We start from the raw sequence: 288,358 nt of genomic DNA on the forward strand, positions 1-288,358 counted from the left end.
CTATTTTCAAGCATTGGCTTTTACTTTTTATAGTATTAGAATCATAGAATCATTTCCGTTGGAAGAGACCCTCAGGAACATCAAGTCCAACCGTAACCTAACTCTGGCACTAAACAACGTCCCTAAGAACCTCGTCTAAATGCCTTTTAAACACCTCCAGGGATGGTGACTCCACCACTTCCCTGGGCAGCCTGTTCCAATGCCTGACAACCCTGTCCATGAAGAATTTTTCCCTAATATCCAATCTAAACCTCCCCTGGTGCAACTTGAGGCCATTTCCATGTTAACTTCCTTACAGACATCACAGTAAAATACTAAGACAATTAGTAGTTATTGCCGGTTTTAACGATAAATGTTTATCACTGGCAAATAATAAATAAAGCACTCCTGCAAATTAACTTCTTTGCTATTAGTAACTCCTTGCAGAGGTTAGCAACAGGCTATTTCAGCCAGCCTCAGTCCTAAGTGTGCTCAGCTGCCTCAGCACCGGGACAGCCCAGGCTCAGCACAGCTCCTCTGAGCTGGCTGCTTTTTTCAGCTTGTAGTAGGAAAACAGCAAAGGTAGCAGTACCCCATAGTCCAATTTAATAGCAGCTACTCTAGGTGTCACCTACCTGTCATGTCTGACTCACCCCACTATCTTTTTGTTGTTTGCATTTAAATACTTAAGCATGCAACTGTTCCAGCCACTTTACATTTCACCTTCTCAGAAAGAAGCAATGTTTCAGAGGTGTTACCATGGAAACAATGGAGTGAGGAGGCAGCTAAACATGAAAGAAAGTCGTCCAACAGTAAATCCAGAGACATGCGTTGGGGTAACTTGAAATTTAAAAATGTATAATTAATTTGGCTGCTGCTGAGCATGTGTTTGTACTTATTGCTTTCTTATAAGTGACAAGAGGCCACCTTTTTGCCTGTGACAAGAAAATAAAATTTCCCTATGCAGAATTTTCAGTACTTGAAGTTCTTTTTGACACAAGAGATAATACCACTCTTTGGCGATGGCCAACAAGGTCAGGCAACTGAAATGGTATTGTTAAGGGTCAGCAACACCAGCTTCCTCAAACAGATCAGTCCCTACTGATAGCAGTGGGCTATGAGTATTGGAGGGTTGTGGTCCAAGGTATTTGTAAAGTTTAATCAGACTGCAGGAAAAAGATGAGCATTAGTGGAAGTAAAGATGCAGCTAGATATGGCAAGCCCCTTCCAATTATTCAAGTGAATTCACAGAGTCATTCTGCTCAGAAGTGGGTATTAAATTATCCTCATGGATAAATATAAAAGCATACCTTTGTCAATCTGTCACCATATATCTTAAAATACCATAATTACCTCTCTCAAGCATTGGAAGGAAGAACTCTTGGTTATTGCCCATGCTTACATCATAAAGTGACTTCTCGTGACTTAACACAGCCTTAGCTTTACTGAGCTATATGTTGTCTATAGTGAAGGAAACAAGGAAAAATCCAATGTTTGGCAAGAAAAGCTCAAAAAAACCCCCTGTAATGAAGATCGTATTTTACACATTGGCAAGTTGACCACAGAAACACTTAATACATTTAAATATGCCCCAGAAAATGTTCTGTTCAGAACAGATTCAGAAGCAGAACATTAGGGACTTGATCTTTAGTTGCTCATAACCCTTCGTATGAAGCTTAAAACCATATTATGTTCACTTGTGGGCAAAAGAAGGGCATGGGAGATGTCTTAAACCTCTCCCCGAGGCTGGACATGGTCTTGATTAGAAGAAGAATTGTTCCCACCATCAGTGGCCACTAGAGAAATTCTGTCACTGTAGACTGGCAGAGTGGGTACCTGGCTGTTGGTGCCCAAGGTGGCCTAGAGTGTCCACTCCATAGCTGTCCTCTTCAGGAAGGGTGCCCAGCACCTGCTCAAAAGGTCGCCCTTGGGACCAACTGAGTTTTTACTGACTTTCAGTTTCTCAAGACTCTTTCTCCTTGGAACAATATTTTATTCTTCAGATGTATCCACAAGGAGATGGAAGCATTGCTGGTGGAGCTTCTTGTTCAGAGACTTGGCAGTGTGTTCTGTGCAGGTAAGCAGCTGCCGCTGTACATTAGGAGTGCCTTGAGGAGAGGGAGGGCAGGCCAGATCCACTGATTTAACCATGCACTATTGAGAGTGCTTTCCTCCTGGAGGGTTGGGCAGAGGGTCAGATGGTAAATGAGATATCCATATAGCCCACAGCTTAAGTAAACTGTGATGAAGGAGTATGAGGAGTCTAGTCTACTGAGGCTTGGGACACTGGTGAGACCTTGCTCCCAGCAAACCCTGAGGAGCAGATCCCACCCTTACCCAGCTGGCTTGGGAGGATGTGGAAGAAAACAGCCAGGCCACTTCACAATGGGCTGGCAGAGCATCAGGGCACCAGGCAGGCTGTAGTGGTCATCATGGTCATCATAAAATATATTCACTCCGTAGCTTTTGATAAAAGTTTATACAATTCTCTACAAAAAACCAAACAAACTATCAAATCTCTTTGAACTAGCATAACAGTACAACGAAATAAATGTTTATCTGGGGAAAACTGATCTGGTGTCCATTTCACAATCATTTAAAAAAAGTACTGATCTGCATTTAGCCTTGTGACTGATGGAGTCTCACAGAATTAGTTATGCTTTTGGCATTGACTGTGCAAAGGAAAAGAAGAGATGGGCTGTGTTTTATGCAATTTGTTTTTCTCACTGTTGGAAATCTATCATGCTTTTCCTGCCCAAATTATCAAGATGGTTGATAAGGTGGAAATAAATCAGATCATTGAGGTGAATGTTACATAGCAAGCTATCATGTAACTGAGTTGTATTTCCTATCTTAGCCTTCCAAACTCTAATAAATTAATTTTTTAAAAAAGAAAAAAAGGCCAGTATTCTGGAAGATTTAACTAGCCTTAAAATTTGATTTTCAGTTTTTAATCCTAATTAACGAATTTTTAATTGTATGCCAAGCAAAACCACAAAAATCTCCAGGGGCTTAGCTGTGACTTTGCCATGAAAACTGACTGAAAGGGCACAGCTTTGTTTTTGTCAGTTTTGTCCCTTCAGAACAGATCAGAAGCTTCCAGAGCGAGGCTGCCTCCTGCTTCCCTTCTGCTCTGTGCCTGGCACAGCCCGCCTCGCCACGTGCCGCGGCTGCCTGCACTGCCGTGGCAGACGTCCCGTCATGCACGCTCGCTTGGGGTGGGACTGCAGCAACCCCCAGCCTTTGGGATTTGCACTGCTGCACGGTTTGTGCTGGTGAGGAAGCTAATAAGCACATACACTGCTGTTGTCCCTTGAATGTTTAAATCAAGTACCCTTTCGGGATGGTGATCCATTTAATCTCTTTACCCTTCTGCTTTTCACAGTGTTTCTGAGTTGCTGCTCACTGACTCCAATGGACCCTGGGCCAAGTCCTAAGAGAAGAAAAATCTTTCAGCTCATCGTCAGGTCTCTGAGCAAACCAGTCTTCCAGAAGAAAAACCAAAAACTCTTAAAGTCACTTGCAGAATAATAATCATGCTCAGAGTCTGGTACATTTTTCCCCACGTTGCAACAGGCAGATGAACCAATTAAGGTGAGTAGAGTTACGTGAAACCCAGCCCAGGTGTTGCTGTCACTGACACGGTGTCCCCGGCTTAGAGCCTTGTGGAGGGGATTACACTGAGTAACTTGTGACCAACAGACACTGAGCATTGGCGCACTCACCAGTGGTTTTCAAATGCTAACTTACAACAGGTAAGTATCCTAGCTGCTATTTTTCTAACCTACAGGCTGTTAAAAAAGCTGTAACAAGAAAATCATTACCACAGAATCCAAAACACTGAAAATCTTTCCTTTGTCTTGATAAAATGTCTGGCTAGCATGAATGCTCATGGTTTTTCTAGTGAACTCAAAGATACTAAGATGTCATCACACTTTTAAAATCTAGTGCTATTTAGCAAGTAAAACATCTTACAGTCTCTGACTTTACTGAGACGTGGGCTTAGAGGCAAGATGAAATATTTTAGATCTAGCTCAACTGTACTTTTAAACTTCTCAGTCATATCTGGTTTGCTACCTGAGAAATTTTAAGGAAGTGAAATCAAATGTCTATCTGATTTTAAGTGATGTGCAATATTTATTCTGAAGGCTTATGCAGCTTCTGTCACTCTTGAATTACTTACAACATGCAGATGCTGTTGTGTCTCAATAGATCACTCTGTATCTCCATCAAGTAAAATGAAAATAATTTTCATATTGTAAATATATATATGTGTGTATGTATGTAGAGGCTTAGTAAGAATCAGTTTTAATGATCGTACATACATGCAAAGGACCGAAGAATGTAATCTATTAAAGACAGGGAGAGGCTTTGCAGGCAGAAACAAATACAAAATGCAGCCAGGCCAGCATGTATCTTGAGCACCATTTAGTACCAGAGGTTGCAAAAGAAGACCGAAGGAATTGATTCTTGACAAGAAGACTTGTTTTTAACCCCAGGTAGATGGAAAGTAGTTTAAATCCTGAAACTTGCATAAGTTTGATCCTTCAGTAGGTTTTTTTGGTTTTGTGTGTTTGCTGGGTTTTTTTTTTCAGTTCAGGCTAGCTAATGAGTCGGAGTACATGTTACAAACATCCAGCTTCTTCATCAATCTTTCTAATTTCTTAGTGTGTATAAACAGTTAACAGGATGTTTCTCCTAACCTGGCTTCACACATTTTCTCTTTTGTGCTGAGGACTTATAAAGGGCTTTGCATATTTGCTTATGAAATGATAATTGATGTGATTTACATTACCAATCCATGTGGGCAAAAGTATTTTCTTTTTAAGAACGTGGCTAGAGTTTTCTCCAGATATATAATGGTGCTTTTGGGTTTCAAGATTTATATGATGATGCATTGTAGGGCTAAAGAGCTGCTGAATACATATGTTTATTTCATACCCTTTATTTTTAAAATCTGTATGCAGGAAGATATGTACCCTTTCACAGGGGAGTATGCAAAAGAAAAGCATGAGGCAGAAGGAAATCTGAAACTTGGACCTAGAGAACTGGTAATTCCACTATATGCTATTCCTGAAGACTGTGGAAACCCACCTGAGTGAACTTTGCAGCCTTGTAGTTCAAAGAGAGCTTGGGAGCAGGGTCTGGCAGTGTCCCCCTGCCTGGCATGCTCCTCCTGCCCCACAGAGACCCAGCACATGCTCCATGCTGTCAAAGCAGCATTCGTGTTTGACCTGAATTTGCATGTGCCTTAGAGTGGAGCTTTGTATGCATGCAATGAATTATAGAATCATAGAATCGTAGAATCATGTCAGTTGGAAGAGACCCTCAGGATCATCGAATCCAACTGTAACCTAACTCTAGCACTAAACCATGTCCCTAAGAACCTCATCTAAATGCCTTTTAAACACCTCCAGGGATGGTGACTCCACCACTTCCCTGGGCAGCCTGTTCCAATGCCTGACAACCCTGTCCGTGAAGAATTTTTTCCGAATATCCAATCTAAACCTCCCTTTGCACAACTTGAGGTCATTTCCTCTTGTCCTATCACTTGCTACTTGGGAGAAGAGACCAACACCCTCCATGCTACAACCTCCTTTCAGGTAGTTGTAGACAGTGACAAGGTCTCCCCTCAGCCTCCTTTTCTCCAGGCTAAACAGCCCCAGTTCCCTCAGCTGCTCTTCATCAGACTTGTGCTCCAGACCCCTCACCAGCTCCGTCGCCCTCCTCTGCACTCTCTCTAGTACCTCAGTGTCCTTCTTATGATGAGGGGCCCAAAGCTGAACACAGGACAATGAGGACAATGCAGAACAGGGGACAGTCCAAGTGGAGGATGAAGAAGATGGAGAAGTAGAGAGAAGCAAAAGCAAAGTCAGAGAAAACACTGAATGTTCAGGAACCCGAGGTTTGTCCATTGCTCATTGTTTTTTTTTTCTAGGAAGCTCCAGCTGTTGTCTCCAGGATGGCACCTCCTCAGAGAAATTTGGAAAGGCTGATTTCCCACATGATCTGCTGGTCATCTGCCTCCCCATGACATGTCTTCTCAGAAGGGAGTTGAAGTGTTAGTTAACAGACTGCCAAAGATGGCAGAATATGCACTTCTGTTGCGCACATCAGCCCCGAGCCTCACACAGTGCTGTAGTAGCAGGGGTTGATGTATCAGAGACTGGGTTAGTAGATTTGATCCAGTGGGAGGTGAAATGTATTCTCCACTAAAGCATTGATAATAGCAACCAAGTAATTCCTGTGTTTTTCATTGTCATGATTAGTCACACCATTTTCACCGTAACTGAAAAAGAGAAATAGACACTGAGAAGTCATCACTGAGCACACGCCTTTGTGGTTTGGAGAGGATGAGTGGGGGTTGGAGTACAGAGGAATGTATTTTGGGTCTTTGTGACCCTGCCCTGTGAGCAAGAGGAAAACCCATGGGTTGTTCAAGGATGTGGTTGTCAATGCCAGTAAGAGAAAGTTGGATAAAAAAAATCTGTTCTTGAAAGTCTCCTTTCTCATCTTACTACCCTTGCAATTACATATTTTAATTCTGTAATTTTCAATTTTGGTACATAAACTACATTCAAATACATTTGTCTCTAGAATCCTGATCTTAACCAAACCATCCTTGCCGCTGTCTGCTCTGCTGATGTCACTGGACTTTGAGAATTTAGCCTAATATGTTTTGACCAATAGTGAGCCAAATGCACATATTCACAAACATTTCAGAAGTTCATTCTGGACCTGAGTCTACTGTTAACTTCAGATTCTTTGAATGATGTTGCTTATTTATCTGCTAGAAAAGCTATTGAGAATATTCTGCAAAATGCTGTATTAAAGAAGAGTATCTATTCCTGTTGTACATTGTCTTTTTTTCTTCCATACTCTCTGTCTGCAGAGGTTTTCTAGACTTACTTAGAAAGCTATGTGAAATTCTGGCCTGTTGATCACATCAGAACACCAGTGATTGGTTCTTTCTGCAACTGAGACTCGCCTGTCTGGCGAGCCCTCCACCTCCAAAGTCTGCCTTGGTGTCATTCTTCATGCCCTCTGGCAAGCTGTTTCTTTGTTTTTCTCATCCTCTCCACATGATTTTACTTCTTCCTGCTGCTCACACAGAGCACGTCTATATTCACCATCAGTCCCCAAGCAAACACTCATTTTTGACCAGTCATGCACGTCTGTGTTCATGCTACAGTATTCCACTTAATCGCTTGCTATATTTCTCCCAGATTAAGGATATCTGGAATGCCCTTTAGTCTAACAGTACTGGGGGAGAGGCAACTTTGATCTCACACAGATATTAGTGAATATTAATTACAGAGGCTGATGGAAGGAACCCCAGATGAACCCAATGAGTGCCCTTCAGTTTCAAGAAGTACCACATAAAACACTCACTTCGACACTTTCCCATGGGTTCTCTCATCAGAGATTAGAGATACTAGCAGGTATCTTTAAACTATTCACAGGAAAAGGCATTATTCGGTAATGCACACAGGAGGGAGACCTTTTGTGTTTATGAAAACAAAGGTATGAAGAAACCACTTACCTTTGCTAACATCCTGTTTCCCTTTGGTAGGCCAGCTGTGCTAAAAAAAAAAAAAAAAAAAGAAAAAAGAAAAACAAAGAATAGCCTCAAGGCAGATGCATTAGTCTCTGCATCAGTATCAGTTTCTCTGCTTCTCCAAGAGCGATTTCACAGTAGGAATTCCAGTAGGAATTAAAATACTTTCCTACAAAAGACACATAGAGAACAAGAGCTGTGTGCTGCAGAATACAGATGGGACTCAGAATCACTAACAAGGCTGATATTTTTCCCTTGGTCCATACTGTCACATACATACAACCATATAGCTATAAGAAGCTCTCACTAGCCAGTAAAACATTGAAACTTTGAGTGTCTCCAAGCCCTATATTACAAAATTTTTGAAGAACATAAAAATGAGGATTCATTTGTCAGTTCAGCAACTGTTCCAGCTCCCAGCATTTGAACACTATTTGCATTGTTCAGTGCATCAATTGTTGCGATCAGGACCCTGATGAGGTTATAACTAAAATGGTGCACAGAACCTGAATCAGCACCTAGAGAAATCAATGTTGGGCTTTTGGTTTTGTTTTTTTGCTTAACAGAAATCAAATCTTTTCCTTACACCGTAGCAAGCCATAGAAAATAGAATACAATGCAAAAAAGAATAAGAGTAAAAAATTACTTCTGCCAAATCATCATTATCCACCTATTCCTTGTAGTAATTCCAGGAAGAATAACTGCTTTGGATCAATTCAGAAACTGTTCTCTGTGGACAAGCTGAGAGACATGAAAGCAAAGACTCAGCAAACCTCAGCTGATGTTAACAACTGATGGATCCAGCCTTCTGAAATCACCACTGATTAGATAAACTTGTACAAAATTTCCCTGAAAACTAGACCTTGTTCATAGAGTATGCCACTAATTAACTCAGCAACTACAATGCAGAAGGGGAACAGGACTTTCTTAGTTGCCTATATACAAACAGTAAGAGAGAAGGAATTCTCTTTTGTGTGCACATCAGTTTTTAATACATTTCTCCATTCCAGCAGGAATTATTAAAAGAAAAGAAAGAGAAATATATATTTTTTAAACCCTTAGGAAATCATCAGCATGCACCAATGTGCTCAGCAGCACAGAAAACCCTTGGCAATTCTCTAATTGCCAGGGCACACCTAGCAAGTTAACCTTTTGTATTCACATGCTGACTACCAGGCTGTAGGTGATACGTGTTTGTCTACAGAGGTCCATGCAAATAAGGTTTGTATGGCTACAAATGAGAACAGTGAACTATCTGTCTATCTAATACTATCTCTGTGGCAAGCATGTCACTATTTTAAGCCTTGAACTCCTTGGTACCAAGGAGGCAGAAGACAAGTGTTGCCATTACATTGTAGTTATATTTGTGTTATGTGTACATTTTGCCTGGGAGTGAAAAATCCAAGACTAGTAGCCAAAAGTTATCACAGTATGGTTGCTTTGAACTTTTCACTATACCGGATGATACCTTGTTAACCTAGAAAGAGCTAAATTGTTACCTAAAACCGGCATATTTGCAAAATGCAAACTGCAAGAGAATTTTTGTTTCTCTCTATGAAGACTGAGTTAAAGAAGGGACATCAGTAAGAGCAGCCCAGTGGATAAATGGCACATGCATAAGAAGCCAGGTAAATACCCAGCTCAGCTGGCCCCAAAGCTAGCGAAGGAACATCGCCACACACTGTAGTCGAGAATGGCAGTTACTAGAATGTAAATAGCAAAACTAAACATGAATATCATGTCTATGAAAGGAGTTATATGTGAAAGGAGTTGATTAATTCATGTAGTGATCATTCCATGAATGTGTATCATGAGGCATATTCTATATCCATATATATGTGTATCTGCTATGAAAAAAGCGATGAGTTAACTTCCCCTAGCAACAGAGAATATTTTCCTGTCAGTTTAGAACAGTAGTTCTTTCGTGCTTTATTACCATATAGTTTTCCAAAGAAGTTACTTGTGGCAAGAGCTCGTGTCTCCAGGAACTGCAGGAAACTGCTGGCACTTGGTCCCACCTCTGCAGTTATGGTTCGAGTGCTCCCTCCAACAGCTGTTTTTTGGCCTGTGTCTTTCTAAGAGCTGATGCTCAAATCTCAAGACAGCGAATATGTCACCATCTTCCATTGTCATGTTTTTGCCTCATGTTTGTAGTGACCATACATGTTCATGTCCTCATGAAATGTTAGTCTATCTTTTTTCCCCAAAACAGTTAGATCCTCACATGCCCTCACAGTTCTCAATATGCTTTAGTTCACTGATTGGCAAAAGTCTCTCTTCTGTCTTTGCAAGCTGGAGTAGTGCTGGTACTGTAGTCCCAGCTACAATATCAGCCATTTTGCCAGGTTACTTTTACTGAGAGTTATTCAAAACGTTCCTTTCTCTGGGAATAGCTTATTGCCCATTTTCTTTGCTTTTTGCAGCGCTCTTTAAAAATCTTAGCAATTTATCTGCCTGCTCAGCTTTGCCCATTCTTGAGTCAACATCATTGCTTTGGAAATAGGGGGTGGTTTTGCTGCTTAACCTTTTGCGATTAAAAATGCCTTAATATTTTGTCACTGTACCTGGAAAATTGATGGTTTGTTTTTCAAGTATCAATGTTTGCACAATTCAGAGGTATACTTGAAAGAATGACCTGTGTATGAAGAGTCAGTTGGTTTTCCACAGATATTTTGTTCATCTCACTAGTTCATTGACTTTTCACAAGAAAGTGGTATCTGTATTGTTTGCATAGTTTATTTTCTGTTGCTGTCTTTTCATACTAGAAGGCTGGTCTAGATAAGACAACAGTTGTATGTCTGTCTTTTCCCCTGTCATTCCCTTTCTTGTAATGCAGAGCAGAGTCGCAGTTCCAATAGCATTCACCAAAACCATTTTGCGTTCCTTGTGGCAACACTAAAGTGCTTTGCTCCCTGTCCTTACATTTGTGATCGTTAAGTCCTAACATGGAAATACACTACTGCAGGGTTCCCTCCATCGTCTCAAGGGTAGTTTTTCTCTGTTGGCAATACAGAACCTGATGTCTACAGCTCTCTGCTGAGTTCACAGATGTTTTCTGAGCATTTCTTATAGGTAGTTTTTGCTTGACTTTGATGGGAAAGCTACCCATCCTCTCTGTGGTCCAAAATCTTACTCTGTTCTCTCCATTACATGACTCATTTTTGCTGGGTGACAATTCCAGAATTTCTCCCCTTGATCTTAAAGAAACTGTTTACTCTCTTTTGATGTTGTGCTACCTTTGCTTGTATGCTGCTGCCTGACCCCTGCAGTTAAGGCCAGTCAGATGTTTGAAAATTATTCACTTTCCATCATATCATATACATATCAAATCTCACATTTGGAGTTGCTGCTTTCTGTTTTAGTATGGTGCTTTTTATTTTTCGTTTTACTTATTTGTAAACTCTGCAACAATTATTGCACATGATCCAGTATACAGGACATTTTCCACTAGCATTTTCCACTCTCCATCATATCTTCCTGTTTTCCTTTATATTCAGTATGTTTTCTCTGCCTTTTGCATTTGCACAAATACTGGTGTGTTTTCCCCCTTTTTCATGAGCAAACTAGTTATCTCAGTCTCTTTGCCACTTATGTTCTGCATTTGCAGATGAATTTGTTCACATGTACCTGTCTTTGGCTCTTAGTAAAGTTAACGTGAGCTCCCTGAACAGTCTTAGTCAAGCACATTTGTCTTGTCCCTATCATTTCTGACACATTCACCTTTTTAGAAGTGACAATCTAGGAGCTGACTACTTTGTGATGTGCTGGTCTATTGTTTCTCCAGATCTTTTCTCACAAAGAAACCTTTTATTTACGACATCTTTTGAAAAATGAAATGGTTTTTAAACCAATGCACAGACAACTTTAGTAAAACTGTGCACCAATTTGTCTTTGCAAGTCATTTCAAGTACCAGCAGTAATAAATGATGTACAAGAACTTCCCGAACAACCAAATCAACAAGGAGCTCCCTTTCCTCTGGCAGCTTTACATATCTTTAAGCTAACTTAAATCTCACGGTTAAACTCGGAGTTTAGGGACTTTCATGGGATTTGTAGCAGTCTCAGAAGAATCACAGACTGATGGGCTGAGGAACAGCTCATACCCAGCCAGCCAAATAATCATGACCCACAAGGAAAGGAATTTCACCAACCAGCCAAGTAGAACTCAGTAGAAATTATGACATTTTTCTCGCAAGGAAAAGCCATTCTCTTTTACATAACATTTTCTTAAATATGCAACAGAGGACAAAAGGAACTGAAAATGTAGTAGCTTTTGGTGACATCTATCTTGTAGATCACATTTCTTCTAAACTGAGTAGCAAATACAATCCCATCTGAAGATGATGTTAACACTGTTAACCAGACCTACATTTCCCTACTCTGTTACTTCTAGTATGCCTGAATTCAAGCAAGACTTGTGCTCTGATGCACACTCCCATCCAGTCTGATTTACCACGCAGGAGTTAAAGTACCTCCAAGTCCCCGTCTGAGGGTTCACTGATCCTTATTCATCAGAGAGATAAAGCTACCACCCAAATGAGAACTCAAGTTAGCAACAATGTACAGAAGTACCTTGCACAGGTGAAGGGCACATGACACTTGTTTGCTCAGTGACACACAATGACATGAATGTTGCTTAAAATGCTAGTGTTACATCCAGGTGTTTGGCCCACGGATCATATGAGTTAAATAGGCCTGAGAAGGGGTGAGGAGTTTTTAGACAGAAGAACAAGTCTCAGGTGGCAGGTAAACAGGACTCTGCCAGAACTGCAGAATGATGAGACATTGAACTATACAGATGCCCACCAAGAAGCCAAATGAGTGCATCAGGGAGATACCGCATATGGACCATAGGGCCACTGTTAGAATAAGAGCCACAAAATAAAAAGCATGTCACCTTTTCTGAGACATTTATATTTATGTGGTTCTCTGTAATGGTAATTTGCTACTGACAATAGTTTTTTCATTTGTTCCAGACAGACAGTTGTTTCACTGAGACCATCAGCAATAAAGAATCTTTGTCCTTCATTAACTTCTCATGCAGGTATTAATTAGTCCACAGATTCTAGTAATAATAGGCTTATGAAACTGATGTCTGAATGTACCAATAACCTCTTCAGTGAGCTGTGCCATCCATCAGCAAATCCAGGAAAGTAACTGGAGAAGGAATGTACTCTTAACAAGTTTCTACCAAAATCCCTTTTTCTCCTTTGCAGGACAGTTGGAAAGGGATTGAGGAAGCCTGTTTTCATTTTCCAGGCTCATCTTTTCCTTCAGCAGCTTTTAATCACTATGAAGCATAGTTATTAATGCCTCTGAAGTCGGACTGTGGCTATTTAGTATATATTGCTATGTAGTTCTTTTGAAACAGCATCAAGCTCAAAAGATTCACAGTCCCCTCCTGCCTGTTTTTGTCATTGCTGTTACTCTATGGTAATGCTGTACTGGAGCCCGTGGCTTTAGGCACTATTGAACACTGACCATCAAAGCTGCATGCCCCTAGGAGCTAGAACAAGACAGCTGGTGAGATATACCCAGGGAGCAGCATACAGGGAACAAGGAAGCAGCACTAGTCAGTATGACAAGCATTGGTTCTAGCAGATGAGCAGACCCAAGCCCTAGACTGATTACTGATGGCCCTGGCACTTGGAAGATGCTCTGTGTGCCTGGATCACTACATCTACAAGGTGGCCACTGAGGCTGCTGGAACACTCTGCAGATGCCATGGTCTTGCCACAGGAAGCACCTTTCAAGTTTGAGTCCTCTGAATGCACAAAAATGCAGAAAAACTTCCCAATCTCCTCATGACCTTTAAATGGCACATTGTTCGTCATGTAGTTGAAAGATCTATTTTCTTGGAGTGGGGTGAGGAGAGTGCTAAGAGTATTTAGTTTCTCTGACCATGCACTTGGGTAGGTGTCTTAGTCCATAGTACCAGTTCTCCAGCAGTCTCCCAGGCCTCAAGTCATCCCTCCCGTAGTCAGAAAACCTGCCAGCACGCAGGTTCTAGAAAGTGGAGTCCAGCAGAGCATTCAGCAAACTAATCCTCCCCACCCATGGGTATCATTTATTTTACAGTGGCTGTTAGATGCCATAAACTTGGAAGAGCACCACCTTATGCTGTGAACCGTGGATTTACATGTGATCCTTTATGCCAGCTCTCCTATTTCTAAAATGCTCATCAGATCACAAGCTAAAAATACTTGAAGTACCACAGCCTGTCTAATCATCTGTATGAGAAGTGAATTCTCTGTTAGCACCACACAACAATGAAATCTGCAGTGTCCTTAATTTAGTGTGCTTCCTGGTTCTCTGTGACACAGAAACTAATGAACTGTAACCTGGGAAACCACTGAAAGTCTGTTGGCTTAATGCATGTGAGAAGTTTGGCTAGATTAAGGTGTCTTTCAGAAAGGAAACTGAGGAGAACTTCATCCCCCACAATGTCATGGTCTTCAGACTGTTCCTTTAGACTAGCAAAGTTTCTTGAAATTCATGGAGCTAGTTTTATATTTTTTTCTACCTGCAATGAAACAACAATGGGTGTCTAGAAGTGGAAGAATCTCTAGTCACCAAAATAACTTGTGAAAAGTGGGAAGAATGTATTTGCAAGATTGGGATAAATAACATTTTTTCTTCCAGAATAGGATCCTGCAGATGTTTCTAAGCACTGCACATGTATCAGTTAAACCTCATACTGTCCAAACCCCACTACCCTCACCTTATACAGGCAGCTGAATGACAGGGAGTGTAGAGGAGGGTAGGACATTCACTCAAACTCACATGATGAACTAGACTTGGACTAAAATCATGCATCCCCAACCTCTCCTTCTGGCCCTCTGTCCATAAAAATGCCGCCATCCTTCTGTGGCATTTCAGTAGCACTCTCCACAAACGCTTCTGCCCACTCAGCCCTTTCCCACCCTGGTCCTACCCAACACAGCTGCGGGCAAACTTGCCAGGAGGCAGCTCTGCTTTGGGCAACCTCTGTCTCTGATCCCTCTCTTCTTCTACTGACTCATACCAGCAATCATCTGGAAAAGAAAATAAAAGGACAACAGGTGCTGGCAGTGGCAGGAAAGTGCAAAGGCACTTTTGTGACTCTCACCAAACATTTGCTGTCTACTGTGGCTGGCCGAGCTTATGCCCATAGGACAACTCCTTTCTGCATGAAAAAAGGCCTCACCAGATGCCTGTTCCTGCTAAAACATGCCCAGCAGAGCTTGGTGTGCTGGGAAAGAGATGGTGATGGAGAAAAAGATATGGCAGCACTGTACTCACCAGGATGTCTAACAATCTGGTTCAAAGCACAGCTCCAGGAGTAGCTTTGAACCAGCCTCCTCCACTGCAACCTGCCAGCCCCTTTTCTTCACAGCTTTGCTTCAGCGCCTTCTGATTCTCCCCTCCCTCATTGCTCCTCCTTCGCATCCTCTGCAGCAGCAGTCACCTGAGCACCCCTCCCAGATCTGCATCCTTGATCATCTACTCTCCATCAATACTTGTTCCCTGGTAATCTCATCAGTTAGTAGAAAAGCTGATACACTTGCTGTCTGTGTGTAGAAATTTGATAGGTCTGTTGCTCTGTTCCATCTGGGCCTGCATTTCACCTGCATGCAGACCTGTCTGTCTCTCTGGTACCTCCTTACACATATGTGATCTCTAACACAAAGTCAACAGGGCTACAGTCTGTCCCACCATGTGTCCTTCCCCTTCTGTAACTCAGCTGGGATAGCACTGCCATCCTCTCAGCCCTGACACTCTGTGTCTTCTGCCCCCATGTCCAGGTAACGTCTCAGCCTGACAGGTTGTTTTTACCAATATCCCTGCTATCTACTTGTCTCCTTCAAAATCCTTCTAGAAAATAATTTTCCTGTGCCTCTGCCTGGATCCTTCACTTTCTCCTATTCTTGCAGTGCATTAATGTCTTTTATTTCTCATCTTTTCACTCCCAGCTCTTCAACCCTCCACCCCATCCTAGCTCTTGTCTTGTAGTTATTCTCAGAGCGACCAAACCATGCTTCTAATCAGTCTGTGTGTCAGGACTCACTTATTTGAAGGCCTAATATGCATCACCTCTCTTTATCTTGCCCCCCACACGCAATAGGTGCTCTATGAAGTTTCACAGCCATGCTCATGTGCACCCTTAAATGCTTCTTAAATTCTCTTTTGCCATGATGTCACCAAAAAGCTACCAGCTAGCTAGGCTGCTCATAGCTGGAGCTTCCTGCCTCTATAATATGTCCACTGGATCCCATGCATTCCTGTTTAGCTGTCTGCATCCTGTTGGATCGGATCTTATTCTTAGATGGCAAGCTTAGAGGCAGAAATTGCCTTTTTGTTCTGTGTTTGCAGAGTACCAACCACACTGGGGAACTGAGTACATAGTTCCCAAGTCTTTGGCCTTAAGGTGATAAATGAGAGTGGAAATTACAACAACAGAATTGTCACAGGGAGAGCAAGTGGCAGCACTGACAAGAGAGGAGCAGCATCCTGCCTTCCCTTCTTGCTGTTCATCCCTCAATATTCATTTCAGCACCTCTGTGATCCTGCACCTGCACACATGCAGCCAGTGGAGCAGTAGGAATTGTCACCATCAAGAAGTCTCTTTCTAATTATAAGAGGAAGATCACATGGCTTTCTGCCAGCCGAATAGTTGTAAGCTCTTCATATACAAGAAGCTTTCACTTGAACTTAGCTGCCACAATCCAATTTGCTCGATTTCAGTAAGGTTTAAATTGTTCTTCCTGCTCTTTCTACACTAAGAGACCCAGAACAATATGTTAAGAAGATGTAGATAACATGTCTGAAAGAAAATTTTTCAATGGTATGTGTTAAAATCTTCTTTTTTACTCCTAAAAAATGTCCTGGCAAGAGAAAATTACAACTAGTTGCAGACACGTGTTTCTCTTATATCTATCAGCAACCAAGCTAAGCTGATTTGCAGCCTTGAACACTAACCATCACTCTACTTTCAGGTTTCTGAGGACTTGATGTGTAAGCATGCCAAAATCTAGGATGCTCCCAAAATAGAATGTGCTTTAGGATTCGGCATAGTTAAAGTGGAACATTAAGTTGAAAAAGCAGAGTTTATCATATTTATAGTGGAGTATAACAGCAAACTGCAAAGAGAGGTAGTCACCTCAACGTTGTACAAGAGAAGATCTTTTGTATTTATTGAAGATGAGGGGGCAGAGGGAGAGACAGAACTGAAGGTTAATGAGTTGTGTAGAGGGTAGGAAAAAGAAATGCATTTTCCCCAGCTTGAAAGCTGTGCTATAGGTGTTAAATGGCCTCAGGAGCCTAAGCAGGCTTTGTGTGTAATGAATATTTTCCTTTGATGTCTCTTCAGAGCAACTAGTCTAGGGCGCTGTCTGCCATAAACCTCTTAAATTTCAAGTGCTATTTTTATGGCTTCTTTATGATCGGAGTAACCTCACTTAAAGGATTACAGGGGTTACTTCAAGTCTTTGTAGCCAAATGCATTCTGGTAAAGATCACATTGATCTGAAGTCAACTGTTATCTTTAGCTTTGACTGTTAATCATTCCCAAGACCTTTGTTCTTTGATTGTCACTAGGGAATCTTAAATGCAGGGTATGTTAATTAGTACCTGGTTTATCAGCAACATGTACATTATCAAATAAAAGAAATATAGCCCTGATATTGTTAGGAAAAGCACTTGAAAGTAAATTTAAAATAGTAGTATTCACCTGAAGATTCCCACAGTGTTTTGCCTGTTTGGCTTTAGTGTTTGGAACTGTTTTATAGTAGAGGTATTTAAAAGAGAAGGCAAGTAGGGTGATGAATTTTAAAAGGGAGGAATGCTCTCTAAGTAAAAGAATTCACAGCCTAGATTGAAGCATTTAGACAAACTAAAGTCAAGTGAATAGGTTAATGTATTTGCCAGGTTATTCATTGTCAATCCCACTGAAATGATGCAGACATTTGCTACTTTCATGTTAAACAGCACGTCGGAGCTGACATTACCCAATATCAGAAAACACAGCAGTGATTGATTACACTCTTATATCAAAGCTCTATACAGCTTTGCAATGAAAAACACAATTATGCAGAGTGTACTTTGAAAAGTGCAGTCCAAGTGCCACGTCGCGAGACCTTTAATAGTGTAAAGAACGACTGTGTACAGCTCTGCCCTTTGTAAGATGCTTCACAGCACCCTGTTGCACCTGGGTCTGCCTGGACATCAGCTGTCTGAGGTTCACCTTTTGCTGAATTGCTTCATATCTTTTACTTTTGAAGAAAGACACAAGATCTCCAGTGCTGTTCTTATGGTGCCCAAGCCAAGGTGTGTGTCCAGAGGAAGTCGTGGGTGGCAAAGGATGAGCATGATTATACAAGATGTAATCTGGCACCCAGAAATGCTCATGTTTGTCTGCCACATCTATTTTTAGGCATTCTTCTTCCTGTGGGTGCTTCCTTCAGTCCTGAAGTTCTCAGGTAAATGATTCCTTTAATGCAGTCCAGTTCAAACTATTTCATCTGGGAAAAGCATTACACCAAGAAATTGTTCTGATATATTAAGTTAGCTAGAGAACAGATGCTCGATATTAAATATGAATCAAATGATAAGTTCATCCTCTGCCTTAATCTGTTACAGGAAAAGGTCACAGAATCACAGAATGGTTGAGGTTGAAAGAGACCTCTGGAGGTCATCTGGTCCAAGCCCCCTGATCAAGCAGGGCCACCTAGAGTCAGTGGCTGAGGACCATTTCCAGACAGCTTTTGAATATCTCCAAGGATGGAGACTCCACCACCTTCCTGGACTACCTCTGCCAGTGCTCTGTCACCCCCACAGTGAAAAAGTGTTTCCTGAAGTTCAGAGGAAACCTCCTGTGTTTCAGTTTGTGTTCATTGATAAGATACCCCCTGAGCCTTCTCTTCTCCAGGCTGAACAGTCCTAGCTCTCTCAGCCTTTCCTTGTAGGAGATATGATCCAATCCCTTAATCAACCTAGTGGCCCATTTCTGGAGTCTCTCCAGTATGCCCATGTCTCTCTTCCCAGTTTTGCTGAGGGTACACTCTGCCCCATCAACCAGATCATTAATGAAGATGTTAAACAAGATTGGACCCAATACTGACTTCTTGGGTAAACCACTAGTTTCCAGCTTTGTTCCACTGATCACCACACTCTAGGCCTGGCCATTCAACCAATTTTCAGTCCACCTCGCTGTCTGCTTATTCAGCCCACCTCGCTGTCTGCTTATTCAGCCCATACCTCATCAGCTTTTCTACGTTGACCTTCTGGGAGACAGTGTCAAAAGCTGAAGTCAACATAGACAATATCCATTGCTCTTGACAATCATCTACCAAGCCAGGCATTTCATCATAGAAGGTTATCAGGTTGCTCAAGCATGACTTCCCCTTGGTGAAGCCATGCTGACTGCTCCCGATCACCTTCTTGTCAAAGCAGCCTACCTATGGGATTAAAAGCTGTAACAGCAGCATCAAAATCCATCAGCAACTTCTCAAATCTTATCCAAGCTCAATTAAATTTTCTTTCAAGAGCATTGGTAAGAGACCTTCCTTCATTAAGTACAGCTGGATCAGACCCTTTCTTACAGACATTTCTTTTTTTTTTGCATTCAGTTCTGTTGTCAAATCTTCCATGCCATTGCTATGTTCTCCACAAGACCCCGGTGAGCTATTCTAGTCTCAATGGCAAACATCCAATCAGAAAATTTCTAAGGTGTCTTTCATTTACTTAAGAGACTGTATCTTGGGTCAGTATTTATTTTAGGCAAGTTTATCACCCAAGAGACAGGAGGGTTCCAGCCTCACAGTTAAATATGTAATTAGGCAACTCTTAAAGCACAGTTACTCCCAATTCACCCTGGGGTAGGGGATAGTTCTTAAACAAAAAGTGATTTGAATTCTGCAGCACTGAGGTGTAGAGGTAGGAATAAGATCTTTACAACCTATAACTTCAGCGGGATTGAATTCTGTGGGTTATTTATGTACTTTTTTGAAAGGTGATCTCTATGTACTGAACAAAACTCTCATTTTACAAGGCACTTGCTTCTTGTATGAGTCTGAGATCTGTTTGTGCAGTGGAAACATATACAGGTCATGATAAATTTTTCTGACATCCCTACAGGTAACAGGAAGCAGATGGGACTTCTACCTCACTGGCAAAGAAATCCACAGACTCTGCTCTAACATTCACTTTCTGAGAGATAACCTTACTGGCAGCTCACCAGAGAAGTCTATTGGACAAAGTAAGTCCAGGTGAGCGTAAACTCAGCCATTTACTTCTGACAAATGGACTTAATCTATCCTTGACCCATCTGCAGCTCTTACAGTGGCAGCTATTACCACTGTTGTGCTTTGTGTTTTTATCTTGCTGCTCATAACTTTAGTAATATCTGAATGTTTTACAAAATATGCAAACACAAAGTCCTGAGTGGATTTAAAACTCCCACTGACAGTATTTAAAACACTTCTCTGGCCTCCTTTGAGAGTGCAGTGCTGGCTGCTCACTGCTCAAGAACTAAAATCATTTATTGTCTTTAAGTCTGAGTACAAGCTCCATAGATTGTTATAATTATTCTCAGATGTTCTCCCAAGACCATATGAGAATACATAATAAGGATATTTTCTACAAGTTTTTTTGATCAGATTTTATAGTTTTAAAACTACTAAAATAGCGCCTTTCTACCAAGGATATCTGAGGCCTGATAAATACTGTTCTAATTTAAAAGGGGCCAAAATAAAAGTTTTCTTCTTGTCCTTCAACTCACTGCTAAGATTAGTAATCAGATTTGAGACCTGAAGGAGTTTTGAGGGTGCTTTTCTGTAGGGGATTCTGAGGCCATGCAATAAAAATGCATGACCTTTTTACATACTTTTTACCTATGTAACCAAGATTTATACATTGGTGCAGTATTTGCATCCGCTACAGCAAAGAGTGCATCTCTTTGCAGTGCTGCCAGCATCCTGCATGACTGGCTAATCTGAGTTGTGGCTGCGGCAGATGACAGTCTTCTAATGCTTCTGCCTTGTGTATTTATTTTGTTCTTCCCTCTTTTTCCACCCTGCTATTCTTTGCAGGCTTGTGCATATCAGAAATAGCCTTTGGGCAGGAATCAGCAGAACCAGTCAGCACAGGCTGCTCCCCATCTCAAAGGCAATGCTAATGCAAGTACCAGTCACTGCCTCTTGCCTGGTGTTTCAGATCAGCTCCACAATTTGAACAGTAACTTCAGCTGTTGAACTGTGGTTTACCTTGCTCACAACAGCCTCCTCTGGAGGAGCAATACTGTGTCCTAACTGGTCTGCAAGAAGGTAATGTTGGGTGCCTGGAACATATTTAACACCAGAAGATTGGATATAACTGGAGCTTTATGTTTTAAAGAATAGGAGGAATTCCAGAAATGTGGCCCTGGTATTTGAAAGCCCCAGGAAGTAAATGACCTGAGCACATGCACCAACTTACTGCTTGGTTTTAGACTAAGCAGTGATAAGTGAAAAAAGTAATAAACTGAAATGTTCCACACTGGATACCAAGTGCTGGCTATGTTCTACTTAGATTAGAAGTGAATGAAATCCCATTTGCCTGCTGTTTACCCTCAGCTCCAGGAAAGTCTCCAAGGTGTAATTACTCAGGCCTTTCTCATGTGAGCTGAATAGACTAAAGCTGCTCCATTTTCCCAGAGCGGGAGAAGCAGGCAGATAGCTGCAGCGCTGCGAGGCAGGTCCTGCTCTGCCCCAGGGACAGAGCGGGACAGGGGCAGGGGCAGCTGGACACCCAGCACAGAGCGGTGCCAGCATGCACGGGCTGATGGCCACAGAGACTTGCCTAAACGCTTTTCATTTCGTCAAAGCAATTCCTTTGCTGCTTATTAAATTGATTAGAATTGATTGCTTTTTAACAAAGCTGTTGCTTCGATCTTAGGCTCAATACAATGGAAATAAAATAGGGAAGCTGTTATTATGAGATCAAATGAAAACAATGGAGCTCAATGAAAACATGGAGGCTTCTTTTCTCCTGGTATTTGATTAGGGGTAGTGTTTCAAACGGAAGTTCATACATAAACAGTTCATTGAGATTCAATAATAATCTGTTTCTATTTAAATAATGAATTTAAATCATCCTGGCTCTGCACTACCCCAGCCCTCAAGCTGTGTTTACAAGATGGAACTGAAGAGCAGAGGGCAAGGGCTCCTGGTTTCCTCTGTTGTAAGTGGTATGAAAACCAATGATTCCCCCACACCACAGTTCAAACCCCATGAGCCCTGCTTGGATAGACAGGACTCCAGCACAGCTGTACACCCACATGGCCTTCCTTTTATTCACCAAGTCCTCCCTATTGGCAGCCACACAGGAGTTCTTTGCTGCAGGTTTCCCATCTGTACTTTGGGGTAAAAGCATATCCTTGTGTGGTGAGAATTAAATAAGTGACGCTCAAAAATAGCATTTAAGAACTGATCTAGTTGAAGACACCCCTGCTCATCGCAGGAGGGTCGGACTAGATGATCTTTAAAGGTCCCTTCCAATCCAAACCATTCTATGATTTTATGAACTAATGCCTAAATCAGAACAAGGTTTAATACTAATTATTTTTTAAACATATAAATAAAATTAGGGAGAGTTTATGTATACATATGTGATTAGTAGATGGTTAGAAGGTGAGCAGCACCATCATAGGCTTCATATTTCAGAGGCTATTCCTATCTCTAGGGCCTTCGCTCTGCCATTGGATGCATAATTACTGTTTCAGCCTGAGGAGCAGTAAACATCGTCCACAAGCTTCATGTGGATATGCCAAAGAAATTTTTTATCAAACAGTATATGCAGGCCAATAACAGAAGTTTTCAACCAAGTAAGAGATGGAGAAGATGGAAGAGAAATACTAGCATATCAGTCAGATCTGCATTCCCACAAGACAGCTGTAACTCTAACTCTCTGACTATCGACTGAAGATGCAGTGGGTCTAAGTTACCATCAGGAAAGGCACAGCCCAATAAAATAGATATAATCCAAGTATTTCAGCTGTGAAGTTTCAGTTCCAGCCTACTTCTGCCTTTCAAGAGAATTCAACTTGAACAAAAGTACTCACCAATTTAATGTCACAGAGGTTTCATTTTTTCCTCACATTCCCAAATTAGAAGAGAACAGAACAAAAGTTTGAGCTAAAGGTCCAGAAGGGATGTGTTTGCTGATCCTTATGTAGCAGCACATGTGCCTGATTAGAGTCAAGCAAAAGGGCATGATGACCCCAGAATGGCTACATATGCCATCAGGACAGTTTAGGATGTAGGAAATAGGAGCAGATTCATTAGAAAAAATAGCTGAATCACTCAGCCCTGCACATTCCCAGAGAGAGGACTCAAGCCATACACAAAACCTGAGAACAAAGCTTCTAGTCAGATACATTACTGCTGAGAAAAAGTGACAGCAGAGAAAGACCAACTGCTTATGATCAGTCACAAGTGGCTGAAAAGTAATGTTTGCATTGGTTTTCACCCAGTCTCTCTGGATTTTATATACAGAGAGCCATTGCTGCTGAAAGAACAGAAAACTCAATACTTTAAAATATATTTTATGGGGTCTTTAGTATCTCAATAATTGATAATTTGAAAAAGACAATTTCAAAAAATTAATCTGAAGAAGCTACAATTAGCACCTGGGACTCTAGCTATTTCTTCCAGGGCTAGGTGCTTTACTGTTCAACACTTCAGGACTCAGAGGAAACTCACAGAAAGCAGACATTTACTGTAATACTTCAACTAATGGTCTACAGTCAACAACTAAACCAGATTTAGGAACTTGGAACTAAGATATGAAGAAGTTAGAAAAACATCCAAATACACAAACAAGCCTGCAGGTACCACAAGACCACATCCTTGTCAGACTTGGCCTCACAGCTGATCAAAGAAAGATGAAACTAAGATCATACCAGCCCACACTGCTGAGTTTCACAGAAAGTCTTCACAGTGATTTGTATTCTCGTGGGGCTACAGCTGGGCTTCTCTGCCTCGAGGCAAAACCAACCACATCTGGCTACTCTGCAGGAAGAACTGATTCAACTTAATGCTTCCACATACAATACAGCCTTTTCCCGAACCCAAGTGCACCTCTATGTGTGATTGTGAGTAAATGTTATAATCCACTGAGCTAATTAAGTGAAGATATTTCCTAGAATAGCCATGGCAAAAGTAGTTTGTTAGCATACCTTGTCTCCATGGGAGGTTTAGACTGGACATTAGGAAGCATTTCTTTACTGAGGGGGTGGTCAAACACTGGAGCAGGCATCCTAGAGGGGTTGTCAATGCCTCAAGCTGGTCAGTGTTGAAGAGGCATTTGGATGGTGCCCTTAACAACATACTTTAGCTTGTTCAACCCTAAGTTCGTCAGGCAGTTGGACGAGATGATCATTGCAGGTCTCTTCCAACTGAAACAGTCTATTCTATTATAGTCTATTCTATGCTTTATTTTCCAGGAGTTATGGCAATACAAGAAAAATCTGCCTTTTCTCCATGAAAAGGCAATTTTTCAGATAGTACTCAAAGTACTGAAATGCAGCATGGTTAGCACAGTCTTTCTGGGATTAAGAGGAGCACAAGCCTCCCAGCTTTTTAGAAGACCGTGTTTGGATTATCACAGGAAGAGAGGACTCAGGAAGGAACTCTGAAAATGCTCTTAGGTCTCTGCAAAAGTTTGTCTCAGATTTGTTTAACTCAGAGGTTGCAGTCTTCAAACTGCCCCTGTGTAACATGCAAAGCTGGAGGGCACAACACATGAATGTTTCATCTTTCTAGAGACCTGTTTATAAAACCAGGATCAATCACAAGGAAGACAAATTCAATATTTGGACCTGAGGGCTAAATACAAAGGGGAACTGAATTAGTTAGAACCTGAGAGATCTCACAGTCCTGGGTAGGGTGTTTGGAGCTCCCCAGATAACACCACAAAACAGTAGAAAGTGGAGTTGTCTTCAAGCAAAGGGCTGTCTAAGCCTAGCCAACAGGGAAGGCCACCAAGAAGATGTAGTTGTGTCTGCTCACAAATGTCAGCCATGAGCCCCTTCCTGAGATTGGCTGTTTAAAGCCAGACAGAGACAGGTCCAGATAATGGTTAGATAATTTCAGATCACCACTTTGGCTGATTTGGAGCAAGGACTTGAACTCCATGATGCAAGCCTGCGTGATCTCTTTGACTTCTGTAGATTTGCTGCATGCCAAAGACACGTCAGGAAATTCTAGTCACTAGAAGACAGAATCCTTTTCACTAAATATTGATAATTTCCCTGTATTACTAGCTCTCAAACCAAAGACTGACATCCTCAAGGTCAGGTTGGACATGGCTTTGAGCAATCTGATCTAGTGAAAGATGGGGAACTTGGCACCAAAATTTGGCCTTGGTCCTTTCTGAGTTTTGGTCCTGCATCACTCCGTAGATGGAGTGCTTGATCATTAGTGGATGTTTGTATAAATGCAATAGAACATCAGACGGTGGCATTTGCTAGCCCAGCAAAGGTTAGGGCAGAGGTTCTTACAGACAAGGCTCAAAAATGGTGGTAGCAGTGAGCAGGGGAAGTAGGTGCGTTTTGCTCAGCCTCATCTGGTCTGTGCTGCACTGGTGGAAGGAAACCAGAGCACCCACCTAAACCCCCTGGTCCTCCCCAAGGCCTCTGCACTGGCAGCAGCAATGCTGAAGCAGGAGGCTTTGGTTCAATGTTCGAGCTACAGGTGGGCCATGTCTGCATTACATGCATAACCCTGATGTCCTATGGGAACATCTGCTGGTTACAGTCCCTTCTGGCTTCTTTCTGGGAGCTTATAAAGCTTTGTGATTATTAGTAAAACAGGTTCCCTAGAGAGGAAGGATGTGAATGTGCAGAAGTCTAACAAAAAATGAAATTTAATTCTTCTTTGAGGGTGAAATGGAAAGCTAATACTTTTTGTGCTCCTGGAGGATGCATTTCTGAAGAGAAGATAATTTTCTGAACTGTCTTAAGGACTTGCAAATAAATTGCTCAGTTTCAGGTTTTATTATAGTCTTGAGGTTCAGTAGGAAGTTGCAAAAACATTTGAGCAATGCTGATTAAACATTTGAGTGAACCTATTCATATTCCAAATGAAAGTCACATAAACATTACTCTCACTCAGCTTTCACAAAGCAAGCAAATTAAGGGCATTGGCTTTTGCTTTGAAATTGTGGACAGCATTCAAGGGGAATGAACTGCTGCTGTATGTAGACAATGAAGAGAGGAAGGCACATCCCAAGGGTGATTTGCTGAGCCCATCACTGGGCTGAGTGGAAACCCTTCTAGAGTCACCCAACAGATAATACTCAGCACAGGAATACAGGCACGACAGCAGCTGGCTCATATGGCCCTTCTCACTTGGTTCCCCTTAGAGAAGCACCACATGCAAGGTGAAGGAAAGGACAAGCAGGCCATTACAAAACAAGAACAAAGACAAGGCTTACTCAGCGTGTGGACAAACAACCATTCCCCCAAGCTGTAATCTAGTTCTTCTCATCAGCGGATCTTTTCTGCAAATGTGGTTGCTCACTGTCCCTTTTTGTAGACAAGGAAATGGAATTACAAAGGTTAAATTAGTTACAGACAGGCCTTCACCACTGCCCAGCTTTGCAAGGACAAAGCCAGGAGTAAAGTATTAGCATTCAGTGATCTATTGACAAGGCCTAACTCTGCATTCATTAGTTGACAGCAGTCTCCATAATTTCCAGCTGTTAGAGCCTAAGGCTACTGGCTTACTACTGAAAATTTCAGACTCATACCTCCTAGTGCACCATATGAAATACAGCCACTGGGTTTTGGTACTGTTTGTGACCTACAGATGTCACATCTGGTTTATTTGCTGTTTTGCTGGTTTATTTGCTGGAGATTTGCTGTTAACTCTCCACATTGCAGACATACAGACCAAACTCCTGCCAGTATTACTAGGTACACCAGAGCTTAGTGCATGAACCTCTGACTTCAGTAGCTGGTTTCAAAACATTTCAAGTCTGAAGCACTACATTATTTTCTCTCTTCTGCTTTTATTGCACCATTTAAATTTAGGTTCTAAAAATAAGAATAGAAAACAGTAACCACTTGTTGCTAGTCAGTAACTACAGTTATAAGGAGTACAAAACACAGAATTTACAGAGGACATGGTTGACCAAAAAGTACTTCCCATTTTCTATTTCTGTGGGAAAAAAGCTTTGCAGACTTACATGAAGGAAAATTATCAGAAATAATGGCCACCCCCTTTTTTTTTGGTATTCTGATAGAAGCAGATATTCACATCTGTGATCAAGTTCATTCATCCCAGCTTTGTTCTAGCTGCCAGTGCCAGAGCTCGAAGAAGTGTCAAATGTGCAAAAATTCCCACTGGGCATAAGTTCTGCTCCCTTTAACTCTGGTACCAAATGGAATTGGGGAAAAAAATCCAAAATAGGCTCAGGCTGTCAACTTTCCCCAGAAGTCCCAGCACAATCAGGAGAGTCATTCATCCAAGTGAAATTGTCTACCTGATTCCAGGGTGTGCTTCACTTCACTAAGATCTAAAGATCTTTTAGACACCTAAAATAGAACATATGAATCATATGACTTTTGCCTTAGATTATGGGCTGGAGACCTGGACAACTAGCACAGGTAAATCCAAACAGGCAATAGCTGTTTCAACCTTTCCTTCAGGGCATCACTTTTTGGCTGCACCATCAGCTTGCATAAATCCCAACATGACATTACTGTTGGCCCAGAGAAGAGCCTTTTGCCAATGCCTCTGTGCTGCAGATGGCTCTTCCTCATTTGTCCTAAATAGCAGGAGCTCCCTCAGCTTCCAGTGTCACCCCCATCACCTGCCTCTCCGTCACAGAGGTACCTGGCTTCAGACCTCCAGCCTCTCTGCCTATATCTGCTCTGCTAAACAACAACAGGACCAAGACTGAGGCCAAGTGACCCACAGTGGATCACATTCACTGTACAGACTTGGCTCTCCATGTCCTCTGGGGTCCATGTAAAGTTTTGTGGACTTAAGACACTATTGTGGCAGAGAATGGTATTTAATTCAAAATGCTTGAAATCATGGGACTTCAACACATCATGTGAATGACAATTTATAGCAAGAGCATGTGAAATACATGTGCCATGCAGCATGGCATGAGGGCATACATGAGGGCAGGAGGGTTTGAGGAAGAAAGGCTTGCTGGAGCATGTCAAGGCACTGAGGAGGGAGCCAGGCGCTGCACCGTGTCTTCCATCTCACCTGCTAGGGATGGTCTCTGGAGCATCAGCTGCCCTTAGTCACGCAGGCTGTCAGCTGGCATAGCCCCACCATGGCAAAGAGTAAGCTGCCTACTCAGTGATATCGATAATTACTGTCCAGTGCTTAAGCTTACTACAGGATGTTGTTTTATTTAGCTATATGGACACAGAGTCTTATACATAAACACTTTCCTGGAAAAGGGCTGTATCTCAGTAAGAGCAGGACTAGCCCTACAGGTGTATGTAACCTTGCTACCCAAGAGCCCAAATCTCACGGATATTTTTGCCCTTACTTTCTCCTTCCCTCAATTTCCTACCAGCAAAAAGTGGATAATAGCAAACCAAGGATGGGACAATCGATTCGCTACAGTCCGCAGAGCATGGAAGAGGGCAATAAGCATGAGGAAAAGGCCTGCCCAGAAATCACCAGTTCCGCTTTCAGAGGGAACTCAAAGAACATGATAAATACTGCTGCAAACCCTGTTGTGAATAACAAGAGCAGACTCCAACACACAAGACTGGGTCCTATGCTTTTTGATGCTATTTTTAACTGCAGTACAGATGCACAAAGGGTATTCATCCCACCACACTTCAGACTTGCAACTTGGGTCAAACAAATTAGGAGCTCAGTCACCCCTGGCTTCTATTGAGGCACGACTTTATAAGACCCACCTAAAACCTCAATTAGATTAGTTATCTACAGAGGAGAGGGACAAATCTAGAAGTGAAGGGCTGATTTTGCAATTGAAATTATCTTTTCAGGTTGTTTTTCTGAGAAGGGTCATAGCTGAATGATGCGGTGCCAGCAGCATGCTGTGCATGAATGTGCCAGTGTATATGGCCCTACAAAGGAAAACAGGCAGCAGAGAGGCTGTTTAAAAAAATTAAAGAGATTGATTAGATTTTCCAGGCAAGATGTAAAAGGTCATCAGAGAAAAGCAAGTGAAAGTTTCTTAAACAATCCCATTTTCCATAATCTGAAAAACTATTAGCAATTGCAGGCAAGGAAGGCATTTACAAAGCCCAGCACTGTCTCTGTGATTGAAAAAAAAAAAAAAAAGTTACTGAATAGCATTTGCAAAAGGTTTTGAGCAGTTCTTTACTTAAGAACAGGCCCACCTCAAAGCAGAGCTAAGTAGGTTGCTCTGTTGCAGGTCATCACAGATTTCTTCACCTGGTGTCGCTTATAAAAAGACCAAAAGAGGGTACTGGTATTAACAGTGAATAGTATATGTGGATGATCCCTGTCATCTTTTAGCTATTGTTCTTACAAAAATGTTTCTAGAAAACAACAGAAATCTTTTTGGAGGCCATCTCCACTGAACTGGGGCACTGAGTAGCTGATCGCTGCGGGAGCAACCAATGAGGCAGAGGAGCATTTTGGGTCCAATGGCTTTTTAGGTTTTTCCTTTTCTCTGAATGTTCTCAACAGATTTGTGGTAGATTAAAGAAATTATTTATAACAAGATTACGGGAGAAGGAGAATAAAGCAATTACTTTAATTATCATAAATAATTCATCCTTTGTTAGGAAAAATATCAAGATACTAAATTTGTTTCAGAATATACAGAAATGTCTTCAGGGTGTCTATTAGAGGAGCTGCTCATCTATCCAAAGATTAGCTGCAGAAAATGTCCTTGTTTGAGATCAGTGATGCAAGACCTTCATCACTAATGATGTCACAACTTAACAAAGACAGGATTGTGTTTCTAGACACCATAAGCTGAATGTGTCCTTTCACTCTAAGTCACACATTTGATGAAAATAGAGACGTTAATACAAATTCCTCACTAAAGAGAGAAGCTGACCTCACGGCTTTCTTACTGAGCTCCTGTAGATCAGGTCCTGGCTGTCAAAGCAGTACCCGTGCACAGCTCCAGGAAGACAAAGAAGCCGTAAACTTATTCCAAGAAGCAGGTACACATTGTCTCTGGATGGAGAAATCTTCAGGCAATGTTGAGAAGACAAGGTAAACTCTGCTGTCTATGCCCAGGGTACACACCCCGCAGGGAGAACGTGCTTGTAGAAGGGCCTTGGGGACACGTAACCAGCGTGCTGGCTGCTTTGATGCTTGCTAGGAGAACATCAACACCCTGGGAATCACAAAAGCTGTGCTGGGCCCTCTTTATGTGCATTAGATTCCTCTATCGCGTACAACTCAGCATGATGCCTGGGCCTCAGGCTTGCATCCCCCGAGGCAGCCAGCTTTCTTACCTTTCCAGCCACAGCACTCGTGGTGCACAGGAGAGTTGCTTTGGTGATGTGTAAAGCTGCCACATGCCAGCAGCTGTAGAGACAAAGATATTCGGTGAAAACCCAGCAACCTTCAGAAGTGCTGGAGGAAGGTCACTGGCAGCATGACTGCAATCTACCTTCAGTCTGGTTTGAGGCCTCAGAGCAGCTGCGCTGCTGAGTACAAAGACTGAGGCTGGCCAGAAATTGTCTTTCGAAATTTGTTTTCAACAGACAGTGTACAATTTATACAATCTGAACAGAAACTAGAGCATGTTACAGCCAAATACTTTTCTGAGTAAAGCTCTGCTTTTTTTTAAAAAAAAGTATTGTTCTTTGGAAAGCCAAAATATAGATAAATTTGTCTGAGGTAAAAAACTGACAGTTTCCTGGAGTTCAGTTGCTGAGACTGAAAAAAAAACCCAACTGATTTTTATGAATTTTATTTTTAATTAGCATTTTTTATGGAGGGAAAGGAAATTTTCACCATCTCTAAGCTGGCATTCATTTACTCAGCAGCCTTCTGGTCCTGTTCTCCTCACTATAGCCCCTCTTTCTCTTCTCCTTCCACAGCTAAGATTGTCACATAGACTTGTATGGAGCAGAAACTGGTAAGAGACTTAAGTGGGGGCTTTCCTCTGAGAAGCCATGTGTGACCAAAGGTAATACTGAAAATAGCAAAAATAATGGGAGAAGAAAAGTACTTGCTTTGGTCCACATTTCTTACATGCCTCTCTCTTATCAACAGTCACCATGCTAAACTTTCCTAGGCCATGTATCTATTTGCAGCTAGAAACATTGCAGCTCCCCAGGTTCCTGATGCGTACATATAACTTCCATTTCTGTAATTACCATTTTCAGGATCTGTGAAGGCATTCTGGCACAGCTTCATCTCTCGAAAGTGTAAGTACAGCAAACTTCAAGTTTTTCTTCAAGGATTCAAACAGTGAAAGCTATATGAAATAGGAAGGATTTAAAAATCTGCAGCAGTTTAATATATGCAGAAAGTTAAAAAGTGCCAATATGGCAAAACACATGTAGAGCAACTTACCCAGTTTGGAAAACTACATTGATTTCAGAAAAGCAATATAATAAAATACAACATGACCTTTTAACCTACGTTTCACATGAATGAACAAGCCAATAGCTCATGAAACATCACAGACATCTCATGAGCTTTCAAGTGGTCAGCCTGCCTTTCAGCAGCATTTGCAGTATCACAGCATGACTGAGGTCAGCTCCCCAGGGGCATGCTTTTCCTTGCTCTTTCTTCGGGAAAGCATCTTCCATCTGATACCAAACTGTAAAAGAAGTTAATCCTTTCCCAGTGGCACTAGTGAAGAGGAAAAATATTTGCTCACAACCTTGAAGAATTAAATTAGATCAATCCTACAAGACAAGCCCCCCCCTCAGGAGCAGGGTAAGATGCAGGGTTAAAGTCTGTGCCTGTTGCAAGCAGTATATGTTCAATCCATGGTACTGGAGAGTAGTCTGAACAGAGAGGTTAAGGAGGGATAAAGCTCTAAAACATAGCATCAGAGCAGTAACATTCAGTACTACCTTCCCCACAGAATTCATTACATAAGGTCCAAGACACAGCCCATAACATAATAATGACCATTTTTTGGACAAGATTTTATCACCTTGGTTTTCCAAAGTCTGCTTTTTTTGTTCAATTGTTGCTTTTTCTATCAAGGAGTAGAGCAAAAACCAAGACTATCCTTTTCTGTTACTTAGAGGATAACTATATCTTTGTGCTTTCGTTTAATTCTCATACATAGAAGAATTACCTAGCTTAGTATTGGGAAGGTGCTATGTCAGATCCACCCAATAGCAACCATGGGATGAAACTCAGCAGTTTCCAATTGACAGCAGCAGAATGTTAAATGGAAACAGCCAGCAAAGAATAAAGTGTATTTAGGGTGATGAGGTTCCTGCCAAAGGATGTTGAGGCTCAGCTACAACATGGCCTGAAAATGTTTATGCGGCTCCTCAGAACATAACTGAAAGAAGGTACATAGCAAGTGGAGACTAGCAGGGGCTTTGGGGCACTAAAATAAATTGCCTTTACTTGGTCATTTGAGAATCAGGAGACTATCCTGTGACTTGTGAGAGGTGACACAATCACCCACTACTGAAAAACTGGAGGAAAAAAAAAAATCAGAGCAACAAAACTCTGACTGAATTATGTGTTTGAAAGTAATTGCTCACATCAGAGTGGACACATACATGCAGGACAGCCTTGGAATAGCAGAGGTGAAAAAACAAAATGGCTGTTGTAGCCTGCAGACTACACACTTCTCAGTTACCATTATTATTGATAAATATTTTGACAGCTGTTCAGTATGATAGTTTTAGAAGAGGAGACAGCAAGCACCTGTCATAAATATCAGATCAGCAAGGGCTCACAGACAAGGCAGCAGAGTCAGCAAGTGATACGATAGGAAACTCACAGACCAACTTCTGCAGTTTGTGACAGTGATGGCGGAGCTGAGAGTTGCCAGCAACTGATTTCCACAGGCACAAGGGGAAAGGTCCCTTGAGAGATCTGTGCTGAGAACACTGCTCTAACTCTCCTTCCCTTTCTCTTTTCTCTTTTCCTACTGGAGGGAAAAAGTTGGAAAAGAGTGGGAAAAAAAAAAAAAAGAAAAAAAAAGGACAGGCAGATATAACTGGATCCAGAGTGGAGGCTGGTGATGAAAATCTGCCGACAGCAAAGAGTTTTAAGGCATCTATTAAAAAGGAAAGAAGGAGGCTAACAGAGAAGTAAAAGGAAGTTTGAGGTGTGAAAATTTGCATGTCTGTGTATTTATATAGATGATATTAGCAGGACCTAAAAAGAGTGAGCGGAAGCTGGAAATTCCCGCGCACGTTTCAGAATATCACACATTCCCGAACATCATACTGTGTGTGAGGTTTTGACACCTTTAGCATCTCCAGCAGGAAAGAAGTTCGCCATAAGTATTGGAAAGTGCTGAAGAACCAATCAACTGACTAAGAGCAAATGACACCTGGTTTTCTAATCAAACATGGTGTAAAGCACTAACACATAGGCCTGGCATGTTAAATCCTTCCTCAGGGTACTTGGCCTCACATGTGTAAGCCTAAAGCAGCTTTTGCTGGAAGCAAATGAAGCTAGCAAATTTATCCTGAAACTACATCCAAAAGCTAAAATACTAATGAGATTCTAGCAGACACTGCAATCAGCTACAGCACTCATCTGACTGCTTGGCCCTTCTTCCAATCAGGATAATTTTTGGACATAGAGAATGTATGTGATTGGGAAAAAGGTGGCAAGAAAAGCTCAGGGGACTTGTCTGCAGCAGCGTAAGTTTTCTGGAGGAAAAGTCCTGTTTCACTGGTGATACCGGGAGAGGGGTGATATTGGGACGGCTCCCATCACTCACGGGAATGGAGCTGGCAGAGGGAAAGGAGTAGTCATCCCAGGTGCTTAGGAGGTGAAAACAGCACTAGGAGATCCACATTAGTGGAGGGGAAGAAGGTAGGAAGAATATCCTGGCTCATTCTTTGGAGTAGAAGGGAAATACAGAGAGGTCAAAGCCAGTTGTCAAGGGAGGGAACAGCAACACAGTTTCCAAACTTTCATAAGGAAACTCTGATCCCAGTCACCTATGGAGGCATTGGGGTGGAGGGTGCAGGTCCCTTCTGGGGAACACTCATGAAGGGTCAGGACAACCTGCTCCAGATAACCTACCAGAAGCCTGTGAGGTCTCCAGTAATTCCTTCAAGAAGTATGGGAGTCTTACCCCTATTCCTCCTTTCCTACAACAGCATTTATGCAGGGTCACAAACACCGGTGGCAGAGGAAGAATGGAGCCTCACTCTCCCCATTTGAGATCCCCACCTTAAGCCATAACAGTAAGAATGTTAATTTGTGTATTTTTCATCAGCAGATCTCAAAACATTTCGTGGGATGAAAACAACCACCTATTCCTGGTTCACAGATACAGGCATGAATTGGTAAGTGACTTTCCTAACGCTAGAGAGCAGGTGAGGAGACAGTAGGAGAGCCCTGTTTGGGGACTGCCACTCAAGAAAAGACCCCTTTTCTTCTACTTCTGTTCTCATGCCTGTTTGCATATCGGAAGTGACCAAGTGTGTCAATAGCAGAGCCAAATTAAGCATGAACCAGTTCTGATATCATGGATACACCTTTTGCTGAGAACTCATACTACCACTTTGCTGAGCAAATATTTGAATGGAGTAAAACCAATTGGCAATTGTCATGTGTTATGTGCAAGTGAATACACCAGATCTTTTACTGCACCGAGAAAACAAATAATCAGACCCCCAAATTCATGTACTTTCCCTTTAGAAAAAGCCACATTGTGTCGTTACATCAGCAATTGAAATATGACAGGGTGCTTGTGTTTATACCCAGAGAAGTCATATACAGATTCCATCTGTTCAACATTTGGAGCAAATTTGCAGTGATTACTCAGGCTGAAAATTGCTTTGGAGTTTTGTCTGCTGTTGCTTTATTTGACATAAATCACTGATATGGTGCTTCGCTTCTGAACACACCAACATGCATATCAAAGTGAGAGGACAGCAGCTGAAATTTGGCTGTTCTGATTTGTAAGACATTCAGGTGCTGTTCACACTCACATGGTGGTTTTCTTGTAGGCTTTGAAGAAAGCCAAAGAGCTGAAGCTGCTGCTGAGGTGAAGAATTAATTTCTTGGAGCTTTGTCTCTGCAAACTAAGACTCATTCTACTTTGGACATGGGCCATGGGCTCTGGGAAAGAGCGGTCAATAGCCAGTCACATCACAGAGTTGCAGCTGCATTGCTAAAAGTGGTTGCCCAGTACTCTGACAGAAGTATCGGTTAAACTGAGGTGCAGATGATTCCCAGCCATTCGAGCTCATCAGGTCCAGACTTACACCCAAGCTTTGAAGCAGCAACCTCTCTTTGAGCAGGACATAGCCAAGACTCTGGATCTCAACAATATCAAGGAGAATTAAGAAACTTTGGAGTTTGTTCCAGCTTTGCTGATAGGGCTCTAAATCAGAGCAACAGAAAGATGAATTCAAACACGATCCTTGATATGGCCGAAGAGGAAACCACAAAGGAGAAAAATTAATTTCAGGCATTCAAATGCAGTTGAATATGCTCAGCTGCAACTTCAGGGAGAAATCAGAGAGGAAGAATTTAGCTGATTGGATTTTGAGCCAGAAACAACTCCTATTAAAGTGCCAGATGTTCAAGAGTAGTCACAAATAATAAGGGTTAAGCCCTACATCACCATTATCCAATCCTTCGAAATCCTTGACTGATCGGAGGCTTTTTATGTGAAGGTAGACTATTCTTCCAACACACTGCCTAGCTTGTGAGATCAAGTGGAGTAAAGCAAGATGACTAGCTACCCCAGCTAGCAAGTTAGTAGGATGAGAGAGTGAAAGCATGTATTTCTCTGAGAATCAGGCTAACTATGTGGGTGGCAAAGAGATGGGAAATGGGTTGGAGGGAGTCGGTATGCACTACCAGCCCTTGATCCTCTGCAAAACTTGTTGACAATGGTGCTGCAGCCAGGCAGTTTTGGAAGATGAACAGCTTGGCTGATGGAAAAACCTGTTCTCTGGCCACCCACACCATGGAAACCAGCAAGCAGTTGGCTTCAGATGGATAAAAGGTTATTTCTATGGATGAAACATACTCAGCAATTAAGGATAAAGCAGCAAAGTTAGGCATCGACTGAGCCCTAGCTAACACCCAGTGACTGTAGCATGACTTGTGAGACACTGACACCATGACACCATCTGTTTATGATTTATGCTGAACAGACTGCATATAGAAACAGATGGGAGGTGTCAGCTTTGATCAGAATTGTTATGCCGGTGATTCCGCAGCACATTATATAGCCGAAAGCCTTACTTTCCCACACATTTCTAAAAAGAGGAAGGTGTTTGTATTCAAAGGAGCTCCATGTTACTCAGGGAATTATTCTTGCTGAATCCCCACAGGACAGAATCCTAAGGTTATGCAGCTGGGACTGATCTTTATTATTGTACCAGATATGTCCAAGCAAGATGGTCACTTTGTCAAGTCCAGTCTTCCTAAAATAAAGTCCCAAGGTTAAGGTCAAATCGGAAACTTGCTGACACCATGTCCAAATTTGGTACGAAGTGAATCTCAGGCACCACTGTGCTTGTTATTTCAATTCTCAACGTTAGAAGGTTTCATTTATGCTTTCATGACTTCATGTAATTGTAAAAGTTAATTTTAGCTTCTCGTGACTATGGAAAGAGTTGATAAATGTAATTCAAATTCAAAATAACAGAAATGCCCATCGGAAGGGACCCCTGGACAGCTCTTGTCTAATCTCTCACTTGGAGGAGGATCATTTCCAACACTAGAACAGGTCAGCCATGGCTTTGTCTAGCTGGGGCTTGAAAGCCTCCACATTTGGAGATGGCACAGCTTCCCTGGGCAACATGTTCAGAAGCTGAAATGCAGGCATAAAGAAACAAAAACTATATATTTTCCAAGCCTCATTTATGATTTTTAACACAAACACCTGACATAGATACCTTCAGGAAGAGTTTTCTAGTATAGGTAGCAGGCCACAAGGTAAATTTTCTGTTCTCACTGTCTATGGACTTCCCTTAGGCCACACAGTTGTTGGGAGACCCGAATCAACAAATATTAGATCAAAAGAGCAAAAAAGAATGTTACACAAGAAGGAGATTGTTAAAAACTAAACTAACTCAAAACTCGAATATCATTTTTGTATGAGTGCAGAGACTTTCTAATATTTCCAGTTAGCTGAACTGGAAAGCCACTAATACGAGAGACTTTCAGTCAGTTCTCAGAAGTGTGACAGACTTTTTTTACTTGATTATCCAGAGGTGTTCTCCAAGCAGCACTGCGTTCAAAACTAATCTCACTTAAATAGCAGTTAACCATATCCTGAAATGAACAGAGCATAAAACTGCTGTGAGAAACCACACCAGTGGGCAGCATGGTGCAATGATCTGCCATTGGTTTCACAGTTTCTGGTCAGGATTTAAATGGGTGAAAGTAATGTACAAATGTCACTGAATGACATGGAGCAGAATGGAAGCCCCCATGTCTGCTCACACACACGAATCCAGGGTAGTCCTATCACAACTAGTGGCACTGAATTTATCTAAAATGAGTGCAAAAGTGGGACAAGCCTGCTCGTCTTACTTTCATTGATCACTGAGAATGTAAAATGTCTATGCCTGTGGCTATTGATGTCTTAAACACTATGCACCTTTTTGCCAGTCAGTGTAAACCAGCCTTCTGGAATGCCAAGGGTCTCGAGCCTGTTTACATCAGCAGGGTGCTGAGGCCCACTATATTTTGAAGCATGAATATACGTGCCAGACCCTTAAAGTACAGGTGAGTAAAACGACACAGATATGGATGGTGTCATGTGGAAAAATCTGGCCACCTTTTGTAGGAAGCAAGAAAGTCCTGCTAATGCTACTCCAGGGCACAAGCCTCGGGACCCCCAGTGTGTAGCTGCAGGTTCTTGCTGCTGCTGAGAAAACAAGCACCCAAGCTGCTCATCAGCTTCATGGCACCCACCAGGTTCCAGAATAAAAAGCAGCGGGTGGCACAGGAAGAATTCTTATAGAAACAAAATTTAAAAATTTCTTTACTTTTTCCTGAAACTAATCAGGTTTCCTGAAACAATAACAAAATGGAGCAGTGTCCCACATGGAGCTGACGCTTTTCCCAGTGTCAGTGCCCAAGGGCAGCGCTGCAAGGAAATCACCGGCACTGCTGGGAGCTACAGGCACCGGGGCCACGCACCAGCCACTGCCCTTGCAGGGCACCAGCAGTCGTGGGGACTACTTCCTTTAGGTATTGTTTGTATTTACTATATACAGAAGAGAGGATTAAGAAGCAACCAGGTGTAGGCTGAAGGAGTTTTTCACAAATTTCCCCAGGCCCTGGAGAAAAAAACCATTATAATTCTCAAGCACTCCTGGCTTCCCAGAGTCTGTGCTGCCTCACTTAACTGGCATTATCATAACTGATCCTGAAAATCACCTGCCAGATCAATCACATTAACTTACCAGGGCAAGATCCAATTTTACACAGCCAAGATGCCAAGCCCAGGCCGGCCTGAAGGCAGATACACTGGGAGAATGGGGTCTGATGGGAGGGACACTCGGTGAAATTGGCTGGGAGCTGCTTTCTCAGTATTCAACATAGTGAATGGTTTACAGCTTAGTGACAGCCATAGGAAGAAGCTATTTGCAAAGACAGTTTCCCACGTGCTTAGAGCAGAGGAGGGAAGCTGCGGCCTTTGGACAGACTCCTTCCCTTTCTGCTGCTTCTGTGCAGAGTGCCGCTGCCAGATTTCTTCCCCTTTGCTCAGCCACTGGGCTGCTTGTGCTGATGGGCTTAGGGAAGGGTCAATGCTCTCATGGACATTCTCAAGAGAGCTGACTGTGCACACTAATCGCAGCACACCCAGTTTGTGGTGTAGGGAGCAAAGCACCCTCCTGTTCCTCCAGCATCATTCATTTCCCTCAGTTCAGCTTTACTGGGCCTATGCACAGGCAAATATAGACATAGCACAGTCCCTCAACACCTAACACAAGGGCAGCCAGCATTAGACTGCGAGATTTCCCAGCCTCATCTGCACTTGTCAGGCATCTTGCAGCCAGGTCAGCAGAGCAGGAACCTGACAAGGAAGGGTTTCAGTCTTGGCCAAGTGTTTGAGTAGAGGGGAAATGCTTTCATTTCTTAACTTTCCCTTGAAATAATGCGCACAATCTGTTCTGGGAACACCCACCCAGTGAAAATCCCTTCAGAGGCTGCCTGCCAAAGCCTGTGAAAATCCCTTCTGGGAGCCGTGTCCGCTATTTCAGACACAGCCTGTTCATAGGAACATAAATCTGCTGTCCTCACTGATGAAGATTATTTGAGCTGGATTTAATGTGCCTAGGCACATCTTTCTTAACTTGGCTCAGACAACCACCTGCTGCTTCACGTGCATTTGTTGCTCTGTACAGATCTCTTAATGGAGTCACCACCCAGCCTGCTGACAGCAGCTGCGCACTTACCTTTTCCCTGCTACCCAGCACAATCCATGCATACAGCTGGTGCTAGTGGAGTCATGGCTCTTCACTCTGCCTGACTGTTTTACATTGAGATTCTCTCCAGCTACAGCACTATTCCGACACGTTGTCAAATCTGGGGCAGAGAATACCTGATGTTTAGGGAAGAAAGTAATAGAGTATGGCACAACTCCCTAAAAACAGAGATGACACCCATGGAAACTTAACATCTGTAGGCAGTTACGTGAGTATTTATACAAGAGAGTGGGTTTCTTTCACTGAAACTTGGTCTGGAAGCTGATACCAGGGACAAAGTGCCTCCTGTATTTCACCAGAAAGTCAAAACCACCGGAGGAGGATTCTGAATTCTATAGAACATCTCTCTCCACTACTGTAGTCCCTGCAGTAACAAGGGGGGTGGGGAGTAGCAGGAGTAAAACCCATATTTTAGCACTTCTTCTGCTGGCAACTTGTTTAACTGTTTACCAAAGAGTTCCCACATTTTTGGGGACATCAGAACATTGGCACACACAGACCTTTGTAAGATTTGGCATAAGAAGACACTGTTTTCACCCATACCCAAAGAGCTCTGCGTGCTGCCAGACACTTCAAGCACCCTCCCGTTTCAACATGTTGCTGGCATCAACTCCACCTGCTGGAAATAACCTCTCCCCCGAGCTGAACTCAAGTTTTCTGAATGCAGTTGCTATGTTAGGGAACTTGACGCTGCTAACATCCTTGGTGATTTCTCAGTATTATCCCTCCAGAATCAACCAGCTCCTGGTGCTTCAAGTTTTCGTGCCTTTCTGAATTCACTGGTTGGAAGTCAGTCCTTGCTCTGATGCAAAGGTTTAATTCTGTGCGTGTTATTTATAATTCACCCCTTTATTCGTGTAGATCAGAAAAAAATAAAAATATGTAAAAAATTGAAAGTTTATCCTGTGCTCGCAGTATTTAAATAATTTTGAAGATAAAATCAATTCAAACTGATTTAATTTATCTCGTCTGATATAAAGTAGATAAGATAATCACAATGAGTAATTATTTGTATCTCCCAGCCGAGGGTTCTGGAACACGTTACAAGCATAAGGCATAATAATTAATGTTCACAATTCCCTACTAAAGGATGACCAGATACCCAACATTCCCCTCATCTTATGTACTCAGCACAGAGGATTTCACATGGTTGTTCCAGCTCTGAATTCACTATTTATGAGGCTCAGATCTTTGAGCTGAAGCAAGCCTTCACAGGATATTCAGCTTCAATTTGAAATTCTACCTAGTGGGGAAACTACCCTGTCAACTGCTATTGCACTCGATTGTTAATTATCTTCACTGTTAATGTTTTGCGTCTTACCTCCAGTGTAATTTCATTTCCAAGAGATGATGGGCTATTATCATCCCTTCAGCTGCCAAGCAAAGCACACTCTATTAGTACAAGTGTCACAATGTGGATGTTTATCAGCTGAATAAATTATCACTTAACCTTCCCTTTAAGCTAGCCATATTTTGATCACTCTTGCATCCCTATTTTCCAATTGATAAAGAAGAAATAGGGATATGGCTGAAATCTCAACAAGGCAACAGCAGAGTCAAGCATGTCTTGCAGGATCTTGATACTCAAACATCTGTCCCTGATGCTTCTTTCTTCTAAGAACAAAATGACATTTCTGCTCCTCTCCCAATACTATTTAACAGCAACACAACAAGCTGGCATGTGATGGAAATTCCAAGCATACAGAGTGCAAGATGGTAGAACAATATATGCATTATTAAACCAATATTTTAAACAGCTAGGAAACTGTTCACTCATATGAACTAATACAAAAGCGTCTTCTGATTCAGAGGCTAAGAAATGGTCATTATGAGTTTTACTGCATGTTATGGTGAAATCAAAATTAATTATTTGCAGAAACAATTCTTTGATTCATCTAATCTGAGAATCAGCAGTAACACCAGGGTTTTTAAAATCATCCAAAGTGCTGAATCCACGATTTTCTAAGTGTCCTACAATATATTTGCTGAAATCAAACACATTCAATCGTTGGAAGTATCTAGAAAAGACCTAACTTTATCTTTTGTTCTGAGCTTTTCAAAATAAACTAAATGAACACTCAATGCTCACAGGTAAAAGCAAGCACAGGAAAGTTCATGTAATGCTGTGTTAGTTCATGAAGTTTCTGGCATTTTTCCCGATAATTCAGTGGCTTGTTTTTCCTTGTATACTTTTTTCCAATAGACAGATTAAACTTGTACTTTCTGAAGATGTCATCAAAATACCTTCATTAGCATTCTGTACGATTTAAAGTTTTTCTCATAGTTATATATGACTGCAGTCGCTATGATGGTCTAACAACATTAAAGGTAAAATCTGTTGGTAAAGCAGAATCTTTTATTAGAAAAATATATATATTAATGAAAAAAGGTTTTTATGTTCAGAAGATATCACTTAATCTAGTAAAAGATTTCTACCAAATTTTCAAAATGTCTTGAGTCGGTTTTAGATCATTCAAATATCACAAAACTTCCTTGCAGCAGTAATACAGAAAGGTAGTTGCAAATGTATTCCTCAGAACATTTCTACCTCTGTTTACGTCAAGCTTTCCCTCAAAATTATGTGGTATGCTGGATGGAAGTTCCTCTAACATACTGTTCTCAATGTGTTATGTTTCCCAGAAGACAGAGGGTGCTTGATTCAGTATTATCTACAGCTGTAGCGCTCTTTCATCAATATTCAAAATGTCACCCATTTACTGTGTAAGTGGAATGATTAGCTTTTTTTTTTTTAAATTTAAAACCAAACCAAAACAACAAAGCAAGCATGAAATCTCTAAAGAAGAGCTTTAAAAATATTTTTCTTCTTGATTAGTCTGTCACTTTTGGAAAGGCATTTAAACTTTATCAAGGTGTGTCAGGCAATACTCTCAGATGTGACAATCAAGAGCAGGCAACACGTCACAGACACAGCAAAAGGCCTTTTTGGATTTTGTTCCAACAATTAAAACCTTCAGCCTTTTGCAGGAGCTGAATTGTTGTGTGAGCGAGTTCAGAAGGACACAAAAGACTCAACAGCCAAGAGTGCAAGTGAGTGAGATCTTCAACAAGCTTCCCCAGGTTTCACATCAAGTCAGGACTCTCCAGCTTATGGTTTTGGTGAGATCACTGTACCGACACTTGCCATAGGAAATAGTGGAGTCTCTGTTATTGCACCTCTTTCAGCATGAAATAATTATGTACATTGGCTGCTGGGACTTCTCCCATCTCTGGAGTTTTGTCAGTACTGAGAAAATGTTGACAATTTGATAATGAACCATTATCATTTGGGAAAAATGAGAGAGACACTGACACTGAAAGTAAACATCTGGCAAATGGAATGAAACATATTCTCTTATCACACATTATATGTGCTCAAATCACACAGAGTATGTGCTGCAGGTTTGCTGTTCAGCATACATGTTTCCATCATGGGTTACATAACTTCTTTTCTCCTTCTATATCAGTGTTTATTCCGATACAACTTGAATAACTGCTCTGAAATTACTTGTTTACCAGCCACTCCAATACTGCGTCGTATGTATGTCAAAATCCCAACATCCTGTGGCACTTGACGTTTTTTTCCATCACATGTTTACCTCAAAATTCTTTCCCCTCCCTGCAATGGTCCCATAGTGACTTCCTTTTACAACTCCAGCACCAACTCCTCCCTCTAAAAAAGGCCAAGACCTTGAGTGTAACAAGCCATACTTCGTGCATGTGGAAATTTTGTCATCTTATTCATACCATACCCACTACAATCAATCTGCAACTATCTATGAGAACACAAGAACAGACCTTCATTGAAAAGACTTTAAAGTATGTATTTTTGCACCTGAATATCAGATCAAATTCTTTTGTACCATAAGAAAAGGGTTTTTAAGTCCTTTTCTAAGTTATGTTTATCAACGTTATCTGCTAGTTAAGTATATAAGGTCTATGTAATTTTTCAAACAGCTGCTTTTTGCCAGGCAATGTGCTCAGTGAGTTTTAAGTTAGTTTATTTATGGAACTATTACAAAGGTTCCACTCACTTCTTTAAGAGGTCCTTAAAAATCCCTCAAACAAACAAGAGTGAGCAGAAAGCAGCAAATTTCTATTTTTCCGCCATCCCATTTTCGGGGGCAACCTACCTGATAATAAGCTTCCATTAAATGTTAATAAAACAAAGGTTACATAATTCACTATCCAGCAAGGACTAAGCAGGATAAAACCACATACTAATGATAGTTTGTTTGGGATTAATGGTAAGCATTGGATTAGTTGAGGGCTTCTTGGTATCTGCTTTTCTCATCTCTCAACAAAAACTTCAAATATAAAAGACTAGTGCCACCTTGGGATGAAAATTAGTATTAGATCTCTCAGGCAAACTGATCTTCTGTTCCTTACAGACACTCTTTCTTGATGCCTTTCTGATTAGATATTTTGTCACACTTTCAGAAAGTTTAGTAAGATTTAATCAGAAAAGCCTTTTTTTTTCTTCTGTCTCTATCCTTCCTTTTTCCTTTTGCCTCCCATTCAACTTTAATTTTTCAGCAATAAACAGAGAAAGAGTCCTTCCCTCTTCTTGGTGCTGATAGGTTACCTCATCTCTTTAGAGTTTATCCTTAGAAATTTATCAGAAAGTCTCCTATTAATCATTATGATATTTCATTAAGTACCATTTGTAAGCTATTTCCATGAAACTGTAAAGCATTTGAGAAAAAACAAACAACATACATAAACCAAAACAATCCAAACAAACAAACATGCAAAAAACCCCCAACCAACCAAAAAAACAACAACAAAAAAACCAAACAAAACCCTCCAAAAGCCCAGAAACAAAACAACTCCACCACCTACACAAAAAAGTGTGAAACTTCTTTCCCAAGTTTAGGTAAAGGTTTACATAACTTTTTGAGGGGTTTTTGGTACTTCACCCATTACTATCCTTGTTTTACGTTGCTTCAGATAGCCAGAAATGTTAATATTCTCATCAGGCCTGTAGCACCTAATTAATCTAATTTGGAAGGACTGCTTCATTTTGAAAGACGGTATCCAAATGTGGTGTATCAGATCTGGCTGGAATGGAGTTCACTTTCTCCATAGCAGACCACGTCCTACTGCGTTTTAAGTTGGTGACTAAACCAGTGTTGGTAACACACCGGTGGTTTTGACCTTTGCTGAACAGTGCTTGCATGGCATCAACCATTTCTTGTTTGTCACTCCGCCTCCCCCAGCGAGTAGGCTGGGGGTGGGCAAGGATTTGTGAGGGGACACAGCTGGGACAGCTGACCCAAGATGACCAAAGGGATATTCCATAGCGTATGACGCCACGCTCAGTGATAAAAAGATTGGGGTAGGGGAGTGGAACATCTTCCGACATGGCTATTGCTCACAGACCGGCAGGACATTGGTCTGACCGTGAGAGCTGCGAGTGCACCTTTGCAACACTTTTCCCCTACGCTCTTTCCTTCACTTTTAAACTGCCTTTACCTACACGCAGGCATTTTCTTGCTTTTGTTCTTCGTGTTGTCTCCCCGACCCCACTGGGGGAGGTGTTGACCAAGCAGCTGTGTGGGTGCTTAGCTGCTGGCTGGGGTCAGCCCACCACACCAGGATTTGGAAAACTTCCGTCTCTGAAGTAGGCACATGGAAGTATGCAGCGTCTTATTTCTTAAGACATTACTGACAATCAAATCTACATTCATGTTTGGTATTAACAAAGAGCAGAGACTGTAAGCTAAAATCCCAGAGAGAGACAAATGATTCCATTTGCTAATTGGCTTTGGTTTTCCGTGTCTACGTGGGGTTTATAATTACATGTAAGCTTCATTTGATTTCAAGGGCTCTGCTTTTTTTTTTTCTAACAGTAGCACTTTCCAGTTTTTATTGGATGATCCCCTGGAGACCTTGCACTATGAAAAAAAAAAATGCCATCAACCAAACGCTTCACTACATATGTTCAGGCGTACTTCTACAGCAAAATGAAACAGATGCCATTTAATCTACCACACACACAGGCAAGTGACAACTTCAGAAAGACAGTCTGGAGTGAGTCAAATCAAAAGAAGGGACTTTTCTTGATGTTTTCCCAGTGCAACCAATTAAGTCCATTCCCTGCATGCTGCATGGCCTTGTTTTTCAATTTTTCATTATTTCTTTTTTTCCTAACAGTTTCCCTTTTCCCCCTAGGGGTGAATGGACAAGTGTTTGCTTTGTGCTGAGGAAATGCTCTGACATCAATGCCCCGCTAGGGCCATCCTAGTTTTAAAGCCTCTGATTGCAAAAAGCTGAAGAAAGTTTGGCAAGCTGATTTTTTTTTTCACTCTCTACAAGTATCTCCTACCACTTTAAGAGAAAATTCAGGCTCATCTGCAAAAAAAATGTTTCACACATCAACAAGCAATTGAAGTGATATCACTAATACCTTGTGAGCCACCACATAACAATTTATCAGGGAAAGGGCACATATTCCAAGTTCAGTTCTTATGACTGTTTTTCATCTTGCCTACATGTTTGGCTCAGCCATGATTTGCAGTGGGATGTCTGCTTTCTCAAAAGCTATCCTTTTGAACTTGCTCAAACTTAATTTTAATTCCTTGAGATGACAGGAGGAATCAGGGAAAACAATTATACTCTAACCTTACTGTAAGTCATCCATGTGGGTTCCCAGTGAATGATTCACTACATAGTCACTGTAAAAAGGTTTAATAACTTGCTCCATCAGAATGAGTATCTGATTTTAGAGGCTTGTGGAAAGAAAAGTAACCAAGGAAATTAAGGAAGAAAACAGTCCATTTACATGTTAACCACAATATGGGATAAAAAATACACTTGTATCCCATCACTATCTTCATTTTCATCAGGCTAATTTTCATAATCTAATATTTTTTTCTGTGATCATTATAAGCAGTTATATTTATGCTGCGCTATCAAATTCCTGACTTGTACAGGCCATTTACCAAGGCCATGACTATACAGTTTTATACACTCTAGAAAGCCAGAGTTTCTCCATATGCCCTACATTAATGCAGGAGTGCCTGTAACTCTCTTACCATTTGGGTCCAGGTCAGGTGAATATTATGACAGCATATGTCAGAAGATTCCTGGAACTCCTGACGTGCTGGGAAGATTTACGGGGTAGCTAGAAATCACATCTTGTATAACAGCATCTCTTAATCACACTTTATTTACATAAAAGTCAACCAAGGAAGTGTATATTCAGCTCTTCTGCTAGCTCTTAATTCCCCCACTTCTATCCAAACAAATTTAGTACATATCCCAGAAGGACCATTAGAGCCATAAGCATGTCTGTGTACGTTTAATAAAATGAAAGAAAACCAAAGCAGTTAAAAAACATAAGAACAAACAGAAAATGCTGCTCTTCCCTCGGTCCAGGCCCTGTATCTTGGCCTGTCTGGCACTTAAAGTCACCTTTACACTTCCACCAACCCCAGGCCATTTGAGCCTAGATTGTATCCTGAGATGAAAGTGTTGAACAGCTCCAGGCTTTGAAAGCTTGATTAAACCACTTGACACGCACTTCATCCCTGTCCTGCCAACGTAAAATGCAGCGGCAAGCAGACCCTTTCTGTCAATACAACCCGTTTATGTTATCAGTAACCCACCACAAGTCTGCAGTTTCTGTCCAGTCTGTTTACATTAAAGCTGCCATTCAAACACATAGCTCGATCACACCCAGCTTTAGTGTCATGGTGGGACATACGCAGCGACTGACAGCTGACCTCATCAGCGTTCACAGCAGCACAGACCATCACTAATTCTTACCTTTACGACTGCAGCCAACCAGTCTTAAAAGTAGTTACCTTGTACCTGAGGTGGAATTTTAACGCAGAACACAAAACTCAGCAGAGGTTGGAAAATGCATTCAAAAAGCTGGGTAAATATTTGGCCAGAGGAAACAGCTCTGACCTCCCAGACTAGCTGGTTTAAAACATCAGCTGCAGCAACAGAGAAAAACATCTGTAGATTCTCATTGAGTAATTCACGTAGCTCACAAGCAATAGGCAATACTCTACTAGACTTAGGATACCTCAAAAGCCTAGTCATACATGATACCCAAATGATGAGCTTGTAACTGTATCACGGTATCTAAATTTCTGTATTACCTTGCCCAAAAGTCTGACACCATCCCCTCTAGCTAGGGTGCTAATATAGGCAGAAGCTAGTAGGCTGACAGTGGGCCTTGCCCCTGTTTTCTCTCCCTGATGAGGTGGGATTCTTCCCTTTCTTCAGCAAACCGCTAGAATTGATGTGACTGCTCTGCTACGAGAAACGGTAGAGGAGGAATTTTGTTCAGAGTAGGGGTAGGGGGAGTCTGGCACAGCCAGCACCATCTCACCTTGCAGTGTCCCTGTAGGATGAAGTCTCCCTGGGGCACATTCTGGTTCTCCAGCAGTCAGATGAACACCCCCCACCCCACATAAACATACTCTCTCCACTATCCAGCACCCCAGGAAACCATTAGGCCTTCGTCCATCAGGTTTAATAGTAGCACAACTGCAAAGGGTACAACACCACCAGAGAAACATTGTTATCATGAAAGATACAAAAGATGCGTAGCTAAACGTATCCAGATGTTTAACAATACAGTAGGCAATGCAATTCTAAAAAGATAGTAAGACACACTACCATACAAATTCAGGTACACAAAAATGCAAGTGGACCCTACATGTCTGAGGCTGTAAATGCTAGCTGAAAAAAAAAAAAATTAATTTTTTTTCTCTTACAACTCTATCAGAAACCCCATGCCTCCCAAACCTTCAGCAGTAACTCTTGACTTTCAGTGCCTGGTTCTAACGGCTCACCCCAGGCAGGATCTCTCCAAGAGCCTCCTCCGGAGTACATGGTGCACTGCAGTGCTCAGCTCAACAAGAGCAAAGAGACGGTCACGGCTGACACCGTAAAGATGTTTGTTCCACATATGGTTGCAGCTCACACTTGGTTAGTGTCTGTTCCTAAATGACAAGTTTAGACGTTGCTTTGAGGCAGGCTGGCTCGTGCCTGCCTAACCATACCGCAAGCAACATGACTAACCAACAGCAGCTTGGTTCCAAGAAATTCCACACAATTTACTTACCTGGCAAAAAATCATGCACTGAATAAGCCTTTTAAAGGTGTCCATAGCCAGTTTGATGAGGTTTGTAATGTTGCTAATCAACCGGTAAAAGCCAACAGCATTTTGAACCTTTACACAAGCCTGTAATCCACCCTCTGCCTCTGGGACGGTATGCCTGAAGGGATCCTCTGGGGTGGGCAGCCACAGGCTGAACTTGGGGGTGTTTTCTTAATGTAATTTACCACCATTTACTGCTGCCCTTGCTCAAACGCGTTGGTGCTGGTGGCCAAGGGCTGCCCGCAGCAGTTGGAAGCCGCCCGGGGCAGGTGGTGGCCGCCCCCCAGCCCTGCAGGCCCTGCTGCCCAGACACAGTACATGGCCACACAGCAACACGCTGCTCTGCGTCACACACTTTAAGTGTTACAGCCAAACTATTAAAAAAAAAAAAGTAATCTCAGCCTACCCCTTGCTCTTACACCACTGGATAAGTGTAACCTCATCTAGGTGTTCCTGCTCCAGCAGGGGGATTGGACTAGATGATTTTTCGAGGTCCCTTCCAATCCCTAACATTCTGAGATTCTGTGATAAGTCAAAATATTGGAATAATACTCAAGTAGAACAGTGCTAATACTTCATCAGTCTTTGACACGAAATTGTGGAAAACCCCCTCATGATTTACTTTGGATTTGTTTATCTGTTCTAAATTCAGGATATCTTTTTTCCCTTGCAGATTTCCATTTGTTTCAGCATATATACCAAAACCGAGTTGCTATTGTTATGCAAATTGTTTCACTCAGATTTCTTTTTGTAGTTGCTTTTGTTTCAAAGGCTTGCATAACTTGCTAGGGAACTCAGGCTTTAAAAATACGTATTCCAAAAACAAATTCACATTTTCTGTGGGAGGTTTAAAATAGCTGTACAAAGGAGAGTTAAAGAAATAAATTAATTACTCTTTTAAGAGGGGTATCAGAATTGCAGTGTTTTAAGTTACTCAAAGATTATAACGGAGGAGTTTGTTCTGACACAGAATGCAATTTCAAATGCAAAATTATCATTGGTTCTAATTTCCCAAAAAGAGACTTTATTTTGGGCACAGAGACACACATACATCCTGCTTTTCCAAACAAGCTTCTCTATGCCCACACTGAGCTGCAGCATCCATGTCCCACTTTGGACTCCAAAGCTCCAGGCTCAGACCATCACTGAGACAGGGCATGTGCCCCAAGCCCCTGAGCACAGGCTTCGTGTTTCGGTGCTGTAGGTACCACAGCATGGAACCTGAAACTGAGGAGATGAATGTGGCAGGCAAGACATCACACCCAGACGTGGCATACAGACAAATGAGTTGGGTTTGTGTGACAAAGGATTGGTCTTTACTAACATTAGCCACACCAGGTTTGATTTCTGGCCAACTATACAGTTGGTATGACAACTGCCTTTTTTTTTTTTTTTTTTTTTTTTAATCAAAATAACTTGCACTTGCAGTCATTTATATTGAGATTCCTTTTCAAACACAGGAAAGCACAGACGAGGTGTTTGCCCTGAAATTCTTTGGTTACTTTCATCTGACTGTAGCAGAACGAACTTTTAATCTCTGTACTACAATGCCTTCTACCATATTCTTTAAGGATGTGGCTAGTAGTAATGAGCAAAGAGGATTCTGAAATGAGTTATTTCTACAGCTACTGGATATGAAGAACATTCAAAAAGTCTAGAGCCTCCTCGATAGTTTATCATTCAAGACAACAAAAGAAGATTCCACATTATCATTAGGAATGCAACATTCTGAAGAGACAGTGTTGGTTTTAACAGTTCTTCACATCAAATTTCACCAGAAGTCATGGAAAACAATACATGTTTTTTCCTCAGTTGTGTTTCTCTAGGAGTAAAAGACTTCACAGTTCAAGCGCTGCATGACAGACTCTTTAAAACTTCTACAGATTTTGTGACTAGATTGTTGAGATGTTTATTCCATGAATTGCACTATTTAATCAGACAGCAAGGTTCAAGAACAAGCAGCAATGCAGAGGCACACAACTTCCATTAGCCTAATATCCCATTTCTTGACTGAAGAATTCGAATTGAGAATCTTGACTGAAGAATTCAAATTGAGAACAGCCTTGCCCTATACAGGTATCCATACACCCCTGAAGAGCAGCAACTCTTCTCTGAATAAACAGTCAATATGCTACAGGTGTTACGAGATAACCCCTGAGCTTTCTGAGCTACCGAGACTCTACATCCTAATTTAGACTTAATTTCAGAACAGGCCTTTCCACAAGCTAAAAAGCCTAGAAAAGTGGAAACGACAAAACATTGTTGGTTGAGTAAAAGAGTTCACAGAAAAGACAAAAAGCAGAGCTGCTGAGCATCCCAAAGGAACCAATGAGGTGTCTGGAAAAGCCAGAAGGTATGGAACTGTGTACTGGAGTAAGAAATTCAAGTATGCTTCTTCAGTGTGCTCTTCTCTTGAGCTTAGTCCACCTACTGACAATTAAAAATAAAAGCATTTAAGACAACCATCCATCCACTCTATCCACAAATGAACAGAGGCTCCTAAGGGGAAGAAATGCACAAACAACTCAGCAGACCTGGTGCAGAAACCCGGTTGGTATCAAGGGAAGAACTCAGGTCCTCATGTTCCGAATCACATCCTCCCATTTTCACAGGCTCCTATTCACCTAAATGACATACCTGGCGTAACTAAAAGAGTAACCGCTCCCCTCTCGCACACCATTGTGAGATACTGAAAGGGTAATGTCTCAAACACTGTGCCAAAACCAGTTCTGCAACATCCAGCCACAGGAGATGGGACATCCCTAGTAGCAGTAGATGACAAAATTCATGATAAGGTGAATTGTGATTTACATACCAACGACAAGCTAAGGAGCCACAAACAGAGGCTGGCTGGCTGATACAGGAGGTGGGGGGATGTGCTGAAGGGCACGTAGCTCTGTCATCTGATGGGCCCAGCATGGCACTGATGTAAAAGACCCCAGACTGCCAAGACCCTTCAGGACTTCTCCATCTTTTGCAACCACCCCCAGTGACGCCTGCACAAAAGACCAAAGATTATGCCAGCAGGCAATCCAGAGGACTATAAGAAGCCCACCTGTGCAAACATTGGTGGTGTCCACCATCCTGAGGACCACTCCGCCCACCAGTCTCACTGCAGGAACTGACACTGGAGGATGCTGCACATTGCTGGATCTGAGACTACAAACTCCATCATACACAAAGCAAAGCCATAAGGATGGTGAAATCTCTTCCTTCCTTCCTTATACATCTATTCTTTTGCTTTCCTTCTTATAGGTAATACGGTAACGTAAGATTTACAGCCCCACATGTGCCACAAACTTTTTATGTTTACCAATTGAACTTAAATGATGTAAATCCTTCTGCCACCGAATCAATTGCCAATTGGGCCAAGCTGCAAAATAAAAGCCTTTTGTTTTTGGACCTTTAGTATTATGTATATTCTTTTCCAACCAAGGGGACTGGCAAATCTGAGTCATCTCTCCCCTCACGCATACCTCTAGGTGGGACATGACAACCATGGCAAATCAAAGGGTGGAAGACTTGTACAGATCCAATGTAGAAAAGATAAAAAGGTTGTGTGTTTGAGGAGATAGTTATGCTAAAGCAGAGTATTATAAACATGAATCACGAATAGGGTGAAGCTGATGATCCACAAAGTAATTCTTAGTCACATTTCACTGAATTATAATTAGACAACCAAGTAGGAATCTGCCTGTCTTCACCACTTCCACCTTTTCTTTTCTCCCTTGCCTTCCCTGAAGCATACCGTTTTGTCAGCATAGATAGATGTTCAATCAGACTAGACATTAAAGATGACTTGCTAGCTAAATCTCAGCTGCTTGCATAGAGTCAAAGGCTAGTTACCAACTCCAGGGCTACAAATTTGCTAGACAAGGAAAAAAGAGGTCTTGGAGTCAAAGCCCAGCAGTTGACTTGACAATTTTCAAAATCACATAAATAATGCTGTACTTCAGCAGTTCTCATCAGTCACACGAAGGAAGTCAAAGCTCTGTGCAAGAAGAAGCGTGCTGCAATGCTGATAGCAGAGATTTTACACTTGTACATTCAAAATGCAATATCCTGTTCAGAGACTCCCATGCATCTGCCCTTACAGAGCCACAATGCACAGAAGATGTGGCAGAGCACTTGCAATAAGAAATCAAGGCTTACAGAAGTATACATTTAAGAAATTAGTATTGTTTTAAACACAATTTTAGAAAGCTTAAGGAATTTTTAAAGCATCAATATCATACTGAAAAGCCATTGAGTATTAGGAAGATTTTTCAGTATCTAGGAGCCTGACTATAAAAACTCCCTTTAATTCCAGATCGGGTGGAATTACATTGCATATGATTGAACTATCTAATGAATTATTAGGTGTCAGAATGGTATGAACAACACAATGAAACAAAAAGCAAAAAGCAGAAGTAAATAATACTTAGTCCAACAAATTATGCAAAGCTGTGTATTCAAAATCTTACAGACCAATGCTTCGACCAGTGACAATGAATGGACTGCTGCATATATTAAAAGTTTTTGAACAGACAAGAAATAAGAGTCTTGTAACTATTTGTTCTTGGTGTCAACCCAGTATCAATCGATAAGGCGTAAGTTGCCAAGAATAACCATGATTTGCCTCCAGTGCTCTACGTTATTTGTATTTTCAATACGAAGCCTCATTCTAGCTTCTCTCACTATGAGACTCTGTAAAAAATTTAGATTTGTAACCCTGGTGCCCCTGATCCTGTCCTTAGCCATAACTAAACTCTAAATCAAATAAGCCAAACTACCCAGAACAGAACGTTTCATAAACTACTCGCAGCCATCAAACCTAGACATGCAGAACCTGCTGTGTGATCCATGAATAAGTCTAACTCCTTCTGATGCTGTTCATAATCTTCATCTAATCTTATCCTGGAGAAAAACATATACGAGTCTTTTCTTCTGAGACAATAGGCTTGCAGACACTGAAAGGTCTGCCAGTAACCAGTTCCCCTCCCAAATCTTAAAGTCATGGCTAATTCTACTGGGGACAGCTGACATGACATGCATAACTATCTCGAAAAAAGCACAACATATCCCTAGAGAAGTCATCACAGTTTTGGTTGTTTCTCCTTACCTTCCACATTGTCTAAAGCTCTTTCTTTGCTCCACCTGTACCTTATTTCCAAACCAAGAATACCAAGGCAGATATCCTTTTCCAGGCCCAAGGGAATGGTAAGTTTCTTTAGACAGCTCAGCTTTAAAGTATTCCCCCCTGTAGGTAGAAGGGTTATTTTAGAACAATTTTAAAATTGTTAGAGCACATGTTCTGACAAGCAAAGGATAATTCCATTCACAGATCAAAGAAATAACTGTATAATTTGGAAGCAATTTCTTTCTTACAAAATAATCGGTTGAATAGTCCTGCAAATGTAGGACTAAAATCACCAGAAGGGTGAAGCACTCAAGTTCTGTACTCTTAGGTATATAACTATTGACTGTTTTATATACAGCTCACACGATGCAGTCTCCAGCTGTTTTTGCAATCACGCACACATGCAATAAAAAAATAAGCTTCAATTTTATGTCAGTTACCGATTTCTGTACATCAGCTTAAAGGCACTCATTTTTACATACAAACAGCAGTAAGGCTACTAGTCAAATGTTCAAGTCTTTCCAGTGGGTTCCTTGAACACAAAAGTGATGAATTCCTTCACCATATATTCTAATACCTCAGTTACCAATGCAGAGTCTTTTTTTTTTTTTTTTTTAAAGCTGGCTTTTTACAGCAAGCTGTCAGCTATGACATAAAACTTGTGCATATGTGAAATTAAGACCACACATCCTGACTGACCAAAGGCAATGCACAATATTGCAGGAAATAAGGTCATTAATATATGATGGCATGACTTTATAACTTTTTCATAATAATTAAGTTGCTAAAACAGTAAGAACAAGCTACACAGAATGAACGGGTGTAGTTCTGCAGGATGAGGCTGTCATGCAGGTATTTTACAGCTATGTGGTTTGGAAGGTATGGACTACATACCTGATTTCTACTTTTTCCAATTTAATATTTCTTTTTGCCTCCTCCATACAAGAACCAGAAGAATTTAACCTAAGTGAAAATATCAACAGTCCCTCCCAGCCAATGGAACAGTAGTCTATGGGCTACTCAAATTACATTTTAAAAGGTCAAGAATTAATGAAAACCATGCCTAAAAGTAATTAAAATCCTATTTCACGCAAGAACAGAAGTAGTATTTTGACACTTCTGGAAGAGAAATGAGAACTATGAAAAGTTGCTCCTGAATTTCTAGATAAACATGATGTTGACTATTCAAGTCATCAATACACAGAATACAGAAGCTGTGCTGAAGAACTGTTGCCATCAGCTCCAAGGGGAAGCAGATTAAGACCGTGGTTTGCAATACCAGAGTGTTTTTTGACTGCAACAGAAACTAAATTTAGACCCAGTTACATAAAAAATACTAATAGCCTTAACACTTTCAATCAGCATAAGAGGTTTAGAGATACACAAATGATTTAAAGTCTGTTGACTAGTTTTATACTGCATTTGCAATATTGTGCATTAGTAAAATCAGGGAGATTATGAAAGAAATACTGGAGCATAATAAAATTACATAAAACATGAAAAGCAGGCTATAGTGATGCCTAACTTTGATACTAATAGAAAATTTACCAGAATATATCAAGAACATAATTTCTCTAGAGATTCCCACTGCATGGGGACCAACCCACTCAGGCAGTGCAACACAAGCACCTGGTAGGTTCGGAAAACAGGCTGGACTCTTCCTAAATGCAGTATTAACTCATATGATCTTACAAAGGGCAAAAAGTAAAACGCTTACTATCCTCATAGCATTGCACACTGCTGATCCATGGCTAGCACAACAGCACAAAGCAATCTGGCCGGCTTTCAAATGCCAAGTCTGGCACGGTATGGGCAATATGCTCTTCCAGCTGTGCAGCTCCTTCAGGAGCTGCAGAATGGAAAAAAAAAAAATCTGATTATTTTTAAGGATAGCTCATTATTATGGCTTGCAGAGCACCTGCCAATAATTTATGAAGTATTGATCACATCATGCTCGGGGTTTTTTCTCCATAGCAGCTAAACAAGTTCCCTGAAAACAAGGGACACAGCAATATTGTCCTAATACAAATAATTACTTGGAGAAGCTACAATCGTTGCCTCAGGCATGTGGTAAAATTGCAAGATAGGTGGCAATATTATCATATGTCCCACCTCCCACTTTATGATATGTAAGCTACACCATGAAAATGTTTTCAGGTTCGCGTCTTGAATCATCTGCGACAGACCAGTTGGCTAAATGTGGGTAATCCTCTTTTCTTTTTTTTAATTGAATAGTTCATTGCACAATGTCACATGTTCCTTAAAAGCCTGTTTCTGTCACTGTGTACTAGGAGATACAGAAATTAAACAGCTGACAGCTAGTCCTGCTGAGGTTTAGTGATGACTAAGTTCTATCTACGTTCAATTTTTTTTCTTTCAAGGATCTTTCAAAATCCTCTTGTACAATTTTTCTATACAATTCGAGTGTTACTACTGAAAAAGACATATTACCTACCCCCTTCAGAATTATTTCTGAGAAACACTGGAAGTAACAGATGAGATGAGCATACTATAAGACTTATCCAGATGGATTAAAAAAAGACTGACTTTGAAGCAATTACCATAAAATATACTTTAAGGTAAGCATTATCATTGACATCTGGTCAGTCACTTCTGAAACCAATCGTTCTTTCTACAAAACTATACAGATCTGGAGAGGAAGTTTCTCCAAATTAGATTAACTGCAATGGTTTTACATAAAACCACAACTTTCAACAAAGCCCAATAAATGGATAGCTTTCAACTTCTAAGCTATTAATAATTTTTTCTTCACAAGAACTCATTCTCAGTGATCTAAGCTGGCTCAGTCTAGATTAGAGCTCTTGTACCAATTTACATGGCTGTAAAGCAGCCTAGGAAACGATTGTGCTCTGTGGCACAAGGTTGTGGTTCAGACCTGGTGAGAGAATTAAACCAGACCCCTTGAGACATGGCAACCGAGTTAAGTGACAACTCTAAGAAGGTGTCAATGAAACCACCAGCTTGAGAAACCGAACACTCCAAGTGTCGTTGCTTAATAATTGTGTTGCTAGGAGTTCCTTCTTTGTAACTGATACCTAATATTCCTATAAACTTGCTACCCACAAACAAACGAAAAAATTATTTGTTTTATCTAAAAAAATCCTTTAACACATTGGAGATGGAATAGTTACTTAGCTGCAAAAGTTCTGACGTTGTGACTTGACATTAAATATTATGCTTTATTTTCTACACCTTAAATACCAGGAAGGGCACCATAGCCACCACCACATGATGATCTCTTTCCATTGATCTCCCTAAGTAACTTTCCAAAGTCCAATTTATGAAAACTGGTATCAGCCTTGGGCTGAGTTGGTCAGAAAGTTTGTGTGGTTTTTTGTTTTTGTTTTGTTGGTTGTTTGTTTTGGGGTTTTTTTTGTTGTTGTTGTTTTTTTTTTTAGCTGAAATTACCTTTATTGCAAATTTCTTTAGAACCATTTGTCAAAAATACCTTTTAGAGACGTTCTTAGCACTTCAGAAAAACAACTGCACTGAAAATGACAAATATTTAAGAAAAGCATACACAACTGAAATAATGTATTTGCTCGTTATCAAAATTTATGAATACCAAATTGCAGCTACAAACTATACTTCCTGGCAGATGCTTGGCTCGTTATCATCCAGCTGTTGAAGCCCAGATCCAGCTTGAATCACCTAAGAGGATTATGCAACAATAGGCAGGTTATTACTGCTTAAAGCTCATATACAAAACATTATGAAGAAGCAGGTTTGGAGTTTACCTTCTCCAGGAAAACAGCTACATTGCTTATTGGAAGTTCTACTCGAAAACACAGTCATTTTTTTGTTACTTCCTATTGCAGTGGTAATATATAACCTGACAAGGAGAATAAAATTTAAAGTGCCACTGAATGAAGAAATCTAGTTCTCCCTTATCTTCATATCTCCCACATTTATCAAACTTCTACCCTCTCACTATGCATAGGAAAACTTACTTGTCAATTCATAGATCTTTTAAATGCTACCTCTGTATTCCTCTTCTGTCGCTGTGAGCTAGTGTTACTGAGCTGAAGGGAGTGATCAGCTCACTTACCGCTGAACTGCAACCACGCTTCAGAATTTCTCTGCCAGAAACATTAAGACACCTTTTAGTACAAGGAATTCAGAATTTTACTAATGTAACTAAAGTAATTTAGATCGTTCCAAAACACCACACTCTTTCATCCCTTGGTTAATACTGGTCAAGCAGGGGGATATACACTAACCATTCACAATGTAAACTGCTTATCATGCAGGGAGGGTGCAATTTTAGACCATCCAAAACATTCAATGAAAAATTTGCCCTGCTGGAGACTTCACAGAAGATGATTTTCTACAAAAGCTTGTGGTATTATAATGGAAGCTTTCAACTTCACTCAAAGGAATAGAAGTACTCTTTTTAAAGATTAATACTGATCACACCAATTTTGGCTAACTATCCTGTTCTGTACGTGCAGGAAACAAGCCACACAATGGACTCCCATTTACAAAATAAATCCCAGTGATGCAAATTTTGATCTTTGTGTTGTATCTCTTTACCAATCAGAAAGAGCCTCAGGAAAGACTTAAGAGTCTTTAAAGTATTTTTAACAATAAATTTCAACAGGCAACTTTAAAGATTCTTTTGATCTAGTTTCATTATTTCATTTTGAACTACCATCAGCTCCTGATACACTTTTCAGATCAAGACTTAAAATTCTGTTTACTGGATACATTTCTTTATCAGATTCGACTGTGAGATCATCTTCCATAGCGCCACCTTTTCAAAACTACAAAAACATCTGTAAAAGCCATGAAACAGAATATTACGCAATGTTCAGATCCTTACAGTAAGATTTCTTCTGCCAAAGTCTCCAAAACTTTTAGTGCTTTAAATGTTTTCCCCAGGCAATACCCTCTCCTAACTGAAACATTAATACACATCGTGCCTCACCAAAGAAATCTTGATTCTGCACAATGGGTTTTATGGTACAACCATCTATAAAAATTATTTAGATTGGGGGGATAGGGAATAGAGTCACTCTTTGCTTGTTTATTCCACACGAATAGTGTTTGACCACAATAAAAGATACAAGAAAATTCCTACCTATCCAAGCAGGTTTTACCAGTAGATCGATCTCAAATGCTCTCATGAGACTCTGACTGAACGCAGGGCCGACTGCCTTTCCAGTAGCAACGTATTTTAAGAAGTGGATCTGATTAAGTCTAAATATTGTGCAGGTAAGAAAGATTTTCAGCTTCACCTCACCTCCAGTACATACTGCCAAAGTAAAATGATTAAAAATGAGACTGTGATCCACATAAAGTTATTTAACTTCTTTGCAAAGCTATGGATAGACAATGGGAAGAGCTTACCAATTAATTATAGAATTATTTTAATCTTTTGAATGATGTCTTTCATACCTGTGGTGAGTTGACCCTGGCTGGACACCAGGTGCCCAAAGCCGCTCTACCAGTCCCCTCCTCAGCAGGACAAGGGACAGAAAACACAGTGAAACGGCTCGCAGGTCAAGATAAGGACAGGGAGAAATCACTCACCAGTTACCATTACAGGCAAAACAGACTCTCTTTGATGAAAATTATCTTAATTTATTGCCAATCAAATCAGAGCAGGGTAATGAGAAAATAAAAACAAAACTTAAAACGCCTTCCCCTTCCTCCACTCCTCCCTTCTTCTCAGGCTCAACTTCCCTCACCATTTCTCTACCTCCTCCCCCAAGTGATGGAGGGGGACGGGGAATGGGGGTTGTGGTCAGGTCATCTGTCTCTGCCGCTCCTTCCTCCTCATGGGGAGGACTCCTCACACTCTTCCCCTGCTCCAGTGTGAGGTCCCTCCCACAGGGAGCAGCTGTCCATGGACTTCTCCAATGTGGGTCCTTCCCGTGGGCTGCAGTTCTTCATTAACTGCTCCAGTGTGGGGTCCCTTTCATGGGGTGCAGCCCTTCAGGACCAGACTGCTCCAGCCTGGGCCCCTATGGGGACATAGGTCCTACCAGGAGCCTGCTCCAGTGTGGGCTTCCCACAGGGTCACACCTCTTTTGGGCATCCACCTGCTGGTGTGGGTGGATCCCCGGGCTGCAGGTGGATCTCTGCTCCACCACGGACCTCCCTGGGCTGCAGGGGGACAGCAGCCTCACCATGGGCTGCACCACAGGCTGCAGGGGAATCTCTGCTCCAGTGCCTGGAGCACCTCCTGCTCCTCCTTCTGCACTGACCTTGGTGGCTGCAGAGTTGTTTCTCTCACATATTCTCACTCTCTCCAGCTGCAATTGCCCAGGTTTTTTTCCCCTTAAATATGTTATCACAGAGGCATGATCAGCACCACTGATGGGCTCAGCCTTGGCCAGCAGTGGGTCCATCTTGGAGCTGGCTGGCACTGGCACTACTGGACGTGGAGGAAGCTTCTAGCAGCTTCTCACAGAAGCCACCCCTGTAGTGCCTCCGCTACCAAAACCTTGCCATGCAAACCCAATGCAATATTCAACTACATAAGCACAGGAAAAAGAGAATACAAAAGCCAGGATTCACCCACAAACGCTACAGACTTTGGGGATAGGGGAAGGCAAGTTTCTGCCTTTCCTGTGCCTCCACACTCCCTTGGCTCTTCTTAACTGAGGAACTGAATTACCCAAGGCTCTTGGAAGGAACTAGTTTTAAATGGTCCATAAGTACCAAAACTAGGGTTGACTTGATGTGAATGTTCTTGCACACAAGGCCAACAGAGCAAAGAGTAAGAAATGGTACTCCTTGTCAAATTTTTACTGCTAATGAAGAAAATGCAGAAGTCAGAAAATACAGCTTACAGTCCATGGCAGCACTGACATTTTGTGGAGGTAAGGGGAAATGAATCTTTCATTCCAGATACAAACAAGAACCAGATTAGCAACTCTGAAAATTACACAGAGCAGTTCAATTATTGTTTAAAGTGAATCACAGTTAAAAAACAACAACAAAATAGAAAAGAACAATAATAATCTATTGGAGAACTGATAGCAGACTAGGCAAAGTTAATGGGCATTTGCTTCAGCTCCACACTGCTTACAAGGAATGAATGCAGAGCTGAGGCGCACGCCTGCCCTGCAGCACAGCTGCAGCCTGTGCTATGTCACTACAAGTGTCTTGCGCTCCCCTTCATCCCTCTCGCCACCAGAACTGTCCACAAACCCAGCTTTCCCCAGCCCCAGCACTCAGATAACCATCACCTTCATGTCAGCTTTCCAGGTCTGATTTCAAGCCATGCTCATGCTGAACAGACTGAAAAAGAACAGTTTGCTGTTTTGCTCATACTTGAGCCTCTTCCTTAGTGATTCTCCTCTTTACCAGAACATGCAGGAATTTAGTAACTGACAACACTGTACTTTTGTTAACAGAATTTGAATCAACAGATTAAAAAAGCAAACAAAACTGATAGATTTATGATCCCATTGCCTTGTCTTTATCCCTTTCCTAAAAACAGCACTACTTTTAGTTTGATTTCCTAAGGGTTTTTTTCTTTATTAGTATACTCCACGCAGGCATGTGTGATCTCTGCCTACCCTATGCCCTCAACAAAGTAACTCACTTTATAAAAGTTAATTAGTATCTGCAACAATAATAATACAATAGTATTCACCAACAAGCATCCATTATCGTACAGATTTACACTGCTTTGCTACAAAACAGCTACAAAACCAGAGCATTTCTAAGAAGTTCTGTCTGTCAATATAACGGAAAATAAACATTGTTCTACGCTGTTGGTGTTGGGGAGAAGAGGGGAGAAAAAAAAAAGGCATCAAGCCATGCAGTCATTCCTAGCCAAGGTTTTCTTTGTATAACAAAATACATTTTCACTCAGCATTAAATTTTCAAGATTTTTTTACATTTTCAGTATATAGTTCTAGCAGGTTTTTTTGGTTTTGACATGAACTTCAGTTCTAAGTTACTATTTTAAACAGAATAAATAGTCTCTGTATCAGATGGAAAACTCTTTGACAAGAATGAATTGCAAAGTAAATTATCCTTCCATTGATAGCCCGCAGGGCTACTTTTTGCCACTTTTTCAAAAGGTTTTATTTAAACATACACACAGAGAGCACATGTTACATTGCTGTTGTATGTAAAAACGAGCAAGCAACCTTCCACTGCCAAAGCTGGTGAGACCATTTGTTTGTATAAATTAATTTCTGTGAAATTAAGGTGCCCAAAACTGTGTTCCTCTTCACCTAAAAAGTGAGGTGAGTTCCTAGCATCAGTAGCTACAATAAGTGCCACTGCCAACTAGAATGAAAAATGGCACAAACCATGCAACTAGAATGAAACATGGCACAAGGGCATTAAATAAATCACATGAACTCAGATTTCAAGATAAAGGATCTTCCTGAACTTGGTTCACGGCACTCTGAACAAACAGTGGTGCATGGATAAAGGCTTTAGACTTTGAAATTATTAAAATCAGAACTCCAAAGATTTCAGAGCTGGCATAATTTTGCAAAAGCTCGAAGTTACAAATGCTGTGAGTTTGTACAGAAGTTACTCTGAAGCACTGTTACTGGATTTTAAACAGCTTGACAGTACTATCTAGTCTTCTAAGAGTACCTTCCCAAAGTGATTTTTTTGATCCTGCAGATTAATACTTTAGAGCATGAAATTCTGTTCTGGATCAAATCAGTAACATTAGGATACAGCCAGATTAACACTAGGGGAAAGTTTAGATAGTCTAGCTTTAGAGTGGGTTATTAAAAATGTACATTGACTAAGCTCCATCAAAAAAAAAAAAAAAAGACTCAAGACTGTCTCCTAAATCAAAGTTATTAAAAAAAAACCCAAAAAACCAACCAACCAACACCCCACACAAAACAAAACAAACAAACCCACATTTGCCTATCTAATCTTAGAACTGAAGAATGACTTTTCAATATTTTGTACTCTTTGTCAGGGAATCTATGAAACCAAAACATCTCCTGACAAATTGAACCTTTCCTGAGAAGGGTTCATAGTCATAAACTCATTTATAATGTGTTATGTGGGAGACAGCAAGTTGTAACAGTTTGAAAGTCAACAACATGGAATGTACCGAGGTCTATGAACAACAGGAGCAGTTGATTACATGTTCAGGGTAGTTAATTGTTCTTTATGAACTAGGTTTCCCCTGTATAAATTAGAAAACTACAAAAAGTCAAAATTGGGAGAAATCTCCATTGTCTTTAAAAGTTCAAGTAAAAACATCTTTGCAGCACTTTCTTTAGACAATAGCGTATTGCTTGTATAAAAGGTCTCTTATCCTATAGAAGTCCTGACAGAGACAGCCTTCCAATCCAATGCGCCCCGTTTCAGTCTGAAACAAAAGACATTTCAATTTATTAGCTTTACACTAATGAGAAACTTGATTTTCATTTAGAATATTATTTACCAAGGTTTAAGACACAGAACACCTACCCTGCGAACAGCCACCAGATTGTTGCACACAAGCACTCCTCCTACAAATTCAGCTTGTATACCTTCTCGCAAGAGAACCTGCTTGAAGTCAGACAGTCTTGGCTCATTCATAAACACAGACTGATGTCCAATAACCTTTAAACAATACACACAATGTTAATACTTCTGCTACTTAATACCTTCCGTTTTTCCAAAGATGATCTCATTGTTGTGTTGGCAAGAGTGTGGCCTAGACTACAGGACTATGAATGAGAAGACTGGCTCTATGCAGCAAGACACTTCCAGGTTAGGAATGCCTTAGAAGTTATCGGTCAAGTAAAGGAAAAGTTTCCTTCTTTGCTCACATATTAAAGACAAATGCAAAGTTGTCACTGAACATTCCTCTTCCAAGCCATGCTATGCCAGGGCCAGAGCTGCAGGAACCGGCACTGCTGATCAGTACATACTTCCATGACGGCTGTCATGGATCCGAACAGACTTTAGAGTTGTCTCCACATTCATCTAGCTCCTAGAATAGACCTCATTTAGGACTGTGTAACAGTACCTTAAAAAGCAATTCTAGGATTAGAAGGCATTGTAATAATTCACTGACAAGATCAAATAATATCTACTCACATGCAGTACTTCAATGAACTCTCAAATCACTACTATAGTAGCAGAGACATGAATTTCAAAGATCTGTACCCTCAAGTATATGAAGTATTTTCTATAGCATCATACAATAAAATCCAAGCGTGACTAAACACCAACTAACTTCTAAATCTGTAAGTACTAACTACAAATATGAAACCTGCTAATTAAAATCTTATCTTCACAAATAAATGGTAACTATATGTTAGGTACTGTTAGTGGATGCAAGCGATCACCCTTGCTGAAAAGTGTAACATCTGAACAAAGAAGAGTACCAGGTTTAACAAAGAGAAAACCAAACATGAAAATCCAGTTTCAGTTAGGCTTTCATTTGAATAAGATCACAATATCAATCTCTAAGCACTAGAAACAGACACTAGAAAAAAACAAATACAGAGCTCTTCAAAAATAATCCCAGATCAGCATAATTTCTGTACCTCATGAGGTGGCAGAGGTTCCAAAGTAGGAATGATCTCGCTTTCCTCACACATTTCCTTGTCATCGTCACCGAAGAGGCTTTTCATGGCCTTCTGTTGTGCAATGACACTAGAGTCTGAAGAAGGCATATCCACTTGCATCTCTGTGTCTTCATCTTCCCTCAACTCTCCCTCTTCCAAAATAACTCCAGTATCCACTTTCGAAACCCGCATGTCCAGAACACCATCTATCCAAGCCAACTCAGCATCCTTGGCTTTACAGAACTGAAGGGAGCTGACAAGAGAATCTTTCAACCTGACCTGGGTTGCACAAAAATAAAAGTACCATTAGTTTGATGGAAAATGCAGAGAGAGTCCTTACTTCAAACTTTAAAAATCAGCAGTTTTCCTTTCACTATCTCTCTACATCCGTTTGATTCATACTCTTTTGGGAAGGGAAAGGAGGGAATTGGTATCACTAAGGCAAGATGTTTTATACTTCCAAGATATAATTTGTATAACCCTCATGTCACTACTCAACTTAAAAAGCAGCAGAGATCAATACCTTTTTTTGTCTTGGTTAAAATAAAAAAAGAACCTATATGTCTGCAAACTTCAGTTAAACTCACAGCAAGAGCAATCAATTCAACATCAGAAACCTTTTTTGCAGCCAAGGAGTTCCTCAGCCTCAGTAAATTTAAGGAAAGTTTCTATAGATGAATTTAGGTTACTGAACAGCAGTTTCAGATTTTAACTCTCTCTCTCAAAAAAAAAGTATTTTATTGTAAGAAGGGATGTTTTAGATACCAGATTTTAAAGGGACCAAAACATTACCTTACCCTAATTCCTCTGGTGCATTCCAGGACTTTAACCCATTAACTAAAGCCCTACTCTGAAAGGCTGTTATTCACACGATATTGTGCATGATCCTCATAGCAGAATCAAGGCTGCAACCATATGAAGGTTACTGCAACTACCTACCCATTCTATGAACTTTAAAGGGACAGAAGAAATAAAGGACTAATGCCTAAATTGCATGTAAGAGACTCTTCTCTAAACAACTTTGAAAGTTGAATCACGACCATATATAATTTTCACATGCTTCACACAAATTATCCAAGTTTTCTTCTTCAGAGCTTAACCATGAAAATTAAATGCAATATACTAAGACAGTGCAACACACCATCATAACCTCACTTTCCAAGAACCATCAAATTAACTCTTTTTGAGGGCAGGGGTGTCTCATTTATGTACTTATTTTCAACATTAATTTGTTCCTAACTTTACATGTTCATTCTTAGGTACTATTTAGGTACAAAGGATTTTTTTCCTCTTCGCTCTCTAAGGCTCTCCTTCAGATTCCAAAAAGAATCCTGAATTGCAAGTAGTATACAGTGGTGCTCTACATATAGGCATCGGAAATCTGTTAAGACTTGAGTAAAGCAAACTGATGTCTCCACGGACACAAACCTTGCCTTCTGCAATACAGGTAAAAATGCACTGATCTTATGTTTAAGCTTTTACACTCTTCTCATGAATGATAAGCATAAGAAGAATGCTTACCCAGAAGACAGAACAAAAGTGAGTAATGCCTTGGTCACACAAAACCAAGCGTACACGTAGGGACTACTGTCTCTCCTCTCCCAAAGAACAGAGGGCCAAATCACAACATGTGCCAATACAGCTCTCCTACAGTTCACAGCAGTTACACGACTAACACGTTCCAGTACCTTACCTGGTAAATGTGAGTTTCACTGGTTGCATCTACAGTTTCATGCAGTTTTGGCACGTAAACTTTAATATCTTTTCCGCCAAAAGCTCTGCAACATTCTGCAAGGTCCTGACTGGCCTCAGGTGGTCCGTGGACAATGACCAGTTGTCTTGGTTTCATTTGGTTAATAATTTTTTTAATCGAGTCCCCATCTGAGCGTCCTTCATAATCAATGTATGTAACTCTGGCTCTAGTTTGAATTAAAAAGCCAAGAAGAAAAATTTTTAGTTTAAAAGATTAAGCCTTCGAGTGCTCCAAAATATTTTAAAATGGAAAATATTTTGAAATTATTCTATATCAGCAAAAGCTGTCAGCACAACGTATATTATGGATCAGTAAAATACAGAACTGTTAAATATCAGCACGCATGTGTATTTAACACTCTAAATTCCCCAAATTCATGTACATAGTTATCCAAAACATGAGAAGCATATTTGAATAAGTTGCTATTTTAGCAAAATAGATATACATTTGAGTATCTATGCTAACTTACTACTGTATCGTTTGTTCTTCCTCTTTCACTGTCCCTATCAGACAGAGAACAAACTGTGAATTTCTTAAGAGTCAGAACCATAGGATTCCATACTGTGCTCCCAGAAAGGCAAGTAAAAAAATAACTTTGACAGACTGGGAGAGAGGGGGGAAAAAAAAAAAAAAAAAAGGCAAGCAAGCCCTTTCCCACTTTATTAATTCCAAGCTAGCCTTTTATCTGATTTGCACAGTACTCATGCCACCATTCTAGAGAACTGACAAGAACAAAGCCACTCACTTAATTTCCATGGATTCTGTTGCAGAAATACATTTGGTAGGAGCATCTGATAAATCCTGGTCCATAGGCTCTTCTCCATTTGTCAAACCAGATTCTAATTTGCTTTTTTCTTCTTCTGTCGCTTGAAGTTCTGGAACTAGAAAATCCTCAGGTCTAAAGAATGAAAGGCATTTTGCTTTTAATAGTCTTACAGTAAAACCAAAGCACTACATAACACAAAACCAAACTATACTGTTACTGTGGAGGTGTTTTGCAATTGTTATTGCCAACAATTTCATTATACTTGCCTTTAATAGTTCCACATCTGAACAGAGCTCATTTGGAAAATATCACCTTCCTATCTTAAAAAAGGGCTCTGGTATCTTGGGAAATACCAGCAAACTAAGGCTTTCTAGTAAGTATTGCTTACGCAAATAGGACAAGTATTGATAGATTTTTCTAGGACTACAATGATCTTTCCTCTCACGATAAATTTATCAGAATTATGTATAATCTAAAGCAGATGAAAAAAGTCAGGTTAAAAAAAGTTAAATCTTATATCTGATAAAATAAAAGCAGAAAAAAAAAGAAAAAATAAAAGCCTGGAGTGAAAACACATCCTAAGAGGTGCAACCACAGGCCAAGTATCAGCACTCAGCAGCTTCAATCCACTCATAAGCTTCCCGTGAGACTTAGTGCTAACCGTCCTAACTGTTCAGAAGTTACTGCAATTGGAAGAACATGAAACAGTACTGCAAAAGACACAAAATAATTATTTTTATTACTTCTATTTTTTAATTATTTCATAGCTACGCTATATGTTAATGTGCATTACCACCACATACTTGATAATTTCACCATATTCATCCCATTTAATTCTTTCTTCAGGGGCTGGAAACATTGGATAAGACTTCTTTGCCTGTTTGAAGAAGCTTCCCTTCCGGCTACCTTCACCTTTCATCATCAAATCATGTTTGGTCTTATGCACAGTTGGCTGATCAATATCCTCTTCAGCATCACTCTCATCACTGGAATCAATATCTGCCCTGAAATGACATTCCAAAAAAAACCTAGCACTTTTTTTCTTCAGGTTTAGTATTACATAAACACACTGTCTGCAAAATAACAGTTGACGTAACACTGACCAAGGACAAGGGCAGTTTGTGGATCTGAGAAAGAGCTCACAGCCAAATAGCAGATGAAACAAGTCTATCATAACAACCATTCCCAACTCCTCAGTGCCCTCAGACAAGTCTATCAGAACTATGATTTTCATTTATCCCTGGAAATGGTTGAAGCAGCAGAACGATCACACAGAAATCTCAACTCTGACCACAACAGCAGAATGCGAGAACTGCCAATATACTTACTCTTTAGACTGTTCTAATTTTTTAGCTGCTTCTTTCTTAAGCTTCTCCTTTTCTAGGTATTCTTCAAGTTCTTTTCCTTCCAACTTGACACGTTTTCTCAACTGCAGAGAGAAAATTAGTATTATTGTGAGTAGCTGACATACTTTTAATACTTTTCCTACACACTGCTGACAAGAATGTTGGTACTTAAGTACCAAGGGCAAGTACAACTTGTATGTCACATACAAAACAAGATTATGCAAACACGTGGTACCTTGCTGTGGCAACATCATGACCATGTTATCAATTAGTAGAGACTACTTAACAGAAAAACATTTCTAAAACATTAAATTAGCATTAAAAAAATTTCTTAAAACAGCTTCCAGAAACATCCCTCCAATAAGTGAACACAAATACTCTGAGATGAACAGTGTTTTTTTACTTTTGTGTCACTCACATTGAACCAGAAGAACCCAAGTCATACTAGCAGTCAAAACAATGTTAAGTTCTGATTCTCGTTTTCTGAAAATCAATTTAGAGTATAGGTCACTTTGAATAATAGTGAATTCTCATAATATTCTAACACTGTAATTCAATGCTCCAAAACAAATATAAAACTAAAATAAAGCTGCATCATCAGGATTGAAATTATCACTGTGATCACAGGGGACTCCCATAAATTAACGTTTACCAGAGAGAAGTAGACACAGAAATACAAATTATTGAAATGATTTGAAAGCATGACTAACAATCAATTGTGTTCTTCTAATTCCTAGCTTTTGCTTATCTTTCTATTCTGATGGGATATATTACACTGATTTGACTTGATTCTCTCCTCGTCCAAACCCAGAGTATTTTCCAGCAAGAATAATCCATCATATATTGTGACCTGTACGTAAATGGCAAGCAGAATTTTTTCTATTATAACAAAAACACAAAGGAAAAATGTTATATAAGGATAAATATTTAAAAGCAACTTCATGCTCATCTCTATGGAGTATTATTTTTTCCTCACCACCAAAAGGCATTTTGCAGTTCCTAATACAAGACCTATTTTTAGGTAAGTTTTTCCACAATTGGTTATACATGCAACATACTGATTTTAGATTTCTCTCTATCTCTCAGAGCATTTCAGTACATCAAAAAGAAAATTAAATTCTGTTTTGCTCTTTTTCCCCCAGATGGTCCACAAAAATGTTGAGATATATAGACAACTCTTACCTCAATATCTATAACTTTTTCAGAAGGATTATCAATCAGAAATCGTGCTAATGTTCCAGGTGTCGTGCGATAAGTTAAGATTATAGAGTTTTTGGAATCCTGGCACCATTGAATGAAGAGATCTCTAGAAAACCCACACTCTAAGTCAGGCTGACTGGCAAGAACAACTTTTGGACTAGGCACTCGAGCCAGATCAGACAGACTATGACATAAGGAGAGATGGCGGAACTGGAAAGGATTGTTTCTCTTGTCCTCAAAGCATCTCAGCAACTTGTCACTCATCCATTCAACCTAAAATATGTATTAAGAAAAAGTTATCTATAGGAATACAAGTTCTACAATACTGCACAAACCTGGTATGGGGTACTGGATGCAATATGCAAGTGATTACTACGTCAATGTTTCTCAGCAAGTGTAGAAATAATGCTGAGTGTAAACGACACTGAAACACGTACTTTAGAGTCCTCTTTTCTAACAGCTTTAAACTATGCTCACAAGTCTTGTGATAAAAACAGAAATGAGTATCAAGAAACACGCCCATAGCCATGACTGGACTCTGTTACCTGATCAAAAGATCTGAGACACAAACACACACTACAAAATAAGGACAATATCCAGCATTTAGCCATTTTTTAATATTAAAACCAAAATACTTTTGCATACATACTCCACTACCCTCTTCATAATTGCATTTTAAAATCAAAACAAACCTGTGATTTAGAGAACTCCACTACATTGTAGCTGACGTTATTCAAAAGTGCGAGGGAGTAGACTCCTAATCCTGCATCTTTCGTCCTCCAGATCTGATCAAGAAGTTGAGCAAGTTCCAGAACTCTGCCTGCTGTATCCACAGCTATTAATACGTTTCCATCACCTCGTAATGTCTCCAAAACATTAGCTATGAAGAATTAAAAACAAAACAAAAACCTACTTATACTTTGAACCAAAATTAGAATGTCTGTGGCTTGGGGATTTTTTTGTTTATCACACTAACAATGATAATTGAAAACAAACTGAACACAGAAATGAATCAAACTTCAAAAGAGATCCAAAACCACATTTCCAGAAAATTAAAGGGAGATGGGATTCTCTTAGTAGCTCAGAAGATCTCACTGACTTGATACTACTTTTTGTTCCTTTTTCATTTTTATTCAAAAAAAAATCTGTTAAACCAAGTTTGAAAATAATGTGCTGAGGAAGGTCATTTAAAAACCCCTCAAGAAGAGATTAATTGATACTGCATAAAATATATTGTTTTCAGATATGGTTCTTTGTTTTCAGGAAAATGTTTAACCCACAAAATCAGTACCATCAGAAGAGTAATTCAAATTATGTAAATTTTAATAAAGTTTCTTAATTTGGATGCCGATGAATTTCTCATAGAAAAACATTTTACAGTGGCTAATGAATCACATTACTGCTATTTTCAAACCCAAACAGAATACATACTCAGTAGCTGTTCATCCCTTTGTTTCCTCCTGGGTTGTACATAAGTAGCATTAAATGAATCCGTAATAAGCAATGAAGGTCTGCTCAACATTTCCAAGGAACATCCATTCAGATGGCTGTAGAAAAAAGGTGAAATCTCACTTTTTGCATTTCTATTTTATGAGCAAAAAAATAAAACAGCGAGATTCCAGATGTTTGCATGTACAGAAATCAAACTTCTCAGTAACTGAAAAGTAGGATCTCACATATAAACAAATTAAACAACTACTCACAGAAAGAGGATGTTTAAGTCAAAGTCCAATTAAATAAGTGACTTACATGTAGCATACGTATACATATCTGTTAATATCTAAAACTGATTATTAGTAAGAAAAGGGATAGTTTCTAGTGGGTTTATTTTTCTACCTTACTCTCTTCTCATTCGCTGAAAGCCTTTTTAGTCTGAATTCAATTTGGCTTGATGCATAACTCAACACATTCATTAATATTAACCAGCAAAATTTATCTTATTTCAATATTTATTTTCTTGCTCCTTTTCCTTCCTTAAATAGGCATTTTCAAGAAGGAAGACAGGGTGTAAGAAGTATCCTGTCTACAGTAGAAGAAAAGGAAAACTTTTCTTCAATGTTTTACAAGAGTTTAAAAGGCAAAAATGTTTTTCAGTCTTAAATATCTAGCAGTTATGCAGTAATTTTTAACAGTCAAAATTCATCTACATGTCCTACATCCTCCCAGGATTTTTTTTTAAGTAAATGTGTGTATCCCAACCTAAATACAATTATGCTATATGACTGTATTCCAAATTTCATCTTGACAAGCTGGAATTTAGTATATTGTTCTAAAAGTTCCTCTTCCTACCTTCTGAAGACACTTCCAGAGAAGGAGGAAATTAGGTAAATAATAACTATGTTTTTTACACGACTAAGAGAAGGTTCATGGTGTTATCTTCCCTTTTAAAATTGCAATAAAAGCTTTTCTGAACTGCATGAAACAGAAGTTTTCTGAATCTTTCCTGCTTCAAACTTACAAATAAATAAAACTGAGTGGAATGAAGAAACCCAGACCTAATACTTGTTTCAAGCTGTCTAATCTGAATGCAAGTGAAATCACTGGTCTTATTAGAGCTGGAAAGGCACTGCTACTTCCATCTGTTTAGCACACACTAAATGATGCACACCTAACGATGTCTAAGAAATACATATTGCTATGTTGAACTTACATCTCCCTCTTGTGGTTGAAATCAACAGCATAAACAATTTCTTCCTCGCCATCCTTGACAATCTTCCAGATTGTGCCTCCTATCATGTGGCCAGCTGGCAATGGTGTGATTGACAAACCATGTCCTTTGCCTACAAAAGTTTTCAATATTTTAGGTACGTTACATGTATTAAAGTCCATTACTCTGAATAAGAGATAGTAATTTCAAATAACTGAACGCCAAAATTATTACTGGGGAAAAAAGTCAAATGAACTATGAAAAATTGCTAATGTATCTGTCCTTCCCATTTGACCAGTACCTTCAGAATTTTTTGCAATTCACGTCTATTTTGCCTCCAGAAAAAACAACTAAAGTGAAGATCAGTTCTTCCCTCCATCTCCCACTGGTACTAGAGGCACTGTAGAGCTGCTATAACTATAGGCCTAAACAACAGTAAATTATATAACACACATATGATATGAAAGCAAATGCACGGGTGAAAGGCAGACCCCTCTCTGGGGCAACACAAAATGTTTACTATATCATTCACTGTCTAGGTATTTATAAAAGCACATAAATCACACAAACTGGAAGTTTTCCAGAATGACAAACATGCAAATCAATCAATTCCATGAAAGGTGTCTGTGTGTTGCAGTCAAGGATGAAGGATCTTTTCAGCACCTGATGCCTTTTTTTATGCACTGCTGCTCCTCACCATTGGTGCTGGCCTAGATCTTTGTCAGAGAAAAACTAGACCACCCATGACCATTCCCACTGACTTTGCTGCATTACACCAACTTGACCTGAAGTGCACAGCTTTACTAATTAAAACATACATTATCTTCTTAGATGCATTCATTGAGTCTTCTTGAGTCACATCCATTAAATATGAAAAAGCTGCTTTTAGGAAGTTGTTCACTAAAATTACTTGTAAGATGTAAAAGTTGGCAGCATAGACATAGCCTTGCTACAAATACCTCAAAAAAGGTTCAGCAGCCTTTCAAGGATGGTATCCCATTTCTATTTTCCAATTACAGGCATGCAGCATTCAGGAACTGGGAGATACTGCATCTCAGAGACAAGCTGCTGGTGATTGGCGTGTATGTGTCGTTGTTCAAGAACTGGCTTCCCATTTCATTCTGATCTTTAAATTCAACAAGAGTGAAAAGCTGCTGACTCTCTGGATGTCTCAGTTCCTAGCAATAAGCTATACTGAGAACCCATCATGCAGAGTCAGTGAAGCCTTCCTCATTAAATCATCCAAAGGCTGTAACTTAATCTCTACAACCTATTCATTTTCTAGAGAGTCTTCCTCTGTGTTACCGGTTACTGAAGAGTTCTGAGATATCTACCACTTCACATGATTAAAAACTTTTGAGAGACATAAGTAAATTCCAAGAAAAGTTACAAAAACACAAAAGAGAAACACATGTCTAAACATGCTTTGTGTAAGTTCTACCCATTTCTACCCATTTCCGCATACAACTATTGAGGCAAATATGCAGCTGATATAGACTGATACGGGACTAGTGAATTCAGTCTTGCAAAATGCACAACACTCAAAAATTTACTCCCTTTGAAAAAATCAAGTTACTTTAAATCTTAATGACTCTGCCTTTCACCAAAAGTCATCCATCGACATTTCGGCCACAACTTTACCTTTCAAGTTCACAATCTGAGAAAACTTCAGCTGTTGTATCTTATCAAACGCTGCATCTACATCATCCAATGTAAAGAGTGTGAAATCTTCAGTATTATGGCGGGACTACAAACAAATAAGAAATATAGAGCATTCAGGAACCTGAGCACTCTACCATATCAAAGATGTTGTGCATGAAAGTACCAACTTAAATATACCTGGTAGAGATCATACATAAACATCTGTCCCATTTTATATACAGGAATAGTTGCATAAATGGCACAATTCAAGCCCATTTTTCCCACTGCATATGGAAGAGCTCCAAGGTGTAGAGGGTCAGGATGAGAAAGAAGAACAGCATCAACCTGGTGTACATGTCTACAAAAAGGGGGACAAAAAAAAGCTGGTGAGAAGAGTTCTGCATGGTGTTATATACTTCCTATTATGGCTATTTTGAGAATACACACACAGTCTGAAAGCCAAACAAGAAAACTTAAATCCTTCCAGGTTTAGAGCAAAGTTTTAACAAGTATAAGTAAAAGTTACAGATATTTCCAAATGTTCAAGTACTTAAAAATGCAAGTGACTTCTGAAAACATAATTTCAAGGTCAGGAACACATAAGTTTCACATTAAATTCTTGATTAGAAAGACTTTATTTGGACACCAGAAAGTGGATTAACTGAGGGGACAAAAATATTATCACTGCAGACATGTCACAAATTGTTCATACACCTAAAAACCTAAAACAGACTACAACTTTCCTTCTGATAAGAAAGACCAAGAGGACAAAAGACACAACAATCCTTAAACTGATAAGGATCAAATAAAAATATCTTTAAAAAAAAAAACAGAAAAGGTCAAATTTATCATTTAAGAGAAGTGGCACACATAATTTGGGGGTTTTATTCATTTTAAAAAGAATTCTTTTTTCTTGTAAAGTGTTGCATAAAATAAGAACTCAGACTAAAAACTTACTATCTATCATGATTGAAAAACTTGAGGGCATAAAACATATGCAACAAGTGAAAATACAAGTTGGGCTGAAAGCTTTTTGTTCCATCACATAGTAACTGAGGCACACACATTCTTCTCGATGGCTGTTATTAAAAAGGGGTTTTTATCTAATTGCTTCTCAGAGAAGACACTTGAAAAATTTTGTAAGTTAGCCTCGGTAAATAATAATCCTCAGTTAAAAGACTTCAAACACTACAAGTGTGTCAATGCTAGAAAAGTGAATCTATGAAAGTAGCATCACAAAGCTTAGTTTCTTTCAGGAATTTCTGTGTTACAGTCCTAACCTTGTAACCAACGTTTGCATCAGCAAAGCTCCTTGCTGTAAACCTGCAGAAATTCAGTACTAAAGGCCATACAGGTTTATTTCCTTGCAGGGCTGGGATAACTAACAGAAGCTGTTTTCCTGACTGACAGTCTATTCAACCTGATACAAGAGGCGAGAGTTGAACCACTTTGTATTCAGCCTACATACACTAAGGATTTTTTTAATTTAAAACTTTGTTAACCATTCTAAACTAGTTTAGAGCCGAGGTCAGTCTCCCATAAACTCTGCTCTGTCATGTTTATGAAAAAAACCAAAACATCCAAGCCAACAAACACAGAAGAGTCTGTGAATTACACTTAATAGGTGTAACTCATTAGACTCACAAGAAAAAAAAAAGTTTTTATCGGAAATGTTTCAGCAGTATAATTCCCTTCATATTAAACACATTTCAAGCAAACAAAACCAGAACAATTTTAGATTTAACATCACCATACAGATAACAGCGCACGATATTTTGAACATTTTTAGAAAGGGACAAGACCTATTAAAAAAAAAGTGTATGAACGGAACTACTTACTTCCTCAGAGAATCAATAATATCCATAGAAAAGTTCTCATCCCAGCCACAGTCCAAAAGAAAACGAAATTCATCTACTTGCAAGAGGTAGCAAAGGGCAGACTCCTCCTGCACACCTGAAAGTGTAGTCAACTTGATAATGGATGTCATTTTCCTCTCCAAGTGTTTAAGCTCCAAAAGAACTAACCTGAATGGGGGAAGAAAATGTTTAAATGCCTAATCCAAACGAAAAGCCTAATTATTTAAATCTAAATTCATACGGTTTCGAGACTACATTGGATAACAAGCTGTGAAAAGTGATCAGCGCAACTACTAGGTATCAATTATTAAGTTGTACGTCTTTTGTTATCAGAAAGAGGTGTTTTACAGCACAAAAAAGGAATCGCAAGGAGCAGCGGAGCTCCGGCAGCTCCCAGCGCAGGGCTGGGTGGGCTCACCGGCCATGGCGCACCCAGCGCTGCGGCCCGTCACGCCGCCCACCGCCCGGGGTGGGGCCCAGCACGGGCCGGGGGCTCCGCAGGGCGGCTCCAGCGCCCCGCCGGGCCCCGCCGCCGAAACAGCGGCCCAGCTGTGCCCGCTCCGGTCCCGAGAGGAAGAGGAGAAGGAGGAAGAGAAGGGCGAGCTCGGCTCGGACAAGCTGAACGCTTCACGCCTCAGCACCGGGCCAAGCCGGGCTCCCGCGGGACGAGCGGGCACTCGGCAGCGAGCGCCGGGGCCCGCAGCGCTGCCCCCCGCTCCGAGCCGCCGCCGGTACCTGCCGAACGGGCCGCCGCGCGCCGGCCTCCCTCAGGCCCACCGGGGCGCGCGCCCACCGCCCCCGCCCCGTGCGGCAGCACCCGCCATGTTGCGGGAGGCGGGGAGAAGGAGGAGGGAAGGTGGGAGGGTGACAGACGGCACCACCGCGAGGCCGCCGGGGGTGAAGGCTGTTCCCCCCCGCTCCCTGTGCAGCCGGTGAGCTCTCCCGGCCTGCTCGCGCCGTCAGTTGCCCTTGGTGTGGCCGCTGCGCGGGGCCCGGCGGTGAGGGGCGGTGAGGAGCGCTACCGGCGGGGTCGGGTGGGAGCGGGCGGGAGGGTGTTTCCGTGGTACCGGTGTCAGCCTCCCCCGGGAGTGCCTCGCCACGGTCTCTGTCCCTTCCGCCGGGACACGGGGCTGGGCGAGAGGGCCCCTCAGCGCCGGGGCTCTACGGCGCTCCTGGCACTGTAGGCACAGGCGTGTGGGGGGCGGTGGGTTTCGCGGGCAGGTTCGGGGTACGTGTCTCCGCGCCCGGCGAGGCCGGGAGGGCTGGCAGGGCCCTCTCGTAGGCCGGTACCGTGCGCGCCGGGCGGAGTCGCCATCGCGGCCGACTGAGGGAGCGGCCTGGAGGGGGCAGCGCCGCCCGCCGTGCCCCCGGCCCGCCTCGGGTGCCCGGGTGTCCTGTCCCGCGGCGGCTGCCACAGGAGCGGCGCCGTTTGTGTCTGTGGTCCTGGGTGGTTCTGAGGTCGCAACTGTATGACTTGCTCGGTGACTCTTAAAACCTCCAGCAAGGTGCTAATCTGGAAGGCTGTGGCTGGGCCGGGGAAGGCTCGCTGGATTTTAGAAATGTCCTTTCTTATCTGTCAATTCCCCACTGAATGTCCAGCTTTCAGTCTTGTTACAGATAGCAAAGTGTCCATCTACAGGAGTTTATGTTATAAATGCATTTGTAATGTTTTGCGAAACAGCAAACTTCTGTATCGTTAGAGTTGCTTTAATGGGTATGTTATTCTACAACATTTTACTGGTACCATTTCACCAGGGATGTTTCTATTTCTCACCCATTTTAGGATAAAATCTCCCAGGGCCAAGAGTTAGTTAGGATTATTTCTAAGAAACCTGTGTATGGATTTGAGAACAGAATGTGTCTCGTAGGGAGTGTTTGATGGCCTTCATGTTTATTATGCTGTAGTAGGATCCTTGTGAGATTAAACGTGCCATGTATGCAACATTTTCCATGTAGAGATTTTTCAGTAACTCTTATCTGTTCTGCTTTTTTTTCTAGCAGTCATGGTGAATTTCGCCCAAGTTGTGCGTGATCACTGGGTTCACATCTTTGTTCCCTTAGGATTTGTGATTGGATGTTATTTAGACAGAATGAATGATGAAAAACTGTCAGCCTTCAGAAACAAGAGCTTATTATATAGAAGGTCTGTTTTATGATACCTGTTAAATATATATTTATGTTCAGTTATTTTGCAAAGCACTTCTCTATTCTGTTTGAATCTTAAGCGTAGAAAAACAAAATCAGCGATGCAGTCAAAATATTAAAGGTAAGAAAGCCCTAAACATTTAATCAAGCAATCTTGGTTTTCATTCACTAATGCTCTCTGAAAATTGGGGCTTTAGGAGCCATCTTAGTAATGAAAAAAAGGATGTGTAACTCTATCAATTTGACATTTTAGTCAAAATATTTTATTGCACCAATGAACCAGAAGTGTTGATGTTAATAAACGTTATTGGTGGAAGCAAGAGAAACAAATGCAGACATTAGTGAACATTAAGCCTGATTTGTATCTAAATAAACCTACTAGAAGGGTGCACTACATGAGTGCAAAAATATGAAGTAAACATTTAATATGCAGATGAATAAGAATCTCCTATTGCTAGGAAAAAGTCCTCTTAAATAAACCATTTGCTTTCATTATACTTTGCCCTTTACAGAGTAGTTAACGGAGTAAGAAAGTAAGCTTGTGACATAATTCACAAAACTGTTACATTAACTTAATCTTCACTATACAGGAATTGTTAGTGCTTGGCACTGTTTTAATAACAAAAGTAAATTTGCAATGCTACCAATAAAATGGAATCTTGAAGGACTGAAGTAAAGAACATGACTTCAAACTTCACTACAACATGTACATTCAAGGAAAACCTCTAATGTGGTGTGGGGTCATTATAAATTAGGCCAGAGGAAAATGTGTGAAAGTATGTACCTGTTAACTGGGGGAGCAGAGCTAGAAAATGTACTTTAATGTAAAAATAAATACCAAGTTAGTGAAGTATTTAGGTGTGAATTTTCATTCTTATTCTCCATGTCCTTAAAGATTGTGCAGGTGGAAAAATGCAGCCTCTTGTATCTCACTGTTGTTTGTGAATTGAAAATGGAAAATTATCTTTTCGGGCCCCTAATTAGTTTTTAATTCACTAATTATTGGTTTGAAATCAAATAATTTGCAAAAAGAAGGTATTTTCACATTAGTAGAAAGGGCTTTGGCTCTCCGAAGCTTATTAATCATTAACTGCTGTGAAGTTCTTAGTTATGAAATGTGAAACCGTTATTTTGTCTCTCTAAAACTTCATCAGGAAACACATTACTTGAATTTTAATTTTCAACTTTTTAGTGGTTATAGCAAACTTCTGTCTTAAATTTAAAATCATCGCAGCACTTTTAGACTAACTACTTTCCTAATCTGTGTTATTTTAAAGTAATAACCAAGTTTTGAAAATCTAAGAGGACCTCTTTAAATGTTTGTGTTGGCAACTGCCTATGTCTTCACTGAAATATATGATTGTATACACTAATTAGCCTGGGCTTACTGATTGACTTCTTAGGGAGAACTTAGGTAAATTAATGCATTGCCTCATCTGTCTCTCCTAATTCTGTATTAGGCCATAGGGTTAGTGGAACAACGGGAGAAAAAATCATGCTGCAAAGCATGGACTAACAGTAGCAATGTTATGATCAGTTTGCAGGTGAATTTCCTTTTTAATCTGGTCTCACCTAAATTAGTTCTGAGCAAGATAGTAATTTTATGACAAATCCCCCCGGTGTTACATTGGGACTGCTCTTCCTGCAGTTGCTGGTGAGGTTGGACTGGTATTTCAGTATATTGCAAAAATCTCCTCTGCTTTCAGACCTGCTTCGCTTCCCACTAAAGTTAATGGATTTTTGTATTTAAAAGAAGGACATTTTTTTTCTTTTGGCTCCCATTATGTAAGAAAATCTGTTAGCTCCTTAGCGGTCACCTATTTTGTGCTTCCATTTAACAATGGTAGTTAAGAGGACTCAAGCCATTGAAGCCTTGGAAAGAAAAGAGGAAGCTTATAAGTATTGAAAGATTTTTAACTGATGAGGATTGCAAGGAAAGTTAAATTTATACTTAACTCTCAAAAGTAAGGTATTCTAGAATAATTAATCGCATTTATTAGTAATTATTCTGCAAAAATTATCTTAATTTTAGTCTCTTTCTTTCTCCACAGAGAGTTGAAGCCTGGTGAAGAAGTTACATGGAGATAAAAGCTGAGGATGAAATGGAAAATATTTTCACTTGATTCATCATCTTATCTCACTCATTGATAGAATAGGATTATGGTTTTTATCTTGATGGAATACTTAAAGCTACAGAAAAGGACACCTGCAATTCATCAGTGCTAGTTTAACTTCCAGTCGTACTTTTTGAAAGATGATTTAACTACATGGCTAATAGGTGTCCGGGAATTCCGTTAGTCCATAAGTATTGAGAAACTTTTGTCCCCAGAAGTCACACTCTGGAGTAGCAGGAGGAAGAATTACATAATAAAGAAAAACTATGCAAAAATCATTTATGTTGTTAATGATCTGTGCAGTGTGAAATTCATGTCTGTATAGCTCATGTATGAGCTAGCCTTCAGAGGAACGCTTCACATAGTCACAGAACGTGGTCGACAGTTGCTTGGGTTTTTAATTGAACCTGAGTAAGTTTCTTTCCAGGTTTCCTCTGAAGAGAGGTCCGGAGGGGCTGCGGGGGAAGGAGGAGACTGACGGGGCGGGCAGGCCTGAGAACACGAAGGGAACTGGCGCTGCTGGGCGGGTGCTGAACTTTCAGGTTCGCGAATTCACGTCAACAATACGAGAAGAAGAGGCGGTACGTGCGGGCTTGGCGCACCGCCCCCGCCTGCCCCGTACCGAGCGGGGCCGCTCCCGGCCTCCTGACCAACAGGGGGCGTTGCCACGGCCGCCAGGCCCAGCCCAGCTGGGGGTCTGTGCGGATTGGCTGCAGCGGGTCGTCGAGTAATGGACGGGTTGATTGGCTGGGGAGGTCACGTGGGGCGGAGGCTGCTGGTGGTTGACAATAAACATGGAGTCGATCTTCCACGAGCGGGTGAGTGTGGGTGGGTTTGGTTCCGGTGGGGCCGGCCGGTGTGTAACGCAGTGCGTGGCTCGGGCCGGGAGCGCCTTCTCTGAGGAGCTGCTCGGGGTGGCGGCTGGGTCTGCCGTCCCTGCCCTGGCCCCGAGGCAGCCCCCGGTCCGCGCGGGGCGGGCTTGGCCTCCTGTGCCCTGCCCGGCAGGGCCGCTCCCCGGTGTCCTGCCGGTGGCCGGATGAGGCAGCGGCCCGGTTTGGTCTCTCTCGGGAGAGCCGGGGCCCTCTTGCCCGGCGATGCCGGTGCCTGAGGCGTGGCGGCTCTGCGGGGAGAGGAAGCGTCGTGACTGGGGGTGGACGGCGGTCAGGGCTGAGCCTCAGCGCTTCCTCTCGTGCGTTGGCTGCTCCGCTGGGCCTTTAGCAACGGGCCTCGGCTGTGGGGAGGCGCAGGGAACTCCTGGTTCTGGGGGAACTCGTGTGGCTGAGCAGTGGGCATGGAATTGGGCAGCGGCAGGCAGGGCTGTTTGTGTGCTCTGACACATCTCTCCCCCTAGCCTGCCTTGGCTGGGTTGTGTAACGAGCAGGGGAAGGGAGAGCTGTTAAGGAAGTCCTGATTCATGTGCTGTGCTTCTGGGTGCTGACCGCGGTTTCCTGTTCTGGAGGACAAATGCTGCTGTGAACCACTGTGATTTATCCAGGTTCCCAAATATGGGCTTTTTAATGCTATTCAAATGTAATTGTCCTTTTTCATGTGCTGTGCCAATGTGTCTGTACCTTTGTTATGTTAAGATTAACACTAGTTTTTATACATTGTTCTCGTGCATAATGGTTGGCTCATTTAGCAAATAAAGCAAGATAATTGTATAACTTCATTTAAAAAAATACTGTTTTGAAGTCTGTAGAATCTGAGATGTGTTCTTTCAAGCTAGGTTTGGGTAGCAAAACTTGTGAAGAATTGTGGTGTTTAAGAGTTGCTGTTCAGAGGATGAGTGTTGGATTTCAGCCACTATGGCCTCTGCTACAGTGACTTTGAGTTCCAGTCTATATTTGAAAATGAGTTCCAAACAAGTATACCTTTCTTACATAATGAAATAATAACTTTTTTATTACTAAGTTGCTTTGTAGTTTAATAACAAAACTGCTGAAATTGAAGTAACAGAGCATACCACATTCCAAGTTATAAGCCGATGGTGATTTGTAGTTACTACAGGTTTTGGGGATTTGGTACAGTCTTGAGTGTCTCCCACATGAAACAAAACTGCTCCCTGGTCAAGTTAGTTACACAGTTAAAAAGTTAGACCTGAGTTGCTGTTTTAAACTGGAGTACCAAATATTTCTATGCTGTTATCATTATTATTCTGGAGAGAACTTAACTCAACCTCTGTCTTTTTTCTTAAGGGGTATTTTTCCCCCATCAAGTGCACTATCTCAGTTTCTGTCAAAATATTTAAAGTGCTGCATGTACACCACTTCGCCCCCTCCATCACCTGAATCTGCACACTTCAGATGTTCCAGTAAATAGGCATGAAAAAAAAATGGTTTTTATAAAGAAAGTTTAACAAAACAAAGACCTAAGCCATGTGGCATTTTTAACAAGGGTAGGATGATTGCAGAAAGTAGGACTTAAGGAGCCCCTCTCTTAGAAGTTGGCTCTTTTTTTGATAAGATACAAGTGTTTGAAAACACTGAAAGCAGGGCAGCAGTTTGTATCAGGATAGGTTTCAATGAGGGGATTTCAGATCATGGAAAGTACATTATTCTCTGCACAAAAAAAAAAGTTAATTTCTGTTAAAAACTGTAAGATCAGTTTTCTGCATTTTGCACTTAATATACACAACATTTGTATATGAAAATTCATGTTTATTCCTTTAAGTTAAAGCTATACAAATACAGAAAGGTCCTTTCAGTGAAATTAAGATTTAAACCTGTAATACAACTAATTTTGAAAGATATTTTAGTATCTCAGTTTCATGCAATTTTGGTGGAGAAACCTGATTCTTGAGCAAATTCTTCTGTTATAGTTTTAACATATGACCAGCAGTAGGGATGTGGTCCTGAAAGGACCAAAGGGATCTTTAGTCTTGAGCTTCTTGTTGTGGGAAGGATGTGAGCTGGAGGAGGTGTCTGGGTTCCCTTGGACCCTGGCCGTACAGCCAGTCTGGCTTTAATAACTCATTGCTCAATTGAGTGATGAAGCCCTAGGAAGATTCTGTAATCTTGGGAACTGTTGAGGTTTCTGCTGTAAGGGAAATCGTGGGAGATTTGTGCATATGATTTGTATGAGGCTTTCACGGAAGTTTGAAGAATATTCCTCCAAGGCATGCTCTTCTGTTCTTAGTTTCTGTGGGTTTGGTGGGAGAGAATGGTGTTCCTGATTTTTGTTGAGGAGATTTAGTTTTGTCTTTAGTAGAGTGCATGCACATTAGAGTTCTTAATGAAAATAAAAATGAGGTTAAAATAGAAGAGCAGGATTGTAAAGTTGACGTTAATATTGTCACAGTTGTGGTTTAGTTACTTGTAAAGAAAGGCTGCTTTTCATGGGGAACTGTAATGTGGTGGTTTGGTTTGGTGGATTTTTTTGTTTCGTTTGTTTTTGTTTTTTATTTAACAAGGCAGTATTTTATCTGCACTTATGAAAATGATGGAGCCTAACATGCATTTGTTCAGATTAGATATTTTTAAATTTGTGCTACAAAATAATGACTGACGTTTCTAATTTACTGATTTTTAATTTGGGTTGACAGTCTAAAAATGTTACATTACATTTCTATTATCTCCAGTGTGCTGGGCATGTAACAAAGTATCTGAAGTTTTTTCCATTTAAATGGTTTATCAACAAAAATATTTTCATTGTTTAATATGCTGATTTTTTTTTTCTTGTAATCATCACGATTTTATAACCAGTAGTATTAGCTTCTTTTATCTAGTTCCTATATAGTTCCTATATAGTTCCACATTTCATGTGGAAAATGAGCTTTACTGCTCATGCAGCTCCTAATCACTTTCTCAGCAATAAAAAAATTGGTTGTAACCTGAACTGGATGAGTAACCTGACATGAAGGAAATATATTCTGTAGAAGTATACTTTTAAATCTCTCCAAAGTCATAATGCTCTGCTTTCTTTAAGCACATGTGGAGAGCAGGTTGCCAACAGCCACACCTGGCAGGGAAGAAGAGTTGAAAAAGAACAGCAGCATCCGTTGTGCTAAACATTTAATTGTAATGTGATGGTGATTTGGAAGAGGACAGAATCCACTGTCTTGGTGGTTGCAGAGTCCTTTTGCGATTTGGTCAGGCCATTGGCAATTTTTACAGTGTTTTCTAAAGTAACATTTTTACATACATACTATATTTCCTCAAAGGAAATAGATTTTATGTGTGTCATTTTCTTCTCCCATCAAACTGATGGGAGGATTGTATTCTATAGCTTACAGTGTAATACCTCCAAAGAATATATGGCATCCTGGGCGAGTGGGGAGGGCAGGAAGTTTGCCAGAATGAAATGATTGAGCCATTTTATAAATCAAAACTTTAACATCATTTTTTCGTTGTTGTCTTTTTTTTTCTTTCTATGTTAGCAAGAAGGCTCATTGTGTGCTCAGCACTGTCTGAATAATTTGCTACAAGGGGAATATTTTAGTCCTGTTGAGTTATCCTCCATTGCACAGCAGCTGGATGAAGAAGAAAGAATGAGAATGGCAGAGGGAGGGGTGTCTAGTGAAGAATATAGAACATTTTTACAGGTAAAATCTTCTTAATTTGAGGATGCTTCATATTTGCCTGAAATCTAATATTGTGTAGTACAGACCTGCTATTCCTGCATAGGTAGAGAAGTTTAATTTCCTAGTGCTAAAACTACTTAAATGTATAGGCCTTTTCACTCATGTGTCTTAAATTTGGTATTTTCAAATATTACTAGTACAGCTTCACAGTAATCCTACAAAAAGCTATGTTATCTTTATCTTACAGGTAGGAAAGTCAGGCATGATGAGGAGGATCAGTGATTTGCCTTTTGTTTTTGTAAGCCAATGGCAGAGGTAGGAACAGAAGTTCTCATGCCTGGCTGTCCTTTAAGCACTGAGCATATCTAATTTAAGGGTTTGAGTTTTTAATTAAAAAAGTTTATTTGGGCATTGTATCAGCCTTACAGACTAGGACATCTTAGGCTGTTGCTTCAAGTGTGTGCAGTTATATTTATTTTCAAAATTGAATTATTTCTGACCTTTTATGGTTACACTGTTTTTCCCTTTTCTCCCTCGCAACCTCACACTGAGCAGCAGCCATCTGTAAATATGGATGACAGTGGATTCTTCTCGATTCAAGTAAGCACAGCTCTATACTGACAGAATTTATTTATGCAATATATGTTCTCTCATACAATTTAAATGGCATCAAGCTTTTTCATCTAGTTTCCATTTTACAGGCTTAATGGGACTAAGTGCTGGACTTGTAAATCATTGGAGTATTTTCCATTAAAAGCAGTGATTTGCAGTTCTTCAGTTCATAGGCCCTTAAACACGTAGTAGAAGTGTGGACTCCTGAGCTGTGAAATGACGCCTGCTGGCAATAAGCTTGATTTCTAAGTTGCTTCTTATGGGCACTTCAGGTGTAGACCTTAGTACGTGTAGTCCCATAGACTACGGGTGAAAAAGCAGACTTGAGATTTTCTCAAATTCTAGACTTTAGAGCCCTGGGCAATGGTTACAGGGTTATATTACAATGATCTGCAGAACTGAAAAAGCTGCAATATTTGCATTCCAATTTTTATAACACACTCCAGACACTTTAGAGCTGGGTTTTTTCTTTTTTCTTTTTCTTTCCTTCTTTTTTTTTTTTTTTTTTTTTTTTTAAGGACCATAATGGAAAAGTAATTAATAAGAAATACTTAAACCAGAACAACAACAAGAAAAGGTATTGAACACCAAACTGGGCCTTGTATGTAGACTAGAGCTGTAGGCAATGCTTTGCACCTTTGGCTGTCTCCTGAGCTTTCAAAGGTGCTTGTCAATGTTCCAGAATCCCTCAAGAGCCTCTCTTCCTTATGGCAGGGCAGGGCTGTTTTTCTGTTTAGTGAAAAAACATTAATGGTTTGGCATTTCTTGTATTCTTGATTGTGCTGCTTCAATACTGAAGCTGAAAAAAGAATGCTTCCTCATAGTTACTTTTTTTTTTCCTGTCATTGCTTTGCTCACTTGCTACGTAGTTGGCTCACTGAAAGGAAGAAGAATTGCTAATTTAAAATTTCTTACAGCATTATTTCAAGTAGTTTTAAAGAGTTATTGTAGAAGAATTTGTACTAACGTACCTGAGTGATCCTATGACAAGCCAGCGGTGCGAAATCTTCAATAGTTACTGTGGGGAAGGATGGCATTGTACTGGGGGGAAGGGAGGGCAGAGCAGAACATTGAAAGCAGAGAGATGACAACTTATGAAGTATCTGTGGCAGATGAAGTTACAGCTTTATCTGGGGGAGTAGGTTTATTAACACATCTCAGTTAAATCCTAGTTTTGTTGCTTCCCTTTAGATATAGTATGTGTGCTGTGTTTGCATGTAGATTCATGGCAGTTGTGTTTTGAATAATGTGACTCCCAGGTTTCCTAGCCATGTTTTGAAATCTAAGTTTTTTGAAAAGAGTATAATTGTTTATAGCAGCTAAGATGGTTACATTGCTTAAATTTAGATTTGACTTGTTTGACTTATGAAAAGTGCTATTTTTTGACAGGTTATAAGCAATGCCTTGAAAGTTTGGGGTTTAGAACTAATCCTGTTCAACAGCCCAGAGTATCAGAGGCTTGGGATCGACCCGATGTAAGATTTTTTTTTTTTTTCTTAGCGCCCTGCTTTCATTTTACAGAAAAATAGTACTCTTAATTTGTGATTTAAATCTATCTTTAAATTGCTGTTTCAAGCTCTGTTGCATTCTGATGTTTTTATTATCTCTTCTGTCTTTCATATTTTCCTTTTTGGGGTGTATATGAACATCTGTCCTCTGTGCCCTCATGATATCTCAGTATCTGTGGCGTCACAGGTATATGGAGATTTCCGTAATGTTGACAACTTTCTAAGTGTTATTACATAAGAGCAGTATGAGTACTCTAACATCAGCAGTTGTATTACTGAAATTTTATTATAAAAGTTTAAATTAGTGGTAGCAAATAACTTAAACATTAACATGCACTCCAATATTATAGTATTTAATTTTACCTGTACCTTTTGTTTTTCTTTTTACAGAAATGAAAAATCATTTATTTGTAATTATAAGGAACACTGGTTTACAGTTCGAAAGTTAGGAAAACAGGTGACATTGTCTTTTTTTATTTAAAAATTGACTTCAGAATGGGGGTGGAAAAGAGGTTGCAAATAGACCGTGTGTTGGCCTTTTGCAAGCTTTTGCTGCAATTTACTTTAACAGTATCTCATATTAAAAAAAAAAAAAAAAGTTATATCACAAAAATGCAGCTTTTTGTGAATGTTAGCCTGGGAAAAGACCCTGGGATTCCCCAGTGAACCTGTGCTCTAGGGACCTGCAGCTCCAGTAGTCTGTGAGACATCTTAAGCTCTTTTCTTTCTTTTCTGCATGAAAAAAATAACAGAAAAATTGTATGAGGAGGGAGGGGGGAGTCCTAGACAAGGATTAGGATCCCCATGGAATGCAAACTCATTTTAATGCACTAAATTATTGGCATCATGGAAACAATTTTGGTTGTGTAAATGAATAATAGGTACACGAAAGTTCAAATTTCAAATGTATTAATATTTATGATTGCTAGTGTTTAAAAGTATCCATCAGGATAAAGTTGGGGAAAGTAAAATCACAACGTTGCACTATTTTAGAAAACTTCCTAAAACAGTTGTATTGTAAGCAGGAAACAGTTATTAAAGGCAGGGGATGGCCATACAAGTACCTGGTACATATGTAAACTCAAGACACATCCATATCCCTTGTAACACCAATGTAGTGTTTTACTTCAGTAGCCAGTCACTGTTCTGGATCATACTGCATACGTTTTTATACAACAAAAGCTGGTTTGGTGTTTGCTTTATTTTTTTCAATTTTTGTCATAGAAAATGTTCAGGACATAAATGTTTAGATTCTACTATAGTGAACAAGAGTCTCTTTATGCATTTGGTTCATTTTGCAAGTGATGGCTACCGATGTTGTCATCCAGATTAAAAAAAATCACCTGTGAGTAAAGAAACTAAGCTCTGCTGTTCTGCATCGGTGTAAACGTATGGCTAATGTTTACAGGCAATTTTTGTATATTTGATATTGAAAAGGCTGAATGGTCTCTTAAAAGTACAGGAATGTTCCTTATTACATATGCAGCCACGTTGGGTGGAATTTTGCGAGATAGCATTCTAGCTCAAAATGTCTTAAGTTGGAGTGGGGGGATGTCTTTTCCTTGTATATGTGGCTTGTAGCCTTATGAAGATGATACTAGGTGCCTGTTATCTAGAGAGTAATAAGAAAAGATAAAGTAGGTTGACTTAGGTTTGACCTGCTTCTCTTCCGTTACAGTTAAAGCCAGGTTAGCTTACCAAACCTTCCTCCTCCATATTCTCTTTTAAAAGCTTGTCTATAATCTGTGCATTGTATTTGTTTACATACATTTGTATTCCCCACTCCTACGCTGTTGGTCTTCTTACCCTTTCCTACTGGCAAAGGGTGTTTTTTGATAAATTAAGTAACTGAATGACAGAATGGTAGATTGTATTCCATTCCATCCACCTGTATTCCAGGTGAATTATAGTATGGGCCTGATGGCATATATGGAAGTTTGGGTAGATAAATGTATTTTTGTGAGAATGGAGATAGAATTCTGCTACCACCTGAAGTGATGCTTCCTGGTTAAAATTGGATAATATTGAGAGTGTGGTATACAAAAGGCTTTTCAGATTGATTACAATATATATGGGGTTTTAAAGATAGACTGTTTTGTGGTACATGTTGAATATATTTTCTTTCTAGAAGGCTGTATAAATGACTAGCTGTCTTCAGGGAACTAGAAATTATCCGTGTATATTTCTCAAGTGTCCCTTATTGTAATATTACGCTGTACTATCAGTGTATTAAATTTGAGTTTGTTTTTCTTAATTTTTAAATTTCAAAGTTATCTCAGAGAGAACTAAACAATAGTTTTCAGCATCAACAACTATCAAAGGCAGCATGTTTAATGGCAGTGTTTCACAGAAAAAATTCAACTTCTGTTTCCTGTATCTATTAATTTCTTAAGATACAGCATTAACTTATGAAGGGTTTCTTCCTTCATTAGTCTGTGAACAGATTTAAAACTAGGATTAAGGAGGATTTTAGAATGATGTCTGAAATAATTCTTCTACCATTATATTTTGATTTATCTGGTTTAAGCTGTTTGCCTGGTACCAGTGTTCAGTGATGGGAAAGAGCATGCAGTAATGTCCCCACTTCAGATCTCCTGTTAGCTGAAGAGTATTTGAAGAGTAACCTTTAACAGTATAATACAGTGCTTCAAAGGACTTTTTGATGATTTACTTTACTAGATTTATTTGGATGTTCCATCATAGAAAATGACCACAATGTACAGAAACAGATTACCGAGTAATCTTTATGCTAATTTGTTCTCTCAAACCTTTTTTTTTCTTGATTACAGTGGTTTAACTTGAACTCTCTCTTGATGGGTCCAGAACTAATATCAGATACATATCTTGCACTTTTCTTGGCTCAATTACAACAGGAAGGTAATAGTAACTTGTAGATGTTAAATATCATTAATTAAAAGTAGGTAATAATCATTATTTATTAGAACTCATGTATTCAGTTAATTACCCTTAGTTTTATGATTGAAATAGTGAAATAACCCAAGTCTGTATAATGAAAGGTAGAGCCTTACATTGTAATAAATTGCACATCATTGTGTTTCATATAGTGTGCATTTTAGAGTGCTTATGCCTGCACCTTAATGCTGTAGACTCACAATTTATTTTTCTTAGGTTATTCCATATTTGTAGTAAAAGGTGACCTGCCAGACTGTGAGGCTGATCAGCTATTGCAGATGATTCGGGTACAGCAGATGCAACGACCAAAACTGATTGGAGAAGAGGCCGCACAGTCAAGAGATCAGAGGTAAGGAAGAGATTTAATTTTAATAGTGTTCAGTATGATTGATTTCCATGATTAATGCCTACTTGGCGACTTGGCAACCCCCTTAAGATGTAATTAAAAGTACCCTTAGTGCAGTATGCTTACTACTGTTGCACATGGTGAAAGCAAGCTGGTAGAATACAAATGCTGTATTTTTAAATGGGCGAAAACTACCTTAATAAGGATTCAATCTTTCCATGTGCCTAAGTGTTGTATAGTGCAGATCTTTAACTTCATGATCATGATCTTTTTTCCAATTATAGTAAAATGAGTTAGCAAATCTTACCAAATTATGGTTAATGGTAATCAATCTATAATTAAGACTGGCTTGTGCATTCTGTCATAAGTAGAAAATTTTGAGAAACCCATATCTGAATTCTATATCATATACATCATACAGCATTCCCTTTTGGAATAATTTTGCTGTAAATGTGGTGCTGCTCTGTTGTGATGCATACTGCTAATATAAAACATCCATGAAAGCATAAAAAGTACTACTCCTGCAATAATTTTATCACATTTTCATAGTGTATAAATTGCATACTGACAAAAAAGTCTTAAGGCTTTTCAGAGGAATTAATTCATTATTATTTCTTCTGCTTTGTAAAGGTAAACTGGTGTAAAATAAAAACAAACTGCTTGGCAGTAATGTGGAAAAGTGTATAGTTTTACAGAAGATCTGTTGCTCTAGCATGGTCATCAAAGCTTTCTAAAGAGGAGGCCACATGCACTATTTTCTGCTGGTATCATTGTTTAAATAGCAATGGGTTCCAATAACTTGTATTATTGCTTTTTGTAGCCCTATTGTTTTTGAAGTTTTTCGTATCAAACAGATTCTTGTCAACATGGGTTTAGAGTTGCAGTATTTTCATTTTTACAGAGCTCCGTTTGCAGCTCTGTTGTGCTTTTTATTGTAGAAATGAAAACAATTGTTTATATAGCAGATTTTCACAACAATTTATTTTTCAAAAGTTAAAAAGTAGAGTTAAATCAGCAGAAAACATTTACTTGAAATCTCACAGTAAAAGTTAATATAATTTCTCTCTGAACTCTGCCATAAATGTATCAATTTCACAGGTTACTCAGAAGTGACGTGGACCAAGCTATAGAAGTTAACCATCCTTTTGATGGAACAGGCATGTTAGATGAAGATGAAGAGAACTTTCAGAGAGCCCTAGCTCTAAGTAGGCAGGAAATAGATATGGAAGATGAAGAAGCTGATCTTCGCAGAGCCATTCAACTCAGCATGCAAGGTGCAGTGCTCATCTGAATTTCTCCTACCCTGTTCATGTTACTTATGCTTTAGGCAGCTACTGAAATCAGTTTGTCAGACACTTTTTCCAGCATGCGTCAAGCTCTCTAAAAGACTGGCTTTGAGGCATGGAAGGACAATCCAGAACTTCCTGAAGCTACCTCCTTTCTGATTTTTGAAAAGTTGCAATTTTCATGTTGATCATTTGGAAGCAAGAACAGATTAGCCAAGGGGGCAGGTGGGAAAGGAAACCATCCTAAGGTGAGGAGGAACGAGAGTATCAAGCAAAGTTAGCCTAGGTGCTTATTTCTCCAACAAGTCTATTTTCTTCCTCTCAAGTTTCAAGACATTTTCTTAAGCTATATTTCACTTACTAACTTCATTTCACTGTAATTAGTAGGATATGTCATGTTCTGGTTTTAGGTAGTCGTCAAAGTGAATTCTTGGATTCATTGTCACAGAACGTTCCTCAGTCACCTCACACGAGTCAGACAGACCCCCTTTCCTCAGAAGAACTGCGAAGGAGGAGACGAGTGCATTTTGAAAAGTAAAGTAGTTGATGGAAAACTGCATGTGGAAGTACATGTGATTATTTCCCCCCCCCCAGCGCTCTTGGGACATGGATGGGTTTCTGACTGGGTCCAGCTTAACTTTTCTCTCTTAACATGTTTTTCAAATAGTACCTGAATTTTGCTATTTCCACATTGTTCCTATGAAGAAAAGAAACCTATAAGAGGGGATTGGTTAGTAATGCAGTATCAGTCTTGGGAAGGTAGAAAACATACATGTTACAGAAGTGTTTTGAATGAAATCCTGTAAGTTTCTGTAATTATTTTCCTGAAGAAAAGCATTCTTTCTATATGATTTTGCTTCTGGTAATAATGCCTCTAATGTGCATCACATGAAAGGATTCTAGGTGATATTTTGTTGCTGTTCTGGACTACCTTCTTAATACACAGGGGGGTATTGTTGTAACTTTTCCAGTTCTCTCTCTCCTAGTAACAGAAGAAATAGAGACCAGGGAGAAATGCTATGGATTGGAGGAGTTACTTTGCATGAGAGGATGAGAATGCAGAATATCTAAATTCTGGGAAAATAGTAATGTGGCTTGGAATATAATGTTGGGAGAATAGGTGTCAGAATGTTAGCAGGGTGAAATGATCGAAGAGATTTTTGGGTGCGGGAGTGTACCAAAGAGCTTCTACTTCTCACTCTTCGCCTTCCTTACACTGAAATACGCTTGATATAGGTCTCATACTGATGTTAATCTTATTCCCTTCTAGCACTTTCAGGCAGCAACAACAGCTACAGCAGCAAGATCAGACCCCAAAGCTACATGATAAGCCAACTCTAACCTCAAGCAGTCCACAAGCTGACCCAGGTACTGTTTATTTAAACTTATTTCCAATACTGAAATATTTGTCTTTTTCACCTTTATGTTGTGATCCGTTTCCCAGCTTTCATCTGCCAGCTTCTCCAGCAGCCATTCAGACAATGTATCACAGCTATTACAATTTTTTGGCAGTGAAGGAAAGGATCGCTTTCTTGAAAAGCCTGTTCTGCTTTGAATGTAACTATCCCTTTTCAAAGTGAAGGGCGTTACTATTAGACAACTTGATTTCTGGCTTTGCTTTTGTTCTTTTGTTTTGCCTGAGGACTACAAATTGTGATCTTTGGGACTTGTGCCAAGAATTGGTTTTCTAAATTAAAGTTGTAGGGCAATGTAATAAACATGGAGTAATATCTGTCAACATTACTGGAACTGGTTTTCAGTAGAACATAAGTATGTAGGCCTTACCAGTATTAAGTATTGGTGATCCAAAATTAATGTGTATTACTCGTTACAGACTGACTGTTGTGGATGGAAAGCTAAGTGCAAATATCTAATGATTTTGAAAAACAAAACCAAAACAAATTTTTGGGGTGGGAAACAGGTGGGTGTGGACAAAAAGTACAAAGAATGCATTTAACTACAGCTGAGAACTAGCTTTGTTCATTTATTTTCTTTAGATGGTGATATGAGTGAAGAAGACATGCTTCAAGCTGCCATGAATATGTCTCTGGAATCTGTTAGAAACGACTTGAATACAGAAGAGGAGAAATGACATAACTTTTTTCCCCTTTTATTGTCAAAACACTAAGTCTCCATTCTAACTTTACTGTGTGGATGTTGCACAAACAGGGTTCATTTCAGAGTTCTGGAAGCAGGTATGAAAAGGGGGATGGAGGTCAGAGTTTAGAGGGAATCTGCAAATACAAAAACAATTGCACTAATTTAGAAAACTGTGGCACTCCTACTACAGAACATCTGTTCACAAGAGTAGCTATACTGAAGTTACTTAAACTATTCACATGAACAAAGTTAGACACGTGTAGCAGCTGTAACTTGCATTTAAAAAGCAAGTGTAAATTGTTTCAAACAATTCAAAAGGTGCTGGAAACCAGCATCAACTGATTTCCCTGAGTACTAATGGAAAAACATAAAAATAAGTTGTTGTCATAAATTACTAAGTTTTTATAAGAAATCACTTAAAATGGGAAAATAATTAAATTCTGTTAATCTTAAGTAATTTATTTTGTGATTGTTTATTCTGAATGACAAGGTCAACTTTTCAATCCTACTTGCCACTTCTGGAATGACCCATTTTGCAAGAGAAACATGAATCCATAAATTTCATACTTTGCAATTCAAGAGAAAATCTTCAGTGTATTGTTGATTATGATGTTATTCCTGAATCTTTCAGTGATTTCTGACCTTCTAACACTTTCTGGTTTTACTTCCAGTTCCAACTGTAAAATTTTCAGATCCAGGTATAAAGTAGGATTTTTGCATTGCTCTATTGTCTTTTGGCAGATAACTTGCCTCCTTTGTGGTTTGTTGTTGTTGGGGGTTGGTTTTTGTTGTTTTTTTTCTTTCGTTGTTTGGGGGTTTTGTTTTGTGGTTTTTTTTCTTGTGGATTTTTTTGGTTTTTGAGGTTTTGTTGTTTTTTGTGTTTTGTTTTTTTTCTTTTGGTCTTTCTGGTTATGCCACTGTCTTTAAAAGTAGCATATAATCAGTTGGGTTAAACAGATTATCTTTTCTACCTCTTCTGGAATCTTTTTTCCTCTTCACGCTCAACCCTTCATTCTGGCCTTTCAGTATGACAGAGCTGTAACTGTCAAGGAGAAAGGAGGAGGGGATTCAGGTGCCATAAAGTCAGTGCCACACACATAAGGTGCATTCCTGCAGTCTGAAATGACCCCTGTGCAAGTAGCTCTTTGAAGAATGAATATTTATGTCTGTGTGGATGTTCTTTCTGAAATGCTTTTTATGAGTGTCTGTCAGAATGTTGCAGCTTTTTCAGGAATGGCCTTTATTCATGCACCTTACAATTTTTTATCATGCTGTTTCTGATCCTCAGAAAAATTGGAGAGCCAAGTATGCGAGAGAGCTTCTTCTTTTGGTTGTAAGACATTTGCTTTGATATCCAGGATGAATGTGTAACAGGGCGACTAGTGCAGCAATTGAGATATGTTTCATTTTCCTAAATGGTGCTTGAAATACAAATTCTGTTTACATATAAATTATATGGAAATATGTTGTAGATAGAGTATGTAAGCTGTAGTCCACTTAATGTGTTAAGAAGTTAGCACAGGCATTCTAAGAATCTTTTGAAAATAACTCCAAATTTCTTTTTCAAAATATTCTGAAGTTATATCATTGCACAATAGTAACATTTAATTAAAATCAGTATAAAATGAATGGTAGCTAGATGGAAATATACATTCAGCATCAAGTAGTACTGTACATGAAAGGGCTCAACCTCTCAGTAAAGATTTGTTTACAGCAATGGTTTCTTGATAGTTTAGGATATTATTATATTATACATAATTGGGCTAAATTCTGTTTTCCTTACCTGTGTGCTGAATTTCCACCAATGTCACCAGAGCCACTGGTATGTATAAGACAATATGCATTTTGACATGAGACAGCACTACTTTTTAAAAACTTCTTTTAAATTTTATCTTTTAAAAATAATTGTGTTATGCACGTTATCATCTGTAATATCTCAGATTAATACAGCTAAACAAGTGCTTTAAAAGCCCATGTGTGCATATGCCATTTTGAAATGCTGTATTTTTCAGGATGTAAATTTCTGCTTTCAGTTTAAGTTTTATATGGAACTGAAAACAGGAATCTGTAAAGCACTGAATTATTTCTTTGCTCATCTGTAAACTATCCACAGCTTTAATTTCCCTTTTTTGTTGTGCCATAAATTGATTCAGAAATAAGACTCTCCACTTTATAAACAGGTGTGGGCTGGCAATTTGATACCAGTACTTGGAACTTGGTCCTTTTATCCTCCCTTACAAGAATATAATAAAAATGTATTATTTCCATAGCTATATAGCATAGCAGCCCTGTATTTTAAAAAAAAAAGCCCCTTGAATTGCATTAACTGTAACCTGTGACAGTTCAATTTTTTTTATAATCACTAAAGTATGGTGGTTTGCATTTGAAGTTTCATGTCACTTTTTAAGTTCACCCAAGTGTTTTAATATGTAAGGAATAGAAAGTAACAGTGCTTGAAAAGCATGACTGTCAGTCATTACAGGGCTAACCATATTCCTTCCTGTGTAGAAACAGTGTCACTGTACAAACACCAATTTGATTTTCAGAGGAATGCCAAGTTTAATGAAGTAGGCGTATCTGCCTAGTCAAGCAGTTAAGAGGTAGCAATTTAAGCTCCGTATGTTAATTGCACCAAAGAGAAAGACTAATGGCTGACAGTACATATTTTATAGGCCAGACCTAAAGTTCAAAATGTGTGGACCTGCCAAGAAGCTGTCAATAAAATAAAAAGCCGTGCTCATTTTTTGGTGTGTGTTCTTTCAGTGACAAATAGTTCTCAACGAGGCTGAACTATGCTTGTGAGGCACTGACTAATTTAGAGCCTTTTCCTACTGTTGTCTGTCCATCTGAAAGGTTTTTTTCCCACATTGTAGCTTTATGCCAAAGTCCATTTGAAAGGAGCAGAAATTGATTTTTTTTTTAATATATATTACAGTATGATATTTGAGGGAATTTCAGACTTCATTCATGCAACAGATTTTTTTTACAGTCTTCCTCACAGTGAATGGTCCATGTGATGTGATTTCTGGTTTTCTGCCTATAAAAATCAAAAGGGTAGAGGCAATGAATGAGTAATACTTATATCAAATAACTTCTGAAATTACTTCTTTAAGTATAATTCTGTAAACTGCTTTCCTGGTCTTATAATGAGGGCAGGAAGAAAAAGTGTTGTAATGCAGTCATGCTTGAATGCAATTCTCATTAAGCACAGCAGGTACCAATGTGAGCTATTGAAATGCTCACATTTTTCTTGGCTTGAAACTCATCTATTACAATACTGGCTTACTCTACACCATTTGGGCTCCTTGTGCCCTTGAAACAACTTTAGCAAGTTTAAATGTAATTTTCAGCTAACGTACTCTTATTGTCTTTCATACTAACTACTTTGCAGAATACTTAACTTTGTATTGGTTATTTTAAGTCTCCAATGTGTTTTAATGTTGAACTATTGCTTCTATTACAAATCTTTAACATGGTGGGGAGTTTAAAATAGCTTCTGCACATGTCTAGTGAACAATTCTATTTCTGTATCTCAAGACAAATATTGTCATTTGCAAGCTGTTTTATTAGAAAACTGTCGATTAGGCTTTTAAAAATGAACAAGATGTTACAGTTCTAAAATGTTTGTGAAATTTTCTAGAATTTATTTTTTCAAACCATGATGAAAATGTACAAATGGTAGCCTTTTTACTGAGAAATTTTATGGGGAATGAGATTGGAGAACTCTAGAACTTAGACTTGCAAATAAGTATTATTGTACAATTTGTATTAGCAGCACATTTTTAAATGAATCAAAAAGGGAATCTGAGGAAAAGAAAAATTGAAGTGGAAACTTTTTTTTAAGGGCTTACACATAAAATTATGTTGCTTGCTTGGTAAGCCATTACTGTCTTACATGAAACAAACTTCTGGGAAATCTTCAGTTACTCACAAATCATTAAAAAAAAAAAAAAAAAAGTCTAACAGGTAATACATATGTACCCATTCCCCACGTAATCAGTTGTTCCAGTAAGAACAATACTTCCTATTAATACATTTGAACTGGCCCAGTCCAAATATTCAATTCTTCAGTTTCAAATTAGGAGCTTTTGTGTGTTGTATCCAGGTTTGCATCTTAAAAGCGTCAGCTGTTTTGCAATAAACTTCTTTAACCTGCATACACACACTTTCCCGTATTTGCATTTCAGACACAGAGGGAATGCTTCAGTATTTAACCTGTCGCAGTCACCTCCTTCCACAGTTAAAGTTCTTCAGAACGTTAAAATACATCACTTTTGAACTGCTTTTGCCAAATCAAAATGGTTTTATTTTCTTTGTTATAAAAGCAAACAATTATTACTATCCTTAGATATTTTTTTTATTCCTCCTTTCCTCCCAGTATAGCCACTGTGTGAATTAAAGAGAGGAAACTTAAAAAAAAAAAAAAAAGGGTTTTGAACAGAAAGGGATGTAATATTTAAATGCCACTGCACACAAAAAAAAAAAAAAAAAAAAGGAAAACCTCGATACTGTCTTGAAAGCATGCAGGCATTGATAAAATTTTATTTTTTGCTACATGAAACCCCATGTGTACAAATCTGTATAGAGTTAGGATTTTGTAAGAGAATAATTTTTTTCATCTCCTGCCTAATAGTTGTGTATTTTATAAATAATTTTCAGTAATAGATTTTTCATCTTGAGACCCTGCTTTGAGTATCGTGTCTTTGGCTTTGCATTCCTATATAATTTTTGTCTGTATTTTGTGTATATAAAGCATATAGTACTGAAAAGATTTTTTTTAAAAACCCAAAAGCTGAAATGCTTTGTCATTGTTTTGACTGGAAAATGGCAGTGCTGTTTGATATTTTGAAAATGCTCTCCAAATAGGCACGAATATGTATGGTTGTATTTGGTATCACTTTTTAAAATAAATATTATTATAGCTTCTAATGTTTCTCTCTTGACCTGAGTATTTGCATATGTGCTTTCCCTTATCTGTGGATTGGGCACAGAATCATCAAACGTTAAAGTCTCATCTTTGCTGTCAATGGGCTTTCCACCAGCTGGTTTGTGTGTGCATTAGCATTGGGCTGATTTGCTGTTGTTCATAACTGACACTTTGTTACATCTGTCTTTTCATCTGGTGATAATCCAAAATTTATGTAAAGACACTTCTGTTAGGAAGAAGGTTGGTGCATTACTGTATTATTGTAGGTATGCTACATCTTTAAAAATTGTATGCTAATTTTAAAATAACCTAATGTTTGCTGGTTTGCTACCAGAATACACATTCTTCTTGTGGCACAATGAACTGCTTTTGTAGCTTAGTCAGTCCACAGACTATACTGGATGATTCCTGTGTACCTTTACCAACAGCACATGAAGCCAGTCAGCTAAAAAACGGAGTTGCAATGCTAAGTAGTCAGTTTCTAGTTTTTCAAGAGCAGTAATTTTCAACAGTGGGGGAAAAAAAGCCCTCTGTGATACTTTGACTTCTTGACTTGGTATTATAAAATGAACCATGCTAGGAGACATTTTTTTAAAGCCTGGAGGATATCCCTGATTTTATTTGAAAAACGTTAAGACAGTTTCCCATAAAAAATTAATTAACCAAACACTATTGGAAAATATGACACATCTTTTATCTCCTCTGGACCCACATGTTTTTTGTTAAGCTATGATATAGGGCGTTCTGAGCATTGTGAACATTTCATCTCCAGTAAACCCAATGTGTTAAAATTAACAAAACCAATTAACAGATGTTTCATTTCATGCTGTATCACAGCATTAATACCTTTTACTATTCTGGTGCAGGGGTTGGGGTTTTCTTGAGCTAGGAATGGATTTGAAGTACTGTACGATTGTTTTTAATATGGATAGTAGTAAGGGTAGTAAATATAATTTTGTAATGTGTAAACCTGATGGGAAAATCCTTCACTGAAGAAGAAGGAAGTCAATCTTTAATAGAAAACTGTCAAACCTGACAGCTATTTTGGTTTTTTTTAACTAATAAACTCCTGGACCACATACTGTGCCCAACCTCAGAACTGTCTCCAAGTGACAAGGGACAGGAAAGCTAAAAGGCAATCCAGGCTTCCAGGGCAGCTACAAACCATTTGCCAAGGCTCTGCAAGATATGGTTTGGGAAGCAATAACCAGGTTTTTCCATAGCCTTTTGGTAATGTTCGTCCCCCAACACCTCCAGAGTGTGTGTCTTGTGCCCGCTGGATTCTCAGTGCCTCTCTAAAAGTGTTAAGATTTCACCTGTGAAATGCTCCTCCTTCCCAGCTTCATTTTATCATTTACATGCTGCTTTAATTATTAATCTTTTTATGTAGTTACTTATTTGAAACTACCAACAAGCTAGCTGCCCTGTATTTTATTTCAATCATTTTTATTACTCTGTTTCAGTACTGCATTTTCTGCGTGTAGTCCCTTGTATCACTTGATCAAAACCGAAAAGAACTTAGAATTGAACCGGTGCGAGGGTTGTGGCTGGAAATCCAACCACACAGCCATGGCACCTACACCCAAAGCAGAGCGGGCCTAAACGTTGTGAGAACTTGCGTCTTTCATAAAAATACATATTCAAAGACAAATGTCTTCGTTCCTATAGCAGCTGGACACTGTGTTTTGTTAATGACACATGACACAAGTATGTGTAGGTAATAAGGTTCGGGTTCATGTTAATCAAAGGGCGTTACCCGCCCAGTTCCAAGCTCGTGGGCCGTGTCTGTGGCTACAGAGTGACCCTCCGGACCCCAGCTCCGATCCCAGGCCCGGCCCCAGCCCCGGCCGGACCCCGGCCCGATCCCGGCCCCGGCCGCCCCGCCGCTCGCTGCGGGCGCTGCCCGCCCGTCCTCACCCGCAGGGTCTGACCGGCGCAGCCTCGTGTGGCGGTTTCTGGGTTCCGCCACTTCCCTGTTCCGCTGACAGATCATTTGTGCGTTTATCGTTTACCACACGGCGAGACGCTCCGGCCCTGCCTGCGGACGAGGCGAGCGCGGCGGCAGCGGCTCGCACTCCGTCCCGTACCGCGGCTTTGGTTCTGTCCTCCTGCAAACAAGCACACTGCAAAGCCACGCGTCCCCCGTGGCTGCCTGCCGGCGGGTGCAGCCTGTCAGCGCGGCCTCCGTGCGCCAGCCCGCCCCCGCCGCAGCCCTCAGCGGCCGCCATCAAACGCCGGCCTGCGGCCACCACTCAGCTGCTCCACCACTATCCCGGCATCCTCTGCTACCGCGTACACGTCACAGCCGCGGCGGCGGCGCTCTGGGCAGCTGCGGCTGGCGTCGATGGTGTTTCGGGAGGGAGTGTCATGGCGACCGTCGAGGTGGCAGAGGCTGGAGCAGCCGGGAGGAGCGGCTGAGCCGGGTCGTGCTGGGGGAATGCGGGCGGCGCTGGCGGAGGGGTCGCCAAGCCCGGTCTGCTGAGCCCGCAGCAGGAGCCCTGACCCTCCCTAGCGAGGAGGCCGGTGCCAGCGGCGGGGTCGCCCGGCGCGGGGCTGAGCGAGGCCCCGAGCCCTCCGAGCGGCGGCGATGGCGTCGTGGTTCGGCGGGCTGGGCTCGGGGCTGGGCCAGTCCCTGGGGCAGGTGGGGGGCAGCCTGTCTTCGCTCACCGGCCAGATCTCCAGCTTCACCAAGGACATCCTGCTGGAGGGCGCGGAGGAAGTGGGCGGTAAGGGGGCCGGGGCTCCGCGCGGGGGGGATGCCGCTGGGCTGTGTCCGGCCAGCGCGGCCCTGCGGCGCGGCCCGGCTGGTGCGGGGGCCCTTCCTGCGGCCGGGGACGCCCCCTCGGCATCGGCAGCCGCGGGACCTGCGCTGTCCGCCGGCCGGGGAGCTGAGGGTCGTGCCGAACCGCGGCTCGGCGCCTTTCGGGAGAGCTGCTGGCGGCGTCTGCGCTTTTATTCCGCCCCTCTGGCCCCAGAATCTGGAGAATAAACATATTCCCAGGCTATTAGAGCAGAGGTAAAACTGTTCTAGGTTTGTTATTCGAGGGTTTGCGAATTGTTGATCAGGACCGAAAACGCATAAACAATGCTCTTCTTCCGTTCTGTTTGTTTAGCTTATCTAAACCCCTGTCTGATCAGCTGCTTTTAGAGTGGTTTCAGAAACTGCAGAGTAGCGCTAGTACGGAGATATTTTGGCCGCTGGTGTGATCTAAGTCTGACGTGTCACACAGGCAAAGGTCCAGTGTTCCTGATGTTTCTGTTATTTCAGTTGCGACCAGAGGAACCTGTTGAGTTCTGCCATTCTCGTACAGCCAAGGAGAACGTGGCCCTTGTTTTATAGGCATTAGAAGCTAAGATTTATGTTTAAAGCAGAACATTGAAACAAAAAACCCGAGACAACAGAGTAAGGTGTTAAATAAAATAATAGTAAATTTATTTGACTATATTCTTTATATTTTTAATAATGACTTTTTGTAACTAGTTTTTGAATAAAACTTTTGTTTTTTCTAGTAGAGCCATTATATAACACGATAACAAATATTGTTAAATTAATACTGGTAGTATTGTTTACCATCTTGGAAAAAAAAGAGCGTTCTCAGAACAGCGTTAAGAATAGCAGTCAGGAAGAACAGCTATGACTTCTGAATACTCAAATGCGAAATTAAACAATTCTACTTTGTTTGCAACTTCACAACTATGAAGCATTGTGAAAGTATTGTATAAATCTTGTTGGCAAGCTGATACTACTGGTTTGGATGGGGTTTTTTGGTATACAGGTAAAATGCTCAGAAGAGAGAAATTTATTCTGATAACTGCAAAGTTATCTTTTTTCCACTTTTCTGAAAGACTTACTTAGAATTGTTTCAAAATCCAAAATCTATATTAATTTAGTTTGCAAATTTATGCTGAAAAACTCCCCAGTCATCTAGTGCATTTGCTTTTCCTTTTTAAAAGATACGTTGAGATTCCGTTTCACGTGTTTGCACTTTAGTTTGTGCAAGAGAGATGTGTTTGTTTTCAGCAGTTACTTCCAGGTGTACTTGACTGCTAGATACTGCTGCGAGCAACTTCTGTTTCCTAAACATTTCAGAGCAGTACATTTTTATGAGTTACTAGCCTTGAGGGTGTAAAAACCTAGTGGCATCTAAGTACTCCTGTAAAAAGCGTTGAAATACTATATGGCCTTAAAGAACACTGTTCAAGCAGTTCCGTACATTCCTTTTTTAAATTTCCTAATGTTTCCTAATTTTTAATATTATTCCTTACATTCACTGCTTTCACTGCCATCTGAACTGAAGATGATGTTTGTGGATTATAGACTATAACATCTTCAGTTTAGCAGTTTTCATGAGTAGTTTGTTGCCTCTGCAGCACTTGAGCTGCATCAGTTTTTAAACAACATATAGGAAATGGTGAAATACAGTATTTGCTTGAAAATTTTTAAAATTTTGAAAAATGGTCAGGGTTGCTTTGTAGTCAATTCAGGATGATTTCTCATTAATAAAAAGAAATCTGGTATTTCTATCCATTAGAAGTTGGACATGGGAGAAGTAAACATAGCCTGTTTGAGGAAGGTTGATCATTAAAGGAAGAGTATCCAGGGACAGAATTATGTGCTTTTTGTATTAGGTAATCTGGTGTGGTAGATTGTTGTCATCTCTGGAAATGAAAGTGAGTCATAGGATTTTTTTTTTTTTTTTTGCCTTTATATGGGGACAGGGTTGGTGTTTTGTTGTGTGCATTATTTTGTGGGTTTTATTGGGCTTGGGTGTTTGTTGTGTTTGATTGATTTTGGTTTTTGTTTTCTGAAAATTGAATCACTGTTGTGTGTATTTTAGGGAACTAATTCTTGTTTTGAAACTTCACATAAGATTAACAAGAAACACACAGCTGTCATGTCAGGGGCAAAGTCCTAAGTAAAAAACTGATTCAGTGACACAAAATAGCCAAGTAAAACTTTACCTTTCCCTTATTTTAAAGCTTAAATCCATATTTTTCTTTTAGTTTTATGATCTGACTTACAACCTAGATAAGTGAGAACTAAATTATGTTCAGAAAGACTCTCTGGTCTAAAAATAATTCTGATAGTGTTCTGATGAAACCAGCTTTTGATATTTACCTGGGAATTAACACTGAAGCAGTCTGAAGTAAGGTACTTATTAATAACTGTGGTATTAATTGATGTCTGTCTACTTAGATTAAAAAAATGAAATTTTCACTTTCTTTCAGATGCAGCAACAGAACTCCATGTGTCCAATTCTAGACTCAGAGAAATAGAAAGTATTAATGCAGCACAAAAATTGGAAGTAAGAACTTTTGAAACACTGCTAAAAATAACATTTGTTTCTTGTAAAGGTGAAATATTGCACTGAAGTTGTTTGTCCCTGGGTAAATCTAGAAACAGGTGTGACAGTGGTGTTAGAATGTGGCTCTTCTTTTTGATGACAAACCACCATTGCAGTTAAGGGGTCACATTTGTCTGTTGGAGTATGCACAGTGTGCAAGTTTTCATCTTTTGTGAACTGCTGCATCCTGTGACTGTTCCTACCTATCATGTGGACTTGGACTGCAGGAATAGACTTGACTCTGAAAAGCTTGCAAATGTAAAAATCTTTTAAGTTTTCATAAATTTTAGCTGGTAAAGAGTTAAAATTGATTTATAGTGTTTTCGATGTGACCACAAATACAACCAGATGTAGAATGCCGGGTTATACTGGACAGCATGTGTTTTGCAGCAAGCTTCAAATTGTAGAGTGCATGTGTGTTCCCTGATGCAGTTCTCTGTCTGTGTTGACCTACTGTATGGTCGTTTTGACATAGCTACTGATGCTCCTGCTCTTCCAAAACAGCTTAAAAATCCCATGTGCCCTTGTGGAAAGTGACCTTGTATATTTTTACAAGGGACTTTTTGGGGTTGTGACTTTATTTATGGCTGTAAAGCAACAACTGTCATGTATGTCTTCAGCCCTTGAGAGCCTTGAGAAGTTAAGCTTTTGGGGAAATAAATGTTCCTGCTTGTCCTTTTTCTAGACTCTTGCCATCTCCTGTAGGCCAATGTCAGAGAGAGAATACTGGACTGTATGGATATTAGCTGCAATTTGTGCTCTGTGGCTGTTCCTAAATTCCACCTGTAGGTCATGCTAAGATGTAATTCAGCCGTGAATTTTTCCTTGGCATTTACCTCTGGTCACCAAAGACCTTTTTCTGAAAGTGCGCTAGAGTCCATGCCGTATAAAAATGGAAAGCTTGGACATGAACATGATTTTGGGCCCACTCTTGGAAGTTGCTGTGTGTTTTGAGTGAAACAACGTAAGAAATCTGTACAATGTAATTGATATTTTTACTGTTCAGCAGACTTATGCTTTTCTTATTCTGTAAGAACTGTTCTGAATTTACCAACATTCATTTTCATTTTTGTAGAATGAGAGACTGAAAAAAGTTTGTAGTGATCTAGAAGAAAAGCATGAAGCAGCAGAGCTTCAAATAAAGCACTTATCTGTTGAGTACCGAAATCAGCTTAAACAAAAAGAGGTAGGATACAGAGTAAAATATTTGAGATGTCCAACAAACTTATGTATTATACTGTTTAATCTCTTTGTTACAGTATCTGTGGTATTTCAGTGGAAGTATTTGTCACAGTTATAGTTTCTTGATTTGTTACTGTAGACACTGAGAGAATAAGATGTATTTAAGTGAATAATGTAATATAAGCAGGGCTGCCAGAAGACAGTTGAGATGAGAAAACTGGCCGGCAGTGTCATGCATATATCAGAATTTCTGTTGTTTCTGGGATCACTGTAGGAAAGGACACTTAAACTGCTTTGTATTTCTGATTCAGTTATCTTTAAGAAAGGCAACAGGAGCAAATTCTCATCTGAATTACTTGTATTGTCTGTGGATATCATAATTATTTACTTTAACATATAGAATTAAAGGGAACAGAGCTAGCTTTCAAAATTTGAGAAGTGTCCCCTTGTGAGAGAAACATCAGCTTTATAGCCTATTGTGTAGCATGAGATTTCATAGCCTTTTAAATGAAGAAAGTTGCCTGTACGCCTAGAATTACACAAGAGGAGTTTTATTTCTGCTTTATCTGTAAATGCGTGTGGGAACTAGAAGAAACAGAGTTTATGGAATTCTGCTTATTAAATACAATATTAGAGTTGTTATGAGAAAATTGCATGCAGCTAATTTCAGTTTAAATAAGTAAATTTTCAAGATACTGAGTTGTTAAGTGTAAAAGAAATCTAATGTAATATAAATAACTGGGGGAGCATCATATGTTGCTTAATTTTCATGTCTGAATACTGTCTTTAAATATTTAAATTTCTGGTACAACCTGTTAGCCTGAATCTTGCTATAGTACTTGGGTACTTTGGCTGCTGAAAAAATAAGCAATCAGTTTTACTGAAGTTTCACTTAACTGAAAACTATTAACACTTTTAATATGTGTCTTTGAATGAGATACGTTGTAAAACTTCAGCTAAGACTGCTTTTCTCTGTTAGGAGAGTGGGGTTTTTTCTTTTTCTTTATACTGAAAGTTATCAGTGATCTGTGCAGGGGTGGAGTAGTTTTGTTGGTTCACATTTCATAAGGCTATAAGGGGTAGAAGAGAGTGTATTTTGCTATTCTTATTGAAATAATGTGTTTTATTCTGTCTGTTCAGGTGGAAATCAGCCATCTAAAAGCTAGACAGAATGCACTACAGGAACAACTGCAGAAAGTACAGACGGCTGCTCAGTCAGCACAGTCAGGAGCTGCTGTTTTGCCACCAGCCACTATATCAGCTTCCTATGCTCCAGTGGTCAGGCACTCCTCAGGTTTTGAAGGAGATGACATGGATTTTGGAGATACAATCTGGTTACAACAAGAAATAAACAGATTGTCCAATGAAGTTTCTACACTTGAATCTGAGGTTGACCACTGGAAGCAGATTGCACTGGTGAGTCATTCCCTTCTATCTTACCCTCCCCTCTCCCTTTCAAATTAGTGTTTCCGTGGCATTGGGTATTTTTGGAGTGGCTGTTTTGAAAGTTCATGCTGTACAATTTGTAGAAGCAACATGATTTGATGGAAAAGCTGAAACTTAATGATCTTTTAATAATTTTCTTGCTGTCACGTGGGTAGGAACACATTCAGTGACTAACTTCCCGAATGCTTTTCATGGTGCTTTAATGTGTGATTTGTCAAGTTAGGAAAAGGGTTTAATAAACATTGGCCTAGAATATTACTTCAGGGTTTCATTTCTGTACAGCCTTTCAAGAAATACTTTTCTTCTTCCTGGCTGTGATATTATTTATTGTCAGCACAATACTGTTCAAAGTGGTAGTTGGGTACTTGCATATGGTTTTTACTTAGTCTTGTCTCAGTCCTGGGTATGTCAGTTGTAATTCCTGGTCTGCTGAGACAAGAAAGAATGTAATCTTTCAAGCTGTTGTTGATTTGACTCATCATTTTTCAAGTTATAGCCTGATTTCAGAAGTATACTTTTCCCATGTGGAAAAATTCAAGTAAAATTAAGCAACTCTGTTGTTTTATTAGGTGCAATAACACCCCCCCACCCCATCCCAAACTTTTTCACATTTGCATATAATAATTAAAAAAAATCATGGAGAATAAAATGTTTCCGTTAAAATGTCTTTTTTAAAATCAAAATTACTGTAGATTTGAGTTTTGCTTCATGTTAGCTTTGTTGTTTTCTACTTTTGAATATCAATAGAGGAAGCGCTTACATGAGAAGTACACATATTTATGACAATTTTCACATGGATATGTGATTTTTCTTTTCTCAGTCTTCTAAAGTGAAAGGGACAAATGAGGCCGAACAAAGTGAAATATGCAAACTGCAAAATATTGTTAAGGTAAGACAAGAACTCTGACAAACTAGTCTTCTCTTATGCTTTGTTCTCGATGATTTTGCATATGGTCACATGACTTGTGAACGTAGTTAAGATATTTACAACACTAGCACTTACATTTTCCCTATTTAAATGTGTATGGGCATGTACCGCTAACTGAAATGTTGCTGTGCTGTATTTAAAAACTCAGTTGTTCTGAGAAAGTGTATTTATATGATTTGATGAATATAGTATGTAAGCTTAAAAGAATGACATTAATATTTATGAGGGCAAATCACTTTCAGAAGCTGTTGATAACTTATGAAACTGAATTTAGATACACAAAAAAATTTCTTCTCCCTTCTCAGAAACATTTTACATTTTTCAGTGAACATGTTAAATACGGATTTGCATGTCATCCTTGAAAGTTACTAGAAATATGTCTGAAGTATATCCACTTCCTATGAAAGAGTTGTAATCTTTCTTTGTTGGTTTAATAGTTGCTGTTGTGTAGAAAATACTGTTTGTGTAAACATATTTTTGAAAGGAATGTCTTTCAACATGTTTAAAAAAACCCAAACCAACAAAAGCCAAGAAACCTGATCTCTCCCGTCAGGAATCTTTTAATAAGTCCTTCAATTTTACTAGGGAACACTTTTTTCTTTATTTTGTATTTTTTCTTTCTTAAGCTTCTGTACTGTATTTTACCACTCTTTCTCTGTTGATGTCTTCAGGAGCTCAAACAGAATTTAAGTCAAGAAATAGATCAACACCAACATGAACTTTCAGTATTGCAGGATGCACATAGACACAAGCTAGTAGAGATAAGTCGTCGACACAGAGAAGAGCTGAGTGAATATGAAGAGCGAATTGAAGAACTTGAGAATCAGTTACAGAAAGGTCTTTGTTATCCCATGCTTTCTTTTTTATTTAATGTACAGTGAATTCTGGTTAAAGCATCAAATGTGTGTAACAGTGTAATGGATATCAAATACATGATGTTTAGGAATGGAATTTAAACTTTAGTTCAGCTTCATGTTTAAGACAAATGTGTGTCCTAGTATAATATCTTACATCCACTGTGCTTGGCTGGAACACTGGAACGATAGCGTTTCATTTTCTGGCTTATATCAGTCTAAAGGGTCATTTTCTATACATAACAAATGTTGTGCTCTAAATTATACACTTCCTGGTTTTTTTCACTTACACTGAATATAGATGTGGACAAGACATACAAAGTTGAAGATAAGAAAATCTCAGCACAAAAATAATTTTGGTGACAAGTACTGTGTGTCAATGGGGTTACTTAACAAAAACTCAAAGATTGACGTAGAATCATAGAATAGTTTGGGTTACAGGGACCATTAAAGATCTAGTCCACCCCTGCTGCCATGAGCAGGGACATCTTCAACTAGGTCAGGTTGCTCAGAGCCCTGTCCAGCCTGGCCTTGAATGTCTCCAGGGATGGGGCATCTACCACTTCTCTGGGAAACCTTTTCCAGTGTTTCACCACCCTCATCATAAAAAAAATTTCTTCCTCATGTCTAGCCTGAATCTCCCCTCCTTTAGTTTAAAACCATTACCCCTTGTCCTGTTGTAACAGGCCGTGCTAAAAAGTCTGTCCCCATCCTTCTTAAAGGTCCCTTTTAAGTATTGAAAGGCCTCAGTAAGTCTCCCTGGAACCTTCTTTTCTCCAAGCTGAACAACCCCAACTCTCTCAGCCTGTCCTCTTAGCAGAGCTGTTCCAGCCCTCTGATCATTTCTGTGTCCTCCTCTGGCCCCTCTCCAACAGGTCCATGTCTTTCCTGTGCTGAGGGCTCCAGAGCTGGATGCAGGACTCCAGGTGGGGTCTCACCAGAGCAGAGTTTAGGGGCAGAATCACCTCCCTCGACCTGCTGGCCACTGTTCTTTTGATGCAGCCCAAGATGCGGTTGGCTTTCTGGGCTGCAAGTACACATTGCCAGCTCATGTCCAATCTTTCATCCACCAGGACGTCCAAGTACTTCTCTGCGGGGCTGCTCTGAATCCCATCCTCCCTCTACCTGTGTTGTTGGGGGTTGTCCTGACCCAGGTGCAGGACTTGGTGAAATTGTTCTTTATAACAACCATTCGGCAAACCTTTGAAATATGATTAATTAAATTAAAACAAGGATTTTGCATCAGACTGAATTAGATGGGGTTTCATAAATTAGTCTTAGAAAACTGAAGGATTCCAAATCATGATAAGTTAGATCTGTCATCTCCCCACCAAGAGAGATGGGGGTCAAGTATAGCTTAATTAAATTGTGAACAATGTATGTCTTGCAACACTTACCTTTTAAAATTACTTCAAGCCTAGGGTGTGTTAAGTATGTGAAAAGCTGCTTATCAAACCAGTAATATGTATAGCACTGCTTCAAATGTTAATTCTGTTTAAGTAAGCTTTCTGTTGATGAAGGTCATATCTTTGGTTTCGACTGTCTTCCTCTGTCAGAAAAAGGAGTGGAAGAAGAGACTTTTAAGCAAATCATCTACAGTGCTGACTTTGGTTAATATGGCAAACAATTTCTTTGCTTTTTAGATGATGTGAGCATTGGTGCCGTGGATGACTCTAAAATTAGTCAACAGAAAAAGAATGCTCAGAGTCTAGAAGGAGAAAAAGTAGAAAAGTTGCCGGCTGTAAAGGACCTAGAGGATGAAATAAGAAAATTAAATCATAAATTGTCTTCTGTCAAAGAAGAAAACAAAATTCTTCTGGAACAGCAAGAATTGGCAAAGGTAGAAAAAATCCAAATAACACAAGAATACGAAAATCTTAAATCTGACTTTAGTATGCTTCAAAGTTCTGTTGCTGAGCAAGATGCTCTCCTGAAAGAACAGGAGAAGAAGCTCCAATCGAAGGCATCACTACCAGAAGATGTTGTCAGACTACAAGAAGCACTGTTAGGTACAAAGATGATTTTTTTTTTCAGTATATCTTCACAGGTTTTCAGTTTTAATGCTCAGAATTTATTTTAAGAATTTAGAACTTGAATATGAGAATACGTACCTTTTAAAAGTTGCTATTTTAGAACAGAATTGTCCATTGAGGTAAGGCTAAGCAGAAAAAGGGACATAATTAGGACTAGCATCAATATCATAGGTGTTTTTCGTTAGGTAAGTAGTCATGTCTGCCAACTGCTTGATAGATTTTTCTTTCAAAGTAAGGAAGCCTCAGTAGAAGTTGTTTTGCTTAAATTCTAAAAGTACACTTTCTGTGTATAATGGCAATCTGTTGCTAATATCTTCTCCTTAAAGAAACACTGAAGCATATCTATTTAAGAAGTATATCTTTATGTACAAAATCTTCTAATAATGCATAACTGATACACTGTAGTACCAAAGTCTTCCTAATGTGGACTCAGTTATAAAAGTAATGTTCTACTTTGTGCTGAGGATTTATCTTGCATTTAAATCTTTTACAGCACCGTTGTTTATCATCAGAAAATACTGTAAAGCTATGCTCTTCTGAGCAGCAGGGAGTTCTGTTGGGGCAAGGTGGGAGGACGATTTGTGTTACTGTTGTTTGGAAAGTAGTAAAACTATGGAGTTTTTTGTTTTCTTTTATAGAAGCAGAAAATGAAATAGCAAGACTTTCAAGTTTAAATCAGGTAAAGCAATTTCTAAACTAAGCCACCAAAAAGGTTCATAACAATAGTAATGGATGGAAAACAAACATTCTGACATTTATGTATTTTTGGAACATTCACACTTCTACATAAATAACCTTGTAATCAAGGAAATATTTGTAGATTAATTCTATAATTACATGTGAAACTGATAGATGTGATACATTTTGACTTGTGAAGCTCCACGGCATACTCTGTTAAAGAAAAGTAGTGAAGTTCCACCTATCATTACTACTTAGGATGCTGTAATATACATTTTTAAAGTATCAATAGTACATTCCATAAAATTCGTAATTTTTCACCTCTTCTACTTTGGCACATTTCAGTTTTGACACTGTTATCAGTTGTAAAATATGTCGCTTCTGTGTTGTACTCTAATAATACTAAATCCATCTTACTGATTAATTTAAGCAGTGGAACACCCCTTTAGTTTTTCACAAGGTTGACTTGGTTCTTTATAAACTCAGGCTTGAGAGATTTGGCTTAGTTTACTTTATATCTGGCAGCATTTTTCAGCTGGAGTCTTCTGTGTTTTGCATGCATTCAAAGAGCTCCCATGGCTTTTTTTCCTGTCTCACCCTGCAGCATACTGTATGTTTAGGGGATCTCTTGGAGATACAGTAGTTTATCCCAGCTGTGGATCTGTACCTCAGAGGTGGATATGACTATGCTTGTCAAACCATGGCTTTTTGTAAATTGCACTCCTAAACTTGGTGATGAGAAAATAAATGTGCGTGTATGACTTGTAGAGACAAATACTTCACAGTGAAGGGTTTTTAACGGGGATAATATTCATGTAGGCTTAGAGATTCTAACGTAAAAACATATGCTTTGCTTTCAATTGGTGAGGTGAAAAAACGATTTCGAATCTGAACAGTTGATAAATTTCAGCAAGAAAAAGTCTAACATTTAGATTTTTTTTTTTTAAACTTAAGGAGGGACTTGAGAATGAACTGACAAGTGCACAACATAAAAATGAGAAAAATCTTTCTTCGTATGCTGAGGATCAGAATTCAGAATTAAGTCAGTTAAGAAAAGATTTGGAAAGGAAAGAACATGAATTAAATGAAAGTATTGCTGAAAGAGAAACATTAATAGCGGAGCTGGAAGAACTAGACAAGCAGAATCAAGAAGCTACTCAGGTAATAAATATTGCAACCAATTATTGAACTGCTAAAATAAATGTTTTAGTGTTTAGATTTGTGTGCGTGTATGTTTACCTTTTCAGGTGATCTTTGAACATAGATAGCAGTAAAATATAAGTTATCCTTTGAGGCTTAAAAAGAATATTCAAACCAGCATTTCTGTGTATCTACTGTCTCAATGTGAAATTCTGAAGTGCAATAAACCCACTTGTTATGGACAAAGAAATAATATGGCATGTCAGCTATCCATAAGGGATGTTACTTTCTGAAGTCCAGTTACATACTACTTAGTTTTTCCTTGTAAGACTTCTGATGATTTTTATCCTGTTAATATTTTGACCTCTGTTTTATGACAGTATACATAACATGAGTGATTTCTTAAACTTTTTTCTCTTCCTTTCATTATTTTTAATTATGTTGAATAATTAAGTTACTTATTAAAAAGTTCTTCATAATATGAGCATTTCTGGAGCAAAAAAGGTCACCAGTTATATTTAATCAAAATGGAATGATACCTTTTTGTCAGTGTTCTGATATATTTGATGTAAACATATAGTTGTAAGCTATGTGTTTCCAATATTGGTTTACTTTATTAAGTTCAACACTTAAAGTGTTTTCCTATGAAATGAATCCCAGCAAGTGTGTTTAAAAATGCCCTCAAACAAGAAATTGAGAGTAGAATATACAGATATGCAGTCACTTCTGTGATTTGTTATTTTAAATCTAGTGCCTCCCTGTTTTCAAGTCATGGGTGTTTGCTGCATATCCATTCCAGCTACCCTGACAAATTCTGACGTATCTTTTTCTTAGGTAGTTCTCTTTTTGTTCCTTGATTCAGGTAGTTAGGGTTCTTTTGGGGAGTTGGTGTTCCTGTTTTTAGTGAAATATAATCTATGCCTATTTGATATTTGGTTTTAATTTAGTAGTGACTAGTTGATACTACTTGCCAAATTACATTGGCAACTAGGAGACAATTTTGTTTCCTCTCAATTTTTCTTTTGTTGTTGTTCAGAGTATGAAAATGAATAACATGTAGTTCAGCTGGTTCTCCTCTCCTAATGAATTCTTGTTTGTGTTCATTTCAGCATATGATTACACTGAAAGAGCAGCTGTCAAAACAACACACAGAAACTGATAGTATCATCAAACAGCTGAAATTTGACATAGATTTTGAAAGAAAGAAAGTATCAGCATTAGAAATTGAGAAGATGGAAACTATTAAGGAGCTAGATAGTCAGAAAGAAAAACTAAGCCAATGTTCATATGCACTTAATGATTTGCATATAAATAAGCAGCAACTTCAAGATAAGATTAAAGATCTTCAGGAACAATTAAGAAAAGCCCAGGACAGTAATTTGCAAAATAAAAAAGAAATTGGAGAATTGCAGCAGAGACTAAAAGAAAGAGAGGAGGAACTTTCTAGATCCTTGAGCAAGTTAACAGAAAAAAGTAGTCAGGAATCTGACTACGCTTGTCAAGATCTGATTCTGAAAGAAAGAGAAGTAGAAATTGCAAAACTACAGAATGACATTTCAGAAAAAAACCAATTGAATGAAGACTTGGAGAAGTCTCTGTCCAATCTCAGAACAGAAAATGGAAAGCTGATAGCAGCTATTGAAGAACTAAAACAGGAGTTAAGTGATGCCATTTCTGAGAAAAAGAAAGTTTTCTTGGAAAAAGACACTGTTGTGGAGGCTTTGAAAATGGAAAAAAGACAGTTAGAGAGCGAATTAAACCAGACAGAAAAGAGGCTTTTGGAACAAGCACAGAAGTATAAGCAAACTATTGAGGAATTATCAAATGCACGTAGTATGGATACCACTGCATTGCAGTTGGAACATGAGCGCCTGGTGAAACTCAATCAAGAGAAAGACTTTGAGATTGCTGAACTTAGAAGGAGCATTGAGCAGATGGAGATTGATCATCAAGAAACAAAGGAGATGCTGACTACTAGCTTAGGAGGACAAAAGCAGTTGACAGAACTCATAAAAGAAAAAGAAGTATTTATTGAAAAATTTAAAAATCAAGCCTTACAGGTGAAGCAGGAACTTGAGGAATATATGAAAGTTTCAAACAAGCAGGATGTCTTAAAACAGAACTTGGAGGAAAAGGACAGAAGTCTTGCAGTCATGAAGGAAGAAAATAATCATTTGAAAGAAGAAATTGAACGCCTTAAGGATCAGCAAAGTAGATCTACACCTGTGGTTGAGCCTAAAACTCTAGATATTATTATTGAACTTGAAAGTGAGATAACACAGTTGAAAATGATAAAGAATAATCTTGAAGAAGAAATAGAAGTTCACAAAAAAACAATAGAAGATCAGAATCAAACAACAGTGCAACTTCAGCAGTCTTTGCAGGAACAAAGAAAGGAAATAGATGAGTCTAAATTTCAGTGTGAGCAAATGAATGTCACACATGAAAGACTTTCCTTAGAGAAAGATGAGGAAATAAAAAATTTGCAGAAAACAATTGAACAAATTAAAACTCAGTTGCACAAAGAGAGACAGATTATTCAGACTGATTCCTCTGATCTTTTTCAGGAAACCAAAGTTCAGACTCTCAATGGAGAAAATGGAAATGAAAAACATGACTTATCTAAAGCTGAAATTGAAAGACTGGTAAAAGGCATCAAAGAACGGGAGATGGAGATTAAGCTTCTAAATGAAAAGAATGTTTCTCTAAGTCAGCAAATCGATCAGTTGTCAAAGGATGAAGTTGGCAAACTTACTCGGATCATTCAGGAAAAGGATTTAGAAATACAAGCTCTCAATGCTAGAGTTTCTTCACCTTCCTACAGGCAGGATGTTCTTTGTCTTCAGCAGCAGCTGCAAGCTTATGTTGTGGAAAGAGAACAAGTACTAGCAGTTCTAAGTGAAAAGACAAGGGAAAACAGTCAGCTAAAAACAGAGTATCATAATATCATGGATATAGTTGCTGCTAAAGAAGCAGCTTTAGTAAGGTTGCAAGAGGAGAATCAAAAGTTATCTAATAGATCTGAAAACAGCAGTCAAGACATGTCTAGAGAAACTATTCAGAATTTATCCCGTATCATTCGAGAAAAAGATATTGAAATAGATGCTCTAAGTCAAAAATGCCAAACCTTATTGACTGTCTTGCAGACATCCAGTACAGGTACTGATAATGGATCAGGAGGTGTTAACAGTAACCAGTTTGAGGAACTTCTACAAGAACGTGATAAACTAAAACAACAAGTAAAGAAGATGGAAGAGTGGAAGCAACAGGTAATAACCACAGTTCAGAACATGCAGCACGAGTCAGCTCACCTCCAAGAAGAGTTACACAAGCTTCAAGCACAACTTTCAGTTGAAAGCGATAGTAATTCAAAGTTGCAGGTAGATTATAACGGCTTGATTCAGTGTTATGAACAGAATGAGAAAAAGCTGAAAAGCTTTAGTGAGGAATTAGCACAAGTTCAACACAGCATAGGACAGCTTCATAATACCAAGGATCTTCTCCTGAGTAAACTTGACTTGGTAACGCCATCTGTGGCAACAGCTTCCACCATTTCACAGCTTTCAGGCGTTCAATACAGTGCTCCTGCAGTACTCGGTGATGAGTCTAAACTCCTTCAAAAGGAGTTGGAACAACTGAAAGAAAAATTGCAAGTAAAAGAGTCAACTATTAGGACTCTGCAGGAAAACAATCAACGATTGTCTGATTCCGTGGCTACAGCGTCAGAAATTGAAAGAAAGAGTCAAGAAGAAACTGAGTCAGAGATGAGGCAGATCAAAGAAAAACATGATGTCTTACAGAGATCGCTTAGGGAAAAAGACATACTAATTAAATCTAAAAGTGATCAGTTACTTTCTGTGAGTGAAAATCTTAGTAATAAAGAAAACGAAAATGAAGTTTTGAAGCAAGCCGTGACTAATCTTAAAGAAAGAAATTTAATTTTAGAAATGGATATTCGAAAACTGAAAGAAGAAAATGAAAAAATAGTTGCAAAGTGCAGGGAAAAAGAGACAGAATTCCGAGCGCTTCAGGAGACTAATATGCAGTTTTCAATGATGCTGAAAGAGAAAGAATTTGAGTCTCACTCAATGAAGGAAAAAGCTCTTGCTTTTGAGAAGTTGTTGAAAGAAAAAGAACAGGTATGCACATTCATATTTACTAATATGTTTTAAAGTTAGTCACATGGTTATACATTTTTGTGTATATGTAGCCATCAAATGTTTGCCTCTAATTCATTTGTGACTGCTTATTGAATTACACTACAACAAAAATCCTCTCCCTGCAACGTTAAGAAATCAAAAGTCAAAAGGTGAGTGGTTTACGATGTTAACTGTTAATCATGCAGTCATAAACACATTTTTCTTTTTTTTTTTTTAAATTGCCCATTTACTGAACAGCTGCTTAATATTTTGCTTTGGCCCTGTTGTTCATGAAGTGCCCTATATTATTTTTACTGTGTGGTGCTCAAATCTGTGCAGAGTTGGCCAGCAGGACTAATTTTTCAATGTGCTTTCCTCTAGTGTTTTTCGTTCCAATGCGATTGCTTCACACCATCCCTGTGAGAAGTATGGCATTTATGTATCTTGATTTTATGGCTGGAGAAACTCCACTGCAAAAAAAAAGATTAAAGATTTAAAAGATTGGGCAAGCTAAATTAATGGTTCCTTTACTACAATTTGACTTATGGAAAAATGGATACTTTTTTCAAAACATATGTTCAGATAAAAGTTGCAATGGCTTATTATATGTAATTTGAGGAAGAATCTTTTTTAAAAGAGCAAAGAATTATGTGACATCATTGATACACATGTCAACAGCATGTTGTACGAACCGTTGGAGTTAATGAAGTAATGTGCGAATTGCCATTTCCCTTTGAGAAACAGGCATTAAGTACAGCGCAAAAGTCTTCCTGTAGTTTTGACAAACATGTGACAGTAGAATTGCAGATGTAGATAGTTTTGATTTGCTTTTTAGGCTCTGAAAGTGAATATGTCCTAGTGGGCAGGCTTTTCTGGTCACTGATTCCAAATAAATAATTTTCTTTCTTTCCTCTGTACTGTCCGGGTCCCCATTCTCCTCATTTTGGTGGTTCTGGTCACTATTCTTCAATCTTCTCTTACAGTTATCCCCCTCCACGCACACTGTTCTTATTCTCCCTGTTGCCTTTAGCATCCCTTTTCATTTTCCAAAGTTATAAGCATTGCCTGTTATCAGAGCATGCTATTTATGCAAACCATTGCTAAATTACTTGGCATTATTTTTTTCCCCTGCCGTAAGTATAATTAAAAAAATCATAGAATCATAGAATGGTTTGGGTTGGAAGGGCCCTTAAAGATCATCTAGTTCCAACCCTCCTGCCTTCCACTAGACCAGGTTGCTCAAAGCCCCGTCCAACCTGGCCTTGAACACTTCCAGGGATGGGGCAGCCACAGCTTCTCTGGGCAGCCTGTTCCAGTCTTTGACCCACCTCACATCTGTTTGAAGCGTTTTCAAACTACCAACTAAATCTTCAATCTAATGTATTTGGAAAAGCAAAATATGGCTTATGTTTTAAAATATGTATCTTTTAAAATGTATCACTTGGAAGTCTCAACTTTGGCATAATAGATACCAAAAAGTAGGATTATTTTTTTTGGAGAAGTTTGAGTTAGGACAGATGTTTAGCTCTGTCTGCTCATAGTAGAGGTTTCTTGATTCCAGTCTAAAGAAATGCTATAGAATTACAATGAGTTTTATTGTATCAAAGTACAGATACATTGTGAAAAATAGCTTTGAATTACCATTGGGACTTTTTATGTTCAGCAGTCTTACCCATATGAAACATACAAATACTTTAGAAATTCACACTCTTTTTTTTATTATTATTATTCTAACTTACATTGTCTAGCATTGTCTGGCTAGGTTCACTGTGTTGCGTATCTTTGCCCTATAGATTTTCACTCACTGGTGGCTTAGGCTTTCAGTTTCACAAGCGTGGAACATTTGTCTGGACATTTCTCTTATACAAATCAGAGAAGTTCCTGTTACATGCTTCGTGTTTGCCATGGAGAACTAGGAAAAATAGTATGCAAACAGTTTTGTAATTTCTGTGTGTGCGAGAAGATAACACGACATAAAAAGAGGAGATTTGCCTGCGAGTTTATGATTCTACTGCAAAAAGAATTTTACTGTTTTCAGTTTGATTAATAAAAACAAATAATTGAAGCTCATAAGTATTAGTGGTTAAAAACAAAGATTGGTTTACTTTTCTCCAACATGGTCAATAAAAGTAACTGCTTTCAAAACAACATATAAGACAAAAAGTAAAGAATATGCTGAAAAGTTTGAAATAACTGAAAAAGCATTCAGATGGACATGTGAATTCTGTGTAACTGACATACACTTCTCCTTTACATGCTAACGTAAAGTTGTAGTAAATTGCATGTAAATGGGAACATTATTAATTGAAAGTTGACATTTGAAAATGTGATGGACATTGTGTGATTCTTTGAAGGCTCATCTTTGGGACTGAGGTCACCTTACGGTTTGTTTTTGAAGATTTCTTCATGTGTTTAGCTTTCTTAAGTTCAGACAAGTTGACCTGCTTAGGTGGATGCTTTACATGTGCATGGCCTAATGATCGGGTATCACAGAGAATAGATTCCAAACACAGGGAAAAGTGAAATATTCAAGTATACAAGTGTCTGAGACACTACATATGTAATACCTTCTCATCTAAAGATAGGCAGGTGTCTGTTTCTTCACAGCAGTACATTAAAACAATGCATCCGTATGGTGTCTTTTAGCAATAACTTTTACTTTGTCTTGTAACATGAGTGAAATATCTTCAAAATAATATTTTCCCTGGATGTTCTTCTGTGCTGTAGGGCTATAGGTGTCCTGCTCTTTTCCTTGTTTATATCATTATTGTCTTTACGCTCTTCTCAGCAAAGGCTCGGTCTCCTGTGGTAAAATTATGTGCCATGTTTGAAAAGCTTGTTTGTGTCTTCAACAGGGCAAGACAGGAGAATTGAATCAACTGTTAAATGAAGTTAAATCAATGCAGGAAAAGGCTGTTACTTTTCAGCAAGAGAGAGACCAAGTCATGGTAGCACTCAAACAGAAGCAGATGGAGAGCAGTGCCCTGCAGAGTGAGGTACACCACCAAAAATTTACAGTTGCAAGAAATAAAAGAAAACGTAATTTTTAATTCATTTTGGTAGCAATCACTTGTAAAAAAGCATTTACAATCAATACACATGCCATGTGCTTCAATGAACATGTTTTGTGTTTGCTTAAATTATTTTAATGAGTAGTGATAATACAAGCAACTCAAGGTTCTGTTGTACACAGATACAGCATTTGTGTGAGAAAGAACAGCGCCTAAATCAGGAACTGGAGAGGTTACGGAATCACCTTTTGGAAATGGAAGACTCCTACACGCGAGAAGCTTTAGCTGCAGAAGACAGGGAGGTCAAACTAAGAAAGAAAGTTTTGATTTTGGAAGAAAAACTCGCATCCTCATCTACTGCAGTGGAGAATGCCAGGTAGCCTTAATGTATACAGCAGTGGCATTGGCTGTAAATATCATAGTTATTTAGGCTGGTACTGATGGTTTATTTTACTGAATTACCATTCTGTAACACGCTAAGCACTTGGGAAGACAAAAAGTAATGAACTTTTATTACTCCAAATCAGGAAGATGATTTGAAATAGATTTGGCTACTGTTGAGGATTTAAACTGTTTTTTAGGTATTTTAAAGTGGTTTTTTATTTATTTGCCATAATCACAGAACAATGAAAACTCGGGTTTTAAAATTACTCAGTGCCTGTTTTGACTGCTTTTAATATTGATTTATTTAAGGGAATGTTGTTTACTTTGGGCAAAATAATTATTTTTTCATCTTATTACAGTTGTCCAAATGAACAAGTATTTTAATTTAAAAAAAATGTATGTACCTGCAGTCCTTTTTAAGTGCCAAAGATGGCTTCTGCTCTTAATGTTCTCAGCAAAGAGAGTTGAGCGGAATTTGTTGTGAAAAATCATGGGGAAAGTGGAAGAGTTGGGAGCATGTTTTGTAAAAACTGTTCGTCAGAATGTTTCTTAATTCTTCATCAAACTTGTCAAATACCTTTCAAGAAATACTGCCTGTTTCCCATCTGATATGCACTCCTTAAAAGGACTGGCATAGGAGTAAATCACGTTCATAATATTTTTGCATATTGGGAAGCTAAAGGGAGTGTTCACTGGTCACTATGGAGCAAGAGACACTGAGTTCTTGGAGACTGGTTTTAAAAGTAAAAATTGGTAGGAAGACCTATTGACTCATGTAGTAATTGAAGCAGACAATTAGCAAGATGTGGTTTCTTTTTTGGGGGTAGGTAATGTTACTTTTACAGTAATGAATGACAAATATTATTTTATTCTTCAAACAAAAGTAGGTTGGGGTTTTTTTAATTGCCAAAATTTTATTACCAGACTTATTTAAAATCTATTGTTAGGTTGTTTTTTTGTTGTTTTGTTTTAAAGAGGAATCGGGGCAAAAATTGCCTTAATTTTTATAAATTGAGCTGAAAAATTAAAGGTAGGCTATTTTTGCTGAGATTTAATTTTTGCTGTGATGACTTCTGTTATTGTCTTCATAAATAATGCGTTTTATTTTCGTTAAGTCATCAAGCTAGTCTGCAAGTTGAATCCTTGCAAGAGCAGTTGAACCTGGTTTCCAAGCAGAGGGATGAATCGGTGCTCCAGCTCACCATCTCCCAGGACCAAGTGAAGCAGTATGCACTGTCACTGGCCAACCTGCAGATGGTACTAGAGCAATTCCAACAGGGTGAGTGGTCAAGAAACAGCAAAGATTGCAACAACCAGCTTTCAACTGGGAAAGTTGCGTGTTTTCATGCTTTTTAAATATTAGTTCTCCAGTTTCCTTTTTGATAGCTTGAATTTCAGCATCTGTTGTCTTTAAAAAAAATTATAAAAACAATTCTAGCCCTGTGAAAACCGATGGTCAGTATCCCACTTATGAAATTTGAATTCCACCTCTACCTTATAAAGACCAGACATGATAATGCTGAGATTTTGCAATTGTATATCACAAAAAGAGTTGCATGTTGTGAATCAAGATTTTTTTCTTTTGTATTTTTAACTCTTTAGAGGAAAAAGCTATGTATTCAGCAGAGCTGGAGAAACACCAAAAACAGACTGCAGAATGGAGGAAAAAAGCTGAACACTTAGAAGAAAAAGTTGTATCACTGCAGGTGTGCTGAATAATGAAATTGAACCCTATGAAACTGAATGATAATGCTTGACTCATTTTTCTTGTTCTTAACTGCCGTGCTGTTACTGTCTAAGAATACACGAAGTTATCAAAGTATTCTCTCTTCCTTGGAAGAGACAGAGGCACTAAAAGAAGATCAGCAAAACAGCATCCCTCTGCTGACCATCCCTTTGCTGGGGATGTTTACAATGCAGTTATTCTAAAGAACGAGTGATTGAAGTCTCTGCATCTATTACATTTGATCTGGGTTGTGTTAGCATAAGTGTGATAGTAAACTTGCTTCTCTTTTTGTCACTTTCCTGCCCTCTATTCAGGAAAGTTTAGAGGAGGCAAATGCTGCACTGGATGCAGCATCAAGACTTACTGAGCAGCTTGACATCAAAGAGGAGCAGATTGAAGAGCTTAAGAAAGAAGGTAACTACATTTTTTTAATCCCCGCTTAAAACGTTCCAAACAGCTGAGGAGACAATGTAATATTTCTAGAAACTTACCCAATTTCATCCCCTATGAGGAAAAGAGTAATTCTGTGCCACCTTTTGAGGACTTTTTCTAATTTGCTTTATAAACAAGTATGTTTACCCCTTCTGTTAGTGACCTTTCTCAAAAGAGAGCCATGTAGCAGTTGTCTGTTTGTTTGTTTTCTTGTAAACACCAAAGCCCTTGATTTAGCTCTGTCAGTGTCTTTTTATAAAGTTTGTGAAATACCAAACTTCACATTTTCCAAAGTAAGTTCCTATGATATTTGACATAGACACAGGAATACAGTGAGGTGGGGCAAAAAGGTGTGCTATTGGTAAGAGATGGAGAGGGAGCAGCTCTTGCACAGATGTGAGACTGTCTGAAGAGATTATGCAGAAGGCGTTGGATACATCTTTAGACCGTATTTTCAGATTTCATTTCAAATAAGATTCCTGGTTGCTTGTCTTCAGAAAGATGCTTTTCATATGGTTCTCAGATTAAGTACTCTAATATTCAATGAATGTTATTACTTTGGGTTTGAAAGCAAAACTTGTCCAGATGGTAGAGAAATTTGTCAGAAGAAGCGGTTTTGAAAAAGAAGAATATTTACAGTGAGGGTGGTTAAATGTTGGAAAAAGTTGCCCAGAGAAGTGGAGTGTCCACCCATGGATATATTCAAAACCCAAGTGGCCATGGTCTAGGACAACCTGCTGTAAATGACCCTGCTTGAGCAGAGGGGTTGAACTAGATGATGATGATGTCCCTTCCAACATAAATGTTTCTTTGATTTTGTGATTCTGTGAATGTTTTGGAGTGTGGTTTTGGTGGTTTTTTTTCTTTTTCTGATATAATTGAAACATGAATTCTGTAAAAGATGCATACTTCATCTTTCCTAAACACGTTTAGCATTAAAACTTTAGGAAAGCCTAAAAAGTCAGAATAACCTTTTACTAAAAACTGAAATAATTTTGGTGCATTTGTATTTTATGGCCTTACCCTATTTAGTATAATGAAATGGAAAAAATTAAGGGTGATTTCTATAAAATGAATTTGAATATCAGACATCACTAAGTTTTATAAGCTCAGAGACTCACTCGAAGGTGACAAAATAGCTATGAGAGTAACATAAGGTCACTTTTTTTAATTACTGCGTTAGTTTCAGTTTTCATGAGAAAGGAGTCATAGCATTAGCTAAAGCAGGACCTAGGACTAATAACAATAATTTTGCTGGATTTCTGTTACTTACTTTCAGCCCCAACTTGTAATTCTGTTTCCTTGAACCAAGAGGTAAAGTTACTTCTCTGTGTCCGGTTGCATGACAGTTCTGATATGGGTGAAATTACTAACAGTACTGACTCCTGGGGGAATATTAGCTTTTTTTCTTTTTTTTAAATTGTCTTCATCTGTCTTTTCCTCCTCCATTTTCCCAACTGAGTCCTACTTTCTCTTTCCCTCTTTATTTCTGTGGGTCACCATATTTTGCTGTTACTGCAGCATCCTCTGTTATGGTCAGGCTTTTACTGAGCACGTGGAATAGATCTAAAATCATAAGAAAACTTGTGATTCATCCCTGAAGTGGTTCTATAAAGGGACCTCAAAGAACAGAGGTTTGCTCACTCTCTGTGGTTCCTTAACAGCTGCTACTTTCTGGGTTTTTTTCCCCATGTCTGTGTGCAATTTTGGGGTGAATGCCTTTATCTAAGGCTTGCTGGGGGAAGATCTTGAATGTCATCTCTGCTCAATGAAGTGGTAACTCTTGCTCTGAACATATACAACTAATTATTGCTATTCATTTTTAAATTATAATTTGCCTTACTCTTGAAGTAAATAATATTTTCTTAAAGCATAGTTGCTTGTGATCAGATAGTTGGTGTGAAAAGTCATTTGAAAGTCTTCACAAGTTCAGCAAGAACTCTACAAAAAAATTATGACTTTTGTACTACATGATTGAATGTGTACTTACAAGTGCAATTTGGCATCCAAGTGGGCATCATAGGAGTGGTCCCTGAGTTCACATATGAATTTGACAAGCTAAATTAAATTTCAAGCTGCCACATGAATGTACAACTAAACACTGATTTGTTTTTGAATCGACTGATCTGCATATCTCTGTCTCACTACAGACATTCATGGCATAAGGTTTTAAACACCCTGGATTGAAATTTACTTTGACATAGGCAAATATGGCACTCTCAAATGGGAGACTTTTCATTCCTGGTTAATTTTGATGGCAAACCTCAGCATATGCAAGTAGGGGAGGTTGAACTTCGAGAGGAAACTGAATCTCAGTGTTTTATCAAGCTCTGTTGTATTGGCAAATGACTGACTTGTTAAAAAAATTTGAAAAAGGGTTGTTGCATAAAGGAAACAGCACTCTAATGTTTTGTATAATAAATCATAATTTTTATTGAAAAAAGAGACCACTCCATTTTCTCTATTTACACAAGAAAACATATAATGTCTTATTGAAAATTAGCCAAATACATTCCCAGACACAGTTTTGTTGGCCAAATCTTTTGAAGATTTTCTTTATGAATTTTTTTGGCAGGAGAAGTTATTTTAATGGAAAAGTATAAGATGTACCAGATGCAGTTTTCTGGATTGCCATAAATGGTTAACAAATTACTGAAGACTGTTGTAAATGTCTTGTTTACAGCAGTCCATGCTGAATTTTGGCTCAGGTCTTTGTAGTCATTCAGTCTTTTCATACACACGAAGTACGTGTTTAAGTCCTTTTCAACTGTAAGATTCTGTGTTAGAAGGAAATATTCCATTTGAAAAATATGTTTAATGATAGAGTTCCATAGTGACTGTGGGTGGAATATAGCTGTGCAGCTGTCCTTAAAAGTTGGTCCTCTTTGATATAAAATCTTTTTGCCAGGAAAAAAAATAGAAGACAACAATTATTAATACATTTGGTTTAAAATTCATCATGAGAATAAAAATTGCAAAGGAAACTTGTGATTGTCTTGCTTTGTAGAGCAACAACAACAGCATGAGATTTACTTGGAACTTGTTTTCAGATGCTGTTTATCTTTCTGTGGCATTAGGAGTTTAACGTTTTTAGTTCCGTTTTATTCTGCGGAGACCCAAATAACAACTGGACTTCCATGTATGTTTCTACAACTGTTATAATTCCATAATTATATTGCAAATGTTTTCCTTCAAGTACTAGGGTCCCGTTTAACCACATTTACGAAGTAGTTTAATTTTAAGTAAGTTTGAACCTTGAAACCATGGAGTAATCCTCCTGTGCCTCACCCTTGTGCTTTGAGAGAAGGGAGTACTGAAGAGCAGTCACAGTATTGGACTGGATTTCAGTGCATATGGTTTTAGTTGTTAGAAGATATATTATTGGTTTTAACTTGTTTTTCATAAGGAGTTTAATCCTTATGTTCCTTTAATAAGAGCTGCCCCAGCATGATACTAGTTAGTTTGTTCTGCTCTATACTCTCTAAAATTCATATTTGTGAAGTAAAATGTTTATATAAAGATATAGATTTTTTTGAACAGGACATATTAGGTTGTATCCATTTCACAGCCTAGCGCTTGGACATAAATATATATACACAAAAACTCTGTTCTCCTGGAGTTATTGGTGTTAACTGAAGACCATATTGTGTCAGCATAGTTGTGGCATGCACTTGTTAAAGATTGAAAGTCACGTGGAATATAGATTGGAATGCGTTTCATGCATCCCAGATGATTTGAAGGGTATGAAAATTTATAGAAGTCACTTTTCTCATTGTCCTGGTTTCAGCTGGGATAGAGTTAGTTTTCTCTTAGTAGCTGGTATAGTGTTGTGTGTCGGATTTAGAGTGAAAATAATGTTGGTAACACACTGATGTTTTGGTTGTTGTTGAACGGTCAAGGACTGTTCAGCTTCTCAGGCCATGGCAGGTGCACAAGAAGCTGGGGGTGACACAGCCGGGACAGCTGAGCCCATCTGACCAAAGGGACATTCCAGACCATATGACGATGTCATGGTCAGTATAAAAGCTGCGGGAAGCAAAAGGAAGGAGGGGAATGTTCAGGGCGATGGTGTTTTTCTTCCCGGGTGACTGTTACGGATGATGGGGAACTGCTGTCCTGGAGATGGCTTGTTTTTCTTAGCTCGTGTGCATGGCTCTTGCTTTCCCTATTGAACTGTCTTTATCTCAACTGCCGACTTTTCTCACCTTTACCCTTCCAATTCTCTCCCCATCCCACTGGGGGAGACTCATCAAGCAGCCACGCAGTGCTTGGTGCCAGCTGGGGTTAAACCACGACACCTACAAGGGTGCTCAGGCTTTTTAGAAATTAACTACAAGATAGATACAAGAAAAGTGTATCTTTGGGGGTGTTTGTTTTTAAAATGAAGCACTTTTAATTAGTATGAGCCCAAGAAATGTTAAAATGGTACAGAAATTAAGCTGACTGACGGTTTTTCAAAAGGATTTGAGGATAAGCATTCAACCTTATAGAGGGAGAGGAGAAAAAGCTCAAAATTTCTGCTTATGGAACTGTAGGCTAGAGTTGGTCTTCATGCGGACAGTCCAATTATAATATATTTGTGACAGTGAAGTTATATTTGTGAAGATTTGATGTGTGATTAAAACTTCCTTGTACTTTTATTAGGAAAAAAGTAACTTCAAAGGCCATATCTTGCAGAGTCCCAGTCTGGTGAAAAATTGTATTTTCACTGTCTTGAGGTGAAGCCATTTGTAGTTTGTTTTCTAAGAATTCTTTGAACCTTATAATATTTTGTTTTCTTGTCTGAGAACATTTTACTACCAGTGTTCTTAAATCCTGCATTTGGGGATTTAAGTGAGATATGTTTTTCTAGCACTTTTTACTCCGTTTTTTTGTACAAACTTATGTAGACCTGAACATCAGATACTTTTATTCATTTTCTAGTATATCTGAGTTTTTATTAAGGGAAAACTTTGCACCTTGTTTCCTTACAATCAGAATGTTGTAAAATATTTATGACAAGTAAAACTTCTAGGAGAATTTATTTATTTATTATGAGCTTTATCTTTATTAGGTTTGGGGCGGGGGGGCGTCAGAGGAAGCCTGAGTTACTGACACAGGTTGATTGGGGTAATTAGGTGTATTCTGTATTTGCACTAACAAATCATTTGTGTTAATGGCTTATTACAATTGTAGAGAAGTTGGTGCTGTGAAATTATTAGGCAAGAATGTATATAACAATATCATGCCATGGCTCCTTTTAATGAAATGGGCTACTACATTTGTGTCTCTCTCATTAAAAACACTGTCGTTAGGGTCAAATGTATAGACAGTAGACAAATAATTGACTAAGGTCAGGAATTTCAGAAAGCTGAAAAGTTATAGCACTACTGAATGCAGAATCTAAACTCCTCTCTTACTCTTCTAATAGATCCTGGTTTGGGTTTGTGGAGCGGAAAAATAGGGTCCCTTGTGCAGGCCACAAATGTCATTACTGGCGTTGCACCGGTTGATGAATTTGCAGTCAGTGTGCAAAAAAGGCAGATCTGTGTAGTGACTCCTAGTACACTCCTAGACAACCTCATATTAATTAACTTACAATACTGACATATTCACTTAATTTGCAGGCCATGATGCCTGACTGAAAGTGTTTGCTGTTTTTCTCTCAGTTTTGTCTGTAGTTCGTGGTGGCTGTGGCATTTCATCTCTGCCATTTTTAACTGAATGTTTGTGTTTCCAAAAGCATGGGGAATCTTGTGTAAATCTCTGCAAAGCCTTTCTTGCCAGTCCACGGAATCGTGAAGCACAGCACCGGTCCTGGGATGCATCAGTGTGTCCCAGCACGCTGTTTTCAAGAGCTTGCATTGATGAATGGGAGCAGGAAAGGTCCAAACAGAACAGACCCACAGCAAGCTGCTGGTGTTGCTCTGCTAGGCAGTAACTCTCCTGGGAGACTGGAGAACTCCTTAGTACTTCAAGGCTTTAGCAACCCAATAGTAGAATATGCAGAATAGCTGGGTTTACAAAGTATTTGAGGTTAAGTACTGAGATCAAAAGACCTGATGCCAACATGCAGTTTGGTCAGATTATGAAAAAGATTGCCACCACAGGACTGTAGACCTTGATTAAGAGTTTCTTTCTAGTTCTGTATTATCTAGGTGCAACAGAGCAACTCGTCAGACCTTCTGCAATTGATTTATTTTGTGTGTTCCTGTACTTTAGCATTGAGTATCTTTCCAGAAATTTTAGCTTATGATTTCAAATAATAATCACTTCTTAAGTTGTCGCTTTTGTATAAAAATCAAGCTGATATAGTTTTTTGTAAAGCACCATAACAATATTAACATTTTTATTTTAAAACTTGTATTATCAATAAGTTTTGCAACAAAGTTTCAAAGTTTCAATTTTTGTTTTTTTGCTGTGACATAATCTTTTATAGGTGAGATCAGAAGAGAAATGTTAGAAGATGTACAAAATAAATTAATGAATCTTATGAACAGCACAGAAGGAAAAGTGGATAAGTAAGTCTTTAATGAAAGACTGTGTATACATACTTGGTTTTTATTCATCACAATGTACAGATGTATTACTAACACAATTGCAAGAGTAGTGCAGAACCAGGTCTCTGTACCTAATCTTGTAATTATGCTTTGATTATTTTGACAGTTTTCAATTGCTTGGTGGTTGGAAATAGTAATTTTGATTAGTAGAATCAATGTGTATGTAAATTCGGATTACTGACACGCTTCATAAGTTGAAGTGCACCTCAATAGCATGAGCTCTGCAAAAGGAGATAAAAGTTCTCAATAAATGTCTGCTATAATGTCTAAGGTGTGAACAGCAAGCCCCTTCATGTAGCTGGCATCACCTGGATGTTGCATAAATCTCTCTTCCTTGGTCTTTTTTTCTTCACCTGTTAGAACTGAAACAGGGGTAGGCAAATGGATTCCCTTGTCCCCTTCCTTACATCTACACATAAGTATCTGTTTAAACTCTCTCCTGAGTCAAGATCTTAGAATAAACATTTTCCCTGGTTCTAGTACTTACACCAGAACTTGCTCACCTGACTGCATACAGTATTTCTAATACTGTCCAAATTGACTCTTACTGTATGAGAAATTTTATAATTTGTAGGGGAAGGAAATTGATGAGGTACTGTTAGATCTTTGTATTAGATTTGTTTATTTGGATTATCGTAAATTAGACAAGAGTATGAGGAATAAATGCATCAATATTACAGTATCAACTGTTGCCTAAGAGCAGATTGTGTAACAAGCTTCCTTTGTTCTGCAGACTCCTGATGAGAAATCTCTTTGTTGGACATTTTCATACTCCAAAAAATAAACGTCCCGAAGTGTTAAGGTTAATGGGAAGTATCTTGGGAATAAAAAAGGAAGAACTCGATCAGGTAATACTTTGCAGAAAACTAGACTTACTTTTTTATTTGTGGTATCCTTACCTGAAAATAGAATGACTTGCTGCTAAATTAAATATAACTGTCCCTGTACTTCTGTGGGCAAAGTATGGTTTTTGTTCTCTCATCTGAATTCACTTTTTATGTGGGACATGCTGATCTTAATGGAATCTTTTGAGAACATTATTTTAATAGAATGGATCTCATTTTTGCTGAGGCATTCTGCCAGTGCAGAAAGGAAGGGATTTAACTTTGTGCTGTTGTGTATAGTAGCTGTAATATGTCAGTTACAGAAAAGTAAACCAGTTTTGTATGTACCACTAGGTACTGTGAAGAATCTGTGGCTTATATTTTTAAATAAAGAGCCAGGTTTTTAGACCATCAGTCTTTGTAAGGCAGAGAATAAGATTTTGACAGTAATTAAAGTTTTTATTTACCTGTAGCATTCCCACATATTTATGGTGAATAAATATACTGAGCGCATTGTTGCAGTTTCTTTTATCTGCTGCTTTATTTTTAGTTTCCTTGTTTTTTTAATACTTTCTAGTTGTTATCTGAAGACCAAAGAGGAGTTACAAGATGGGTGACTGGCTGGCTTGGTGGAGGAGCTGGGTCAAAGAGTGTCCCTAGTACACCTCTGAGGCCAACTCATCAGAACATTTTAAATAGTGTAAGAATTAATCATTCATTCTCTATGTTTGAGTGGAAAAAATGGGGCAGTTGCATATTAATGCTGATACTTGGTTCATCAGTGTATTGAGCTTCATTTACAGATGCTACCGTGTCTTGAATTATCTGTTTGCTTTGTGCAGCTGCTTTGGCATAAGGCTTTTTCTGCACTACATAAATATGTAGGCATTGATGAAATTTATACAATACTAAGTGTTGGGCTAATACAGAAATCCAGTTACTGTTCTACTGGTTCCTGGGATCACTGACTTCCTACATTATGGGCTTTATCTTGCAAACTGACAATGCTGGAAGTTAAAGACATGTGGGAGCCTGGAATTCTGCAATATTCAACCGTGATGTCGTATTTTGATGACTCTGTTCCCATATGTTCTTTAGATTTCATTTGAAAAGCTTTCTCAGCTGCTGCAGCTAGTGCCTCTGATGTACAGCATATAAAGTTGATATTTTAAGCTTTCCAATACTGTAAAGCAACAGTTCTCATAGCTTGGTCTGTGGGAGCAGTTAATCTATGGAACTTTCCAGTTTGCAGACCAGTAAATAATGCGCTCAAGAACAGAACATTGAGGGACTGGGCTTTTTGGATTAACTTAGGGTTTTTGCTCATTGAGCTAGAAAAGCGTGTTGAGAATTGATTACTGTGAATTATCTTGAAGTGTAGGGAATGTTTTTTACCCACTAAAATAATGCAGGCACTTAAACCACCAGAGGATTGTGGTCTGATTAACTACAGATGTAAAAGAGGAAAATTAATGCTTTTGTATGTATAGCACAGGCATTACAAAGCAAAATTCTGTCTTGTGATGCTACTGACACTGTAATCATTCCATGCTTCCTTCATTCAAGACTTTTTGTCTAATAAAGCAAGCCATGGGTTTTAAGAGAAATGATTAAGTTTTATGTGTTTCTGGAGGAGTAATTTGCTTGAGTGTGGACACAGGAAATACTGTCATGTCAGTAGCAGCGTAGGGTTCTTGAAACAATCAGCTTAAGTCAACAGTGGAGCTATGGTCGAAGTATGTGTGTTATCTTCAAAGTTTATCAATGTCACATAAATACCACTTAGTGAGACAACAAAAAAATGTGTATTTTGAAAATAAATGTCATGATCTTTCAGTAAGGGCTACCTAATATCAAGTCCTCAGTACTAAGTACCAGTACAAAATTCTTTGGATGCTGTTGACAACTTTTTGTTTTATGTATGTACTTTTAACTTACTTTTCAGCAGAGCATCGGTAAAATATAATGACTAGTAGCCTCTTGTAGTCTTTTTCAGAATTGTTTGTGAAATTCCTCGAAACAGAATCTTGCCCAAGCCTTCCTCCACCCAAGCTCTCTGTTCATGATATGAAACCTTTAGAAGGCGCGGGAACTGGTAAAACTAGCAGTACTCCATCCAGCAGTCAAATGCAAGGTAACATTGGAAGGAAAATTTGAATCTTTACCCAAAACATAAATAACTAAAGGTATAATTTTCGAGGAGATTCCAATGATTCTGTGCTTCCTCACTTGTGAACTATGAACTTGATTTCTCCCACCCCCCACCTCCCTCAATTTCCTACTTTCTCTTTTTTTTACCTCTTCCCACTGCTCCTGTACCCCACTTCCTATAACCTCAATACAGAATATTAGAGGGACCAAATTCCCTTTGATATGGAAAGGCTTTAACAGCATCTGTTAGAGCCAAACAGATGCTGTGTCGACAGCTCCATATGGTCTATCAGTGAACACAGTCCTGATTTTCAGCATCCCTGTTGATCAGCTTGGGTTCTCACTGAGTGAAGGACGCAAGTAATACCAACCTAGTAGTGCCTCTCTACTATGTAGAACCTGGTTGCTCAGAGAGGACTGAAATAAAATCCCTTAAGTATTTTGCCTGATTTGAGATCTCTGTAAGCTGTACGTGAGTGTTAACTTTGATTTTTCTAAGGTGGAGAACAATTATATTATGCATGTTGAAATTAATGCAATTTTGTCTAGGTATTGTAAAATGCAAACTTTGATTTTTAACTGATGCGGTTTGTACCTGATTTTTTAATGTGCATTTAAGACTATATCTTAATACAGTCCTGCTGATTCGCAGAAGCTTGTTTTGATTGAAACTTTTAACTGTAAACTCAAAAAATGAAAAACAAACCAACCTATGTGTTCTACAGATCTACAGAGAGAGATACATATGCTAAAAACCTTCTTTCAATTTGCGTAAAGTAGTTGGACGTTACGAAGTATAGATATCTACTGTGAAATACCAGTTTATCTCTGAAAGCAATATTTATTTTTTTTACTAAACCTAACTTTAGTTTAATTTTCTTTTTACTCTTCTTCCTTGTAGTATGACAGTGCTATAATAGGTAAAGTACCTATTTTACTTGAGACAAATTGTCTGGAAGAATGAAATTCTTCCTTCCTTTTGTCCATTCAGGAGCTAAATTGTTGACTTGTAAAACTAGACACCCATTATATATATATATATCCCTTTAATTGTCTGGGTACTTTAAGTTTTTTGTTCTTAGAAATAAACCATATGGTAGCAGTTTTTAAGTGCTGGACACAAATGTCAGTATAATATCCACACAGAAATGCATTTATGAGAAGTAGGATGTTTACATAATGTAAGACCTTTTTTAAAACAAAACAAAATCTGGATAAAATCATCTATCCAAACAGTATGATACGGAATGTCAGTTTAGTTTCTGCTCTACGTCTGGTGTAGGAACCTTGAGGAGAGGTTACATCTAGAGCTGAGTGAGGATCTGATGGGGGAAGATAAGAAAGGGCAAGTCGATTGTTAGATTTTAAAAAATAGTTTATTATGACTTTATTAAAACTAAAATTTTGTTAGAATTTGACTAATGAGCGAACATTAAGTTTTGCCTGAAGACTGAATTGTGACTCACTGTCCATGATGTTTATTTCCAGGGATTTTTGGGGGCTGATTGGGAAAGCTCTCCCAGTACCCATGGGGTGGGACCCCTGCGCGCTGCTGCACTGTGGGGTGTGCAGGAGGGGCCTGTGTCTTTGCACAGTGCTGGAGAAAACGTGACAGATACTTCATGTCTGACATGGCATGTGTGAAGTGAACCCTGGCCAAGGGTGTTCATGTTGCCTATCAGAGTTGTAGAGATTTTTGTGAGGAGCCTGAGCTGTTACTGAATTTCAGCTGCCAACGAGCACAGTGTGGTTGGCGGGTCCCGGGAGTGCCTCGATCTTTAAGTCAGTCTTGTGACTGGTGGCCTGAAGTGTAGACACAGGAACTGCTCAGCAAAAGAAGCAGTGGCAGGTGAGAAGCAAGATGAGAGAAGACAGAGAGAGTGCAAGTCTTCGAGAACAGTCCGTGACAAGAAGATAGGACTTTCATGTTGCGAAAGTAATAGGCAATTTCAGAACTTGTTTGTGAACAAATGCTGTAAAATTGGGTAGACTTACGAATGCTTTCTAACAAAGTGTTTTGTTGTTGGGTTTTGATTTTTTTTGTTTTTGTTCATGTGGTTTTTTTGAACATTTCAGATTCTGCAGTCTCAAGAGCGAGCAGAAGACCAGATACCAATCCATTTTTAGCGCCTCGATCTGCAGCAGTGCCTCTCATAACACCTGCTAGTAGTTCTGGACATCTGCTTATGAAACCCATTTCTGATGCGTTGCCGACTTTCACACCACTGCCAGTGTCCCCTGATGCCAGTGCTGGTGCTGTACTAAAAGACCTCCTAAAACAATAGATGATCTCGTACCAATACGACGATAGTAGCACTTTAAGGAAAATGAGAACACTATACTGCATATAATTTACCACAATGAGGCCTTCTGTAAAAAGTCATGTACTTGTTTGCAATTGTACCTTGCTTTGCTTTTCATTACAAACTGTCCAGTGCTTTGGAAATTCTAATGGTGGCATGAATAACTGCCTTCTTTATAGCAGGCATTCATTTGGCCATGGGTTAAATCTGAAACTGAGGGGAGAAAAAAATCTGTCTTGTTGCTAGATTGTCACAAAACAAATAGAAGGATTTTTAAGCCTTAGTTATACTCTGAGTTGTTTCAGATATGCATAGATAGCATTAACTCCTTGGTGTTGAGATCTGTTTTTCCATTAAAATGATCTGCCATTGGGAGTGGGCCTTCAAGAACCAGAATTTTTAAAAAACAAAAGAAACGAAAAAAACCAACCACCACCACCACCACCACAAACACCTCCAGACAAAATTGATCTGAGGTGTTCAAGTAATGATACAAACTCCAAAGAATAATACAGTGAGCATATGGGAGTGTGATTATTGAGCGGTCTTCCCACACAAAATTTATGACATTTACTTAATGTACACTAGGACATGTATCTCTTATTTACAGGATTGGTCAGGTTTGGGGGCAATTTGAGGCATGTTAATCTCTTTTTGCACAGTGATTTGATCTCACCTCCCCAACTAACAGCTGCTTTCAGCAGTCAAACCCATCAGCACCAAGGGGTTGAGTGTGGAAGTGAGTGCTTAATTTTCTAGAGGTGTCTGTGTGATGAAGAGTAGGTAATTTAGCAAAAGGTAGTTCACAAAGACAATGTATTCTAATGTTTTAAGATGTATATTTGAGAGACTTTTTATCTTGCGGGATTTTGTAGATCCAAATATAGGTTTAAAGCTTGAACACATGTATAGAATTTAAAGGGAGGAAGATGCAGACTTATCTCCAATGTGTAAGTAGGTCTGTAAGACCAAGGCCAAAGTCAATTATTCTGTAAATTTTGCTGTGATAACTTGTACACTTTGTTTGGCAGGTAAAGAATTACGTTGCATACTAAATGATAAAAGTGATCTTGCAAAAGTCATCTTCATAGTGAGTCTGAGATAAAATATCTTCAGTTTAAAATGTGTAATTTCTAAATTATTTTATATGCCATTCCTTGTTTAGTCAGTGTTAAGATGAGTGTTGTGCATGTTCTATATTAGAACTGTCAACTTTCTCATTTCATTAAGATTCTGGGTTAAATTGTTGTAAGAGTTATATTTAAATAAAATAAATTACTGAAACTTGTACAGAATCAACCAAAACAATGCAAGAAATATTTGAATTTATTTATGTAGAGGTCAAATAGTGATTTCTTTTGTTGCCTTGAGATCTAGCAGTTTTTGAATTACTGTATTTACCTTAAGAACTGCTTGAATCCCTTTTCTCTGGTATGTTAATGTTTCATGGAAGACTTATGCAAATTTGGAAGTGGATTTACCATATTGAATTTGTATTTTACATTTTTTACTTCATTATAGACAAAGTAATCAACTTGGCAGTTTGATTTCTGAAAGGATTACAGCCACGTGTAGTATACCAAAGTAAATTCTGCATTGTGTAATAAATGTAATAAGAATTTGAAATTACCTCGGCTGAGAACATTTCAGCTTGGTCCTTCAAATGTACATCTTCATTTAAACTGGACTGGAATAGGTACTTTTTTTTTTTTCCCTACAACAAATATAAAGAAAACTGAAATCAGATGGCTTCTGTGCAGTCTCTCTTGTTCTTTGCGTCATGTCTATTTAACGATATATGGCTGCTTCAGAATAAAATTGCCTTTTGGTGAGCCAAAGCAGAAGGAAATGTTTAGTGTTTAAAAATTATGTGGCTTACATATTATAATTACAAATGGCCTCATGCTGCTCCCTGTCCTCTGAATATAGTAACTGAGCAGATCTTTAATTTTTTGCGCAAATGCTTTCTTTAATTGGAGAGAACTTAATATGCATGTGTTTCTCTTCCAGAAAGCTTTATAAATGCCAGTAAATAAAACATGGTAAGACCATTTGTTTCTGCATGCTGTAAATCAGCTCCATTTGTAAAGTAAGCTGAGAGTTTGTGGAGAGAAATCTAAAACTCAGCAAAGCTATTGAAGAACGTCAAGTTCCTCATTAAGCTGCTTTAGGAGAACAAGAACCTCTACAGGAGAGATATAAGAGGCTTCAGTTCTCAAGTCCTTGGGGGTCTTTTGAAATATGGAGAAAATCCCTGTGGCTTGGAGATTCTGTTCTAGGGCTTATCCCACAACTACATGGGTGGGGTTTGTTGCTTTGTGAGAAATCACATGTGCTCTGTGTTCCAGGCAGTACTTTCCCACTGAAAAGTGTAGAACAACTTCCTTGCCTTGTTTCTCTCATCTTTCTTACTCTGTTTCACAGACTATTAGAAACCTTCAAGATTTGTTTTTGTTGAAAATCAGCAGATGTATTTTTTCCTCTTATTTTTGTTCTGTGTTTACTTTGTGCTTGATAACTGTTTCATATATGTTTACCTTACCAGTTTCCCACATGTAAGTATGTGACTTGTAGTCTATCCTGTTAATTGTGTGGGTCTTTCAATCAGCAGCAGGGGGGGAAAGATTATCTGTGGAATTTATGAGCAGGTGCAATAGTTGAAAATTTTTGTTCTTCATTTAACTTAATTGTTTTCCTTCACCTTGTTTTTTTCAAGGAAGAAAAGAGTATGGTCCTCCTAGGTTTGGTCTAACAAGCTGTCAGTTGCCTTTAGTGGTAACAGAATTCTAGTAAGGAATTAATTTTGTAAACTTGATATAAAGGGGAAAAATAAGTGTTAAGAATTTCTGTTCTCCTCATTAGGCCCTTTCATTTTTTGCTGTTCTTCGCTCATCCTGCAGTCTGTGCAAAGAGAAGGAAGTAACTGCTTGGTTTTTCTAGTTGTTACTGTAAAAGAATGCAGTTTGTGGTGGTTCGTTTGTTTGTTTTAATCAAACTTTTCTGCATTAAACCAGTTAGACACAGCCATATAATTTGTGACATTATTATGACAAGTGTATAAATAATTTTTTAATCAAATGTCAGTTCCCAACCTGCATTTTATTATTGCTTCTATTCATGTTCTTGACCTATTTTGCATAAATATTTACTAATAAGGCAGGCCACCTGGAATATGTATAACAGTGACTGACTGATGAAGCGGAAGAGACAGAATGGAAGATGTTTGCCTTGTAAGTATTTCACATTATCACATACCTCATGAAAGCTTTGTGATTTTAAGCCTTGATGTCTTCTTTCTGCAAGTTGTGACGACTTTATTGCCACATTACTATATAAAAGTTCAAGAATAATTTTCTCAACTTGTTTAATCAGACATACTTGTAAACTTGATGTTGCATCCTCCCAAACGCTCCCAGTTTGGGAGCAGATTTAATTAGAATAAAATGCTAATCTCTTTTTCTCACCTACTTGAAGAAAAAATACAAACATTTAATATGGAGAGACATTACTGTGGAAAAAGCAGGAATAATGGCTTCATGCATTCTTTCCAACAAAAGTCTTTGATTTATCTAGACATTGAAACGAAAGTAGTCTTTGTGTCAATATACTTCTGTCAATGTTAAAAAAAAAAAAAAAACACAACATAAAATACATATGTGTATATACACATATGGCAGTGGTAGCAGTAAGACTTGAGGAATTTAAAACATTGTGTGTATTTGTTTTGTTTTGGCTCCTTTTTCCCCTCTCTAGTAAATTTAAGTCTGTTGCTTTCAGTTTATCTTTCAGGTAGAAAGCTTCTAATTAGCTTTCTTAGAAAATAATACATAAGAATTACCCACCAACAATTTTTGTTCTATTGTATTGTGCCATTATATACTGCTGAATTTATTTGCAGCCTCACAAAGCTTAAATATAGAAACGAGTCTCTAATAAAAAATAAAGCAATAGACAGTTGCTAGCGTTTTATTTAAAGGAGAAAATAATTTGTACAGGACTACAGGAGTAGCAACACTGAATCTTGGACCATTGTGTTTGTGTCAAGCTAATAGAAGAGTCTGGCATTCTAAATTTCACTGACAGGATCACCTGTCTAACTCTGAAATACATTTTGTAACAAGTAGTCCGTAAAGCATGTTTTCAGCATAAGTGTGCAAGAAATGTGCCTGTTGTTTGCTGGTTGTGTTAGATGTGTTGAAAGCCTAATTCAGACAAATTTAGTCCAAATTGTGAGTTCAGTCATGCTGCTGAAGCTCTCAAACATTTTGCCAAGCAGAAGAAAAGTCTATCAAGTGATTAAAGGCTTATTTTCCTTGTAGGACACAACAATTGGAAGACATCTGTTAATTTTTTCATACATAAGAAGCGGCATTTGTCATTCAGTAAGTGACCATATTAAGTAATTTGGGGTCATTCTGTGCCACCTTATTGAGCTTGTGGCATTGCTGGCTAAATCTAATTTCTTTCTAAATGTTCACAGATGCGACATCATCTTTGAGCACCAATAGTGAATTTATCTTTCTCTACTCTTATCTTAAAACAGCCATTAAACAGCTTCTCACAGCTGGATTTTAAAATTGTATTGCTTGCACTTGAGTTTCTGGCAGTCTGTGCCAAACTGCCTTTGAAAAGGTTCACCTGTTTTGGGCTGTGATGGTCAGCTGATAAATACTACTGTGAATATCCACATTAGCACCAAAAACATTTCCCAGGCCTCTTAAGCAGACTGAAAACACCTCTTTACTTGTAGCCATTAGAGTTCTTTTACACCTTGGGATGTTTTTTGGTTTTTTTGGTTGTTTGGGGTTTTTTTTGATTGGGAACCATACAGAAATGTTTTCCCGTTTGAAGGAACATGATTCAGCTCCCTTGCTGCTCATAGTTCCAGCTATGTGGAATGTCACACCCACAAAGAAAACACCCCTTTTTTAAAGTCCTCTTCTGCCAATTCCATTTCAACCTTACTACCACAGCAATATTTTCTTCCAATGTGAATGTACACTACTTAAAGCTCCTCCTGCAACTAGAAATCTCTGCGAATGTCACAGTACCACAGCTAGGGTGGTACTTGTGGTTGCAGAGGCTGAGCATGGATGCTGCTGCATCATCTACCTAGGGATGTTCACATGTAGTTGTGGAGTTCACAGCTGAAAATGGAGTGACATCTCAAATTGCTAGAAGAGGCATACAGATTCATACCAAGTCAGAAGTTAAAGGTAAAAAAGGGGGAATGGGAAATCACAGATAACTCTTGCCATATTTCTGTTGTGATTCATTAGGTGGACTAGAAAAGGACAGTAGTCAAGAAACACACGAGTGTAGTAGCATGGTCCCAGGAGACTTGTTTTTGAGTGAAGTGAGAATAAATTAATCTGATAAACTTAATACACTTACATGTTTATCAAATTTAATATTGATTACCCTGACAAATTCAAAGCTGTTCATTATGCTCATAAGATGAAAGAATAATTCCTATTTTAAAGATACGGTATCTGTTGGTAGAGATTGAAGCTTTGCCACATTTAAAAAAAGGTCAAACTCAACATCTCAGGCTTGAAGGAACTTTGCTGAACATGTAAACGAGGAAGCTTCACAGCTAGTAACTATTAGCCAGCACTGTAGCACAGCCACTTTGTATCTCATGTTTGTTGTTGGAATAATTAATAGTCCGAGGGATCAGGGAAAAGAAGCGCATAACCCATTGAAAATGGTGTGTATTTTATCATTTGGCAGCTTTCTGTGAAGGCTATTTTATCAGGTGAGCAAAGTCAGCTGATCGATCTTGACCTGGGAAAAGCAGAGCGGTGGCAGTTCCTGACTCCCTAGAATGGGAAGCACTGCTGAACACAACCCTTGGAGAAAAGGAAGGCAAGAGTTATAATGTTTCACGTCTAAACTTTTGTAAATGAGGGAGTAGGGACCTAAGGACATGCTAAGGGTTTGAGAATTTGACCTTGCAATGCTGCCCAGAGAGGCAGAATCCCATGTAAAGTTTGGCAGAGGCAACTGGATTTATGCAACTAAATAAAGGTGCCTTAATTGATACAACGTGGGTACCCTGAATCCATGTGGTTCCTTAACAGTGAGTACAGTATTCACAATAAATATATATTTAGCCTAAGCAAGAAAGTGGTAACTGGATGTAAATTGCACAACAGTAAGAGGTAGTAGCAGTTTTGAGCAAACAGGCAAGTTCGATAAGAATATTAGTTACTAAATGAAAATGTACAAAAGATGATAGCTGCTAACATTAGATCTCAGGAGAATTAATAGTGACCATGAGAGTGATCCTTAACATTTTTGGGTGCAGGTGTGTGAGAAACTGCATATAGGAAGGGAAAGAAAGGATTCAGTATTCAGCTAGTCATGGGGGCAGCCAACCAGATGAAATGTTGGTTGTAAAATTAACCTTTATGTAAAAATGTTTCCCTATCTCCAGCAGTTGTCTCTGTTGCTATAAGGTAGTTAAGTACTTGAGCAATGCTTTTGTTTGTCATAACAGGGAGTTTTCAGAATTACAAGCAAATCACTGAGTTGATTCTGGTTGTTCTGTATGTTTTGGTTTACATGCCCTGCCATGGATGCAACACTAAATTGTACCAGGAGTAAAAATAAAGTAGCTTTAATGGTAGACTAGGGCACTGAAAATACACATCAAAACTGAAATGTTTTCTGGAAATAGAACTGGAAAATATTTAGACTGCACTTTGCTCTGTATGCTCTAGTAGTGGGTGCCAATAAAAATGAAGGCAAACAGAAGACTGCCTCATTTTCGACAATAGGAGCAGGAACAGATGTGTTTAACAGTTTTCAGCTAACTTAGAGGAGGCTTATTATGAAACTACAAAAACTTGAGTACAGGATTCTAAAGAAAACGAATGAGTCATAACTAGGCTTGCCAGATCTGTCTGGACCCAAACCCAGACTCCGAATAGCTCAATGTCTGCAGAGCGCTCAGAATCAAGGACTTGCAGAGGGCCACCTGCCGGCCAAGGCCTTGTGGTTGGTACCTCTGTCTTCACCGGACTCTTGGCAGAATGATGACAATGGTGCGCTGCCCAAAGCCTGCTGGCTTGGACTGCGGATTCAGGGAGCCCTCAGCACTCTGGCTGTTGATGTTCTTCTCCTGAGCTCAATCAGTGGCTCCAGCTTCCTGGGACTGGTAGTTTTAATGGTCTGTCTTGAAGTAGGCTGTTGAAGCCTGCACTGCCCTGGCCAAATGTGACTGGTAAATCTAGTTCATGAAATAAAATATTTTCATTAGAAACTAAAATGGAATAAGGAAACATCAGAAATCACTGCAATGGATCAAAACCTGAAGGGCCAACCTTCCACTTCTGGAGGTATAACCAAAACCCTGGTGAGAAGCTGGACTGAGACTGAATTGAGCCTGTAACTCGCAGGAAGAAGCTCACATGTACCCTGTCACAGTGACGTGGTCTTGACTTTGTGCTTGGCACTGAGTCCCTCAGTTGCCCAGGGTACTGATGCATCTGTAATTCATGACTGCTGCCAAAAATAGAATGTGGAGGATGGGAGATGGGCTTAGTGCTGAGGAGTTCCAATTCAGAAAGCTGTTGGACTTACCTTCTTGGGTCCTTTTCTCTTTCTCCCTCCCCTGGTCTCCTAAAGTTATCTCAGCAGGTCTCCTAATGGCATGTTCCAGTGCCAAGACCCCTGGGAGTCTTAGCTGAACCTAACTCAACTTCAGTGCCCATTCCGTGGTCCCTTTGTTGGCCTGCCAAGGATGGCTACAAAGGCTGTAGATTAAACCCTAGACTTAGAAATGGCATATGCATTGTTATATGCAAATTCCCAAGTTTTTGCTGCCAAAATTTCGTGTTTGCTATTTACAGGTGCCAGTTAGGCATTGCCTGGAACCAGTTTTAATTGCTTGGAGTAACAGAGTAAATGTAAAACTAAATTCGTATACCATGGATGAGACCATGGTAGTTGTTAAGGATGATCTCAAAGAACATCTGTGCCTGGAAGGCCAACACTGTCTCCTGTGCTCTGCTACCGATTTGCCTGAAATAGTGGATTTACTTCTGTAATGTTTAAGCATTATATGGAAATTTATTAAATACAGAATCTTATTTGGTACTTTCTGTTCTTCTAGCACCAAAGCAATCTTATGAGAGGTTACGCTTATGATAAATAATTCAGCTGTTACATACCTTCACATTTAATTCAGTTGCAACACTTCTAAATGTCGAGTGAGTTCTGATGAATTGCCACTCTTAATATTTTTTTATTTGTTATACAACGTCTTCTGCTGGCACTTCAATTTTAGTTAGATCTTCCCAAGTATGATTTGTTTTGGTTTTACTTTTTTTTTTTTTTTTAATTCCACTATGGGAACCTCTTGATGTTTCTCCAGCAAATGCAGATGAAGACGAATCACTTAACTTTTTACTGTGATTTTTATCTTTTCTAAGCACTATTTTTGTACCTTGTTCATCTGTTGGCTGTGCAGACTGTTTGGCAGTCTTCCTGCTCTTGGTGTGTCTGAAAAAGAATTTATTATTAGTTTTTATGCCTCTTACGATCTGTTTCTCAAACTTTCTTGGCCTCCCTTTCTGTTTTTTACATCTAACCTGTTGGAGTTTTTGTTCCTTTCTATTTTCTTCATCTGGCACAACTTCAGCTGCTTGAATTTTGCTCTGAAACGGTGGACAAAATGGGGAGTGATTGCTTTATCAGGCTGCAGCTACGGGCTCTGTTAGCAGTACAAGTGTCTCTGCTGGGAGGAGGGTCCAGTTCCACTATTTTTCCGTGTGGCTGCTTGAGGTTCTGCTCCCCCAGAGCCCCCAAGCGAACTGGAGCCCCTGGGAACAGCTTCTGCAGGGGGAGCTCCGGGTACCGCTCAGCTCCTCCTGCTGTGACAACCAGCGCAGGTCAAAGCGAAGGCCGGCAGATTAAAAAGAAAAGGAACAGTCTGTGCTGTAAACTGCGTCCTTTTGCAAGGGTGTGCCAGCGCTGCAGCACATGTACAGCAGAGCTGGCAAATGGGAGTAGCATCCCCTGCTCAGTGGACTTGGCACCTATATAGGGCACCTATAGCATTCTGAATTGTGTCCTTATAGCAGCCCCCACTGATGCAGAGCAGCAAATACTAAGGCCGGAAACAAACAGACAATACTTATGGTTTTCATCACCCAGTTTCATAGCAAATTTATTTCCAAACAGCGTGGTTAACCTATGAAACCCCGAAAGTAAGCAGGTAAATTGTGAAATGGTGTAATCCCTGCCATGGGAATAAGTAAATTAACTTTGGAGTTCTTAAATTGAAGAATAGTTTAAAAATGTCTTCTGGGGTTAGGAAAGCAGTTGAGTAAGTACTAAACAGTCAAAATTATCCCTCTGCTCATACACAAACTTTCTGCCACTCCTATATTTGTCTAACATATAACCCTGGAAATCATAAGATAAGGAAAAGATCCAAAAATGTAGGCATTTTTGCTGATTGTTTTATTGGAAAAATAAACCAGGTAGGTACACCTGTAAGAATGAAACATGTTTCAAAAAGGGAATGTTTTCCACTACTTGGAAAGAGAGAAGCTCTGGAAGAGAGGGCTGATGTCAAATATTTTTCTGCTCTGGATTCATCAGCAGGGTTCTGGCAGGTGCCCTTACAAAAATAGCCCACGTACTTGTGAACATGCAAACATCCCCGTTGAGAGATGGCATTTCCACAGACTTGTTTGGGTTTGCTCAGAACCTGAAGTGTTTTAATGGAAAATGCAGAATATGCTCAATGCTACCAAGGGCAATCTTTTACTCCTGATAAAAACAAAGTGAATTGCCCAAGCAGACTAAAAGAAATATTAAAGAAAATAATAATAATAATTTTTTAAAAAATATGCTGAAGTAACTATGGAAATAAAGAAAACCCACCCAAAATGTAAACTTCGTGTGATGGGAATAATGCACAAGGGAGAGGAGGGAGCACAGGTGCTGCTGGTGCTTTAGCAGACAGGGAGCACCACCCGGTTAACTTGGAAGAGTGAACGACTGTCAATAGTCGGCTGATGCTGCCATGCCAGATGTGCTCAGTGTGGTGCACAGGTTTGCTAAGAACCTGAGAAACTGCAAAAGATGCTGCAGTCTTGAGGCATTTAAGCATAAAATAAATCAGTCCTGAACATTTCTAAGGGAGGTTTTAGTACATATGTCTAAGCGTCTGGTCATCATTGGAGACCGATAGTTTATGCATCCCAGGCATTTGTGAAGACTGGATGTTGGCTTGCTCAAATAGTGAAAGAAACTTTTGTCTTGGTCCAGAAGTACTAAGAGTTGTAGGTCTTTATTTATGGAAGGTCATTCTTAGCTGAAGCTGGCCATAAAGGATTTATGTTTGTTATTAAAGGGGGCTGGTAAACATCTTGTCACAAGATTAAAGAGCTTTGTTTTCAACCACGCTGTCTAGACCCCTTGACAAAAATGCAGAGGAGGAAAGATCACTGCCTAGCTTATGTGCATGTCAGTCTTAGAAAATAAACAAAAACAAACATGTCTGTCTAGTTTCAGCCAAAATGTGCATTGCAGTTACCAGAGCTACACTCAGGAATCAGGTTCAACAGGAAAAAAAGTAAAAGTATTAAGAGTGGCTGGGGCATCGTGTTCTCGGATACTCACGACAACTCAAGGGGGAGCTGTGAGTTTTCAAGGCGATCTTTTTGTCTTTGGTTACAGGACAATGTTCTGTACACTTTTTACAGGAAAATATTTTTAAAAGTGTAAATGCTGGTCATTTAAGGATTGAAAAATCAAGAAGAATGTTGTATACTCTTGCAAATGAATGTTAATACAAAGGGACCTGCTGAGAGTTGTCACATGCACCAAAAATGCTTTCCTGGGAAAGTCAAAATCTTTTCGTTTATTTGCTTACCTTACTCTTGTTGGGAGGAAAAAAAAAAAACAACAACCCTACTGAACCATATTCAAGCATTCTTCCAGGAATATTACTCTCTTTTTGCCTCAGGCAGCCTTCCTAGACCTTCCTAGAAAACACTGCAGCTAAACAGGCGAGCATGAACATCAAGCTTGATTTCACTAAAGGAACTATACCTGGAACAGTTTTGTTTACAGTAGATGCAGTTCAGTGGGCACAGCTTTAAGATGTTTGGGTTTCAGTATGTACCTGCTGGATCCTACTTTTCCTCCTTTAATGGGATGATTAACATGTTTTCAAAGCAACAAAGTGGAGTCAGATACTGGTCCATGTTCAGTGATAGATTTCAAAATGGATCCAGTGGTGCCTGGACTTTCCACTGGTTGCTTTTTTTCCTAAAATAAAATGTGCTGTTAGAAACCAGTACCAGAGTGACCACAGACCTGTAAAGATAGTTATAAGACGTGTGGTTAGATAATGTAAAACAAAAGCTTTAAATTATGTGGTCCATCTGGTTGGGGTACTCTGAGACCATCTGCTACAACATGAAAGGGGCACTCTGCTTATTGTCCTTGGGAAGCAGTGATATTGTTGCCAGTATTGTCATCCCAGATGGGTGACATGCCCATACAGGAGGGGTCTTTTTCCTGTAGATGTCTCACAGAGGTGGTACTTGTGCCATGTTGAGACAATCAAGCCCCAAGAGACAGCTACATGACAGGAACTGTTACACTTTCTCCTTCCTAACAACAGCAGTGACCTGCAAATCAACACAATGTGACAAGCCATCTCGGCAACTCTGCGCTCACAGTACATTTTAGTTAGCACCAGTAATGTTTTCAAAATTACATATTTTGTTAATTTTCACTATTAATTTTTGCTTGTGTTATGTTTGGCTAAGAAAGGAAAATATGTGTGGGACTGTGCTTTTGAGCTTCTGGCAGGAGCCATCTGGAACAGGTTATTGCATCATTCACATTACGAGATGGCAATGACAATTCAGACACTGAATGAAGCAGCCCTTAACTGATAGTGTAAGGTAGTCCACCTTTGGAAAAGGAGAGGGAACCCTCCCCAAACACCACAAGTTTGTAATTGGGATTCTGTCCTGTGAGGTGAAAGAAAGCCCTACATTTTTTAGGCAGAACTAGGTTTGTGACCAAGTCTCCCATGTGCTTAGTGCTATCCATGTGGCAGCAGGGTGAGATGTATTTCAAATCACTGCCTGCCATGTCTTTTATCAACGTGTGACAGTATCAAAAGCTTGCTTATTTGGCAATCTCCAAGAACGTTTAGATCAATCTCCGCAGTCAGGAAAAAGCCTAACCTGTGAAGCTCATGGAGCTTAGGTGCTATCTAATTGAAAATGTTTCTGTGAATACCCAGCAGTTGTGCTCTATGTGTTCCACCAGTTTTGCTGGTAGAAAATGTGGTTCCATAAGGTTTGGTAGGAGCAAAATGGATGTTTTAAGCATCTAAGGCTTGGCCCTTAGACATGGGCCCTTAAAATATCAGCTATTGGCAAAGCACTTTATTGAACTCAGGTCTGTATGGCTGTGTAAAAGACATCTAAGACTTGTCACTTCCAATGACTTGGGGCTCGCACACCTATCGCCATACAGATCTGCGTGCTTTGACTCTGCTCCCACAGTTTGACAGTGTTCTTGAGAATGTTCAGAGAGGAGGAGCTTTCAAAAATGACAAGAACATCCAAGAAGGGTGTTTGGCAGATAAAGTTCTCAAGAAGTGCAAGTACAATTTCAGAATTAAAAAAGGAGAAGTATTGTAAAAGTTAGTAGATGAGGGCTTGTTTTTGTGAAGCAGGCTTCTCGTTCAGGAGTGCTGAGTGTAGATAACTCTTGTTGGGCTCCCTGACCTAAATACAGCTTTTGTCTATGCATTTGGAAGTCGTTAGATCATGTTCTCCAGTGCTGAGGGTCCCTTCTAACCCAGTGGTGTGCATTATCTGCAGGAGCATGGACTAATTAATACATCGTGTCACCTTGCCCAAGGAGGGTAGAGTTAAGGTTACACAACATAGTTTATGTGCCCCTTGTAAATATATATTACACAATTTTCAAAATCCAAGTCTTAAACATAATTAGAGCTATAGTTTCAACCCTAGCTGTGGACAAAGCAAACTTATAAGAACATAATCACTAAACAGAGCCCCATTTTGTACTGTGGACTGTTCTGCACTTCCTCATGAAGACAAGGAAAACATCAAGGTAATCTAAATAAACTCTTGGATTTTAGAACAAGGGCGGATATTTGTGACCATTGAAGTGAGAGTGCTGCTAGACTTGATGTTTAGCCACCATCCTAAGCATAAATGGTGAAGGTGTCAACAGCAGATGGTGTTAAAAAATATGTTGAATTGTCCATGTTTTTATTGGGTGAACAAAAGAGTTTCTATGTACCACAAATGTCTTCCTATACGCAACTCTTCATATCAAAGAGAGTTGTAAGAAGGGTGGAACTGCATCTTATTATTTTGCGGCTCATGGTAGTTACAGAAAGGTACTGCAGAAATTCCACTTAGCCATAACATCAAATCCTTTTATTTAGGAAAAAGAAGTCACCACATTGTAAACTAGCCCAAGTTGTGGTTTGGTACTACTTTTTATACTCCATTTTTTATCCACTCCAGCTGCCAGATGGAGACAGGAAAAATCAAAACATTTGTACAGTATTCCTTCTTAGGGGAGCCCCTTAGGTGGTCAGGTCTGGATTCACCTCCTGTCTCCAGCACTGGAGTACCTCTGCCAGTTGGCTGATTTATCAAAACCCTTTAGTCTGCGGCAGTTCTTCGGGGGTAGGCTGGTGCTGCGCTCGTACAGTGATTCTGGCATGCAGACAATGATTTTGCCAGGTGACAGTGAGAGAAACTCAGATCAGCAAATGAAGTATCAGCAAGTACATGAGACAAGCCCTTCATCCACACAAATGGATGCTCAGAGCATTTGCTTTACTACTTTTAGACTTCTTAGCGCTCCAGGTTATTGAGCGTATTAAGAAACACTGGACTTAGAGAGGAACAGGAATACTCACTGTTAACCTTTGGCCACAATGAAAATTTGCCTGGTCTTTGCTTTCCATCTCTTCCCTGTTTTCTGACCTGTGACAAAACTTTCCTCTCGCAACATGCCCAGCAAGCTTCCTCGGAAATCCCTTGTGTGAGTTTTTGTTAAGCTTTTGGGAAGTCTATCTAAAATAAGTTCACTGGTTCTTGTTTTTGACACCGTTGGAGGTACAGAGCTCTTGCAGTTCCCATTGGCACCAATATGTCTTGTGGGTGCTCAGCAACCCTGAAGCAGCTTAGTCTTTGCATCTTGAGCTGGGTATCCATGCTTAGAGGACAGTTTTATGAATATCTCTTATAACAACCCCTTTTCCCTGTTTCTCAATCTCTAACAGAGAAATGTACGACGGATTTTTATCTTTTTGGACATTTCATGTTCCTTAGGAATAAAGCGTTTCCTCTAATAGAAGATTCAACAGAAATTCAAAGTATTCATTTAATATCTATGTCTGTGTTTCATTTCAGTGTTCATCTTTGGATCTAGCATAACCTTTGCAGCATCTGATTGCTCACCTCTCACATCTCATAAATGTTCTGCTTGACCTACTAAAGCTCTGCCTGTGGCAAAGCTGCAAAACACCTGAAAAAGTACTTTATTTCCTTCCTCCTCAGTCATAACTGGAGATCTGTAATATAAATATTTCCTGAGAAATATTTCATTTCACAAACCACTCCCTTAAGCGTGGGGTCAGTTTAAAAAGGGCCAGTGTTTGCAGACAAGTCATTTGTTTTCCTTTGAACGTTTAATTTGTTTATTCCTGTTTACAAATAATCCCCAAGCAATATAGTTCCTGTAGCTACGATCGTCATGAATTCAAGTTATTCACCTCCCAGAGGGTCAGACTTTTCATCAGTATGCCATTGGCACGAAGCAGCGAGTGTTGCATATTCATCATCCGAGACACCGGCTAGAGGGCCTCCAAAAAGTCTGACTTTTTTTTTTTTGTTCTCAAAGCAAGGAAAACAATCCCTTCCCTTCTCCAGTCCCTTGATAAGGGTTTCTGTCCAATAACGGTGCTCTCTGCTCCGAGGCACATTTAACTGTGAAGTTTGCAGCGGGAGAGGCTTTCCTTCAAGCTGTTAGTGTTTTATCCTGGCAGGCTCCTCGAGGTTGTTGTGAGGAGTCTAGCCAGTTGGTGAGCTTTGTAATCTAAACCAGCTGTCCCAGGCTGAGGCCCCCATTTGCATTGTTTAACATACTTAGAAAATGAAGTGTTCATTTTTAACATTCCTCCTCCAATTGGTTTAATGCTGAATTACAGAAGAGAACTAAGCAAAACCAGGTGCTTTCTCTGTATTCTCTCCAGTGTCTGAGGAGGTACAGACGGCTCCCGATCTTCTCCATTACTTGCTATTTCATTCTTGGGACTATAAATGACAGAGGAACTGAAGTGCTAGCAGAGGGTAATGTTTGGAAAAACTTTCTAGTTATTCATCAGCACAGACTCTGGTTTTTTTCCACCTTTCCCCAACGGTTTTGGACATGCAAGGATTAAAAAGGTAAGTGGTATGCATGAAACTTCTTTACTTACTGAAGGGAAACCTACTTGTGGAAAAACTCTGTGGCAGGGATTCGGTATGCCAATCCACTTGCTAAAGCCATTTGCAAAGAGATGGGATCTCAGTGGTCAGAGGTGGGGAAAGACGATCTGTCTGTTATTAAAGCTGTGCTGCCTCTGACGAGCTCCTTCTTGATCTGTGCTTATATGCTGCATTTCAGTAGCCGCGGCATCCACGGGAGTGCTGAATTGCAACAGCAAATGATCCCACTGGCTACAGTGATTGATTTGAACTGATTAGTTACTATTGCAGAAGTTAATTACTAGTTTAAAATATACTGCCTGCTGAGCAAGCTACTGTGACCAGCTGAATATAGTGTTGATAAGTTGTGCTGCTTGTCTGCTAATAATTCTTGAGGGGATTTGAGATCTAAAGTACTGAGCAAATTGCGGTGGTGGTTGTAGGCAGAACACGTCCGAGGCAGTAAGGTCACCCCCCCACCAAGAGGAAAGAATATATCATCTCCTAACAACGGAAACTAAACACTGTCTAGAAATGTATGAGTTTTGTCTGACGAGTTTTATAGGGGATTTTGCTAGCATGCACTGCTCTGCAATAATGCACAGCGTAGCCCAGTTGCTGGGTATGTTAATGTTCAGCTATAACCTGTTGTATTTCCTTCTAGTGCTGTTCTTGCTCTATGCAAAGTGAGTATGCAGTCTTTATACCAGTGCATGCTTTAAAATTTCCTCAAAAAGATTTGAGGAATGAATAAATGAAGTGCAAGCCTAAATGGATAACATTGTACTTTGAATGTTTTGCATACAACTCTAAGGAAAACCCTGTGCAGAATTTGCCTTTCCTTGTCTCTCAAAAGCTGCCAACATGCACGATCTGTCTCTGCAGCACTATGAACCATTTTAGGGTTTATTTTTACTATTCAGAGCTTGTGCCTGTCTCCTCATTTAAGAGAAATTTGTTCAAATGTACTGTTTGTGTGTGGTTTTGTCTGATGCATTTGTAGGTCTCATTCAGCAGCTCAGTTTGCACTGGAAATCAGAGAGGGCTCTAAGACAGAAAGCTGGCAGCTTCCTTGGGTAGCAGAACTAAGGCTACCTAAAATATCCTTTGCTTCCTGTACTGGTTTTGTGGGAATGTATTATATACAATTGCCTTTCAGAACTAGAATCCAAAATAAGCAAGATGTAGGTCTAATTGTATTGAGAAGAAATTTTATATAAGGCAGTGGCAAAGCACTGAAATCCATAGTGGATTTATAGTGGATCCATAGTACATAGAAAAAAAAAATTCTTACTGTCCTTTTCTTGTTTTCTGTCTGTTAGTCAATACTTGGGGGTGGGAGCTTAGTTGACCAGAATTTTTATGCTCCAGGTAAGGAGCTCCAAATACAACCATAGAGCTCTGTTTGCAAGGGATTCTTTTCTTTCAGTGGCAGTGAAGAGACCCAGTAGATCCCATTAGATGCTAAGATGATACAACTGGGGAAGGCTCCACTGAAGATAGCAGCTTCTAGTAGCTGATGACCTGGCACAATGTGTGTACTTGCAGAGCAACTTATTTCTCAAGATTGAGTAAAGGAACAGAATCTGGCCCTGATAAAATGGATTAATCTCAAATGCAGTCTCCTGGGGATGAAATGCGGTTTAGTGGTTAGAGCAACTGGCTTGGATTCAGGACCTCCTGCGTGACATGTCTGCAGCCCTGCCAATGCGTCGCACTGGGAGCTTAGGCAGGGCCTGTGCTCTGCTTTACCCATCTGTAAAACGTGCACAATGTGCAAGAAAAAAGTCTATATTCTCAAAAGAAAGGTGTCAGAGAGGGGCAAAATTCTTTATCGAATATAGCACACTTGTTCATTAAACAGCTGCTGCATGGGTTGTCATAAAAAATAGGTTAGGAAATAGGCATGCAGTCTAATTCTGATCCCAGTTGTGTAAAACCATAGTAAAATTAGTGACTCTGAGATATGAATCTGGCCCACAGTCGTATAGCTCCTTCTCCAGAGGCCAAGCTCATTTTAGCAAAACTTTGTGGAATACACTGAAGTGCCACTAGAAACTAACTTGTGTGTATTTAATTCTATATAATGAGCCTAGATATCAGAAGGTTTTCAGCCTATTTTCTGTGCACATTACAGGATACTGACCGCTTTCACACTGGCCGTCTGCCTTTCAAGCCCTGGAAAAGCACAGGTGAGAGGTGCACACAGAGATCTCTGTACTGGTTTGTACTGAAGCGCTATATGGCATGAGATGTGAGTGGCTAGCAGGTGCAGAGGAAGCTCTGTGGTCTGGGGTTTACATGAAGAGGAAGCGGTGTGGTCTAAGGGTTTAGAGGGGAGAAGTGGGAGCCAGCAGGATTCTGGAGCTGGACATGGACTGAGCTCATTGACTCATCCTTGCCAGCTCAGCAAAACATCCCTGTTGAAACCTGGACCTCGCTGAAAACCTGATGCTGCCTCTGAATGAACACTCCTGGAAAAGGAAATAAGAAAAGGCACCCCACGAGAGTAGGGGCAGCTCAGTTCTGTGGTGAGGAACATCCACGCTTGGAAAACTTATTCATATAAATAGGCATTTTCTGTCTATAGCAGGAACTTTTCATAAGGCTGTTTAATTTTAGACTGCATGACTGTATCCTAGTTTTCATTTTAATTTATGCCTGAAACCATTTTTGTTCAAGAGGCAGGACTCTCGAGGGTGGATGGAATTAAAGCAGTCCAGTTATTGAAATAGCAGAAGCATTAGTTCTTTGTGTTCTTGGGCTCCAAGTGGACATTAAATTAGGAAAAACAGTTCCCAAAGGCATGTTAAGTTCAGATTCCTAGTTGATAATCCAGATATACTCAGTGTCCAGAGCTGTGTTTCTAAATACCTTTGCCAAAAGTCTCCGAAATGTGGTCAGTTTTTTTTTTCTATTACATTGAAAATTTCCTACACATAGCATGCTTATTGATATTTTTGTGAACATTGGATCTGTATGGGAAATGCTTTTCATGCTCCTGGAGAATTTTTGAGATCTCTTTTAGGGTTCGTTTTTATAATTTAAAAAATATTGTTTCCATTGTGATTTTTATAACATGTCTTGTACTGTAAATTGATTTTTGAAGTCTAAGCAAAAAGCAACCTGAAAGCAAAATGATAAGCAATGAACTCTTTCTGAAGATGTCGAAACTGGTCATTTCTACAATATTGGAATCTTTTCTAGAATAAAGCGCTATAAAGTTGTTGAAGCCCGTTCTACAGTAGTTTCAGTGCTTCTGAATCATTCTTTATTGTCCAAAAGAAAATAATTTTGTTTATCTTAACTTTTCCTGCTAACCTAACTGTAGTGTATACACCATAGCACAGAAAGCAGGACAAAAGATAGACTACATACATTCTTTAAAACATGAGGGTGATTATACATTCTCCCATCAGAATATCTTGGCTTTCCACAACATGATACCAAAACATCTCAGAATGCCAAAATAAATGAAGGCAAAATTCCTTTGTAGTTGTTTGACACTTTTAGAGCGGTTTTGTGTATTCACCTGTGCAAGTGGCAGGTGCAGTCTGAATAGTGCCATGTGTTTGACTTCGTGCAATGGCCTGCTTCCACTGACATCCATCTCACCCCTTGCCTCCCACCTAGAACTTACTACTTTTCCAAACATGAACCGAGTACTCTACTCTTCCACTGATTCCTTCCACAAAGTCCAAAAATAAGTGTCTTTATCATTTAACAACTACAAAAAGGGAAGAATCTTGAACACACTCCATCCCTCTGCCTTCTGATTACTTCAGTGGTTCCTGTTTTCTGGATATCTCTTGCTTACATTCCATAGTATAACCCATTTACTGGCAGGACACTGTGCCTGTGCCAACTGCTTGGCCTATTTCTAAATAGCTGGAGGCCCAGTCAAAAACCAGGGAGAGCGTGGAATCATTTTAATGAACTTTGACCCATTCATCACCAGGACTCTCACTAGTTTAGAAATGCTGAGGATCACTTATGAGGTGCTGAAGGCTCAAGGTTGCAGTGCTGATAATGTGTCATGTAAATATTTATCCTCTAAAAATCAAAAGGTTTGGTGTAAAAGCCTCACTTTTTTATTAAGCTTGTTATGTTTCAGCTGTGGTTTCAGTTCAGTCAGACAGCTAACTTGTCAAGACGTGTGTACTGAATGGTCTATATGTGGAGTTTTAGAGCCTGTCAGAGAAGTTACTTAGTACCTTTTAAATGAACCCCCTCATTCTGACAAAAAACAGACCCCAAAACAAAAAAAATGTGACTTCTGTGTTAACAACTGGTATGGAGCCCATCGCACATCATGTGTTGGTTATCCTCAGGGAGACAAACAGCCTGGCACTGTCACCACTTGAGGGAACAACCTGCTGAGGGAAGGGGCTGTCAAAGGGACTGAGGCCTCAGGTTCAGGCCTTGCTGACTGTCCTTTGGGGTAGGGACTTGATTTTGGTGTACTGTATAGTGCTGAACAATTGTACTAAACTAAATAATCCAGATGAGCATTTGACTCTGCAACCCTCGTATTTCACAGTCACTGAGTGTCCTTTGTTTTCTCATTTTAGCAACAATGCACTAATGGGTTTGACCTGGACCGTGCCTCTGGGCAATGCATAGGTAGGACTTTTATTAAATCAATACACTGGGGTTCAGAAATCCTGACTTTATTGAGTTAACATTGTGCTGCTGTTAGTATGTTTTAGTCAAAAAATTCTTGCTGTGTGACAAATATGTGTGTTTGTGTATATGTGTATATATGTGATATATATATGTGATATATATGTGTGTACTTACATAGCACAAGTGTCTACCAATCTTTGACATTGTAGAGATACTAATTGGCTGTCAGTGCTTCTCAAATAGCTGTGATGCATTGAGATGAGTTTAGGAGCTCAGTCTAGCTGCCAAATGACAAGGGTGTTTACCTTCCTTCTCTTTCTCCTCCAGACTATTTACTGTCTTTATTGGCAGCCTCCACCTGGAGGCTCAGATAACGACTGCCACTGCTCAGCCTTGGTACTCCAAGTGAATTGTTGAGGCAATACAGGGAAACACACACTTTGCCCTATAGCATCCTTTTATCAATGGCATTCAGTCTTCAGGGCAGCAACTCCTGCATGCATTAAAGACACACACATGGCAAAGGAATAACCAGCAACAGATTGCTTGCCCTGTCAGAGCAAACTATTGCTTCTGTGTTCTGAGAACCATATGAATGCTCAGTTTGGCTAAACCATCTGTATCTTTCTAAATTTAATTCAGCAATGATCTCAATCAGAGCAAGAAAGAGGCCTGAACCACGTCCCCAGATCTGAACATCCCAAATTTTTTCTGTGGGAGGGAGCTCGGGAGTTCCAAATCAGGATCCAAGTTTCACAGCTGGGCAAACCAAACCACCAGTGTTTGAAATCCTGATCTGCATGTTGTGGTTTGGACAGACCTTCTAGCAGGAATAGGATGTAGCATGCTGCAGCCATATATAAATCAGTGTTTAAACTGAACATTTATAGAACAACAAAGTAGGCTTTCCCGCCTCCTGCTACCCTCTAATAGTGAAGTAAAACAAGTAGAACACAGGATATGTTGAATATATGCAATGTTTCCTGTTTTATTGTGATCTAACTTCAAAGTGAGGCTCAACAAGGAAGGATTAGCTTTTCCTTTCAAAGAGAATATCAATTTTTTTAGCTAAGTCTTGAGAAAAACATGTTAACTATTTTTTGATAGATTCCATTAAGAAGCAATCACTCATTTAACTTATATAACTTTTGCGATTTCCTTTCAGATATTGATGAATGTCGGACTATTCCTGAGGCCTGCAGAGGAGATATGGTGTGTGTCAACCAGAATGGTGGCTATTTATGTGTACCCCGAACAAACCCAGTGTATCGGTCACCATACCTGAATCCTTATTCAAATATTTATCCACCGGTCCCAGCACCAGGCCCTGTTCCTAACTACCCTACTGTTACAAGACCTCTGATCTGTCGATTTGGTTACCAGTTGGATGAAAACAATCAGTGTGCTGGTAAGCAGTAGAAATCTTTATTCTATATTTTTATTTCTATTAAAGCTTGTCCAACATCACACAAACAATTGTCCTGCAATTACCCTTTAGTTATTGTATAATTCAAGCCCAGTCTTTTGAAGTTCAGTTACTTTTTTAAAAGGATGTGAGTACTACATTTCATATAGTCAAGTTGATATGATTTAGTCCTATTATTTGATCAGGAAATCCACTTTTATGAGATAAGTAATGTTTTTATGAGATTAACAACCATCTGATGGCAGGTGACTTATCAGTGCATCAAAGGCATACCTTTTATGCTTATGATTCTGTCCTCAAGAGAGAAGACAGACGGCCCTCCATTTGAAGCATTAGATGGGGACTGAGGAAACTCTGATTCAGTTCTTGGCAGTACATGACCTCATTCAGATTTCTGGACCTTGGTCTTCCTCCTGTAAATGGTACAAATAAGAGTTGTTTCCTCCCATGCTTTGTGTTCTTCACTTAGAGTGTGAGCCCTTTGGAGCACATAGCTGCTTATCTAGAGGGTGGTACACAACTGTTAGCACTACCATCGCGTTAATGACTATAGACGTCAGCTGAAACTGGAACTCCCTTGTTCGAGGCACTACGCAAACACATGGGTAAAGAATTGCTGCCCCAGCAGAGTGTTGATGTTGTCTTAGGACCTTGATATTCCCCAGTCTCCAATACAAGAAACAAACAATCCTAGAAAAATGTGTATTGATAGTTTTCCTGCTTTTGCATGTTTTGCTCAATTCTGATCCACTTACTTCATTTTAGAGTGTATTTTAAATTGGATATAAGCTGCTCCTGTGTTACTCGAATTTAAGGGAGATTTAGATTATATCCCTTTGGTTTGCTTACTTTTGATAATGCCATGCTATAAAGGAATGGAGAGAAAATTTCTGAACTAAATTAAATTCCACTGGCCAAAATATGTATTTTGATGCCAAACTTGGAATTAAGAGATCAGGATCAAACTGATGATCGGCAGCTGCTCAGGGTAAAAGCTGAAGATGTAGCCCACAGGTCTACCATGAAGTTAATCTATAACTATATCTCAGTTGTCCTAATGATAATGTGATTTTTAATCTGTTATTATATGTAGCTAATAGAAGGCTTTTACCAAAATCTTTTTTGAACTACAATTGGTCTTTGACAAGAAAAAGAGCCCAAACCACAGAAGATATGAGCTTTCAATAGAGAATTTTGCCTGTCTTTAGACTAAGGAACTGCGTTTAACTCAGAACATTTCGTTTCAAATTCTGTTGCAGAACAACACAAGAGCTAAAACTGACTTGTTTTTTGGGCTGATCCTGCCCTATTGTCTGAAATTTCTGGCAGGACTTGGTTTCAGATGATGTACTTTGTTTGCTTCTTTAGTGAGGAAACCAGGATGCTTCATGGGAACTGTGAGTCTAGATTTAAATTCAGCTACTTTGGGACACATTTTTCTGTATTTGAATCATTGACTTTGTTATGTTCCAAGGTGGGAAAAATGTCTTTTCTAACCACCACTTGTAGTAATACCTACTGGAAAATTAATTTTTTTTTTTTTTTTTTTTTAATGAGGAGTTTTGAAATCTTGGGATAACTGAGGAGTTTACTGTAAAAAATAAGCACATATGCTACCCAATCCTTTGAAAATTGCAACTAGTCCTCATCTTAGCAAATTGATCAACCTCAGTTATTTTATCTACTGATTTGTAGATATCCAGGAGTGTTTTCCTTTTGCTAACTTCGATGTAGGTGACTCAGGAAATGGGGCAGTTAACGGAAAAGAAGTGCTGAAATCAAAGGGGAAATGAAGCCCCTATATTTTACTGTGTCTGGCCTGCTGAAACGGAGAAATAAACTTAACAGGAACAGGTGGATTTTGAAAACTTTTGCAGTGGACCTTCCAGCCTCCAAAGGGCATATAAGTTCCTATCCATGCTGGCGGAATTGTGAGGACTAATGCTTTCTTCAGTCAGAGCTGTTCGCTTCTATCACTTTAACTTTCGAATACGGGAATTTAATTGTGAGGGAAAGTTTCGTGAATAGAGACATTAACAAGAATAAATGGGAAAAGACAGACTGCCATTGGAGTACCACAGTTAGCTGGGAGCAGTTTTTGAAAGTCGACATCAGGTTTGAATTTAGGCAGATGATGGATCGTATTTGTTAAAGGATCATATGTGTTAAAGGAAGAAAAACAAAACTTAAAGAAAACAAAGCCTGTCAGAGTGAAGGGGTCTTTGCTGGGGTTAGGTTTCATTTTTCTTTTAGTGAAATCCTCTGGAGACATTAACTATCTTGATGCAGTATTTATTTTTGGATCTGTGTGCCCTAGAATGTGAAGTGTGGACACTGAGGGAAGTGGTACAAATGCATGTCTCACTGTAGTGGTGGTAGAAAGGCCTGATCCCCTCTTTCCAGGTCTTCTGGTGCAGTTAACAGGGTGATGTGCAGTTTTGTGTTTGAAGGCCTTGGAGACAAGACATCAGGGAACCTTGATAGGGTTCTCAGGAGTGACCAAAATTTTACCCCAGTCATTCAAGAAAGTCTGAATCACACGAATCATGGCCTCATCCCATAATGAGCTAATTATAAACATTGCTCCTGTTAATGGTATTTCAGTTGCTCTGTGCTTCCCTGCTTGTCAGCATTCAGCATGCTCTTAGGTTATGAAGCACTACGTGGGTTAATTTTGTGGTGGAATGGTTGAAAAGAGTAAACTGGAAGTTATTTTGCCCAGTAGCTGAGCCGCTACATAACTTACAGGTTTGTTATGTTGGTGTTCTGGCACCACCTTCCAGCACCTTCTTTCCAAATAAAATTACTCACAGGTATTTCCATTAAAGATGATGAGGCTTTTTGCTATTGACTGCAGGGGAACCAGAGCTATTCTAATGCCAATGTTTCTGAGAAATCTCCAGTTTTTAAAAGAGTAGACATTTCTGTCTGGTCAGGTTTGGGGTTACAGGTCTGGGCCACATTTGCTCTTGCTAGGCCAACAGAAATCTTTACTTTTTGAATTCCAGGCAAAACTGCTTATTAAACACAGGAACCTTCCCTGGGAGATCTGCAGCCTCAGGTTTGAAGCCCTGAGCTTGTTCAAGAGACTTCCAAAGTGAAACAGGATAAAAATTTGATCTGAAAGTGTATAAGATTTAACAAGCTCTTTTTTTTTTTTTTTTTTTTTTTTTTTTTGATTCCCCCCCGTTTGCTAGAGCTGACAGAAATGTAGGAAGGCTGTGAGAGGGTCAGTCTGTCCCAGCCTGGCACCTACCCTGCCTGCCAAGGCTCTACGTTCCTTGGCTCTCAGGGAAATGTGCACCCTGTCTGGTTCAAAGAACGTTCCCCCTCATGGAGCTGATATATTCCAACACAGCAAAAAAAAAAAAAGAAGCCTAAGCCGTTCTTCTCCCTATCATTTTTTTTTTCTTTCCTGGCCTGGATGGTTATAGACAGGGGTTGCCTGTCCATGTTCCTTACCCATCCTGTTCACTACTCAGTCTTAGCAGGACTCTTTTATCTTCAGATCTTGTCCTCTGTGAAAACAAAACCTTTGCTGGCACAAGTGCCTCTCAAAGACGTCTGTCAGTGACCACTTTGCCCACTCCGGTGTCCTCTGTGTGGTGCAGAAGTAGCTGTAGCCATTTGTGTCAACGGGCACAGAAATATTTTAATGACAATTACTTTTTAAATCCTCTGCGGGTTTGATTCCTGATATATGGTATTTTTACCCCTGGAGTTGCTGAACGCTTTCTGTCTTGCATATTTAAATGTATCATGTTTTCAACAGCATGAAGTCTGTGTAAACTCATTCCAAAGCAGGTTGGAAATGATTTATAACCACAATTAATGTTGGAATAAAAGACCACATACAGGAAAAAGCAAAGAACATCTAGTGCAAGAGCGCTGCTTGAGCTGTTTGTCTTCTAATGCTACTTCTCCATAAATACAGAATGGTTAGTCATAATAATGACTTTTTGTTCAAGGAACTTGGTCTAGTAACAGTTGGCAAGACTAAACTGGAGTGAGGGCCCACGTTCTTGCATTATACATTCGTAAGCTGAGAGCTCTTTCCAATTTCCCTTCACTCCACCTTGCTGTTTCCTGATTTACAATGATCTTTAAAACATGCCTCAAACACAGATCCTTCTGGGCATTGTGGAGGGAACTGTAATGGGTGGGCTCTTATTTTTGCTTTCTCTCCTGCTAGTGCATGTGTACAATGTGAGGAGACAACAGGGGTGGGGAGGCATTTAAGATGGTTGAATGGAGGGATCAGAATTCAAAGACAGAGAAGTAGATTTTAGGAAAGGTATAAGCATAAGGCAAAATGAGCATGATCTAGAGACAGAAAGAAGGGAGGAGGCCAGAAAAGTTAATAAATGTGGTGGGTTGACTCTGGCTGGACACCAGGTGCCCACCAAAGCCGCTCTATCACTCCCCTCCTCAGCTGCACAGGGGAGAGAAAATATAATGAAAGGTTTGTGGGTTGAGATAAGGACAGGGAGAGATCACTCACCAACTACTGTCATGGCCAAACCAGACTTATCTGGGAAAATTAGCTTAATTTATTGCCAATCAAGTCAGAGTCAGGTAATCAGAAATAACATCAAATCTTAAACAACCTTCCCCCTGACCTGTCTTCTTCCCAGGCTCAGCTTCACTCCTGATTTCTCTGCCTCTTCCCCCCAGCAGTACAGGGGGATGAGGAATGGGGGTTGTGGTCAGTTCATCACACGTTGTCTCCGCTGCCCCTTCCTCCTCATGGGGAGGACTCCTCACACTCTTCCCCTGCTCCAGCGTGAGGTCCCTCTCACGGGGAGCAGTCCTCCATGAACTTCTCCAATGTGGGTCCTTCCCATGCGCTGCAGCTTTTCACAAGCTGCTCCACTGTGGGTCCCTTCCACGGGGTGCAGTCCTCCAGGAACAGACTGCTCCATCCTGGGTCCCTGTGGGGTCACAAGTCCTGCCAGCAAACCTGCTCCAGCCTGGGCTCCTCTCCATGGGGACACAGGTTCTGCCAGGAGCCTGCTCCAGCGCGGGCTTCCCACAGGGTTGTAGATCCCTTCGGGCATCCACCTGCTCTGGTGCGGGGTCCCGCCTGGGCTGCAGGTAGATCTGTGCTCCACCTTGGACCTCCATGGGCTGCAGGGGGACAGCGGCCTCACCATGGGCTGCACCACAGGCTGCAGAGGACTCTCTGGCACCTGGAGCACCTCCAGCTCTTCTTTCTTCACTGACCTGGTGTCTGCAGAGTTGTTTCTCTCACATATCACTCCTCTCTCTGCTGCTGTTTTCACAGCATTTTCCCCCTTCTTAAATATGTTACCACAGAGGCATGATCAGCACCACTGATGGGCTCAGCCTTAGGCAGCAGTGGGTCCATCTTGGAGCCGGCTGGCACTGGCTCTATCGGACATGGGGGAAGCTTCTACCAGCTTCTCACAGAAGCCACCCCTGTAGCCTTCCTGCTACCAAAACCTTGCCGAGCAAACCCAATGCACTAATAATAATAATAAAAAAGGCATCATCTTTATTTTTTAAACAAAAGCTAAAAGGAAGAAGCACAAAAACAGAGGGAAATGGAGAGGTGCTCTTTTCAAGCATAAGAGACAATTGCTCTTCAAGGTCTCATCTGTGGCATGGTCATTGCTTCACCTTTCCTCATTTCTCAAAGACTGCCAGGTCCTCCCACATTCCTCACCTACAGGTCCCCAGTCCTACATTTGTGGAGTGAAACTCCTTCCTTCAAAACATTACCTTTGCACATATGGGTTTTAGATCATTATCATTTATATTGCAAGCATATCTAAAACCCACATCCAAGCCTGCAGCCATACTGACCTGCCCTGTGCACAATCTCATTAAGACAAGCCTATGCCTAGATGAGTTTTCAGGCAAAATAAAGGAACCAGATGTGCATGTCTGGGGAGAGGGGAGGGAAATGAAGATACAGGGGACTGGAAGGAGGTGCCCATGTTTTGCCCGTGGCTTTGCTGGGGATAGAGCCCAGAATTACTTATCCAATAGTTTAGCCACTAAGCCAAGCTGCCGCCTAACAGTGGCTTTTCTAGTGACCTCTCTGAGCATATAGAAATAGGGGGAAGAAAAAGAAGGAAAAGCAGCAAGGAGATTATGCCCTGGAAGGCATTGTGTAAAGGAAAAACAAAAGGAATCCACTCCTGTCATTGCCTTTTTAAACCCTATTCGGTTCAGCTCTGTGTCTTTCCCTTTTCCTCTTGGTCTGTGAGATGATCTCTTTTGCTACTCCAGAGGGCCAGTTCCTGAAGGCTATTCATGGTCCCTGTTAGGGCAGCACTGCTATAATGTCCCAATTAACTACGGGGGAAAAAAAAAAAAAAAAAAAGGTTGCATGAGAATAGGTTCTGCAAGAGCTTGAGGGCTTGATGACAACTCCTGATTAAATTAAGGGCAATGATGTGTAGCCTTTATAAGAAGGTTTTTCTGTTGTGTTTTATATGGGGAAATATAAATTTGGACATCCTGCTGCCTTAGCAACAGAAAAGTTGCCTCTGAAGCACCTCAAGAAGAACCTATAATTGGTGGCTGAGGCTTGGGTTGGAGGATTTTGCATTAAGTTCCTGACTTTGCCATAGATAAACGTGCTGGGCATTCGGGGGTTTCAGGTCATTCTGTGTAAACGGAAATAATAATTCATTTTCAGGATTGCACCAAGAATGATTTCACAAGTAGATAATAAGTGATAACTCTCTGACAAGTAGCACGTAAAAATATGTAAACAGGAGAAAAAAGGCCCAGTTTAAATATCCTACAACAGTGAAGCTCAAAGTGAGACATGTGGAATGAACTTACTTTCCTAGTGCACTAAGCTGGCTGGAAATCACTGGGCAATTTTGTCTCTGTTTCTGCATAGATCAGAGGAGAGGAGAAGTCCCAAAACTTTATCAGTATCTCCCATTTACTTCAAGAATACCTGTGCTACAAAAGCTTTCAGTGGTTATTTGATCCTGGATTTTTCAGTCACCATCTACTTCATAGAACATCCTGAGTTGAAAGAGACCCACAAGGATCATCAAGTCCACCTCATGTCTTATGCTGTGCTCTTTTCATGTTTTAGCACAATTCAAGATGGTTAACCCTTGGTTGTCTAATGTAATGAGACTAGACAAAACAGGTAAAATAAAGACATGGAAAATACAAACTATGTACGTTAAGACAGAAGACCATATGCCAGGGGACTAATGGAAGAAAGATGACTAACACCATAGAGTACAGACATACTTGACATAGCCCTGTCCCATTGGACAAACCCACATTGTACAGCTCCAGACAAACATAACTAGAATTCTTCTGGGTCCAGCTTCAGTGCTTCTGATCTGATAGCCTGATCTATTCACAACCCAAACAATCTTCATAAAGGTAATCACAAGCTGACCATAAAATATTAATGGGTGAAAAGGTACATCTGAAAACACTCAGAGCTCCTTCCTCTCTCAGGAAACCATTGCACCAGCACAGAGGATGGGCTGGGGCTGAGGAAAGGCAAGATTCAGCTGGTTCCTACAGTATGGTCCGTCAGTAGGGTCATTCCTACAGAAATTTGACCATCAATAAATGTATCCTCCTGCAGCAGAATTTACCAAAGAGAATGAGAGTGGAAATGCTACTTTTCACTGAAGTGAATCAATTTGTGGTGGAGGAGTTGGCTTGATAGAAAAGGTTGCTGTATATATAGGTCTGTAGCAGGGTAAACTGAGCTTTCTGTGGCTTGGATCATTCCTTCTGTCATTCCTTGCTAAGTGTCATGTGGAAGAAGTACAGTCTAGTGGTTAAAGCACAAGTGATCGCTTCGTTTATTTGTGAAGCTTTTACTACTCACAAAGAAATGAGTAAAATTGAACCAAGAAATACAATATGCAAGCCAGAAAGGCTGGCATGTTATTAGGAAAACTGGCATCTCTGTGTACTGGAATGAAAAATAGCAGGCTCCCGGGTATGGCAAATTGTAACAGTAGGTGCAAGTCCATCATTCTGCATGTCAGTGCCTTTCAAGCATCACTGACCAACTATATTCATGTGTGATGGTGTGAGAAGGGAAAATAAAATAAACACAGCTACAGTACATCCACAACTGAACTTGACTGAATTGCAGTCATACTGGGTGGCTAGCTAGATAGTCAACTGGAGACCAAAAACTCTTAGGCTTCTGATTGTGGTCTCCATTGACTTTGGTGAAGATTTTAGGATCTTGGAGCAAGAGTTCTTACAGTGAAACTCTCTTGAGCCTAAGCCACTGACCATAAGTAATTTATGGTCAGGGAGTTTGATACCATATTTTCCTTCTGACAGAGACCTGATACCCTGATAACGATTTCCTAGACTTTGTGAGGGAAGAATAAACAGCTGGTCAGCAGATCACCTTATGATTAAAAACTGTGGCCACCAGGAGTGTTTGAATTTGATTTCAACTTTAGCTCAAGCTAAACTGATTCTGTCTGTGGAAGTGTGTTCACCTGCTTATTAGGGGTGATTAAAAGTTTTCTGATTTCTTCTGTACTGAGGCTGAGAGCCAGGAGGGAAGCGCAGTGGCATATGGAGGGGTACAGCTGAATGAGAATGTGTCACGTTACAAAATATAACTGGTTTGTGTGCAGGTAAGGGGCATAAGCACAGAAGGGACAATGTCCATGTCTTGTTAGATGTGCAGGCCACAGTCCAGACAACAGGAAGGTTAAAATCTCTCTAGACAGTGACCTCTCTGTTTCATGATGTGTTTCAGTTTTCCCTCTTTCTTGGAATTGTATGATACTTTGGCATAAAAGGTGGCAAGAACCCAGGAATCCCATCTCCCTAGCGCTTTGTAGACCGTAGAGAGAAAGTGGATGCAAGGGCAAGAGGTTTAACTGGTACTCTGGGTTTTGGTTGGTTTAATGGCCTCAGTTAAGCTTGGTCTCTGAATTGGGGTTATTGGTCGCTGGGATCTGAGCCAGATAATACATAGACTTCAGTTGTCACCAAGAGCTAGCTGGCAGGAGGTTGCATCTGACTCACTTCAGAGGAGCAGTAATCGTGCCCAGCCTGCCATATCCTCAGGCATGTGCTGGCGAGGGCAGGGCTCTCACCCCTGCTGTTAATCTCTGAATGATTCCTTAGTCTCACTGCTAACAGCGGTTTGATACATGGGGCTTTGTGGCCGCCTTGCCTTTATTATGTCTTACTTCCAGGGATTTCAGCAGTGCCAGATCAGTTAAAGCCACTATGTACCGATTAGCTCTGTCTGCTCTGGAGCAGATTTTGTGATCTTTCCTTTCTGGGATAGCTGTCAATGCAAGGCAGTCCCGCCAACTAGACATTTACAGGCCTTAAAAGAAAATTAAGACACTTAACAGTGCTGGAGGAGTGACAGATTTCATGAGTACCCTTCCCCAATCCATTGGCTCTGTGGCTTGTTCTGCTCTCATTTTCCCATGGGTGTCTGTTGTGACTGTGGATGACAGTCCATGCCTAGTTTTCCCTGGACACTCAGGGACTTTGACTGCGTGAGTGATGCCTTCTCTACCTTCCTGTGGCATAATGTGCAGAGCTCAATATGTGATAGAGTGTCTCTCCATATCTGGAATGCTTATTTATTTTCAGTGGCCTTCATAGCACCAGCACTCTGCTCAGGCCCCTGTTAATTTTTGCATATATTTGCAGCACCCAGAGTGCCTAGAGATGGCAGCATTCTCAATGACTTAAAAGTCACCATTTTTCTTGGCCTCTCCCTTATATTTTTTGGGTCAGCTTTGTTTCTTTTCTCTTGGTTCCAGCCTGAAATTGGCCATGGTTATATGTCACAGTCAAGATGTTAAGCCAAAATATATAGAAAATATGCATTGGCTCCTTTGCCAATATAAATCAGCCAGATGGAGTCTATGTTTTGCCAGACTCTATAGGCAGAGGTAGTGTTCTGGCATTGCTCCTTTGTCTTGTCCCTAAGACACCGGACCCATGACAGAGCTGCCACGCAGAAATAGAAGAGTTGCCTGATGTTGTGTGGAGTTTAACATGCTCGGACCCCTTCACCTGCGAATTGACTGTCTTCCCATTTTAGTACTTCAATGAGATGAGTGAACTTTTCAAGGAAAAGAAAATTACAAGAAAATGAATGGGAGTTATACATCACCAGCCCCATTCAAGGGAGTAGTTTCAGCATTGCGCCTCTTGGCTGGGACATGCTGCCCATTGGGGATGACAAGATGTGCTGAAGTCCACCTTCGGTTTTAACACCAGCAAAACCCTCTTGGCTTTTAGTTCTTTTCACCATAACTCATGATTGCAGGTCCCCTGTGGTATAAGGCTATGCTGCAGTGTAAGGAGAAGGGCAGTCTGGATGACAGGGCAGTATTGTAGGTGACAGGACAGTTGAAATGAAGGCCCAGGTCCCCAAAGCTTGGGTAGGTCCCTTGGTCCCACTGACCTTCTTCCAGAGTCTGAATGAATCCATGATCTACTTCTTGATCTGACACTAACTGTGTTGTTTGGTTTGGGTTTGGGTTTGTTTTTCCACAAAAAGAAATATTTTTAATGTCTGCTTTGTTCATATATATACATATAAAAATATCTATATATATATATAAAATTATTATTATTATTTTGTGTGTGTGTGTGAAGTAACATTCTTGTTTTCCAGCCATCCCTCTGAATAAATGAAGCATTAGCTGGTGAGACAGTAAATTGCTGGTTGGATCAAAGACATTAACTGTTTTTGTGGTACAAGCCCAAGATATCTGTAAGTTGGGAAGATTGTACAAACAGTAATACACAAAAGTTTAGAAAAGTTACAGTTGTGGTCAGGAAATTAAGGGACTGGAAAACCAGCAGTAGATGAAAAGATAACCTAACACATGGCCATCTAATGGAAGATGAACAGTAGAAGGCAGTGATGTCAAGAACAGTGTAGCATGGGGCAGTTTCTGGCACTGTTGCTAAGGCTTCTTATTCCAGAACAGAGAGGGAATAATCCTGCAATATGTTCTGCTGAGAACAGATCCAACCTACTCACATTAAGTGTAAGTACTTTACTGCTAGACAAATGTAGATAAGTTTATGGAAATCTCAGTACAGAGCAACAGTAAATTGGGAGCATTATTGAGCCTCACTTTGATTAAAAGAGTTAAGTATATTGTAAAGCTTAGGGTAAGATGACAGCAGTTGGAACTGTAAAAGTGAGGGAAGCAGAAGTTGTGTACGGTGGGTGGTACAGAAGAATGATTATTCCTGAATAAGGTATAGTTTGCTGAATTTAAGGAAAATTACTATTAGACTGAACATAGTAAAGCCCTTTATGACAGTGCAGTGTATCAGGTTATACAAGAATACACTAGGTATGTTGTAGTGGAGGAATAGTGCAAAATGTATCAGCAGAAGCATTTAAAAACTGCCTGGAACAATTGTTAGCAAGGAAGAGTCTTGCATAATTTGAGGGCGGGATAGATGTTAGCAGGTATCTTTAAGTTGCTCTACTTTTGAGGCCTTTTATACATTTTCAGCTTCCAGTGTGCAGCACAAAATAAAACTGTTTGCCATTAAATAACAGTTATTGTCACTATGGTGGAGCAGTGCAAAGCTGAGATACAACTTAAACGGGCAGCCTAACAGCCCCTTTCTGAAGGAGGGATCTTGGAGCAGTGCAGACTCAGTTTGCCAGACTGACACTCCTTACGGCTGGCACAGGAGCCAGGCCAGGAGAGGAGACGTGATCCCAAAGCTGCAGCGCACTGCTAATTCCCTGCTCTCGGAACCCCGGTGTGGAATCCAAACCAGGCATAGGCCTTGGATCATGCTCACAAATTTCAAAGGCAGACTGCAGCAATATACACAACACTTGTTGCCAGCAAATCACTAAGCACTGCATCTGGAGCTTTAATTCAGAAGCAGATTGGAATTGTTTTAATTAAAAGCAAGGCTGACTTTTTGATGGAATAGCCCAAAACTGTGCATCAACAGCAATCAATTGGCTTCGTGCAGTCATCCCAAAAAACTGTAGCATACCAGCTTTAGGAGGAGTTCTTCACTAAATCAGTGTTGTTTGAAGATATGGTTTTGTAAAACTGTTATTCAGGTAGTACATTTCATTTTGGGACAAAATTCTCAGTGAAATCAGTGATTTGTTGTTGTGTTTGTTTGTAACATGACAATTTGGCTCATTGACATTTTCAAGAGGTTTAACTAGACCTAGATGAAAAGTGGCATAAGAGAAAAATACCTTATTTTACAGGGTTACATGTCTATGATTTTAAGTGAAAAAAAAGTTAAAATTTTATCTCTATATTCCTGAGACAATATTGAAAAGTTGACTGTAGATTTGACCCCAGAGAGCTATGGCATAGGTGTGTCCTACCTGGACTGGAGAATACCTCTAAAAAGAATTAGCAGATAACAATTTGCAGTATATCCATTAATGGCCCAGAAGGTCATGTACATTCTGATGCTGATAAGGGATGTATATCATCACAAAATGCAAAATACCATCACACTCTACTCCCCCCAAATTTCAAGCTGAACATCTAGAAGCCTTGGACATGAAACCATTTCAGAAATACATGATCCATCTGTGGTTCATTCCCTCTGACCTGGGGAAGGACATGAAATGCTGAATTAAGCACTGTCTGCAGCATTTGATTGGAGATGATTAGAAAGACTACAAATGGCATAATGCTAATCACACTAAGGATTTGCTAGGCATGCTTCTGTGCTAGAGATTGTGCCTTCTAACATGTGCCTGTTCTATTGCATGACTGAGTATGACCAGAGACTTTGTGGTAATAAGGAGCTAATAACGGAAAAAAGTATGATAAAGGAAAAAATGTAATTTAGCTTTTCACTAGAGCAGGCCCACATGATGGAAAATTCACTGGGATGTGCCTTCTGGAGAGTAAGAGTAGGAGTTTGCTCCAGGAATAACCACAAACATTAAATGTTCCTGCTGGTTGAGAACATTGCCTTTTTTGTTTATTTATTTATTTATTTATTTATAATTACCTAAACAGAACATGGGGGTTTTTTTCAGGCCAGGGTACTTGGAATTGAACCATTTGGCTTGGGAATGCTCAATGTGAACATGTGTCTTTCTGACCTTCCATGGGTACTGTGACAGCTGGTGGGACTGCCTGTGACATTGGTAATATAACTGGCCACATGTTGAGCCTTTAGCACTTTCTGAACTCTGGTGCAAAGAAGGTAGACTTACCTTGAAGCTTTGGGGACAAAAATGTCCAGATCTGTATGTGTGAGTAGGGCAGTCCTGGTTGTAGCTGTATTTGTACAGTATCCAATGAAATAGTTCTCCCACCTCAACAGTTCATAGTAAATTAAGCAGAGATTCACAAAGCATTGCCACTGTGATGAACCACACTGATAACAAGGTTTATGACTAATTCGTATGTACAAGCATTCAAAGCATCTTCTCTTAGCTACCTCCAGGAGAGAGTTCAGCATGCCACAGAATCCTGTTGCCTTCACAGGCATCCCATTCTTCCAACCATCCTGGATCCCTGGTACAAGAAAGACATGGGCACACTAAAGGGCATTCAGCAAAGCACCACCATGGTGGTTAAGGGGTGGGAGCACAAAACATAGAAGGAGAGGCTGAGAGAAGTGTGTTTGCTCTGCCTGAAGATGAGGCTGATGAGGGGATCATATTGCTTACTGTCTTCAGTTACCTAACGTGTATGTAGAGAAGATGAAGGCAGATTCATCTCAGAGGTGCACATGGACAGGAATGGGCAAAAGTTGCAACACAGGAGACTCAGATATAGGGAGAAGCATTATCACTGTGAAGGTGGTCAAACACTGGAACAGTGGCTCATAAACTTTGTGGCTAAAGGTTGTATCCTTGGAGAAATTCAAAACTCAGCTGGAGAAGGCCCTGAGCAATCTGAATTGTCCATGCTTTGAGTGGAGGCTTGGACCAGATGACTTCCAGAGGTCAACTCCAAAGTGCCTCGCGCGATGGTTCTGACACTGCAGTGCAGGAGCCTGTGACTGATACTAGTTCTAGCCTTTGATTTATCTAAGACTCCAATAAAACGAAAGTGATATTCTCGTTGTCACATAGACCTTGAGTTTTAGCATCGATTTGAAAGTGATGTAAGATCTTCGGATGGAAGCTGATATATTGAAGTAGAAGCAATAATCAGAAGAGAAGGATTTTATTATCAGCTTTTCAGTGAAGTGAATCTTGAATTTTAGAGAGTGCAAATTCAGTCAAGACCATCCAGATCGACACATCTGTTTTATGCCAGGATCAGTACAGGGGAAGATTTGCTGTTATCTTGGTTGATTTATTGGTGGACAGGTGGGGCCAGGACTCCTGAAAGTGTTAGGTAACTTTTATTAGATATATCTTTGCTGCAGCTTCGGCCTCACATCTTGTCCTGCCTGGGGGTTTCACAACCACCTGGAACCTGTCATCATCCTGCTCGAAACTGGCAGTTCTTGGGGCTAAACAAAACTCAACTTTCTGCCTCTGAAGGCTCAGCACATCTACTTTGAGGGCTTCTTATCTCAGGATTTCGCAAATCTTGGAAGTTTCTGTCTTAATTTATTCATTAAAGGTAACTGAATGAGTTCAAAACAGATAAAGGGGGAAAGAGAGAGAGAAAAGGGGAAAGCCCTTTGAGATAAAATGCCTCTTTTTCCAGGGAGGCATGAACTGAGAGTAATGAGAGCAAGAGAGTTGCCAGTAGACATCCACATCACACACTAATTGGAACAAAGTAAACCTCCCATTTCCACACAGTTTTCATTTATTCAGAAAGGTTTGCAACCCAGTTGGCTGGCGGCAATTTTTGGAACGTTGCAAGCAAATATGGCTCAATCATTATAAAACAGTGAATGCCAGATCTGAGTTAAAGCCAGTTATTTGAGCTGAGATTATAGGCATTTTCCAATGATCACCACCACAGAAATAAATAAATAGATGGCTTGCTATGTATACACTCAAAGGGGAATGTTGCCCAACATGCATAGCTCTTTGCTGTTAGCAGTAATGAGGACACAGCTGTCCGAGACTGGAAGCCAGTATTTGCAGAGAATAATTCTCAAGGATTTTTCTTCTCCACTGGCTTTTGTCCACTACCCATACTTAGCTTACAAAAGAGCCCAAAAGTCCCTAACATTTATAGAAGAATTACCTTAGCTTTGTGGCCCTTTTGAGATTGTTATAAAGCATGTTGACTTATGGACAGATCTGAGACTGAGATGAAACATGGAAAAGAATTTTCTCCCCAGATAAGCTCCCCAATACCATTAGTTCCAAGCATAACACTCTCTTCACAGTCATTCACGACAGCTCCTAGAGCAGCTGTCAAGGGTTGCTGCCATGGGCAGAGATCTGAAGCTCTGCCTTCCCAAGGAGGACTTCTCCCTCTCCCACTGCCTGCAAAGCTTGTGGCTGCACCAGGGTAGACAAGCAATGTGAGTGATCATGTCTAGCTGGTCAGGTCTACAGAGCCTCCCAAGCAAACTTAAGACTGCCTTGCTGTCCAGACGGAAGTTTTGCAAGCACCATTGGTGTGGTCAGGCTCTTTTCCCTGGTTTTATCAGCTAGGTTCAGGGAATAAAGTCTTAGATTGGTGGAGGAAGACAAAGCACTGTGGTCTCCATTGCGTGTGTGCTGGACTCACACAGTTTGAGTGACATGAAGCAACCTGCAGATGTGCTACCTCTGGCTAGAGCCTCCTCGTATGCTCAAGCCAAGCAGCTTTGAATCCAGCCCATTCTTGAATGAGATGCTGGTGATGATTGCTGAAGCTTTGTGAGCGATTAGTTAGTGATTAATTTCATATTACTATTCCAGTACCCTGTAATAGAGATCCCTTGTTTACACACATGCACGTGGTCCTCTTTTTTCATATACATTAAAGATTTGAAGATATCCCATTGGAGTGACTAGAGCATCCATACTGAATTCTGTCTTGGGTATTCACATATTGCACACCTAGAATCTCTCCTGTATTTTCAGGTGTCCAATACTTCACTCCTACAGTTGTTTCTGCAACATACTTGAGCAATGATTAAAGCTTTTGTCATGTCGCATGTCAGAAGTGGCCGCATTTTAATGGAAGAAGCAACCCTTCCAACAGAAGTTTCTGTTATATCCTGCAGATGGATATTTGCATCCCTTTGTTTTTATTGCAGCTTTAATTTCTGGATCCATTTGGATCAATTTCTTCTGCTGTATTAAAAGTAGAGCTGTTCTCCTCTCTACTAGTTATTGTGGTCTATTCACAGTCTCAGACCTCTTCAACCTGCCAAAACACTTGGAAAAGGAGCTCTTAATGACTCAGTTAAAATGTACGGTCAAGAAGTTCACTTATTAGAGGAAATGTAAACTGACCACCAATTGGCTAAACCAGCTGGCTGGACTATTTGTGCTAGTGATTTCTCAAAGCTCCCTGGGGAGAGAAAGTGGGAATAGCAGTTCTCTTCTGTTAATTCTCTCATGCTCTGTACCCTAACAGAAAAGTCTTTGAAAGAATTAATTGGAGGAGAAGCCAATAGGATTTCACAGACCTGTTTAAAAGCTTTATAAATAGTGCTTTGAACTCCTATATTTTTAATATATTCCTTCTTACAGGGTCTTTTAAAAGAGAAAATCTACAATTCAGCCATAGAAAATCCACTTTTTCATTGTTAATGGCTCTACTTCTGTGAAATTTTATAAGCCTTCTCTTGCACGAGACTGTTTCATATCATGCAGCAAAGGGAGGACTCTAAGGACCTTTTGCTAGAAGTATGTTTTAATTTCTTAGTGTGCATTTCCTGGCTCTGATTGCACATCTTCTTTGTTTCCATTGCAATAGTAAGTGTCACTTGCTTAGAATCTCCCAGCAGCTGGGAGTATTCTCAGTAAGTGCCCGCTGGCTCCTCTCACCACCCTACCAGCAGATTTCAGTGTAGCATATGATCACACAAAATAACTAATTTTGAGAAATGGGTAGTACAACAGTAACGCTCCATTTATTCAGCTGAAAAACGTTTCCTGCTGATCAAGATTAAACCACGTTGAGCAGCACCTGCTTGGTACCTCCTATGATAATTCAGCAGGTTCAGTGTCATCAGTGGGATACTGACACATCTCTAACCCCCTCCAGCAGGATACTTGGGTCATCTTTGTTCTGCTGTACCACAGCTACTTGGAATAGTGTAAGTGCAGTGGGGAAATAACTGAGATTTCCAAATCACATGCACTGACCATGGATTTTATAAGTTGTGCATAACCCACAACAGGAAATCATGAAGCCAGAGAGTACAGTTGTGCTCCAGCCCATGGAGTTTCCATGTTTAAGCAAAGCCTTTAACTGAAATCGGTAGTTTGTCTCATTTCTGATTCCAGAATTAACATGCAGACTGTGCATTTGTGCAAAAGCTCTCATGGGACACCAGGAACAGTTCGCACAACCAGGTGTAGTCTTGTACCAACAGGGAGCCCTGGGAACTGGTGGGAGTGAGGAGCTGTGATCATGCAAGTGTATGAACCACGCACAGGTCTGTTCTGAGCCAAAGAGGAAACGGCTGCTGCCCCTTTTGTCCCTTTGCTATGCACTTATCTGCATGGCTGTCCTATAAATCTCAATCACAAAAGCAGGACTAGAACTGTGCTCAGAGAGGAGAGTCCTTTCACAGTTTAGCTGTTGTTTATCATCTTTGAGTAACGTTAGAAGTGTGCTAGCTAAGGAAAGGCTCAGATAGCTGGCAGGAGATCTAGAACCTGTGACACATGTTGAGCAATTTTCATATCAGGCAGAAGGAGCAGCGCTACAGATTCATGCTTCACACTACTCACTCTCCCCTTCCAGGCTGACCATCTATGTGAAAAAACACTTTAATCCTTGTTTAGCAATCAACCAATAACATAATGCCTATGGGATGCAGATAGAAAATGGATTCGGCAACCAACAGCCAGTCCTCAGACACTGAAATATGCAATTAAACAGGTGTTTAGGGAGTTGATCTTGGATCGTGTCCAAGCTCAGCAGGGTCAGTCGTCCTTGGAAAAAAACACTGACCCCACACAGCAGCAGTTTGAATTTGGCTTCAGTCTGCAGGTTAGGAATGTGGCATTGTTATTTCTCCCCTTTTCTTATCAAATGTAATTATCTTGAGAAAAAAAAGTTTTGAGAAAACATGTGATTTCACGGAGTAAAAATCTACTACTGAGGAAATTATTTCTCAGTGTCCAAATAAGGAATGGAGGAGAAGTTTGGGGAAAGTGCTCTGTTCCAAGTAATCTTGGAGCCAACACCCATGTTACTGAGCTCGGATGTTTAGTCCTGGCCTGCAATTATTCCTATAAAAAATAGACATCCAATCTTTGTATTATTTTAAAAAGGAGCCCTGAGGGTTATAAATGACTAAACGAGCTTCAGTGTTTGAGCAGACAGAGATTCTGGAATGAGCTCCCAGCCTTGAACCTCTCTGCAAGAACTTTGTATCTCAAGAGTGGGGTGAGATCATGGGGTTGTGTTGGTACAACAGTGGGACTAAAATACAGATAGAATAAAATAAAGAAGTAGGCCCCCAAAATCACCCTCACTTCCTAGTAGAAGGGAGAAAAAGGCTTTTAATGGAGAACTTTTTTTCACTCTGCAAGACCTGTGCTCTCACAACTGTCAAATTAATCTTCTGCCTTACTGCAATGAACTCCATGGTGCTGATGGCTCTCAGGCAATCATGATGGCAAAAACATTCCCACTTTTGTCAATGGTTGGTCAAAAGAAGGAAACACAGCCTCAGCTACTACTGTGACCCACAGAAATTTGTAGCATGATTATCAAAATTCATTACTTAAGAAAGGAAGTCATGCATGCTAAATATGTTCCAAATAGAACAAAATGTAACAGTCCATCTGCGAAACAGCACGCATTGCCAAAAGCATATCGTCTTGGAAATCTGCTGTCCACATTGGCTTCCCTCTTGAATACAGAGTCCAAGCAAAGTTTCTCTTCTAATCGCCAAAGTCTCCAAGAATGTGGTTCTAGCTCAGAGAAGATAAGTCCACATCCTTCCGTGATAGCTCTCTGCTAGGGGCATTATCACCTTGCTGAGGAGTAGGAAAGGAGTTGTCATGGAGAGAGTGGAATGGTCACGGCACCTGGGCACAGACCATGCCTGTGGAGGGATAAATGTAGTCGTGAATCCCACCACTTTCAACAGCAGTGGATGGACTTAAGAAGGCAGTAGTCTCCCTTGTTCCTGCAGGGGTAGGTGCAAATATCTCCTTGGGATGGAGCTGCTTTGGTAAGCTTTCCACATGCATTTACTCTGTTGTGTGGTATGTATCCACATGCTGATAAATGAAACTCATCAATATATTTATTTAACTTTATTTTCTTTTAAAAGTATCTTTTTCTCAACAAGGTCTTTTCTTGAAGGACTCTGATATTGTCTCTGAACTGACGAGCTGACCTTAAGGACTTTGTTTCCTTCTGTATTCTTTAATACATAAAGTCCTGCTTAGACACAAAGTCCTGTTTTTCTGAGCAGAAGAAAGGCAAACGGTGTCTTTGCTTACAGTTTTTGAACGTCACCTTCCAGTGGGCAGCTGCTTCCTTCCAGTTCCTAAGCACCTCTGCTCCTTCTCCTCTTGTCTGCTGTGTTTCTCCCCTGGCTTTCCACCTCTTAAAGTCACTTGGCTTGCCAAACGATCCCCTGCTTCCTGCATGTCCACTCCCCCTAACCTGCAGTTTAGTCCTCTCTGGGCTCTTTGATTCAACAGATGGTCTGCAGCAATAACTTGGATTATTCCTCTTTATCTTGCTTCATGCTTGATAAAAATGCAATCATTCTTTGTGTCCTGTGGTTGGCATGCCCAACATCTTTAGGCTGATGACTGAACATCTTGTACCATAAGAATTTTATCAACATTTTCTAAGTTTTCTGTATTTTTTTCTGTAATTACTACAAGCATTAGAGGTACAATATCTCTCACTAAGAATCAAATTTATTGATAAAAGTACAAACAAAAAATGAAAAATTGCGCATGTGTACATTTAAAGCTTTGCAAAGGAGAAATCACTTGGAAGAACTTTACAAATTCCTACCCCCGTTTTCAGTAGTTTCACTGGCCAAGGTAGATGTCCTAATGGCCTAGGAAATGAAAAAAGATGTAAGGCAAGCAGCAAATCTCAGGTGTGATGGATATGGATATATGTAAAAATCGCTAAAGTTTGAATGATGTTAAATCATTCAGTGAAGACTGTAAGACAACACTTTGACCATATAATCTGTCTTTCTTGTGGCACGGGCCGTAGAACCTTACCTAGCAATTGATGTTTCAAGCACAGAGTTATTTGCTACAACCTATTTCAAAGAAGAAATACTGGTCAGGTATTAGGCCCTAAAAGTAACAGAACATCTACCACATGCTTTGCTGTCTTTTAATGTTTAAATGATGGTTAATTAGCAGTACTACTAAAGTTTGTGGCTTATTTTTATTTTGAATTTGTCTTGTAAACACTGAATTTCATCCCATTGTCTTTTTTTAGTTTCAGTGACCATCTCCAGCTAAAAACTTTGTTTGCATTGAGGTGTTTATAGATCAGAGCAAATATACCTTGAACCTTTTCTTAAATAGATTATTAAATGGAGCATCGTCTTGCTCTGAGACAAATTTTCGTGACTTGGAATTAGTTTTTGGATATTTCCTGATCTCTTTGCAATATCACTTTTTGAAGTGTTGACACCAGACATGTATTTCAGTAATTATTTTACTAATGCAATATACAGTGGTAAGAACAATTTCCTGTGTCTACTCAGTGTTCTCATGTTTATGCTTGTCCTTTCAGCAACACCGTGTCAAGAAAAGTTCATGTTCAAGTGATTATCTTTCATAATCCCAGAGTTATTTTCATGACCAACATTTTTTACTCTTGATTCATGACCTCATGTTTGTCTGCCTTGAAATGCACTTTCATATGTGCGCACCATATCTAGCAAATTACTTTTATTTATATGAGTTTTGAGCACTTTTTAATTTTTAACTCCACCAGGTTGCAATCCTCTGCATTTTATCCCAAATGTGAAAAACACTAGACCAAAACCAGATCTGCAGGATCCCATAGACACTCAGATCATGATTCCACATTTAGGATTCTCCCTTGAGATTTCTGGTCTCCTAGTTTCAGCCTCTTTCATTTGAGCAGTATTGAATATGTCTGGTCTTAATTCAATGGATTAGAGTATTGTTTTTCTTTTTATGCTGTCATTTGTTAGGATATTATTGGTAGAAATGAGTGTGGCCTCAGTCCTGCATTCTTTGTGGACATGAGTCGGTATAAAAGATCACTGCATCTTCTGATAAGAATTAGTCTCCCTGGTGACATGTGGTGTCGTGCTGCAGTTTGACATCTAGGTTTTCTTTCTGACTATATTAATATGCTCCCCTGTTTTTTGGTATGCATAGCTTTTAAATTATTTCATTTTTTAAATTTATGGGCAATGAATTAAAAATATCATTCATTGTTCTATGATGTGGCTGAATTCTAAAGAATCCATGAAGATTACTGCTAGTTTATACAGATAATAAAACACAAAGCCAGTAATTTGCATGCTAAACACAATTAGTTCATTTATTTATTTTGACATTGTAAATGATTTCTATCCTGTCACCAGGCATCCTGCCATCCATTAAAAATACAATCTGTACCAATAAAAACAAAGCATCAGCACATCGCATCCCACAAAGGCAGCCAGAAATATAAAAAACACTTTCTCCACCCTTTCAATCCCCAAATGAAACCCCATTGCCCCAGCCACCTCACCTCTGCAAAATGTCAAGTAAACAGAACATCACACCCTAGGGTTGCAGGACCAAACCACCACAGCCATAAATTTTTAAGGCAGACACACTGAGCTAAGATAGAGATGTGGTTAATTTTGGAGTCTTTGGGCTCAGGCTCTTGCAGCAAGGACTTCCTGACAAATGTATATGGAGATGCCTCCTACCTATTCTCCCATTCAGTCAGTAAACCAAAGATCTTTAAAACTCATGTCTTTGAGCCATGAGGCGCTGTGTTCATTCTAGGTGGTATTTCTTCGGAGGCAGAGAGCAGCAGTCTGGATGGGCTGTGTGGCTGCTCTCAGTATTCAGCTGGGAAGTAACAAAGTGAATTGTTCCCACTTCAGGTCAAATTTTAATTTCAGTCTGGACTTGTCCCTGAACTTCTGCCCTTGGAACTAGCTGTGGGAGCAGTAATGTGAACCCAACAACTGGGAGAATGTATTGGAGAATATAAATGACTGTTAATTTGACAGCACAGAGCCGCATAATCGAGAGCTGAGACATCCAGGGCCAGTGTTGGTTGAGCACTCCTGGGCAGGAGTTTTGAACAGAGATCCACCCAGCAGTGGCTAGGCTCCCTAGTGCGGTTTTAAGTGCTGAACAGCTGCTGTCTCAAAATCAGGAACCTATAAGGAGCCACCCAGAGTCATTAGTCACTTGGGAAAATTTGGACTTGTTCAAAATTATTAGGTCTTAAAATGATCTTTAGCACCCTCTTGTTTTTATACATAATTTCACAGTAACTATCCCAGTCCTGTCTGTAAGGGTAAGAAAATGTGTGGTAGGCAGATAACTCTTTCAATTTGCCACTGAGTGTGTCAATGGTTCTCTCTCTGTTTCAGTAGGTACTGGAAGCTTTGAGGTTCAATAGATCATTAGGGTAGGACAATAATGCTGTGACTAGAATAGAAGAAATTAGTTTAGCTGAAAGAGCCTTTGATGCCTCTGAGGCCTCCTAGTAGAACAAAATGCTTTCAGAATGACAGTTAATCTTTTACTTCAGATCTCATTAGCCAATGTAGAGGCTGCATAAAATTTCTGAAAAGTCATATCTTTAAGTGTTCACATAAGGGCAAGTTGCATTGGGTTACATGAAGGACTACAAGTCAGAAACATCTATGACTTGTTCTTTCTTCTGTCTTGTTGAGTGGCCAGAGGTTAGTCCTTTAAACTCTTAGTCTTGAATTTCCCAGTTGAAATCCAGGAGCACTGATAGTTATCACCAAGCAGGATACAAAGGGTTTCATAGTACAGTTTGATTTGTATTATGATTGGAAGCCTTCAAACAAAAATGGATTAATTGTGAACTGGCTCTGTATATAAGAGGACAGGCCCTGCCCTGAGTAGCTTTAGACGCTAAACAGTGAAGTGAGACTGGACTATGATAAAAATTTTGTTCAAATAGGATGCAGGGCATTGGAAGATTAAGAACCAGGAGAAGTTCCCACAGGCTAAATTCTGAGCACATGAGTTACAGTGGGGTCACTGCCGCTGTGCCAGTTCCTTGTCCTGCCCAGTAACTACCACATACCTTAATCTGTTTTCAGTGAGGACAGATCTAATTTATGTTTGCTTCCTAGTTACCTCAAGGCAATTCTTCTTGTAGCCACATACTGAGTAATCTAGCCAAAATCACAGAAAACGTATCCAGTAAAGCTAGCTCTTAGCTCTTAACAACCTAGACTTGGTCTTGGGGCATAGGTAATGTTTCCTAAGGATCTTGGCAATGAAAGGTATTAAAAGCAGGTTCAGTTTAATGAAAACCATCCTTGGATATCCGTGACGGGTGACCTTCTGATGCTTTCATAGTACTGATGCCAAAATCGTCAAATATCACGATCTAGTAACACTCTGAATGGGGGACAGTGGGGTTTCTAGGGTTTCTTGCTAGCTTGCTTCACTTCAGTAACTCTTCTGCTCTCCAGCTGATTAGATTTCAGGGCTCAGACAAGTAATTGCAGTATTTCTTTCCACGGTGAAGACAGCAACACAAGTTATGCTTTGTGAAAAGCACTCTTCCAGGCTCCAGAGAACTGCATCTCAGGGACTTCTTAGCCACGTGCGCTATCCTTGTATTTAGTGGTCTTTACAACTTTTTATTCTATGAATTCTTCTTATCTGCTTTGAACCTACAAAATTATTGATAACTTATTATCATGTACATTTAGCATCACAGTTTTACTCTAGTATGGCCCAGGGACTCTTATAAGAGCAAAGGTTTTACAAATTAGCTTTGAAGTTATATTTCCAGGGCATGAACACACCTAAGATTTATGTTTGAATGGGACAGAAATAATAAACTGTGCAACCAGAATAAGAAATGATTTACACATTATTGAATAGCTGTCAGGTTGTTTCCACTTGCAATTTTCCACTCAACCAAAAGTGCCCTGGGAGTGTTTCGATATTGTTTCTATGCTGGCACTTAAGTCTAGTAAATCCATTATCGGCAATCTCTTATGGCTAGTTTTCTCCCCAGTGGAAATAAGTTGTTTTCCTTGTTGCTGTTGTTTGTCCCCCTTTCCCTGTCAAATGTCTAGTTTTGACTTTATCAATCACACAAGTTCTCACTGTATGCTGCACTGTCTAAATGGGCTGGGCAAGGCACCCTCTGTCTCTCAGCTCTGATATTCTTCCAGAGAATACCTAATGGTTAGCCAATTGTTGTACCGACATTTTTCTCAGCATGCAAATATCAGCTTTCACTTAGTGAGCCCATGTAATGTAAAAGCCCCTGGCAGACAAGTTGAGATTATACTACCTGTTTGAACTGAGAAGGCTGCTTGCCAAAAATAATTGATTTGATTGCATTGGCTGGGCCTGTCAAGAGTTTAACGGTACATCACAGCAAGGAGCAATCTTAGAGAAAGCCTTAGACATGTAATATAGAACTGAGTGTGTGCACTCAGGCCTAAGCAAAAGGATTTAAAGCTACCAGTGAAGCTGTTTATACCTGTTGGTTGCATAAAACTTCATTAATGAAGTCAGTGAGGTCTTATTCAGTATAAAACATGGGGAGTCAAAGTGTTCTGCAGGGATTCAGGTTGACCAGGTTTTCTAGGGACAGCAGAAACTCCACAGGTAGCCTCCATTGCAAAAAATTTTGCTTTCAAATGGAAATATGTCTTCAACCCCACTACAAAAGGTGAAGACTGAGGGTAAGCAAAGAAATCAGCTTGGTAGACAGCAAAGAAAAGAGGACTGATGTCTTACTTTTCCGGAGTGATTGTACTGCTGCTCATGCAACTCCTACAAAGATGACTCGGGAACAAAACCAACCCTGTAGCCACCTGTTGCTTTTGGTGAAGGATGCATGTTGTACCCCGCAAGAAAGATGCACCACAGCAGAGTGAAGGATCTATAGTCTTCAAACAGCATTGCTACCATATGTGGTGGTAAGACCCTCACCCTCACTTTGTCTTCGTTGTGCTTCAACTAGTAATATTACCAGAAGCAGAGAGCATGGAAAATGAAAATCTCCTTTTTAAGCTCGGGGTAGGCTAGAAACAGCAGAATTGGCCAGATCTCAAGGTCCCACTCCTAAAACAATAAGTAAACATGACGAATAGAAAACTTTTTCATTTAGGAAACATTAATGTCATCCTTATTAAATTTATGGTTAGATAAAATCTGTGTTCAAGTACTACCGATTATGTGCAATAAGCTGTATGAAGGGAAGATCCAGAATTTTTAGCCCAATCACAGAAGCATGAACTGAACAACATATTTATGTACCTATATAGTCTAGACTTGTTATCTTACTCCTTTCCCACTTCCTCCACCATTTTGCCAACCTTTCCTCTGGCCAATAAATATGTGGGAACTGATTTCTGACAGAGATAATTGCCTCTAATTGTGCCACTCTTGTTATCTTACCAGCTTTGACTCCCCATAAATTGCTCTGGTACAGATGTTGGCAAGATAAGAACTCTAGACTCTCTCCATATATGTGATCTGTATGTATTTATTTATATAGCCAAGCATGTTAGATATGCTGCTGTGCTAGATTGGAACAGTTATTTCACGATTGCTGGCATTTTACAGTCAAGTGGCTGTGCCAGGTGCCTCAGGGCCAGACACGGAGACATAATTCCTGCCCTCTGCTGCCTGCTCCAGCCTGCTGCGTTTGTGAGATACTTTCAGTCATGACCCAACAAAGTCTGGGTTAATAAGAATCAGGGGGGATCAAGGGAGCAGTGTTGCTTGGATGACCTAGTACTTCAGTGAAGGCCAGTTCACAGTATGCTGGAATAAAAACTAGGTTAGATATCAGTAAATAAAACATAGAAATCTAGTTGGCTGAAAAAATGACACAATTTATCTTCCGATATTTCAATTTCTGACATCTAGAGGCAAACCCGATGCCTGAAACATCAAGGAAGAGATTGGGCAAGGAGGGATTCAAATTGAACTTCTGACTCTGAAAGGCATTTTTAATCAGTTATGTTCCAGTGTCCTGGCTTATATAAATGTAGGAATGCTATTCACCTCCTTTGCAAAAAAAAAAAAAATCCCACAACAAAAACACCCTAAGGGGTTGTAATAAAAAATCAAATACATTAAAACCAGTAAGGACGGTTAAAAAATAAAAAAAGAAAAGAAAAGAAAAAAAAGAGAGAGTTTTATTGCCAGGAAATTGATTCCAGGGAAGTATACATTTTTTTGGTCAGGTAAAGGTTGATTTTGGTTGGATCTTCTGTCAGAAAAATTACAGTGACATGGTCTGCATCGGTGGGGGTAGGAAGTAAATTTTTTTATATGTCTGAGTTATGTTTGTACATGTCTCGAACTCCTGTTCATCTCTTACTCTGCGGTGGGGTTATATAGCCCTTTCAGCAGCCTGTCCCTAGGGCTGGATACTGCATGGAAATCCCAGTTCAGTGACAAAGCAAATGTGGAAGCAATAAAAAGCTCAAGGTAATGTGATCCCTTTCTTGAGGAGCTCTGAGAAACACTGGGTCATCTGCAAAAGGGAGCGATGTGATGAGCACCCTCAGTTCTCACTGCCCTCAGACACTTTTTATTATGAATTTTACTTCAGGTTATGGTCATTCTCTCTACTCCATCACACTCTTGTTTCTCGCATGGAGCTGGTGTACACATTGTGAGTGCAAGTCCCTCTACAGTGTGAACAGTATTTTGTTTTTCCCATTTCTGATATTTTCTTGCTGTATTTCTGTGTTGCAGATGTGGATGAATGTGCTTCAGATTCTCACCAGTGTAACCCCACCCAGATCTGCATAAATACTGAAGGGGGCTATACCTGTTCCTGCACTGAAGGCTACTGGCTCTTAGAAGGCCAGTGTTTAGGTAAAAACCTCCTGTGATATGGTATTTGAGCATCTGTGTATGTGCACCTGTGAACAGCTGAAATAATGTCACTGAGCATCTTTGTCAAGTACACAGTTAAACTATCGGCTACGTGGAAACTGTCTTTCACCTTTGTGAGCGCCAACAGTACGCTTGGCAGACAGACTCCATCGTGGAACAAAAATGTAGATGTAAATGCCATATGACTATTTATCCATGTAACACGTGGGATTTTCATATTCCCAGTCTGAAGGATTCCCTTTCATATAAGATCAATCACAAGCATGTATACAAAAAGATCTGTACCCAAACAGACCTGTGTTTTCCATGCTGTGACACCGTGGATCTGAAGGGATCAGTATTTGACATCAAGAAACAGGCCAGTAAATCCACAGATTCAACCAACCCTTTTTCTTGGAGGTAAGAAAAAAATTACCTCTGAACTGGGTGCCATTTCAGTAGCTTCCAAGCAGTTTTATTTTGATTTTATTGTTTTCCTTTTAGCTCAGCCATGCTGAAAAAAACACCCCTCAACAAACAGCAGGGGAAAACCTTCCAACCCCCCTCTCCTCCAGCCCATTCCCCTCACTCGACATGGCCATGGGATGATGCAGTAGATGTTAATTTTAGGTACACAGATAGGACCTAGGAGATAGGATACAACTTTTTTCTTTTTTTTTTTTTTTCTTTTTTTTAAAAGTTTGCTCATTATTATTTTTTTCCCCTCAGCACAGGCTGTTTGCCTGCCAGCTCTGTGGAGCTGGACTGTCCTGTCACAACACCTCAGCTGGAAGGAGAATGGGCTTTCCCTGCCCATTCATCCCTGGAGGCTCTCCAGTTCTTTTCCAAGTCTCTCCTCCCAAGTACCAGTTCCAGTGAAGGACTGACTCACAGCTGCTTTCCTGACTACTGCACGCAGCTGCCGTGCAGCTCCCCTGGCCAGGCAGCCCTGAGCCTCCTCCAAGAGGGGTCTGCACAGACACAGCTGCTTTGGGGGTCACCATCTATTAGTTCCCCTGGGATATGAAGTCTCCCTCCGTCTCCCCACTCCTTAATCTCTGATAATTCCTCTTCTCTTGGAGAAAAAAAGCTTGTGCTGGGGGCTGTACAGACGTATGTGATGGGATGGGGATAAGGGAGGGCAGGGAGGAGGATTCTGCTCTACATCACCTGTTATGTTACCCTTTTACTCCTCCTAGTTACAGCCCAAACTTAAGGGTTGTGTGCAACACTCAGGATCTGGACATGGATCTAAAGTGATTTACTGCTTGATGGATGTACCAGAGAACTGAAGTGGCTGCTCTGCTGAACTGATTCAAGCATCTGCTTATACCATTTAAAATAAGCAATAACATCCCAGTTTTGCCCACTTTAAGTAATCATGGGGTGAATTATTACAAGGCAATGCAAAGAGCTAAGAGCAAATTGCATTTAGAGTCACTATATTTTTCCCTAACTGTCAAAAAAGCCCCAGTTTTCTGTACTTTCCACTGGCCTTGGAGAAGTGATTTTTTTGTTGGCAGTAAAAAACTATTTAATGCAATCAGAAGTCTGGATTGGGTTTTAGAGACAAGCTTTTATGGCGCACTGTTAGTAAACCACAGTTACAAAAAGCTACACTTTTATTGTAATTATCTATTTTATATATTTATCTATATTTATTGTAATTATCCCAGTAAATTTTACACAGGAGCAGGTACAGCAGTATCCACAGGACCCACCCACAAGAAGAAACCTTGTGAAAGTCCTTATCCTCAAAATGTTGTGCTCTTGAGACAACAGTCATGCAAAAGCCGAAGCATGTGTTTAAAGTAATGCATTGTGTCAGTTAAATGAGTTATTAATTTACTTAAAACCTACGTCACTTTTTCCAGGATTTGGGCGAAGCCTACTCCTGGTGTACATACCTTAGCCAACCCTGGCCTTTGGGTTGACGTACTATTTAGAATGCAGTGGGAAATATTATAAAAGCTAGTAAGGGTAAAGTGTCAGTGTCCTTGTTATTTTATATAGACAGTATTTCCAAGACTTTTGACATTTTCAGGATGGTTTCCTGAGACTTTCTATGGCAAAACTACCTCAATGAGGCCAACAACATAAAGTTGAATTGCAGGATGTAGCTACTTATACAACGGATTCACAACATTGTTATTTTTGTGATATTACCACATCATGTAAATGTTCAAGTTGTTCAAGAATTTAGCTCCCCAACACATTCTTTATATTTAACACTAAGCCAGGAAGCGGCCAATTTAGCTAACAAATAATGAACTGCTGGAATTCATGCAAATATATATGTATACGTGTGAACCATAGGGAGGATACTGTTATTTTGATTTTCACATGCGTTGGAACCTAGAGTGGGGATAATTTCACCAAAACCTGTGCCTTCCTGCTTTGCTTCTTCTGGCAAACCGACTGGAGATAATACACTTGGTTTTCTACTGCACAATCTTAACTTCAAAGCTTTGAGAGTAGCCATTAAAAAAAATCTCCATAAATCAAAAGGCGGTTAATACCAGAGGAAATGTTAAGCCTTGGAAAGGACAACTAGTCCTGGTGTTTCATTCCAGTTCTTAGTCAAGAAGCAAAACTCTTCTAGCACTTACCAGCATATGTACCTTACAGCATTTTCTTGTGCTTATAACAGTCAGTTGCATGTATTTCTAATGCTGCATTTCAGCCCAAAATGCTATTTTGGCAGTAAATGTAATGTTTACATTTTACAGTCTATAACTTATTAAAAAGTCATATGAAATGCTAATGTGCCTATTGGAAAAAAATCTTTAAATAATATCCTCTCTAAAAAAAAAAAAAGTATTTAGTAACAAATACTTCTTGCTTTTCAGTGAGTAGCTTTGGTGTATGTGCAGGTAAAAAAGGTTTCTATCTTGATTCTGACAAAAAAATGTTGGCTGTGCTTGCGTTGATGGGCCGTGCCAGCTATCAGGTGTCCTTCAAAGTGATTGCTCAAGGGACTGACTCTGGGCTTCCTGACGACATCGCATTAAGTTCACAACAAAGACAATCAGTTCATAGGACATACTGATAGATGTCAGCTGTGGATAGAAACACATTACGGCGTTATTTTGGGTAGAGATGTATTTTAACTATTACTCTGGGTCTGAACACCTGAAAGTTTGGCTGTAACCAGTATGCTGTTATTGGTACCGTTGACCCAATGTGTTTGCTGCTTTGTATCTGCATGTGAAAATACAAAACACTTTACCTTCCATCTTTCCCATCTGTAGATATAGACGAATGTCGCTATGGCTACTGCCAGCAGCTGTGTGCCAATGTGCCCGGTTCCTACTCCTGCACATGCAACCCAGGCTTTACCCTTAATGATGATGGAAGATCATGCCAAGGTACCGTGTATGTGAAACCATGACTGAAATTTTTGGCCTCAACCCCTAAAACTTGCTTTATTTTTAGAATACAAGTAACTTTCCCAACATTGCTTTTGAAAATGTTCGTAGGTTTGTCGGCCTGAGGTATTTTTGTAGCTTCACAGTACCTTGGAGGTGTACATGTGCAACACGACCAGTGTATCAGGAGAAATATGCACAGAAGCCCAAGCCCTCAAAAAATATAGTTACACAGTTAATTTATATTACAGAGAGTTTAGGTTCTGAAGATACTTTTAAAATCCAAACCTGTGTGACCCACCTGAGACAGAAAAACTCTGTCAGATCAGCAAATCAGACCTGTCTCCCAAGCTCCAGACTCAAGTCCTGAGGACCTTTAGCTGTGATGTGCTACCTGAATCAAAGTCAACATAACTTCTTCATAAAACCTCTCCCTGGGTTTTCCTCCAAGCTTTGTGCTAATTGTGTGAGGTGTTTCCAGAAGCTGCTGATGGCCTAAAAGGAAAAAAAAATTGTTTTTTTCATAGCCCTAGGTTTCCATAAGGACAGGCATCATCTTCCTCAGGTACATCCTGCTGCATTTTGTCTCAGGTCTGTTATGACAAAATCAGTTCAAAGGTTTTAAAATTGCAGGATAAAGACAGAAGCATTTGTAATAAATATTTCATCCCATCTTCCGTGTTATTTTTGTGATTGAAGACATTCCCAAAATGCTTCATTTCCACGCATTGTTGTGTTTCCAACATGCTATTTCCAGGCATCAGCTTGAATCCCAATAAACAATACTGACTTGGTTATATTTTTTCAGAACAAATAATTTGGACTGCACAGCTAATCTCTTTGAAATACTTTACAGTAATGAATTGAAAATAGAGCTTGGGGTGAAATAACTGATGTATTGGGCGTTGGTTTCCTGCAGATGTGAATGAATGTACAAGTGAAAACCCTTGCACTCAGACCTGTGTCAATACCTACGGCTCTTTTCTCTGCCGCTGTGAACCTGGCTATGAACTGGAAGCTGATGGAGTTAACTGCAGTGGTAACTGTCTTTAGTTATTTATTGGTTTGGTTTCTGCAATGCTATTAAGTTTTCTTTTTCCAATGTATTGTTTTGTACATACTTTTTAAAAAGTTTTTTGCCTTGGTCCATGGTTAGCAGCAGGATAGCTGCAACTCATATCATCTTCTTTCCAATTAAAGCACACAGCAAACACCCAGAAAAGCACAATGGAGGAGGGCTGCACATGGGTTTAGAGAAATAAGCTAAATATTAAAAAGCGCCAAGATAACAGAAATAAATAAGAAAACACCTCCTAAATGCTGAACAGGAAGGTTTATCAGAGCAAGTAAAGCAGGGACTGTCCTAGAACATTCTTCCATGATTGAAGAAATACTTTATATAAAGCACTTTTCCAGTTGTCTGTTGAATGCATGTATTCCTCTTGCTCTTACGATTGAACGCTTCTGCCTGAAACCTTCCCCAGTTTCCCCTGGAGAGCTTTGGCTACACTTCAGAAACTGTATATGGTTTCTTAGTACAGCTATTGCTAATCTGTTCAGCAGATAGCAGAGGAAACTGTGCTTATGTCACTGTAATTTTTCCTCTCTTGTTTTTGTTTTTATTTTATTGCTTTATTTTAATTGAAGGCAAAACTTATTTCTGTGCTTAATGTTCCCACAGCCTGGTAAAATTAGAGAATCCGATGAATATTTCTTGGAAAGAAAAACACATTGGAAAATACTTGTCTTTTACTTTACAGTAAACAGATCTAACATGCTGTTTCTGGGAGAAAAGACGTGATATTGCAGTATGTGTATAGAGTAGTGTTTCCATAGCTGTTCTTCCCTGCAAACCTCCTTATTACAGGGCAAAGAACAAAGACATATACCTAAAGGGTCTTATGCATTTAACATTTAGAGCTGCAACACCTAGCTTAAGTTCTCTACTTTCTAACAGTGTTTCTGCTTCTAAGTTAGACTCCTGCACCTTTTATGTGCTCCTGAGCTAGTTGGGGGCCTCAGCCAGTTATGTTCAATGCAATGCCACATAAACTTTGCCAGTATGAAATGGTGACAGAAAAGGTGGTATTTGAGCCTCATTCACGTCTCAGAGTTAAATCAGCAAAAGGGACCTTCCACCGCCCATATTTAGAGCAGAAAACCTTTTCTTGACAAGTCTGTGCAAGAAAATACTTGTCAAAGCAGGCCAAATTTATCTGGATGAGCTGCTTTCACTTCCCAAGCAATCACTAGACATCACTGAGGCTTGCAAAGGGAATGCCTTCTTAGGAGACACTCCTGTGAGACACCCAGGATCCAGGTGTGCTTCAACAGTCCATAGCCTAGCAGATGTCTTACCTAGAAGATGGGATGCATCCCTGCCCCTGTTCAAGGAGGCAGAGATTTTGACCAGACTTTCCCAACATTGGTATTATTTTCTAATCACGGAGGCCTTGCATGTGCATTAGATGTGCTCTGAAATGCCAAACATCTTGTCCTCTGCAGGTAGTCAGCAGCATCCCAGAAGTGTTTAGGAACACCAAAGGTGTGTTTGTCCTGTGTGGGCTCAGCAGCAGACATGTAGGACCCTCAGGGCTTTCAGTCCCTCCAGCACTTGGCAGCAGCTAGGCACAGGTTATATCAATCTGATGTGCTGGAAGCCTGGGCTAGGACACCTCTAGGCAATGGGTGATATCTTGGTCCCTTTAAGGAGTCAGCCCTTGGCCCATGTTTTGTCAGGAAGGTGTTTTTTTCAGTGAACTCTCTGGGGCAAGTTGGACAATAACAGGACTATGTAGGTGTGGAGCTCCTTTAATCACCATTTTCACAATGTGGTTGCAGCAATAAACCCATTTAAAAATATTTGGACTTCAAATACTTTCCAATTCATCTGCACAAAACACTAAAAGTGGATAAATGGACTGAGCCCAATTTAGAAGAAAGGGAAATTCAGTCTGAAGAATAAAAGTGACTTGCCTGGGAGAGTCAAAATGTCAGAGCTGGGAATAAGAACTTGGGAGTTCCTGGCTGGGGCTCTGGCCCTTGTTTCTTTCTTCCCCTGAACAGGGAAATAAGGAAATTATTAACAGCAGCCTCCTTCAGTCTAGTTCCTTTGCATGTGTTTTCCCCTCAGTCAGCCATGCCTCCATGTGCAGCTCTGAAGTTCGTCTTTCTCACTTGAGCACAGTTCTGCAGAATACGACTGGTCAATTCATAAGTGCAAGAGTAAAAGAGCACAATTTCTGCTTTCCATCAGATTTTGGACAGACTGCTTAGCTTCCTGAGTATCTGGGACACGGCTGGGCCTTCCGGTAGGTCTGACCCAAGCTGGGATGAGCTCTGTAGTCTTGGTGGAATGCCTTGGAAGTAACTGACTAGAGGCTAAGAAACATAAAACAGCCAGGGCTGGCTGCAGGATTTCTGCTGGGACCCATGTGGCCCTGGGAAAGGGAAGTTTGCTCTCCAGAAAAAAAAAAAAAAAAAAAAAGGAAAAAAACCCCACTGCCAAGTCTCTCCTTTCAAATTACAGTTGCAGCTTTGTTGTTGGAGTCACTCTATCTGTGACGTAAAACAGACCTGGAAACATGTCCAGCTGGTGACAGGTATTCTAAAAGAAATACATATAAATAAAAGCCACACATTGTATTCAGCAGAAGCTTTGGTTTCCCTAGGAGAAAAATGTTTAACCAAGAACTTGTACAGCATTTTGCCAGGTTGCTGAAGAGCTCTGGGGAGCTGAAGGGTGCCAACCTCCAGCTGGGGTGACGGGCATATCATCTCGATGGTCACCTGCCTGTGGGACTGCTCTTTTGACCGTAAAGCCAAAGACACTAAACTTTGTTTTACCACTGCAGACATGGACGAATGCAGCTTCTCCGAGTTCCTCTGCCAGCACGAATGTGTGAATGGGCCTGGTTCTTACTACTGTATCTGTCCTTCGGGCTATAACTTGCTTGACGATAGCAGAAGCTGCCAAGGTAAGAACATTCCTGTACTGATTAAAACCCGAGGGGCCCGGAAAATAAGTCCTGTGTCTGGAAAGAGCTTTTCAAGAATTGAGATGCTTGGTCTTGGCATTGCACAGTGAAATACTCATAGGGGCCAATTATGTAACTCTGGTAAGAATGTCATCACGTGAATAGTCCCACTGAGGTCAATTGGTGTGTTGGTGTAAGTAAGACTTTACTGACTAGGAAGCAGCTACACAGAAAAGCCCTCAGATGCTCTTCTCTCTGCTGCACGTCTCTCTTTAGTTTTCCCCTTCTCTAAGGTCAGAGAGCTTGAGCAGCCAATTTCTTTCCTAGTTTTTGCAGCATTTAGCGTATGGGAGCACTCCAATAAGCAGAAATGAATGGAGTAAAAACTGATCTTAAAAGAGAGGCCAGTTATTCAAAGGCCACTTCTCATGGTGCAAAAGTGTTATGAATTTGGGGGCAAGTCCTTAGATGGAAACCGTTTTGTAAGAGTGGTGTCTTGTACATATTTCCCTTTCTCTTGTTTCTTGTGTTTTAGATATCAATGAATGTGAAACCAGAAACTTCACCTGCACTCCGCAGCAAACGTGTTTCAATATCCCAGGAGAATATAAATGTTTAGACCCAGTAAGATGCGAGGATCCTTATATTCAGATTAATGAGAAGTGAGTAACACATTCAGAGCCACAAAAGCTATCCGTGTGAAGCATATCTAGAGTAAACCAAATAAGCTGCATTTTTACAACACAGCCATGAAGTGTGTCTAGAGAGCCATACATACATGCTGTTGCTGCATTTACCATTGGTAAGCTTTATAAAAATAATAAATTGCAATTCCTTACCAGGTCACCAGGTGGGATATGATTGATATGATATGATATGATATATGATACTCAGATGTGTGGGAAGTTAGACTGGAAAAACAGTTATCAGTGGGTAGAGAAAACAGCAAGGTTTGTAATGTAATAAAAGATATTTACTTACATTACTGACTTCATATACGCTCAAATGCAGCCTGTTTGTTAGCATGAGTATTTCCTGTAAATGTTAACTACCTTATGTCTGGGAAATACTCTAAAACATTAGATGATAGTTATAGCAGGATACAAGTAGTTTCCTACTGTTTAAAGGTTATAAGTGATGAAAAGTCCACAGACTGATTTGCCTTATCCAGAAACTGGGTATATCTGGATGGAGCTGTTAGCACTGTTACTGTCTAAATTTGGAATTATTTGAGCAAGCAAAAAAAATACATTCCAAATTTCTAAAAATTGCCTGTTTCTTTTACACTTTTGTAGATACTTGCCTGGGGCTCGAAATAATATTTCAGCTCCAGACAAATCTTTATATATTGCAGCCCATAATATTTAATCCATAGTGTTTGCACTAAATCCAGTTACTTGGGGTTACTTGGTAGCCTAAGCTATTTTATAGAAAGGCAACAGATGAAGAATCAGCTTCTTTCCGTTATAATTTATTCATGTCTTTACATTGCTTTCTGAACTAGGGCAGCTGAGGAATGGACACACTCTGTTCTTCCAGTTCTGGGCTTATCTACTTTCAGAGCTGGTAGAGTCTTAAACTGGGAGTCGAAATATCTGAAACCTCTGTATCTAAATTCCCCAGAGCCCAACTACAGAGTCCTTGCAGATCAACTTGCACCAGAACTTTTGATCTTTAAGCTTTGTTTTTGGTGGCTTTGGCTCTCGTCTAGATGTGACTGCATTTAATTCATGGCATATGTCTAGAAGTGGTCAGTATAAAAGCCAAGTGGATTCCCTGCATCTGTGTTTTCTGTGGAAGGAATTGGGTGTTTGCAATGCCAGGAGCCTTTTTATGGGGGACATGCCAGATGAGCTGTCTGAAATCAGTGTCAGTAGTGGAGATTATAGAAAAAGGAGGCAAAAAGACCCAACTCTTTTCCAGTAACTTTCCCAACATGGCTTTTATAACGGGACATCCTGCCTCACAACAAAAGTAGAGTTCTCTGAAGAAATCAGCAGCATGTGGCATGGGCACATGGGCTGATGCGGTCTGTTTGGGTTTCCAAAGGTTGCTGAAAATAACCCTACATAGGGTTATTATGGAAATGAAGCAGCCATAGGTAAGAGAGAAGTCCCTGGCACAAAAGAATAAGAGGTCAAAAGATAAAAAATAAATAGCATATAGTATTAAATTGCTGGCTTTCACAGTGAAGTTCTGCAGCGGTCTGAGCTGGGCCTACTTTGTCCAACATACTTGTAAGCAACCTGGAAAAAAAGATAAACCATGAGATGGGCAAAGTCTGCAACAGTATCTGAGCACAGCAGAGAAAAGGGTGGGCAGAAAAGAACTGCATGGGAAGCCTCAATGACTGTGCAATAAAAATGGAAGATGAAATTCAATCTAGGTGAATGTAAAGTAAAAAGACAATCCCAAATTCACAAATTAAATAAAGAGCACTGATGTGATCATAATCCCTCCAAACTCAGATTTGAGCATTGTTACAGATATTTCCATGATCTGCAGTACTCACTAGAGGTCAGAAAAGCGATCTGAATTTGAGGTGTTAATAGGTAGAGAATATCCTTAGAGCATGTGCCATTGTGTAACTATATCTTCAAGACTGTGCAGTTCCTTTTCGTCCTCTCAAAAGAAATATAACTGGACAAAGGTTCATGAAGAGCAACAAGGATGATCAAAAGTATTGGGTTTGATCCAGGATGTCTCACTGTATATTTTCATGCAGTATATAAAAGATTGTTAAACAAAGACTACAACATTTTCACCATCAGTGAAATGAAGCAACAATCAGCATTATTCTGGGGACAGTTCCGTTTCAATTACTATCAGAACAAATAGGTACCGGGTATTCTATATCTGCAGAGCTGCTTTAAAGAAAGTACAGATTTTCAGGCGATCTAAGGAGACAAAGGATGCCAAGATATTTTTGCCTAGAAGACAAGAAAAAGAAGGCAGGGATATAGGTAGGTCAGAGTAGCAGCACAGAGAATACTAAAAGTGAGCAAATTCATTACAAGTTTCATTTATTCTTTTAGCTGGTCAACAACATTTTTGTTTATTTATTCATGCAGCTGTATTTGCATATAAAGAATCAAATATTACAGCAATTTGTAACCCCTGATGACAATCCTCTCTCTGACAATTAGCCGCTGCATGTGTCCAGCTGAAAACCCCGGCTGCAGAGATCAACCATTCACCGTCTTGTACAGAGTGATGGACATGGTGTCCGGGCGGTCTGTGCCTTCAGACATCTTTCAGATGCAAGCAACAACTCGCTACCCCGGAGCCTATTACATCTTCCAAATCAAATCAGGGAACGAAGGCAGGGAATTCTACATGCGGGTAAGTCTGGAGCTCATTGAAAGAAAACAGGGAGTATCTTCTTGTTAGCTGAATATCCTTCTGATAGCAGAACCCAGTTTTTAATGAATATCATTTAAACCTTCAATATGAGGCATTTCTACATACATGCAGAGCAGTGTGCTGATCTGCAGGGGCTGCTGGCTCTTTCAGGAGGGTAACCTACCCAAAGCAAACACGCTTGTCTTATGAGACATTAGGTTCAGGAGAGTCCAGGGCTCTACCCATGTCTAAGAAGAGCTCATGTCTCTCATGCTCAAGAGAAACTATTGTGCCAAACCTTTTTTTATTTGATGAACAATCAGTCCTTGCCACTGAAAGAGTCAACGTTTCTTCTTGGTTTTGGTGGGTTTTTTTGGTTTGCGGCTTTTTGTTGTTGTTGTTGTGATTTTTTTAAACTCTTCATTGGAAAATGAAAAACCTGAAAACCAAAAAAGTAAGGAAAAAACCCACAAACCTTTACCCCAAGAATTGACTTTCTGGGTTCTTTGCTTTTATTTGTTATGTGGGGTTTTTTGATTAAGAACACACACTTTATGTAGATATTGCTAGAGAAACACAACTACTTTTTTTTTTTTTCCAAATCTAATTCTTCCTCAAAAAACATCACTGTTCCCCAATCGCCTTCACAGCACCTCTGACGAGTGGAGTGATAGAGGGTGTCTGCACAGAACAGGGCACAGCCTTCAGGGATGGTGGCGTTCAGAAGGTTGATTTTTAAGCCTAGGCAAAACCTGGCTTTGATATTCACGTTAAGTGATGATCAGTGGCTATTGACGGTTCCCATGCCTCACAGAAACCGGTTAGATGACAGATTTCGGTAGATTCCAATACACATTTCTCCCAAGAGCCTCAGATTCTCACTGTTTAAAAAAAGATGTTTCAAAATTCCAAAATGACAAGTGGTCCAAGAATGATCAGATACATCTCACAAGATCTTTCCTGTGGCAAAGTCATTACTGATCCCACTGACCTTTTCCCCTCACCTGGGTCGATCCACCAGATGCTAAGGCTCCAGCAACCAGCATTGTTGCTCACAGTTTGTGAGTTTTCTTATATTTATTTATCCCACTCCCATTCGTCACCTCCAACACTCCGCTTGCACAAGCTGTGCTTTTCCAGCCACACGTCAGGTTGGCAGCCGGAGCTGGTGGCAGTGGGAAGGGGCCGAGCAGCGGACAGCAGCACAGGGCGCTGGAGGAGCGGGCCCTGGGCAATGGCTGCTCCTGGGGTTTTAACATCAGAAGCTCTGATTTTTAAATGCTCATAATCCACTGTTCTGGACAGACATTTCAAAGGTCAGCTTCCACTTACTAAAAGACAGATTGTCTGAAGTGCCTTCACGTATTTAAAACTCTTTTCAGAGAGTAAGGTTTTGTGACGTTAATTGATGCAATTATACAGTAAACCCCGATCCTGTTCACATCTGTTCTCAAGCTCTGTTAACATAAGCCCATCTTGGTGTTCACTACTTCAAACTAATGGTGCACTTTACATCAAATAAAATAATATCTCATGCACAAAAAAAATGGTGTCACTGCTTGCGCATACCCTAAATCCATGTTTTCATCTTCTTGCATTTGGACAATAGTAAATTTCTATGTTCAATAGCTCCTTTTACATGCAGGGCTCCCAAAGGCTTTACAAACTGTAGAAGGTGATAGTTCACGCAGAACACTGAAATGAAGCCAAATGATGAAACAACGCTCTCCCGTGAATTGCAGTCACTTCTAATAATGCAGCAGAAAACAGTGTTTTGGCTGCTCAAAGACCACGGGCATAATGTGGGTTCACCTGAGACGATAGTTTTCAAGAGCCATTTTTGAAAATCTCACCTGCTTCCTCTTGTTTTGTGCACAGCAAACGGGACCGATCAGTGCTACCCTGGTGATGACCCGCCCCGTGAAGGGGCCCCGTACTATTCAGTTGGACTTGGAAATGATCACTGTCAACACTGTCATCAACTTCAGAGGAAGCTCTGTCATCCGACTGACGATATACGTATCACAGTACTCCTTCTAAACCTTGAGTTTGTGCCCTGGAAACATTAATACAAAAGAGACGGTTCCTCCTCTGCAGAATTCTCTCCTCAGATGCCAGTACGTATAGCAGCTCCAAACCAAACCAGTATTTCCACAGACCCAGTGACCTACGTCTGTCTGAGGATGGAGGTCTCTTCATGCACAGCCCCTACCAGGATGCAGACATCTAGAGATGTATTGTCAGCAGATTCCATATGATTCTCCATGTGGTCATATATTTTAAGGATTCTTTTTTCCATTGTAAACACTTCTAGGGTATGAGTCTATGTTTGAAAGACTGTGAACCTTTGTAGCTCCAAAGCTGCTTAGCAAAAAGCACCAAAGAAACTGAGGAAAAAGCTGGCTTTTGCAATCTTGCTTTTTTTTTTTTTTCTTTAGAAATGGAAAGCAGACAAAGAAGCAGAAGCAGAAACAAAAAGCCACCTATTGAAACAAGGGATCTCAGAAGTGCTAACTTACATTCCCAATTATCTCTGGAATTATCAGTCAGGCACTTTGTCTCAATTAACCCTGCATTTGTCTTGTTTCAACTGTTTTTTCTTTGATTCTATTTTATAGTTAAAATCTATTGTGAATTCATTCCAAAATACATGTTATACTATGTAATCTTCTATTTTCTAACAAAATGCCACATGTTTGGGTTCCTTCCTGTATTAAATCTTTCTATATAACAGAATTCACAGAAATCTATCACTGGATGGTATGTTTTACAATGTTTAGGATGTTATAATTCTTGACACTCAGGCGCTTTGACACAGTCCTCCATTGCTGGAATAGAGTGCAGGGACTTTAGAGCAGATAAGAATTAGAACTTTATTTTTTCCTGTTTTTCTGAGAGCAATAGTTGCAAACAGTTTGTAATGGTATAAGGTAGTGATACTAACTCTGTAGTTAAGGCTGCAACTAATCTTCCGTTCAAAGACCACTCAGCTCAGACCCATCCAAATTCTTTCAGAAAAAATGAATTCTTCTGTTCACATGCAGCCTCTCTCCTATTCCTAACATTGGGGAAAATAAGCTGAAAAGTACTTGGACCAGTCTTATTGTTCATGCTTCTGCCATAAAGCAGACCCCACTGTACCAGTACCCAGACTTCAAACGATGGGATCCCAGTTTCCATAGGCAATGTCTTCTCAGGTATAGCTGCTGTAACCAATAGAAAGTTTCTCCTAAAGTCTAATCTGATAATCTCTGCTATTGTAATTTAAACCCATTGCTTTTTAGCCTACTTCCAGTAGAAATAGAGAACAGTTTATCTTCCCCTTTGCAGCAGTATTTAACATGTCTGAAGACTGTTGTCATGTCTCCCCTCAGACTGTTCCTCTCTAGTCTAAACAAACCCAATTCTTTTCGTCTTTCCTCATATATCACATTTTCTGGACCTTTGATCATTCTTGTTGCTCTCATCTGGATTGTCTCCAGTTGGTTCACATCTTTCTTGAAGTGCAGTGCCCAAAACTGTGAAAAGTATTCCAGCTGAGGTCTCACAGTGCTAAGCTAAATCTATATATATGTTCAGTAGTTTGAAACAAGAAAAAAAAAAAAAAGTAGAGTTTGGAGGTATAATGGTTACCTTGTTGAAGCCACTGGCAGTTTGGTCTTTTATTTTAGTAGGGATTCATATCCCTTGTTCTTAAATTGCTCTGAAGCAAGCTCCTTTGCTGTGTCCTGCTGCATTTTCCTTATGGGCTTATTTGCTCTTCAGCATCACTAGGGCAGGAGAGATAATTTTTGCTTTGTCTTTTTGAGAACTGGAAATGCTTAATGTTACTTGGGAAAAGGAGTTTATGAAGCTTATAATGTGAGCAGGCTGGAGAAGATTAGAAGCAGTATGTGAGGTCTTCATAAAAGTGGAGTACTACAAGGAAGAATACAGACTCAGAAAGTTATCGCAGCACAGACTGCATGACACAATCAGAAAATTGACTCTCTTGTTCCTAATGAAGCTTTGTGAGTTAGTCTGGAGTTATTTTTCCCTGGCTTTCGTAGAGACTCTGCTCTTTTTACTTGTACTCAGCTTGAAGGAAGCCCTGATGCAATGGCTCACAGCAATGAAATGCTGAGTTGAGTGTGCTTAAGCACCTTCCATTTCTTAGTGGTTTAAAGTTTTCTCTGTGCTGCTGCAATGTCCTCGGATCCTGTGGCTCAGAGCTCTGTACGCAGGCTGTCCTTTCTTGTAAAAATAAAAAGGCTGGAGCCTGAATCCACAGTTTAGCGGGCCAAGCTGAGGGCGGGAAGCCAATGATGAGGGTAGCCGACTTGGAGGAGAAAAACGTAGAGGAAATGTGCAGAGAAATATCAGAAACACGAATGTGTTTCCTGAGTGTATCATGGCTCATCATATACCACTGTCTTGGAGGGGATAATAGAGATGACCAGGAAGGAAAAATGCTAGTTTATAACCATGAAGCTAAAAGTGCTCATGTGTCCCAGATAATGGAAGTGAGACGCGGGAAACAAGCAGGATCTGGTGGCCCAGAGAGCAGACAAGGGGCAGGCAGGGTCTTGCATTAAAGACATTAAACTCTTAACATGCTGAAAGTTTTCCCAGAGCTTAAAAGCCCCTTTTCCCCTGTTCTGTGACTCTATGTTATGGCTTCTTCAAGTCCAGTTGAGGAGTCCTCTCTCTTCCTGCCATCACATCACCTTCTGGAGACGAAGTGCACCCTGTTAGACATCAGACAGTTTCTCACTTCTGGGTTGTTCTCCCAGGGCCCCCACATACCAACCAGGTTTAACCCTAATTTAGAAACATCAAAAACCAGAGGAATTCCATAACAAAACACTTTGTTAAAAGAGTAAAGCCTGAATGCTTGGTTTTAGCAGGGTCCAGCAAATACTCATAAAACAATATTACACTTGCTATATAAACATTCTGTGCCTTAGAAAAAAAAGTGAAAAGTCTGGAAACAAAGGAATTCAGCCACTTCTCAACCGCCATAACATCTTTCATCACTCACTATCACTCCAGCCAGCTCTAACTTTGCCAAAATATATGCCAATCTCAAAATAATAAATTACTGGCAGTATATAACATCTAAACTCTCCATTTCCTAGTCAGGGGTCTGTTTCCAATAGACCATCACAGGCTCATATATTACAGTAATTCTTACCAAATTAAAAAAAAAAAAAAAGGACTATGCATGTCAGGCTTTTACAGCATGAAAGTTAAAAATGCAACTGCTGCATGCATTCCTGTTCTCCTTTGAGGTGGAGAATCCCTAAAAGCAGACAGAATTCCAGGTCTGCTCAGAAAATGATGGTTTATTCTAAACTATTGCAGAGGATTTTCTCGCACAAAGTGTTTTACCTTATGGTTAATAGACAATATTCTGGCCAGGACCAGATGAGGGCACTGAGCCTGGTCTGGGTACGCGTGGCTTCCCTCCGGCTCTGCTCTGACATGCTCCTCGCTCAGGGTGGCAGAGTCTGCTCCTGCCTGAGCTGGGGATGGACTTGGCCTCTCCTGCCTGTCAGCTGGCCTGTCTGGTTAAACCAGGGTCCCCAGGAGAAAGATTGCCTCTCACTATGTGTTTGTACAGCACCTATTGCCAGTGCAATAATTGGAATAAAGGTAAACAAAGGCAGAAATGACAGTAATCTTTGATACAGATCACAATGATTGGGAAGGAGAATCTACTTTGATAAATGAACTGAGTGATTGATGCCAGTTGGGTTAGGTGCCAGAGGGAGAAGAATGGCAAGAGATGAATGATCCAGTGCTGTAGAGCTGAATGGGTCCTATTGTCCACCTTATTTGACTTATGAGATATTTTTAGGAGATTGACTTTTTTTTACAGGGACAACAAAATGTTTTTTTACCTAAGGGTTTGCTGGATCCCACAGAATGGCTTTTCAACTTGTGCTTCTCTGACAACCATAACTTTGTTGAGAATAACTAAGCTTGAGTAACTGGTCACCCACCATCACCCAGTATAGTTTCCAGGGCCATTCACACAGAGCTTTCTCCTTTTCAGGTTGGGGGCCTGTACTCATATTTACCTTTTTTGGCTCAACTTTTAGAAGAATCAACTTTCATTGTCTCATAAACATAGTAACGGCATCAGCAGAACATACATATTCATTTTTCTCTGCCTAGAGCAAGCAGAGCAATAGAATCAGTACAGTTTGTGGTCATCCAGGTTCTCCAGACTGGTTTATTGTCAGAATATGCTCCAGAATATCTTCTGTAGCATGTAGCTGTATTAGAATACAATGAAAATTTCATACCACAAATATGTTTTTTTAAAAAGAAACGAAATAAAAGTATGCCCTAACATTATTCAAGCCTGACAAGCACTACTGTTAAAATAAATCTCTATACTGAATGGACAGAACCCTCAGTTGGTGTTAATTTGCATGACTGCTTCTTTTTCATGGAAAGATAAAAAGTATCCTTAGGATCTTCCCTGTGTGTGAAAAGCACTGTGCATGTATCTGTATACAAGGAGAATTTACAGAAGCTAAAACCAGTTGCAGCAGTGTGGCTCTGCATTTGGAAGTCAAAGACTTGTAAGACAACACAGCACAAGCAAATTGTGTTTTCTCATCTGATATGAGTGCAGATGTGTAATTTACACCTGTCATGTTTTGTTGTTTTCAGTCTTTGAACTAATTCTGAATAGTTCAACCCCAAAGCAGGTGCCATACATGAAGACTGAGGTTGATGGTCATAACTAGGTTTTTGGGGATTCCACAGAAAGCCAGCCCAGAAAGGTGACCTGTGCTGAAGGGTTAGTGCCGTATGGAGTGTAATGGTCCAGAGGTGTTTGTGCAGGGATGTCTCTGATCCTGCAGCCACCTCTTTCCTCACCTGTCTCAGTGCAGAGTACACCTGACATTTAGAAGTGTGCACATCAGAGGTGGAAATCTCACCTATTCCCGTTCTTAGTTCAAACTTTTGAGATCCCTCTAGTGGTTTCCAGTGGCCAAACTGATCCCCCATGTAACTCAACTAATACTGGTGAAGTCACACAAGGGAGAGTTTGGGTACAAGGCAGATATACTTTTACACCAACAAGTGAATAATGATGCAGTAACTTTGATCTAAGAATTGAGAAATGTAGCTGGGTAGCAAAGGGGTCTTTAGAAAACACTTTGGCATCCAAAAATTCCTGAAACATTCAATCTGTATCAATTCCCTCCTGTATTCCAGAATTCACTCCTTCTCCCTTTCGAGTCTGTCCTGGACAAGTGATCTCATTATGGTCATGCACTGCAAGCCCATGCCGAGTGAGCTCCACTTCTCCTCTGGCACTACATAACATTTTTCACTTTGCTTTTTGGAGATCAGTTGTAGGCTACGCGTCTCTTCCAGGCTCTGAATGGCCTCCGTTGCTTTTCTCTAAGCCCGGGCAGATCTGTCATTTCCCTGCCAGATTCCCCTGCGCCCACCACCTGTACAACAAGCTCTTCATGTGCTTCACTGCAAATTCAGGCACTGCTGTTGGCCCATCTGCTTCTTTTGTACCCCCCCTCCCTCAGTGATGTCGGCAGGCACCCTTACAGCAAGTATTAGGTCTGAATGGTCAAAGGGATGCCCAGCCTGCTGGCAGAGCCTGGCTTCATGAAAAGGATTAAAAAAATTCCCACAACCACCCAATTTTGAAGGCTATAGATGCCCTTTTAGGTCCCAATGTATCACTTTTCTCTTGAAATTGCATCTATACCATGCTGGCTTGATAGTCTCAAGGCTTTTTAAGAGGCCTGGTAAGGACATGCGTATGCAATACATCCTTAGGCTCTTCACACCTTGGATGAGGTTTTGCCAGTTTTCAGAGTATTTGGCCCAGTCAGAGTGCAATGGGATCATTGCTGCCTGAAGCCAGCGATTGACTAACCACCTTACATCAGGCCTGGATTTAGCTCAGTTTTATTTTAAGTTTTGAATCTCAGTGTCAGTGGTATAAATGTAAGCAGACATGTATTATTTTTACAGTAGAGCTAAAAGATTGTTTCCAGTAAATAAACAGTAGTATGATTGCAGTATCCCTTCCTCTGTGGGCACTATCTTTGGGTACTTTAAGATTTCCTGAGATATCCTTTGACACTTCAAAACTTCCTCTGCTATTTCAAGCCATTCATTGATGTGTTTTCATGAATGATTCCTCATCCCTGTTCTTCACGGGCCGACACAGGCACTTGACTCTACATATTGTTAAAACACCAAGCTACATCCAAGCCTTTGCAGAGTCACAATTCATGCATTGTTCATAGAAACTGTTCCTGTCTGTAACCTATAAGGGGTTATGTTGACTTTCTTGAGATTCTGCAGTGTTCAAAGTAATGTGTGTGCATGTGTTTTCCAAGACTGGGACCTTAGTTTGGAGATTGTTCATCAGCAACTTGGTGCAAATGTTTTGTATTCAACATGTGAAATTACAGCTACAAAGGTTAGTTTTGACAAAATCCTCAGAACATATTGTGTTTCCTGGATGCCTTCACATAATGCAAACACAATTTAAAAGCCCAGGACCAGAGTTCTCCAGTATTCCTAGGAAAAAGCTGTCTTTAAGAAATACTTTGGTCAGTAAACTCGTTTTGTAGATTATGTGAAATGCAAAAAAAAAAACCAGGCAGAGGACCTGCCCAGATTATACAGTGTTTTGGTTTAAACTGGCAGGCAGCTGTTATAAACACCACACACAGCCATTTGCTCTCTCCCAGCTCTGCCCTCAGTGGGGTAGGGGAGAGAATGAGAAAAAAAAAAAAAGGTAAACCCTATAGGTTAAGATAAAGCCATTTTAATAGGACAGAAAGATAAAAAATACTGCTATTAATAACCATAATAATAATGGTAGTATATATATAATACATTTAAAAAATAAAAGAATATATAAAACAAGTGATGCACAATGCAATTGCTCACCACTTTTCAACCGATAGCCAGCCAGTTCCCGAGCAGCGGTCCCCCTGGCCAGCTTTCTTCAAAACAGATACTAAGCATGATGTCATACGGTCTGGAATATCCCTTTGGCCAGTTTGGGTCAGCCGTCCCAGCTGTGCCCCCCCACACCTTCTTGTGCACCTGCACAGTGCAAGAAGATGAAAAGTCCTTGACTACTTAGCAACAACTAAAACATCAGTGTGTTACCAACATTATTCTCATTCTAAATCCAAAACACAGCACTGTACCATCCACTAGGAAGAAAATTAACTGAAAGCAGGGCACACAGATTTGCTATTTAAATCAGTATCCCCAAGAAAACCTGAATACAGTTCACCATTTTAAAATATTCCTTTGGACTCTGACATCTGATGCCATTCAGGTAGGGGAGGGGGACAGAAAAACTAGCTGCTTCCAAAACAACAGCACCTGCTCTACAGAGATCCCAGGGCTCCTATAGCCATCAGAAACATCGGTCAGCCCAAGTCTGCACCCCAGGTGAGGAAGGCACAAAACTCATAAAGACATATCCTCAGCTAGAGACATCTTCATTGACTTCTTAATGATATCTAGTGGAGATCTTTTTCATAATGTGCATAAAATTTCTCATTGTGTTTATACATCTATGGAAAATTTAAAATGACAGGCCCAAGCTGTTGCCTGCCACATGTGTATTACCGGCAGTGAGCTCTAGCATATCCCTCTGCCATTCCCCAGGGCTGTGCTCACTTGGAATTACCCAGTCCGACTGCAAGTTATGATGGTGTAAGTGACAGCAGTCAGTTCACAGCAGTGTAAAGCTATTCCCACAGATGAAAAAAGAGAAGTATTGAGGGATAAAATTACAGTTGAACCAGAAAGTTAATAAAAAAGAGCTTGCTCATTAGTTAACCTTCAGTGCTTTGGTTATGATGTCATTGCTGTGGACAAAAATAATCAACCAGCAACACAAAATATTAAAAATATTATCTCCTTAGAAAGATAAGTGCCCATGTAGCCTATAAATAGCTCTGGAATGAAGATATCCCACACAACATCTGGAAAAGTAAGAGTTCACTCCTTGACCTCCAGCATCCCAGTGTTCCATTGGCAGGATAAGACACGGTTGATCCTTACCAGGATACAAACACAATGGCTGGCTGACGGATGGGCCAAGGAAGAGGCAGGTGGGGCCAGAGGGAAGGGAAGGACAAACCAAGATAATGTAAAAGTCCTAAGGAATGCTCCCAATGCCGAGGATGTCTGAGACAAATCTCTCCCTTGCTGTACAAAGTGTTTTAGCTCTGCTTGGGCCTTTGAAAGACAGAAAAGTACTAACAGTCACTTCAATAAAAATGGGAGGGCAGCATTCATCTGTTTGAATGCAGCATCAGTCTTCAAAAAAATCATACTGTCCTGGCCAGTCTGTCACCTAATGAGATGCACTGGACACTGGAAGCCTATAAGTGCAATTTAAGGTACAGCAGATACAGCACTACCTTACACCAACAGCTTTTCCTGTAACCAGTACACTGCCCAGCTCAACGAATGCTCCACGGAACGTCTGCTGCTGCTTTAACAGTCATTTCCCTAACCCTGACTTGCAAGCTGTCCAGATTAAAAAACATGTTATATTTTTTAGTCTTCATTCTTTTCAGAAGAAAAATTCCGTAATTTAAAATGGATGGTTTCAATGTCCCTCATTCTGCCCCTTTAACCTATAACCACTACTTCATTTGTAGCAGAAAATGAGCTTTTAATTTTTGTATTGTTTTACAACTTGAGTAGGGACTCTCATAAAGCTTTTTAAAAATAATAAAAAAATATTGCTAACAAAAATTTTAAGTGAATTATAGTTTATTTTGATCATTGTCTGGTTTAGTGGTGATCATATAAGATCATTGCAAACATTCATGCCAGAATCATGTAATCCTTCTGGAAAGCAAGTTGAATGAGGATCAATGATACTGGTACATCTGTTGGTCATAAGCACTAGTAATGTATATATAGTAGCAGAGAGAACTTCAAAGCAAAATACAATTAATTCTCATAGGCTAGTTTTCTTTCACGGTTTTTATGTTGTAAACTTGCCCATACTTGGAGGTACATGTGTGCAATTTACCTTCATTTCCTGCTGTGTTTATGCATGATTAGGCTCAAATTAACATTTTGTGTAATGCTACTTTATCTGTACCAGGAGCTTGACGTATCTGAAGAAATTCTTTCTCCTGCAGCTCCACTGAAGGTCAGTGCAGGTCATAGCTCCTGGTGGTGGGGATGGCTCCCTTGCCCCGTCCCTCCAGGCACCAGCTGTGCTTTACCCAGCACAAGTTCAGAGGGTGCATGGGAGGGTGTACAGGCTGCATGGAGGATCCCAGGAGATGAGCTCTCCTCCCAGCCCGACACGGTGCCACTCTCTCCTCCCAGTTGCCCTGGGTCTTGGAAGCACAACAAAGACCAGTGAAGGCAGGAGTTCGTGCAGTGAACATGAGGCTATAGACAGAATTTGGCTTAGCTCTGCAGAATAAACTTGTCTCCTTAACAAGTGGTGTTAATATAAGATAATTTAGACTGAACTGGTTTCCTCATACATAAATCATTAACTAGCACCTTGTTCTCACTCCCACCTGCACTACATAGCTTGTGACTTTGGTACAAGAAAGGCTTTTCCACCCACACCATACTCAATGACCCATGCGTAATGGGGTTTGGCTGTTTGTTGGTTGGGTTTGTGTTCTGCAAGTGGAATGTTCTTATTTCAGCAAATTGCAAGGGCAGCCCAGCCTGGCTCTGGTTTGCTTTGTGGGAAGTGAATGAATTTATGTCACACAGTTGCTCTCTCACATTCTCATCACTCAACTCACTGCAGAGGTGAGGTAGGTAATACGCCATTCACTGGGCCTATGATGATTTACAAGCCACTCAGAAAGCCGATAAAGATCTTTATAGCTGTTTGGAACTCAAAGGAACTGCTGCTGCTCATTAACAGTGTCACAAGGACACATCAGTTCCCTCCACTACACTGCAAACACATTAATTCCGAATCACACGCTCAATAAAAATTACACTGAAATGAAATGGGCGCGCATGCAAAGCAAAAGAGAAGAGGCCAAGTACAGGAATGCTGGGCTGCAAAATTTCAAGAGAAGCAAAGAACTCTCTAGAGCTGCTCAAAGAAAAGGAGAAAGTAGCTCTGTGACCTATGACTAAAGACTTCTGGTTCTTCAGTCCCCACCGGTATAACTTAGTGGAACTGGTCTGACCAGTGAATCCACTGAATGATTGGGCTTTCTACTCACTTTGGTGGAGAATGGACACTTTGGGAAAAAAAGTTGCTCAAATGTAGCTGTTGGTATAACAGCTCTGGCAGCCTAATCTGAAGTTTCCAAACATGAGGCATTGCATTCTTCTTTATCTAGCTGCTTCCAGTCTGCTTTTCAGGTTGTTCTTATTATTCATGCTGTCATGTTTTAGACGGGGTTGCACCCGGGACTGAATAGTGTGACCCCTTCCCCTTTAATTGTCCTTTTCACAATGCAATACCAATCTGCTCGGACAGTATCCTCCCAGCCAAGAGTCCCTCTGTTCAGCAAGAGCTCTGTGGATAAGGCAACAGAATCTCTGGAGCTGATTCACAAGTGTGGACAGGAGAAGGAGGTTGTACTTTCTCTTCTGTCAGTGCTGTCCAGACAGCTGGTAAAGAACATTGTGCTGCTGGAGAGATGGGGTTTGGCTGGGCTGTAAAACTGATATCCTGCAGGGATTTAAACTCCTCCTGCACTTCCTTATGGGTCAGCTATGAATTGTATTTCCTTGAGAAGTCCTATTAGGCTGTATGCTGTGTACCAGAACTCCTGCCTTCTCCTCTCTTCTCTGTTTTTGGTGGCACTGGTTACTCCTGGGGCTCGCGGGTGCTGCTGAATGCTGTTAAACTGTCCTCCATGTCAGCCTGCACATAGCCACATCAGTGATGGAAAAAATGAGCCCTACATGGTTTTTCCAGGAAGCCGGACTGCAGCTCCCCGTCTCATACAGGTGAACATTTTCTCATGCCAGTAACTCATGAGGGCAGCATGTGTGAACTCAGCTTGTAGTCTGTGCCACTGTTCATATGGACTGACACAAATGGCAGCTGACTGATGATCTTTAACAGCACTCCTGCGCTTCCTTTTTTTCTCTTCCTAGCCTGTGTTGCTTTTCCTTTCCTGGGCTCCTGCACAGTTCAATCATCACACCATTACAGAATGATTGCCAACATCCCCTAAAATCCAGTACCAAAGCACAGTCTCCATCTGCCTGCTAATGAAAATCCTTGTCAGCCTGCTAATGAAAATCACAGTAGTTTAACCAAACAAGCACCCAATGCATTGGCCGACAAATACTCGGTTATGGTTTCATAGGATCTTGGAGAACTAGTTCAATAAAACCTCGCTTGCTAGAATGAGCGCACCTTTCATCTCCCACCATATTTTTCATTATGTCACTTGGACACAAATCCACATGTTTTTAATGTGAAGTTAATCCCCAAGCTGCAGTGAAATTATTAACCCTTCACCCCTGAATTCTTTGCTACCACATGATATAATTCTTATGGAGCTAAGCGTTAAAGCAATAGTGACAGCTGAATGTAATACTTGCAGCAAGTGGATATTCACTCACCATGGAAGGCCAGCCTTAGTCATACACATAAACTTTTTGGCTTGGGAAGCACAGTTAAATAACACAGCAAAGCTACTGTGTCCTGCAAACAAGTATGTGTACCTACAGTTATTACTGCTGACTCAGGATTCTTGAAAATAATCTGTCAAGAAAATACTGTCAAGAATAAACATCCTGCAGTTTGCAGCTGTTAAACTTTTTGTTAAAAACCAGGTTCCTGACGCCTGTGCCATTCGGCTTGGGTGTATGATCAAGTTGTACCAAGGTGTGTTGGCAGTTGCACTTCCACCCCCACGCCCTGAGAACTGGTGTGGCAGTTGCACATCCCCCTCTCAGAACTGGGGCCTTCAACGGGGCAGCTGACGGCTCTTTGTGGAGACCCAGAGTCGGTGGCAGGGTCGTCAGCAGAGGAGGGGCCCAGAGCGTCCACAGCCCAGAGAAGCCGAGAAGCTTCTGGAACGCCCACAGCCAGATCTGAACAGACTATAAATGGGGTTCCCGCCGGAGACCCCCTTTGTGTGGTCTCCTCGGAGCTGCGGGTCTGCCGTGCTGCCGGAGTCCCTCCCCTTAGACGGAGAAGCCGTCTGAGGTGACCTCCCGGGATGGGGAGCGCCTCACCTCTGCATGTGGGTGAGTGATAAATTACTGAATATATGCTTTAATAAGTCCTCGCCTGGTAGGCGAGTGTAAATTCCTTGTCTGGTACAGACGAGTGTAACTTCCTTGCCTGTGACAGGCAAGTGTTTATCTCTTATGGGCAAAACGGGGCAGCGAGGGCTCTGGTTTTGTTTTCTTGTAAGTGTGTATATGCACGCTGTGGATCCTCATTTCGCTGCACCCCAAATAATCTCCTAACCTAATATCCAAACCTGTATCTTATGTTATTGGAGTGCTAACTAATTGTATAAACCCCGTTTCTAATCGGTTTATTTGCGGTACTTTTCCGGCCAGAACAAAGTTTGTTTTGGACCTTGTTGTCTGCCTAAACTTATTTTGGGGTGCCTCCATGACAGAAGGTAACCCATTTCAGCGTGTTCAGAGGAGTCTATGCAGAGCTACGCATGCTCCCCTTTCTGGATATTTATGTGTACCATGAAACACAAGTTAAATATGCATAATCCCCCACCTCAGGGTGAGAGTTCATCCTTTTTCCTGCCCTAAAATCTCTACTGATCTCAGCAAGGGTTGTGGCTGCAGCACGTTTGCTTCCCAGTGGTTCTGGCTGCACTGGTGAGAAGCAGCCAATGCTGCGGCGGGTCTGCGAAGTGAAGGCCAGGACGGTGGGCAGCAGGTTGGCTGTGTACTGGTCTGCTTGTCAGGGAACACAGCCAAACACCCTGCAGCTGGATTAAAGTGTCAAAATTAGAGTGGGCTGGTAACCTCTGTTTCTAGTTATGCTGTTTCGTAAGTGGTTTAAGTACCAAGCCAAACCGGCCTGTTTCTGCCTTCTTGCCTCTCTCTGAGGGACAAGCCCAAAGCTTTAGCTAGAAGGTCAGCATGTGCTCTCATTTTGAACTGAGCCATTTTAGATGGAAGAACAGCTTTTCAGCTTCAGTGGGCATCCAGTCATTGGCCTCCATGGCTGTTCTTCCTGGCTCCCTCATGTCCACAGGGCTGGCAAGCTTTAAAGTGTTGTAATTTCTGGGACGACTTTTTCTCAGTCTTTAAGCAAGGTAAATGAAGTTTGTTTTCACCTAAAAATAGAAGACAAAAAAACCCCAAAGGCTTTTACAACTGTAAAGAATACACAATATTTGCCCTTCACAAGTTGGACTACGTCTTAACTCAGCCCCTTTCAGGAGGATCTTTTGGGTGTTGCCCTTGTTCCAGCCTGTAGGTGACACCTGGCTGGACCCCGCGTCCTGGGGAGAGGAATATCTGCCCATCCTCAGGCACACCTTTGTCTTTTTTCAGGAGAGAGGCCAGCTCTGAGGCCCTGAGTATACCCCAAGTAGACGATGACATGAAAACATAGGTCAGGGCAGCAGTACAAGGCCCTGAGGTCCCAAAAAAGGGAGGGAAGAAAGGGGCCAGGCAGGTGTTTGGACATCTCCTGTCCCTGGCTCGGCTGCCTGCCCTTTGCTTGGGCAAACAGGTATCCAGGCCCCGAGGAGAATGGGAGGACCTGGAGAGATGCCTCTCATCATCACACATTGAAAGAGGCATTTCTGCACAGTATCACAAGCAAGTGGGACAGGAACGCTGTTTGGGGAGACACCTCACAGGCATCCCAGGAGGTGGCACCATCCCAGCCCAGTAGGAGAGCACCTCCTGGGGAGAGCTGGCTTCACAAATAGCCCGGGGAGTATCCCCGGGTATTGGGAAAGGGCTGCTCCCATGAGGTTTTCACTGATCGGGGTGAGAGAGGAGAGAGAAGGACAAGCTGTAGGAGTTATGGTCTCCAGCTCCCCACAGCCATGGTGTCCCGTCCATTCGTGGCCCATCCCCAGCCCCGTGGAGGTGCCTGATGTCCCAGGGCTGGGGCTGCCCCGCTGCCCTGCGCCCTGGTTGGGGTGCACAGGGGTGGCCTGGCTTCCCCTCAGCCCTCGGCTTCCCCAGCTGCCCAGGCTCCCAGCCAGTTCCTCCTTGCTCCCTTCACAGAGCAGGCGCGTAGCGAAAACACAGACATGCATTTCAGCGATTGCCTGCATTTGGACCTCTCTTCCCAGCCCATTTCTAACTGCAGCACTTAAATCCCACGGATTTTCACTGTTAGCTGGTCACAGCTATCATTACTTGATGTGCGTTTGAATCAGATGAGCAAAAATAGTTCTGTTAGATCTATTATGTCTCTGGCTTGTAAAATACAATAATTTCTTACTAGGTTACACTAATATTTCGTAATTCATTCTTAATATTATTCTTCAATAAAGCTCTGCACAAACAATCTATCCCACAGGAAAAACTTCTGCCAGATCCCAGATGTCAAACACATTTGCTTCAAATACAGGAGTTCATGACCTTTTATGTTTGTCAATGTGACGCCATGGAAATTATTTATAATAAATAAGTATATTTCAGAGTCAGGTGCTCCATGGGGCATTTTTCAGTGATACAACAGCCTTTCCTGAAACAGGTCTTTCCTGTCTTGCTTTTTTTTTTCCCCTAACAATGAAAGTTTGGGAACAATTTGAAACCCTGTCATTGAACTGAGTCCAAATGTTGCACTGAAAGGTAGACAGGAACTCAAAGATATCTCAGATTTCAAATCTTTCATGAAACCAGCAACAGATAAGGTTCTTCCTTCCTCTTTTATCCTTTACCCTGAAAATGCAGTTTTCAAACAGCAGACTGTATGAATCCGGACAAACACTAAGTATGTTGGCTTAAAGCACCAAATCAAACAGGAAACTACTGGAACTGCTTAGATCCGAAAAGCAGTTTTGGTATATCAAGTGATTTTTGCATGCAGCATGCTCATTGTACAGCTGGGATAGCACTGTCTACCCATAATCTTGCAGGTATAAGTGCCCTAGAAAATATCCTAAGATGTCAGTATGTTGATAACATTTAATCTTCTTTTGTCAGCAGGTGTGACAATGTCCTCCCAAACCTGTGCTGGGATTAAGAGCAGCTGGCTCTTAATGAAGCCAGGCAAGAAAAGGATGCAATTGGAAAACCATGGAAGGAGCACACCTTGGCTCTGTTTCATCCTTTTGTCAGCTGTACATGAAGGTTTAGAATGCCTCTTGAGTTTACTGTATTCATAATCTTGGATTCCTAGACAGTAGTAACAGCAAGAAACGCCTCACGTGTGTGAAACGGAACCTTTTCCTCCTGTATAAATATGTGCCCACAGTCACTCCTGTTTGTCACTCCAGGCTGAAGCTGATGGCTTGAAAACTCTAGTCCAAGCCCAGCCCCGCACCGCCGTGCGTCAGTGGTTCTCCTCCCAGGAATCTCACCTTGCCTTGGGCTCCTTTGGGGCTGGCAGCCATTTAGGAGGTTGAAGACTGCTAAGTAGCTCAGAAGCAATCACTGCAGCCAGCACAGATGTGGGACTGGCTGCGGAGAGACAGGACCAAAGTATTCTGGTGCACGAAGGATAAGCCCACCTCAGATTTATTTTCAGAATGTATATTAATGATGTGTTTGTGTACAAAGCATAAGGCAAGACATAACAAGCCAGTGAATCTCTTCTCGAATTCACAGTACATCAAACCTAAATGAGATCAAGAAAGGATCTAATTTGGACAACAAAGCATGTCCATGCAATTGCTCCTCTAGGCATCCTAGCAACATATTCAAAAGATGCTGGACATTGTGCAATAAAGCTGTTCTGCACTGCCGTGGGAGGAGGCAACTGGCTGCAGTCTCAGATGGTGGACAGAATTACAACAGGTTATGTCAGGCAAGCATGACATTCTACGTGCATTTGGAAAAAAAGGAGATAACAAAAAATTATAGTCACGGACTGAATTACAGCAGCTTTCTATAATGAAGTGCGTGGACCCCACCCAGCATCTGTGGTAGAAGAGGGAAGGTGTCTGCTAAACCCAAACGTTATGATGGGAATGGAAAAAGCCAGGCTCCAGCTGAGAGTAGGACAGGGAGGATGAGGAAACAGCTTCATGTTTCTCCCAGCAAAGCCTCAGGGGATAAAGATTACTGCTGCAAAAACTTTTATGGTAGTAAAAACCTCTGGCTGCAGAAGTTGTTTACAACGGAGGTGTATTAACTGCTTAGAGGCTTCAGCTGAAAAGGACTCCAATATTTCACTGAAATCTAAACTGCAAAATCCTTTTTTCTCTCTCAAAAAGCCTCTGCATCAGAAATTTAATTTCATGGCTACACATGGAGTTTGGCTGTGAGACCTCATACGCTGTGTGTTGGACGTGTCCTGATAACGCCCTGCTTTTAGGTCCCGACAGCTGAGCTCATCACTTGGCTATTGCAGTATACACTGGGTTTTGAGTCTGATCATAAGTACATCACTTAATGTTAGTTTCTGAAACTAAAATATTTCACACGCACTAATGTTAGGTGTTTGCTCTGAAGGATTCTCAGCAGACCTGGGGAAGCTATTTGCAATCATCAACTGCTTAGTTGCATTTAATCTTTTGCAAACGAGGCAGGAACTACTAAGCAATGATATTTTCCACTTTTGCTTGAAATATTACAACGTGCTCTGTGCAAACATGATTCATCCTCTGAACCACTTGATTTTTAACATGGAAGTTGGCATGATTCAGTAAGTGCACAAGTGGTGGGATCAGGTTTCTGATGCAAAGGATCACGAGGGAGAATTCAGGCTTGATTTATGCAGAGCTGTAGCCTCTATCAGCATTCCTGCTTAAAACCTTGTTCACTGGAGTATTTGCACAAAGTGAGAAAAATGGGTCTTAATCTGTTTGAAAGCTTTTGCAGATATAAAGAATGACTCAAGAACATCTGTGTCAGTATTTACGCATGTGGTTTTTATCGTTTCAGGTCTATTTCCTAAATGTTTGAGGCCCAAAAGCGATAATATGCACTCCTGCTTGTAGCTACTTTCTACAGTCTTCTAGCTACTCCTCTTTCACCAAGAAAAACACTGGGAAGTTGTAATCCAATAGCATAAACAGCCTCAGCAGCAAGTGAAAAAGTGTGCTGTGCAGAGGCTCAAAACAGATCATCAGACAGGACTCGCTAGGGTATATGAGAGGTGAAGCGTAGCCCAGACTAATAAATTCTCCTCTGTTGGCTCTGCATAGGTCTGCTCCAGTGCCTCAGCTGACAGAGAGGTCTAGGGAGCAAAGAACAGAGGTAAATTGGTTTCGCTGCTGATCTTCACACTAGATTTGTTTGGGACAAAAATCTTCTAAGGGAGGCAGGAAGTTTTTCCCCCTCCTCAGCTAAAACAATTACAGCACGATAATGTTCTCTCCTCCATACAAAATCAGGTTGGCCACATCCCTTACCATGTGCAACTGAATTTCCTGCCTGTTGAAACAAAATTCCAAATTTTCAAGCAGTTGAAAGCAGAACGGAAGGTGAGTCCCAAACCATCAAAAGAGCCCCAGGGATGTGAGAAGAGCCCCCCTCAAATTACAGAGGACACCCTTGCCGTGAGAAAGAAGGAAGGTAGGCTTGCAAACTGGGGTTTTTTTTCCTTTAACTGCCTCATCAAAAATACCATTTTTAATATCCTTTCCTTCATCGGAGAGGCAACCTGCGCTCCCAAAGGCTGGCTGCTACTGCCCTGCAGACTCCAGCAGCTGGAGAGCCTGAAAAACCCTTGAGCGTGAAAATGCTGACGTAACAAGCTGCATAGAGACCTTATCAGTAGTTAAACAACGCCCTTCTATGAAGAGTGAAAATAAAGTTGTTCAGTCACATAAATTAATCCAGTGAGATGCCTTGAAATGTGTGCCTAATGCGCACCTCAGGAGGACTCACATAATTTCGGAAGCATACCAGGTTACTGGTATTTCTTTAAAAGTGACCACACATAATCTCCTGAGCTCCATTAAAAGGAATCAGAGCTGCTCCGCTATGTGATACCCCAGCACTGTGTGACTGGCTTTGTGCAGAGATGAACAGAAATGCTTTGTTAGCTCAAATATTGTGAGTCTGTGCTTTTGGCAAAGGGCGTCCCCTTAGAGTGGCTCTGGAGCTTCAAGTAGCTGTTACACTGCATGATGACAGGCATGAAACAGGTCTGTGGTGCTATTAAATTTAAAATTAAAAATATCATCATAGAAAGGCTGTCGTCTTGGTGGATGAGGAATCCACCAAGGGCTGCAGTTCAAGAGCTATTAGGGCAACTGTATGAAACTTCACTGACTGAAAACTTTAAAGCTCTTAGAGTGTAAACAGCATTTCCTTGAGGAAATACTCCCTTTTTCCTACTAATGCACCCTCACTTCTTGCTCATATTTGCGTCCTGTGGTATTTTGGCACTTCTAGTTCTTTATCAGAAACCGGAATTGAGAGGAGAGGGAGAGCAGACCATCTCGAGTCTCACAAAACTTTTGCTTCCTGCAGGGAAGTTTCTGAACCAGAATTTCCTGCTGACATTTCTGAACCAATCCACTGTGTGTGATCCGTAAATTATCCTACAGGCTACACACTGTGTGGCAGAGGCTTTCCTTCACGTGTCGGCGTAAAGCCCAACTTGACAGGGATCCATATTCCAGCTGGACTTACCATTTACTGGGAAGAGCATGAAAAATCAAAAATTCACTTTTCCACTCTAAAATATAGGCCTGGTTTTGCTTCTAGCAAAGCGAGGGGCAGCGTTGGCACCGCCTTTGCCAGTGTAACGGTCCAGCGAGCGACACGGAAAAGTTACTGGCAGCTCTTTGGAGATAAACCTGCCCCCGTGAGTAGCTGCGGCGGGGCCGGTGAGTCCCGAATCAGCGGGGAAATTCCCCCTCCGCGATAGCGATCGGTGAGTAAGCGCTGTGGGAGCGCACCTGAGCCGGCGTGCGGGCGGCGGGGCGGCGGGGCCGGGCTGGGAAGGGCAGGCGGGGGCCGGCAGCCGCCGGGCGGGAGGAGACGCCTGGGCGGGAGAGGCGGCGAGCGGCCGGGGCAGGAGCCGCGGGGCAGGGCAGGGCGGGGCAGTCCCGCAGGAGCTGCGGGCAGGAGGGGCCGGCGGCAGCTGCGAGCGGGCGGAGGGGCTGCTGGGCGCCCTCCCAAAAGGTACAGGGGCGGGCAGGAGCGGGGAGCGAGGGCCGCGGCGGTGCTGCCCTACCCCGGCTCTCTGCCAAAGAGCCGGCGGCGCAGGCAGCGGGGGGCAGCAGGTGCGGGCAGGGGCGCAGCGGCGGGCCGGGGGAGCCGAGGCCCCGCGGTGGCAGCTGCCGGGCGTACCGGCCCGAGGCGGCGCGGGGTGTCCGCTGCCACGGTCCCGCGGAGGTGGGCGCTCGCTTTCCTTGCCTGGTCGCTCGTCGGGGATGCGAAGTTGGGCTCTGTCTTTCCAGCTGCAGCCTCTGTAACTCGTGGCACACCTCAGTACCTCAATATGGGCCGTGCGTGAGGGTAAATGGGAGCAAAACTAGCCGAGAAGGTTGGATTTTGTTGGGCTGTTTTGGTTGGGTGACTCTTCCATGGAACAAAACTAGCTGGGAAGGTTGGCTTTTGTTGGGCTGTCTTGCTAAAGTGACCTTTCCATATATATCATTGATGTGATTGAATGTAACATAACTGCCTTGTGTACTGATACTTAAGAGTATTTAAACGTGAATATACAATGATCCTTTTGCAATTGAGAGATTATTTTCTCACTGTGCGCATAAGGCTCCCGAGAAAAAAAAATCCTAATGATAGTTTTCTTAAACCCTGATGTATTTCACCAGGTGCATACTGATAGATCTATTGAATGGGGCAGCATGTTTTTAACATCAGAGTTCTTTATGGTTGTCAGCATATTGGTGTATGTATTTTCTATAAGTGGGCTAAAACTTGACAAACTAATTCAACTTGCAGAACACGGATTGCAAAAGGCAGTGCTATTGGGCAGTTTGCGTCGCAGGTGATGCTGCACATCTGTAGTGCTTTGCCACCGTGCTGCAGTGTGAGTGGGGCTTTGGGAAGGAAGACGGTTCAGTGTCTGCGGTTCATTTGCTTATGGCTGCATGAGTGTTAATTTGACAGTGTGCTTCCAAGACTTGGCTCAGGACTGTATTTTCTATCAAGCGGCGGACCTTGAGAAATGGAGGCAGGTAGAAAAATAGTAACTAGATTGAACTACTGCAGAATTAAATCTTCACATCAATTAGGTCCAAGATTAAATTATACTTAAAACAGTCTCAAACTGGTATTGCTATAAGAAAATGTCCTTTTAAAATGAAAATATTCTGTGTGAATTAACATCTAAGCATTATCATAGGCAAGAAATAACTAATTAGATCAGCTTATCTAGGAACACTACAGATAATTAGAGATACGGTTTAGCCAAAACTCAGAAGGAAGTTGTGAATATAGCTAGACAGTTTCCTTTCTGTACTAGATGAAATTAGCATCAGAAAATACATTCTGTTTCCTGAAGTTATAACCTCCTGTATCCAAGAGCACTGTTAAAGCAGCAGTCGCGATTGTAAGCAGTTTCAAACTGTCCCAATCAAAAGCCATAGTGTACTTTTTAGTGCATACCATACAGCTGGATTCCTGGGTGGTTCAGGTCACTCTGGTTATTAAAAAACAGTCTGAAATAAATTTCATCTTAAATTAAACTGGTCATGCAACTTTCCTTCAATGTGAAAAGTGCCCAGTGCCTCATGCGATGCATTTCTCTAGATAAGAAAGGAAAGGTCAGTATCGTGGCCGTTCCTACAATGTGCACATCCAGTCAGTGCCACTGTAATTGTGCAGGAAGAGAACTAGATCTTGAGGGACATATGCTGGGCCACAGCTGTGAAGTGCTTGGGCACATGAATGATCCTGCGGGCACCCGCTCCTCAGAGATAGATCCTTGCAGTCCTAACCCTTGGTTTCTGATCTGTGCAGGCCCAGTTTTTCCCCAGTTACATTTGCTGAATGCATTGAGGTCTGCTGTTCGATGTGCCTTTGGTTTTGACACTGTTGATTAGGTAGGTGCCAAAATTGTCCAGGAGTGAGGTGTTCATTGACAAGTTTCTCTTGGAGAGCCTAAGTGTCTTCAGATTACATATAGATGGCCAGAACAACTTTAAAAACATGGAGGGGAGTATATTGCTATGCCTTTTTTTTTTTTCTGACTTATTCTTTCTAGGCTTTGTCTAAAGGTGTTACCCAGATATGAAGAGCCAAGTTCTCAATTTGCATATTTTATTTCTCAAGAGAGTGCTAGAGACATAAACGTGCATGTCGTTCTGGGCTGGTGGTCTCTGACTCCTTACTTCTGAAATAGTTTTGCCTTGCTTTCAATACAGAAATACTCATTAGGTGAACCGTGATCCTACAACTCAGTGGCTAGGGCATGAATCCAGGAGTGGGGAAGTTTGATTTCTCATCCTTTTTCCAGCTGCATGTTAAAAATATATTTGCAGAATACATGTGGTTAAGCAATATTGAATTTCAAGAAAAATGTTTATTATTAAGGTGTCCCTTGATTCTTACAAATACTTATAAAAATCACACCTACTAAAAACACTGCACCTAAAGGGGATGTTGGACTCCACAGAAGGCCCATCAATTCCACTGCCCTTCCCTGCACTTTAATTTAGGTGATAGATCTCCAGGTGATTAAGTTCTCTTTCTTCTTATATGGAAAGAGTGAATGTGGGCAGGGTGGTTCAGTCACTCATGTGTAGGCTGTTCCTTTACAATGTTGGAGGAAAAGCTCAGACTCTGGCTCTTTGTCCTAAGCATTAGGCTTAGTCATTTGATGTGTTCTGTCACTTGTTTCCTATCGGCTGGTTTGCTTTTTGCTCAGCCTCTGTTCATTGTACCCGTAGGTGTTCTAGTTTCAGATGTACCTTACTCTAAATGCACTCTCCAAGGTTGTGGATTGGCTGTGGAAAGGGCATCCTACCCTGGCTCCCTGTTTTCCTATGACTGCACATTCTGATCGCACCTTGTGCAGTCAGCTATGGGGGGAGTTGGAAAACTACTCTTTAAAAAAAAAAAAGTTTGTTCATTTTGGTGGTTTAATTTAGCATCTAATCAGTGAGTTGGACCAACTCATCGTGCAGCTGCGTGTTTACTAGGTCCAAGAGGAGCGGTCGTTGGCAAGGGAGAGCCGAACTGCCCCTCTCGCCAGCAGCCGGCCCTTAGGCAAGTTCAGGGCAGCTGGACGCAGCCTCTGTGTGTGGTGGGTAGAGCCCAGAGGACCTGCCTGAGATGGGCAACCTCCATGAGGAAGCCAGAGTTTGGCTGGCTTAGGCTTGCTGTCTTCCTGTGCATCCTACCCGCTTTGGCTTATACCAGAAATACCCTTTGACTTTGGTGGAAACATATATTGAATTTGCCAGCTTGATAAAAATGCTATTTACTTCATTTAGTGAATTTTGCATGAATGCATATCCTGACCTACTGCTCCCTTCTTTGGACTCTTGTTTAATTTTATTAAAAAAATACTCTGTTTACTCCGAATTACTGTCTCCCAAGATACTTTAAATCTGGTAAATATTCTCTCTCTAATCTAAGTAGGACAACACCTGATCTGTGTCAGCAGAGAACCTGAGATCTCAGCTCTGTAAAGTGAAAGGCAAAGTAAGCTTTAAGTGAGACAGGCTGAGTTTGGGTTAAGCTGTGTTGTCATTCTGGTTAGTAATGCTATTCAGGCTCCCTCAGAAAAATTGCTTATGCAGGGAAAAATTATGTTGATAGCCTTTTGCTGCCAGGATGAATCCTCAGACCTAAACTGAGGAGTCTCATGTGGGAAGAGGTTCAAATCATGGGTTTGGTTTGAATTCATCTGTGTTGCATCATATCTCTTACGTTAATACATCAAGCTGTAGAATTAGTGAGGACACTTCTCTTACGCTTAGTATGAGTGTTTGTTTGCCTGTCATCACAGCTAAAGTTTGTATTAATTCAGTGCCAAAAAAAAAAAAGGTCAGAAATCTGATGTTTATCTTTCCTTTAAATTGTACCCTGGTGATTTTTGTTTTGAAGCTTTGTTTGCCGGTGATATAATAGCCACACTTAAACTGGAGACAACAGATAATTAGGCCCCAAACAAAGACCCTCGATGTCTGCAGGGTTCTTGTGGTCATTGCGATGAGCTTTGGGTCTGGCCTAAAGAGCAAGGTCTGGAGATGCTGCTTTGGTGGTTAAGCCAGCTTTGAAGTCCAAGAAGGCAACCTAGGACCGTGACCCAGTGGCCTCAAAACCTATTAGGCACTTCAGTTAAATTGGCACCTGCGCCTTGGAGCCTGGGACCTGGACATGAACTTGGAGTGTGCTCCTCCAGCCTGGGCAGATGCCTGGCTCCCTGCCCAGCTCCCCTGGGCACCCAGCAAGGCCAAGGGCCCTGCAGCCCTGGCGGCTTCGGAAGAGCGTGCCCGGGGTACAGTAATGCACACATGTAGCGCCTCAGCTTCGTCTGGCGCACGGGGAGCTGGAAGGCCGCTTGGCTTTGGTGGGAGAGCTGGAAGGCTGCTCGGCTTTGTGGGGCAGCCTCACCAGCGGAGCCGTGGGAGGGTCCCTTGCACCTGCAGGAGTGCAGCCCCTCGCTCCCAGAGAGCCCTCGTGCCTCCTGGTCGAGGGGCCTGATGTGTGCCTGTCCTTCCCGCTTGTCCAACCACCCCAGCGTCGGGTGGTTCACGTGGCCAGAAGATGGCCCAGCCCTTGACCAGAGCTTGGCAGGGGTTGGAGGGGACAGATAAAGCGGGGCTGAGGAAGGATTCTCTTCGCAAAATTCAGGCATCCAGTCTGCTGTGTGTGTGTACCTCTTCCAATGAGGAAAGTGCCTGCCATACTGCAGGGAGGAGGGTTAGTCAGAAGGAGGTTCAAAAGTAGCTTGAGCTAGCGGCACTTCTGTGGTTAGCAGTGAACTGGTACAAAAACAAGTTGTGCTTCCTGTTCGAGAGGTTCTTAAGATGTCGTTCAGCACTGAGCTTCTAGGTGACAAAAAAACACTCTCAAGACCAGTTTAGTTTCACAACAGAGGAAAATACAAAACCAATTCAAAACCTCTTAATTCTGGGTTGGGTTTTTGGTTTGTTCGGATTTGGTGGTTTGTTTTTGGTTTTCTTTTTTTTTTTTTTCTCCTATTTACTTTTGCAAAATGAGATTGACAGAGTTCCCAATCCAGAGGCTGACAGTCTCCCTTTCAGGTTCTGTGTCTGTTGAGCAGTGACTGCAGTAGCTAAAGATTCCTCCACGAAATCTTGATCAACCCCAGAACATCTCCCTGAATTATCCTGGCTTGCATTCAGTTCAATGGTATGTGTACTTCAAGATGTAGTCTCACCAATGTGTGAAATCATGGGTCAAAAATCTCCTGCAAAGAGTGTTGATTTAAACCCAACAGAATAAAAAACCCCATATATTCATGGTGTAGGCATTGTTCACTTTGCTTTAAGCAAATCCATCCTGAGAGAGGAAAGAGGGAGTGATAAGCTCACGCTGCCAACATCTGCTCTCAGGACCTCTGTCTTCTCGGAAGGGAGCGGAGCCCCACTGCTGTGCCTCATAGTTGTAGCAGCATTTGGCCAATAATAATTGGGATGTCAGATGCTCCCATAAAATTGAGGCGGGTCTGATTTCTGCTGTTTTCTCCCAATGTCTACACAAAATGATTTACAAATACCTCTTTTATGCAGTGCCTGCACAGCTGCCAACTGCTCCAGCCAGTACAGCTCTTTGAGAGGCACTGCTGGGGCCATTAAAAGTGATTGGATTGATTTAAAGCAAAAAAAATAATAAATAGTTGCACCTTATAAAGATGGGATCTTCCTGGACTTTTAAAGTGTGTTTAGGCAGGTTCCTGAGCTCAGTGCACGTGCCCAGCAGAGCCAAGCTTCCAATCTGGTTTGAATTTTAATTAAGATCTATTCCCATTTCTTCCTGTTCACGAGTCATTCATTTAATCTGTTTTCATAGATGAGATGGACTGGAGTCACCCGTCTCCTTTCTTAATCTCGGCCATAGTCTTTTAGCCTTCATTTATACAGCGTGTATATTTCTTTCCTCTCACCACAGTGTTGTAATTGGTTATAAATGTGACAGTGAGGAGCAGAACTGCTGAACAGGGAATCCTCAACCTGTGGAAAATCCACAGTATAAAGATTTTTGTTTGCATCATGAAACAGGCTAATAGCTATATGTAAAATAGCAAATAATTAATGTAAAATAACTAATAAAAACCTGTTTCACGTAAAAGAAAGCAGTAGATGTTTGTGTGCATGTATATATAAAGACATAACCAAATCAACATGATTCTATGATATTCTGTCTAGACTCATGTAGGTCAACATGGTTCCCATGGTTTTAATGGTAACGAAACTGTATTTTTCCATGCAAAACTATTTGAGTTTTGTTCTTTTTCATATGTACAGGAGGAGCTATTTTTCATTAGCTGTCTGGATATCTTATGTGTATCTGTGTGTTTTCTTGTGTGGCTCCATGGTCGTGGCAGAGGCTGAGGAGTCTGGGATGCCATTCAGTGCTCTCTTTTAGAGCTGCTTTGAGTTGCTTTCCAAGGCCCATCTTTTCAAAGCTAGACACTTTTAGCCATGTTAGGGAACTCCACTGCACAGGCAGATGCTCTGGCCTAAAATACCTTCGCCTTGGCTGTCCTGTTGAAAAATGTATCCAGACGTTTCCAGTTCTCTTTGGTATCAGGGCTATAGATGGACTGCTGACAGTTCTATTTTTGTGGCTTCTTGGCATTACTGCAGAAGGAGAAAAAATTGGATTAAAACCTGACACAGAATACATAAAGTCTTGCATTTTGAGTTAGATTATAAAGTAACTATCGGTGATCGTCATGATTTTTCCCTAATCTGCTTAAGTGGAAGGTTTATCTTATGCTGAGTTCTTTCCATGTTCTCATCAAAAGCCAAGTTCTTTTTACAGATATTTCAGACTCTTAAGCTTTCTTTTCTTGTGTCCTCACTTCAACTCTTGCTTTGCTGTTTTGCATCTGAGTCCAAAATGATCTGCAGTCCAAGAGAATGGATTTATTCTTTTGTGTTTACTGCCCCAATACATACCATATTGTACATCCTTGTCCAAGTCAGTGAATTTATCTGGAGTTCACAGGAACAGTGTTGTCAGTTCAGTAACTGGATGAATTGGTTACTTGCCTAATGCAGCATTAGACAGAAACACTATCAACTTTTACAGCCCAGAGCATAGAGGATTCAGCATATTAAAATCCCAAGTTTTAAGCTTTATCATGGGATAGATTTATAATGTTCCCTTCTTAATTCAAATATAAATCTCGCATGAGAAAAATTGGCTCAGACTTATGAAAATTGTTCTTTTGGCCCTTGTAAATGATATTATTCATCTTCTGCATACTGAGGCAGGCTTGGATTAAGTCTGCATTTAAGGGCTGCAGGTGCAAGGCTGTAATGCTAAGCCAGAGTCAGGGTGTCCCTGGGAGCCGTGTCAGAAGGACGACTTTGGATCATGTACTTGTGCCAGGGCTTGTTCCCCTTCTCCAAGGGGTGCCTGGAAAGCAGAGGCAGTTGTTCCTGTAGCATGATAGCGCAAGCACACACACCTGCGCAGCTTTATTTTTCTTCAGGGAAGTAGGCAAGAGCAATTAGTTCTTCTTGGTGACGTACTCTGTTTGGTGGTCTGTGCCTGGGCTGCCTGTGCAGATGCGCTGAAGGCTGTTTGGCCTCTTCCAGCCTGGAGCCCTGGGAGAAGCAGCTGCTGAGCTGAAGGAGACCACAGCTAGATTGCACAAGTGCTCTTTCTGTCGGGTTCAGCTCAGGGCCTGCACAAAGGGAGAAATACTTTACATCATCTTTGTCTGGGCAGAGGAGCTGGAGGGAGAAAAGAAAGTTGCAGTGGGTCATGGCATGGCCTTGCACAACTGCACATAGGAAGATGTGGCTGTTCCAGGGAAAGCTTCCGCCCTGGTTTGGTTAGGCCCAGACCTCCTCGGCAGGAGAACATAGAAAGCAGCTCGTGGGATCACAGTGAGCTCTACTTTTACCGCTCTACCAACAGCTCAGCTAAGAATTGAGTTCTGAGGTCGTTTTCTTTGCCTCAGAAGAAGCCTGCTAAAGCTGAAAACATAATATTTTTGTACAATTGTCGCATCTTGACTGATAGCAGCGTAGTACTGAGCACTCCCACTGATTACATGGGGTTTAAACTTTATATGCATCTGTTATCTCTAGGAGAGCCCAGCAAACCACCTCTTACCTAAATGCTGGGGCAGTCACCAGAGGACTTGTGGAGATGCTCTCTGCAGGTTCCCATCCTCCTCCTCCACTTGCTCAGAATACAGTCAGAAGGATGCAGAGGCGATGGTGGACCAGTACCAGTTTGGGATCCCAGTACAATGCTGTGGGAATGAGAGCAATCTTGTCCTTACAAGGATTACTTTATGAAATATATTCTCACCTTAGATGATTCTGTGACTTTGTTCAAGTCTGAGGTGCATAGTTCAGTTGTGGTACCAGCCTGAATAAAACTGGTCAGAGAGGGAGGGATAATGTTTTGACAAGAACTACACAAATCAGACTTGAATGGTGTAAAACCTACAGGTTTAAATTTGTCTACGTGGCTTGCTTTGGTCTCATTAGCTTACTGAAGAGAAATATAAGAGAAGGTTAGATCCTAATCTTTTGAGATCTGAATGAAGAGATACTATAATACTGGTAATTAAGGCTCTTAGTAGAGCAAAGGCATAAAAACTGGGAACCCCCACCCCCCCGGAAATAGACTTAAAATATTAGCAGTGAAGGCAACTAGCTATTGGAATATTTCTCTGAAATAAAACTCAAGTGTCTTGCTGCTTAAGCTGCTCAATGTAGTGCAGGAGTAACTGGTTCAAATCCAGTGGTGTCAGTAACTGAGGAGGGTGGGAGGAGGGTACATAATGGACCTTCTGGTCTTCAAAATCAAGATTCTGTTTTAGCAAACTGTAAGTGAATGAGAGGAGTTTGCAGGACAGGACTGTGCTGGTTCAGACCGATGGTCTGGTCCATTCATTTTCCCGTTTCTGGGATCAGTGAGGTGAACCCATGAACTCCCCCGAGGGGCTGTTGTGCCATCACGTACCAGCATGGGAAGGTGCTCCCTGTGCCCAGGCAGTTGGTGGTTTGGTTGCATCATGGACCGTGACACTTCTCCCAGCAGCTTTTTACTGTCTGTTTCTGTTACCAGATTTAGTTGTGTAACTACTTAGCACCAGTAGGCTCTTTGCCCCAGGAAGGCTGTGCAACATCATAAAATCCCCCTCGTCTAAATTAGGTTAATTATGCATAGTCTTTTTTTTTCCAGTTTTAAATACGTAATTACACTTTTCCTTCATTTATTTGCTGTGCTGAGCTTTGCATCTCTTCGTCATGTTTCTGTTGAACTGTTTGTAAGCTGTCTCTCACAAGAATGACTTCCTCGTTATGTCCTTCAAAAGCCTTCTCATAACTTCTCTTTTTCTGTTGTGTTATTCCAGCATCTCCTTTGTGACCTGCTGCTTTCAGCATGAAATCCCGTCCTCTTTCCAGGCACAACAGAAAGGAAAGCCTCACATTTTCTTCATTTCCTTGGAGGGCAGAAGAACTGAAATAATTTCAGTGTGCAAATTCTCAGAGCTTTCACGCTTTTCCCCAAGCTGTGGTTACAAGCAGAGAAGAAAGATGTACGCACGCACACACCCACTAGCTGCTGCAGATATCGCTGTTGTGGGGTTCTCCTGAAATGGGCATAGATAGGAGCCTTTTATCATGCACCTGGTAGGTGTGTATTGGCATGACTTTTTTTTTTTTTTTTTCCTTTCTCTCTTCCTCCAGACAACCTACCTAGGCTTATAATGAATAGGAACAAAAGCTTGTGTCCTGTGTTTTCATGTGCTCAGACCCACTTGAAGTGCCTCTCTCTCCTGTGTGAATGGTACAAATCAGACCCATCTACAGTCCCAAAAAACGCAGGGCTTTTTTTTAAACTGTGGACTTCATGTCTTTGGGAGATGTATGCCCGTGCGTGGCACTGTTTGTGTAGGTGGGTGCGTGTGGTGTCTTGCTGCTACTGTAGCAAAGTACTTGGAGGCAGATTTCTTAAAACCATTGAGGCTGTTTGACCAGTTTAGAGATGCAGTGGTCACAAGCCACCGCTCTTTAGATGCAGAGCTGTGCTCAGGCCAGTGCACAGCTCCCAGGCGTTCTCCCCCAGAAACAAAACTACAAAAGAGCTGGCTGTGGAAGTTAAACATTTTGCAGCATCTGCACCGTCAACAGAGAATCCATCTGACCTGCAGCAGAAGCAGCTTTTGCCGTGCTGTGTTCTTAATCATCTGGATGCCTGTGGTGGTGGTGTTGTGCTCTTTGCAGGATTTCTATGAGTGGGAGAGATTGCATCTCCTGGCTCTGGAAGGCAGAAAGGCGCCGAGGCAGCACAGACACAGTGTTTGGCTGAGGTGCGAACCAGCAAGCTTCCGCTCACTTTCTCCTCAGGTGTTGCCAAATGTGGTGGCTCCACTGGGATGCTTATGTCATTTGAGGATCTGTCCCAAATGCTTAATGACAACTGATCATCCCTTTTTCTGGATATTTTCTTTTACACCTCCAGCTTTGTGAGGACTTGACTGCTACTAGAAATTTTGCCGTGAATGTGTTTCTGGAGCACAGATCTGAGAATGCATTTTATACATTTACGGCTGGCAAAAATCTCATAACATTCAAAACCTCTGGTTTAGCCAGCTTTCCCAGTTTGAGATCAGCTATTTCACCTTTGAGTCTATCGCATAGTTTTACATGTGTTACCTGATCAACTCCTATGGAGCAGTTCTGTGACTAAATGCAGTAAAATACATTGGCAGCCTACAAACTTGTTGCAAAATACACCCTTTCGTCATAAGGCAACAAAGACCTGACATTTATTTTCAGACTGCTTTCAGCTTTTAATATTTAATATTGTGATCATCTCTTTTCTATCATGTACTTTTTATTTAATGAGTTGTTGAAAATATTTACTTTCTTCTCCAAACATCTCTGTCTTGTAATCATTCTGGAGGCATCTGGAACTGAAGTCTTTTGATACTCTGTTTATCTGATTTTGCTCATTCAAAATTTCTATCAGAGAAATCTGGAAATCATTAAGATAATTTATGTTCTCCCTCTCAACCCATTAAAATAGTAGTGATTGTAATTCTCTAGGCTCTGTGTATGTGTGTGGTAGGTTTTCAAACTTTATTGTTTCCAGGATGTTCTAATAACCTTGGCTTTCCTTCTGCCTTAGTGTAGAAGGACTATTGCTGTTATCTTACTTTGGCTTGATACTAGGAAGAGAGAAATTAAGAAACTTACTGAATTCCATGGAAAACACCAAGAAAGAGAATATGAGACAGAGTTACAAGATCTGGGTTCAGTTCTTTCTTCTGCTGCAAGTGATTTGATTTCTCCATCTCAGTTTTCTGCCTGAAAATCGGGGATAATTCCCCTCTTCCTCCTGTCCTTGTCTCAGTCTAATATCTCCAAAACAGGGGATGTCTTTGACATATGCATATTGCCTAAGCAAAACTGACCCCAAAACTTAGAGAAAGGGTCAAAAAGCCCTGACATTTTGTTAGGATGGATGGCATTGATGATAAGTCAGTACTTCTTTGGAATTTGGTGGTGCACCTAACAGATGTCTCTATACTTCAGGTTCATTTGGTAATTTATTCCCACAAAAATGCATGTCAGGACAACCTTTTTACAACTATTAAATTTCATACTGAGGATTTTGGGGCAGCTGACACCAGCAAAAAGTTATGGCATGTGGGAGAAGTTTAACCTTTGATAGCAATGTCAGCTTCTGTCGAGATCATGAAATACTTGTTTACTCCTCTACAAGATTTTAGTTCATTTTCAGTTAATAAAATATGCAACAGAACCTGCTAAATTTCTCTCTGTCCCACATGGTCAAGACAAAACTTTTGCATGCAAGTGAAAGTTGGATAAATAACTGTAGGCAACTTGGGAACTACGGATATGAGAAGATAAATTAACTGGGAGTCAAGCCATCTAATTTACTGCTAGGATTGCTCTTCTGAACTTAAACAAAAAACAAATATGTTTATCTGTGTAGCTTAATTACGTTAATCAAAACTTTAAGAAGTAATTGAGACCATCCATGTTGTGAGTTCACGAACAAAGCAAAGTGCTCTAAGGAGAATGAGGGAACGCTGTATCTAGATGCTCCGTCCCTCAGCAAATGCTGTCATTTTTTCTAATGTGGCTGTGGTGTAAGTTTAAGAACACAAGCACAGATTTTGTCACTGAAACCATTACATTTTTAAGCTTAAAAAAAATATAAACTGTGTTGCAGTCTCTTAGTCTTGGAACTTTCTTTTCAAAATACTGTATTTAAGCTCAAACTAAATTGGAAAATCTAAGCTATGTGTCTATATACTTTGGCATTGGCTACTGATATTGCCTTGCCTACAAAACAGTAATCTGTAAATTGTGTACTCTCTTCTATACAATAGACAGTGATGAATTGCTTTATATTTGTCTTCAGATAGGGAAAAAAAAAAGTGTATTGAAAAATGGGGAAAAAAAAGATAATGGTCAAAGGCCATCACAGGTTACTTGGTATCACTGTGAAAAACATGGTCTTTTTTTAATTATGGAAGTACAAAAGATGTAGAATTGCATTTTTACTGTTACATCCTCACTACCTCTATGTAGCCCTTTCTTTCTGGGTAAGGCACTCAGCCCTACGATGGAAGGGCAGCTTCTTGTGACAGACAATTTACATTTGTTTACTTGCTCACATTAATGGTTCCAGGTAACCAGTTCTGGGCAAAGAAATTGCTACCATGAACTGAATTTTCTCTGATGCAGAAAAGCTAATTTTTCCACTTTATGTAGCTGGAAAGCAAGGCAGTTGCTAACATTTTGGTTTCTTCACCAGCAGTAGCGAATAGATTCAATCTGGATGTTCTGAGATAAAAGACTGTTTTGCCTGCACAAACTGCTGCTGAGGCTTAGATACCATTGTTGCAAAGCGTAGAGCAAACGAGGCAGCTGTTTCAGCCCAGTTTAAACACCCTGAACAAGAGTAAAGCATATTAACTCCAGCTGTGTACTGATAACAGCTGGGAAGGAAAATCACTGCAAGGGAACCTTAAAGTAAACTTTGAATTGTAGCAGGCTTAGCTATTGTGAGTGTCTCACTGAGGGAGGAGCAGCGGTGAAAATCTGATCCTTAGAAACATGGAGAATTTAATGAGAAACTCCTGTGCCTCTTTTTGTGCTTCTGTAAAGATGCAGAGCAGATTCCGGAGTCAGTGGTATCACTGCTAAAGATTTTTTGATGCAGATCTCACAGTGTATTCACACTCATGGGCAATTTTGAGATCAGGGCAGTACCAAGTGATGGATTCTGTGCAGTGTAATGGTGTCCCTTTTAAAGCAAGATATTGCACCTCTGCCCTGTCTGGTTAGAAACTACCCTGTAATCTCTTTCCCAGCATTCTGTTTTCCAGAATTATGTGTGCCGGTATTCAGGCTACTTCTGAGGGGTCACTTGTGCTTTGTTCATTTTGGTCTATTGAACACAAAGAGCAATATAAAACTAGAGGAAAGAATTACTGTCACTTAGTGCTGAAACCAGTGAAAATTATTCAAAGAAATTGTATTAAAACACATACTCCCTTAGGTCCTTGTTGCAATAGAATGATGGCTTACTTAGGTTTAGGACTAATGGAAATATATTTTAATAATTTCCTTCTAATCAGTACTATGTGATAGCTCATGATTAAGAATAATTCTGAAACGGTTATGTACTTGTAATAGTAAACCTTCATTATATTTCACACTTGTGTTTTAAAGATAGCACGTTAATTCAAGGCTTCCTCCTGAAGCTCCTGGTGGCTTTGCCAGACCCCGCGGATAAAGCAGAGGCAGCAGCGCTGAGGTCCAGCAGAGCTCCCCGGAGCGGGTCGGTCAGTGCCTGCCGTCTTTGGGCAGTATTCGCAAATTGACGCATCTGTTGGTAACTTTCAGTTGCACCCTACCCGTGGAAATAACTGATGTTACAACAAGAAAGCACATGATTTCTAAGTTAGATGAAGTGTCTGTAGGTTAATGTCTTCACTTGGCATCCATCAGAGTTTTGGGGGGCTTTTAAAAGAATTTTTTTTTATATTAGTGTTATTTCTGTTAACAGGATTCGAGTGGTTGCCTAGCTGTCTTTGAATACACACATACACAAAATGATGGCACTGTTCAAGCTGCAGGTGGGAACAGCTTCTGTGCTGTAGCAGAAAAGCTTTCAGCAATTCCTTGCCATTGACATACCTGAGCAAACGTGTCCATTTTTGCATAATTGTCATCTTCTCTCTGTGCTTTCCTGTTTCTCTTCTTGTCTTTCCCATCTTTTCAGCTTATGTTCATATGTTGTTTGGTGTCCTCTAAACTCCGTGGAGTTGGAATCATGTCTTGGGTATGTTCTGCAAAGAACCTTGTGTACTTTAGGTACATGTAAAAGAACTAGACCTAGACAGCTAAAGTTTTGGACAGGAGGCAATGCAGCTGTCTGCGTCCCTCTGAACAAAAGAACATAAGGATATGAATAAAGACATTTGAATGAGGCCAGTTAGTATTGTCATAAAGTTCTTTTAATGTTAACCAGCTGTTATGGACTTGTTCTCATTCTTCAGTAGATTACATGCCTCTTATTTTGCTGGAAGTCAGCGCTCTCTATTTCTGTATGCATAGCAGACAATTATATAATGAAACAGGTCTTCAGTTTCATATGTATACAATTATGAGAAAGCAGTAGTTCCTCAAAGAAGGCAATTTTGGCATCGTTCATAAAGAGTGTTTTCAGATCTACAGTATGGAGTACGTTGAGTGAAAAATGTAAACGCGTATGGATGTATGTGAAAATAGTACATGAGTGAAAGAGGATAGGAGAAACGTGAACAAGAGAAACAGAATAAAAACCACATCTTGCAAATGACTTGACAAGACCACATCAAAACAGCTGTAAAGCTGAGTAAACTGCAAAGCCCAGTGGCACACACAGATACGAGGAGAATTTTAGTGTTCCTGAAGGACAGGGACCTGTCTGAGTGGGTCACTGAAAGTACTTGGATGCTGCACATTAAAGTTATTTTCTCTTTCCCTGTGCTTTTATATAAAATCTAATTTATCTCAGTGAGAGAAATCCGATGGCTCTGATCCTTTTATGGCTGAAATAACTTTCTCATTGCCCCTGGGACTGTGTCCAATAAGCAGTCACATATTAAATAACTGATAATATTGCATTTTGATTTCAGTTATTCCCATCTAATACAGTTTGGTTTATTGTGTTTTTCAGGTTTCATAGCTACACTGGATCTTTGATTGTGGTCTCTAAATTGCAGCACTGAAAACAATGGCAACAGAATGTATAAAAAACTGCTGCAAATGGTGTTTCTGCATGGAAAAAGAGAAAAATGATCGTGAGTTCTGTCATAATGACATTGACTAAGAGTTTTGCTGGTTTGGCTTCATTAATGATGAGATTTCCCATTAATAAAATGACTGTCACCCCGATAAGCTTCAGTTCTTTTAAAACATCTAAAATTCTTTTCATAACTCCAATTGGAGATTGAACATGTGCTAGTGTTATGGATTGGAATTGGAACTGAAAAAATAACACTGTCTGAAGTCTGCACTTTTGCAGCTTGGAATGCCATCCAAAAAAGCCAACTTTTTTTACCGAGGTTGTGTAAAGGTCTCGTATCTTTAAAACTCTAAGAGTGAATGCTTTTTTTTTTTTTTAAACTCGCTGTGGATTTGCTGTTAGGATTTTCTTTGGTGTCTTAGTTGTTTAAAGAACTCTTCTATGATACAAGTGTACCTCCTGTAAAAAATCACTTAAGAGCAAGGTAGCTATAAATATAGAAGCTTGGGCAACAAAGAGTTTGGATCAGTAGTACAGGTGTCATGAGTATGAATATCTTTTCCAGGTGCTAGTCCCAAATGCTGGTAAAACTGAATACTAGGAGCCATTAAGTAATGTATCAAGCACAGATCCTATTAAATAAAAGAGATCTGTTCATAGTATTGTTCAAAACTTAATGCACATGTGGACTGTCTGTTTTTCTTGCTCTTTATTTTTAGCAGTTTCCATGGTGCAGGAATCTGAAGCAGTAGCTGCAAGCAAGCCAACTATTGTAGAGAAGCCTCCATTGTCTTCTGTGTCAGTGAAGCGTCAAGTTGGCTGTTCAGAGGATTATCTGCTTTCTAAACTGCCCCTGGATGGTCAGGAGGTACCATTTGTGGTCCCTCCATTCAAACTGGCTTATGTACAACCGAAGAACCTTCCCAGTATCTCACATGCTGGAGGGATTCAAGGTAAAATATAAACCACATTGCTGAAGCAGTTGTTTAGCTTCTGCTACTCCTTGAAAGTTGTCAACTATTCCTACTAAAAACATATGTTTGCTGAACTTTTCTAGAAGCCTGTTTGTTTATTTTCTCTCTGGACATCCAGAGAGGTTTTTGGAAGGATTTCATCCCACCATGAATCTCTGTGATGTTGCATGAATAAAACTGAAAGGGAGGATTGCTGACCAGTGCTCGTACTCAAAGTAATGGAAGACACTTAAAGGAAACGGAAGCTGTATTTAGAATTTATTGGAAAACCTAACGCATCCCCAGCGTCCAGATAACTCAAGTAAAGAAGGTGGCTGGTTTAGCTTTCATGTTTAGTGTACTGACATGTTTTAACAGACTAACACATCTTCCGTTTCAAATTCCACCAACAGGCAGCATGTGCTACTCTATGGTGGAATTTTTTCCTCCTACTGTTTCCTGCTCTTTTTGCTGTTCTTTGGGAGCCCGGGGGCCGCAGATCTCACTGGTATAAGGTTGCACACGATTCTGTGATTCTTTGCTTCACAACAATCTTGTCCTTCAACCTCTGCCAGTTAGTCCCATGCTCGGACTGTCAAAACGATGCACATGCAATTTAGGCATGGTGGCATTTTAAAAGGATAAGAGCCTGACTTGGTAACATGAGTTATGGGGCATGTGCTATCACAAGGCTCTTGGTCCTGCCAGGAGATGCATAGAATCAGGTAAGGAAAGACTTTGGCACAGGGGCAAACCTGAAGGGTTGTTTTCTCTACAGTTGCTTTGCCTTGAGTACGTGATAAGTGGGTAATATGCTTTTAGTCTCATGTGACCATATTTCTTTTCTGAGGGTAGAAACCTTAACTGAAAAAAGTCAACCACAGATTGCATAATAACTAATGCAGTACAACTTAACCTTTTTGTGTTTGTGTGGTTTTATCCCCACCCTTCTCTCTTTTCCCCAGATCCTTGCTGTTGCTTCTTTTCTCCTCCTGCCTGCCTATTGCCAAACTTCCTCCTCACCCTCACCCACCCTGCTGGGAACACCGGTACCAGAGCCAAGCTAATCAGCCTAGCAGAGCGTTTTGGTATAGATTGGTCATTCTGTGCCCAATCTTTTTAGTGGGCTTTATTTGTGATGTCTGCCTCACCAGACACGAACAGGCAAGCTAATAGTTGGAGGTAGAACACATGAGGCCCTTCTCATCTCTGAGTCTGATGTCGCTCAGCCTCCCCGCTTCTCTGCTGCTTCAGTAGCTAGTTCTTGTAATTCCATACTTGGACAAGGTGTGGAAATGCTGGACATGTTTATGGTAATCCCGTTTCTCACTGGGTCTGGGCTCAGGCTCTGCCTTGCTTTGTCTTATTCTCAAGACACTGTACAGAGAAGTGCATCAAGGGCTCTGAGGCACAAATGTTCTCCAGGGAGAAGGAAGATGTGTCTAAATGCCTTTAGATAAATATTTTGTGTGATAATGCTGTTCTACACAATCTTATCAGTCAGTGATTTATAAACCACTGACTTGTCTTCATTGGGAATTCTGTTTCATCATCATTTCTGAAGGACCTGGTGAACAGACTGGCTATAAAGCCAGTAGATCTTCTGGCAGGATGACCCGAGTCTTCATAATTGTCTCTCTTGAGCAAATATTTTAAATTCTTGAACAAATATTTGAAAAGTGGCTCTTATGTTAAGTAGGCGACTTCCATTTCTCTTTACAAATATAAATACTTATTTTTTTAAAGTACAGCTTTTTAAGCCTTATTGAATTTGTGTTTAGAAATGCAAAGTTTACTTTTTAGGAAGATTTACTAAATGCAGGGAAATGTGCTGTCATTCCTTCTTTCATATTAGTCAAAGCACCAGCATAATCAAAAAGTGTATTTAGAGTATTCGCTTCTTAGACCGTTGTTAAATACCTGTAGAAGTCCAAGTTGTGCATTCAGTTCCACTCCATTTTCTGTGCATGTCTGACCATTTTCCTTCATTGTAACAGGACATGCTCACTGTTCGCTCTTGGCATCCCTTTTGAAAGCAATTAAGTTCTGGCAGCCTTTCTCTTCAGTGCTCGCTGCAGCGTGTCTCATGCTCTCACAAAAGTAAGCTAGCAGGAAGGAGCGTGCTCCTGGTCTGGAACACTGGCTTTTCCATCATCTGCTGTGTAGCAATTCTTTATGGCCTCATTTCTAGCGTTCACCCTGATTTACGTCATGCTTAAGCCCATTATACTTGAATTCTTCCTTTATCATCTCTCATGTTCCACCTCACTGTTTTAGTTATTCTTTTTTACTTACTCGGCTAATACCTGGAGGAAAGGATTTTACAGCGATAGTAGTTTGCCTCTTATGGTGCAACACACTTGAAGAAGTGAAGGCACTTTATAGTGGGATAAAGAAGTTTTTACTAGACAGGTTGAAATCCAGGGAAGTGAAGTGAAGGAAGCAAACGTCGGAGCTTGGCAGAGTTCAAGTCACCCCATCCCCATTCTCTACTGTACTGTTATATATGGCTTCTTTTTGTTCCAGACAGACAAACAAAGCACTACAGCAGTGTTCTTTACTGTTCTGCTGACCAAGACATGCATGGTTTTTTCTGAAATGATTATAAATAAAGGAAAGAAAAATAGGGCAGCTGTGCTGTAATGGGCTGAGTAAAGGGCTGGGATTTAAGCATTCACAGATCTGTCTAGTTGTGCCTCAGCCAACAATTCAAGTCATTTTGGACCAGTGATTTTACCACCGACAGACTTCCTATGGAAATTGGATGACAAGGACACTGCAGTTACAAGTTACATTATGTTTCTATACAAGACCCTCCTGAAGGTCTGGGGGTCCTTTAGCAGAGTGGGAATGTCATGGGGGTAGGTAGCCAAATAAGTCAGAGGTTTTCTGTACACATGGCCCTACGTTTCCTGTTTATTTCTGCCTTGCTGCCTGTCTTTGAAGCCTTCTGTATTTTTTTAACTCGTTAGGCATATATTGTGGAACTCCAAGGCAGGGTATGCATAGCTTTTTATTGCCAATTTAATTCCAGTGTTTGCTAGCACACTGTGGAAATCTGACATAATGTGTATGTGTGTTTTCTTTTTTTTTTCTTTTTTTTTTTTTTTTTTCCCTGAAGCAGATAATATTGAAATATTTTGTCCTTTGCCCTGAAGGCATTCTGCCTGCTTTATGAAGCCAGGCAGCATGTGTTATGTCTGGAACTCTTGCATTTGATGTTTACTTTTGCGCTGCAGAATCTGCCAGAGCCTCATTCGGTGACCGGAAAGCAGAACTGCATGGCGTGTACCGATGGCCCTGCTATGACGTGTACAACCCATTCTATTTGGAGCATCGGGTTTCGCCAGATCTGATTAGGCGCTGCCAAGCAAAATCAGATAATAGGAAATTATATGGATCAGGTGAGAAGGACCACACCCTTACCTTACTATCTTCCTCCCTTTCCCAAGGTTTATAGGTAAGAGAAAGAAACCAAGAAAAGTACACAGAAGGTGTGTTTGATTATAGCAGTTCTCCAACTGGTCTGTATGCTGCAGACACTTCTTGGTTGGTGAATTGATCTGTGAACCAGCTCTGCTTGATTTCCAGCTGCGCTGTTACTTTCTGTCTTTTGGGGCATAACAGGGCTTGCATGCATCACATGAAGGCAGACAAATTGGCAAAGCAAGCTGGTGTAGCTGCCTCTGATCCAAAACAGGATGCAGTACTGGAGATTCCAGCTACCAGTAATAGGAGTGTTTGAGGGAGATGGAAAAAGGAAGTCAGGCAGTATTCTGAGTGGAGGAATGTCTGAGGAGTGTATATATGGAGAGAGGAATGGGCACTAAAAAGCATTCAGGAGCAGATGGGTGCAAAATGGGCAGTGATGCTATATGCGAGCTTTTTTGTAGTTTGCTTTTGAAGGTGCAGAAATGTCCCCACTTCTCATTGCATAGGTGTGTTTAAGAACAGGGGAGGGTTGTGAGATAGTAAAAGTTTAGATAGGAAGTGTTTGTCTACCTAGATAAAATTTTTCTGTGCTGTTCATTGGTATATTTATCCTGTAATGAATGCTGTTAGAGTAAAGGAGATGACTAAGTGTTGCCTGCTGTAAGTGACTGCTAAGGCAAACGCATTCAGGAAACGTATAGACTCGAAGAAAAGTATACACCTTTCTATCAAATCGGAAGCTGGCAACAGCCTGCATTTTTAAAAATGTTTTATTTAGAATGGTATATTGTGCTTATTTTATAGCTGGGGGAAATGTCTCAGTCTATGTCCTGTTTTAAAATAATTCTGAATCACTATAGAGACTACATGAAAAGACTACTCTATATATTTTGTGTTAAGACAACAAAATATACATAACATTTCAGCAGTCTTTAATGCATATGGTTTTGCTAGGTTTTGTGAACACCTGTGGTGGGAGCCAAATGGGTTTAATGAAACTGTCTGGAACATCTTCCCTTCAGTAAATCCTCTCTTTTTCCATTTTTGTTCAAGCTAAGTAAATGTTTCACTAGTTTTGTCTTAGTAAGCTTGAACACAAGAAAGGTCACTTAATGGTGTCTAGAGTACAGTTCTAAAATACCTTCTTCCTCAAGAGTTTTTTGACAGCTGTTTCAAAATGATCCTCTTTATGTGCATCTATGGACTAAGCAAAACTCTGCACCTGTTTTGTAGCAGCAACTGCTATGATGGTTTTCATTTCTGTGAGCTTAGAACTACAGAATGTGTTTATTTGGAAGCTATGAAGTGAAATGTCCTTCCATAGATGTTATTTAGCTGGGTTTTAATTCTGCTGTAGGTCTACTTAAAATTTAAAAAAAGTCTTAATTTTTTTCTAGCAATGATGCTTACATTATTTGTGTTGTTCTCTTTGTCTTTTTAGTTAGTGATTTAAGACCTAGTGCTTTGCCTGGATCATTTGATGTGAGTCGTTCAATGTTTGACCTCAGAAGCCCACCTCATCGATTCATGAAGGTGAGTTCCCCTTGTAACTTCAGCTATACTGAAAACTCAGCTTACTTGGTGTGTCTGTTCCTGTTGCATTGTTTTTCAAAGTAAACACTGAAGGGCATTGTACTATGCACTGGAAGGACTAGAGGGACTAGAAGTTCAACATCTTGACCAGCTTCAGGAGGCTCTTTCCTGGTGTCTCCTCTGACTATTGCTGTTCTGGCGCAACAAGGCTGTTGAGAAACCTGAGTGGGCTGCTAGGCAGGACAAGACAGACAAGAGGCTGTGGTTTGTCATCTTGTGATTTCTCCCATCGGTTGAAAAGTAGAACACTAGAAGTTTCCACTGATGCAAAAAACCACTGTTTTTTTGCACACCCTCTCCCCCCCCTTTTTTTTTTTTCCCTAATAATCATCTTTTACATGGAGGTGAAGTTGCATATACATCAGGGAGCAAAAAATCTGTGCTGGCCATATGTGTCCTGTATTAGCTCTTTGCGTCAAACAGTAATTCCATGCTGCTAGATGAAGAGATTAGTAGGGAATGAGACAATTATTTGAAATTGCATGTTGTTTTGTTTTCATCATGTCTTGCCTGATGGTAGAATCTCTCTGACTTTTCGCATCTGTTGCTCTGAATTAAGTGACTTTTTTTTTTGTCCCCAGAGATATGATTCACTTTCCAGTGTACCTAGCAGTACCTCTTCCAGGAAGGATTCACAAGGCAGTAACAGGAGTCTGGGTAAAGTTCTGTTTGTTTACCTTGTAATGAAATATTTCCCTTTGCACTTGAAACATTAAGCTATCTCTACTGTTGATGAGTTGGGGTTTTTTTGGGATGAGTCTGATCAGAAAGTCAGTTTGGAGATTACTTTGCAGTTTGAAATTAAGAGTTTTGGAGTTGTACCTTCCTTTTATTAGGAGATTGAGCAAATGAGCCATTGAGTTGTTCTTGTGCTTTTGAAAAATGGATACCTGCATTTACGACCCCAGTGAACTAAGAAATAACAGGTGTTTTGTTAGGATAGAATGCAGTACCTTGTTCACAGCTCTAGTCCTTTTTCAGTATTTTTCTGTGGGAAGTGCCTGGAATCCAATACCCGTATTACATTGAGAATTAGGCAAGAATGTTGCATGCAAACCTAGTATCCTTGTTTATTAATGAATGCCGAAGTAGAGATTCTGCAAAATAAACTCTCAGAATTTCACCTAGTCTCCTCAAAAAGAAGACTGGAGAATGATGACCGAGTTTCAGTCGTGACAGAGAAATGCTGGATATTAAATGGCTCTTCTGACTTGGAGAAAAGCATAATAGTAAAATGTTTGCCAAGCTGGAATTGAAGTCTGAGGAAGATGAAAAGCAGGGCAATTTAGAAATTTAACAGCGAAGGTGATTAAGAGAAGTGATAGATTATAAATGTGCTCTGGGGGTCTCAGGCACATGCTTTTCTGCTTTCTAAAAGTTGTTTGAGTACAACACAAGTTATTAAGTTCAGTAGAGATAACTGAGGTAAACGTGAAGGCTACGTGGAATGTCAGGCTACAGGGCTTCACAGATATTTTGTCCTTAAAATGTCGGTGTTCAGATATTTCAAACTTATTTTGAGGCAAGTTTTCAAATATAGGCAGTCCACTTATTAATGAGTTCCCTTATTCTTGGAATGAACTTTTAAGATACTGCATTACTTCTAAAAACACTAATTGGCTTTCTTCCATAGATACTATTACGTTATCAGGTGATGAATGGGACTTTGGAAGACTAAATGTGAAGCTGTGTTACGTTTCTTCTGTAGAACAGATTTGGATCACAGTTTTACATGTAAGTAAATATAAGTAATTTTATTATAATTTACTTAAATGGCTATTTTCTATACTTAGTGTTCATTCTCATTAAATTTGGCTCTCTGTTACTTTAAGGAATACTTTTAGGAGAAAAAGAAATTTACTTTTAAGTATTAATATAAACAAAGTTCAGTCAAATGTAATACTGGGCTTCATTCAAAGTGTGTTCCTTGCCTGTGTTTTTTTTTTCTGATGCAATCTCTGTTCTGCTGCAGTCCATAGTAAAAAATAGTATATAACTCCTTATGGTACCATACATATGTTCTGATTGTGGAGTGAGGAACTATTCAGCATAGATAAGAAAGCTGACCTGGTCATAGGTTGGTCGTGCTCTGGAAATTTTCCTGTGGAAGCTTGAAGGCAGCAAATTGGAGCAACTTTGGAGGCAGCATTTAACTGACTTCAAATCTAACAGTTCCTTCAAGGCAGAACCATAATAGCACTGTAAAGACCTATAGCTCCTTGTGGCTTTTTTGTTAGCTAATGTGATACTGTTATACTGGCTGTTCTAGACACTTTCAGGAACTGTGAATAATTTCTAGGCGATGGAACTCTGAGTAGTCAGAAACCTCATACTATGACAAGTGTTAAATACTATATAAGGGATTTCATTATTTATCTGTTGTCAAATTGCCACATAGTGAAATCATTAAAATTTACAGAATAACTTTTTAACCCGTGGTTGTGAAAATTAATTATTAAATAATCTGAAGTGACACAATCATTACACTGGCTCTGATTTATATTCAGTATTACCGGAATTATACATAATTCTAGAACACTGTAGAAGACTCTTGTTTCTAAGTTGTCTGAAGTTTTCTAAACTGACTGTGTTTTCAATGTTGCAGTGCAAGGACCTGGCCTGGCCTTCTAGCTGTGGGGAAAATCCTCGTATCTGTGTCAAGGGGATTCTCACACTGCCCAAACCAGTGCAGTTCAAATCTTCTGCCAAGGAAGGTTGCAATGTAAGTAGAGGCAGGGAATACACTGAGAAATCTTTTTCGTCAAAAAATTGACCAAACATTTACTCCTATGCCATATTTGCTGCGGTAGTTGCCTAGTTTGGGGTTACTGTAGCTTTTTATTTTTTTCCAACTTCTCAAAACCCTATGAAAAGCCTTGTTCCACTCCCTCCCTCTGTATCCTCTCTGGCATTGTACTGTTACCTTCCTTTTCTCCCAAGGCTACAGGACAGATAATGCTCATGGGGAACTGAACCCTGAGCTGCTGGCCTTGGCAATGCAGTGGTGGAGGACTGGAGGAAGCCTGGGCATACCTGCAGGTGCACGTTCACCCCAGGGAAGGTAGATGATGTTACTGCCCGTCACTAGGGCTGGAGACAAAGTTCATGCTTCCCCTCTGCAGAAAGTAGTAAGAATTATTCACATGAGACAAGGCTCATGATAGTGGCAGTAAAGAAGTATTAAGGGGACGGAAGGTAAAGCAACATAAACCTTCCATAATGTGAGTCAAAGGTGAAAGAAAGTAAGATCAGCAGGAGAGATTGAAGCGAAAGGCCACAGGAGAATTTGCTATGACAACGTGTGTCTGCTGTTGTAAAGCTCCAGAAGAGATGGCCTCAACTCGTTATGGTAGTGAAAACAATCCAGAGCTTTGTTCCTGCCAGCGTGTGACAATGAGGTGGTGAGTCTGTGGGGCTTATGGCTGTAGAAGCACACTTTGCCATGGCAACCTAAAATGGTATGAGGGAGCAGTGGCTATGGGACCAGGAAGCTTTGGTTTCTAGGTTTCTGGCTCGGTGCAGCTCTCTTACAATGGTGATGTTACCCCTCTGTTTTTCTTTCTAGGACATTGAATTTATGGAAACTTTTGTATTTGCTATTAAATTGCAAAGCCTGCAGGCTGTCAGATTGGTATTTAAAATCCAGACACAGACTCCCAGGAAAAAAACAATTGGCGAGTGTTCTTTGGCACTGCGGGAGCTCAGCTCAGAGGAGTCAAGTCATTGGCTGGATATCTCTCCTGCTTCCAAAGCGCCTGTAAGTGCCAAAACTGTGAAAGTATGTTGTATCACCTAGAAAGACTTGCTGGAAATGAAAGTAAAATAATTTGTACTAATTCTATGTTAACAACAAACAGGGTTGGTTTGTTTTTGGGTTTTCTTTCCGCTTTCTCAGGGAGAGACATTTTGATGGGGAAAAAATGCAGACTTTTGAACTCTGGACATAGCTGTTCTGGTCATAAACTGGAGCCGTTTCTGGGAAAAGCGCTAGAGCAAGCTCTTCCACACCATGACACACAGCTTGAGGGAGGGGCATTCTGGGGAAGCATTCAGCAAAGGACACCGGGTAATTGTCTTTTCCGACCAAAAAAGCATCGGAAGATCCTTAGGACTCACAGCAAGAGCTCAGAGCAAATGGAATGTGCTTTTGTTATGGAAGAAAACTGCTAAGATCTTCAGTGGCTTGAAGCTGCAGAGATAGCTGTGTATTTAATGTTCAGATTGCATGCTGTGAGGTAATAATTCAGTCAGTTCATTTCCATTAGCATAATAAGAAGCAGGTGGTTTTCACAGTGGGATTTCCTTTCCTCCTACCCTCACTTTGTTTCTTTTACAGATTGTGTCTAGACATTTGTATTTTTGACAAATTAAACTTGAATTAGCAATTCAAAACAAAATTTTATCTAAGTGTGTCTGAGTAACATGAGTGATAGTCTTGATTTCTAACATAAGTTACACTTGACATTTTTGAGTTCTAGCAAGAATAACCATATTGCTTCAGAAGCAGTAAGATTTAAGTGAAAGAGGAAGCTGGTTTAGAAACTGCTTCATCCCAATGTAAATTCCTGAATCATCGCATAGTTTCTGTGCTGGCTTTCCTCACTGTTAGATCTGAGAGCCCTCCAGACACTGCTGGAAGTGATCCCTGTACTGCCCCGTGAGGCAGCAAACTACCCTCGCTTGCCAACGGAGAGCCAAAGCTCCGAGGTGAGGAACTGGCTTCCTCTCAGGGTGACAAAGAAGTTTTGTGGCTGAGCTACGAAGAGAATTTAGGCCGCTTCAGTGAACTGGAACCTGATTCCTCTTTAGCTGACCTGTTCCTCTCATGCTTGGTGTATTTTGCTTCACTGGAGTGTGTTAAAATTTGAAGGGAACCAGGACTAGCAACGTCCTTTTAAATGGAGGCTGTCAGGAAAGCTTGGTCTCCACTGGCCTTCTGCTGTTTCTTAGAGTGTTCAGTGTACATCAGCATCTGACAGGAGAGTCATGGAGATGCATCAACAGAACTCTGCAACTAGCAAAAACTCTAAAAAATAGTTCAGACTGGAGATCTCAGTGCATTCAGAGGCGGGGTGAGGGGTGTATGTGTGTAGGCATGTAAAACACGAGTACTTCCATAACACAGGGAACTCTGCAGCTTGCAATCACCCTAAACATTCATGATATTAAGTGACAGGGCCTGTGTCTATGGAAAGCATCGCTTATATCTCCATATTGCAAAACTCGAAAGTGTGGGAGGAGAACTCCAAAGGTTTTTGTGTTAGTGGAGCATACCTGGTCTCTCATTTCCACACCCAGGTTTAGTAGAGCTACAGCCGCATGTCTGGTTTTCCCTGTATGTGTCTGCTCCTACCATTGCAGAATCTTTCCCAGGTGAAAAGTGAGGACTTTTTTATGTGTCCGTATCTCTGCCTGCAGCCCATGAGGGCCGTCTGTGCACCGCACATAAGCCATCAGTGGAGCACATGTACTGCGGCTATGACAAGTGCAAGATGCGCTGACTTACTGTGTATCTGCAGGTTGTGTATACAACACATGCTTATATTTCTGTCCAGGAAATCCCAGATAGAAATGTGGGAGCCCAGTATATGACAGAATTCCTGTGTTTCCTGAGTTTATAAGCAACTTAATCCAGATGTTATAGCAACATTCTTCTGCTTGTAGGTGTGCCGCGCAGAACTTCAAGTAGGAACTTGTTTTCAAGCAATAAACAGGAGGATTCAGTTACAGATTCTTGAAGCACAAAACCTTCCAGTTTCATCTACACCGCTGTCTTCAAGTAAGTTACATCAGCTGTCTCATGCCTCCTGTCTAAAAGCATTTGTAACAGGTAAATTGCTGCTTAAATGGATTGGCAATTCATAACATTCCTTACAAACCTCAGACTAACATATTGTGCAGTAGCTTTCCATTGCCAAGGCTTGTTTCCACAGATGTCTTACTTGATTACATTTTGTTTGGTTTGAAGCTACGTGTTTATGTATTTTGGAAGATTTTTATCCCAATATTAATCCTGACATACAAGGGCATTAGCTTGCACTTGCTGTTTGGATACTGTGTTAATCAATTCAATATTATTGAACATACTCTGTGTGACTAGTCAAGAAGGTTATTGTACAGTTCTTTTGGCCAGACTTTTGGGAAATTGTTGCAATTTGAACCACACATGTGGATCTTGTCAGTTCCTCTTGGGGTGTGTTTGTGAGTAACCCTTGGTGTGCTCTGCCTTTTTCCCTCCCTTTTGTGCTAGGTTTCTTTGTGAAAGTTGGAATGTTTAGTACAGAAGGGCTGATCTATAAGAAGAAGACTCGACTTCTGAAGTCCACTAATGGCCGAGTGAAGTGGGGAGAAATGATGATTTTTCCAGTTAGCCAAGCTGAACATGGAATTAGTTTTCTCCTCAAACTCTACAGCAGAAGCTCAGTGAGAAGAAAACACTTCCTAGGACAGGTTGGTTTCTGCTAACTAGGATGATATCCTTTACTTAAAATCCAGTTCCACAGGTTTCTTGGTATGAGTTTTAAAATATTTTAAATAAGGTGGCATATAGCAAAATAGTAAATTCTAATAAACTCTTCTGGATGTAACCCAAGAAAGAACAGTTTGGGGCTCTTAAACATGCACTAACATAAGAATTGGAGTTGACATGATTTTTCTTTTAAAAAGTAAACCTTACGTCATTTTTGTGTGGAGTATTACTATGTGAAAGATTCCTTCCTACAGACAGACATACCGTTTCCTCCTGGCCTCTAGACTTTTTAAAGAAAAAAACAGCACCCACAGGAGCTCTACAGCGTACGATGTACTGTACAGAAAGGGGGTGTGTTGGCTTACTCTGCCAATGCACTTACACACTGGTGCGTGTAAAAGGAAATGTCAACAGTTACAATATCAGACTGCCTTCCTGGGTAAAACAGTGCTGAAATCAATACTCTAAACGTGTATGATCAAGTGATAACATAGCTGAACAAACATAATTTTCTTTTTCAGCTAGAAATTCAGTAGTATCTCTTTGAAAGCATTTGTGTGATCATATTTATTTAACCACCATCAAACTTGGTAGTCTGGTCTCTTCTTATTCTCTGTCCTCTTCCCCTTGCTGTTCTAACTCACCATCATCCTGTCCCTTCTTTCTCTCCTTTTCTTGTTGGTATAGTGAGCCATAGCTGCTTTTAACGCTCCTTGCTTTCCCTGACCCAGCTAGATTTAGTAGCACAATTTTAATATATGCATAAACTAACAATGTAGAATTGATTTTGCGACCCCAACTGTAATGTCCCTTGTCAGATGAAGGGCTGTGCTGTCCTTAGGTACAGAGGATGGTACTGTCCCATTCTGGTGGTGTTTCTTGTGCCTGCTGAAGATGTGCAGCTAAAGAAGATGCAGATGTGCTATAGAAATGATGTGCCAGCAAGAGTTAGTTGAAGTCCCTCCATTTTATGGAGCCTCATGTCACACGTGCTCCATATTTCTGTGATACCTGTTGGTGGCATTGGATTTGGAATAGGAAAAGAAAAAAAAATTGTTCTTTTTAGATGTGCTACCTTGGGGCAAAAATAACTGGGTATGATTTTGCAGTCGCGTAGCAATATGTGAGGTCATCTCAATCTGACAAGTTACATTTAATCATGGATATTATTTTTAGGGAGAGGAAATGAGCTACTTCTGCTCATCAGAGGTTATTTGGAAAAGGTTATTTCAGCTTATGCAGGCAGACATTGCCACATAACACATGAAGACATAAAGGAAAAACGTACTTTGAGAAGTTGGCTGAGTAGCTGGAAAAAGATGAGTATAGCTGGATCTATTAACTTTGTTCTTCAGAGAATGATGTTTAATTGGATGCCTTTCTAAGCAGACAATGCTTAGATTAGGCTGCTTTTACAGACATGTCTTTAATCATGAGCAAGATGTATATTGAGTCTCAGTGGATGGAACATCAGCTGTTTGTGGTATTCAGGGAGACATTATTCTCAGTTGTGGAGGACTCGGGCCTCAGCAGTGTCAGCTGAATGCACTTCATGGTGAAGGTTTCTGAGAAGCATTGGAAGGACTCATTCTTGGAAGACTTGAGGAAATAGAGTCCTGTAAATAACGATACGTACTTACATAAGCAGAATTATTTAGGCAGTGGAGGCTGGCGATAATGTTCAGGGAAACTTCCTACTTGTACCTCATTTCCTCATTTAATGGCCACTATCCATTAACTGAACACTGAGAAGAAATGGGCTCTTACTGCATGACCATGTGTGGCATGGGCTTGTCAGTAACCTCTGTGGAATGCAGGTTTGGCCCTGTCTGTTGGAGTGTGCGGTTTTAAACGCCCACGGAAAGGCTGGACAGTGAGCTGGGGACACCAGGTGGCTTGGAGCCAACTGGGGTTTGACTGCAAAGAGCCATCGCCGGCCCTGATGCACCCCTGACCCCAGCACGTGCGTTTTAACAGAGCAAGGAATGCTCGACTCAAAACACTAAGTAGAGAAACATTAGTATGTAGTGAGTTCTCTAAACTATTTATTTAGAAGCTAAATTTAAACCCAGACTCCACGTGTTCCCAGCTGAAAGCCAAAATATGTTAGTCTTAACAGAACTGTATTTGTTGCTATTATGCTTTGGTCGCAGTCTACACATTGTATCTCATTCTACACTTCCATGGTGTTTATTTGGACCTAATAAAGGCTGGGCCTCTGTGTTATATCAATAAACTCAATTTTATTTTTCTTTTTGTTTCTTCTTGCAGATCTGTATAAGTCCTGATAGCAGTAACAGTGAAGCAGTAGAGCAGTGGAAAGATACTATTGCCAACCCTGAAAAAGTTGTTGTTAAATGGTACAGCATTGGTCCATCTTGAAGACTGGAGATGAAACTCGGGACTAATTTTTCTAGGAAGACATTCCTACGCTGTTTAAAATAGTATAATTGAAAAGAAAAATATTGTCTACACAAGTTCTTCAGAAGGTCTCCACTGCATCACACCTTCATAGTAACTGGGAAAATGCAGTTTCACCAAGCAAAATGCTGTGTAAATATTATTAAGAAGACGACTTAGGAACTGGGGAAAGTACTCATTTGCTTTAAAAAAAATCCACCTTGAAAAATACATTTTTGACCCTTTTAGGCTCCATAAAAGCACAGAAATCCAATCTTGGAGAGAAGCAGCTTGAATAATCAGCATGTCATTCACTAGTCGCTGACATTATCCTCATCTGCTATCTTGTCTTTGGCAGACTCCAAAGTCCATGGGAATCAATCTGGCCAGTGGCTGGATCCCAGGTTCCCCCAAGCCCTGGGGGTTGCACCCCTGTTGACACCATTTGATCAGAGTAACGTGGGAAGGCTGTGGCTGTAGGAGGAGGCATGAAAGGAACTACACAGTAAGGCAGTACCCAACAGCTTTTCTCACCTCCATGTTTGATGCAGAGTTGTTCAGTACCCTGACCTGCCTGTAACCTGGTTTTTCCCCATCCTTCTCTTTAAACAGAGAGATGGAAAGATAAGAGTTTCTCTGGAAAACTGTGAACTTTGCAAGTGGGACCCTCCAGACTCGCTGTGTTTGAGTGAATTCTGGTTGGAATCAATGGAATAATACAGAGGCAACAGCCCTGCTTAGGATCAGGGCCAATATTTTTAGTTAAATTACTTTCTTATGTAGAATTCTTGTATGTAAACCACTTCCGATCTAATCAACAATGCTTTAGCATTTGCTTACATTACTAAAAGCTAAACTAACATTTACAAAGGAGTAAGCAAATATTTACCGACATAAGTGCTTTTTGATGCTAATTAAGATGCAGCATAGTAAGGGACTCAAACTTTGTTTAAAAACAAAGATGGGCTACTACTGCAGAAGCATTTGTTATGTGCCTAGGATGCTGAAAAATTATGTGTGGGAGTGTATTTTTGTTACTTGTTTCTAGCAAGAAGAAATTACCATATTTTTATTGCAAATAATATTTTTCCTACAAAATTCTAAGATTGTTTTTACTATTACTCCCCATATTTTCAGGCGTTCATTCATAGTTATTTTTAAGGTGGGAAAATGCCGTGTATATAATTGTTAATATATACATCTAAAAGCAGAGACCTCCGTGCACAAATTTAACTACTGGATTTTAAAAATATGTATATATTCCATTAAATCCACTGCTTACGCATTTACTGTTGGCTGTCTGGACTGTACAAATATGTATGTTTGCACAGATGCTGAACAATTTTTATCTTTTTTATAACTTGGATCCCATTCAAACATCCGGCATGAACTAGAGTGGCAGTGAGAGCACTCACTGCTGGAAGGTATAGGAACAGTGGGGAGCAGAGAAAACACTAACAGAAAAGCACATTGTATTTATGCATAGAGCTCAGAGCATCTTTATTTTAACTTTTTTGACTTTGACTGAAGGTCAAGAGAAAATGGATTCTCTTAGATATTCTTTTTTAGTCAGCTGTTAATTGAAGCTTTTAAAACTTCAAACATCCAGATTTTTTGTTGTTGAAATGTAATATTTTGAAAATGGGCAAACAAAAGGATTTTCCTAGGCTCTTATGTGCCTTCTGCATTTTGACCAGGTTTTATAAACGAACTGAGAATTTTTGAATGTTACTCAGAGAATAAACATCAGTTCTAGCTCTGACTGACACCCTTTGCAAAGCTCCCAGTTGGCCCCGAGGATCTTGACTGACGGCGTTTACTTCCAGCCAGTTCTAGCCCGTGGGATGAGCCTGGCCTGTTGGGTAAAATGACAAAAAGAACTGGACCGATCTGATTGATAGGCTTTGTGTATCTTTACTTGAATACATGGATCTTTTTTTATTCATTGTAGCTGAACTGAAGTAAGCAAAAGTGCAGACTACCTGTTTTCCTTATGCAGAATGCTGCTGTGTTTGAAATAGAGGACAGGGAATATCCTTAGTGTTTTGGAGGATTCTATTACCATGAAAGTGGTTCTACAGAACTTTCCAACACAGTGGATAGTGTGTAAAATGAACTTTTTGGGCTATTTTAGGACACCTAAGCTTTTAAAGGCCTAGCTAGTAATGCCACCTTTTTCCCATGTTAATATTTCATCTATGCGTTTATAATAAAAGTTATGAACGGAAATTTTTTTTAATTGTTTATACCCGTGTTTTCCAGCATCTCAAACTGAAGTTCAAGTCTTACTTTTTCTCTGAGAAAATGCCAGCTAAGGAGCTAAGGAGCTAGCATTGCAGGTAGGGGAGTTGACTGCGAACACGCTGAGGAGCTGTGTAAGGGCGCTCTGTGCAAGATGCCCACAGGTACTGGAGCGCTCGAGAATGTGCTCTGAGGCACCGCTTCATCCTCGGCCCCTTTCTGGGCGTTGGGGTTTCCGGCATCTATGTGTGCATTCATGTAAGAATTTAATGAATTCTTAATAGTTGGCCAAAGGCAAGCACAGTGGAGCAGTGGAGCAAGTCCAGAGGAGGCCATGAAGATGATCAGAGGGCTGGGGCGCACCTCTCCTGTGAAGAAAGGCTGAGAGAGTTGGGGTTGTCCAGCCTGGAGAAGAGAGGGCTCCTAGAGGAGGCCTACAAGAAAGCTGAAGAGGGACTTTTTACAAGGGCTTGTAGTGATAGGACAGGGGTAATGGCTTTAAACTGAAAGAGGGTGGATTTAGGTTACATGTAAGGAAGAATTCTTCACCATAAGGATGGCAAGGCACAGGAACAGGCTCCCCAGGTAAGTTATGGATGCTCCTGGAAGTGTTCAAGGCCAGGTCGGACGGTGCTTTGGGCAACCTGGTTTAGTTGAAGATGTCCCTACCCATGGCAGGGTGGTTGGAACCAGATGATCTTTAGGGTCCCTTCCAACCCAAACTATTCTATGAAAATTGGAGCATTTAAGTTGCTTGTTGCCCAGATTTGTACCTCAGTCTGTCTAGAACACTACAGTGTTCTTGAGGAAACATGGTACTTAAGTTGTAGGAAGCAGAAAGTCCTTTATTTGTTCCACCACACAAGATTTGGCTCTGCTTGTTACTAGTCTCAGCTGATTCAATGCACACTCCATTTCTGAAAGGATGGCAGTGGAGCACTGGGTTGTCCATCTCTGTAGGTGCTCCAGCCTTGTCAGGCGTAACAGGGTAGAGAGGCTGCAATATGATGATGAAGCAAAGAAACTTAGGTTGCACTGTTCTGGCTTCTAAAAAAAAAAAAAAAAAAAAAAAAAACCAACAACAAAAAAACACCACCACCACAAATCTCTGTCCTACTTGTGTCCTAATTACTGACTCCTGGGAGGAAATCTGGACTTCTCTTTGCATTCACTACTGAGGAAAACCATCTAGGGATGGAGAGGACCTGCCCAGCTCAGGAACCAATAAGTACCCATTCATTGCATCAGCATTTACCTTGCAAGTAGATGACAGCTGTGCTTCAAACACCGCATCATCACCTGAAAGTGTAGTCCACCTCCTCCAAATAAAGCCTGCCAGGTAAGGGGTTTGTCCAGAGGATTGCTACAGTGGTTGGAAAATAAAACTCTTCTGGAGGATGGGGGCTGCCAGTGAGTTAATTTTGTGAGGTCATCTGTGTAAGAGGTGTTGCAGAGGAGGTATGGAATGGAGAATGACTATAAGCAAAAGTCTTTGTAGATTATTTTCTTCCAAGTACATGTTGAGAAGACACCGGGGTGCATACACACTGACTAACTCTTGAACAGAATTGTGAAAGGTGGAAGGTAATTTGTGGTGTAGTAGAATCAATTGGTTACACAGACTTACTAGCTGTCACATAAAGCATTTTTCATTGATGATTCACTGTGTCTAGAACTTAGCAATATCTCTGTTACGTTAGACAACAGTCCTGAAGAAAAAACACAAGACAAGGGGATACATGTACGTTCCTAGCACCAGTTCTAGGGTACAACTGGCTTTAAAATGCAGTGTTCCAGCGGGTGTTATTTCAATTTGAATATCTTAAAAGGCTAGCTAGAAATCACGTGAGATGTCTTGCCTTTTAAGTGCAGAATGTTTTGCTTTACTGCTTAGTGACTGCCTCACTATAAATGCATGTGAGACTTTGGCTTCTCCAAATTCCGCTCTTGGCTTATTTGAGACTAAGGCAGTTTTCCAGAAAAGGATGATGATGCATCATTTGAAGACTGATCCATGATATAAATTAGCAAGGAACTTTATGTACTGCAGGATACATGCAAGAAGGAGAAAAGGTGTCTCAAACCACTCTTCTAATGGTGACAGCTGAATGTTGTCCCTTTAATGCACACTCAGCCACTTTTTGATTGTTAGATCCAAGTTTACTGTCATTGAAAATACTGTTATGAAAGCTGGTTTGTCAGTTCACTTAATTTGTAGATATAAGGCACAAATGGTTTATAGCTGGATTTGCTGTTGCTTGTTGACTCAGTTGACTCAGCTTCTTATAACCATTTTGATGAAAGTAGCAAAGTTTCAGAAGCTATACCAGTTTAATTTCAATCGACTCCAAAATGGATGTAGGTGAACTGGCACAACAGTTATGATCTTACATCAATGTTATTCATACAGAGGTCTGTGCCTGCCTAGTTAGAAATCGACCATAGACTAAACTTAATCAGATTTTCCAGAATGTGTGTGTATATTTTCACTGGTTAATCAAACAATTCTATAATAAGTTTATTTATTTATGACTAATAACATTCTGTATTTAAATGAGGCCAACAAATTTAATTTTCAAGTCTTTACATCTCAATGGCACAGCATTCCTTTTAAGGAAAAAAATGTAAGATTCTAGCTCAAAAGAGCCCATCATCAAAAGATGAGAGGGTGTAACAGTTTGTAAACCACATTACCATAAAACATTACTTGGAAAATAATTGTTTTTTGAGTATCCCATCTCTTGTGATCACAACATAAATAGTGCCATATTGCTAAATCCATTAGACATCCCTGGTTTGTTCTTTTGTTGGCAGAACATTTGTATGAAACAAAAGGTAATTTTGTAAGCATCCAATTAAGCACATATGCTGTTTGTCTTGAAAACTGGCTGCCCGGTGGAGGTTACTTTTTGAGTTATGAGTTGATTTTGCAGCCAAAGCATAAGGTCGTCTAGAAGCTGAGGGCAGGGTTGTCCCACTTCTTCCTTTCATCCTGCCAACAGATGGATGACATGGGAGGGAGGCTGCATGGTTGTGGAAAGCTTGGCATAAATCATGCTGGACATGATCTACCCTCCTTGTTTTCCCAGCTTCTGCTGTAAAATTACATCACCATGTAAATACAGCCCTGTATGTGATCTCATGCTTGGTGCATGGAAAAAGCCATCGCTAAAACCAGCACCATGTTCCACAAACACTGCTCCAGCTGATTTACATTCTTTTCTCTAGCTTGCACTGAGGGACAGTCCATCGTCTCTCACAATCTATGGCAAAACTCCCCTTGTGTTCAGCACAAGCAACTGATCTTCAGACCTGTTTATTTCAGCATTGGGATGAGTTATCTAGCAAAAGGTTACACACAGCTTAAATTTTTTACACTTTTAAAATAGACAAAAATCTATTTAACAGTAATGCGTCTGTAGAAAATGAATTTCATTGAAACTGGATCTGCATCTCTTAAACATAATGGCTTTGAAACAAATCCTGTATGCTGATTTCCTGCCCACCCCCCCCCATATTTATGACACTACAACTTTTTCCTTCCTTTTATTTGCCTATGGACTGCTCTGTGCTCCTTCAGCATAAACAAGTCTTTAAATGATGTCTGCTTTTTGCCATTAACTTCCTGCTTCTCAAGTAATATTTCCCTTCTTCTTTATATACTGTTGGGACCAGCATTGTACGTCTCACTTTTGCTCTTTAAAGAACCAGCTACAAGCAGAAGGCTTTCAGTCCTAGGGCTTGGATCTCATGTCTGTTCTCCACTTCTGAGCCTCCTTTGCTCGCAGCTTCGATGATATGGTTCTTTTGGAGCTCCCCGAATTTTTGTGTTGTCTAATACCATTGAACACAACAATGGAACAAATCAGCTATGACTTTTCATGTGTGTCTGGGTATCTTCGCTTGCCTTTCTCCTACTCCAAAAATTGCCATCAGAGATCATTTTGGGTGACGAGAAGGAGCAAGCCGTTTGTGTTTCTGACCTTCAAGGACAGTCTGGTTGCTCGACTGACATTGTCTGTGCTGTGAGACAAAGAGGAAGCATCGAGGAAAAGTCACGAAAAGCTGCACCTCCAGGTGAAGGGAGGCTTCTGCCTCCTGTATTTATGATCTGGGAAACACATATCAGCCTGGGGACTGGAATCCCTTGCCAGATGCCCAAAGGGAAGGGTTGTCATACTGTACTTTTTATCCTTATCTTGCAAAACTCTCTGGAGCAGCCGAACAGGGAAATGTTCCATAGGAGGAAGAGTATGGTTCACAGATTTCTATGAAGCAGAGTACTGACTGAAAGAGGTTGGGAGGCTTTGAAAAAATAACAGTCATAGGAATGTACTTGTTAGTTTTAAACATAGCCAAGCTTTGTCGCTTGTCATAGGAGAGAAGTGAATTCTTAGTTTGTGGTACATAGCAGAAGAAGAAAATGGCACGTACACCCAAAACAGGGCTGGGTCTCCTTTGCATTGGTATTTGCTAGTCCTTCAAACCCTGAGGTGGAACTATTCACTTTATCTGCCCCTTCTCCTGCAGTACGGACAGGTTGTGTGGGGGATTGTTAAGGGGAGGTAGTGAAGGAGGTAAAATAAAGGGAGCGCTTTTGTTTTGAAAACCATTGTTTTTCAAAGCAATGTATCCTGCCTGTAACTATTGACAAAGCTTTTGTTTGACATGAGTTAAGATAGATGATTACGCATTTAGGTATTTACTTAGGTTCTTTCAATACTTCCCTGGCATGAAACTGAATTCATCCTCTTCATATTTAGATAATGCTTCGTTCTGCTGTGTTCATTGACCTTTGAGCTCTAGTCCTAATTATGCCTGATTTCCTATGGATTTGTCCCTCGTGGCTGATTGACTTCAGTGTGTGAAGCAGCGTAGACCTTCCTGAATCTTTTTGCTGCACATCAGGTACTTGCAGAGCTTCTCTCCCAGAGGGATTCTCTGATTTCTAGTAAGAGGTGAGCTCAGGACAGCTATTCCCTCAGCTGGGAAGCTGGGAGCTGGCTTTCCCTTGTCTGCCTGAACAATGTTGGGTGGTGTTTGAAACCTTCAGAAACAGAATTATCTGTGACATATCTACTGTCAGTCAAATTTGGCTGCAATGACTAATGGGCTCAAAAATTACAGTGAGCCCTGGTGAGAATGAGAGAAAACAGGTTATGCTGCTTCAGGCCCCTGGGGCTCTGCTGTGTTCTCCTCTGCTCAGCCACTGGCCAGAGCAGCTTTTGAGATCATCGCTGATCACAGCTCCAGCAATACTGGTTCTCAAGGCAGCTCAAGCAGTTTCTCTGAAGACACATTTTTTAAAGCATGGATATTTTGGAGCAGCATGCTATGGAGCTGGCTGCTTGCTGGGGTTTCACAGTAATGCAGTTTTAAAGACCTGGGTGAAGAGAGCTTTGATGTACTTTGAAATTACCATTGACAAAAAGGAGAAGCAGAGGTTTGATTAAGGTTAGTATGAAGAAATGCTTTAAAAGCTTCATTTATAAATAATAAAATAACCAGCAGTGGCAGACAACAAGTCCCCTTCTAATCTCCACTGTGTACATCTAATTAGGACTCCATTAAAGCTCATAGACAATAATAACACCTTTCTTAAACCACTAGCCTTGCTATATTTAACTCAGAGCTGAGATTGAGAAGCTCTGTGTTCCACTGGCAAAGTGTTGACTCCAGCAGCTACAAACTGTCCTGAACCTTGGGAGCACGATCTGAGATTTCTAACCATTGTTTTCAGATCTACCCTGTGACTTGTGCAGAACATCCAAAAAATTCAACTATGGAATCAGCTTAGTTTCAGGTAGTTTGACTTGCTTTTGGAGCACAAACCTTACTGAGAGTTGTGAGTCTGGGGATCTGGATTTACTGCACAAACATCCCCAAAAACTGGATAATTGGATGATGACTCAAACCTATAGTTTTAGTTTAGTTTAGGTTTTTTTTGTTTTAAGAGCAGGACAGATAAGCCCAAGGAATTCCAGATAAAACTGTGACAATCAAATCTGCATTAGTGATTAACATGACTGGATCAAGCTGATAAGCCTGTGTGGGGAACAAAGTGGGTCAGAATGCCCATGAAAGAAAAGTAGGGAAAATTGGATAAATAGAGAAAGGGCAACAAAAATCAGGATTAATACACTCCCCTGATTTCAAAGGCAAGGAAGTAGAGTCTTGGTGATGTTAGAGGCGCTTTAACCAAGCTCTTGTGCTAAGGTGAAGTAGATCCTGGGAGTAGAAGTGGATCTCTGAGGCTCTGCTCCTTTGCTGTGATTTGTTAGACTTAGCGCTCTCTCCACATTACATACTTTGGAGACCAAATGCAACCCTGCTGATTACCATTCTTTAGTGTATACAAATTGCATTGTGTCTATAAATTAAAGCCTTAAGTGTGATGGATTAAAAAGTATACAACAGTGGGATTTCTGGTATTAACTCTGCATGTAATGCCAAAATTCATAGAGAAAAAATGTAACATCGGCATGGATTCAGTATTCTCTGTCTAGCAACACTGTTCCTTGCTGTGGGAGTAAAAATCCTACAACTACCCTTTTTGAAAAATACAGCAGGTGCTGATATTCTGGTCAAACTGAGCGGTATTTATGGCATCCACTTGTTCTCAGCTACTTTATTTCATCAGCACTTCGTTCGCTTTCCCTGCCCGCACCTCTCTTAGTTGCCTAAGAGACAAAGCATAGTCAAACACATCCAGCTGGTTTACTTCTTTTAATCAGCCCCTGGAAGGTCATCGGAATGACAAGTTTCTCTTGTGCTTTAGAAATGTATGTCAAACCTGTTTGCAAATATCCCTCTGTATGAACAGATCAAAGCAGTAGCCTGGTCAACAAAAGCAAGGAGCGGATCAGCCACGCCAACAGCATCAACGCTTCAGCTGCACTTTTGGCAGAACAGTATGAGTCCATTATTCAGGTGCAGATTCTTAGCTGGTGTAATGTAAACTGGACTGTGCATTGGTAGATCTGTGCCAGCTCATCTTAGTTGGGGGTCTGGACACACAAACCACAGAAACTATAATCTTCTGCTAAAGAGTAAGAAGATTGTGACTGCTGCTGTTTATCCCTTGGAGAGCTTCAGTAGGCTGCACCAGGGTCTTGGAAAAGCATTCAGGGCTGCAAATACACTTTCAGCAGCTCACATGAAAATGGGAAAGAATGTCCACTTGTAGTTTGGACTGATGCGGTTATTCTTTCATATTCTTTCATATTCCTGGAGAGCCATGATTGTCTTTCTCAGTTTTAGTGTTTTCTGATCAAAATACAGCTTGGTGATCAGCTAGTGACCCTCATCCATTTGCACCTACATGCCATGCTAAATAGTATTTTCTGATATGGCAGGGAAGAGGGAAGTAGAAGGGAAGAATATTTACCGTGATTTTCGTCAGCACTCCAATAAGCTGCTTTAGTGTTTCTCTGAACTAGTTGTCTGTGAGCTGCAAGTGGGAAGCTACTTTTACCTTAACAGATAAGGTTAAGATACTGGAGTCGGAAAAAAATGGATTAATTCAAGTCTTTCTTACCTTACAGAAGAGACCTAAATCAATAAAATACATCAAAATTGCTTATGTTCTAAAAAGCCTCTTCAACTAAACTCTTATGGGTGTTACTAATATTCTTATGTTCTTATCTGTGTTACTAAATACCTCAAAGAGCTAAAACAGCAATGAATTTTTCAGACATTTGTCTTTTTGTTTGAGCTCCCTTGTTTCTGACTTTGGGCAATGCAAATAGATCGGCCATATTTACTTGGACTGAGACTGAATTTCCTGCATGCAGTATTCATTCAATAACTAATTTTCTGTAGAGGATGTTTAATAACTTCTTTTGTTGACTGATTTTGATCTAAAAATCTGAATGTATAGTTCATTTTAATATTGCATTGCCTGTTTATCTGCATTATGCCAAATTAAAACCATATAGGTTGTCAGAAGCAAAGGTGGCAAAACATTTACAGGAAGGGTAGGTCTTGAAGGATGTAGAACTGATTACTGAGTTGTAGTTCTAACAAGTTCAAATACAAGCCTAGCTGATTATCCCTGGAAGCAGTTACATGTTTGAGGTTGTTTGACGGTCTTTGCAAAACAACGCAATGTTTTCAGTCCGAGGGTGTCTCCTTCTCTCAGAAGGTGTCCACTTCTGTTGAAAGAAACAATGGGAAAGACAAGAATGAAATTGGGATAATTCCTTGACTGTGAGCTTTTGGGTCAGGCTTGAGACACAGCAGAGACGCATCAAATGGCGAGTGGCTGCTACTCACGCTGTGGGCGTTTTGTGCCAAATCAAAGGACTTTGTTCTCCAGCTCTGCTGCCAGTCATGAAACTCAAATCTTAATACATAATCTCTAATAATAAGCTTGCAAATGTTTCAATGAACTGCTTTTGTGCAGTACAGTGACTTCTGGTTTCTGCGACCCTCAGTCTTTTACAGAAGAGCCAACAACACATGCTGAGAAATGCATCCATTAAGCAATTAGCCTGGTAGCCCTCTCTGGGATTTAACGTGTTCCACAGAGCCCAGCCTTACAGGTACTACAAGCACATAGTCACACTGGGCTACACAGCAAATCCTCATTCCAAGGATAAAATTTTGATAATTTGGAACATTAAAAAATATTCACTAACAAGAATCTGAAATGTTCAGAATTTGCAACACATAAAGTTTGTAGTAATTTCAAAGTATGGCCAGGGAAAGAAGAGTCTAGAAATCCGGGAAGCCCGGCATTTGGGTCCTGCAGCCTCCTGAGAGCACATCTGACAAAGCGGTTACTACTTTTTCATGGAGATCTGTTTTCTAATTAATGAAGATTAACTTAGGCTGTCTATGAAACTGTCTTACAAAAATGTAAGGACTGCACTACATGTGAAAGTGAAAATTGCAAAAGTCACAATTTTAGTAAGAGAAAGTGAAGTACATTACAATCCTTTAATTTGGAGGAGTTCATTGAAGCCCTAAGAAGAGACAAAACCACACCTGGAAACTAAGATAAGAAACTCTGACACTACAAACGCTACAATTAATTTATGATGAAACCGTTGGGCTTTGCAAAGCAGTGGTAGCCATCCAGCTCACAGTAGCTCCTGCAGAATTACCAGGGCTATTACAGAATGTACGTAATAGGCGATCCATGATACAAGGAGAAAAGAAGGCTAAAGAATAAAGGCACGCAACACTAATAAAGAGGTCATAGGAAAAAAACCCAAAATGGCGATTCCCCATGCTGGAGCAAATGGCACATGCAAAGTTAATGCTCTGCATTTTGATGAAGATTCAAAACCTGCCGTAGCTTGGACAACCACACAGGAGTTTTCTCGTGCCAGTACCCTGTGCATAGATGAAGACACTGACATTGCTACCACAAAGAAATTCTTCACGGGGAAAGGATCGGGGGGCCGTGTTGGGACAGGGAAAGCACATGGCCCTCCTGACAGCAGACTGGCTACTGGCTGCTATTGAACAGAGTCACAGAGGGAAAGCTGAGAAACTAACGGGACTGTGGTTGTGTTGGAAACACATCCAGCTGCCTGGATGTCAGTTAGAGCCAGAGATGGCAGAGAGGAAAAACCCTGATATTCTGGAGTTCTGGGACCTGCCACTTACTTGGCATCATACATACATTTACATACACGCAAACATATACCCAGACACACACACAGACTGGGAGACAAATGGTATTGGCAGCAGCATCATAAGAGGTGATCCTGTTGTTGAGTGAGCTTATTAACTGTGAGTAGAAATAAGCCAGCCAAAAAAGGTGACACTTTCTTCAAACCCCACACAGCACATTTTGCCCAGAGCGCCAGAATTCATATCATGTCTCTCAGTGAAGCTGGCATCTTTCTCTATAAATATCAAGCTGGCAGCCATTCAGTTCCAGACACACAGTCCCCACAACCCTGTGCGGAGGGCTTCCATAGAAATGGCTGTCCAGCACTTTGGCAGCAGATCCTTTTATGATATTGGTTGTAAATGTAGAAAGAAGGTACAAAATAATGTGAACTGCAAAGGGGGCACAGCTCTGTACCCTGTTTGTAATGTCACGTATGGAGGCACTATAGACTTGGCCAACCATCACACCAAAAGGAAGGCACGTCTGGGTATCACCATCCCAGCCACTGGGGTGTGATACGATGGCATTGATTCTTGGTATTTCATACCATTTTGAGTGTGCAATCATGTCAGGGATAATATTCCAAGGTGCTGAGGTTAATTGCTTAATCACTGTTTATCCAAGCTGATTGCAGGCCTCCCAAATGACATTTACCTTAAAAGCATTGAAACATTTCCTGATGTCTGCAATAAATTAGCTTGCTGTTGGAACTTACAGTAAGGGGGTGGTAAAGGCAAAAGTATAGCACAGTAATTTCTGGAAGTTCATACTGAAAGCAAAAATGGACACAGTGCACATTTTCAGAGAATGAAACTGGTACATCGTGCTTCAGAAAAAAGATATTTGAACTGGCAATGTATTACTGTTGCACAGAAGGGAAATACAGTCCTGAGATCAAGAGTTTTGCACAGATGACACGGAGCTATGCATTGCTTCACTTGGTGCTGGGAAAGCCCCAGCTGCAGGATGGTTTCAAGCTGTAGTCGTCATCTTTCAAGGCAGACATAGACAAAATGGGAAAGCTTTGAGGAAGTGACAACACTAAGAAAAAAATCTGACCTGTGAGTAAAGACTAAAGGTACTCCGTTGTTTAAACTGGAAAAGAGAGAGCATGGAGCTAAAATTCAAATATTCTGACATGCAAACGTTTGTTCAAAATGAGGATGTCTGCTAGGGATGAACTGAATACTTACGTCATCACAGGTGACAAGGAAGTTTTGGCTAGAAAATATCTGCTTCAATTGTTTAGACTGCCCAGCAACCTGTTAATGTCTCTATAAAATACTGCAGCAAGAAGAATGTGCTTAGATGAGGCCTGTTATATGGCCTTAACCATTTGATACTTGCAGAAGATGAATGCTAAGGTGGTTTTCTTTACTTCTTTAGTTTGCCGCTGGCAGCGGAGTCTTTAAAAAACAGTTCTTAACCAGCAGTCCAGAAATGACATATGGAAAGTTTTTAGTGACATTAAAATAATCTCTCTTTTCATGTGGCTTTTTAATCCTTTCATGAAAGTTTGGCAGTTCTCAGAATTAAAACTGACAAGAAGTTAATTTTGCAAAGGGAATGTGAAGCACTTACCTTGCTTATGATGAGGAAATAACCTTATATTACTCACTCATTGGGTAGATATATATTTCTGACACAGTAATGGTCCATTATAATGTTAGTAGTACCATAAGGCACAACTTTCAGCAAACATAGCATCTCTCTCTTTTGTTTAATCCATTAATTCCTTCTTGTCTGCTCTGTTCCCTAGGCATTGTTTTGTAAAAGCTTTCCATTACATCAGGTATGAGCAAAAAGCTAAAACAAAGGTTCATTGACTTCCTCAGCCAGGGGCCTCATCACACGTTCCTGGGGCACCTGTCATTGCAAGGGGTGTGTCAAGTGCACACGGGCTTCCCAGTCAGGCCACCCAACACAAATCAGGGTTTAAAAGTGCCATTGAAAAGGCTCAGCAAGTGCTGGTTTGATCTTATTTTGGAAGCTCCCTTAGCGATCTTCACTCTCCAAGCCCACCTTCATCAGCTGAGATGTTAACAGGGACATTTAATGAAACAGGAGAAAGATGCCTGCAATAAAATCAGGGTGGAACACAACTGGGGTGGAATTTGTTCCAGTTCTCTCTCCTGGAAACAAGAAAGACCACATTGAAATCCGAGAAAATGCTTTTAATTTGTTTATTTTCTTTTTAAGTCACATGGTACCATCCGTTTCTTTTTGACTTAGCAGCTGGAATCTGATTATTTCTGTCTACGAGGATGGCAATGATTTGGTCAGAGTGAAAAGCTATGTTAATAATGTGGAGCAAAACACTGACAGCAGGAAAATATATTCTGTTCAAGGTTTAAACCTGGATTTGCCTTAACATGGTGAACTGGTGGCTGCAGGAACTTGAATGTGTTTTGACTTATTAACACGAAAGAGGTAATCATTAAAAAACCCCACATACTATAGGAATGGGACACATGCATGAGATAAAGTTTAAGAAGGTAGCTTTGGCTTCATCTTCTCTAAGATTACTGTAACAAATAGTTGGAAACTCAATTGGCACCGCTGGAGACCTTTAAAATTAATTTGTCTACATTTCAGCCCCAACCTATCCACATTTATAGCACAGTCCGTATTTCCAGATGAAACTGATGAAGCACATTCTGAATTTCAAAGCCCTTCTGTGTTCACTCATATTTGAGTTTGACGCACAAACAGCTCTTTGCTGGTTCCTGAATGAGTCCAGGTATAACAGGACCAGGCCTACCATGTCTTATGTTGATTTTCTGATTATGGTATTTTATTACACTTAATTTACACACCGAAACCATTCCATTTTTTCTTTTACAGAGCTTCCTGTTGGCACCATGACATTGCATGAATGGCATATAATCTTGACTCCTTTTGCAATATCGCGTGGTCTAATGCCAACTTTTTGTTTAAAAAGGGTGTGAAAGGATTTGACCTATGAGAAAATGATGCTAAACATTAACTGTGACATCGTTTGAGCACCTGCCTCATGAATAACCCCGGATACTCTCACAGATGCAGAGTAGAATAGAATAGAAACTTATTAATCAAATTCAGCAAGAATTCTGCCATAGAACTCCATTTGGCCTTTCTGTCTTTAGTTTATAACTTAAGTAAAAGTTTTGTTCTTGTTTGATGAACAAAGAATTTTTAGCTGATACTGAATACCTAATTACTATACCCTGTATGCTCTGGACAAAAGCCAACTATGATAACCATTCTTTGCCTTGGTAAGCTTCTAATTAATTTTATAAGCTGCCTAATGTGGTTATCTATTTCCCATCTCCAGTTGTTGTGCAGTGTTGCCAGGTGCTCTTACAACACCTCTGATTTACTTCTGCTCGGCTCATATTATGAGTTTTCCTCTGGGCACAGAAAGCTTTTAAAATGAGCAGGTTGTGTTACAGTAATAAAAGCATCACAAGAGAAATCTTGAATGGAGATTTTTAGAGATGAAAATGAATATGCAGAGGATCTTCTTTATTTTCTAATTACTTAGACCTTCTGTCTTGAAATGATTATTTAAATAAATATGTCAATGGCTGTGAGTGATTCCAAGGTTTGCATGTGAAGCACTGCATGAAAAAGGGAACAGAATTAAGTGACTTAGCGGAGTACTTATTGCCATGTTCTCTTCAGAAGCTGTTGCCTTGCAGAATAAACGAAATACTATTATTCAGTTCCACTGCTAATTTTTTGTAAAATGCTTAGGTCTTCAGGTAATGTTTCAATGTGAAAAGCTCTGCCTTCCCGCCCAGTCATGATTGCACAGATTTCCTCTAAGTGCTTCTTTGTGTATAGGTGAGAAGAAGAAAGAGGATTGCACCCAAACCTGCAAGTCTTTGGTTTTAAAATATTATATCCCATTCAAATAAACTTTAATGATGGTACCGATGGAGCTGAAAATATACTCTGAGGAGTGCAATAGAAAGGACTAACTACATCTCACCAAATTCAGTCACTGTAGACAGAGCTGGGGAGGTCAAAAGACAGACCAAAACCACACTGTAATTGAATATTGGGAGTTTTTTGCATTTCACAGTAAATGGAAACTCCTGTAGTAGAACTGCCCTCTTTGAATACAGCTTCCATCTCCAGTTCAACCACGACTCTGCACAGAGTCGTGGTTGAACTTAACTTCAGCTGAGTAACTACTGTGTTTGTCTTACTCTGCCAATGACAGAGAGGAAGGTCGTCCTTATACTCCCTTGAAATGCTGAGTATGAGCCAATTTAAGAAAGCAGCTTTTCTATGTGGATAGTGGCCCTTTGAAACCAAATGAGTTCCTTTTGAAAAGGAACTTCTCATGCTATGGCGATCCTAAGGAAGCTATATTTTATATTATGACATTATGGAATCATCATTAATTTTATGCATTTTCTTGACAAACTATTCATTGCACCAGGTATGTTCCACAAGGACTGAATAAGAAAGAAGCAAAAGACTTAAGAATAAGCCGTGCCCAAGTGAATATGGGGTAGTAGAAAGCTGATGTGTGCTCTCTGTCTGTGTGAGTTTACACATTTGGTTTATGTGTATTTATATCTATATAGAGGTAACTGTAGAAGAAACTGGTTGAAGGACCACAAGATAGTTGTGTACAGAGGAAGGCTCAGGGAAAAACAGAGAAGCCCAAAAGGTAGCAGGCAGCAGACATGGCAGCAGACATGTCAGCAGTGGAGCTTGGTTAGACATTTATGCTACTCTGGCAATGCCAAATGTCCTGTTTTTGCCTGGGATAGAGTTCATTTGTTTCCTAGTAGCTAGTATAGTGCTGTATTTTGGATTTAGAATGAGGATTATGTTGATATGTAAAAAACTGATGTTTTAGTTGTTGCTAAGCAGTCAAGGACTTCTCAGCTTCTCATGCCATGGCAGATGCACAAGAAGCTGGGGGGGACACAGCCAGGACAGCTGAGCCCAAATGGCCAAGGGATATTCCAGACCATATCATGTCATGCTCGGTATATATTTTTGGGGAAGATGAAGGAAGTGAGGGACATATGGGGTTATGGCGTCTGTCTTCCCACGTAACTGTCACGCACAATGGAGCCCTGCTGTCCTGGAGATGGCTGAACACCTGCCTGCCCATGGGAAGTGGTGAATGAATTCTTTATTTTGCTTTGCTTGTGTGTGCGGCTTTTGCTTTCATTATTAAACCGTTTCGTACCTCAAGCCACGAGTTTTCTCACTTCTACTCTCCAATTCTCTCCTCCATCCCACTGGGGGGTGCGCAAGCAAGTGCTGTGTGGTGCTTAGTTGCCAGTTGGGCTCAAACCACGACACCAAATATTTCTGAAAACTATTTGATTATTCAGTGCACTCTGGCTGCTTTAAGATGCTCTGGAGTAAATCAAACCAAATATGACTTTTTTTCAGAACTATCAAGTTGCAGTATGAGATGGCAGAGACTAAAGTAATTTTCATGCTCAAGTGATATATTTTCCCTATCTTTAATGTGCTACATTTTAATTAACCTTAATTCTAATTTTCCTAAGTTTATCATGTTTAGTTTAAGAATAATAATAATATCACTCTAAAGTCATCTGGAAAAAATTGTCTGGATTTTGCTCTACATTATGAAATCCATTTTCAAGTAGTTTTTTCAGGGAATATAACTCCCAGCATTGGCTGAAACAGTTTTGGTGGAAAATTAGATCTTTATTAAATGCACATTTTTAAACAAAAAGTCTGCTTTCTGGGTAAAACCTTGTTTTCTTTTAAATTAACTAATTAAATACTCAGAACTAGTGTTTTAGCCAAAAGCTGAAAAGCCTTCCCTTTGGAAACACTCCCATCTCTTCCCATGGGAGTTGCAGCTCAGATGTCTAGTTGTCATCTATTAGGACTTGCTCTCTCCGAGGAGGCTGCAACTCCAAGGAAGCGCTGCAGCCATCCACAAGACAGGAGACTGACTGACAGAGTCACAAGCCAAACCTGCACCCCAGTTACAGCTCCCAGGACCCAGCAGGATGACATTTTCTAGACTCAGGCTTTTGGAACTCGCAGAGAATGGCTGGAAATGTGACTTCCTCTTGTGTTCCAAGTTTCAACATCCTTTCTGCTATATAAAGTTTCCAAAAGCAGTGGAAAAAAATTACTGTCAGCTTGTCTTCCTTCTTGCTGCTCAGAAACTAGCATTATTCATCTATCTAAACATGGCAATTCTAAATGTTTTGATGTGGTGGGTGTTTGGCACCTGGTAGTGCTGGTCCCACTATCTTCCTGTCATCTGACAGTTAACTTAAATCATGTAATACCCAGTGTCTGTAAATGTGTTTGTATATACCAATTAGATTTTATATAATCCTTAACAATATTGTAAAAGAAAGTTCACTCACAAAATACCCATCCATATAGCTTAATAAACAGCCTCATCTCCATTTACATTAGGCTTCCAGTCTTTGCCATTCAACATATGGTTTCACTTTGCAAGAGGAGACTTACAGTAAACTGTAGCGTTAGTAGGCTGATAAATGCTGTAATTCATAACAGTACGTCAGTTTGAGGAAGACTTCCCATGTCTAGTGCATGCTTAAGGGCTTTCTAAAATATGAACTTTACATATTTCAACACTGAGCACTGTACATAGGGGAAAAAAAAAGATGGTTCTTGCCCACCCCTCCAAGAATTTTAGCTTTTCATTTTTTGCACAAGTACATGCTGGTGTTTAGATACTTAACAGAGATGCTAACCTCAAGATCCTTTGTACTTAAGAGGCAAATGGGATCTTAATTCTACCTCAATGCCCCTGGATTTTTTGCTCTTATGATGTGGCATGTTACAAGTTCTGAATAGTGTAATTTACATTTTGTAATGCAAGGTGGTGGGATCGCCAGGTCCCGTGCTGGGTGCTGGAAGCTTTCTGGAAACTTGTTGGCCCAGATGAAGACTTGGGCCTGCCTGTATGAATGAAACATTTTGCTTGGAGGTCAGCTGAGGTGCAGAAGTGACAGACGTCCTTGCAGTTTTTGAGGTTCTTTGCAACTTTTTTTCCTTCTTTCTTTTGTGAAGCAGCAGAGCTGGACATCACCAGAACATGTACATCATTAACAGGTGAGGAAGCCAGTTCCCAGTTGAACCATCAGTGTCTTTTGCCTCGGCAGTGAAACAGATCACTGCAGTCAGACTATTTCTTTGCATATGGTAGTTGTGGCTGCATCTACACAGCCCCAAATGGAGGCAAACTACACACCCCCTTGAAAAAACAAGGCTAGTGCAGGTCAATGCACAGTGTTTTGTTCTTGTTGACTCCAGCCTGCAAACAAATGCTCCCAGAAGAGCATAGAGTGGGATGAAAACTAATGACATTGTAGGGGTTGGAGACTGCCAGGTGAAGTACTGCCATGACCTGTAAACATGGGAAAGGATTAATGTCATATCAACATGCTGACACAGGAGGTTTATGACTAAGTTGATCCCCCTGTTTGAAATGCAAACTTGCACCCATCAGAAGAGCATGCAAAGGGGCCACTAGCAGTGCCTGGTGCCAGAAATTTCCAGGTTCTGCTCTCACAGACATGGCAGTTGGCAAAGACAGATTCTGTAGATGTAACAGATGTAAGGCAGGAGAAAATGGGAACAGAAAATCCAGGCACACCTTCCCTGAGTGGTACAAAACGCTAAACATAGCAGAAATCATCAGGCTACCCTTGTTGGATGCAACGACCTATGCTTCAGGGGAGCAAGTCCTGGATCATTTGGCAAAAGAGTGAGCCAAACTGACCAAGCTTTTCATCAACCTTATCGCATTATTAAAAATAGATACATTTTCCAACACCTTCAGGCAGATAAGGTCACAATGCAAATGCTGATCCTGAATGTATATGCCAAAGAAATGCTGCATTTGGGGCTGTTCCAGCCTTGGGAAACAAACAATTCCCTGTGTAATTGCCACTGTTGCTGGTTTTGGCCATGGGTCCATAAGGGCACCGAAAGGTTTTTTTATGTCCCCAAATCAAAGCTTTGATAACTAACAGTGGAGACATTTGGAGTTCCAGATATGACAGCATGAACAGTTTCTGTCTCAACTCCCAACACGTGAACACTATATCCCGTTCCGGTGTCAGAGTTTAGGCTGATGAAGTGCTGGAATGGGGGGGGAAGGCAAGGCACGTGGAAATACCCCAATTTCCCGAGTGACACTGGCATGTTCCTTTTGTGACTGACTGATATGAAAGGTGCTTTAATAACACCCTTTGATTTTACTTCCATTCAGCCTAGATAGAGGTGCAGCTATTTCTCAGAAGAAAACAGCTCATTTCTTACCTGTATGAGCTGTTATATTGCTTCCTGCTTAATTAGTGTGATCAAGATTGAGAATTTCACTTGAAGCTGCTGATGGCTTTTCTACAATTCACAACAAAGTACAGATTTTACAACCAACTCAGTCAAATACAGCTCTAATAAGCCATAAGCTCAGTGTCTCAGATATGCGAGAGGAAAAGGACAGATGTTGCTGCTGACAAGGCAGCAACATATACAGCCTGTATTATACTTCAGTTGGAAGATATTCCTACGAGAAAACAGTGTGAAGGCCTAGCATGACAATGGATTGAAACATATCTACTGGGTAATATGTTTATATGAGTCTGCAGGAAAAACTGCTCAGTATGTAGACCTGATCCTGGAGCACCTGCTCGAAGCAACATTTCAGCTGGTGCTACTGAGAGATACAATCCCAGAAACAACCTAATCATCAAGAACATAAATAAAACCAAGCTTAGTCAATTCTGCCTTTTGAAGAGCAACCTGAGCAGTTAATCAAAGGAAGTAGCTCATCAAAGGAAGCAGGTTGTCCTGGGTCACAAACTCCTGAAACACACATCTCTTTGAATGAGATCAGCAATGAATACTGACTTTGAAACCTGCAGGGAAAAATGTAAACAACCCACTGAGATGCAGAGGTCAAGTTCACCCTCCTAGTGTTACTGGTTTTGGCTGGCTATGGACTGAGGAAGCGGACACACTTGGTTCATATTTCCATGATTGTCTTTGCAATCATAAAAATAGTATTTATTTTTCTTTTTTTTTTCCTGGTAGATTTTACAGCAGTTCATAGATTTTATGTCAAATTCTACATTACGAAAACTGACATGCAGCTGAATAAATGAGCAGAAGTTTGGTACAGACCAAGGACTGCTTAAGTGCTTCTCTGTTTTTCACTTTGCAGTCCACAATGAAAACCAGTCTCAAAGGACTAGCAATTTAATAGGACCATGTAAAAAGATCATACGAATGAATAGGTCTTTGTGAACTAAGTAAACTTGAATAACTTTGGGGTTTTTTCTCACTCCAGGATCTTTCATTTGTTCCATTTGGCTGTTTATGACTCTTCTGGCCATTGACAGATGGATTTTGGTTCCTCCTTCCATGTACACCCAATATTCTCTGTTGAAGTTTAGCCAGAGGATCAGATGTTCAAGAAGTAGGATCAGTGCTGTCACATTCATTTCTTGCAGCAATAGTGTCTTCAGTTGACCAACATTTAAGCTTTCTCACAGTTCTTTCCTGCTCGGTTGCAAACCTGTTTAACCTGTAACCAGTCCAAAGTTGTTGCTTGTAGAAGTGACGGACTTAGAGGCTTATGTAGGTAGTCATCCTATCAGGCCAGCTTAATCAAATTTTTTAGCAACCATTGAGACAAATGCCCACATTCATATACTGGAAATACATTCTACATGTTTTACAACAGCCAGGCTATATGCATGGTGCCTTTCAGGACTAACATCTGCATGACTGTACCATGAGAAATGGAAGACAAACATTTTGGACATTGAAATGTAGCACAGGTTTGTGAGACGGAAGTCTTCTCCAAACAAGGTAAAAGGCACACGTCAGTTACAGAATTCCTAAACATTCCCACAACGAGCAAATAAGAAGTGAAGAGTTATATTTGCATACCTTAAATTTTTAATTTTCATGAGTTTCTATCAAAAACATTTGCTTAAAATTGGATCATGTTTCCTGAAACCTTTGCAAATCCATATGAGTGGTTTTATGCTTTTGCTTTTTTTGTAGTCTCAGATTTCAACATCAATTGTTCCCATGGTTATGTTCAACACCATTCTCTAAACATTCTGGTATTGCCTAGAGTGTGTTTTGACACAATGGCTTTAGTTAAGAGATGTAGGTTTGGGTTGGTTTGCTTTTGTCTTTTGGTTTGTTAATAACTAAGCAAATGTGCTGAGACTGTAGCTTATTACGGGCACTACATAATAGACAATCATATTTGCCTTTTATTTTGTATTACCCAGCTCTGTTTATTTCTGTTGTCTACAAGCACTCTGAGCTGGCACCATCGTTTCTCCCTATGTGAGCATTACTTCAAAGAGGCCCTGACTCACTTCTGAAGCTTTTAAGTACCTAATAAAAAAACAACATGAAAAAAAATTGCATTTTTTATTTAAACTCCTGATCAGGACACATATTCCAACAGTAATTCCATTCAGCATCTATCTTAAATACTGAAGTGGAGCTAATTAAAACCCTGCTTGTCCTCAGAAATGTCCCTTTTGCTGTTATGTGTGGATAAAGACATATTGGCTTTTCAGTTCGGTGGCCAAACTAAACAAAGGGAAAACAAATTTGGTTTGGGTAGGACTGAAAATATTCTAGTCAACCCAAAACAAAAGGGGTTTTTTTTTATTATTTCTTGTTATGCATCATCTGGAAAATCAAATTTAAAATTAAAATGCAATTTTAAAACTACAGGCTTGTCCTGAGTTTGCAGCAACAAAACACTTCGACGTTTCATTTTCAGATCTGGAGAAAACATTTTTACTAGTGGCATCTGATCTTGCTAATAATTATGTTTTGAAAGCATATTTTTCAGAAAATCCAGTATTTGCTACATATAGGGCTCCCTACTCTGCTGAGAATATGGGTCTGCACATTTTCTGGTTTTTTTAAGGAACATTGGATTGTAAGAGGGGAAAAGCCATTTAATTTTTCTCATTACACCAACAGGAACTCCCTGCAGTTCCATTCTTTTGCCTGCTGTTGAGGAGATTATTTTTAAATTCAGTTTTGATTCTATTGCCTGGCTTCCCACACACGCACGTCCAGGCAGCTCCTTCTGCTCAGAACCAGCTTCAACAGGGCCGCGCTTCAAACCCTCCGTCCCGGCAGCTCCTCCCAGCTGTTGGCTCTGCCCATTAACTGAACGAACTGCCTTCGCCTGGATTCCTTCTCACCCTTAGAAGCAATTAACCGCCAGCTAATGACACACTTGCTCGCCTACCAGTTGTTATTTCTGCAGCTGGTGCCTGTCCCCGGCCCTATGGGCCCCACAGGCAGACACGCAGACAAGATGGCGCCCGTCCCACAGCGGCGGCCGCGGGCTGCGCTCTTCCCCCGCTGCCTCCCGTCAGAAAATCATAGTCTTGAGCTCTTCTGCCACGCAGTGGCTACTGCGGAGAGCTGCCCGAAAACCATGTGGCAAACTCTGATGAATCGTGAGATTCGAGGGGAGGTTACATTCCCTCCCCCCGCCCCGTTTTGGTCAGTTCCAGCTGCCCCGTTCCTCAGCCCCGGGTCTATCCCTGTGCTCGCACATCAACACACCCCAAGACTTTTCCCAGGCTCTTCTCGAGCTCCTCAGATGTTCCTTCCTTTTTAGGGAGAGGAAATAAACAAAACCAGTAACGAGTTTCATCTATTCTAACACTGTTATTATCTTGTAAACTGATCATTTGAAAAGAGAGTAAGAGCCGTACTGGAATCTGCGGTGCTCCGCGTGCTGATGCCGTTCTGAGGTGGCAGGACCAGTCATTGCCACCAAAACACGAGGTGCAACAGGATTGTTTAACCCACCTCCACGCTCACGGGGGTTATGTGTCACCTGGGACCTGACCTGATGTCCCAGACTGTTGCTGAGCAGCCCTGGGTTGTGCAGACACAGCAAATTGCTCATCAGCTCCAGCCTCTTATAAGGAGAACTCTGCCGAATCACACAGGCACCACATTAGATGCTGCCAAAGTTGAAACCGTAGACAACCACTATTAGGGAGTTGCAGACCGATGAAAGCAATTCCAGTAGGTAAGGAAGTAGCCCTGTATCCTCTTACAGTTTATTTGAGGGGAAGTATGTCTTCTCAAAATGGTTTGGCAATTTCAGCACGTGTTGCTGTCTGCACTCAGGTGAGGGAACCTGCTGCTTCCTTCATTGCGGAGGGTTTGAACAAGCTGCTAATAGGGAGCCTTTTCTGATTGATACTTCACAGAACTGGATTTTTGGTGACTGCAGAGCCTCTGGTAAGGAGCACACTGGAGTAAGGAGCCATCTGATGCATTTGTCTGATGAGCTGGAAACACATGGATTTCACCACAACTCTGACCAGCCTCAGAATGGACAGAGATTGTGAAGTATTTCTCTTTACCAGCCCAGCTTATCTTTGTAAAAGAGTTACATGTAGAGATTACATTAGGCTAGGTCAGATTTATCGCATTAGCCAAGAAGGTTTTGAAACCACTGTCTTGCCTTCCACCCCATTGCTGATACTACTTGGCAGAATGAATTCCTGATCTTCCTTGAAGAAGAGCTCTCTCCATTTAAGGTTATAAAACATAGAGTCAGGATGGTAATACTTTTCATTTATACTGTCCAATAGAAGTTCAGTTTAAAAATACAGCTGTTATGCCATTTCATTTGCCGAAAAGGTTGAGTTTCCGTGTTACTAGAAAAGGAAAAATGATGTTGATGCACTTCCAATAATTCACATACACATGTGCAAAACAGCTGGCTTCTGGGTTGGCTGACTGACCTCTCCATGCTTCTAGAATCCAGGCTGACAAGAGAGACACTTTCAATCATTTTTACCCTTGCAATAATAATGTAGAACCTACGAGACCCTCTCTTCAGGTATTACTCCCTGAGCATTATTATTCTTATTGTATATTACTGAGGAGTCTGATTCGTCGTTCATTGAAGCTAACGGTAAATTCTCCCTTCAGTGACCTAGTGGTCACAGGTGAGGGCCAGGCAGGGAGCAGGCCCCTGTTCTATCAAGTTCCAGCCAAAGACACACCAAAAAAGGCAATACCTCTCCCAGAGAACTTAAAATCTAAGATAAAAGATAATAGTAGTCTGCCGTTTCCTGCTGTTCCTAATGAACAGTTTTGAGTGTTCATAAATTTTGAAGACTTCACTGCAATAAAATTCTTCAGTTTTAACATAACTGTGCCAATGTAGTTTGTCTGGGACATCTTGAAACTTTCTCTCCGCCATCTAACAACTGACATTCCAATGTTGGTTGAGAGACGCGTATTAGCACTAGAATGAACTTTGGGAAAATATTTCTTTTTAAATGGATGCACTCAGCCAAGCACTTTCTGTGTTGCCTCTGCTAATTCTGGAGCTAAGTGTATTTGAATAGAAATCTATCTCCTTAACCTTTGTTTTCTCATTTGGCTGAGTCTACAGCGATCCTGTGTTCTATGTTTGCAAAATGAGATTTGCTGCTACAGATTTATTGCAGGGTCAAGTACAATGAAAAAGTAGGTTGAGAGAAAGCCAAAGCCTTCTTTAAACACAGATGTCTTAAATATTACAGATGTCATCCATATTTAGCAAATAGGGTAGGGGGCTGGATAGCTGATGAGATTGATGATGAGCGATCAACCTTTCACTGTTAGACCGCAAGTCCTCAACAAGCACACAACGGTCAGAATTACCAATTACATGTTCGTATCTGATTATATGAAATATGCTTGCTGGCCATTATCCATTTCACAGTGAACAAATGTGCATTTCTTAAAAACCTACAGCAACATAGGAATTCATTGCTTTATCACGGATACCAACTAGTACAAAGCCTTTTTTCTTTCAGCAGCAGTTCCTTTAGATTAGGGTTGGGGAAGAAGCATATCTTGTTCTTAGGCTGCATCTCTGCTAAAGAGTTCAGGCCTCCAGAACATAAAGAGAGCACTTAGTAGTAGCAGCAAGAAATTTAGAAAATAGAAAGTCAGCCAAGACTAGTTTGTGGAAACTTATGGAGATTAGACTTGGGGACACCACTGACCTTTAGATATTATGTGATGGGAAGGGAGTGTGCTGTTTACAGTAAGTATTTGGAAAGCTCTCACAGCTTCCTTGAGACTAAGAGAAATGAGTTTGGCAGTATGGACTGTGCTATGACCTTCTTTATCCTTCCCAGTGATTGTTGGGTTTTTTTTGTGATTGACTTTCTGGTGCGAACTGAACATAGCAGAATATTATTATACCTAGTGATTTCTTTCATTTGAGTTAATATAAAAGCTTCCTTTGTTTCTGATTTTTTTTTTAAATTTTCAAATATTCTTTTCTGTTGTTTTAAATGGAACTTTTCCTTGCTAAGTACAACTTTCCACTGCTTATTTTAATTCACTGGCTTATTGTTGTCTTTGCAACACAATGTTTGGCAACTATTGCTGTCCTACACTGATAATATACTGGTATCATAATGACAACATGGTCTTATTTTTAAGAGACTGACCCACCACCTTCTGTAATACATAATTTTTTTTGTACAGAATACAGTGTGCTTTGTATCAGTGTTGGATATCAGAAATTGAAATTCCGTGATCAGAAGTCTATTCCTGGCTATGTCAGAGACATTTTTAGGTGAGTTAGGGACAATAGTTTTCACCATGGTATCTTATTTTCACCATCTGCTGTGTGATTGTGCCTCTTTGTATCTCAGGCATGTTAGAACTCCGCTTGCTGGCATTTGTAAAATACTTTAACATCTTTGCAAATCTTACAATTACTATTAATTCTATGAGCTGAGTATTGCAATATGTAGATGTTAAGTTCTAATGTGTATATTGTGACAAGTTAGACTGTAGAAGACTTACTGCTGTTGTCACTTTCATAGTCCTGTGGGCATTAGCTATTCTCTTTAGATTTTGCTCTTTGCCACACCTGGTCTACAGTATAAGAAATCTGTCATAAGCCTGCCAGAGGAAATAATGTAACTCATACCAATTAACCATATGATCAGATAATTGCAAGCAGATGTGTGAGGGCTGCTTCAGATGTTGCTAACCCTTTTACTCAGCTGGCTGTGAGTACACATCTAATTGTTTGCAGGATGAAGTGAGACGTGTTAATCTCCCTAGAGGAGTGACCTGTGGCAGACAGCTTTGGTCATCAACCTTTTTACACTGCAAGAGGGAAAACACAAGCTGCTGCTGCTGGTCTTCACAGAGTCAGAGTGAAGTGCAGGTGAGCTCCAGCTCCACAGTGATTGCAGCCATTGAGGCAAAACTGCTGTCCAAAGGGTGAAAAGTGACAGAGCTGATAGCCCTCAGGTTTGCTGTTAGGGGGCTCTGCTTCCCCAAAGGGTCTGGGTCAGCTGCAGGGCATGGCTGGAACTGCCGATGGGCAGGCTGGTGTGCCCCAGCCGAGGAGCTGTGGTGGCTCATTGCCAGCCCAGCAGAGCATGGGTGAGGTGGTAGAGAGGTCCAACAAGACACAGTGGGGGCAAAAAAAAATGCTCTCTCCTGCTGCCTGCTTTGCAGCTGTGCTAGAAAGAACTTGTACTACCTTAAATGCAGGGAATAACAGGGATAAAGCTGAAGTGAGGGGTGAGAAAAATAAGCATAGAGGAAGCACAGATGTGTAAAGGACTCACTAGAGATTGAGCAGCACAAGTGAGACTTATAAAATCACTTATGATTATTTGAGACATAATAGTTACATTTAAATGCTGAAAGAGGAAAGTTTATTTACAAAACATTTTGGAACAGTCTGGGTTCAAGGTGATGTACAACTTCATAATAGAATGGTGAGTAACTTATGATTTCCATATAAACAAGGACAATCTTTTGCTTGCTCCAGTTTAGTTTGTCTTTCTCATGCTGGTCCCTAATTCCTTGTTGTTTCCTGAGGCTCATGCCTCTTCCTTATCATGTGGCAGGCACCAAAGGTGCTTCATTGTCTAATCCAAATGCAAGTGCCTGCCATTCTGCTGTAAGAATCATTTCCAGTCCTGTAATAATGTGATGACAGGCTCCTTAGCAGTGTGCTCAGTCGTGCCCAGTACACAACAGGGCTGTGCTGCCATCCAGAGGGACCTCAACAGGCTAGCAAAATAGGCTGACGGGAACTTCATGCTGGTCAACAAAGGGAAGTGCAAAGTTCTACACCTGGAGAGGGACAACCCGAGGCACCACTCAGTACATGCTGGAGGCTCACCAGATAGAGAGCAGCTTTGCAGAAAAGGACCTGGGAGGTCCTGGCGGACACCTAGTTGAACAGGAGCCAACAGTGTGTGCTTGCTGGAAAGAAGGTTAGTGGTATCCTGTGCTGAATCAGGCAAGGTATTGTCAGCAGCTGGAGGAAGGTGACCCTTCACCTCTGCTAAGTGGTTGTGGGCCCATACCTGCAGCATTGTGTCCAGTTCTGGGCTCCCCAGTATATGGACATACTGGAGAGACTCCAAGGAAGGGCCACTAAGATGATTAAGGGACTGGAGCCTCTCTCCTATGAGGAAAGGCAGAGAGACCTGGGACTGTTCCACCTGGAGAAGAGAAGGTTAGGGGGATCTCATCAATGTGTACAAATACTTGAAGGGAGGGTGCAAAGAGGATGCAGCCAGGCTTGCTTCGGTGGTGCCCAGTCACAGGACCAGAGGCAATTGGCACAGACTGAAACACAGGAGGTTCTTAATGAACATCAGGAAGCACTTCTACTGTGAGAATAACTGAGCACTAGCACAGGTTACCCAGAGAGATTGTGGTGGCATCTCTATCCTTGGAGATATTCAAAAGTTGTCTGGATGTGACCTTGCTCTCCATGACTGTGCTTGGCCAGGGGAGTTGGACTAGATAACCTCCAGGGGCCCCTTCCAACCTTCACTGATGCGAGGGTACGAGCAGACTTCATGACACGACCAATATGATCATCATGAGCCGTTTATTATTAGTCACAAAGAAATATTTATACTTCTTCAACATACTATTTTTAGGTTACAACTTACAGGGTTACGTAATACATCTATTTTTCTATTTGAACAAGAAAAAAGCATTACTCAGTTATTATTATCAATCACGAGAAAGCAGAATCTTATCTATTTGGCAAAAGCAAGCAGTAGAGGTCTTATCCATTTGGCAGAAGCAAATGGTTCAGGATGCGACTTGCAGTTACATAGCTGCGGTTATACAGAACCGGGTGCTTTGCTCCCTGCACCTGCATGAGGGAGTTTCTCTCCTCCTGCTGTTTTCTACATGCCTGGCTTACAGTACACAATGACTGTTTTTGAAACACTGGCTTGCTCACATTCGGATGACCAAAGTCCTGTAAAAACTCAGCAACATTTCCCCCTTTTTGTTTTTGAACAACCCAGGCCAAATTCACCATGTTCACAACTGACTTGCGTACTATTTGTATAATACAGGGTACTGTGATCAAGAGTACCAATATCTTCAGATGTAGAGATTAAATTGCTTTTCCCCCCAAAAGAGGTTTCAGGGAATATATATAAAAATGAATGCTGTTTATGAATGCCTACTTGTTTATCCAATTTGTATTTCAAAGGTTCACAAAATATGCTTTCTCACCTTGGCCAGTGGCTCCCTTTACCTGCTGTGTAATTGTTACTTATTGGCAATATTCAAAAAATTCCACTTGCTTTGTTCTTTCTCTAGCTTCATTATGAATTCAGCTGAAGCCGTTTATTACTTGTTACAATACTCCTTAAGTATCTTTTTGCTCTGTCCACACGCTTACAGGCTGTAGTTGGTTAATAGCTACTGTTCACGCGCCGCAGATTAACAAGGGATTGGATCTTAACAGTTAGCATGAGCTCTAACATTCAGCATTACTTCAATACAAAATTGCTGATTTGCTGACTCTTGATTTCTTCACTGGACACACTTTATCTTGTTCTCACTCAAGGCTGGGGAGGAGTCACGTAAGGCACGTAGGGTGTTTTGCTCTTGTTCACATAGGCCTCACAGGCCTGTTCAGTTCAGTTCCATGTAATGCCCATTCTTTTCAAGAAAATCCTTCAAATCTGCCAGAATTCCCCCTTTTTGTTTTTGCACAAACCAAGCGCACAATTAACAATATAGCAACAATCACAGACATTATTATTAATCCATGCAAAAGTAGATTTCTCAGCCATCCTAATTCCCACAAAAATCCATATGTGCAGATTGAGGCCTGAAAACCAAGTTTTTGGGTCTAATCATTTTATGCTATTAGATAATGTTAACCATTATATCTTACAGTGCTAATTCTTAAATTATGCACTTGTTTTTCAGGGCACTGGCTAAATCCTAAATCAGGCCTTGTACATTATCTGAGACTGTTCTTTTGGAAGTGTTGTTTTACTTGATTTTGCTCATAAGCATTATAATTCAATTTCAATGGTATTACATATATTTAGCACTCTGATAACATAAAATACAGGTTCAGATATCAGTTAAGGAGATTATTTGAATACAATAACATAAGAATAATGAGGATCCACAATGTGCATGTAGTCACTCACAAGAAACAAAACTAGAGGCCTCTCACTTCAGGGTACTCACAATAAACAATCACTTGCCTAAATTAGGCAAGGGCTCATTCAAGGATATATCTAATAAATAATCGCTCACCCAAATGAGGCGGTGAGGCACTCTCAATCCCAGGAAGTCTCCTTAGACAGTGTTCCTGTCTAAGGGAAGGACTCTAGTTTACAGACCCGCAGCTCCGAGAAGATCACTCAAAGGGCATCTTCGGCGGGAACCCCGTTTTCTAGTCTAGTCAGATGTGGCTGTGGGCATTACAACATAGCTCTGGGCACATCTTGTTGAGGACCCTGTTAATTGACCGAGGGTCCCACCCCTTCTGTCCCACCAGCTGGTAGAGGTGAAGTCACCCTGCCCCGAGACTGGGGAGGATGTGACCTGGGGACAGGTAATAAAGAGCCATCAACGGCCCCATTGAAGGCTCTAGATCTTAGGGGAATGTGCAACTGCCACACAATCCACCCTGAGACCACAGTCATGATGACAGTCATGAGACAGGCTACTTTGGAGTGGTGGTGCAGTCACCTCTTGCCTCCAAAGTCAAAAGGGGGCATTCTGTTGGTGAGTTTGAATGTCCATTGTGGATCATCATACCCTATGTGCCATTTTCCTGTTATAAATTATCATTACAAATCAACTTACAATAAAATAGAATAATACAAATTACAACAATTAAGGAAAACAAATGCACTGAAAGTTTTGTTGGTTTGGGGTTTTTTTTTGTGATGATCAGTTAATTCCTAATCGAAATAATTTAAATCTGTATCATTCTAATATGATAGTGCCTCTAATTTACAGGGGGTCCAGTACAAATTCAAAACATCTTCTGTGGTTATTTTAGATACCTTGTATGTTAAGACCCAGAATGGAAACAAAATCCAAATTACTCTGAACCACTCCTCCACTCCTCGTTACTGATAAAACAAGTGAAACTTCCTTGACAAACAATTGTCAATTAATTTCTTATAAATACATACAGGAGGGATCTCAACAAAATACTGTTGCATTTGACTAAGTTTAATCCAAACCTTGTTTTCCAGCAATTGACCTTCTGGTGGTATCCATGCACCATCTACCCAAGGCATGTCATTGTTACTGTACTGTTGCAAGAGATAATAAGAAAGTGTTAATTGGAGTGAGAGGCCTGCTGCTGTCATCACAGTATTTGCATTTTGTTGTAACTTCTTTAGCTGCCCCAAGGTAACATCATTGGCCTCTTCCTTTGGTCTCTTCTGTTTCTTTGTTGCTTTCTGCTGCAGGGACAGACATTGCATCTCTGGCATTGGGTTCTTGCACTGTTTTTCCAGCTCACAGTGAGATTTAACATATTTGCAGGAAGTCAGTTTGGACCTGTTGGAATAAGAACACACACATATCCCCTTCCCCAGGTGATTAATTCTACAGGCCCTTGCTATTGACTGTTGTGCAGGGGATCCTGATACAAAACCTTTGATCTCTGTGTCGGTGGGGAGGAAACCCCCCCCTTTTTTTTGCCGCTTTAGAATCTTCTCGCTGCAGTTTAGAAACAGGCAAGGCCACACGGACAGAGGAGGTAGAGTTTATCTTGCAGCTTGGCACAGTCTTGAAGTTTATGTTCAGGCTATACAACACAGACCTGGGCTATTTTGCTCTATTTACTTATTTCTCAAAGTTATGTAGAACATTAACTGCCATATAGTACTAAAACCCAGAATTCCACATTCAAAGTAGTTACTCTAATGTGTAAGGATGCATCCTAAAGGGGATCAAGGTTGCATTTTAGTAGCGGAACCGGTTCCCATTTTGTAATTATCTCCCCAAACAAAATTATTTTGGTACCAAATATATATATATATATATATATATATATATATATATACAAACTAAAATACTGATCTCAGATATGAAAACCAAACACTAAGTTCAAATATGCAGATGGATCACAGTCACACTTATATAAGACAATATCTCAATTTTAGCACTGCACCTTTGGGTTGCTTGCAGCTCAGCCAGGTGGAGGTTGCCGCTGGATCTCCCTGACAAAACAGGTCAGTGCGTGCTGGAGCCCAAGCGGCACCTGCCCCCCCGCTGCCCTAGCAAGCTGAATTGGGCAAGGCTTTTATATGCGTCTCATCTGAGGTGCTACAACTGTTATCCCAAAACAGGATTCTTTACTTGGTGTGCATACAAAAGAGCCAAATTTAGTACACTGAGATGAGACACAGCCTGTCACAGAGTTGCGCAAGTCTGGATGTTGGAATAAAGCTAGCACGGTAGAAAGAAAAGTAACAACTGTTACACACAAAATCTTATCATCACATTCACACAGTAAAAAACTGAATTACTCATGGTCTTCTGTATAATCACAAAATGCATATTTTGAGTCAACGGATTCTCATGATTCTGTGAACTTGCTATATTATACAACAGGCAAAAACTTATTAAACTGTAATATGCTTAAGCAGATACCTACAAAGAAAACAGGTTAATAAGGAAAACATCTTGCAGACCTCAGTAAGTTCAGTTTTCCATTTAATCTTCAGGATTGGCTGCTCACCTCCTAAAAAGGGTGAGTTATTAAAGTGGTTCTCGTTTGGCTCGGTAAGTCTCTGCCGATTAGTCCCAAAAGTCCATATGGAGTTCGCATCACATATGGCCTAGTGGATACTGTGACATCATCAGGAAATGTGAACTGGATCACAGACTGACTGATTTTTGTTGCTTGGGTGCCTCCAATTCCGGCAACCCCGAATTGTGGAGAAATAAGGGGCCAAGATTTAGGCCAGATTTGAGTAGAAATAATAGTAACATCTGCTCTAGTGTCTATTGTGAATTGTTCCCGAATGGTCACACCATCAGGACCAGTAAGCTTAACCTGTTTTTCTGGTTTACCTTTAGTATTGTCCATGGCAAAGTACACCCGTGGTGCTCCTGTGGATCCAAATCCTCCAGCACCCCTTATTGAACTGCCGGGTTGAGGTACTTGAGAATGAAAAGGTATTAACTGCGCTATCCTTGATCCTTTTGGAATAGAAACAGGAGAGTTAATTACATAAAGCATGATTTTTATAATCCCCTCATAATCCACATCAATAACACCGGGAACAACAAAAATTCCTTGTTTTGAAGTTGAAGATCGTCCCAAAAGAAGAGCACACAAATCATTACCGAGTGGACCTTTTATATTGCTATCAATCAAATGTACCTTTGAGTCCACTATAGTTATGTCTATTGCGGTTTCCACATCCACTCCTGCACTCCCTGCTGTTGCGGCGACAAGCTGGTTAAGTCCTCCTGGGTTGCTGCTGCTGTCCATGCCCCCTGCGTCGCAGCGCGAGGGGCTCTCGCGCTCGTTCGACCATTTCCCTTGCTTCGGCATGCTATGGTAGTATGACCCTCTCTCTTACATTTAAGGCACCATCTAGTATTAATCTTGCATTGATTTTCCAAATGTCCTAACTTCCCACAATTAAGGCATTTTAAACGGTTCGAATTTTTCCATGACTTTTCATACAGAGGTTTTATGGCACCTTGAACTGCAGCAGCTACATATGCAGCTTTTTGTACCGCAGAAGTCCATTCCATTAACTCTAGCATGTCAGCTACACCGGCATCTTTCGGTAAAGTTCCAAGTTGTGCTCTGGTCTTATCATTAGCATTGTCAAAAGCTATCATTTTAAATAGTCTTTCTTTCATCTCAGTATCCAAATCAGGATGGCCATAGATGGCTTTATGTAAGCGATCAACAAATTCAGAAAATGGTTCATTAGGACCCTGTTTCACTTGAGCAAAGGCTGTGTTACGAATCTTATCTGGCATAGTTAGGAAAGCTTCATAAGCCAATCTTTGACTTAGTTGATTCACACGAGGCAATGTTTTAACTTGCATATTTAGTGCAAGCCAGGGACCCGTACCCATTAACTGTTGTGCAGTAACTCCGTATAATGGATCACCCTGTTCACGCGGAGTATTCTGAGCTCATATACATGACATTTCCCAATGTTTAGAAAATAACAATTGTTCAGATGGAGTTAAAATTAAACGAGCTATTTGTTGGACATCTCCAGGAGCTAACAGTTCTGCAGAAAAAATATATGACAAAAGTTGCAATGTCATTTGCGATCTAAGTCCATACTGATTAATCAACAGTTTAAGCTTTTCTAAAAGTTTCCAGTCAAATGGTTTCCAAACAGCACCAGCACCGTCTTGTTGTAACGATACTGGAAATGCCTGCGGTAACATTGTCCCTTCAATTAAAGCTTCCTTAATAACTCCTTTCCACCGATAAGAAGACATATTTGATTCAGCAGCAGCCTCTGCTGGCTTCTCCAAAGTCTCAATTACAGGCGCTGAGGGCACCGCAGGGGAAGTTATAGACAGCTGCAGTCTCAATTGCGGTCGTTCAAATGAATACGACTTGGTGATTTGTTTCCCAGTACCACCTGAAGCCCCCAAAGTCATATTTTGTAGAGTATACACTAATTCTCTCAGCAATTCATCTGATACTCCTTTCAAATTCTTTTCTGTCTCCGGCGCAACCTTTGCCTCTGGTGCAACTGCAACAGGCAAGTCTTTACTTTTTACAGACTCAACATTCTCCCCCACCACCGCCCCAGCCTCTGTCTCCGGCGCAAATGGTATCGCAGTTTCAGGTGGCGGGCATTTCTCACCTCCTTGCGAATCATTCTCTTTTTTAACTTTCGATAGAGGAACTGGCCCGATCGGAGGGAGATTTAAATCAGTCGCAAAAATTGATATAGTAACAGGACATGCTAAAGGAGGTTTTTGCTCAAGCGTAAGAGCAGCACACATAGCTGAAACAGCTTTCTGTTCCTCTTTCATGGTTTGCAGCGTGTTAAACAACTGCCGCCAAACCGTCGCATACTTAATCGCCTCTCGGGCTTCTTTGTCACCAAAACTAATTGTCTCCCATAATGATTTCCCAATTGTCTCCCAAGTAGTCTGTTCACAAGCCACACTGACATCAGAAATCAGGTCTTTTTTCCAGACCCATAATAAAAGGTCTCTTAAAACAGAGGAGTCTATTTTAATTCCTCTCTTAGAGAGAGTATGTTGGAGGAGGTTTAGAACCGCTTCCTGCTCTTTGTTCAACCCCATCTCCTCCCCGACCGCTCACCTGAATTACATAGGCGAGATTCTTCTTCTTTTCTTTTTCGCCCCCCAGGGACGCCTTCCGCGGGCGACTTCGTTCTTTCGAACGGCTTTGCTTTCTTGAACAAAAACGGAAGATTATGTGCACCTTTTTTCTCTCCCACGGTAGCTCCCGTTCCACCTTTAAGCAAAACTTCTCACTGCCAGCAGTGTGGAGCTCTGCCACATCATCCCACCTCTGACGGCGTCCAGCCAAGGTGAGGCTTCCCACCAGGACAGTGAGGAAAGTTTCAGCCGGCTTCCTCGATCACCTAAACGAACGCTATCTCCCAGGACTGGAATCAATCGTCTGAGGGTCCCTGTTCGGGCACCAGTTGACGCGAGGGTACGAGCAGACTTCATGACACGACCAATATGATCATCATGAGCCGTTTATTATTAGTCACAAAGAAATATTTATACTTCTTCAACATACTATTTTTAGGTTACAACTTACAGGGTTACGTAATACGTCTATTTTTCTATTTGAACAAGAAAAAAGCATTACTCAGTTATTATTATCAATCACGAGAAAGCAGAATCTTATCTATTTGGCAAAAGCAAGCAGTAGAGGTCTTATCCATTTGGCAGAAGCAAATGGTTCAGGATGCGACTTGCAGTTACATAATTGCGGTTATACAGAACCGGGTGCTTTGCTCCCTGCACCTGCATGAGGGAGTTTCTCTCCTCCTGCTGTTTTCTACATGCCTGGCTTACAGTACACAATGACTATTTTTGAAGCACTGGCTTGTTCACATTCGGATGACCAAAGTCCTGTAAAAACTCAGCAACACTTAACCATTCTCTCATACTCTAATATGTGTGTTTTGGGTGTTTCTTCCAGATCTGGGCTTTCTTTTGAGTTTTTCTTGTATTCTTTACTAATCCTGGACTCCCAGGTGAATTCTGGTGATGTATTTTTTTGATGCTTACAGCTCGCTTAAAAGACACTTTGTCCTGACAAGGAGCTGGCCACAGCAGAACATGGTTTTGTGACATCCAAGCTAATTTTTTAATCTCTCTCTGTAGTCTGACATAGCATGGATTTTCCTGCTTATTCCTTCCAAAAACAAACAAACAAACAAATAAAACCAAACAAAAAAACCCACAAACCAAACCCAGATCATGCAGATTAGAGAACAGTTTTCTTCATGTTCTGTGCTCTTGGTGAAGCTTTCCAGCTTTGTCCTATTCTACCAACCATGTTAACCCAACTTCATTATAACATCTGGAAATATCTGTGTTCTTGTGAGAAGGCAGGTGAACAGAAATTAGACAGAATACAATACATCTTGCTAGTGCAGGTTATATGGCTCTAGTTGAAAGGTATTTCCAAAATTATATTCCGAGCTTTTTTGGTGTGTTTTGTTCGTTGTTGTTGTTTTAAAGCTTCTGAGTTATGAGGTTTGAATTTGGGCTTCTTCACTATTGTTTGGGGACTTGTTCAGAATTCTGCACCATTGGGGTATATATGCATGCCCTCTCACTCCAGGCAGATAGACTTCACAGGGAGATAAAAGGTAGAACCTAATCTGAATGTCTGCTAGAAAGATAATTACATCTAATTTAACATGTATCACTCAGTTGTTTGAACGGATGGATGGATGGATTATAAGAGGAGCAGTAAAATGCATTTTAGCATGAACTAGAGTCAGCGGGAAGTCTGCGTTCATGTTAAGGATTTACATCTTTAAAAGCTTCTTTAATAATCACAGGAAAATTTCTCGATTCATAGGTGTGACTTTTAAAAGGTGCAGTTTCACCTATGTTAATGCATTACAAGTTCCTTTTGTAGAATTGGTATTTGACTTACAGCTATTTTTGCAAAAGGTATTTAAGTAACTAAAATGCATTTGGTGCTTCTCTCAGAAGGGCATAATACAAGATTCTCACTCTTTAGCAACAAAATGCATGATGAGAAAACAAGGTCTAAAGCAATCAAATTGTTCCTAGATTCGCATCATCTAGTAAGTTCCGAGTTACGGGTTTGTGTCTGATATTTGCGATTTGTTCACTTAATGTAGATTAAAATATATATTGTAGTTTACAATCTTCCTAATACAAATATAAGGTAGTAATGAAGTACCCATTAAAATTAAAATTGTATTAAATTGAGGGGGGATTATCAGTAGCAAATTTAAATTTTACTATATTTTTTTTCTGTCCTAATAACCTTAGTGTACCTTAATGCACATCTGAGAGGCAGACTACTGTTTCGATTTTGGCGATGATCACGTCATTTAAAAAACACATTTTCTCCTATATGGAATAATGGATTAAACTTGCATGTAAATGATGATAATTTGGATTTTCTTCTATATGCCCATTCTTTCTTTGGGTAATAGTATTATTAAATATTTCTTTAGTCTGATGAGAGAAGTTACCTCAAAAAAACAGTTCGTGTTTTATGATTTACACAATCCTTGAACTGAAGTATGCAATTCACTGAACTGAACAGAAACAATTGCACGTGATTGTTAGTAAGTGACCTCAAAAATTATGTTCAGTAAGGTACTTCACACACAGTTTTCCTTTGACAAAATGTGTCTGGAAACATGCACTTGGTGTTGCACTCGGCATCCAGACATGGTCCTGGGCAACAAACTCTAGGTGGACCTGCTTGAACAGGGGCGTTGGACCAGATGACCTGCAGAGGTACCTTCCAACACCAACCGTTTTATTATTCTACAGTCAGAAGGCTTTGGGCATATTTTGAACCTGCACATGACACAGGTTGGGTTCCAGTTTCTTTTCTATCCCAGTAGCAAGCTCAGCAGCTATCAGTCTTACATCCAGGCTTTGGTTTTTAAACTTAAATCTCCACCTTGCAAATGTATGTTTGTCTCCTTCAACTAATTGCAACCTATGACTTCAAATTTGATCCTAAATGTTCTCCACTCATAAATTTGTCTTAATGCATAGAAGACATTGCCTTCAGTCTAAAGTTAACATATGCAAGTTATAATGTATATGAAGTTGTTTTCATTAAGATTATGGCCTCTGTGATCCTGGACTTGTTGCAGTGTATCTGCTTTCAAGGACAAATAGTGTGTACAAAGAAATTCAACCAATTCAAAAAATTCTTCATCTATGAAGTCCGTTAAGTGTTTGATCGGTTTAATTGCAATGGAGGGATAGTAGGAGATTTCTCAAGTTAAATCATGTATTTTTCCTTTCTTTTCAAAGAAAAGCAGCTGTTATTTATATAGCATAAATGAGGAGAATAATTTGGAATTGAGAAAGAAGATTCTACTGATGTATAACTCTGCAGGGCTTGTTCCTACCATTGAGATCATGAACAAGGGCCATTCTTGCATCTTCGACTTTAAAATGAAACAGATGACATTTAGTTTTTCCCAGTATGTGTTTGATTAGTGTAAGTTATAGATTAGTTTCAATGACAATACTAACGCAATTGTTTTACTAATTCACTGTGTTGCCACAGAACTTGTCAAACCTGTAGTCATGTTTTAGGACTATGTAGATACCCCACCTGTCATTCATGCTTTTTCTTGTCTGCTAGGCAGCTGGGTTAGCTTTGCAATTCTCTCAAAATTAGAGACCAGTACAAGAGAAACATGTTTAAAGAAGGCTTCCTCCACTTGCAGGCCTTCATTTCTGACACAGTGTGTTGAAGCTCAGTGCTAAACTAAGAAAACTAGTGATAGCAAATGGAGGGTAAGGTGAAGAGTGGCAGGTGTTGACTGTTGTATTAGAGAGATGAGTTGCAGAATACAAACAAGAAGGGAGTGGGAAGTTAGAAGCTGGAACTTCCAGGTGGAAGTACTGAATCTCTGTTGCCCAGAAAAGTGCTGAAGATTCCATGATCTTCTGCATATACTATTGTAGTTGCTTGGAGGAATTAAATACAGAACAAACAAGAAATTCAAGTCTGGGTTGTCCAAGGGGTTCCCTATAATTTCTGTGTACTTTGAACAGCTCTCAAAACTGAGAAATTCTATCCAGAGTATAATGTCTATATATCATGGAATTTCTTCCACTATATTGCAAAAATACATGAAAAACAGTAAAATTTAGTCCTAGTTCAGATACCTCTTGAAGATATTTCTGATGATTTAACTGAGGCCTGGACACTTCACTGCTTACATATGCTGGTGGCATCACAGCAATACAAACACTCTCAGGTGACAAAGTTTATTCTCTAAAGGCACGTGATACTGATACGGTATAGCTGTTCTCCTACAGAGAGAAATTATACTGATGTGGATCATCTTGATTGACACAACTGCATCCGCATCAATTGGTCTAATTATTTTTCCCTACAAATACAGTTATACCAGCAACATACATACATACATATATGCACACATACCCCCACACAATCTGTGTTTCTCTCTATATATAGATATAACCACAGATGTAATTATACCTTGGTGTTTAGGCCAAAATTCCTGTGTATATTTAATGACTGGAGAAGAAAGTTTTGATATGCAGTCAGGGCTTAATGGAGCATATACAAAACCATAAAAGACTCCCAAGGTTTTGTGAACCAGTGGAGTCCTAGTGCATCACCACTGATTTAAGACAGAGATGAACTTAAGGAATGTGGTCTGATCCTGAGACTTATGTTCTAAAATGGTGCAGTGAGTCATGGGCATTAGACACGTACTCAAGGAAAGGGGTAATTTTTAATGTAGCCTTTACAATAAAGTTTCAAAGTCTCTTTTAAATACTGGCTCTCACTTCTAAAGTAAACTGGAGACAATGCAAGTACTTGGGATGTTATTATCCCCAGTGTAAATATTACATATAACACTGGTAAGAATTTTAAAATCATACTTCATATCAATATGTTTTTCTTTGGATACAATTGACAACTTTCCAGTCTGTGTTCAATACTCTTTTAATTTTGTTGTCACCCAAATATTTGTAGATTTTTTTTTTAAATCTTTAAAACTTACGATGGTATCATAGCCATTCTACAGGTGGTCGGTTTTGCTAAACTTTCCTTAAATATAAATTTTTCAGTGTTTTTCCTTGAGTTTTCTTTATTTTCCAAAGACTTTGCTGGTAGGAATGCAGTTACTGAATAATGAACAAACATTCATTGCTCACTATAGCAGAAATTATTTGAGTTTAGTCTTAATAAACTATTTTTTAATAACAGCTCTCCCCACTTGAGAGTTCATGTGCAGAATCATGCTGGCCTATCTGGTCTCAAACTCCTGTATTTTGTCCAGTAACAGCCTGTTTCTTCCAGCATTGCTGCTGCTTATATTTGTATTTCATAAAATATCTGGTTTTCATATTAAATGTCTTCTTGCAGATTGGCTTGAACTTTCCTAGATTGGATCCTTGAGATTTTTTTTTAAATAAAATTCCAAGACCTTTAGATGATTTCTCGGTGCTCATTTATGCCTGCAAACTCTCCTAATTTAGTGTTTGAACATGTTAACACTACAATTTCCTGCCAATATTGCAGATTTTAAAAGAAATATGCCTGGCACCAATCACTATGATGTTGCACTAAATGCCCTCCCAGCCCAGGCTGTTGACAACTTGCTCCAGAGAAGTGGTTTTCCCAGTGACTCCGTTGCAGCGCTAGTGGTGGCCTGCTGCCAGTAGGCTTAGAAGTAATTTCTACAATCTTTGCTGTTATGCAATTGCACAAGCGTATAATTGATTTGAAGTACTTGATAGCAGACTTCTGCCTGGTCTAGAGCTTAGTTTTGTGACAGGAGTCATTTTGGATAAAACTCAGTATTTGTATATCGAAACAATTGGCTTTCTAAACATGGTCATTTTTCACTTTATTTACTTTGTAGTCTATCTTGCTTTCACTTGATGCAGCCAAGAGATTTCTAGTGAATGTTTAGGATAAGAAAACAGGTATCTTTTACTTGTGAAATATCCAGGTATATTGACTTCTTCTGTTCCTCATATTCAGCTAACTTTTAATATCGACTGTTTATCCATGTATTTTTTTTCTAGCTAGGTGCTGATGTCCTTGCTCATAATTAGTTGCTACTAAAAAAAGAGATCTGACGGCACAGGGAAAAGTATCCCTTCTGTGAGTATCATGCTTCTATGGTATTTTTAAATTGAAACATTTAATTATTATTTACTTCATGTTCAAGCAGACATTGTTCCAATAGAGGAATGACTTGTAAAACTCAGAATGCTTCATGGATTAAATATATTTACCATTGAAGAAAAGTCACTGGATACTCTCAGCAGTGAGAATACGATGAGGCCTAGACCTATTATATATTGAAACCAGAGACTAAGTTCAGTGTACTGTCCCAAACCTCTTTCCATTGAAATCCAATCCCAACCACAGCAGATATGAGGTTTCAGCTCTTAAGGTTAACTTCACAATCTTCATGGTGTTCAGATGTGTGTAAAACCTAATCTAAGAAACAAAAAAGCTCTTAAATTTTACACAGTTGCTTTTTGCCACAGTATCATAGAACCATAGAATACTGTCTATGTATACTAATACTGCAATACAAACATGTTTAATGAATTTGAATTGTCTGTGTTAAAAGCATGGTCTTACATTTCAGTGAGGTTTCTTTTTTTGACATGTGTTTATTAGTAAGTGTACTCTTCCTTTCATGCTAGAGATAAAGCTATTTAATAAATGTATTTTCTTACATACTCACTATACTTAACCTCCTGTTTATTATATTTGTCATCTTGGTGCCCAAATCCATAACTTCTCAAGACTGGTTCATATGCCTACAGTTTAGTCCATGCTGAATTTGTTGAGCAGCTGGACATTTCTCTTCCACATAATCATATCACATTGTCAAAATCTCCTTGTGCTAACGATGTGGTGGACATTGCACTCATCTATAGTGCTACAGTTCATGGTAAGTGTAGATCTCTGGGCTTGCGCAAATGCACAATGAATCTAACAAGTGGAAAGCAATGAATATGTGAAAGAACTGATATGTTCTGAATTAGCTATAATTTACCAAATTACCTTCTGCAGTCTGCTGTGTCCTTTTTGCAAAATTAGTGTAGCCAATGAAACAGTCTGGTATAATGCTTCAATTAAAATTCAGACATAGATAATTAAGTAGAAGTATATTCTCTGTATCTGTATGTGTTTTGTAGCTCATTTATATATTCTTGCTCTTCCCATCAGGAGTTATTCCTTTGTTAAAAAAAAAAAAAAAAACAAAACAGAGCCTAATGAAAAAAAAAAAACAAAAACCAAAAAACAAACCAGATTAAATTATCTGAGATAGGAAAGGACATTCAGAAGTCTATGGATATTTAATGTGGGAAACAAATAAAGGAGGAAAAAAACAGGTAGTTCTGTAACATAACACACTGCACAGGAAAGGCCTTTTGAGTATCTGCTTCCAGAACAAGTGAAGACCTTCCTCTTTGTTTTAAGGCAAGTTATAAATAATTTGTTGGCATCAGTATCTCATTATGTATTGGGACAAAGAGTTGTTTGCTTTTTCCAAAGGGCTATGGCTTTTTATACAGTCAACAAACCTGATCTCTGTTGTTCTCTGAGATGGGATTCACCTCTGGATTTGTTTATGTACATTGTGGGTATTACTCCAGGCTCTCTGCCTAAACTCTTTGTAGTCAAAGGAGAGAAATAAGCATTTTTAGAGTACAAAGTTCTTCTTGTCTAACTTCAGATGCCTGTCTTTGGACAGATGTCTTTATCCAGACAGTCTGGATAAAGTGTTACTTTGTGTCTGTGATATTTGTCTCAAGTCTAAAATGATTTTTAAAAAATCTTCTGAACTCTTCACCTACTTCTCCCCAGATGTCCTTGCAACTCCCTTTCTCATCTATACAATGGTTGCCACTCTCAGCTGGTCATGTTTGACTGTGGCCTGCAGGCTTTGTCTAAGTTCTTTCCACTATTATCCCAAGATTCAGCTTTTCCTATTCCTCCAGAAGTTGGAAGTCTCATGACTTACCTTCTCTCTTACAATTATTAAATTATCTTCTGTATTAGGCAAACTTGGATAAACCTTACACCTTCGTATACACTCAATGCTGATGGGGAGAAAAGAAAAAAAAAAAAGAGGCATTTCCTTGTATCTCTCTGCTCTCTTCCTTTACTTTTACTCCAAACATAAGCTGGTTTTTTTCTTTAGTCCGAAAACACTTTGTTGCCTTTCCTTACTCCACCTTGTCTCTTTCAGTATTTACGATATACCTATGATGACCTTGTCTATATATTTGTTGAATTTTCCACTAAGCTTTTTCTCCAATGTTACTCCTCACTCTTGGAAGAATATGCAGACACTTACAGATCTGTCTTCTTATCATTTCTCAAATCCCTTCTCAAAGCAGTCCCCTGCACCAACAGCTCTGCTATTAACAGTATATTTAGAGTACTGCTACACAGAAACCATTGCCTTTCGTGCTGAACAATATCTCATTGTTTCTTGTCTTCAGGTATCCATTGTGTCTCTCGCTTAGATTTTTAAAATAGGGATAATTTTGTATATTTATTCTGGTTTTGTACAGCACAAACCAAAGGGGAACATCTCAGTCCTTTATTAGGATTCCTAGACACTGTGATAATAAAATCTATTACAGCAATACTTGAATTATTAATATTAAAGTAACACTTTAAACATTTTTGTAGCACTTTCCAGAAGCAAGTATTTGCTATTTTTATTGTTTTCTAGGTAGGCACCTGAGGCACCGAGCAGTGATGTACTTGGCTCCACTTACTCAATTTGTTGACTGGTCTTATTCTGATCTCTAGCAAGTGATCTCCTGCCTCAGAATTTGGTTGACCATTATCCAGGTCCAGGGAAAAAGTCACACGATACAAAGAGATTATGCAATTGTCTGTACTATAAAGGCTTTGGAATATCCTAGGCAAGTGGATGTGATGAGCTATTACTGGAGATGAAAGATTTGTTAGGTATTCACTTGAAAAGTAGAATGGTTGAAAGAATCAGAAGTTACGATTCTGGAAGAACCCAGGGTGATCTTTCAGCCTCACCTCCACTGTGACGCAGCCTATAGAGTTTTCCAGGTTTACTTCTAGACAAGGTATTAGTCATGTTGGCTCTGCCTCTCTTCAGCCACTGTCTTTTCCAGGCATGGTGAGTCCAGCTAGGCCTTACAGACCAGTGGAGCCTAAGAGACACCATTTTCCTACAAGTTTTAGAAAAGAAATGACTGATTAAAAAAAGAGCCTATTCATGTTCCAGTGAGTAGGAAGTAATAACCTGCACATATCCTTTAACAGACATCACGCAGGAGATCCACAACATGAGTCTTCCGTCTAGTTAAATTAATTGTCTTGTAACACTGTGTTATTTAGAGGCATATCTGTATTTTTTTTTCTGTCTTATTAGCATGAGCAACTTCAATATTTAGCAAACCAGTTTTGTATACCATTCTATAATCTGCTGAGGTGGTGTACAGACTCGCAGTGTCTGCAATGCCAATAAAAGTGACTGCTCTCATTGTGGTAACAGCAGGATGTGCGGTTCCAGCTAAATAACCTTGGACAGGTTATACAGAAGTATGTTTTTTATGAGTGTAAGGAGTGATAGCCCAGGC

At 40.3% G+C, this 288,358-nt stretch overlaps 6 protein-coding genes across 15 annotated transcripts; 5 read left to right on the forward strand and 1 right to left on the reverse strand.

Annotated features, from left to right (window-relative positions):
- Window positions 1–59,867: 59,867 nt before the first annotated feature.
- Window positions 59,868–75,880, reverse strand: CPSF2 (cleavage and polyadenylation specific factor 2). The gene is made up of 15 exons (XM_065636264.1): window positions 75,797–75,880; window positions 75,044–75,229; window positions 73,404–73,563; window positions 73,206–73,311; window positions 71,568–71,697; window positions 70,349–70,464; window positions 69,610–69,797; window positions 68,900–69,190; window positions 67,700–67,800; window positions 67,175–67,375; window positions 66,351–66,503; window positions 65,546–65,771; window positions 63,832–64,131; window positions 62,765–62,899; window positions 59,868–62,663 (listed from the first exon to the last, which is right to left on the reverse strand). Exons 2-15 carry the CDS (start codon window positions 75,190–75,192, stop codon window positions 62,571–62,573), a joined length of 2,349 nt encoding a protein of 782 aa, XP_065492336.1. The 5' UTR covers window positions 75,193–75,229; window positions 75,797–75,880; the 3' UTR covers window positions 59,868–62,570.
- On the forward strand, window positions 75,574–79,598 carry NDUFB1 (NADH:ubiquinone oxidoreductase subunit B1). Of its 7 annotated transcripts, none has more exons than XM_065636270.1 (3): window positions 75,574–75,792; window positions 77,060–77,204; window positions 79,258–79,598. In XM_065636270.1, the coding sequence occupies exons 2-3, from the start codon at window positions 77,065–77,067 to the stop codon at window positions 79,292–79,294; spliced, it is 177 nt and encodes a 58-aa protein (XP_065492342.1). In that variant the 5' UTR covers window positions 75,574–75,792; window positions 77,060–77,064; the 3' UTR covers window positions 79,295–79,598. The 7 variants fall into 7 exon arrangements, with proteins under 7 accessions (XP_065492342.1, XP_065492343.1, XP_065492339.1 ...); XM_065636271.1 differs by lacking the exon at window positions 75,574–75,792 and adding an exon at window positions 75,950–75,993; XM_065636267.1 differs by lacking the exon at window positions 75,574–75,792 and adding an exon at window positions 75,961–76,059.
- A 498-nt stretch (window positions 79,599–80,096) lies between these two features.
- On the forward strand, window positions 80,097–97,598 carry ATXN3 (ataxin 3). The gene is made up of 11 exons (XM_065636955.1): window positions 80,097–80,138; window positions 83,696–83,860; window positions 84,395–84,439; window positions 85,841–85,926; window positions 86,350–86,416; window positions 88,749–88,836; window positions 89,089–89,221; window positions 90,317–90,492; window positions 90,915–91,038; window positions 91,775–91,872; window positions 92,502–97,598. Exons 1-11 carry the CDS (start codon window positions 80,115–80,117, stop codon window positions 92,594–92,596), a joined length of 1,101 nt encoding a protein of 366 aa, XP_065493027.1. The 5' UTR covers window positions 80,097–80,114; the 3' UTR covers window positions 92,597–97,598.
- A 2,520-nt stretch (window positions 97,599–100,118) lies between these two features.
- TRIP11 (thyroid hormone receptor interactor 11) lies at window positions 100,119–134,576 on the forward strand. The gene is made up of 20 exons (XM_065636954.1): window positions 100,119–100,257; window positions 102,761–102,837; window positions 103,952–104,062; window positions 105,199–105,474; window positions 106,325–106,393; window positions 107,104–107,269; window positions 108,930–109,295; window positions 109,958–109,998; window positions 110,952–111,158; window positions 112,247–115,276; window positions 118,132–118,272; window positions 118,470–118,663; window positions 119,787–119,950; window positions 120,274–120,377; window positions 120,712–120,811; window positions 127,248–127,329; window positions 128,102–128,216; window positions 128,770–128,892; window positions 130,179–130,326; window positions 132,420–134,576. Exons 1-20 carry the CDS (start codon window positions 100,119–100,121, stop codon window positions 132,626–132,628), a joined length of 5,862 nt encoding a protein of 1,953 aa, XP_065493026.1. The 3' UTR covers window positions 132,629–134,576.
- A 13,117-nt stretch (window positions 134,577–147,693) lies between these two features.
- FBLN5 (fibulin 5) lies at window positions 147,694–200,787 on the forward strand. Its single transcript, XM_065635880.1, has 11 exons — window positions 147,694–148,122; window positions 150,281–150,335; window positions 152,715–152,766; window positions 153,935–154,177; window positions 181,173–181,295; window positions 184,547–184,663; window positions 185,583–185,702; window positions 188,518–188,640; window positions 189,176–189,302; window positions 191,787–191,982; window positions 193,861–200,787. The coding sequence occupies exons 1-11, from the start codon at window positions 148,106–148,108 to the stop codon at window positions 194,020–194,022; spliced, it is 1,335 nt and encodes a 444-aa protein (XP_065491952.1). The 5' UTR covers window positions 147,694–148,105; the 3' UTR covers window positions 194,023–200,787.
- Window positions 200,788–213,119: 12,332 nt separating this feature from the next.
- On the forward strand, window positions 213,120–244,332 carry TC2N (tandem C2 domains, nuclear). 4 transcript variants are annotated; one of them, XM_065636187.1, is made up of 12 exons: window positions 213,120–213,189; window positions 228,403–228,526; window positions 229,191–229,424; window positions 232,664–232,828; window positions 234,298–234,389; window positions 235,031–235,106; window positions 236,083–236,183; window positions 237,055–237,171; window positions 238,015–238,206; window positions 240,114–240,228; window positions 240,700–240,899; window positions 243,190–244,332. In XM_065636187.1, the coding sequence occupies exons 2-12, from the start codon at window positions 228,460–228,462 to the stop codon at window positions 243,298–243,300; spliced, it is 1,470 nt and encodes a 489-aa protein (XP_065492259.1). In that variant the 5' UTR covers window positions 213,120–213,189; window positions 228,403–228,459; the 3' UTR covers window positions 243,301–244,332. The 4 variants fall into 4 exon arrangements, with proteins under 4 accessions (XP_065492259.1, XP_065492262.1, XP_065492263.1 ...); XM_065636190.1 differs by having other exon boundaries at window positions 229,194–229,424; XM_065636191.1 differs by lacking the exon at window positions 238,015–238,206.
- Window positions 244,333–288,358: the final 44,026 nt, after the last annotated feature.

This window comes from Caloenas nicobarica, chromosome 5, assembly GCF_036013445.1.
Source record: "Caloenas nicobarica isolate bCalNic1 chromosome 5, bCalNic1.hap1, whole genome shotgun sequence".
Lineage (NCBI taxonomy): Eukaryota > Metazoa > Chordata > Aves > Columbiformes > Columbidae > Caloenas > Caloenas nicobarica.

What these genes read in the sequence shown, in the direction of transcription:
- NDUFB1 (XM_065636270.1), top strand. Translation starts at nt 77,065, where the DNA reads ATGGTGAATTTCGCCCAAGTTGTGCGTGATCACTGGGTTCACATCTTT. An exon ending in AAGAGCTTATTATATAGAAG is followed by an intron (nt 77,205 to 79,257) that starts GTCTGTTTTATG and finishes CTTTCTCCACAG; the next exon opens with AGAGTTGAAGCCTGGTGAAG.
- FBLN5 (XM_065635880.1), top strand. An exon ending in CAAGCCCTGGAAAAGCACAG is followed by an intron (nt 150,336 to 152,714) that starts GTGAGAGGTGCA and finishes TTCTCATTTTAG; the next exon opens with CAACAATGCACTAATGGGTT. An exon ending in TGCCTCTGGGCAATGCATAG is followed by an intron (nt 152,767 to 153,934) that starts GTAGGACTTTTA and finishes ATTTCCTTTCAG; the next exon opens with ATATTGATGAATGTCGGACT.
- CPSF2 (XM_065636264.1), bottom strand. Translation starts at nt 75,192, where the DNA reads ATGACATCCATTATCAAGTTGACTACACTTTCAGGTGTGCAGGAGGAG. An exon ending in TGGAGTTCTCTAAATCACAG is followed by an intron (nt 69,191 to 69,609) that starts GTTTGTTTTGAT and finishes TACATATTTTAG; the next exon opens with GTTGAATGGATGAGTGACAA. An exon ending in AAATTAGAACAGTCTAAAGA is followed by an intron (nt 67,376 to 67,699) that starts GTAAGTATATTG and finishes ATGTCATTTCAG; the next exon opens with GGCAGATATTGATTCCAGTG.
- ATXN3 (XM_065636955.1), top strand. Translation starts at nt 80,115, where the DNA reads ATGGAGTCGATCTTCCACGAGCGG. An exon ending in GGCTCAATTACAACAGGAAG is followed by an intron (nt 88,837 to 89,088) that starts GTAATAGTAACT and finishes TATTTTTCTTAG; the next exon opens with GTTATTCCATATTTGTAGTA. An exon ending in AGACGAGTGCATTTTGAAAA is followed by an intron (nt 91,039 to 91,774) that starts GTAAAGTAGTTG and finishes ATTCCCTTCTAG; the next exon opens with CACTTTCAGGCAGCAACAAC.
- TRIP11 (XM_065636954.1), top strand. Translation starts at nt 100,119, where the DNA reads ATGGCGTCGTGGTTCGGCGGGCTGGGCTCGGGGCTGGGCCAGTCCCTG. An exon ending in AGAATCAAGAAGCTACTCAG is followed by an intron (nt 111,159 to 112,246) that starts GTAATAAATATT and finishes TGTTCATTTCAG; the next exon opens with CATATGATTACACTGAAAGA. An exon ending in TGTTGAAAGAAAAAGAACAG is followed by an intron (nt 115,277 to 118,131) that starts GTATGCACATTC and finishes TGTCTTCAACAG; the next exon opens with GGCAAGACAGGAGAATTGAA.
- TC2N (XM_065636187.1), top strand. Translation starts at nt 228,460, where the DNA reads ATGGCAACAGAATGTATAAAAAACTGCTGCAAATGGTGTTTCTGCATG. An exon ending in CTGCCAAGGAAGGTTGCAAT is followed by an intron (nt 237,172 to 238,014) that starts GTAAGTAGAGGC and finishes TTTTCTTTCTAG; the next exon opens with GACATTGAATTTATGGAAAC. An exon ending in GAAAACACTTCCTAGGACAG is followed by an intron (nt 240,900 to 243,189) that starts GTTGGTTTCTGC and finishes TTCTTCTTGCAG; the next exon opens with ATCTGTATAAGTCCTGATAG.